Source organism: Sinohyriopsis cumingii, chromosome 1 (genome assembly GCF_028554795.1).
Source record: "Sinohyriopsis cumingii isolate HCF-2022 chromosome 1, ASM2855479v2, whole genome shotgun sequence".
Classification (NCBI taxonomy): domain Eukaryota; kingdom Metazoa; phylum Mollusca; class Bivalvia; order Unionida; family Unionidae; genus Sinohyriopsis; species Sinohyriopsis cumingii.
The window spans coordinates 88,781,877-89,070,234 of record NC_142961.1 but is presented as its reverse complement, the minus strand read 5'-3'; the positions used below and the strand labels follow the sequence as shown (position 1 = coordinate 89,070,234).

Genomic DNA, 288,358 nt, shown 5'->3' with positions numbered 1-288,358 from the left:
TGAGTGCATTTTTGATACATCATCGGTTTTGTGTGGCAAAATTATTGAGATTATGGAGGTAATAAATTATATTATACCTCGCATGGAAGAAATTCATAATAAATTGATCAATACAATAAGAAAAGATGAAAACGCAGATAATATAAGAAAATTTTTAACCGCATATTCGTTAACCTGGGAAACTTTACCAGATTTTAAATTTCCTGGGTATGACATACCCGAATTAAAAAAATCTCTCACTGATACTATTGATGAAATGTTTCCTAAATTACACGCCACATGGAGAAAAAGATTACCACCACCATCCATTCTTAAGCGCGACAACGCGCCAGATGGTACCGGACGACATATTTCACCTAATATAGTAAATATGACCAATGTTGTCGCAGTTCATCTTGATTGTGATATCGTCGAAAACAGCTACAGCGCTGATGTGTCTGTGTCAAATCAGGCAAAGCAGGGTTTAGTTTTATATTCGTTTTCACCAGCAGTACCACCAGGATTTTTAATTGTGCAAGAACTAATTAATCCAATTTATCTTCGATGTCATAATAATTTATTATCACAAGTGAATTTCTCACTAACCGATCAATCTGGGAATCTGCTCGATATACGCGGGGAAACTCTGAATATAAATCTATTAATAAAATATTAATTTATTTTATTTTTCTGAAAGAATCTGATTTTTCTTATAAAATTATTTTTTTTCTGAAAATATCTGAAAGAATCATCAGTTTTGATGGAAAATTAGTTGTTTCAGTGAATAAAAACGACATTTTACTTGACTTTGTCAAAGATAAACTAACAAAATGTAGATTTTCGCTAGGCCAAACCTCAAGCGATTCTCTAGTTGATTTAACGATAAATCATCAAAAAATACCAAAATCAGCATCAAAATCTGTAATTTAACGGTTTTTCCTCGACAAACTCCCGCTGGTTTTGAGTTAATTTTGGTGATTTTTGACGATTTATCGATAAATCAACTAGAGAATCGCTTGAGGTTTGACCCGAAGAATTTTACAGTTTTGATGATTTTTCTTTGACAAAATCGGGTAAAACGGTTGACTTATTCACTGAAATGATTGATTTTCCCAGAATTATTCAGAAAAATAAGATTATTCAGAAACAAAAAAAAAATACTCAGAAATAAAATAAATAAAATTACTGAATTAACTTTCGCAGTTTCCTCGCACGAGTATCAATCATTTTTTTCGATTCATATTCGTCAGACAACGCTGATCGAATTATCTCAACGGCACGCGCCAACGACGTAAAATCTAATACTTGTGTGTCGTCGATGTTAATTAATGATTTATACATCACAGATTGTATCTTTTTGATTAATCTGTATTCGGACGACAGTGTGTATCGACCTTCCTGTTTGTTTTGCATTAACGTCACGAAATCCATTGTAATTTTATCAGCGTCTAAATCATCCGATAGTGGTATCTCCTTGATCTTCAACACCTCAATAGATTTGATTATCTCGTTAATATTTTCTTGATTCATATTCATATTAGCCTAATTTATTTATCTAATATAAAGAGGATAATAACTAAATTTAACCCAACAACCGAATTCATATGAGAAGGTTGATTTTTGTGTATCCGTTGCAACAAATCGCACTGAAGCTGAATTGATACCAAAATATCTACCAGCGGAGCTCATTGATTGAAAATATAATTCTTCTTTGGTCTCCATGCTAACTGATTTGACTGCCTTAGAAATTCTTCGTCCTTCACTGAGATTGCCCTTCAGTAGGTTTTCGCTTTGTGATATTGCCTGAAGGTTAAATAAATTATCATTTAATTTACCTCCATCAATATGATCAATTACTAGACCATTCTTAATTGGTCCGTTGAAACATTCGAATATAAATCTATGAATGGAGTAATATTTTTCACTGTTTACAGTAAATTTGAGACAACCAGCATTAGTAATATTACCAACAAATTTTTTTGTTCTGACATGTCTAACAACACCGTCGCGTGATGCTTCATAGTTATCAATGATTGGATGTCTCATAAATATGGTATTCATATACAATATCCATTTGTCTAAATCAAAGTTTGTTTGAAAACCTATTTATATAATCCTCCTCACACTTGATAGCGATATCACTATCTTGTGATTTTTTTATTATAATATCGCTTGAGTTCTCTGTATTGTTTCGCGCCACAATCTAAACAAATACGAGTTTTCCCCGTATTCCAACGTTGCATCTGATGCATTTAGTTGGTCCTGCTCCACCTCGCCGCATATAAGCTAAATGTATTCCGCAGTATTCTTTTCTGCATGATCTATCACAACAATTTAACAAACCGATCATCAGCCACTTACATGTACTCATTTTATTTATTAAACTTTTGTCTAAAATATAATAATGAAGATATTCGACCTTGATGATACTGAGTATGATATTCCTTAAGTAAATCGCGCTAAGAAAGAGTTCTACGATGATGGAGCCGCTCATACATGGTCCACGTGGAGAACAAATGATATTGATAATACAATGAATGATACACGAGCTGAAAAAATAATTAGTTTGCTCGGTGATGATAAGTATATAATCAGAATAAAATTTATCGTATACAACGAAAACGACGTGTGGATTACTCGTGACAAGCGTGATCCTGTAATTAATGGAAAAAATCTGCGACGGTGAGTAAAAAATCTAAACCGGGATTATTAACCGGCATAGATAAACCGTATTATGTACGAGCTTACCCTATTACAGCTGTTGTTTACGGTATATATAAATTAAATAAACCTACCGTCGAGAATCTCGCTAAGATGAAGATGTCGACGAAGATAAATTGTGTAGCTGAGCGAATAGTAGAACATTTCACAAACGCGCGACGGGGAAACGGATTAACCAATCTGCGGCGAGAAAAAATTAATACTTGGTCAGAATCTGTTGCTGATGGTGCATCAATTGATGACGTCGCTACGTTATCAGCAAAATTAAAATTTCCTATCATGGTGAAGACGATATCAGGCGAGGTTTTACTTATTAATTGTTTTACCATTCCATCTGTTGTTGCTCACGCAGCGAGAGAGAAAAATTCGTGTAAACCAACTCGACGTGAGTTTCTTAAGGATGTCAAGGACAGTTGCATCGAGTACGGTCAAGGTGGATTATGGAATACTGAATATAATTTTATTAGGATGATTTCATTTGACATGATAGCGTGTTATCCTGGTAGTTTTCTTGGAATGGGCGAGTGTAATAAATATTTCAATCAATTTGGCCATTCCTGCGACGAGATGACCAGAGTATCTATTAATGGTCCTTTGCCGGATTTTCCCTTGACAGGATTCGCTCGTGTTGTATCGTTTAAATTTAATGATGGTTTACATAAAATATGTTATTTTTGGTTTGGTAAACATTTCTCAGAACAAAGGTGGGTTCCAATAGTTTTATTGAGATATATGCTAGATTCTGCGATACTAATGTCGCTGACGGTCAGCGAGGCTATTATTTCATATAAAAAACAAAAATCAGTTTGGTTGCCAACTGAGCATGATGATGCAAAAGATTTAAGTAGAAAGATAATTGGTAAGTTTACTCAGGGTGGTGCGTGTGATCATCAGCGACATAATTGCAGATTAATTATGGACGAAGCTGAATTAGATTTTATAATCGCTGATACCGCTGAGAGAAGTATATTTTGTGACCGAGAAAATGTTTATTTATCAGACGGAACAAAATTAGGTACTGTGATTAGTTATCTCGAGGGAGAATCACCGTAGTATAATCATTTAAGATCGTCGATGTTAGCGTACGCAAGTATAAATTTGCTATCGATGATAAATAAATTTCCCGATGACGCTGTTAGAGTAGCCACTGATTCATTTTATATCGATGAGAAGTATTTACCAGAGTTAGAAAAACTAACCGGTGATAACTCATGGGGTACATGGCGAGTTAAGGATGAAAATATTTTATGGTATTGTGAAGACGCTGATGTACCCGCTGAGGATAATTATTATTCTAATAATATATCAGAAATATCAACAGCACCATCAGTGTATGATCCTGCATCGAGATATAAAATGGTCTACGTGAATGGATCAGGTAGATCAGGTAAAACAACCAGAATTATAGAATTATTTAAAAACTTTGATGTAATTGTGCTGACGCCGACACATCGACTAGCACGAGAAATGAGACAACGCGGCGTTAACTCATGCACATATCACAGTTTTTTTCAAGTATAGCGGTGGCACATGGAATCCATCTCGGATGGGAGAAAGATATATAAATAAAATATTTATTTGGGACGAAATCTGTACTGTATTTGTTAAAACGTTAAAATTATTTTTGGATTGGTTGTTAACACGGTCAACCTAATCCTATTGATGGAGAATCACCTCATGAATGGCTAAAGAATTTTGTTGATTATTATGAGGAAGTCAACACCGACTATAGATCTCTAGATGGCAGATTAAGCGAATTTAAGAGATTAATTCGATTACAATCAAATAAAACTCAGTGAGATGTGATGCGAGAAATAATTCCAAAAACATCTATGAAAGATTTCTTATCAACGTGGACTCCAGATGACTTAATTGTAGCCAGCAGAAAAATAATTCGAGATATACTTCAGCAAAGATCATTTAAAATACATCAGGAAAAATTTCCGTTGATGCCTGTACCGTTGTGTTACAGACCAGCTGATACCAGATTGCAAAATATTGACGTTGATATACCAAGACAAGGGAAGCAAAATCTTGTGTTGAATGACATAATTGTCGTCGACGTAGGCGCTGTCAGTGATATGTTAAGTACGGAAAAATCTCCGTGGACGTTAGGATATGCTATGACAATTCATTCATCACAGGGATTAACTATAACTGATACTCGAGTTTGGATTGTTGATGACTACATAGAATGGTCTAATCTGGTGTATTTAGCTGTATCTAGAGTTAGAAAAATAAACCAGCTGGGACGAATTGTTTTAGATAAAATAGTTATTAGCGATGAAACTAACCAGTATGTGAAAAATTAATTAATTATAAACAGATTGATAAAAAAAATAACCACGAATTTGATTTAGATGTCGACGTCATCCTATCACTGAAAGAAAAACAGAACAATCATTGTGCTAGTTGTAATTGCATAATGATATGGAGTTATCAAAAAAATGACTCCAGACAGTTCACCGTGGACAGAATAAATAATAATTTAGGTCATAATCGCGATAATGTTACTCTGACGTGTTTAGAGTGTAATCGGCGCGGAGTTGATTATTTAAGTGATTGAGGCGGCAATTGAGTATTAGCTGGTATTACTTGTAATTCCTCGCGAGTAAAACCTCGCTGAGGAGCTAATGAATCAAGTATATAAATTGCTGGTCTACCTGAAGATCTCGTCACGGATACTATCTTATGTGTTGTTGTGCTCCAGATTGGATCTGTTGCTCTTTTTATGCCACCCTCAGCCTCACCTGGTTTATATAAATATCTAACGATGACGCTACCGAGAACAGGTCGATCTGAGAAATCGCGTCGTTTTATCGGTATAAAATCTTTCTGCATGGCAATTGCTGGTTTCATTGATATAGTTCTTGTTGTATCGTTATTTATCGCGGATATAACACCGGGTAACCTAACAACCAATCATTAGATCGTTTATCCTGAATAAACTCCATTGCATACTGATAACCAAAAAGTCGCTCAGCTAATGTTTTATTAAATCGTTCAACAATTGCCTGATCATTATGAATATTGACCCTACCGCGTCTTATTTTTGTATTTTTTTGTTTCATTAATGAGGTAACCGCACCAAGAAATTCCCGTCCAGGATCAATTTGAAGTAAAATTGGCCAGGTTAGTGGTCCTCGTTGGTATATTTTTTCAAATGCACTAGCTACCTCAGCAGCTGTTTTCTTAGTTAATGGCTCAGCTTCTTTGTATCTGCTAGCGATATCTGCTACGGTTAGTACATATTTGTAGGTTTTACCATCAACAACATCGTGTGGTAAAAACAGTATATCAGCCTGATGAACCTCATTTGGTACACTGACATCAAAATGCGCGTATTCGATTCGTTTAGGTGGTGGTAGATAAATTTGCCATATAGCCTGTTTAGATAACCAAGCAGCAGCCGCAGATGGTTTTACTCGAGCAGCCTTAGCAAGTTTTTTGATAGCTGGTTTACCTCACCAAAATCCAGCGGGAGAATAGTAAATTGCTTCCATATTAATTACCAGCACCAAAAACTAATTTACCCTTCATCGCGCCCTTAATTAACCAGCTAGCTATTATTTCTTTGATCGTTTTGTTTTTTATAGAATTTATTGCGTGAATTAATTTTATATCGGCGAGATGCCGCTGTTGAATATCTTTATTTCGATATGATATGTCATAAACCAAACAAGCTTGATCAATCGCATTAATTGGTTCCTCACCTGAATTCGGTTGATTTTGATCATTTAATCTGATATCGAGTCTGGTACCTGGTCCCCAATAGCTGTATCCTGGTAGGTGTTTTTCTCCGGAGTATTTGGACCAGGGAAATCCTGGCAGCGATGATAATCCTGAGGCAATATCACCTCCGCGGAATCTTTTTTTTTAGTTGATGAGATGAATCTAAACTTTTTTGTACCGCATTTTGCACATTTACCGGTAACGGCTGATCTATTGTTGCGAGTAACAACTGTAGTTAGTTCTACCGTTGGTGTTCGCGTTTTACATTTGACACAATATAAATCCATAATATTTATTATATCATGAATGTAATTGATTTTTCGGCTACAAAAAAAATCTATCCCTGTCAAGCATCATGCTGCATTACCCAATTCGATCAGAATGATAATAATCGGCCCATCTGGTAGTGGAAAAACTCAGTTATTGTTGAATTTGATAATGAGATGGCTAAAATGGGATAAATTATATTTGGTTGCACCATCTGTGGATGATCAACATTGTTATCAGGTATTAAAAGAGTTTAATGAGAATGCAGCTTTGATGAATGATGGTAATAATATTATTGATTTTATAACAGATGTCGAAGAGGCACCTTCAGTTCATGATTTAGATGGGTCAATTAATAATTTAGTAGTCTATGACGATGTAATGTTGGATAAACAAGCTAATCCTGCCAGAATATTTTCCCGTGGCCGACATAAAAACACAGATATCATTTATGTAACTCAGAGGTATACTCAGATACCTAAAGTAATCAGAGATAACTGTAATGCTTTTGTTATTTTTAACGGCGTTGATACTCATACGTTAAGAAATATTTATCAGACTTGGTGTAGTGGAGATATGGATCTAAATAAATTCAGAAACTTTTTCTCACGAGCTCAATCTACCCTTCATGGATTTGTTACAGTAAATTTATCTGATCCCAGGTCAAGATATCGAGTAGGTCTAGATAAAATCTTTTAACGCTGACTGGTGTAATTCTACTCAGTTAGACGACAGCAGCAGGGAGGCATCTACCTATAGTCGGTCGTACAATAATAAACAAAAAAAAAATTAAAAATCACGTAGAATACCTTTTTTTCAGCCTAAATCTTCGACCTAAGTATTGATGGAACAAGGTTCAGTAACCAATAAAACTCTCCAGGAAGCCTCTATTTATTAATCTAGACCTTTCTACGAGAGAGTTTTATGTGGAAGGTTTCATTTTTGTCGGAACCCCAGGTCTGTCTAGCCTCCCTGCTGCTACATCATTCTGAATTGATTCAATATTTTTTCCATCAGTCATGTATATGCGCTACTAAACAGTGCCATAATCCCATTGTTGACAAAACCAACTCGCAAATTGGCATCATATGGCGTATTATCCGCCTTTACAAGTTCACCTTCTACTTCAATAAACGCCTCAGCGGGCAAGAAATATCTACTTGTATCCTGAACCTGTAATTCGATTCTGCCCCGCTGATTTGGTTGTTTTGCGTCATAGGAATAAAATTGATAATCACGTACTGATTCATCTTTGAGGACCGGTGCATCCATGTCAAATGCTGGGTCGGACATACGCTTGAACATTGTATTATAATTACCATTTTTCCAAATAGTGATCTAAATTATCGTTGAAGACCACTTCCCGCCATTAAATTTGCAGTTATATTTATTTCTGCTTCTTCAGATAATTCCGCTAGTTTTTGATTTGCGGCTTGATTTATTATTTTACTGACATTTGCGAGCATAACTTCAGTGCTGGCCAGTTTCATTGGTTGCTGCTGCTTTCTTCGTACTAATTGAGCTAGTCTCTCCTTGACTGTCGAGAACGCTTTACTGGCAAGATTACCAATAGCGCCAGGAATTTTATCACGAACAGCCTCAATAGCCTTCATCCCTAATTGTTTTGCAATTGGTATTGCTTTTGGAGCCATCCTTCTGAATAGACCCTGAACAACATCACCAAGTCCATCTCCGTAAATTGTTTTGTAATTTGGCAGTCGTGAGTTTACTACCCTGACCATGATCGGTCCACGTTGAGCAGTGTGTATAATCATTTTTATATACTGATTAATTAATTGTTTAGTCGCTGTGATAATCATCAGCAATTTCATCAATAAGAGAACGATAAATGCTACGATCCATAATACCGCCTTGAAATAATCTTCGACAAATATCAGATATTTCATTAACAATTTCTGAAGAATTGTTTTCAGCTCGTTTTCCTCCAATCAGTATTTCTAGTCGTTCTACGTCAGAAAGAACACTGTTAGGACAGGCAATAAGACCACTCCCTTGAGTAACCAAAGGAAAACCGCTTCCAGTGGCACCTTATTCTTCTGGAGGTTCTGATAGTTTTACCGTTCTTCTTACATCCTGTAAAAAATCTTCATACTCTGGATCATTAGTATTAATACTTGAATTTTTAGATGCAAAATATAACGTAGGAACCCAAAGTTTAGGAATTATTGATTCAACATATTCAGGTTTCACATATTTTTCTCTGATTTAATAATGAAACGCAGCAATATTAACTAATTTATCTCGGTCAGTAAAAGTATTAAGAGCTTCAGCGGTAAATATATCTACAGGTTGAATATCCTTTTTTGGTTTTTCTGTCTGTTGCAGAGGTGGAGGAAGTTGATAAGAAGATTCTGGCCGGGGGGATTGCGGTGGAGAAGATTGTTGTTGTTCTGCTTGTTTCACTCTCTCTCTATAAAGTCTTTTTACTTTGTCAGAAAGATCTATATATTCCAAATCATCATGTCTGACTTGCTTTTTGTTTTTATATATGCGACATATCAACTTAATAAGATTATCATCGTTTATTTTTTCATGACCGGGTTCTAAAATACTGGATTTATCAAACATACCAATTACTATTTTTTCAGGTAAATCATCAGTATTTCTAATTTCTCTGATAAATTTTTCATTAAATTTTTTGATTATTTCAATGTTTTCTGTTATTGGTTTAGACGCAAGTTCTTTTTTCATGTCGGCGATTTCAGTACGAACTTTACCAATACCTTCAAGTATTTCTTCATCAGGTAGAGGTTGAGCTGCAGCTATTTCAGTTGGAAGATCTCGTAAAATCTTTTTTGTTTTCTTGGTTCTTTCTGCTATTTTTTTAGTCTGCGCAGCGGTTTGTTTTAATACTTGAAGAATACCCTTCTTCTTCTTTTCTTCTCCTCGTCCTCGTCATCCTCATCATCCTTAAAATCTCCCCATACAGCTTTTTTAGTAATTGTTGTAATGGGTTTAAATAACTGTTCTGTGCCTTCTGTAAATTCAGCTTGGGCTTCTTGACGTTCTTGCAATTTTTGACTAACAGAATCACGAACAGGAAGAAATGTTTTGATTGCTTTTAGTCTCTCGAGAGCTAATCTAGCAGTGTGAGATTCCTTAGCTGGTGGCATTATTAATACGATAATTTTTAATTGATAGGAGCAGAGGGGGCGGGACCACTGGTATGTAAACACAACTCTCGGTCAGGTTAGTAGTGACCTTATTTTATTTTTATTTCGGAAGAAGCTTATACTTTAAGCAAATTAGGTTTCAGACAAGTGGTCTGTTCGCCCCCTCTGCTGCTCTCACTCACACACACACACACACACACACACACACACTAAACATTGAACGCGTAGCCATTAAGCGAATTGAGGAACCAGCAAGAACTAATTCAAACATTTAGATGTATTTACAGTTGATCTAAGTTATTATTTTAATTTACTTAATATAGCTACCGACGATGCAATTGTTTATATCTTCCTTTTCTAACTTTCCCCATTCGGTAGGTTCATGCGACTACATTTTGCCATGAATCATAGGTCATAGGTTCAGAGATATCTTTATATGCCACATACGAAAATCGACCTCCCGCATCCGAGGCAGACTCTCTAACCACTAGGTCACCGGAACTAGTTAACCATGCTGTGTTTGCGGTGCTCTACTTTCTTCTTACTTTTTTATTTAAAACATCATTCATATTTAAATAATAGTTTTTTTTATATTTGTTTAATCAGTGTGAATGAAAAAGAAGTTCAAAACATAAAGAAGCAAATTAATAATTTGCAAGATTGCGATTACTTGCAAAAGGTAAAGAACTTCATTTAGTTGCGGACACACTGGACAGGGCTTTGCACTGTTAATTCATTCCGTCAATACTCAGTTGCTTGTAGTCAAACTTAACTGCGTTGGAAATGAAAGTATGTGTACTGGTATGTGATGTAAATAAAATACATTGTTACGAATTTTACATGAATACAAATATACTAGTTTCATATGCAGATGGATATTCTGAGACTATGTTAAGTTCGATGTATTACAAAACAAATGTTCTGTGTGATTGATATTATGTACAACGTTCAATGTATTTCACGATGTCTGCCATCTTTGTTTTGGAGGCACTTTATGTACTGGAGGCACCTCCAATGTGTCATATCATTGGTTTACATTGTTTCAATGCTATAAATCACACATATACTAGTTTCATATACGATTGGATGTTCTGAGACTATGTTAAGTTCGATGTATTACAAAACAAATGTTCTGTATCATTCATATTATGTACAACGTTCAATGTATTTCACAATGTCCGCCATCTTTGTTTTGGAGGCAATTTACGTATTGGAGGCACCTCAGATTTCCACTACGCGGTATATGCAGTCATTATTGAACAGCAATAAACAGTTGATATAACTAGTTTTTACGTAGAATAAGTTATGCTCAACAAGAAAATAATGCACTTACCTTCTCCTGCAAGGATAACGCATTAGGATGGTGCATGTTCTAATTTTCCCGCACCACCAACTTGTTTGGAGGCCAATGTTTACTATTTATACGTGAGACACAAGGATTTTGGTGTTTGACCATACGATTGCGATTAAGATTGTAACAATATAATTAGCATTTAATATTTGTTTTGTATCTCAGTAATTTAACGATATTTATTATTTATTGAGTCTCAAATACTTGTTAACAATATGTACTATTTTGGCGGAGTGTTACACTGTGTAGTGCAACCGAAGGGTGTAAATATGGGTGTCGCGCAAACCAGTCAGTTTCCCTTCAACCGGCATCGGGTTCGTATACAACTCCAATATATTATCGGCTTCCAAAAGTGATAGGGAATGTTATCATTCTGTAAGTAGAAATAATAATATTAGAAAATATACATTCATTTATGCAATATAAAAATTTAATAGTAAATTTATGTACTAAGGAAAATCAAAGCCAAAGATAAAGTGTTGAATACTCTTACGTAGGGATATAGGGCCTCCATAACGCTATTTCAGTACATTTGTATGACTTTATATTTTTATCGTAAAAGAAATGGTCACCCGTTTCGCCTGTTAATTCTATTTATTTGAATCCGTTTGTATTGGGATTTTAATGTTACCCCTACAAACATTATAAAAGTATTACAGTAAATTATATTTGATCAATATTATTATTTAATACTAACTGTTGAGACTGCTGGTTGTAAGTATATGTACGTTCTGTTATACTAATTTATTTATTGACTAGGAAGAGAATATGTGAATTCTATTATACTGAAGTGTTTATTGACATGTTAAGACTAAAATAAATCCTCTATTTTTCTCATTCAGATTTTATGTTGTTTATATACTTAGATAAATAATCTCCTCACAGATAAGTAGCTAGTATAAGAAGCCATTATTTCTACAGAGATTTCGTCTGTTATCAGACGACGTACTATGTACTACCAGTATATTATACTATTGCAACCAATTCAAAGTCTCAGTTTGAGGATTGCCGAACCATCGAAACAAGAAGAAATTCTCTAAATATAAAGGAGCTTGCGCTGGGAAATTAACCCCGGGGTGGAGCACGTTACAATATGTATAGTATGTACGTTGTATCTTTTATTCCACTCATTGTATTAATTTGTCATTAAAACAAAACTATTTTATACACCTCGTGGTAATATTCGTACTTCAAGTGAAATTAGACTAAGACTCTGTATCATAGAAAGCACTCATCTGCAAATTTCATTAAAGCTGTGTTAATTTTGCTAAGAAACATACCATCCATTTGCAAGGCAGGGATTTTGAAACATTTCATGCGTCGATCTGGACAAAATCTTTTTAAACGATCCATTTCTTGATAAATCAAAATGCAGTCATGATGTTTTAACTTTAGTAGCATCGATTGATGTGCCACAGTATTCCTGCCAGTTGACAGACCAATAGAAACCAGCCTGTCTTTCAACATAAATTTGTTCTCAAATTTGGCTATGTTTTGTGGTGTTCTTGACTGTGACATATGATGAAAATGGTGCAATTCTTTTTTAAAATCATATTTGATGTTTGCTTTGTTTCTTTAGTCCATTTTCACTAAAGCTTAACCGGTTGTGACTTTACCTTGGTTTCTGTTTAAGTTCGGTAATATTATACCTCTGTTATTGGGTTTCAGAGTTAACTTCAAATTGTATTCGGTTTCATTTTTAACATTTATAATCATTAGCTGCAGCAACCATTTCGTATCGTTCAGTATCATTTTATACATTGTACCATATCACATTTTCGTAGAATTATTTCCTTCACGCTTTCGGGATCATCTTTAGTTTTCAAATCAAGGCATATGCATAAAGAGACGGTTGGCTACATAAACTCTCATCTTAATACTATTGATCGCCGAAGTTGGTTTCACCATTGTCATCAGCCTACGATTCAGATATGGATGTTTTCAGCAACAGCAGTAGCGAGAACAGTACCGGTGACAAATACGGGCAACTGTACGAGGGCCTGTATTTAGAGAGAGATTCGTCGAATATATTCTACGAGGAGACTGAGGGATATTATTATTTCGGTGATGTTACAAATCTGCGAAAACCATGGATAACAGAACCAAGTTTTATACCAACGGTAGTTGTGTACTCTTTGGCGTTTTTAGTTGGAACGGTTGGAAATTTAATTGTCATTTGCACAATTCTAAAGGACTACAAACAAAGGACAAATACCACAATGTTTCTAGTTAGTCTGGCGGTATCAGATATTTTGTTTTTGTCCGTATGTGTGCCTTATGAAACTACTCGACATTTCATAGCAGAATGGAATCTTGGAAATATTTTTTGTAAATTTTCCGGATTTATAGAGATGATGACAGCTCTTTTAACAGTTTTAAATCTATCCGTCGTTAGTGTAGAAAGGTAAGTGGAAGGCGATATTTTAAGCAGACACTATCTTAGGTCTTGAAAATTGCATAACTGGAAATGTTGGGAATTAATAATGCTCCCTTTTTATCTCAAATGATAACACAAGTCAACTAAGACTGAGCTTAAATAATATAAAATACTACGGTCTCATTACTGAAACAATTATGTCAACGGTTATTACCATATTCATAAGTAATATTGTACGAAAAGGAAATGTGGATGGTCATTTTAAATAGCATATTATGAGTTACTGGAATCTTTCATATTCCAATGACCGCTCAGGTGGCCTAGTGCCTCGGATGCGGGAGGTCGCATGTTCGAACCCAGGCCGAGCCATACCAAAGATATATGTCTCAACCGATTATAGAAATTGTCTCAACACATGTATAACATAAACCCGTATCATAAACATTTCTCCACCCGTTACGGAACTGTGTCAACATAACTATCATATTAAATGTCTTATAAACAGAAGCTAATTCCATCAACAAGAAAGCAAATCAGGAAACAGAAATGACAATATCGTAACTTAATATGATCAGTATTGTCAAAAGAACCAGTCTGCAACCAGACAAACACTGGTCTTTAATGTCAAGCTTTAGTAGCCAATCTTATAACAATAAAGATGCAAATTAGGAGAAATTCTTTTTTCACACAATAGGTGATGTAAATCACTCTAAGAACCAAAATCAAGTCCGTGATGGCCTCTGAAGAGCATTGGGCATGCCGAACATGTGGTAACTGAATGATCACACGAAACGTCCTCGGTAATTAACTATTTTGTTTTACCAATTGCGATTTTTGTCGCTTTGAAAAGTCACCGCTTAAGAAATTCGAATGTTAAACTAAAGTATGAACTGAATTGAAGCTCGTCTTACATGTTTTTCAAAAGAAACTGCTGAACTTGCTAAAGGGCACGTCTACAATGTTTTATCACGTAAACGTTCACTCTGGTGAAAGGAAGTGACCATGAGATTAACGAAGAAAACCAGTAAAACAGATACAATCTGTATTCGTAAGTATTGCCATAGAGAATTTGTATTGTGCTCCAGTAGGCTACGTTCTACATTTCAACTCAAAGTTTGGCTGTTACTAACATTGGAATAATTAATTTATTCTCCATTTAAACAATTTTCTTACACCACTTCAATCAATGCATGTACCAACTGTGGTCCTAAAGAACAGTTCATTTCATTCACGTCCCATTCATTCTCGGCGACCCGTTTTATGTAATTTTTCATCCAAACCTACATGATTAAATTAGATGCTAGTATCAAATATGCTGCTAGTTTACACATGAGCAGGAAATCAATTCCAATACCTTTTCAGAGTCAATGTCATCATATATATTTTAACATAATTGGATAGCGAAAAAGATTGCAAAGTAAAACCTGTAATCGAGTTTGGATGTAGTTATTACATTGTTAAATCAATAACACTTGGTTTATGTGCCACTATTCGGCTGTAGAAGGAAATTTAGTGATGCAGCCAAACTTGTGTTAAAGAAGACCATCACAGGCAATGATAAAATAATGCCACTAACTCAGGTGCATGGTTAACTATATGGCCGCTAAAGACAATTTATTTGTTTAATATAGGTGACCTTATTAAGAGGTTTGGAGATTTGATCTGTCCTTAAGTTAGGAAAGGTTTTAATTAAAAATGAATTTCTCTTATACTGAATTATCGTATTTGGAAATTGGGAGGAATCCTCAGTAATCATGTTTGAAATTGAATGGAACCGGATGTGTCCTCAATACTCAGTTTTTAAATTGAATGGAACCGGATGTGTCCTCAGTACTCAGTTTTGAAATTAGGGATTCAGCAGTCATCGATGATACATATTAATCATAGTTTGTATTTTCATTGTAAGCCATTTTTAAGCACAAGTATTTGTAATACACCGATGATATCTGCAACGTACATAACTACGACGAATATGTCAAAGAGTCACCTCTTTCCTTGGAAATCAAAAGAAAAACATAAGAAAAAAATTAAAATCTCAGCTGACAGATCCACAATTTTATATCAAAGCTGGGGCGACTTGCCCCATCGACACATAAAAATATAAATTCAGAACTCAAGCAGCAGAGGGGGCGAATCCGACATTTTGTCCAATCGTCATTTGGCTTAATTATTACTTTCTGCACTCAACGATCTAGTGTCGTCAGCGCCTGGTAAAAAAAAAACGACGTCGTCGTCGAGGGGATCGTCCGGACGTCATTTGGTTTAATTAATACCTTCTGCGCGCCGATCCCAGCGTCGTCAGCGTCCGGTAAGCACATCGACGACCGCGTCGATGTCATCGCCCCCTCTGCTGCTAAGTAGTTATTTACAATGAAAATTATTTACAACTAACCGAATATTTGGTCAAGTCCGATACGATATCGTGTCCGAGGATCATGTAAATTTATCGTTACGAATCCATGTGGGGTCGACTGAGCATGACTAAAAAAGTTTCGAAAAACATTAAAGTCCATGTCACCGCCGCACCATGTCTGCCAAATATTTCGTAGCGTGTGTGTATCAACGCCGTTGAACACAGCAAGAATATTACAGTTGTCTCTAATTACTTTTGGAATCTGAGTGTATCGTTGAGTGACATATATCACGTCAGTGTTTTTATGCCTGCCTCTGGAAAATATCCTAGCTGGGTTTTTTTGATTGTCTAACATAACATCATCGTACACGACTAGATTGTTAACGTCGCCATCAATATCATCAATACCCGGTGCATCATTGATATCCGTAATAAACTCAATAACATTTTTTTTAGCGATCGCTGATGCATTCTCGTTGAAATCTTTCAACACCTCGTAGCATCGTTGATCATCTACGCTAGGGGCGATTAAATACAACTTATCCCACTTCATCCATCTCATTATTAAATTGAGTAACAATTGCGTCTTGCCGGATCCAGATGGTCCGATGATAATCATCCGGATCGAGTTTGGTAACGCTGCAACATGCTTAACTGGTTCTCTTGTTTTAGTCGCCGAAAAATCAATTATATTCATATTTCTATACATAAATTATGGATCTATATTGTGTGAAGTGTAGAGTACGTACTGTCACAAATGATATGACAACCGCTACAACAAGAAATAACAGATCGGCGCTTACTGGTAAGTGTGTACAATGCGGTACAAAGAAATTTAGATTTATTTCTATTAGACCCGGAGATGTTTTAAAAAAAAGCGAGGAGGTGACATCGCAGCCAAATTGGCAAAACTCCCCGGAACACCGTGGGCAAAGTATCCAGGAGAAAAACACCTCCCAGGATATAACTACTGTGGCCCCGGAACACGATTAGATATCAGACTCGATGATCAAAATCAGCCCAAACCCGGTGAGTATCCAATAAACGCTATCGACGAAGCATGTCGGATACATGATATAGCTTATCGTAGCGGTGATCTGCAACAGCGTCATATCGCGGATATAAAATTAATTCACGCATTAAATGCTATTCCTGATAAATCCGTCAAAGAAAAATTAGCCTCATGGTTGGTAAAATCGGCTATGAAAGGTAAATTAATGATTGGAAGCGGAGCTTCTCGCGCTGGTAATTGAAAACGCTAGCGTTTATAATAACAACATGGAATCCATCTATTATTCTCCGAGAGGATACTGGAAGGGGAAGGCCGCAATTGGTAAGCTTGCAAGCGCTGCAAAGGTAACAAAGACCACTGCGGCTAATTGGTTATCCAAACAGGCTATATGGCAAATCTATCTACCACCACCTAAACAAATCAACTTCTCGCGCTTTGATGTCAGCGTACCTAATGAAGTTCATCAGGCTGATATATTATTTCTGCCGCATGACAACGGTTACAAATACGCGCTAACCGTAGTTGATGTTGCGAGTCGATACAAACAAGCGGAACCGTTAAAAACAAAGTCGGCAACTGAAGTAGCCGCTGCGTTTGAAAGAATTTATCGAAGAGGCCCTCTGCGCTGGCCAAATCTATTACAAGTTGATCCCGGTAGTGAATTTCGCGGCACTGTTTTATCAACGCTGAAACATCATAGCGTCGCGGTACGACGAGGTCATACTGCGCTACATCGTGATCAGGCAATTGTTGAACGATTCAATCGGACTCTCGCTGAACGGTTATTTGGATATCAATACGCGAAGGAATTCATTCAGGAAAAACGATCTCGTGAATGGGTTAAAAGGTTGCCAGGTGTAATTGCAGCGTTAAATAACGAGATTACCCGAGCAATCAACATTAAGCCCAGCGACGCGATTAAATACGAGTATATACCCGGAAAATCAAAAATAAATAGCGTTTCCAAGCCGATTCTCGGCAATGTCACCGTGAGATATCTATATGAACCAGGAGAGCTTGAAGGCGGTAAAAAAAGAGCTACTGATCCTATTTGGAGTGTTACCACACATAACATATCAACGATAACACGATCAACTGGTAGACCACCGATCTACAGACTGGATTCAACTGCTCCTCAGCGCGGATTTACACGCGAGCAACTACAAGTGATACCTGACGATACTCAATTACCCCCGCGTGGTCTTAACTAGCGCCGTTGCGTCTATTGCACTCAAGACAGGTCAACCTCACATTGTTTTTGACATGACCGAGACTGTTATCGATCCTGTCCACGGTAAATTGGCGAGCGTCTTTATCCGAATAACACCAGCGCATTACACAATTACAACTCGCGCAGTGATTATTCTGTTGTTGTCGTAACGCAATTATTAATTCGGCATCAATATCAAAACGCCGCTGTTTTTTTTATCCTGTTGGCGGTAACCCGAGAGTTTTCTATCAATGACGCTTGCATCGATGACTCCGTCACTGGCTTCGTCACTGACTCCGTCAATAACAATTCTTCGAAGCTGATTTATCCTTCGTACTCGGGACACTGCAAGATAGACTAGATTCGACCATTCGATGCGATTATCAACCATCCAAACAATTGTGTCCGTGATGGTTAGTCCCTGCGAGGAATGTATTGTTGTTGCGTATCCTAGCGTCCACGGGGATTTATTAGCACGTAGCGCGTCCTCGACGACGCTGATATCAACGAGCACGATATCATTCAGCACGAGAATTTGTTTTTTTGTCCCTGACGCTGTCGGGCCCGGGATTTCAACTTCAATGTTCTGCTGCCGTGTGTCCGCGGGTCTATAACATAACGGCACTGGACGCGTTGGAAACTTTTCCTTATGCAACGCAAACAACTTCCGCTGAAGTGTGTCTCTGACTATCTTTCTACTCGCTACAATCAAATCGTTTGGTCTCCATGTTTCCCAGAATTCATTCAACGGCGTTTCCGGAATCACCTCGCGGATTATTTCACATTGAATTTTATCCGGCTGTAATCTGATTAGTTTTTTAACCTCGCGCAGTTGTTCATCAAGTGCTCGGTAATCAGTATCGGTTTCTTCATAATAGTCTACGAACCCGCTCAACCACTCATGTGGACCCTCGCCGACAAATGGTGGTGGTTGGCCATGGTCGCCACACATGATCACCGCTGTATTCGCGCGCAGCAGCCACTCAAGAAACATTTGTAAAGTATCTAACGAAACAGTACATATTTCGTCCCAGATGATAACCTCAGGAATAAATTTTTCACCCATTCGATCAGGAGTCCACTCACCGCCGCTGTATCGAAAAAAGCTGTGATAAGTAACGGCGTCAACATTTCGTTGTTTTATCTCTCGCGCTAGTCTATGGGTCGGTGTAAGCACGATTATACTTGCCCGCGTTCGAAATAATTCAATTGCCCGAGTCGTCTTTCCTGACCCGCCACAGCCGCTTAAATAAACCGTCTTGTGTCTACAAATTGGATCAGAACACGATGGTGCATTAGACCATTCTGACAATTTATCACCGCGTAGGTAATTGTTCTCAACGATGACATTTGCTGACGGGGAATAATCGCGTCGTATTTCTTCTTTAATTCTCCATGTACCCCAACTCTCGTCCGGACTAGTAAACTCGGTTACGTTTTTCTTATACTTTACGTCAATATAAAATGAATCAACGGCTACTCTAACCGCGGTATCGGGGAATCTATTTATCATCGAGAATAAATTGATAGCGGCATAACCCAGCATAGACGCCCTCAAATGTGGATACGCCGGGCTGTCTCCATCGCTGTAGGTAACAACTGTACCCAACTTTGTTCCATTGGACAAGAAAGCTGTTTTGCAGTTCACGTATCTATTTTTTGCCACTGCGTCCTTGATTACGAAATCATATTCTGCGTCATCTATAATCAGCCGTGAGCAATATCGTTTGTAATCGCAGTTTTTTCCACCTTGTGTAAACTTACCAATTATTCTTCTACCGAGATCTTTTGCCTCGTGGTTTCGTTGGTTGAATATCCTCCTGGACCATTCGATGATATATTCCTCGTCGGCATCAATGTGTTTTCTGGATTCATCAATTATGCTATCTAGACGCTCTGGTTCTGGTAACCAGACTTCAGTCTGCGCCCGGTATGATATAATCGCGTCGCTGACAATCAACGAAACTAGCATGCTACAATCAATCATATACCGTAGCAGCGCTATTGGCAACCACTTCTTTTCAGCTATGTGTCTACCGATCCAAATATAGCAACAGCGATGGAGTCCTGCCGCGAATTCAAATGATACTATGCGAGCGAATCCGGTTAAATCAAAATCAGGCAGTGGTCCATTAATAGCAACACGAGTCATTTCATGTCTGGGGTGTCCAAATCGTTTGAAATACTCAGCGGCGGATCCATACCCGAGAAAACTCGCTGGATAACAGGCAACCATATCAACCGAGATCATAGCGTCGCGGTTGTATTCAGTGTTCCATAGTCCACCGTGATAGTATTCCAAACAACTGGATTGTACATCCGGCAGAAATTCCTTGCGCGTTGGGCTCCACGCATTTTTCCTCGCTGCAACATGAGCTACAACCGATGGAATCGTAAAACAATTTGTTAGCAGTTGTTCATCATGCTCTTCAAATTCCATGGCGGTTTTTTTCATCCTGTTGTGAAATGCTTCAGTACGATATAATTCGCCGTTTGGTCTTACAAACTGATCAAAGGTATCCATGTCGTTTTCAGCGCTGCGAAGTAACCACACTGATACAGGGTCATTTTTACACAAGTAGGCAATAGCATCAAATAGTTTCCTCTCCGCGAGAAAACCGTCCTCTCCTAAAAATCCCCCCGGGATATACTTTACTGTTCTATCCCGTGGAAATATTGTGATCGCGGGCGTCCATGCGTGTTCGTTATGATCAATAATTTTGATTGGGGCTCCATTTGATTTGTACTTTGATTCGTATAATACTTCACCGGTTATCGTTGTAACGGTTATTGGAAATCTCAACGACGTTTCTAATCTCGCTATGTCGCTGATGGTCGCTCCACGCTCTTTTACGGTTAGTTCCCACTGGTTGATTTTGCTACGTCGTAAATCAGTCAATTTGTTTCCTCGACACGCATTTGTAAAATGCTCTATTATTCGTTCTGCTACACAATTTATCCCCGTTGACTGTTTCATCGGTTTCAGTTTTCCGATATCAGGTTTCTTATTTAACGGGTATATTCCATAAACAACTGCTGTTTCAGGATACGCTCGTTCATAGTATGGTCTGTCAATTCCGGTTAACAACCCCGGCTTGGAGTCGCGGCTGACAGTGACTGTTTTCTTGTCGCTGAGAACTGGTTCAAATTTATCACGTATGATCCAATCGCCTGATTTCACCCGGACAATGAATTTTACTCTGAAGAAATACCTTTTACCGTCAAGTTGTGACATTATCATTGCTGCGCGGTTGTCGTTCATGGTAGCATCAACAACGCCATCAATTCGAAATGTTGACCAACTATGAGATGCACCATCACGTTTGAATTCATCGATACAATCGCGTATTTTATTTAACAGGGTTCTATCGTTTATTAACGCTTTTGGTGTGTCCTTGAGGACTCTATCGAGATTGAACTTAATATTTTTCCAGGGCTTAATTACTGCTAATCTCTCAAACTCATCCATATAATTAAAACAAGTATTTAAATGAAAGAATATAGTATAATGAATAAATGCAAATGGTTGATGATTGGGTCGACAACCCCGTGCAATAAATCATGTAGAGGTGAATTCTGCGGATATCATTTACAAAGCGTTCGTAATGGCTCTCTTGGCCCCCTACCGTGCTTGGTTTGCCACGTCGGTGTAAGAGGAAAATCGCAGTTGTGTATCAATTGTGGCGGAAAGCGATACAGGGAACTAAAACGCTATTATGACAAGCGAATTAAAAACGCCGTCATTGACCCCACCGCAGACTTCGTCATCAAAACTCCTCAGGACTACATTGCAAGGTTTATAATTAAACCAAATAATAAATTAGACAAGTAGTATTATTATACAAATGGACCAAGAATTTCAGCCGCATCCTGTGCTCGTCAGTTACGAGGCATCTCGCGACGGCATTGTTAGAAACCGCAAACTGAAGAAGCCGGTTGGTACCGTGAATAATCGGGGGTATTTGCAATTTAGTGCTGGAAAGAAGACGTATTTTGTTCACAGGGTGGTATATGAAGCGTTTAACGGATTGATCAAAGATGGCCTCGTTATTGATCACATTAATTCTAATTGTCAAGATAACAGACTGTGTAATCTGCAAGCTATCTCTCAGAGCGAAAATATTAAAAAAGGCCAAACTGGTAAGTGTTCAAATCAAGCAAGAGGTGTCAAATCGTTTAATACATCAACGCACGAGGAAAAAACATTTCACTCCATGCATGCGGCAGGAAAATATTTCGACATTTGTAGGGCCTCAGTACGATTTGTTGCAGAACGAGTATATCAAACAGCGATCTCAAAAAGGACCGGACACAGAATTCGATTTTCATATGTAAATATCAGCGAGTGACGAAGTCACCGGCGCCTATGGCGCTGACAAGGCCACCGGCGCTGACAATAAATTGTCCGTTCCGGAAGAAAACAAAGTATGAACACCTCGGAATTGATACACGGGGTTTTCATTTTTTTTTATTTAAAAACAAGATGTTTTATAAGAATAATGAATATCGAAGACATCAATAATATATTAACTGAGATTTCAAAATTAAAAAATCAAGGAATTGAATTATCTGATGGTCTCGACAGTGAAAAAATATTATCCGATTATGAGATTATTAACGAACAGTCGAAACGGGGGCGTTTTACCCTGGCCCGCGAGTACTTTTTTATAAAACGATTACAACATACGATTAATGAAAACTTGTACCACAATGACGCAAATGCATTCATTGGACTATTTACTGCCGTTGAAATAATACGAAAAAAACTCGGACGTGTTTATGAACGACGCCGGGAGATTTCTAGTAAGATCAAAAACATTAGAAGGATTATAGACGAAAACTCCGGCGAGAAATTAGAAATTGCTTCGCAATTGCAATAATGGTAGGCGAATCACTTACTACTCGGCTAGCCAGAGAGCGGCTAGCAGCGCTTAAAAAGTTTATACCGTTACGAGACAGGGTCCGAGAACAACTTCAAACGCGGCAGCAACTACAAACCGATTTTACTGTTGGAAGCGAACAACTCTTTGCCCCGGTAACTAAAGCGACCAAAGATGTTACGGCGGCAACTGTACCCGTTCTTGGTGCGCTTGAAAAGATAGCGGCTCAGACCGAACAAACAAAAAGGTCTTTAGAAACACTTCCTGCAAAAATAGCGGCTGCTACAACACGGAGGCCGCCACCACTCGCTATAACCGAACCACAAGAACCCTATGTTACAATGGCCGATGAAGAAGAACTAGGTGCTACTGCGAAAGAACCGGAAGAAGAAATACCCGAAGAAACACCAGAAGAAGAAATACCGGAAGAAAAAGAGGGGAATATACCCCGTATTGTACTCAAGAAGAGCACAATAGATGAAATTAGAGGCTTCAGCAACAGGGAAGAATTAATTAATTTTGCTGCCAACAATTTTGCTAAGAGCATACGAGATAAGAAGCATATCAATAGCGGTTACGAGAAAAATATAAAGTCGTTAAAGGACTGGGCAAGAATAGTGTATTTAGCGAGTAAACATAAAGATGCATTACCACATCGTGGTGATCCCGATTACGATGAATTCCACAAGGAAGTTAAGAGTATAACACCAAAAAAAGGAAAAGGATACCCTGTTGGTAAAGAATCCTACGGCGTTACCTGTCCTGGTAGTGTTCTCAGTGATATATCACGGCTAGAGGTACTAATTGGAGGAAAACGAGCCGGAAATAACTCTCCGGAAATAATCAATGAAGCCGCTGATATTTGCAAGCGGTTATTTGCAGGCGGTATTATGGACATTAATGCATATCGAACGCTCATAGACGAACTCGTGGATGATTAATTGGAAAACTGGTGTTTTTAATAAGGATGATCATACACTACAACCATGATAAACCAGTACTCGTCTACGTGGTAAACTCGCGATTGCCTGTTTACCGCGCGTACTATGGAGATGGTCTCGGTAGCACCATTGCGGGGTTATTTACAAGAATGGCTCCAAAAGTGGCGCCGTTAGCCAAACAATTAGGGATGAAGGCTATTGATGTTATTCGTGATAAGGGAATTAGTGCTATTGGAGATGTTGCCGGAAAGGCGCTTTCAGCTGCGCGGGACAAACTAATGTCATTGGTGAAATCCAAGAGAAAAAAACAGAAACCACCGGTAATGCCATCAACGACAGTGATGCCTGCAAATGTCAGTAAAGTAATAAATAACGCCGTGGAAGAAAAATTAGAGTCGTTGGCGACGACTCAGTCGTTGGCGACGAAGCCATCAATGGCTGAGCCATCCGCCGATGCGGCAACCAACGCGCTCATGAACGCGATAGCGGGAAGTGGTTTAAATTCAAAGAATTTACGACGAAAAAATCGCAATTGAAAACATCAACATGATAAATAATAAAATGTTTGCACGTACCGCTGATCCCGCGTTTGATATGGACGCCCCAGTGCACAGGGATGATTCTGTCCGTGATTATCAATATTATTCTTATCATGCAACGCAACCTGACCTACGATCGCGAATTGAACTTCAAGTCCAAGATACCAGTAAATATTTTTTGCCGTGTGAAGCGTTTATCGAAATCGAGGGAGAACTCGTGACAAATGCCGCCGATAATGCACCATACGCAGATGACCATCGTGTTCGAGTTGGCTTCGTCAACAACGGTATCATGGCGTTATTTGAGAGCGCCAGATATCTTATTGACGGGCGAGAAATTGAATCAATAGAACGCGAGGTTGATGTTGCAACAACGATAATTGGGTTGGCGAGATACTCGGATGATTATACAAGATCGGCGGGCCCATCTATGATGTTTTCGAAGGACACCACCAATAACGCTGACCATCTTCAGTACATCAACGTGCTGGTGGAAAGAGATACCGCAACTGACCCACAGGCTGAAGCAAATAACCCAGACCGCAGAGCAAGACCAGGCGCTAATTTCAATATTATAAAAAGTACTAATGATAATTTTAATCTAGGGTTTGCAGCACGAGTAGGAATGTTGCAAGGACAACGCCGAAAGTTTTCATGCGCGATTCCACTCCATCACATATTTGGATTCTGCAGAAATGTCAGAAAAGTTGTCTATGGGGCTAAGCATACAATCGCGCTGACGCGAAGGGGCGATGATAACAATGCAATATGGCATGCTGCTGGCGTCGCTGCCGGTAAAGTCATTTTAACTAAAATGGCATTGTGGATGCCGGTGCTGACTCCATCAGTTACCACGGAAGCACGATTGTTAGCATTTATGGAACAGGGAGGGAAATCGCTGTTGAGTTGGCTAGCGGTAACAACTGATGCTAAAGAGGATAACGTCGCCGATACGTTTACATGGCACCTAGCATCAAAACAGGGTGTTTCAGCCCCGCGTCATATATTCATAGCGCTGCAGAATAGGGAACGATTGGGTAATCAAGAACGCAGCCATATGATATTTGATCAATTAGGAGTCAGGGATGTTTCGCTGAGAATAAACGGACAACAGGAACAATCCGAGGATATACAGTTTAATTACGACAACAACCATATCGCACGTGTGTATCATCGATTGCTGTCATATATGGGTCGTGATCAAAACGTCGACACTGGTTTGCAAATATCACAACTTGATTTTAAAAACCTGTATCCGATTTATTACTTTTCGTTGGAACATCTTGATTTAACGAGACAATCCGTCGTTGATATACACTTCAGAGCTCGTATAGCCCCGGGTGGTGTTAATTATAGAGCGGTTGCTGTCATTCTCAGCGATAAATCAATGCTGCTAGAAGGCGTTGGTGGACGAATGAGAATCGTTGATGCGCCAGTGGAAAACATGTAATTGAAAGCACAAAACGCGTTTACAATAAAATGTCGTATAGTGTCGTCAGTGTAGAGTTGACTGATGGTCAAGTCAAGAAATTACGATCAAAGTCGGCTAAACAATGCGGGACCACAATAACGCTGAAGCCGTCACAGATGGCAGGTGGTAATCATAAGATATCATTGACGGCGCGTCAAATAAAACATTTCAATGATGCGATGAAGAATAAAAAGGGTGTTCAAATAGATTTTTCAGCCGCAGCAATTAAAAACATGGAAAAGACCGGTGGGATATTTCCGCTGTTAGCTGCGATTCCGGCATTGATTGCCGCGGCCGCACCAGCAGTGGCTAAGGCGGCGGCGTTAGGAGCCGTTGGTACCGCGGCGGGAATGGCATTGAAGAAGGCAACCGGGAAAGGCTACCAAAAAAAACGACCCGTGGCCGGAAAGGGTCTAAGACTACCGGGAACCCCGTATTCATGGTACTCGGGAAAGGGTCTAAGACTACCGGGAACCGTTTATTAACGCAGGAGTCAATGACTCCCATGTCTAATTTTGATTTAATAGATGCCGCAAACGCGCTAGCGATAAAAAACTTCAGAGGTGTTTTTATGAGGGATCAATTACCGGCGGCACCAAGAAATATTGAAACCGGCATAATTAACCTCGATGGGTCCTCCGGAGCGGGAACTCATTGGGTTGCATACGCAATTGATCCGCGTGCGATCGTCTATTTTGATTCATACGGGTTAGCCCCGCCGAAAGAGTTCATGCGGTATATCCGGGCGTGTTCAGCCCGGGCGTGTTCAGCCCGGGTTTTTTATTCCACGCTGCCAACACAGCGATTAAGCGACCCACCGATATGTGGCCGCGAGGTATTGAACGTACTTGCGGCGATTTCATCATCGCGAAAACCACCTCATGTGGTTGTAAACGAATACACTAGTGGGGTCGTAGAAGCTCAACGGATTTTAGAGAATAACATTTACAATAATAATGATTGATATCTGGGGACGACCGGTTTCGGCGCTGAAAAAGCCCACGGAAACGCCCGCCACCGATGACATAAAAAAACTAATTGAGGATGAAATCGCTGATACGTTGAATTTAACAAGTGTTGACCCGGGCGAAATAGTTGTGTTTCAAGACCGCCAGGGTAAATTGAAATCCAGTAATGTGTCGCTGAATGACGTTTTAATACGACAGCGTGATGCCGCCGAGAACGCTATCGCGCTGTATACCAGCGACGGACGACTCAAACCGGGTGAAGATATATCGATGATAGATGGAAGAATAAGTATACTTGGCAACAGTTATATAACCATGTCGAATTCGTTAAAGGGTTTACGTGGTGAATTTAACTTTCATGGAGAACAGTTCAGGTCGATGCTAACGCGTTTCACCAATGTGCAACACATTGTCGATAGTTTTTTTCGGGGACCCCCGACGGCAACCGAACCAAATCTTGCAACAATAACAAATGCTATTTCGGAACTTATGGCGCTGTCGGCCAATTTACCACCGTTGCGAAAAAATGTTAACAGGATCGATGACAACTTTGATAAATTCTTTGGTAAAAAAAATACCAAGCCGGATGAGATTACAATAACTATAAATGATATCACTGCGTATGGACAGGAAATAAAAACAATCAAAACTGATATTGAAGCGAACAAAAAAAGTGTAGACGTGCATGAACGGGAAATAGAAATAATCGGCGCTAATGTTGCAACGATCATAAATAATGTAGACTCGCATGGACGGAAAATAGAAACAATCAAAACTGATGTTGCAACGATCATAAATAATATAAACGCGCATACACAGGAAATAGGAATAATCAAAACTGATATTGAAGCGAACAAAAAAAATGTAGACGCGCATACACAGGAAATAGGAACAATCAAAACTGATGTCGAAGCGAACAAAAAAAATGTAGACGCGTATTGGCGGGGAATAGGATTAATTAAAACTGATGTTGCAGCGAATAAAAAAGGTATAGACGTGCATACATATGAAATAGAAACAATCAAACTTGATGTTGCAGCGAACAAAAAAAGCATGACCGAGAATACACGGGAAATAGAAACAATCAAAACTAATGTTGTAACGATCATAAATAATGTAGACGCGCATGGACAGAGAATAGAAACAATTAACACTAATGCTATAGCGAGCAAAAAAAGTATAGACGTGCATGAAGGGGAAATAGAAGTACTCAAAATTAATGTTATAGCGAACAAAAAAAGTATAGACACGCATATACAGGAAATAAATACACTCATTACTAGGGTTGCAGCGAACAAAAAAGATGTGAACACGCATATACAGGAAATAGGAACGATTAAAACTGATGTTGAAGCGATTAAAGACGGACTACCGAGAGTAGCAGAGCAATTCGAAAAAATAAAAATCCCTCATGAGAACATCATCAACACAGTATACACAATTCGGCATGGATCATTCGATTGGACTCCTACACAGAATACAGTAAATATCACCGCAACTGTTAAGGGCATTTATCGATTGACACTGGTTTCAATGATGCAGTTTAATATATTATCGTCGAGTTCATCCGGGTTTAACAATACAATATCAACAATTATAGACAAGAACGCAACTGAACAGTTTACAATTTATGCCGTTGATAGAAATCTAGCCCGGGCAAACATTACATGGTATGTGGAATTTGCAGCGAATCTAAGTAATTAAAAACACTAGCTCTTTTAAAATAAAAATGACCACCAAGGAAGTTGAATCAGAGGTATCACCGACGTCACATCAATATCGATTCGATACCGCAAAAGAATTTTCCGCGAACTTGAAAACGCTTTCCGAACAATACCGTGTAAAAATAAAAAAATACCGTCGTAAAATAACCGCCATCGACGCGGTCGTGTACTCGGTGTCGGGTATAGTAGCTGGCGCCGGTGTTATTTTATCCACGGTGACCACGATAACCCCGATCGCTGTTCCAATCGCTGTCTCCGCAATGACAACAGTTGCTGGAGTTGCCAACGCAATCACTAGGAAGATATCATCGTGTTTTCAGAAAAAACTCAACGAGTATACAGTAAAACATCAAATAGTATCCGACGCATACTCGAAATTATCCGGGTTGATCTCGTTATCGATTGATAATTTGTTCGTATCCGATGTTGAATTCTCCACGATGGTCCAGTTATATAGCTCCGCGATGTCAAAAATCGAGGATTTTCAACTGGAAGCCGAAACCACCTGGTTGTTAAAATTAGACACTAAAAACAACGAATAATAATAATGTCGCTGAACCCCGAAGGGTCTCAATTACTTCAGCGGATCGCGGAGAACACCACTCCGGTACAAACAAGTATGATATCGATAACATCAACGAAACCCGAATTCAGTGTGAACTTCCCATCACCGGTTCCAGTAAAGGAAATAGCGCTGGCAAAATTGCGAGTATATCACAGTTGGCCTAATATTCGAGCGGACGCATTTAACGGACAACAACCTAATAACTCGCTGGTTTTTGCACGGAAAAATAAACCCGATGGGACCCCAGACTGGGAGGAGGTTACAATACCAACTGGGTCATACCAAATAGAGCAAATCAATAAAGAATTTCAACGCAGAATAAAATCGATCACAGGAAAGGAATCAAAAATCGCTATTACGGTTCATGAACCGACGTTATCATCGACGATTGAAATAAGCACACCGGGGTATATGGTTGATATTTATAACAGTTCAATAAGAACCATACTAGGATGGCCTAAGAATCCACCCGCGGATTTGCACACAAATATGCAATCGTATCATGAGATTAATCCCAGTTATCTGAATGATTTGTCTATTATAAGAAACACGTTATTACCCAGCGAGTTTATATTTCAAGACAGGAATACCATGCAATGGTTTTTTCCGTATAAGAAAACTCCTGAATTGTCAGCCAAGGTCACAGTTCGTTTAGATGATATCACTAGTGCGTTTGCCGAGATTAATCATTATTACCAATTACAACTAGAACAACTACGAGAGACAAAAGCACAAAAACACGTTGAGGTGTTAAATCAACTTATATCAGACATGGAATATATCAATGAACGAATCGTTAAAGTAATATCCGATAGCAGCGATGATAATAAACAAAAATTCCTAACCGGGTATAATATCACAGAAGCCGATTTACCCGATTTCAAGTTTCCAGGATACAACGCGCCAGAACTAAGAAAGTCTCTTAATGATTTTCTCGATCCATCAACTTATATCCTCAGACACGATAACGGAGATGGTGGTAGGCATATTGCTCCATACAACGTAAATATCGCATCGGTGATAGCAATCAATCTAGTGTGTGATGTTATCGAAGGGAGTTACCAGGTAGATACCAATCAATCAAATCAAGCTCAACAGGGGTATATCCTTTATTCATTTTCACCAACAGCCCCTCCGGGATTTTTAATCGTTGAGAATCCGATTAATCCGGTCTATATGCGATGCCATGATCGGTTTTTAACGAGAATTAATTTTAAACTCACCGATCAGTCAAATAACCTAATTGATCTACAGGAGGAGGAGTTAGTGATCACTCTGTTTGTAAGATCATTGTAAATAACCACTTAGCAGCAGAGGGGGCGATGACATCGACGCGGTCGTCGATGTGCTTACCGGACGCTGACGACGCTGGGGATCGGCGCGCAGAAGATGTTAATTAAACCAAATGACGACGCGTCGACCCCCCAACGACGTCGTCGTTTTTTTTTTACCAGGCGCTGACGACACTAGATCGTTGAGTGCAGAAAGTAATAATTAAGCAAAATAACGATTGGACAAAATGTCGGATTCGCCCCCTCTGCTGCTACTCAGCGCTCATCCTTACCACACCGAAATGAAATTATTTCATAGTCATATGAATGCTGCTAACTAAATAGTTACTTCTATAAAACAATAAAATTGTATATATAATAAACGACGGAATTCAGAATTAGAAACCGAACTTGAAGTTTGCCTGACCCTTGCCCGGAAACACAGTTTAATGCAATATTTAAAAAGAGTGGTAAATGTATTTAACAAGACGTACAAATAAGTATTACTCAGAAAAGGACGATTTTACATACAGGCCACTCAAAAGTATAAAAGCTAAACTTTCAAATGATATAGTTATGATTCAGTGAACATATGAAAAGAACAGTGTGACATGAGCCTTTCTAGAAAAGCAGTTAAACTGAGCAATATGGGTGGCAACGTCATCGGAATATGGAATATCAAATATGCATTTAGCACATAAAACTATAAGAGAGTTAGTAATATAAATCAAGTATGTTATATTTGGATATGTTGCAATAAGTATAGGGGTAAAATTATCCCCGTCATACTTGGGAAATTCATACAACAAATTCCTGGTCATTTAATTTTATTTACTTTTACAGAGTTAAGTAACGTGTTAAATGTCCAGTCATCTTTGTTTAAAGTAACTTTAAAGGCATTAGCTCTACCCTCTACACTACTGATATGTTAATTTTTTTCTCGTTTGACTTACTTTCATTTTGTTAGTAGCAGGTGATGTCGAACTAAATCAGTGTCCGCCCACCCCGTTACATCAGAAACACACAGTTTAAATTCATTATTCTTAGCATGAACGGATGATGAATTTTTTTTTGTTGACTTAAAAATTAAATTTATCTGAAATAAGTTTGAAGTTCTAACTGAAAATTTCGATTCCTTCTTATTATCTTTCTGGTGATCGCAAATACTCTATTATTCGTGCTAGGATGAGACACCAATGTAGAGACATCAAAAAGATCAGTACGGCAATTATCTGATATACAAACACGTATGCAACTACGAGGCAGAAGCAGAAAGAGCGTATCATATATTCATATCCACTCAATGCACACATGAAAGGAAACTCGAATACTTAGTCTTAAAGAAATACCCGTCCCAATCTGACAAGCACTTTTTTATTTGTCACACTTGAACTTGCGACTCAGGAAAGTTTGAATATCTTAAAGTTGTTTTAAAAGTACATTAGGGATAATAAGTATCTCAATGTTCTTAATTACATTCTAATTATAAATGGATTATTGTGATCATTCCACGTCCTGTATAACGACCAATATTTATTGATTTAGGTGCTTTACATGCTAAATGCAATTCCTTCCGAAGTTTGATAATATTTTTGTTTAATTGCCTTGGATATTTCTCTTCTGTTTTTTCTTTCTTCCCTTTTTTCGAAGCTTTATCCTCTAATTATCAGCACATCTAATTCATTGTTGTTAGTTTTTCTTCTTCTGCCTCTTATTATGTCTGATTAATTTTACCACTGTATTTGTATCGGTAAGTCATATAATGTCGTGAGAACTTGTCGTCTGATTAGTTTTTTGTGTGCATAAGTTAGCAAATAAAATATGCTCAAACATTGGTAGAAATGTAATCATTTTTATCTTTACATCTAAAGCTCACTTTAGCAGTCTATTTTGGTCTTGGGTCTTTATAAACCGTCTCTGAAATTATTTTTAATTATTCATCAAATTTAAATATGAAGTCTTCCCCTCTGTAAGATGCATAGTCCTTGTGAGTTGATTTAAGACGAAGGTAATCTTTTGATTCTCCGTGACGTATTAGACGGTACATCTGCTTCGCGGAACGACTTGGAGTGGTTATTGGCTCAATGATACTTTCAAAATCACAATGCGCAGCAAAATAAGCCTTTAGTTGCTTTGGAAGTTTTTACATAACGGAATCCTCCTAGGACTTTAAATCAATTGTAATGCTATTTGATTTCATAGTCTTATCATCTCTTATAATTTTAGTTCAGAAAAACAAATTTAAAGCAAAAGTATTGTTTGTTTATTTCTTTGTTGTTAATTTGGGACGATATAAATTTGTTAAATTATTTATTCCCGAACAACGGTAATTATCTTTATTAAATAGCGTTACAAGATCTATATGTCTGTCTCTTACTCTTTCTGTTTTTATGACTGGGCTTGTAAATTTTTCTACTGGATCATAAACATTAATAGATAAATTACATTCATATTCAGATTTTTATATTGTGTAAATTTACTGGACATATATCATGCTTATGTTTCTGGCCTTTACTGCTTGTCTCTGTATGATTTTATAATTGATTTTACTGTACACACAAAACCATTTATGGTCAATATAATATATATGAACGCAGAATTGTTATACAATCCTCTAAATCTATTTTTTCTAATTTCCTATTAATCGCGTAAATTCATCAACACAGGGAGTAAAAAGCCCACACAATTTGGTTCTACGTTTGTTCCCTCTCTGAATTGTGTATATATTTCATGAAACAGCTCCTGAACTTTACTTTTAAATTTCTTTCGGATCATTATGATTTTAGGTTTCTTCTACGATACTAATCAACAAATTCCAAGTATAATATATATATATCAAGCTAGATTTTTGTAATGATATACAATTTCTTGTATTTCTACCTATTAAGTCACTAAGCATGGTGACGCTTTCATTCAAAAGGAGCAATCAGATTAATCAAATGATACTCTCACTTTCCACATTTTCGGTATAAATATATATTTTTCGGCGGCTCTTAAACAAGTGTTGTGGCTTTTTATAATAATTTGTTCCTTAGTTTCAGTCCCAGTTTGTTTTAATCCTCTTGTAGTTCGAGGAGTAATAAAAGGAACTTCCAATCTCTTTCTCGCAGGGAGAATAACTTCTATTCTGCAGTTATTAATTATGTACATATTGCATTACCGTTTGTTATACTAATAATGATACAAGCCAATTCTATCACATTTTGTGCTAAATTACAAATGTAGATTCTGATTTTTCATGCATTTTTTTTTTATTTTACCAAATAAATCCTCTCGACAGCTACTACCTCCGCATGTTAGGAAACGAAATGATTTTTGTGCCATTTATTATAGAACTATTTTCTTTTAATCAAAATTTCTGTGAAGATTTTTTACTATCTTTTTCAGTATTTTCCAATTATAAAATTTGTGTGATATCTACTTTTTAATGACTGAACATTGGGGATCTTGTTTCACTTTTTCCGCATTAACAATTACTTGTTTGCTTCATATTGTTTTTTTTTTTTTTCTCTGTTATTTTATACTGGGTTTTATTGCTGTAGTATTTATAGGTTACTTATAGGTTATTGCATTTGCATGGGAAAATATGAACGCGTTTTTTGGATGGAAATACTGCACGACCATGGGTGTGCAATACATCCATCTGACAAAACGAGTTCATATTTTCCCATCCAAATGCGGTAACCTTTTTATTATATGCTCATTTTCTTATTCTACCTAAGGCTTAATAATGTAAACGAAAATACACTACATGAAACAAAGTAAATGAATGTATGCCATATTCCGAACTAAATACACAAGCGTATATTCATCATTACACAGCAACAACATTGTTAATGCGCACATAACTCCGCTCAGATAAATCTGAACTTAATCGCGCGCTAGACATAACTTTCAAAAGTAAATGGCGTGTTGGTCTACTTAAAACTGAACTTGGAGTCATATTGTGAATGAATGCGCATTGCAACAACTTTTCCATTTGATTTGGAATGAATAGATTTTGGTATTTTTTGTCGTTTCTACGAAATTTAATGAGTATGGACTGGGTTTATGTATCAATTCTACATGAAGTACGTCGAATTTCAGCGGCGACGGAGCAGCGTGTTGACATCTGCAAGTGTGGTTCTGTTCTGCCATTGAATGTTTGAAATCATAATGTGGTTAAAAATATGAAATTTTTCAATTGCAATTATCAAAAAGACGCCATGGAATATAATATTTAGTTCTTTTTGAGTTATTTGTTAGTGTATTCCATTTAAATATATAGATTGTATGGAGAGAGAAAAAAATCACCACAACGTTTGGCGTACACTGCATATATCAGTATATATAATGTGTTATGCGATGAGGTCTTTGTCTTGGTCTTGTCTGGACAGAATTGCTTTTATTCACACATCGATATATACCTGGCGCTTGGGCCTAGGAAATTGAATTCATTCTTTTTGTCGCCAGTATAGTATGGTACGGAACGTCAGGTCTACGGTTTAAGCATGTGAGTAGCGACCTAGTATAAAACAAATCATACAAAATCAAATACAAAAGTGAAGTCAAAAAGGTCCATATTTTTAGATACCTTTATTACAACAATGCAGTATACACTTGACCAGTGAGGTCAATGACAGTTCATAGCAGAAGACGTTTATGCACCCCAACTGCAAATATCTACCGGCAATTTTCATGTCCGAAGGTCATTTTTGACACCATGTGATCCTCACAGAGTAAACACAAGCCCGTTTCCTAGAGGACAATTCTGCAAAACAGTGTGTACTAAACAGGCTGATGCACTTGAAAGTAGTTGTCATCCAAGCCATTTTTGAGATATTCTATTTGCCCCAAACTCATGTGTTTTACTGTTATGGGGGCAGGGTCCAGTTTTTATGTACAAATTTAATGCCGCAATCAGTGACCTAGTACAAAAAATCATAAAAAATCAAATACACAAGTGAGGTCAAAAAGGTCCATATTTTTAGATACCTATATTAAAACAGAGCATAAGAATAGTATTCACTTGACCAGAGAAGTCAATGGCAGTTCATAGCAGAAGAGGTTTATGCACCCCAACCCCTATTTTATACCTGCATTTTTCACATCCAAATGCCATTTTTGACAGCATGTAGTACTCACAATGCAAACGCAAGCCCTTTCCCTGGATGAAACTTTTGAAAAACATTGTCTACTAAATAGTTTGATGCAATTCAGAATAGTTGTCATCCAAGCCGTTTTTGAGATACTCGGCTTGCCTTGAACCCACGTGTCTACTGCTATGGGAGGCTAGCTCTTCTTCCTAGCCAACTATTGGTATTTCACTATCAACATACTGCAGAGCAACTATGGAAGGTGTACATGACTGACATCAATTTCAAGAACAACACAAGCCCAAAACACCTAGTTCACAAATATATCCATATCTATAAATAGTAAACAATAGTAGCTGAAAAAGTCACACCATAGCCTTAAGTTAAGAAATTTGCCAGGGGCCAAATTACGAAACTGGACCCTGCCACCTTAAGGATTTGGCTCAAAATGGTTTATGTCAAAAGTTGTGTACATATCACATATTTAGACATTATCTAGTACATTGGTATAAAGGAAAACTTCTTGTGCACAAAACTAAAAATGGTATTATGCTTTTAAAAAAGTTACCTCTTTGCGGCAAAAAGCACTGCATTATTTACATTGTGAATTATGACTGACTGCATTTCTTGAAAGATTTCAAATTGTTTGCAACCTACAATGCTCTTGGTCTTTGTTTACCACCATAGCATCAGTACAAAATCAAAATTCCTTTACAATGTTTCATGAATGTCAAGAAGAGATCTGGAAGTTATACATTTTAGGAGGGAATAACATAAATGCTATGTTAGGTGTCAGTGACAGAAGTGAAAAGTTTCTCTAAACTCTTCTAGCAAACTTAAAGAAATCACACATTTAAGTAAATCATGTGCTTTAGAAGTACTCTTAGACTGATATAAAAGAAGTGGTTCCTAACTTTTCATTATCATTCTGGAGATGCTAATAGCAACATCAGTGTTGTGTCAGTGTATATTGGGGGGGGGGGGTAATCGCAACACAAGTCTAGCTAGTCTGGAAAAGTCAAAGTTTAATCAATTAACATTAGACAATGCTGGAATATTGATATACTGATGTGTAGGACCCTAAAACTTACAAGGAGTGACATATCAAATAAATTCATTGATACATAGCCAATGAAATTGACCATACATATACAAATTACTCAATACAGTTTAACAGAGAAATTTCTTCTCAGACACCAATTTACTTACAACTGACTTTAATGTTTTCTGGAGTTTACAAAATCATAGTAAATAATAAGATAAGGTATAGAACAAATATTTATAGTGGAAAATCCAGTTCAAGGTAAAAAGCATATCACCGGCTTGGCTTTTGATAAGCACATACCATAAAACAACTCCTGCAGAAGCTAAGTCTGTCCGTCAAAGTCACTCTCTTGTGCACTTAGATCAGAATGACTATCTGGATGAGATTGAAGCTATTGTTTCTTTCAGTATGACTAACCGATTAATCCTAATCTCTTACTATGCAAACTGACACCTGCAAAAAGAAAAGAAACAAGTGATACTGATGTACTTTTAACATTCAGTGAAAACATAAGACTTTCAGAGGAGAAACTGTATGTGCATTGTCAAATGCATGAAGCTGCCACTTAATTTTAAGCTTTTCCCCCTTTGTTAACTGAACCTAGAAATTTCAAGATATATACATAACACTGAAACATTTTCTACTATCACCCAAGTGTGAGATATGAATCTCTTATGTCAACTTCAGAGTGGGGTCATGAAGGTATAAACTATGTCGGTGTGCTAAAACTTTCATTCTTCTCACCAAAATATACCAAGTAATATGCCATATGCATCATTATTTCTAAGACTGTTCCACTGGTGACATTCAATATTCACAACAGTGTGTTTATGTATGATTCCTCTGAATTCTATCTGCTCCTGTGGAGTTAAATTACTTTAAAGAATACATGTTGACATGCTATGCAATTGTTTAGGCGTGTCTGTATTGAAATGTGAATAGTATTCATAAAAATAGAGGTGCAAAACCTTGACAGCTACAGAAAGTGCAAGACAATACATTATGGTTACCATTTTGTTCTCATATTTAGTAAGTTATATCCAAAATATGCTACTTTGTCATGATGTAAACAGTTCTCACATGGAGGTACAAAACACAGTTACCTCCCTCTCCAAAGAGCATCACATACAACACTATGTAATATATGGAAAAAGGAAGGAGATATAATAAAGCTAATGCATAAAAATTATTTAAATATACACAAAGAAACAGAAAAGTGTAATAGATGTGGCTGACTGCACCATCAAAAAATGATCAATTTTCCTTAAGGGGGCAGGGTCCAGTTTTTATGTACAAATTTAATGCCGCAATCAGTGACCTAGTACAAAAAATCATAAAAAATCAAATACACAAGTGAGGTCAAAAAGGTCCATATTTTTAGATACCTATATTAAAACAGAGCATAAGAATAGTATTCACTTGACCAGAGAAGTCAATGGCAGTTCATAGCAGAAGAGGTTTATGCACCCCAACCCCTATTTTATACCTGCATTTTTCACATCCAAATGCCATTTTTGACAGCATGTAGTACTCACAATGCAAACGCAAGCCCTTTCCCTGGATGAAACTTTTGAAAAACATTGTCTACTAAATAGTTTGATGCAATTCAGAATAGTTGTCATCCAAGCCGTTTTTGAGATACTCGGCTTGCCTTGAACCCACGTGTCTACTGCTATGGGAGGCTAGCTCTTCTTCCTAGCCAACTATTGGTATTTCACTATCAACATACTGCAGAGCAACTATGGAAGGTGTACATGACTGACATCAATTTCAAGAACAACACAAGCCCAAAACACCTAGTTCACAAATATATCCATATCTATAAATAGTAAACAATAGTAGCTGAAAAAGTCACACCATAGCCTTAAGTTAAGAAATTTGCCAGGGGCCAAATTACGAAACTGGACCCTGCCACCTATGGGATTATAGCTCTTCTTCCTAGCCGACTATTGATATTTCACGATCAACATACTGCAGAGTAACTATGAAAGGTGTACATGTCTGACATAAATTTCAAGAACAACACAAGCCAGAAACACATAGTTAACAAACATATCCATATCTTTGAATAATAAACAATAATACCTGAAAAAGTCACACCATAGCCTTAAGTTAAGAAATTTGCAAGGGGCCAATTTACGAAACTGGACCCTGCCACCTCAGCTGCTTACAGACATTTGCCATAGAGAGATTTTATTTATCAGGCGCGTATAAAATTTGGTGTATCAAAAATCGCACAACATTTCACTAGCTGAGAGTGGAAACAAAGCACTGTGATGTGCTCAAATCTTTTTACCTTATATTCCTTGGTATGAGGGTGGGACCGTGACTAGGGTGGCTAGCTTGTGCGAAAATGTTTCAAACTCTATGTTTTTTACTTTAAAAGGTCAATAAATAGGCTGTTTACTTTATCATTAATCGTTTTCCCCTCGAAAGACGAACAGTATTAATTAAGTGACATTTTATGTTGGAATGTACAGGCCTGTCGAGTTACACATATAATGTATTCCACTGTTCTTACCAGCTAATGACATTGTTTCTAGACTTTGAAAATAAATGCAACGATTTATGATATTTCGAGGATACGATTTTATCATTCGCGGATAAGATGGCTTTTACAAATCATAGTTTAATAGCTGGTTTGATCATACGTCAATGATAACGAACGAGAATATACTTCTACAATACATCCATATTGTTTATATCAATTATAAAACATCTCTGTCCGTAATACGCAGCACAACAACATTTTCAAAGGGAAATCCTATATGTTCCTTGTCATTTCATAAATAAGTGGTGGACGTCTAACATTTATATACCAGAAATTCAGTTTTTGAACAAAATAGGCAAAAGAGGCATTGCTAATTATTCGCTGTAAATTAAACAGCATATAATGAGGGCAGTAGCATTCCAAGAACAGATTACACGTAATAAATGATCTACTTTCAGATACGTTGCAATTGTCCATCCTCTGAGATCCCGCTACATGTGCACAATAGGAAATCTGAAGAAACTCATACCATCCATCTGGATTCTAGCAGCTGTTTTGTCCTCGCCCACATTCTGCGTCATGGTAAATATGGATTTAAACCTGGTTTTAAATCAAAGATAAATAGAAAATGTATAAAACAATATTAATAAAGAAACCAGTAAGTCTTGGTTGTTATGGACGTGATGTGTCTTCTTTTAAAATTTCAAACATTGGAATGTTTACTGTTAGAGACGGATTCTGAAGGCCAATGCATCTGATGTTAATGACTGATTAATGATGGAGACGTATCAGAAGTATTCTGATAATAACATTACAGAAGATCTTCATTTGACTTGTCCCACTCAGTATCGCCATCTGGTGATTCATAAGGTACACAGTACTGAATTATGTGGTTAGAGATGACAAAATTATGCAAAAAATATCAAGCAAATAAAAACAAATCCATTAGATTTCTATGGATGGGGATTACCGCCATAATTTTATGTATGTATTTTCTAATCTTCCTTGAAGCATTATTGTAAATGGTTACTTGCAAGTACTACATTCATAATTCTATCCGACTATATTGTATTCTTCATTGATGCAAATTGTACGTGGCAATTTGCAAGTGATACTTTCCTTCTGCATTATTGCCAATGGCTGCTTGCAAGTGCTACATTCATAATTCTAGTCATGAATTTTCTATTCTTCATTGATGCAAGCTGTAAATGGCTGCTTGCATGTGCTTCGATCTACGTTCCTTCCAGAGGCGTAGCTGGGGGTGGGGGGTGGGCAGGGGGGTACATATGTCCCCGGGCGCCAAGGTACAGGGGCGCCAAAATGAGGCTTACAACGTTACATTATAATAAGTAAACAAGGGTAATATTCAAAAATGTGATTAAACGGGGAGGGGGCTGGGGCGCCAATTTTATAGTTCGTCCCCGGGCGCAAAATTATCATAGCTACGCCTCTGGTTCCTTCTGCGTAACTGTATCTTGCAATTTCCAACTATTGAACTGATTCTGTAGCTTGTCGTATGGCATATGATATATCAGTTATTACAAGTTTTAAAATTCTATTCATAAACTTGCTATGTCACTAGTTACAAAGTCTGCACCTACTAAAATCATGAATATAATGTAGCATCAAGCACGTTGCAAATTAGCATCAAGGCAGTTAGAATAAAATAATGCCTCATTATGACAACAGATGGCGCTATTACACATCAATTTCTTACAATACGACTACTCCCCTGACCCAATCAACAAGAGGTTATACCACTTAACGGCATCTTAGGGACGTCTTATTTAAAATATCATTCGAATTATATTACCGCATTACAGTCAGCTGTTTTCTCAGAGTATTAACATTCCAAAGAGAGGTGGCTTTCAAGAAACACAAAACAAATTAAATGTATCAAATTGTATACAATTAGATGTACTTACACAATGTTATATTTTCGCTAACCCTTCCCACCCCATTTTTATTTGGACATTTTGTGGGTGTAATTTACCGCTGCCGCACGGTGGCATAATAGAGTAGTCGCTTACAAGCAAGGTTTAAGGTCCTAATTTGTTTATGTATTCTCCTTCACTGTGTTATCAATTTAGAGCATGTTTTATTTTTTTTAGAGTGCAGTGCAAAATCTGCTTTTTGCATCAGTGAAGACCTTATAAGGAATGAACAAATTGCAGATAATTTCACTTCGAGGCCATGCTTTCTCTTTTTTTTTATTAACGAGAGAGAGAGAGAGAGCATTACAGAGATGAGGATTCTGTTTATTCTCTCATCTCTATGAAATTTTTGAACTCACTGATTGAGCCAGACAATGATTTCATGAAACACATTCTCTTTTAATTGCATACAATACCTATTCAAATTAGATTAGATCAGTGATTCCCAAATTTTTCGGGCCATCGCCCCCTTGGTTATCCTCAGTGTCACTATCATACCCCATGAAAACATTATTCAGCATTGGCGCCCCCCTCGGTAATCCCCCAGGGAGCGGTACCGTCCGCTTTGGGAACCTATGGATTAGATATTACGACGTGAAAGGCATGATGTGCTATGTTTCCCCCATATACACAGAGTACGTTTTCCCCCAATTTACACATAGTACGTTTTTATTTCCCCCGCTCTTTCTGAGGCATATAAAGTTCAAAATTAAAAGAAATGACATAAGCAATTAACTAGACAATCGCTATATCGGTCTGTTTTTGGTTTACAGCAAGCTACTGACATTCAGCTTAATTGAATTCCCTCTGAGAAGACCATACTAGATCCATCTTCCAATATTCGTGTCTGTGCTAACTAGTTTTCATAAAGAACAAGATTTTGCAATAAGTTTTACCGCTCCTATGCTTTCTCTTCAGATAAAATGCAAAGGGTTCTGTAGGGAATATTGGCAAATATGGATTGTTATCCTGTACGTTTCATAGCATTTTATTTGTTATCAACAGTGTTTGATAAAATAATATGGGGTTTAACAAGAAAGGCCTGGACAAGATGGAACGTCCTTTAGCTTTCGGGATCTTTATTCTCGTTCTGTCTAGAGATGTACTACATGTAAAACCTGAATAGTTATTGTCCATGGGATTTCCGAGGAAGGTGACAATACAATTGATCAGCCCGGTAAATCCCTTTTCATTCATACCAGAGATTCCTATACTTGTTTCTATTAACCAGAATTTAATTGCATTTTTATGTCATAATTATGCAGGCTGATATTTGCATATTTTCCTTTTGGTCACCATATGGACCCCAGGATGGAAAGCCAGCTTCCATCTGTGTCATATGTATATATATGTAATTTATTACATTCGAATTTAGGACATAATGTACAGTACTAGAAGTGTCTTTTGGAATACTGGTAATTGTACACAGCGGTATGGTACATTAAAAAGGTTTGGTAGATAGAAAAAAAAATACTGGAAAATATACGAAGATATAAGATCATAATCAACAGAACACCAACAAAATTCTCAGTGATGAATTAGTGTAGTAAATAATTAATATGAGCAGCATCCTGGCTGATTTGACGAAAGTAATCGATTACAGGGCTGATTTGACGAAATAAATCGATTACAGAGACAACCCTCAATTAATTCTCCATAAGAAAGCAACGAATCCTATCCCAGAAGTGACATCTTAGTGATAACAATATTCAAGGACTAACAGACAGAGAGAGCAGGTGGTCTTGTGTCTTTTGAATTCTTCAATAGACTTAATATATAATATTGGCAGTGATGAAATTCTTATATTAGATAGCGATATGGTGTTGAAAACATGTAGAATTGTAGGGTAGACGAACATATTTATAAGTCATCACCTTGTATTAAACCAGGAATAAATGCAATCGTAAATCGTAAAAATGGAATTTTACCAGTTGATAATAAGTATATGAGACTTCTCTCAACAGGTATAAACTCTTTCTATCAAAGCGACAAAGATTGTGAAAGTCTTGTAACGGGAAAAGTAGATTAAAACGTTATAAAAGAAAATAAAAAACTAAACAAAGATACAGTTATGCTTGACATCATGGTTGCTGGATTAGGTTTTACTTACTTTTATAAGTCAAAGTAAATTGGATTCTGGTCCTTCTGAAATATGTTTTAACATCTTTGATAATACCTCCAAATAACGGAGCAACTAATGCTATCAAAGTAAAACTACATGGTTATTTTAAGTAAAATTCGTTATGTGATTCTTGGTAATGCTGCTATGCCTTTTGGATAGCTCAGACAAATAAATGGCAATATTGTTTATTCTTTGTTTGACTTTGGGAACGATTCTGTTTTACGTTTACCTCCTGCTCCACTAGATCATCCTGGGCTTGCTCCAGAATCTGATTGCAAAGTTTGTTACGTTTGAAATGGTTTGTATAGCCTATATTGTGCTGAATAAATAGCGTCAAACCCTACAACAAAAAACAACAACAATTTAAATGGTTAAATCAGGACAAGCTGCTGTCATACCCATAGCTGTAATGTTCGTAATAATTGTCATCTCTTTTCTTTAAACATAAGTTTTAGTCATTTGCTTAATTGAAACCTTACTCCAGCCTTGAGATTTATGTTATTGTTGCCAAGTTCTCTTCTGTGATTTCAAAAACATTTCTGTTGCTTAATAATTTATGGTAATATAATTTTAATGATACTGAAAATGATTTAACCACTTCGTACATGCTTACGTTTTACGGTATGATCTGAGATGTTACTAACTGTGGGACTAATCCTTTACACACAACAAAACAAATACCGTTATCAGACACGATTAAGATATCAGCATAAATAATATTTCCCAGTTTGGTGTCCCTGGCCGGACTTGAAATGTGTTTGTTATCTCATATACATTTGTAGACACGTTAAGTTTACGTCCTATATTTTATAAGTTTTTAAAGGAACTTTTTGACTTGTTGAAATTGTATTTCCATCTTGTTGCAGGATTGTAAGAGAGATATTTGCACAATATTGTAAATCACTTACAAATTTTATTTGTGGGTATGGTGAGCGGGCCTGATGCGGACGCCCAACAGGGATTGACCCACATGCGTTGTTATGTGTAGTCTATGGAGGAGGATTACCGCCATAATTATATGCGTGTATTTTCTAATCATCCTTGATGCATTATTGTAAATGGCTGCTTGCAAGTGCTACTTTCATATTTCTCTCACTGCATATTGTATTTTCATTGATGCAAATTGGACGTTGCAGTTTGCAAGTGCTACTCCCTTCTTCATTATTGTAAATGACTGCTTGCAAGTGCTACATTCATAATTCTAGTCATGATTTTTTTTATCTTTCATTGGGCCAAGCTGTAAATGGTTGCTTGCAAGTTTTTCGATCTACTTTCCTTGTGTCATTGTATATTGCTATTTGCCAACTACTTCATTGATTCTGCAGTTTGTCGTACGACAAACAGTATGTCCGTTATTACAAGTTTTGTATAATCTGTTTATAAACTTTACAATTACATCATTCCAACTGCTGTTTTCATACAGATTTGGCCTTGCAACAATGTAAATACTAAGTTTTATAAGTATCGTCTTTCTTGTCCAACACGTGTCGCCATCTGTTTTCATAATGGCATACTAGAGATTAGCATGGCATTATGACAACAGACGGCGCGCTAAATTTCTAAAGTTTTTCGTTTACCAAAAATAATGAATGCTCCCCACGGAGCTTTACGACATTCATTTTGTGTTAATAACTCTTTTAGTCCCTTGTTTAAGGTGTACATTAGCAACAAAGTTTTAATCGTCTCTAACACCATATGTTTTCTCGAAGATCTAAGTGATTTATAGAACCTTACGAAAACAAAAACGCATACAGTACAGCAGGGTGGTCCATCTTTTTGAACCCTAGTTTTGATGCATTTAAGCATTTACCTTCCCCGTTTAAGAAATCGACTTCTTAGTGATATCTCTCATTAAATTGGAAACAGTAGTTATTTTAGTAAGGATCAGAAATGACAATGATATATTCTCTCGTACTCTTCTTAACGAGCTTTCATCAGACGAATCCTGGTTGTAAGGATTGCATTGTACGTCACCCATTGTGACGTCTATCTTTTCCTGTGATACTCTTGTACATAAACTCTCGCGAAAATACAATATTTCAGAGCAGCATCAATAGCACATAAAAAAAAGTTTATAGGTAAAATGACATTAAAAAATTAAGCATTCCTTAAAGGTGTTCTTATTCTTAACACCTTCTTCATTTTTGAACATATTTTGCCGCAAAAACCGAAATAATCCAACAGTGGAAAATCATGTTCGTATCATGATAAAAATGCTTACTTGCGATTAGAAATATTAGATTTAGTGTACGATTGTTTTCCAATACTTAATTTGCATTGTTAATGTACAGAACCTGAACATTTGAATGTATTTATAAAACAAACCCCCCAAACTCAGTTTTAAAACTGGTTGGCATCCTTTTCAACTTTTGTCTCTAAAAGTGGAAATAATCAGAGATAAAAGATGTTACAGGAGATTTAACTTTTATTTATTGTAATTCTGACCATCATCAAGCCAATTAAAATTAATAATTTGGTTCAAGAATTTTAAAAACTATAAAGATAGCACCTTAGGATCTAATTATACAGCTGCTCTTTGTCACATTAAGGATTTATAAATTAAAAAAAGCTCTAAAGAATTTTTGAAGTATGAATGTAGTGACGCATGATTCTGACTTGTTAATTGTGCTGGTCTTTGCAATATGAAAGTAGTTTAGTGAAGTATATATGACCAAAAAAAAGAGAAAGAAAGAAAGAGAGAGAGAGAGAGAGAGAATGCACTAAAACTGCATATTTCATTAAGTCATTGTAATTGTATACATGTATCCTGGGTTGATGAGTGTGTTTTGGGACAGTCGTCAGCAAGTATCAACAAAAGAATAAACTCTACTGATCTTACTCGATAATTATACAGAGTAGAATTTTACAGATCACTATCTTTTTATTTGGTTTTATTCTATTTAATTGTCTACATGTATCATGGGTAGTTGAGGATGTTTAGGGGCAGTCTTTTGTTGTTTTAGGGTTGTCATGGGGTCTTTCATTTGGTGATAAATACCAATGGGGGGGGACTCTCCTGATCTTACTCGATAATTATACAATGCAGGATTTTTCTGACCACTGTCCTTTTTAAGGTTTGATTCAATATAATGGTATACATCTATCCTGGGTAGGTGAGAGCGTTTTCAGACAGTCTTGAGCTAGCCCCATTACTTTCAGGGTGACAAATAGAAAAATTAAACTGTTGGATGTCTAATTCATGCATAAGTTGTTGGAAATAATCAAACATAAAATTTGCTGGACAGATTTGGGGATGCAAACAAGTGTTAAAAACATTGCCTAAATTTATAGAACAGTTTTTGCTTTAATATTCAAAGGAATAGACTATGGAAATTTTGATGACGCACACATTATGGTCAACATTTTTCTGTTAAATGGCTTGTCAAATGGTCCAATGCAGGATTACGGTTGCAGATGTGTCTTAGATATCTTAAAGTTGGGATTTCCTACCATTTGACACGTGTGACAAGATCTATGGTAATTATAAACATCACTTTTAATTTTCAGCAAATAAAAATGATTGTAATAAGTCCTATTGATACCAAAATGACCAGCTTAATGAGTTGTATGGGCTGGACTATGCATTTCCTGTCGATATAACTTATGAACAACAATTTGATTGCTCACTGACCACTCATCACCAACAGGAACATCAGATGTCTCCATTTTCTCATAATGATCCCATTTTTCACAAAGTAACAAACTGGTACTTGTGTGGCTTTAATTTCTGTAACCCAGTCTTGTGTCTTCTCTTATGAATAGTACTTGGGGGCCTATAACTCACATTAAAATGACTTGCATGCTTATAAAGTAGCTGTTACTTTCTGCTCAGATATCTTACAACTGCAGTCAGAAATTGGCTAGGGGTTTATATTATTCTGTGAAGAAACTTACTTCTCTCTCTCTCTCTCTCTCTCTCTCTCTCTCTCTCTCTCTCTCTTTGCTGAGTGATGAAGACATTTAAATTATGGAATATACCTTATCCAGTGTTCCAAGGCACATACATTATTGATAAGTGGCCAAATTTACAATTTCATCTCAGGTTCATAAATATAATAGTTTTGTGAAAATCAAAGTATGAGAAATAACAAATTAGCTAATAAAAGATATTCCTATTCATGTTCTTTGCTAATAGCAAGTGCAAACGACTCGTTTTTATTGCCCACAAAATAAATCCATCAAAAAGTGAGCATTTTTGTACAGTATATATATTGAATACAGATCCAGTAATGGGATGTTTTTGGGGATTGATTCTCAAAAGAGACATTAGGGAATATAACCTGACTCTTCTTGGGTCATAATTTATAAATGTACGTGGTACACAAAAGGTAATGTGTCTTGACCAATCCAGAATTTGCAGTTTTAATTCCTTAGAATTTGCAATGATTAGTGTGTGTCCAATCCAAAAGCCAGACTGTGTGAAAAGCTTGTCTTCATTCATGTTGTATTCATGTGAAAGTGAAAAACAAAAGGGATTGGCAAATAAATCTGTAAGAACAATGTAACAAGACAGTCCAGGTATTTGTTCCTTATAATAGCCTACCTGCATGATAATATTTGTTTCAGATTAATTCATCTAACAATATTGATTTTATGACTGCCGGTTTAAATTTTGAAATATTCTCTTATATTTCCTATGAAAAGTTAAACATAGGACTGTATATTGTTTTTATTTATTTATTTTGCTTTATTGCATAGTTGTATTGTGCTGATATGTTTTTGTGTCATAACAATATTAACTTATATTTTAAACAGGATAAAATAATGAGAAAATCTCAGACAAATGAAGATGTTTATGTGGTGGGGTGGGGGGGATGCCACAACATTCTGAGCTGTGACTAGCTTTAAAAGCTGTACAAGTTCTTTAGAAAATTACGTGGGGGGGGGTGTTTTATTCTTCTAACAGAAAACAATCACATCTGTAGAAGATACAGGTAAAAATAATTATTAATCTTTTTAATTACTAAATTAATTACATATCTAAATGTATCAAGCACTTTTAGTACTGTATTACAGCAATAATACAAACAAATTGAGCTGGTTACTGGTAGCAATGTTATTTATATTCAATATATTATATTTTTATAATTGCTACCAAAGGAGTCTGATGTTTTATCAGTGAGGTACCATACAATCAGTGATCTTATCTGTACTCTAAATATCGCTTCATATATGGATGAATACGGTTTTAAATGATAAAAAAAATGTAGTTTCCAGTTTGATATCTGTCGAAATAAAGCATCTCATAATTGTATGGAAGTGTTTATTATGTTTCCATATAGAAAATATATTTCATACTCTTAGAATTTATTTTCTCTTATAATGAAATAAGTTCATATTTCTGTAGCATATATGCTTTGTATGTGATGCCCTTGTTTCAAGCCATTTGCCTCTTGCTGTTGTATTGTAATTAGAGACTTAAAATGAAATTGGAGATATGACATACTTGTCACAGACAACTAGTGACAATACTTGCTGGCTATTGCATAATCAACCGTGCCATACATATATTAACAGTAAAATTTAATTACATAGGGTTGTACTCTCTCTCTCTCTCTCCCTCTCTCTCTCGTGAATAAAGAAATGAAAGTATGGTCTGTAAGTGCAATTATCTGCGCTTTGCTCAAATCTTATGAGGCCTTTACTGCTACAAAAAGCAGAATTTGCACTGTACTCTAAAATAATAAATATGCTCTAAACTGGTAACATTGTGAATGAGAATATATAAACAAAATGGGGCCTTAAATCTTGCTTGTAAGCGGCTACCCTATTCTGCCACCGTGCGAAAGCGGTAAATTAAACAGACAAAATGTTCAAACAGAATGGGCTGGGAAGGGTTAGCGGATATAACGTTGTGTAAATACACCTAACTGTGTACAATTTGATACATTTAATTTGTTTTGTGCTACCTGCAGGCCACCTCTCTTCCGAATGTTAATACTCTGAGACATCAGCTGCTGTAATTTAATTCGAATGATATTAATAAGACGCCCAAACATGCCGTAAAGTGGTATAACCTCTTGTTGCTAGGGTCAGGGGAGTAGTCGTTTTGTAAGAAATTGACGTATCACAGCGCCATCTTTTTTCATAATGAGGCATTATTTTATGCTAACTTCCTTGATTCTAACTTGCAATGTGCTTGATGCTACATTATAGTCATGATTTCGGAAAGTGCAATTTGTGTAACTTGTGATATAGCAAGTTTATAAATGGAATGTTAAAACTTGTAAAAATTAACATAACATTTGCCATGCGACAAATTACATTCAGCAGTTGGCAAATTGCAAGATACAAGGACGCAGAATGAAAGGAGATCTGGGCACTTTCAAGCAGCCATTTACAGCTTGCATCAATGAAGAATAGAACATTCATGACTAGAATTATGAATGTATCACTTGCAAGCAGCCATTGACAATAACGCAGAAAGAAAGTAGCACTTGCAAACTGCCACGTACAATCTGCATCAATGAAGAATACAATATATATTGATAGAATTATGAAAGTAGCACTTGCAAGCAGCCATGTACAATAATGCATCAAGGAAGATCAGAAAATGCATGCATATAATTATGGCGGTAATGCCCCTCCATAGTAGTCATTGGTGCGGTATATTAACAAATTTCAAACACGCGTACTTGGGCACATCTGTGAGTTTCCAGCTGTGGTTTGCACGGATATTTACTAGCACGCGAGACGTCACCACGCGGGAAAAAAGAAACACACACAGGTAAAATTAATAACTGCAACCAAAGTGGTTATTTGTTCTCGCTGCGTGCCTTATTAATAATATCCGGACCCTCGTGTGAGTTGAGGGTGTCTTCGTGTATCTGAGTTTGGTGAAAATAAATTAACAATTAAATATAGACAAATATCACATAATTAAATAAGGTGAACGTGAAAGAATCTGAGACAAAATATCGAAACGGGCTAATCAAACAGCTCAAAACACCGGAAAGAAACACCGACCCACGAGAAGCTACTGGCAAGCTTTCTCACATACCCACATTGGCTGAATCCGACACTCGAACCCACGCAGACAGAGGTGAGCTGACAGTGATCCGTAACGGTGAGCGCTTTAGACCACTCGGCCACTCAGGGCCCCGAAGAGGTACGTGCAAAAATAAGAATAGACATAAACGATAATTTATCAAGTAAGTATTCATGAATTTTACCTTGCTAAATAGAACATCTTACGGGATTACTGACATCAGGTGATGAAACCTGTTTATGAAACGTGTCACTGATGATTTGACTGAGCAACTCACGAATATTTACGACCCAATCGTGGAAAACACGTTAATCAATTCGTCATACATAGAAAAAAATAAAATCGCGACAACATATGCGCGCATGTGGCTGTCACGTGCTTGCGTTCCTCAGTTACATTGTAATGTGTGTGTGTGTGTGTGTGTGTGTGTGTGTGTGTGTGTGTGTGTGTATGTGTGTGTTTGGTGTTTTTATCGGGTTTAGTTTTCCACGCAAAACGGGTGTGTCGTTTGCCAGTACACTCCCGAACGATTCTGCACTAATGTTTGGCCAACATTAATACACGCATAGCTGCACTATAATTCCGGCTTGTTCGTACTCACTGACATCATTATTGTCGAGCCAATATTATGTTTGTTACCAGACGTTGCATTGTGCGTTAATTTCTGTGGACCGCTCCGGTGGCCTAGTGGTTAGAGCGTATGCCTCGGACGCGAGAGGTCGCGGGTTCGAACCCCGTCCTAGTCATACCTAAGACTTACAAAAATGGTACTAAAAGCCGTCTTGCTTGGCGCTCAGCATTAACAGGTTAGTGTTATGACTGGTCGGCCTGGTGTCAGGATAATGTGACTGGGTGGGTCATCATGCTATATGTCTGCGGCATGATGCCCCAGTGCTAGACACCACTATAAATACTGCAGACATCGTAGTGATATGACTGAAAAATTGTTAAAGCTACGTTAAAAATCCAAATCACAACAACAACAACATAATTAAATACAGTTCGTTCCATTTGAGCCATCTCATGATTAAATTAAGTCAGCTTTTCCGATTCTGACGATAAAACTATCACCATCTGATAGTGTGGCAATTATCCCTGAGAAAAACATTTGTCCTGAGAGAATTAATATGGTCATTGCACGCAACTTTATATTCTACAGGACACATAAAGGAAGCTACGCGCGGATGAAATACCCGTAAACCAGACCAATACCGCGTGTTACTGGCACGATCTCAGGTGCATGTTGGTGGGTTAACCGCAGATTTTTATCGATGACGTGCGATTGGTCTATGAGATAATTATGATAAAGATGTCAGAAATACACGATCTACTCGTTCAGTGGCAGATAAGAAGAGAGATGAAAGGCAAGATATTGGTGGATGGAACGATATTGGAATGGAATCGATTTTGTTACATTCCCACTGGTTATGGAAAGGCACCGATGTGATTTACAATTTAGCGAACGGAGTTCGCAATCATAGATGTGTCGCATGTTCTTTTATCTGGACAGGAAATATTGCAGATCAATGCGGCACCACCCAAAAAAATCAACGAGGATTGTTTAACGTTAGAACACCCAACGAAGTTCATCAGGTGGATAATTTGCCTTTATCATACAGTGTGGTAAGTGAACGTGTCGCTTGTATGCGCAGATACAAGTACGCGTTCGCCATCGTCGATGTCGATGTCGCCAACACCAGCCTACAAAGAAGCCGGGCCTGTGGCGTCCAAAACGGCCGCCATGGTCGCGGACGCTTTCAAACGCAACGACGGACGGGGACCACTGACGTGGCCATGGGTGCTGCTGGTTCTACGAGGCCGAGAATTTCTCGAAGCAGTATCAGCATTGATTGAGGCTCATCAAAGTAAATATTCTCCGTGGGCCTATCAACGTTCATCACGATCAAGCTATGGTTGAGCGATTTAACTATATACTAGCTGATGGAATATTTGACATCAATATGCGCAGGAAATGTTGATTGCCGACAAGGGTATGCGATATCGTAAATGGGTAGCAAGACTTCATCTTGTTTTAGCCGTGATGATCAATGAAGCCAGGCGTGCGATCGTATTGAATCCCGCGAAGGCAATCAAAATTAGCAGTTAAAGCATGAGAGTACGTTAATATATCCGGTGCTCTGACAAGCTTTCGTTCTGCGTTAGCCGTAATGTAATCGTGAGATAGTTGTGTGCGTCGGGAGAACTCGAAGGTGGAACAAAGAGAGCTACTGGTCGCATTTGGAGTAACCCATTGCAGAAACGCACCAATATCTTGCAGTGGGATTGACAATGACAGCAAACCAGCATTGTTTTACCTTGAAGAATTGAAGGTGATACCGGGGCATACCCAACTGGCACTCGCGTGAGTATTAATACGTGCTAATTAGTAAACTCAGAAAAGCCAAGGGTGCTAACACCTCGACCACGGTTACACTCAAGTAACGTCAGAGTGACCTCACCGCGTTGGTGTCTCAGCTGATTATCAATGTGATTCACGGTGTGCTGTCTAGAACCATCAGCGTAACAATCCAATAACATTTCGACGTTGCACTGGCGACAATGTTTGTGTTTTTGCGTTCCGGATCAAGAAATTCATCTACGATGAGGTCAAATTCATGCTGAAATTATCGTTATTTTTTTTACTATGACTGTCGCGTCTCTCGCACGAGTTGAAACGTCCACGCACTTGTTACGGCCAAGTTTGCAACATCTAAAGCTGCTCTGGACAACCGTGACTTGTATCCGACCCGCGACAAAACGAGATATGTACTACACTTGACCATTCAGTACGATAACCGAAGATCAAGACGTGTTTTGGATGCAATATTGACAATCCTTTTGCGCTTTTGTTTAAACTCATCGTGGTGGTGTGACTAAATAAGACAACACCGCTTGATCAACTTGAGTACTGGAATTTCATTATCGTGGAGATGATTCTGATTAATGTAAAACTTATCAGTAGCAACTTTCATGGCGGTGTTCGAGATTCTATTGGTTATCAGTAACAAATTGGTGTAATCTGCGCGAGCATGGACAATCTCAGATGTGTGTACTCTGGTTACTCACCATCGTGGTAACTAACGATGTCTCCAAGAATATTATTAGTTTCCGCCATGTGAATGGTTTGCTTAAAAAAAAAGAACACACCGCTGCGTACTCATTCCTAAACCGGAGAATCTAATGAGTAATTAGCGACACAGACGCGTACAATTTGATCGAGGCACCTGCAGAAAATCTTCCAATTTTCTTTCGTCCGATATCTTTGACGTTCAATATCTCGCCGTGTGCTGCATCAGCGGATGGCTCATATAACCAAACCTATTCTGTGGTTTTTATGTTGTGATTGTTTTACACACAGTAAGATTTGCTAGTGTATTTCAAGTATAAAACGCAGTAAAACAATTCGGGGGCCATCCAGGCACATTTCTTGATATTAAATCGTGATTCGGCGCGTTGAAGTGACGTCTAAACCTGACAGGGACAAAATGATGGCCATCTGGATCGAACTCCAGGCTGTTGTTCACTGTAGATCCAGTCAAGTCAGTATCGGTTAGAGGTCCACTGACGGCCACGCGTGTGAGTTCATGCGTGGAATGTCTGAATCGTTCGAAATATGGTTGACTGTGGTGTATATTTAATTTGTATATGTTAGGTTTTTTAATGATATATATATATATATATATATATATATATATATATATATATATATATATATATATATATATATATAATTGTATTTTGGATTTGACCATGTCTAAAATCAAGTTCGTTGTCTATCTGGCCAGTAATTATTATTTTGGCAAACAAATAATACATACCTAATGTGAGCATGTATCCAGCAATATTTATTCGCACATTGCTGTCCGCATTGCATTTATTTTTCCCGTGAGAAATATATATATATATATATATATATATATATATATATATATATATATATATATATATATATATATATATATATATATATATATGGTGTGTGTGTGTGTGTGTGTTCCAATTTCAAATTTCAAGTCAGATACTTTGCGTGTTGGTTGCAATCACATTCAAGATGATGTACCGTATATGTACTTTGTTTTTAGTAATTTGAGTTATACAATTAGTTTGAAAGTGCAACCACGCAAACACGAGAATGAAAATGCATCAAACCACTGCTGCATTTGCTTCTCTGTGAAATCTTGAAGTAAATTTGATTTTCTGAGATTGCTTTATCTACTTTCGTACTTTCTGTCTGCATTCCATCTTTATATCTTGAAGATAATATAGTGAATGTAGCTGAATTATTCAATACTATAATTACTTTTGCTGGCTGGAGTTTCATAATTTTAAATTAGGTCGTTATTAATTTTCATGAACTTTGGTTTTGAAAATTGCTCTCCTAGCTAATTAGCATAATATATTCGCTAGTAAGAAATGATCTGATCAGGTTGTGCAAAGATAGTTATAATGTTCATGCAGCTTTAGATGTAGCAAATAGGAAAGTGGCCTCTTAAAGCACGAGAAAAGTCAGCCTAAGGAAGCACTTTATTCATCCACCTGGCTTCTCATTTTTCGTTGTATAAAACCCGTGTTCTAGTAATTTAAGTATTACTATATGTAAGAGAATAATATGTCTACGGCTAGCGTGTTTGATGATGAGAGGTGGTATTACTGAGGAAATGTGATAACGGTTTGATGAATTAAAATGAAGCAGTGTATTTACACAGATTTCAGAATTCTGAAACATAACGGATTACTTGTCGTGAATAAAAGATGATGCCACCTCATTTCCGACCTTATCTTATTTCTAATAACAGTTTTATTATCGTAATGCCACAAGCACGTACAAAAGCGAGCAAACATTTAATGTATTTTCTTACTATCACATTACATTTCTAATTAACACGAACAAAAAGGAGGTTTATAATGTTGATTAGATTATATCTTAAGAATGATACACCGTGGTAGATTATCTTTAATGGTTCTACTGGCTCGATTCTTTCACTTACATTTGCTGCTTTTTAAGTTATACAGTTTTTCAATCTGAAGCATTGCCTGCAACATTCTAGTAACATAACTGTTTTAAAATTTCTACTCAATTATTTTGAAGAAATAGGTTACCAGTAACATGTACAATTGTCATATTATATTCATTCTCATGTTTTGAAACGGTCTTAGCGTTTGATGATTAGTCTACAACAGCTGCAACGTGCACACTTGCCACAACTTGTAGCTGTCAGGAATCTAACCATCCGATGTCGTAAAAAATGCACGAGACATGAATATGGCTTTAATATTAGCTGTAGTTCACTATGCCAGAAATGAGTCCTTAAAGGGCGACTTTGCAGTCGGACAGAAATATTGATTGATTGCACATAATAATAATAATAATAATAATAATAATGAGGACTTTGTATGGCGACTAATCTTTAGAAGCTCTAAACGCTTTACAACATTAGACAACACCTATAAGATAACAAACATATAATGATATTATCACAAACACAAACACTATGAAATTAGAAAACCTAGAAAAAACATGCTGAAAATATTTAATGATGCACTGGAACCAATATATCAAATAAACCCTTTGAAAAACATTTATAAACAGCGATATTCAATTTAACCAAGCGTAGGTGCAATTTCCAACGTAGAAAGTAACGTAGACGACGTGGGAAATACTAAAACAGTTCTAAAGAAAGGCCAGACACTAGTGGAATTTCACACAATGTCTTGTGTATTTTCAAACCGCAGTTGTTGATGATAAATACATAACGCTATTTACGCTAAATGTCCAAAATATGATGATACTACAGGTACAGCAAGTTTTTCGCTGCTTATTTTGGGCTCAGACAAGTTTCCGGTTTAAGCACGTAATGATTACGATATATAGCAACACATTTCTCACTGCACAACAAAACTTTCATTTCCAATTTGTATATTAATCAGTCTTATAACTTTTGAGACTACATGAAGCTCCTCTTATCTCAGATTAACCAGTCGGAAAATCTGATCTTTTTTCAGACGACAGAATTGTCTGTTTTCTACAACAACGAATCTTCAGTGACCTTGACCCTTTGCGCAGATTACGGCGTGGAGACCAGTATTAGACTTGTATTTGTTGTATACCAGTTCCTTATTTTGTTTCTGCTGCCTACAACTGTAATGCTGTTCTGCTATATCCGTGTGGTATACGTCCTGTGGGTCAGTGCCAAACGCCTGACCCGAATGATACCTCTGGACAGGTAAATGTTTTTAAGGAATAGAATGCCCCCCATTCATCGTTAATTTGTATCCATCTTATTTACAAAGGAGTTTGATGAATAAATAACTAAATTATTTGAAAAAATGTATTCACTCGTTTGTACATGTGCTTCTGAACCCTTATTTATGTACATAAATCAGTGTCAACTAGTTCATTATACGGCGAATATTAGTTTTATGCCCCTATTCGGCTTACAAGATCTGAAAGCGTTTTGCATTCCGTGATAAATGTGAAAAATATGTGATCCATATAGTTTAAAAAGAATGTTAAAAAAATGTATTTCGAAATTCAAAAAATAAATAATGCCTGATACGAATGATCAAAAAGATCTATCTAGTCTTAATACTGCGTGATTCTATTTACTACCATCCGAAATCAGCAGATAAATTGGAACACCGTTTTATTTTTTTTAAATATATTTTAGGTAAGATGTAACAGCTTTTGATTTTTTGTATAATGTAGGTAAGCTTTAATGCCATTTGATTTTTGTATGGTTTTTCATTCAAGTGCTATATTTTTATTATTTTGAATATATACAATTTAATCTATTGAATACCCACGAAATTGCAACACTTTCTCTGTCACAATTATTAGCATACATGCATCAGATATATGTTTAAAAAGTAAAATATTTCACCAGTAGCTGTATGGTCGTCTCACTACATTTAGATCATATCACAGAAGGGAATTTTGTGGTGATTTATTTTATTTCTTTTTGTTTTTATTGCCTTCTTTAGTTGAAACTAAATCATCATTGCCTATCCAACATAACAGAACACATGATTCGTTTACCTCTTTTTCCAGGATTTATGATGAAGTTTTGATTAGTAAAGCAGAGTTTCCAGCGGCTACCATCAACAATGTTACAATTCCAAGAGTGCTGAAAACTGCATTAGCTGATCACAAGACTCAAGTTCTTGCAAGTAGGAAACAGGTATGAGCGAGTATGGAACGTCAAATCGTGCAAAATGGATTGAGAGATCATAAGGTGAGCCAGAGAGATCGTAGGTTGAACTGGAAAAAGCGAGCTGTAGAGATCGTAGGGAGAATGGGAGAGATCTTGTAGGGTGAGCTGGAGAGAGCGTGGGGTTCTTTGGAGGGATTGTAGGTTGTAACGGGCATATCATAAGATTAGCTGTAGAGATGATAGGGTGAGCTGAAGTAGAGATCTTGGGGCGAGCTGGAGAGATTGTAAGGTGAGCAGGGTAGATCATAAGGTGAGTAGGTGTGATCGTAGGATGAGCTGGCGAGGTCATAGGGTGAGCAGGTGTGACCGTACGGCGAGCTGGCGAGGCCATAGGGTGAGCAGGTGTGACCGTACGGCTAGCTGGCGAGGTCATAGGGTGAGCAGGTGTGACCGTAGGATGAGCTGGCGAGGTCATAGGGTGAGCAGGTGTGACCGTACGGCGAGCTGGCGAGGCCATAGGGTGAGCAGGTGTGACCGTACGGCTAGCTGGCGAGGTCATAGGGTGAGCAGGTGTGACCGTACGGCGAGCTGGCGAGGTCATAGGGTGAGCTGAATAAGGAGAAGCTAGAGAGATTGTAGGGTGAGCTGGAGATAATTTAGGGCGAGCTTGAGAAGTCGTATGGTAAGGCAAAGAACGTGACCTGAAAAGACCATTCGGTGAACTGGATCGCAATTTTAGCTGGAAAGTATGACGATCGTATTGGAACTAGAGCTATCATTGTGTGATACACAATGAGAGACAGGAGGAACGAGCTGGAGCAATCATAATTAGTTGTATTGGAAAATGAAATAACTTATAATTCAATTATAAACTGTCAATTAAAACTCTTCAAAAATATCAGAAAACTACCTTCGCTGTATCCGGGTAAAACTCACACACTCATACACATAACTCACACACTTTATCATTCATTCCATGCATATGCATTAAGTAATTATACATTGGTGATCAAAACAAGAAAATTAAAATGTATAATCCCAGCCAACCATGTTTATTTGATATACATTTTTCCCACTAGTCAAAATTTGTATAAATCTGTTGAGTCAACCGATACAAACAGGAGGTTACTACAACCAAAGGAAGACAGACGTCAGATTACAAACCATTTTATTAACTTACTAAATTTAGGAATCGATCACTTCGAAATGAAAAAGTCCCACTAAGCCTTCTAATTTACAATCGAGCCACATGAAACTCTTCATTTCTTAAGCTTTGTGTGTTCTTGAATGTTTCCCATAATCCGATATAATTATTCAAATGTTGAAGTCCTTAAATAGTTTCACATTATCCGACAGGTACTCTCTGTCTTAGAATAAATGCTTTTCACTCTGCTAGTCCAACGAACAATATTATAAATAAATCAAGATCTCGATCTCTCTCTCTCTCTCTCTCACACACACACACACACACAAACAAACACACACACACACACACACACACACACACACACACACACACACACACACACACAAAAGCTGGCCATAAATAAAGAACCCTCACGAGGAACTTGTAATTCACTTATATGGTCCCTATGTGTGCACCAAATCAACAAAACTTTAATCACATAAGAGATTCATTCTCGAACATTTAAATGTTTTGATTTTGAAATAATTCAATAAATAAGTCATTTTCTGACCTTCTCCAATTATTAATTAAATCAAAACCTAGCGGGTACATGATATCTCTACAGCACAAATACACCCCTGGTATCAAGTGAGATTTCTTGTCCTCCATTGAAATTTATGAGTGGCGTACTTTGAATAATTTAGTTGTTGAATCGACCTCGGCAATCGACCTTCAGTTATGAATAAGATTTGTACACATATTTGCATGTACTCTTACTATAATACAAGCCAGACACTGAATTTAAAGAATTAAAATATACATGTCATAAACCCAAATGAGGTAAATATAACTATATTAAAAATTAATATTTAATACAGAGATATGTAACAATATTGCCAACTAAATAATACATGACATTAGTGCAAGACAGACACTTTGATAATAATGTTAGTATACATAGCTTGATTGAATGACATGAATAGTGTCATTTGTTGATTGTTCTCGGTGTGATTTGATTCTTTTTAATCACGTCTTTCTTAAAATATTTTTTATGAATGCCTTTGCAGAGTTCACATGATCATGATCACTTTTGAACAATTGCTATTTTGATTTGCTAACCAGCAAGCGTTCTTATTGGTATGCATAAACGTTCATTTTGGAAACGCCAGGAATTGATTCGAGAGATTTTATAGATGTTCTCTTTGGGATTCCCACTGTATCGTATAACTTGTATGTTCTTTTTCATTTCATCATGAAAATTGTTTATTTCCACAGGAATGCATAGTAAATCAACCAGCAAGCAGTCTTATTCAATCTCAGCATTTGGTTTCCAGTTTGTTATAGAATCCGTACATTATCCATTTTGATAGCTCAGTCACTGTAAATGTACCATATATACATTTATTAGGTTTGATCGTTTTGTTGTTAACACTAAGTAGGACTAAATTCCTATCAGTCATACTTCTTTCTGCAAATAATAACTCTGTTGCAATTTTCCACACTTTTTTCATCAACACATATTTCCACAGTTGTCCTTGTCCTAATTTCTGTATTTCATAAACACTGTGTACTTCGTCGATTTAAAGAAGTCCGTTTCAAACTAACTAATAGATTTTTGTCTCGTTGAAGTGATGAGCTCGATGTCTGTCTTTGGCCACGGTTGTTGATTGAAAGAAATGCCTCTTCACTTTTGTAAATTTTGCTTCCACTTTCACGTGTAATTTTAACTTTCGTTAATGTATCACATATTATGTTACATCTTCAACGTATCCTACAAGTTAAGCACTGTTAGTATTATTGTTTTCTTTTCTCAATGGATTCTTTTTTTCGTAGAGGATTAGAGCATATTTTTCGGGCATAGCTTCCTCATGTGATATGTGGTAGTGTCTGAAATAATCATGCAGCCATATATATATATATATATATATATATATATATATATATATATATATATATATATATATATATATATATATATATATATATATATATATATCCATTACAAAAATGTACCCAGTATTAGTATAATCGAGTTGTCTAGTGCCTCCTACAGTATTATTTCACTAGAGAAAGTGGACAATCACAATTTAAATAGCCCCGAGCCCCGAGTCGGCACTGCCGACGGTCTAGGTGTATAAATAACTCAAAGAGAAAGGTATAAAAATTTAGTAAAGTATTTGGAATGTATTCAACAATGTAATCGACCAATTTCTCAACCACATTTTCCGAACAAATACAAACAATGACCTATTCACAGTTACCAATTACTATTTCATTATATGAACTTAATTCTTAAGTGAGTGTTTCAATTCCGTGTTGTCTCTGTTACTCATCTGTCCGCCTCTTGTTTCTCTTCTGGCAATTCCGGTTACCCTTGACTACGTTTTCTCCTGGCACTTCCTGGTCCGTCCTGATGACACTTCTGGTACTCTCTTCCACGTTTCCTCTCGGCCTGCACCTCACACAAAATGCTGACGTCACAATAAACCTCCTACGTGCTTTCAACGTGTCTTCCCACTTTCTCATCCTCGTGTGTCGCCTCTCACACCCACCAGGAAATGTTCCTCAAGAAGCCTTGTTTGCAAATCTGGACTAGAATTTCCCCAAAATTCCTCCAGCCGTTTAACGAGTGCAAACTCGGAGTAAAGTCTAATGCCTCCAAACGTCTCTACCATCCACTTTTGGAGACGTTCGCACTTGTACTGGCGGGAAAATTTCTTATTCTGAACAAATTGATTATTGAGACTCCGCCCTAAATTTGAATCTTTCAGCTTGGATTGGATACGGTCTGGTCTCTTTGAAAACTGCCCTAGGATAATTTAACACTTACTTGTTACTCCTCCGGGTTTCCGGTCCTCAAATGCCCGAACTTTCGGCCAAACCGGTCGGGACATCACTGACTAATTGCAAAACAAACAGAGGCCTCTACCTGGTTGAAGAATCTCTTTGAATTTAACCGCGAACCGGTCTTTGCGTTGCATAATGGTTAAACAACAGACAAGCAGTTTCTTGTGTCCAGAATTGGGTCTATAGTCGTAATCGTTCATAATACGTATTGACATTATCGCATATGCTCATAACTACGAATAAACTACAAGAAATTATGTTTATACATGATGCATGAAGCATCAGCAAATTTTCCCCACAACTTGTGACACATGTATTTGTAGACGATTTGCTTCTATCCATCTAACTGCGTTTTCATTTCCTCATCTGAAGTAAAACTCTGGTAAGCCATGAGACAGACATAGTCTAGTGAAAAAATGTTTTAGGGAGTGGACATATGATGGAAAATTTCGATTTTTTGTCACATTCCCCCTTGTCTTTGATTGCTCTAGCAGTCTCTGACATCCCGCCATCTTCAACATCAAAATAGCTTTTGCACATTTTTGCGGTATCATGCTTACACCCCTTCCTGTCATGAGAAACACATCGTAATCACTAAAACTCGATCTCTGCCCCTGATTTATTCAAACTTGCGCGTTGTGCAAAATCACCTGATTAAGTTTGTAATTTTATACGCAGACATTCGAAATTCATTAAAAATATTACTTACTATCCAGATAAGTTTTTCGTCGGAAAGTCTAGTAGTCTCACTTAATGTTGATTTATAAGCTATTTCCAAAACACGCAAATTCACTATGCATAAAGAATCGAATTTCACAATTACAGTTTTTCATATCTTATGAGAACCTTCTTTGGGCATTATTTCGATTTTATCACATAGTGGGTACACGTTGCCTATAATGTGCGCAGTTTAAAATTATTGATAATATAACATCTGAACACATCACTTTTTGTGATTCTGATTGGTCAAAATGTGCCCATGAAATTATTGTGCACTATTCTCTTTACGGATTGGCCTTCTGGAATATTTTGTTTTGCAATTAACATTTTGGCAGCCATTTTTCTATTTGAGTCACGAAAGGAATTGAGAAAAATTATCTCGTCTGACGTAAAAACGACCACTTCACCGCAACAGTGGCTTGTTATGTCATGTATAAGAATTCCTACTATGATAAATGTTTAAAATCCCAAGTGAAGAGCAGCAACAACAAGTAAAACTAAGGGTATTTCTCAGTTCATAGCGGGGGGGGGGGGAATGGTGCAGTAAGCATAAGGCATGAAATCAAACCTATATACAAGTGTGGTTTAATGTGGTTTAAATATTAACTTGCAGAAGTAAATAAACTCACCTCTGTTCACAAAAGAATGTGGGAGCAAACTGGTCTCCACACTGACAAAAGTTTATCCAAATAAATATGTGATGCAATCCCGATTCAAAATGAAATTTGTTTGCATATTCTGTAGGCTACTGTTCCAAGTAAAGTACTGCAAATATCCGGTCACAAATACATTAAAGTAAATATGGGAATTTCTGTATCCAGTAAACCTTCTTTCACATGAATACTGCAACATTGTAATGTTTAGTTGTAAACGGTTAATGACGTAACGTATAGCTGTGAAATTCTCACCTTAAGATCCACCTTTGCAGAATTAAATTTTAACTTTTCTGTTCAATCTTAGCAAATTCATTTTCACCACGATATAATCACAAATACTGCTCTTGTCATTACCTCACGTGAATTCATACGATTTGACCTTTTCATTAAGTAACTTTCCTAACTTGTATTTTTTGAAGCCGCTTTTCTTTATGAACTTCTGACTTTGGGCTCTTTTAGCCTTTCATGTTTCTCTATACATCTTACACTTCTCCATATAAAATACGTCTTTCTCTCGGTCTCTGTATTCTAGTTCTCTTGCATATCTTTCCCTCAGTCCTTTTCATTCTTCACGTAGTTTTCCCTTCGCACTAAAAACAATAGAGGCTATTTAATATTCCATTTGATCGTTCCAAGTGCAGGTTAAAACTCAGTCTTTAATATACTGATTCCTGATGAAGTTACTCGTTTAATTATGCATTAAATTAAAGAAATCATATCTTTTTATTTTTGCTTTTTGATACATTTCCTAAATTTACAGAGTCATGGTGATTCTTGCTTTATGCCTTCTAACATTTTAGGAAATCTTTGATATTCAGATGTCAACAATTTCAACGTTACGTGCCGCAGTCAGTTATGAGCTAGAATTTGATGCTGCTTTGTTCAGGTTTTCTCATATTTTTAAATGTTTTAACTCTGATCAATTTCAACATTTGGTACTAAAATTTATCAAATTTTATTTCTTCTATTCTAACATTCTAAGAAAACAAACGTTGAAAATTGTGGTATTCTCCAACCAGAATATGTTCATTCTTTAATCTTCCTTTCTCGCATATTTGACTTTTAAGAGCTTAATGTCAATATTTCTGCGCTAAAGTGCCTCTGTTCTTAATTCTTGTTTTCTAACATTTTGCAAAATCCTTGAATTTTGATAGCCAAAACTGCGGCATTTGTTTGCTAGACTTTTAGATCTGTTTACTAAAATTTGTTGATTCTTTGTACATGTTTATTTGATTTCTAAAAGTACTCTCATTTCAATATTTGCTTGCCAAAACTATGTCCAATTTGTTCTTACACGTCAAGAGATATTGGGGATTTAACAATTTATATCAAGAGCAAGCACAATGAAAATGTAGAGGAATTCCATTTTGTGCGAACTCCTTTTGCATATAAAGAGGAAGAAGAATATTGGTAATTATTGCTACAGCAATAAGAACACGAAAAATACAACAGTATGAAATTAAAAATGAAGTTGATGATACTATAGTGAAAACGGATAAGAAAATTTCAATATAGGACGCTTATAATTTAATCTCGAAAGAATTTTGATTCAATGATGGAAGTACTGTTCCCAAAATTGTACTACAAAGTAGGAACCTTAATCAAAGAGGTACTTTAGATGAGATACTGGATTGCAACTTAGGAGTTAGAAGATAACGTTTATACAACGCAGATAGGAAACAAATTGATGAAATGTGAAAAAGTATTACGATGAGAACATAGTGACACTACAAATTGTTTGCATGCTCAACATACATCAACAGAATTTTAAGGATCTTCCTTGTCATTAAAGCTGATGAATCATTTCCTAAGTAAGCAGAAGCTAGCTCTCGTAGAAGAATCACGGGAAGAACTAATGAACCCAAAAGAAACTGTTTCGTCAGTCATCTGTCATTATTGCTACATCCTAAGGTTAAACAATTTAAAGTAATAGATGCGTCAAAACATGAATGACATCCATGCCCACCTGCATCACGCAGCAATTGATAAAGATTTCATAATACAGAACGCGGCTGAACATGTTGTTTATTATTTCAATATTGGACCACCATCCAAACTAACGTTTATAGAGTTCATGAAGCTGATTCTACCTGAATGTTTTGCCGGATCAACCACTCACTATCTAATTAGTTCAGATTTGTTGCCAAAACAGGTAATACCGTATTCTCGTTGCACATTCGCTACATGAGTTGTTGTGAAGCAGCATTCTCGTTTTGGAGATGCTACACAGGTTTGTAATGTAGACAACTCGTATAAGAGCACTTGAAAACCAATAGGCCGCACATTCTTTTTGGAATGTGAATAACTGGTGTCGGAAGTCTTGAAAATCATTGCGTCACATTGTATTTGGAATGTAAACAATTTATGTACGGTAACTTTACTAAGCCACACATACTTTACGGCACGGTAACTTTACTAAGCTATACATAATTTTTGGAATGAGAATGTTTATGTTATGCAGATTTCAGGATATAGCTTACCCCTTTCATCTTGATTAATTTTTCACTGAAATATCTAGAACAGCAGCGAGAGCTTTGCCAGCACAATTGATGCTTGCGTACCAGCGAAGAAAATCTAGGATCTTTCAAGGTTTTAGACTCACTCCGTGCTAATCGACATTTGAAACTTAAAAAAATTAATGACAACGCAAGAGGTTGGAATAGAACTCACTACAAGTATCCATAGTTATCCAAACGTAATGTTAAAGTTCCTTTCAACCATTAGTGACATCAATAATGTTAAATTCTCAAAACGTCTACAGTTCTTCAGCCCTCCCTCCACCCACCCCGCAAAACAAATTTCCCTATAGTTGCCTAGCTCAGATCTCCATAATAAATCACCCGCCCAACCAGACCCCCAACCTGAACCCCAACCCCCAAAAAGTAGATTTTCCATTTTTTGTTTGAATCTAATCATGCCACCTTCAGATGTAGCTGTGTAGATTTGTTACCTTCGGAAGGCACTATGTAGATAATGTCACCCGTAAAAGCAGCCCGACTTGCGGAACATGAGCAACGAATAAATTAATCACTTACGATGTCTGGAAAAAAAACGGAATGATGCATGGAGAAAGATCAATTTATTACGTTCCATTTTCCTGCAAAAATCGAGACAGAAAACATTACACGAAAGCCATGTTCATTGCGATAACGAGTCATCGAAGTATATTTACGCTATTTTAATTTTTAGAAACAATGTACCGATAAATAAACAATGGAAATTGAAAGTTTATTTTATATGTTAGACAAACTTCAAGTAGTTACAATTCATTGTTCATCCTTACCGATCATTGTTTTATATTTAATCAGGCTTTGAAAGATACTGTACCAGTCTAAAAACAATGTCTAAAACAAGATTGCCTTAAGCAAGAAATGCAGGCAAGGAGCATAGTCTGTGATACTGCATTCGTATTAAACACACACACACACACACACACACAGAGCCGTTATGTTAGCTATGGGCAAACCAATATGAAATAAATATGGTTGTCGCGGATTATATATTGTTTTCCTGTTTGCTACCAGTTTGGGTCACTTCTGTATGCTATCTGAATACACTTATATGAAATGAATTTTACCCCGGTTCAGTGAAGGCAATTGTTTAGATAACATTAGGACTTTAATTTACACTTTCTAGATAGAATTATTAATCCTTTCATTCTGCGACTATTTACTGATTACTCAAGCTCGTCCTCTCTAGCCCCGGCATACTACTCACCCTCTCAAGCTCGCCATTTTCAGCCCACCTTACGATCTCTCCAGTTCACAATACAACTCCTCATGGCTCACCCTACGGCCTCTACCTCTCGGTCTACAACCTTCCAACTCGCCTACTCCAGTTCGGCCTACGATCTCTTTAGCGCGCTTCCTGCAACTCACGCTACCATCTCTCCAGCTCACCCCACGATCTCTCTAACTCGCACTACAATCTCTCCAACCCAACCTACAATCTTTCCGCTCGCCCTATAATTTCCTAAGCTCACCCTACAATTTCTCCAGCTCGTCCTATGATTTCTCCAGGTCACCTACGATCTCTGTAAATCATCTTACAATCTCTCGAACTCATTAATTTGTAATGGTCTTCGGAGTTCCATAAGCATCTTCCTTAGAGATTCATTTAGTAAAGCAACCAACTACTGGAGGCAAAATTCAAAAGGATTATATGGTTGACGAATCTCTCACATAATATTCCCATGATAGCTGATATTTCTGTACCGTAGGTAATATACATAAAATCTTTCAATAAATGGAAACAAATGCAGCATCACTATGAGATTAAATATGCGACATATTTATCTCAATAGTCAGCGAACAACAAAAACAAAACTTGCATTATGGTATAAATAACATTCTTTGTTTACCGGCATTAAGCATAAGAAAGGGACTGCTCAGTAAAGAAGTGTCTTCTAAATATATTAGTCCTTTCACATGAGGGATCTATGATTACATAATCATGTAAGTGACAGATCGGTTATAAATAATTTACAATTATTTTATATCAGAATATCTGATGCAGCTTTAAATTCACGATTTGTGACCCGTCCTTATAATATGTCTAAGTGAAAAACAAGCAAAATGTTTCATTATTATACACGCTAAAAATTTAAAGCATGTGTGTTCCTAAAAATTCACCGTATAATGCACTCCATAATATTCTAACGTGCAATTGAAGAACTTTTATTAAAACGGATATCACCCAGAATATTTTAATGCTGTTGCTGTACTTTCCTTGTTTATTTGCAGGTAATAAAGTTTCTGATGGCAATAATACTTATATTTCTTCTCTGCTGGGGACCCAAACTTTGCCTGAAGATTTTACAGAGATTAGAAATGATGGTTTTGTATTCTAAGGAGGCGTATGCTATTAAGGTATATTGTTTTTGTTTTGTTTTTCTACAATGTCTCCAACTTCTAGAGTATTCACCTGTTTTCAAGTACATTTTTATATTCTTTCTTTGCTATATCTGTCTCCAAACTTTAGATTATTCATCTGTTTTCAAGTACATTTTTATATTCTTTCTTTGCTATATCTGTCTCCAAACTTTAGATTATTCATCTGTTTTCAAGTAGCATTTTTCATCTTTCGATATTCAATTAAATGTCTGATTTCAAGTCAATATGAAATATTCTCTCGATATTCAATCTACTTTGCAAATTTGCGTCATAACCTTTCTGAAAGATTAAATATTCTGTATTAGAACTCAATGCCTAAGAGTGATTCAGTTAATATAGTTGCATGTTAACATTAAGTAGACAAATGCACGGGTTATAATATATGGATTAATATTAAAAAAAGAAGCTATTGACCAGAAATTATTATCAGTTTTCAGTTTTAAGCTGAGAAAGTAAAATGAATAACCGTATCCAGTTCGTGGTACATTCCAATAATATGGGTAGAACCATTAATAGCAGACAATAAAGAACATTCTTATGAGAAAGATAAGATCATAGAAACAGATTTCATCAATTACACACACAGTTTCTACAGAGGAATAGCACATCCGTTAGCTACAATGGACGTCAGTCAACAATGTCCTGTTCCTACTATGGAGTATATATTTTTATACGATTTCGATTTAACTTGTAATACTGGCGTTCATAATCTCATTTTTCATCAAATATTGATAAAACTTTGGATGTTTGCTTATAGCATAACGACCTCGGAAGAGGTGGATAAAGAACACGATCCATGTATAATAATGAGGTGATATTGCATAACTGGTTGAGTTGCAACCACCTTGCACGCCGTTGTTTTCTGATCCAATTTTAATCATGATTAAAATCTCGGAAGATTCCCATGATGAGTGAGATCTGCGCATAATAATGCGATACATCTGCACTGGAATGGCAGATGGTGAAAACAATTTCGAGGCTGTACTGCGGATGGACGTTGATCCAACTTGTAATGTATGTTTATATTATCAAACCCTGAGATAAGCTCGATAATGTCTGAGATCCATGAATACTAATCTTTCGTCTGATTTGCTGAACGTTTTGTTACTATAGGAACCATGTTTCTGATCCCTGCTTGAGGAAACTTAGCAGTTAGATTTGTGTCATCAAGATCATAGGAATATGTATCAACAAGTTCAATTCATGTTGATGAGGTTATCTTGCATTGGTATGCCTGGATTTGTCAGCATTTTAGTGACCCTTTCTAAGGAGTTGTTTAGAAGACTTATAGCATCAATAAATCTAGTTAGTTATTATCGTGAGTAAACTCTGGGCAAACTAATGAAACTTAGAAATATTTCAGAACTAGATACACTTGTTCTCTATTCGGTTTATATGCACTTAATTTGTTACACACTGTAAGATAATGTATTTAACAATAAATCGATAATTTTTAAAGCAGACAAGAACAGCGAAAACCTTTGATCAAATTCATTGATTTTAGAGATCATATACACATGGACTCTAGTATAAACTACGTGTAATATTCTTACAGATGATGATTATTATTATTATGATTATTATTATTATTATTATATGTTTTAGTTAAAGGTAATTCTGTTTTGTCTGATACTGATTTCCCCCAACAAGAACATATTTATTGTAAATTTTAAGATTCAAATTCATTTATATATTACCATATTTGAAATTATTAAATATTTGGGCAAATAAACTTACTAGTTCCTAGTATAACCGTCCTAAAGTGTCTGAAAATGCGTCAGTTTTGTATCCTCGAGCGTAATTTGAATTATGCCATGAAAATATTCAATAGCTATACTCACCATTTAATCTAAATGTGTAGTATTCAAATTTTAGCATACTAGAACCCTATTCCAAAATGGGTTTTCTTCACAAACACTTTCAAATTTTAATTTCCAAAAAGGTCAAAAGAAAACAAATCTGAATTTATTTTCAAATTATTATAAAATAGCTAAAATGTGAATGAAAAATTATTTGGAGTTTGCATTGGTTGTGTTCTTCACAACACTAATTAAGCCTGCTTGGTAAAAGGTCAACTACTGAATAAAGTATGCCATATCAAGCCACTAGATCCTCTTAATTGTTATATCTTGTCATGTTGTTAATACTAATCCTTATGGAAGTGAACCTACGCAATATTTTTTTTCGAATTCATGGGGACTCTACTTTTCTTAAATACTACTCTACGTTTACATTCAGTTACAGCGTTACATTTTCCACAAGTTATCACAAACTTGACTTTCCAGCTTATCGCAAACATCACGTATTTTATTAACACCAACTTACACCATATGCATTACACATTTTCATTGTGCTTAGGTTATCAAAGCTTTGATTCAGATTCAATAAACGAACGTATTGTTCCCCTTTTAAGGTAATAGGGAAATCAAAATACTAAATATGATTTCGAGTTCTTTTCCGCATAAACATTAACAGAATCTGCATTGATATTATATAATAATATTATACAAAAGATATACTAAAACATATTCGGATCCATGTAGAGAACAATTATACTGCTGGAAAAAGCTGGCATCAAAAGGCTCTATCAGATTTAATTTTGTTCTTGTGTTACTAAAAATACAAAGAAACAAACGACAACAGCAAAAACACCTGCAGAAAAAAGATCTGAGAGTTGTTTGTGGGAATTAATTATATTTTTTATAGAACATTTTAAATTCCCAATGTGATTTAGTTTGGAAAATAAACACAGCTACTTAAAGCAAACAAACGAACTAACAAGCAAACAGACTATAATACGATCAGGCTAAGGACAAAACAAGATGGAAGAAAAGTTACTCCATTCTGAAATAGACAGCAGCTTTAAATCTACCACAAGGAATAGTGTTGCATGTGGCTTTAGGTCCAAATTTACGAGATCATACGCTTTAATTTCCCCTTGATCTAGACACCTGATAGATAATCACTAACATTTGCAACAAAATAATGACGTCAATGATGCAGATCTTACAGACCAGCTACGGGAGTGTATGTAATCAAATATATCAATTAGTAGAATCAGAGAATATAGATATAAGTCAGACCAATTTCTCTCCTCCATTTTATGATCATATTGCTTGGATAATATAATAATTATAATTGTTATAAACTGACTGTATTTTATGTCATGTCTGTAGAGTGTCACGCGGTACTGATCTGGAAATGTTTTACATAATGGTAAATTTGGGTCTAGATTTCGTTCCCAATTATTTTCCAATTTAGTTTTGGTAAAACCTTTCTGTATCAAGTCCTTACGCCAACAATAACCAACCACCCAGATAAAATCTCCTATTTTTAGGTCAAATACTATCTTACTCTCCAACACTCACCTCTGTAGCCAAACAAATTAAATGGGATTTGGTAGCAAGTCTACCGTCATTAATTACTGCTTGTTTCATCTGACATTTTGTTTGGAGAATGAAACAGCTGTCAGTTAGTGTCACAGTCGTTGAAAGAGGAGCAGCGGTTCGTACTAAAAATGGACACAATTTTCTTGAAAATGTACATGCATGCGAATCAAGAACATTAAATGTACAGCATGTAAAGCATATTTGTGACATAAAGATAAATGTGTCAACCTTGGCAAGCAAAGTTGGGGCTAAGTGTTCCAGTGTTATCTGTGGGACTAATTTATGGAAACTATGTGCTACTATAAATAAAATGATTTATTGATAGAATCTGCTGATGTGACCACGGAAATCGTCGCAATCGGAATTATAGGCATGCCTGGGTATATATCAAAACTTACATTTTACCAAATCACTCACAAAGTAAATAAAGTTCAGGTCACCATGTGAGTAATTAGATAAAATTTACTTCTCGACAAATACCCAAAGATTATCGTTAATTATATACTAAATATTTATTATGGTTCACTCACGTGTACGGATCGATTTGGTTTTTCTTGTTGTGGGTCTACCGCTATAGGTCAACACACGATAGGCTAAGCATGGCGGCAAGTATATCCAGTGGATGGAGACCTTAGAAAAACCTCAGGAAGAACCATTGCCCAAGAATAAGCAAATGGCAAACTTTCTCACATATCCAAGTTGTCCCTGCCCGAGACTCTAACCTACGCAGACAAAGCTGATATGTCAGCGATCTGTAAAAGCGAGCGCATCAATCCAAACGGCCTTGATATTTAGCACTTAAAGGGATACAATAAGGTACTACTCTGTCCCTATTTATATATCTATTTTGAACGGGAAACTGTTAAATCTGAATCAGTAGAAGTCCATTTACTGTAGTCGGATACCACACCAATCAGCTAGAATTATTTTATATAGAATGCTAATCGCGTTTGGCTGCATTATTAAATTATTTCTACTGTGAGGTCCTGTTCTGAAGATGGAAATAACCTCATATAATTGAGTTTACAAAACGTGTTCATGCTTCTTCTAGCATCTGATTATGTTCCACAATGTGATATATATATATATATATATATATATATATATATATATATATATATATATATATATATATATATATACTATGAATTTAAAAAGTGTCGAAAAAATTTCATTACATTCTGTTCATTTCTCTGCAGACAAATATTAGCTAATTAATTATTCTTCCTAGTTGACTTCAATCAACATTCTCCATTAATGGAAGATGTACATGCTTATAGAGTGATACTTACTTCAGATATTCAATTCTTTATTGTAAATGATTCTCACATTTTGATTCCATTTTCATCTGAAAAAAATTAATTATATTTCATCATTCGTTTCGTATCGTGTGGTGTGAACTGTGTATTCTGTACGTCAAGAGCCCCATAGAGCGAAGCGTTTTCACAATAGTTTGATAATAAACAATCAGTTAAATACGACGTTATTAAGTATGTGGTGCAACATTAGTGAGCTACAGAGAGACATAATCTATTATCTCTATTTAATAAGACACTATTTATCAACAACAAAAGTTCTTAAATCAAATTTTCAGTTGGATGGAGTCCCAATACTATGATTTATGTTTTAAATGACATCTAACTATCATCCCAATAATAATGGAATTAACCGTAAAATAGGGGAAAATTCGTCACGGATTATAGATTACTCTAATAATTCCCACTGACCTCAGCATCATAGTACCTTCTTTTTTTGGATTAACTTTGATCGATAATTTTTAAAAGTATCTTTATTCGCTGACAGCTCTCATTGTAACTGACATGTTGTTGATATATTAGGTAAGTCAGAATAATCCATTTTGTTGGTAGTTTGGATTTGTCTTTGTGATAATCCTAACCCTAATCAAAAGATTTGTACCCTATTTAAATCAAATTGAAACTGAATGTGTACTGTGTCCTTCTCTTGGTCAGATGTCAAAGTCCTGGTATTTCTGTAAGATTGCTTATCATTTCTGTTACAGGTCATCGTCGATTGCCTACCATATATAGAATCATGCATCAACCCGTTTGTGTACTGTTTTATGTCGGGAAATTTTAGAAAGAGTCTCAGCATCGTATTTTCCCGAAATGAAGGAATCCGTCGCTCTTTGGATCAGGATCACAACACGAGATCCTCCCATACTGACCCTACAGAATCTCACAAAAGCGCTATAGTCAGACTTGTGTTTAAAACCCGACAAACCACTTTGTCCAATTTATCCAACGTTTGAGTGAAGGTAGTCTACTTTATCAAATTCACCCAGTATTTGAATCAAGGCAGTCTACTTTATCAAATTCATCCGATATTTAACATCAATATCTAAGGTTGTTGACACACATAAGTCTGAAGGAAAAACATTAAAACGTTACAAAGAGTCTGTTGTGCTTAGACTTTAATTTATGAACTAATAGGATATGCTACATTATGATACTAAAGTGAAATAAAGAAATTATTTAATATCTTCATCAGTATGCTATGCAAGGTTGTGTTTCAATATTTAGGCAGTCCTTTATCTGCTCTCTCTCTCTCTCTCTCTCTCTCTCATTGTTTTTTCATCTGAAGCATCGTGGATTGACATTTATCTTTCCGACATTCAGTGTCACCCAATATAATAGGGTACACCTCTTACAATCTACGACAAGAAGTCCATGTTGTTCAGGACAAAACTCTTGGTTAAATTTAGTTATGTAATTGTTTGCATAGTGATTGTAGCTCTCATCAAAATCATATTCCAGTCTGAAAACGATGAAGAAATGGGAATAGATCGGTGTTTACAGAGGTCCGAGATTATGTGACAGTCCATATTGGGGTCAACGACTGTTACCGAACAAGGCTAAAACTTGCTATGGTCAAATAATTTAAGTTGAATTAAGAAATAAATCAAAGAAAGAATCAAAATCCTTAAAGATGAATTCACGGCCATTACAATCGTTTATTTCAAGATGTCGAGCTCTGAAATATGTCGGATACATCCGCTCTGCGATGTTTCGACATTATCCCACCCCAACAATGTTCACGATATAATAAACTCTTCGTTTTCATATGAAATGATCATTAATTTCACAAAATACACAATTATTGTAAATGTTTGAACCTATTTCTGCCGATTTTATGATGAAGCTATCAGTCGCATTAACAAGTACTGGAAAGCACAATCCATGCAAATCGATGAGCTTTGGCCTTAAAAATTGGGTGAGTACATCAAAGTAATATATTGAACAAAAGTGAGAGTAGACTAACACATGAAAGCCAAATATAAAACAGTAGCAAGGGTGGATGAGCACATCAAAGCCAATTAAAGGAATTATGGATTTAAAAAGAAAAAAATTCAGATCGCTATTTAACGAGAATGGCCTCGTTATTGATGGTTAATTTCAAGCTGTAACACATTTAACACAATTGATATTAGTGTATCAGTTAGCAGGCTTTAGAATTATGAAAATATTATAATGTTTCATCCTCAGTATTTCTTGATATCTTTAAGCTGATACAAATTACAGTTTACCCTAATAGATTCCACAGTATACGGCATAACGGCTACTTCCTCTGGAGAAAAAATATCATCCCTAACTAACATGTCAGATCGCACTGCATCCTCCATAATAGCTGTTATTGGCATGTTTCTGCTGCGACTATAACAAAAACACGTACTCCTAAAAGTTATCATCTACTTAGATTAAACATGTGTAATGCTGCAGTGTTTCAATTCTTCAATTCTTATGTTACATATAAAACCACATTTGGCTCATGTTTCCAAATTGAGATCTGTAAAGACCGTAAGACCGGCAAGCTACCGGATTTTACATTAAAGATATTAAACGGGATAAATAATAGGGCCTGCGGCTTAAAAAAAACTTTGTTCAAGTTTCAGGAAATCTGAATTTAAATACCCGTTAATTCATGACTGAAACCATAAAAAAGAACGGCAATTCATTCTTCTTTAATCATAACCTCGTTTGACTCATATACAGCAAATGTTTGACAATAATGACTATAAACGAACATACCTTCTTCAAATGTCGCATGAAATTTGTCCATATGATGTGATGGACCTAACCAAAACTGGAATCAAAGTGTCTGCAACACCAAACATTCAAAAAAGGAGCATAATTTTGAATATACTACATTTACAATCAGTTTCCAAATTTAAAAAAGAATTATGTCTAACTTTCTTGATATGTCTTCATTCAGTTAGCCAGTTTCCTGCTTTAGTAACCAATTTTCTGGTTGATTGGTTGATTATTTAGTTAATTAATCATAACGCAAGAGAAGAATATGCCAATCAGAACAATGTTTGTACCTACATATCTACTTTGGTTGCCGATCTACCTACAAACCAATATAGTTGACTATGCAGAACCGAAGTAGTTTTCATTTCATGAACCTAATTCCCGATAAAATAAATTACTGTCCAGCTTTATAAATATAATAAAGTATGCTGAACAATAAAGACCAGGTTTCTATTTTCAGAACAACCTGCATTTTACTGTTCAGCTAGTTTGTCAACCATCTAAATGACTGTCTGATTTTTTAATTAATGAGTTGATACCTAATCCAATACCGTTTATATTTCCATGAAAACATGTTCGTTAGCTATGTGTGACTAATAACAATGACGTAGTCTGATTTAGAACATGTTGGCAAAATACAAACTTATTACAACAAATCAAGGTACGCTTGTACAAAGTTTCCAAGAGTCAACGTAAAAATTAATTGAATAAATAAAAAACGATGATGGATGAGAATTGGGATGAATCTATATAAAGTGGAATGTTCCGGGTTGACATTTTCTTGGTCTCGCTATCACTTGACCTCTCTTGCAACCGGAAATAACGCTCCAAGATTGATGTCATTTTGTACACAAGGCTTGAAAGCCTTTTACATCATAATTGTTTGACAGAATGGAACTATTTTAATCATGAACATGGTCTCTAATTAGCGGCGATTAATATTGGAAAATGTCAAAATGGAAGGTGTGTACAAAAAAAAGAAATAAACAAATAAACCAAGGTATAAGTGCATGTGGGGCGTAAATTAATTGTATAAAAGTAGTGAATTCTACCTAACTTGATGGAACCCATTCTTTTACAGTGGTCAAGTAGAAATAATAATAGCTTTTGAATGAGGTCAGCATACCTCAGTATTCACTCAGACGCTACATAAGTCTACAAATTAAAGATGCGAAACACTAAATCCATCAATGAACGAAAGAAAAAGGAATGTTTAGAAGGATCAGGCAGAATCGATCACCTCTGAATTAGTAAAACATAAAATGGCATAGGAAATCAATGGTAGGTCCACTTGACACAAATACCAAAAACATAAAATGGCCTAGAAAGTCAATGGTAGGTTCAGTAAACACTGATACCAAAAGCATCAATGGTAGTTTGAATAAACATACCTCCATAGAGGTCTAGAGATTATATAGTTCTTTATCTGTAAAAATATCTTCTGATCGAAAAATTATATGTAAGTGTGAATAAAGGAAACGGTTCATACACCATTCAGTGGTAGGCTAAATTCTTTGCAGGTAATAAAATTGATTTCGTATTTCGTCTGTGGTGGGGACCCAAACTTTGCTTGAAAATTTTACAAAGATTAGAAATTAGTCTTGTATTTTATGAAGGCATTGTAAACGAACATTTTTCTTTCTTTTCTTTTTTGTGCTATATCTTCTCCAATATATTAGTTTAATCTTGTATGTACATCTTCATTGGAGTTATTATCACGATATTAAATCGATTTCTCAAACTAAGACCCTTGACGACATAACCATTCTGAAAAATTAAATCATCTGAATGAGGATTCATTACCTGAGAGTCATTCAGTTATTATTGGTGTTATTGGTGAATGATTACTTTGTCAATCATCTGAATGAGGACTCATTACCTGAGAGTCATTCAGTTATTATTGGTGTTATTGTTGAATGATTACTTTGTCAATCATCTGAATGAGGATTCATTACCTGAGAGTCATTCAGTTATTATTGGTGAATGATTACTTTGTCAATCATATGAATGAGGATTCATTACCTGAGAGTCATTCAGTTATTATTGGTGAATGATTACTTTGTCAATCATCTGAATGAGGATTCATTACCTGAGAGTCATTCAGTTATTATTGGTGTTATTGGTGAATGATTACTTTGTCAATCATCTGAATGAGGATTCATTACCTGAGAGTCATTCAGTTATTATTGGTGAATGATTACTTTGTCAATCATATGAATGAGGATTCATTACCTGAGAGTCATTCAGTTATTATTGGTGAATGATTACTTTGTCAATCATGTGAATCAGGATTCATTGCCAGAGAGTCATTCAGTTATTATTGGTGTTATTGGTGAATGATTACTTTGGCAACAGTTCTTAAGGAGAAAAGTAAGTTGACATCGTGGGTGACGTTTAGAACAGTCCGCAGTATGCCCGAAATTATTAACAAAAAAAGCAATTCACAATCCCATTTAAACATATGACACTTTTTTCATTTCAAGAACCAATAAGAATAGCATAGGTTTTAAACAGTCACCAAAACAGAAGTTTTTAAAATATGCAAAAAGAAACCAGTAACATTCGGTGAAAGTACTTCATATTAAAAAGTGCAAATTTCTGAGCGAAAAGAACCATGTCTCTACTTCACTTTCGACATAACTTGTAATAAGAGTTTACATTACTTTTTCTGTTCGATCCCCGTCCGAGTCATACCAGAGACTTACAAAAATGGTACTAACAGCTTCCTCGCTTAGTGCTCAGCATTAAGAGGTTAGAGTGTTAGGACTGGTCGGCCTGGTGTCAGGATAATGTGACTGGGTGGGATATCATACTACATGTCCGCGGCATGATGCCCCAGTGCTAGATATCACTATAAACTGCCACACTGCAGATATCCTAGCGATATGACTGAAAAATCGTTAAAGCTACGATAAAAGTCCAAATCACACACACACACACACACACACACACACACACACACAAACACACACACACATTACTTTACCCAGTAACAACATATTTATTGCAAACACAAATTTTAAGTTTCAAATTCATTCAAAATTTGTGCAAGAGTTAATTGTTCTGTGAAATATAGTTAATGGTTCCTATTATAACCATGTTAAAGTGTCTGAAAATGTCTCAGTTTTATATCCGCTAATTTTATTTGCATTATGTCAAGACAATCTTCAAAAGCTACATTCTCACCTTAATCTAAATGTATATTTTGCGGTGTTCACTTACTGAAAGCAATACTCCATATGTTTTTTTTTACAAACACTTTCACTTATAATTTCCAAACTAACTTTCAAACATTTCTCATAAAAGGATTAGGAGTAAGAGACAAAATACATATCTCATAAAAGGATTAGGAGTACGAGACAAAACACATTTCTCATAAAAGGATTAGGAGTAAGAGACAACATATCTCATAAAAGGATTAGGAGTAAGAGACAAAACACATATCTTATAAAAGGATTAGGAGTAAGAGACAAAACACATATCTCATAAAAGGATTAGAAGTAAGAGACAAAACACATTTCTCATAAAAGGATTAGGAGTAAGAGACAACATATCTCATAAAAGGATTAGGAGTAAGAGACAAAACACATCTCTCATAAAAGGATTAGGAGTAAGGGATAAAACACATCTCTCATAAAATTATTAGGAGTAAGAGACAAAACATCTCTCATAAAAGGATTAGGAGTAAGGGACAAAGCACATCTATTGTCAGACAATACTAAAAAAGGCCAAAATCGACATGAAAAAGTTACTTGGAGTTTGCACTGTTTCTGTTCTTACAATAATATTTACCCCATTTTTGGTTCGAGGTCAACTGTTGATTAAAGTAAGCCATGTGAGCAAAATTAAGCCCCTTGAGCCTCTTTAGGTCTTGTCTTGTTCCTGATATTAAATATTATGGCAGTCAACGTTTACGATATTTTCAGATGAAAATTCGCGGGGAATCTACTTTTCCTAAATACTGCTCAACGTTTACATTAAGTTACAGTGTTCGATTTTCTACAATAAGTTATCAGAAACGCGACTTTCCAGCTTACTATTTATTATTATCACGTATTATGTTGCTCACAAATGTACACCATATGCAGTAAGCCTTTTCCTAGTGCTTCGATTATTAAAATTGTGATTCAGTTCAGATAAAATAACGAATTTTTCCGCTTGTAAGGTAAGAGAGAATTCAAACATACTTTCTCTTTCAGTCAGTGCAATATTATGCATCATTCCACAATCGACTTACCTTAAATCTTCGTGTATATACATTACTCGTAGTGTGTATACAGTGAAACACTCCCCAATTAATTAAAGAAATAACCAGTTCAATTTGAAAATCGAGCTGTGCAGAACTATATTCAATTCCAAAGTAAATTTTCTGCTTAAACAGTTATTGGAATTTAGGCAGAACCGTAGACGGTCTAATCTGCATTTTGATATATCATAATAACGATGTAGAAAATATATTTGAAACATAATCAAATCAAGGTAGAGAATATTTGTTTGGTTCTAAAAGGTTTATGTGCAAGAGAAATATCAGATTTCATGTTGCTCCTGGGTTATCAAAAAAAAAACAACAACAAAGAAACAAACGACAACAACAAAATAGCAGGACAAAATGTCTCGAGGGTTGCTGTAGATAATAATTACCCTTTTATTAAACATTTTCAGTCCTCAATATAATTTAATTTGGAGAACAATATAACAACTTATTCAAGCAAACAAACACGCTAGCTAACGAGCAAAAAGAGCATAATACGATCATGATAAGGACAAAGCAAGATGAAAGAAAAATTACTCCATTTTGAAATAGACAGCAGTTTTAAATCTACCACAAGGGATAGCGTTGCATCTGGCTTCAGGTCCAAAGTTACGAGATCATACGCTTTAATTTCCCCTTGATCTAGACACCTGATAGATAATCACTAACATTTGCAACAAAATAATGACGTCAGTGATGCAGATCTTACAGACCAGCTACGGGAGTGTATGTAATCAAATATATCAATTAGTAGAATCAGAGAATATAGATGTAAGTCAGACCAATTTCTCTCCTCCATTTTATGATCAAATAGTTTGGATAATATAATAATTATAATTGTTATTAACTGACTGTATTTTATGTCATGTCTGTAGAGGGTCACGCGGTACTGATCTGGAAATGTTTTACATAATTGTAAATTTGGGTCTACATTTGGTTCCCAATTGTTTTCCAATTTAGTTTTGGTAAAACCTTTCTGTATCAAGTCCTTACGCCAACAATAACCAACCACCCAGATAAAATCTCCTATTTTTAGGTCAAATACTGTCTTACTCTCCAACACTCACCTCTGTAGCCAAACAAATTAAATGGGGTTTGTTAGCAAGTCTACCGTCATTAATTACTGCTTGTTTCATCTGACATTTTGTTTGGAGAATGAAACAGCTGTTAGTTAGTGTCACAGTCGTTGAAAGAGGAGCAGCGGTTCGTACTAAAAATGGACACCATTTTCTTGAAAATGGACATGCATGCGAATCAAGAACATTAAATTTCCAGCATGTAAAGCATATTTGTGACATAAAAGATAAATGTGTCAACCTTGGCAAGCAAAGTTGGGGCTAAGTGTTCCAGTGTTATCTGTGGGACTAATTTATGGAAACTATGTGCTACTATAAATAAAATGATTTATTGATAGAATCTGCTGATGTGACCACGGAAATCGTCGCAATCGGAATTATAGGCATGCCTGGGTATATATCAAAACTTACATTTTACCAAATCACTCACAAAGTAAATAAAGTTCAGGTCACCATGTGAGTAATTAGATAAAATTTACTTCTCGACAAATACCCAAAGATTATCGTTAATTATATACTAAATATTTATTATGGTTCACTCACGTGTACGGATCGATTTGGTTTTTCTTGTTGTGGGTCTACCGTTATAGGTCAACACACAATAGGCTAAGCATGGCGGCAAGTATATCCAGTGGATGGAGACCTTAGAAAACCCCCAGGAAGAACCATTGCGCCAGAATAAGCAAATGGCAAACTTTCTCACATATCCAAGTTGTCCCTGCCCGAGACTCTAACCTACGCAGACAAAGCTGATGTGTCAGCGATCTGTAAAAGCGAGCGCATCAATCCAAACGGCCATCCCGGATCCCTTGATATTTAGCACTTAAAGGGATACAATAAGGTACTACTCTGTCCCTATTTATATATCTATTTTGAACGGGAAACTGTTAAATCTGAATCAGTAGAGTCCATTTACTGCAGTCGGATACCACACCCATCAGTTAGAATTATTTTATCTAGAATGCTAATCGCGTTTGGCTGTATTATTAAATTATTTCTTCTGTGAGGTCATGTTCTGAAAATGGAAATAACCTCATATAATTGAGTTTACAAAACATGTTCATGCTTCTTCTAGCATCTGATTATGTTCCACAGTGTGATATATATATATATATATATATATATATATATATATATATATATATATATATATATATATATATATACTATGAATTTCAAAAGTGTCGAAAAACTTTCATTGCTTTCTGTTCATTTCTCTGCAGACAAATATTAGCCAATTAATTATTCTTCCTAGTTGACTTCAATCAACATTCTCAATTAATGGAAGACGTACATGCTTATAGAGTGATACTTACTTCAGAAATTCAATTCTTTATTGTAAATGATTTTCACTAAAATCTATTATCTCTATTTAATAAGACACTATTTATCAATGATAAAAGTTCTTAAATCACGTTTTCAGTTAGATGGAGCCCCAATACTTTGATTTATGTTTTAAATGGCATCTAATTGTCATCCCAATGATAATGGAATTAACCGTAAAATAGGGGAAAATTCGTCACGGATTATAGATTACTCTAATAATTCCCACTGACCTCAGCATCATAGTACCTTCTTTTTTTTGGATTAACTTTGATCGATAATTTTTAAAAGTATCTTTATTCGCTGACAGCTCTCATTGTAACTGACATGTTGTTGATATATTAGGTAAGTCAGAATAATCCATTTTGTTGGTAGTTTGGATTTGTCTTTGTGATAATCCTAACCCTAATCAAAAGATTTGTACCCTATTTACATCAAATTGAAACTGAATGTATATTGTGTCCTTCTCTTGGTCAGATGTCAAAGTCCTGGTATTTCTGTAAGATTGCTTATCATTTCTGTTACAGGTCATCGTCGATTGCCTACCATATATAGAATCATGCATCAACCCGTTTGTGTACTGTTTTATGTCGGGAAATTTTAGAAAGAGTCTCCGCATTGTATTCTCCCGAAATGAAGGAATCCGTCGCTCTTTGGATCAGGATCACAACACGAGGTCCTCCCATACTGACCCTACAGAATCTCACAAAAGCGCTATAGTCAGACTTGTGTTTAAAACCCGACAAACCACTTTGTCCAATTTATTCAACGTTTGAGTGAAGGTAGTCTACTTTATCAAATTCACCCAGTATTTGAATCAAGGCAGTCTACTTTATCAAATTCATCCGATATTTAACATCAATATCTAAGGTTGTTGACACACATAAGTCTGAAGGAAAAACATTAAAACGTTACAAAGAGTCTGTTGTGCTTAGACTTTAATTTATGAACTAATAGGATATGCTACATTATGATACTAAAGTGAAATAAAGAAATTATTCAATATCTTCATCAGTATGCTATGCAAGGTTGTATTTCAATATTTAGGCAGTTCTTTTTCTGCTCTCTCTCTCTCTCTCTCTCTCTCTCTCTCAGGAGGAACAGGTTTTAACCTATATCAAGACTGTAAACCATCTAACATAGATTTATTCAATCAATGAGGTTCCATAAAAATACATAAATTCCAAGTACAGAAAGTAGGTTTCATGTAATAACATTTATAAAATTATTTTTCATCTGAAGCATCGTGGATTGACATTTATCTTTCCGACATTCAGTGTCACCCAATACAATAGGGTACACCTCTTACAATCTACGACAAGAAGTCCATGTTGTTCAGGACAAAACTCTTGGTTAAATTTAGTTATGTAATTGTTTGCATAGTGATTGTAGCTCTCATCAAAATCATATTCCAGTCTGAAAACGATGAAGAAATGGGAATAGATCGGTGTTTACAGAGGTCCGAGATTATGTGACAGTCCATATTGGGGTCAACGACTGTTACCGAACAAGGCTAAAACTTGCTATGGTCAAATAATTTACGTTGAATTAAGAAATAAATCAAAGAAAGAACCAAAATCCTTAAAGATGAATTCACGGCCATTACAATCGTTTATTTCAAGATGTCGAGCTCTGAAATATGTCGGATACATCCGCTCTGCGATGTTTCGACATTATCCCACCCCAACAATGTTCACGATATAATAAACTCTTCGTTTTCATATGAAATGATCATTAATTTCACAAAATACACAATTATTGTAAATGTTTGAACCTATTTCTGCCGATTTGGCGATGAAGCTATCAATCGCATTAACAAGTACTGGAAAGCACAATCCATGCAAATCGATGAGCTTTGGCCTTAAAAATTGGGTGAGTACATCAAAGTAATATATTGAACAAAAGTGAGAGTAGACTAACACATGAAAGCCAAATATAAAACAGTAGCAAGGGTGGATGAGCACATCAAAGCCAATTAAAGGAATTATGGATTTTAAAAAAGAATCAGATGGCTATTTAACGAGAATGGCCTCGTTATTGATGGTTAATTTCATGCTGTAACACATTTAACACAATTGATATTAGTGTATCAGTTAGCAGGCTTTACAATTATGAAAATATTATGATGTTTCATCCTCAGTATTTCTTGATATCTTTAAGCTGATACAAATTACAGTTTACCCTAATAGATTCCACAGTATACGGCATAACGGCTACTTCCTCTGGAGAAAAAATATCATCCCTAACTAACATGTCAGATCGCACTGCATCCTCCATAATAGCTGTTATTGGCATGTTTCTGCTGCGACTATAACAAAAACACGTACTCCTAAAAGTTATCATATACTTAGATTAAACATGTGCAATGCTGCAGTGTTTCAATTCTTCAATTCTCATGTTACATATAAAACCACATTTGGCTCATGTTTCCAAATTGAGATCTGTACAGACCGTAAGACCGGCCTCTTACAAGCAAGCTACCGGATTTAACATTAAAGATATTAAACGGGATAAATAATAAAGGCCTGCGGCTTAAAAAAAAACTTTGTTCGAGTTTCAGGAAATCTGAATTTAAATACCCGTTAATTCATGACTGAAACCATAAAAAAGAACGGCAATTCATTCTTCTTTAATCATAACCTCGTTTGACTCATAGACAGCAAGTGTTTGACAATAATGACTATAAACGAACATACCTTCTTCAAATGTCGCATGAAATTTGTCCATATGATGTGATGGACCTAACCAAAACTGGAATCAAAGTGTCTGCAACACCAAACATTCAAAAAAGGAGCATAATTTTGAATATACTACATTTACAATCAGTTTCCAAATTTAAAAAAGAATTATGTCTAACTTTCTTGATATGTCTTCATTCAGTTAGCCAGTTTCCTGCTTTAGTAACCAATTTTCTGATTGACTGGTTGATTATTTAGTTAATTAATCATAACGCAAGAGAAGAATATGCCAATCAGAACAATGTATGTGCCTACATATCTACTTTGGCTACCGATCTACCTACAAACCAATATAGTTGACTATGCAGAACCGAAGTAGTTTTCATTTCATGAACCTAATTCCCGATAAAATAAATTACTGTCCAGCTTTATAAATATAATAAAGTATGCTGAACAATAAAGACCAGGTTTCTATTTTCAGAACAACCTGCATTTTACTGTTCAGCTAGTTTGTCAACCATCTAAATGACTGTCTGATTTTTTAATTAATGATTTGATACCTAATCCAATACCGTTTATATTTCCATGAAAACATGTTCGTTAGCTATGTGTGACTAATAACAATGACGTAGTCTGATTTAGAACATGTTGGCAAAATACAAACTTATTACAACAAATCAAGGTACGCTTGTACAAAGTTTCCAAGAGTCAACGTAAAAATTAATTGAATAAATAAAAAACGATGATGGATGAGAATTGGGATGAATCTATATAAAGTGGAATGTTCCGGGTTGACATTTTCTTGGTCTCGCTATCACTTGACCTCTCTTGCAACCGGAAATAACGCTCCAAGATTGATGTCATTTTGTACACAAGGCTTGAAAACCTTTTACATCATAATCGTTTGACAGAATAGAACTATTTTAATCATGAACATGGTCTCTATTTAGCGGCGATTAATATTGGAAAATGTCAAAATGGAAGGTGTGTACAAAAAAAAGAAATAAACAAATAAACCAAGGTATAAGTGCATGTGGGGCGTAAATTAATTGTATAAAAGTAGTGAATTCTACCTAACTTGATGGAACCCATTCTTTTACAGTGGTCAAGTAGAAATAATAATAGCTTTTGAATGAGGTCAGCATACCTCAGTATTCACTCAGACGCTACATAAGTCTACAAATTAAAGATGCGAAGCACTAAATCCATCAATGAACGAAAGAAAAAGGAATGGTTAGAAGGATCAGGCAGAATCGGTCACCTCTGAATTAGTAAAACATAAAATGGCATAGGAAATCAATGGTAGGTCCACTTGACACAAATACCAAAAACATAAAATGGCCTAGAAAGTCAATGGTAGGTCCAGTAGATACTGATACCAAAAGCATCGATGGTAGTTTGAATAAACATACCTCCATAGAGGTCTAGAGATTATATAGTTCTTTATCTGTAAAAATATCTTCTGATCGAGAAACTATATGTAAGCGTGAATAAAGGAAACGGTTCATACACCATTCAGTGGTAGGCTAAATTCTTTGCAGGTAATAAAATTGATTTCGTATTTCTTCTTTGGTGGGGACCCAGACTTTGCTTGAAAATTTTACAAAGATTAGAAATTAGTCTTGTATTTTATGAAATCATTGTAAACGAACATTTTTCTTTCTTTTCTCTTTTGTGCTATATCTTCTCCAATATATTAGTTTAATCTTCAATGTACATCTTCATTGGAGTTATTGTCACGATATTAAATCGATTTCTCAAACTAAGACCCTTTACGAAATAACCATTCTGAAAAATTAAATCATCTGAATGAGGATTCATTACCTGGGAGTCATTCAGTTATTACTGGTGAATGATTACTTTGTCAATCATCTGAATGAGGATTCATTACCTGAGAGTCATTCATTTATTATTGGTGAATGATTACTTTGTCAATCATCTGAATGAGGATTCATTACCTGAGAGTCATTCAGTTATTATTGGTGTTATTGGTGAATGATTACTTTGTCAATCATCTGAATGAGGATTCATTACCTGAGAGTCATTCATTTATTATTGGTGAATGATTACTTTGTCAATCATCTGAATGAGGATTCATTACCTGAGAGTCATTCAGTTATTATTGGTGTTATTGGTGAATGATTACTTTGTCAATCATCTGAATGAGGATTCATTACTTGAGAGTCATTCAGTTATTATTGGTGTTATTGGTGAATGATTACTTTGTCAATCATCTGAATGAGGATTCATTACCTGAGAGTCATTCAGTTATTATTGGTGAATGATTACTTTGTCAATCATCTGAATGAGGATTCATTACCTGAGAGTCATTCAGTTATTATTGGTGTTATTGGTGAATGATTACTTTGGCAACAGTTCTTAAGGAGAAAAGTAAGTTGACATTGTGGGTGACGTTTAGAACAGTCCGCAGTATGCCCGAAATTTTTAACAAAAAAGGCAATTCACAATCACATTTAAACATATGACACTTTTTTCATTTCAAGAACCAATAAGAATAGCATAGGTTTTAAACAGTCACTAAAACAGAAGTTTTTAAAATATGCAAAAAGAAACCAGTAACATTCGGTGAAAGTACTGCATATTAAAAAGTGCAAATTTCTGAGCGAAAAGAACCATGTCTCTACTACACTTTCGACATAACTTGTAATAAGAGTTTACATTACTTTTTCTGTTCGATCCCCGTCCGAGTCATACCAGATTCTTACAAAAATGGTACTAACAGCTGCCTCGCTTGGCGTTCAGCATTAAGAGGTTAGAGTGTTAGGACTGGTCGGCCTGGTGTCAGGATAATGTGACTGGGTAGGACATCATGTTACATGTCTGCGTCATGATGCCCCAGTGCTAGATGTCACTATAAACTGCCACACTGCAGATATCCTAGCGATATGACTAAAAAATTGTTAAAGCTACGTTAAAGGTCCAAATCACACACACACACACACACACACACACACACACACACACACACATTACTTTATCCAGTAACAACATATTTATTGCAAATGCAAATTTTAAGTTTCAAATTCATTCAAAATTTGTGCAAAAGTTTAATTGTTCTGTGAAATATAGTTAATGGTTCCTATTATAAATATGTTAAAGTGTCTGAAAATGTCTCAATTTTATATCCGCTAATTTTATTTGAATTATGTCAAGTAAATATTCAAAAGCTACATTCTCACCTTAATCTAAATGTATATTTTGCAGTTTTCACTTACTGAAAGCAATATTCCATATGTTTTTTTACAAACACTTTCACTTTTAATTTCCAAAACAATTCTAAAGAAAACGACTGTGAATTTTGATTTAAATTCATATGATTCTGAACACCACAACATAAAGCTCTGTCAGTAGACATAACTTTCAAACATTTCTCATAAAAGGATTAGGAGTAAGAGACAAAACACATCTCTCATAAAAGGATTAGGAGTAAGGGATAAAATACATCTCTCATAAAATTATTCGGAGTAAGAGACAAAACATCTCTCATAAAAGGATTAGGAGTAAGGGACAAAACACATCTCTGATAAAAGGATTAGGAGTAAGGGACTAAGCACATCCATTGTCAGACAATACTAAAAAAGCCAAAATCGACATGAAGAAGTTACTTGGAGTTTGCATTGGTTCTGTTCTTACAATAATATTTACCCCATTTTTGGTTCGAGGTCAACTGTTGATTAAAGTAAGCCATGTGAGCAAAATTAAGCCACTTGAGCCTCTTTAGGTCTTGTCTTGTTCCTGATATTAAAGATTATGGCAGTCAACGTTTACGATATTTTCAGATGAAAATTCGCGGGGAATCTACTTTTCCTAAATACTGCTCAACGTTTACATTAAGTTACAGTGTTCAATTTTCTACAATAAGTTATTAGAAACGCGACTTTCCAGCTTACTATTTATTATTATCACGTATTATGTTGCTCACAAATGTACACCATATGCAGTAGGCCTTTTCCTAGTGCTTCGATTATTAAAGCTGTGATTCAGTTCAGATAAAATAACGTATTTTTCCGCTTGTAAGGTAAGAGAGAATTCAAACATACTTCTCTCTTTCGGTCAGTGCAATATTATGCATCATTGCCACAATCGACTTACCCTAAATCTTCGTGTATATACACTACTCGTACTGTGTATACAGTGAAACACTCCCCAATTAATTAAAAAAATAACCAGTTCAATTTGAAAATCGAGCTGTGCAGAACTATATTCAATTCCAAAGTAAATTTTCTGCTTAAACAGTTATTGGAATTTAGGCAGAACCGTAGACGGTCTAATCTGCATTTTGATATATCATAATAACGATGTAGAAATAATATATGAAACATAATCAAATCAAAGTAGAGAATATTTGTTTGGTTCTAAAAGGTTTATGTGCAAGAGAAATATCAGATTTCATGTTGCTTCTGGGTTATTAAAAAAAAACAAAGAAACAAACGACAACAACAAAACAGCAGGAAAAAATGACTGGAGGGTTGCTGTAGATAATAATTACGCTTTTATTAAACATTTTCAATCCTCAATATAATTTAATTTGGAGAACAATATAACAACTTATTCAAGCAAACAAACACGCTAGCTAACGAGCAAAAAGAGCATAATACGAGCATGGTAAGGACAAAGCAAGATTAAAGAAAAATTACTCCATTATCAAATAGACAGCAGTTTTAAATCTACCACAAGGAATAGTGTTGCATATGGCTTCATGTCCAAAGTTACGAGATTATACGCTTTAATTTCCCCTTGATCTAGACACCTGATAGATAATCATTAACATTTGCAACAAAATAATGACGTCAGTGATGGAGATCTTACAGACCAGCTAAGGGAGTGTAAGTAATCAAAAATATAAATTAGTAGAATCAGAGAATATAAATATAAGTCAGACCAATTTCTGTCCTCCATGTTGTGATCTTATAGGTTGGATAATATAAAAACTATAATTGTTATTAACTGACTATTTCTGTCAGGGCTTTAGAGTGTCACGCGATACTGATCTAGAATTGTTTTACATATTGGTAAACTGTGGGTCTACATTTGGTTCCCAATTATTTTCCAATTTAGTTTTGGTAAAACCTTTCTGTATCAAGTCCTTACGCCAACAATTAACAACCACCCAGATAAAATCTCCGAATTTTAGGTCAAGTACTGTCTTGTTCTCCAACACTCACCTCTGTAGCCAAACAAATTAAATGGGATTTGATAGCAAGTCTACCTTAATTAATTACTGCATGCTTCATTCCACATTTTGTTTGGAGAATGAAACAGATGTTAGTCGGGGTCATAGTCAGTGATAGAGGAGCAGCTGTTCGTTCTTCAAATGGACACCATTTTCTTGAAAATAGACACGCATGCGAATCAAGAACACTGAATTTCAAGCATGGAAATTATATTTGTGACATATATGATAAATGTATCAGCTTTGGCAAGCGAAGATGGTGTTGGATAGTTTCGTATTTTGACACCACCACCCTCCTAATTTTCAAGGTAGAAGGCATGAACCTAATTATCACAAGCCTAGCATACATAAATTCACACAGAAGCTAAATCTGTAATGTGGTTTAGATTTACTTTGAGTTAGGCTTGGAAATGGATTGGCTTGTTGTTGACTGCCTGTCACAAGATGAGCACTGGAGATCAAATGCGTAACTTGGGCTGCAAATGAACAGCCGACTTGGCTTACATATTTACGTGTGTCTGCTACAGAGGTAAATATATAAAAATCTAGATGATTGAGGGGCGATGAAAAGTATGCTGATTTGTTATAGTACTAGTGAACTTTATTCATGCATAAGGCACATACTGATTCTTTTAGCTGCATTGTTACAGGAAAATATTCAAAATAGCTATTTCCTGTCAAAAATTAATGTAAAATGTAGGGTTGGTGGCATTGTTGGTTCAGTATAAAAACCACCAGTTGCATCAGGAATTAATCTAATTGCTGCAGTCAAAATCTCACATATATGCTTTCAGCAAAAATCATTAGTTTTTTATATTTGTATCTTCAGTGTAAAAGTATTCTCATTTTTCTGCAAAAGGTCATTGTTGGATGAAAAATCACCAGATAAACTGTCCAGTGAGACCTAAGTGTTCCAGCGTTATCTTTGGGACTAATTCATGAAAACTATGTGCAACCATAAATTAGAAGATTTGTTGATATAATCTGCTGACGTGACCACGGACATTATTACAGATGGAATTATAAGTACTGAATGAGCATGCCTGGGTATTTATCAAAACTTACATTTTACCAAATCACTCACAGAGTAAATAAAGTTCTGGTCACTTTGTGAGTGATTAGAGAAAACTTACACTTCGACAAATATATAAATAGTATCCTTAATTCTTCAAGAAAAGTTTACATATATTCATTCCACTTGTACGGATAGACTTGGTTGTTGCTGTTGTGGGTATAACGACATTATTCAGTACACGACTATACATGACGGCCAGTATATCTAGTGGATGGAAACCTTGGTAAAACCCCAGGAAGAACCATTGCGCCTGAGAAACTAATGGCAAACTTTCTTGTATACCCAAGTTGTCCCAGCCCGAGACTCAAACCCACGCAGACAAAGCTGTGATGTCAGTGATATGTAAAAGCGAGTTCATCAGTCCAAACGGCCAACCCTGGTCCCTTGATATTTAGCACTTAAAGCAGTGGTTCCCAAAGTGGGCAGTACCACCCTCTTGGGGGTGTTGGGATTAGCGAGGGAGGGGGCATTAATGCTGAATAATGTTTGTTATGGGGTAAGGTAGGGGCGCTGAGGATAACCGGTGGGGGGGGGGTGCCAAAAGTTTGGGAACCACTTACTTAAAGGGACACAATAAGGTACTACACTGTCCCTACTGATATATCTATTTTGTAACGGAAACTGTAGTCAGATACCACAACCAATGTAAAAACATTCCATGCTACTTTATACATATCATTTAGGATTATACTATCTAGAAAGCTGTAATAATTGATTATTTCCGTTGCATCTTCCTGTTCTGAAAATGGAAATAACCTCATATAACTGGGTTGACAAACCGTGTTCGTGCATTTGCTTCTATCATCTGAATACTTTCCTCAGTTGGGGCTGATATATATGAAGATTTCCAAACTCTCTTAAACAATCAGTGACAGACAATATGATTTTTTGTTGTTGTTAAAATGGAACATACGTGGAAAGGTACTGCAAATAATGGAAAACTTTATGACGGTTTGCCTAGGGCGTTGTTGTGGATAGTGCAACATGGCCAGTAAATGAGAAGAATTTTTCACTATTTTCAAAAGATGTAAAAAGAGTTTCAGAACCAAATCTTGCTTGTCGACATCATTTCTAGAGAAGGACAAAACTTCATCTAAATATATACATATACAGTTCCAAAGTGCGTGATATTAAAAAGTGCAAACTGCTGAGAGACAGGAATCAGCTTGCATAAATTGAATGGCATCCTTCAGCTAACATGGACGCCCGTCAGCAATTGCTTGTTACCTTTGTGGAGTCCATATTTCTGATGTGATTTAGATTTAACTTATAATATCGGCGTACATAATAAAAATCTCAGACGAGGTTCATAATATTCGAGACGCAGGCACATTAATGAGGTGATCATTCGTGTGAGATTAGCTGTGCTTATTACAGCTATGGAAGTAACATTTTGATCCGAATTAGATCAAACTTTGAATATACTTATATCATACTTAGATCATACTTATATCATACTTAGATCATACTTATATCATACTTAGATCATACTTATATCATACTTAGAATATACTTATATCATACTTAGATCATACTTATATCATACTTAGATTATACTTATATCATACTTAGAATATACTTATATCATACTTAGATCATAAAGATCTCTGAAGAGTTTAAATATGAGAAAGATCCAAACATAATAATTGAGGTGATCTTATATCTGATTAGCTGATCCTGCTAAGATACATTTTTGATTCACTATTGATAAAGCTTAAGTACGTACTTAAAGCATAGTTAACACGGAAGAAGTGGACAAATAACGCGATCTACTCATAATAATGAGGTGATATTGAATTATTGGTTGAGGTTGCAGACATTTTGGACGCTTTTTTTCCTGATCCAATTTTAATCAAACTTGGATCATAGGCTTATATGATGAAAATCTCGCAAGATTTCAAGAATGAGCGAGATCTGCGCATATTATTGATACATTTGTATCGGGATGGCAGAGAATGAAAACAATTTAGAGGCTGTATTTTGGATCCGATTTTGATTCAACGTGGAATAGACTCGATAATATCTGAGGCTTACGAATACTAATGAAACGATCTTGCATCTGGTTGGCTGAATTTGTTGCCACTCTAGGGACAAAATTTTTGATCCGCGCATGAGCAAAGATAGCAATTAGACTTATTCCATCTAGATCAAAGAAATATGTATGAGCATGATCATTGCATATTGATTAGGTGATCTTGCATCAGCTTGTCTGAGTGTATCAGCACTTTAAGTGATCATTTCTAATCAGATGTTTAGCAAACTTATTGTATATCATCAACATATCAACATTCATGAAGGTTTTACTTACATAGACGTGTTTTATGCAGATAATTCAAATGTAATTTATGCTGTTGGTAAATTGTTGCATTAATAGTAAATTGTTGCATTAATAGTAAATTTTGATAGCACGCTTTTCAAATTTCTGTAAAGCCATTGGCACCAATATTTCGGATTCAAGTAGATATTTAGTGTACATTTCATAATGAAAGATTGAAATGTACCAGTCAGCGAAAATTGATATCGCCACAGTGGTGATACCTCTTTCATTGCCACAGTGGTAAGATCACTATTAGAACTACTTTCTTTTCTCATTTACGAAATAAATCTGCTATTATGTATGTTATTCGAGTTTGTAGTTCCAAATTTAGCGCTATTACGTGTTTTTTATATGATCTCTCTCTCTCTCTCTCTCTCTCTCTCTGTACACAAAGGTCTTAAAATATAACAATACAGTAAACCATCTAGCACACATTTATGCTGTCAATGAGGCGCAATGCGAAAATGCCTAAAAGTAAAAATGACTTCAAGGCAACATAACGTAGGCTTCAGGTATTAACATTTTCCACCTGAAGTGTGCTGACTGTACGTATATGACCTGATTCTCTTTGACATTCATTATCACCCATACAGTAAGGTACTCTTACAATCTACGATGAACGTTCCATGTTTTGGGGGAAAACTTATTTGCTTAAATATTATGATGCAATCGTTTACGAACTGATTTAAATTCGCATCACGGTCATATTCATGTTTGAATAAGATTTCGAAAATGGGGATATATGAGTGACAGCAATGCGAACTTAATCGTTTTTCGACAGCTGAGTGCATCGTTTGTTACCGAACAACTTGCCACGGTCTCGCCATTTACGTTTAAATTCATAAATAAACTAAAGAGTCATAATCTTATAAATGATTGTTTGCTTAATCTTATAAATGATTGTTTGTTTAAAGATGTCACGCTCTAAAATATGTCGGATACGGCTGGTCTGTGATGTTTTTACAGTTATCCAACAACAAACAATGATCACCGAATAAACAGATTTCATTTGCATACTAGAAGAATCACAGATTTGACAAAATACACAATTCAAAACATTAAATGTACGGGGGAAACTTGTCAAAAGAAATTCGCTGTAAAACTCCGGAACTGCCTTTTAATGAAGTTATCTACTGCATTGGCCAAGAATGCAGATCAAACTGCGTGCAAAGGTTCTGGCCTCAAAATTATGCAATTAAAAGAAAATCTCCCAATTTTAGTACATATAAGTAAGTATATCACTGGTGAATTTTAAATATTGAATATGGTCACTCGTGGCTTCACAAAATGGTGCCAATGCAATGTTTTCACGTCATTCGTAAAATTGCTCCATATTTTTACTGAAAAATGTACAAACACTTCCCACCTATATGTATTTGATTCAGTTTTAAATTCTGTATGAAAACTGGAATATTTAAATTTGTAAAGCAGATGTTTTCAAATACTGAAAAGAAATACGAGGAGATGAGCACATCAAATCCCATTATTGAAAAGAAGTGCTGAGTAGAGAAGTGAGAATGGGTGAGCACAGGGACATATATTGAACAGAAGTGAGAATTAATAAGTACATCAACGACCAATATTGAACAGAAGTGAGAGTTAATGAGTACATCAACCACCAATATTGAACAGAAGTGAGAGTAAATGAGTACATAATCAACGACCAATATTGAACAGAAGTGAGAGTTAATGAGCACATCAAAGCCAAATATTGAACAGAAGTGAGAATTGAAGGATACATCAAAATCAAATATTGAACAGAACTGAGAGTGGTTGAGTTCATCAAAGCCAAACATTTAACAGAAATGAGAACGGATGATGACATCCAAGTCATATGTTGAACAGAACCCAGTTCTCAGAGTGGATCGGCACATCAAAACGAACTATGAAACAGTACTAAGAGTGGATCGGCACGGCACATCAAAACGAACTATGAAACAGTACTCAGAGTGGATCGGCACATCAAAACGAACTATAAAACAGTACTAAGAGTGGATCGGCACATCAAAACGAACTATAAAACAGTACTAAGAGTGGATCGGCACATCAAAACGAACTATAATACAGTACTAAGAATGGATCGGCACATCAAAACGAACTATGAAACAGTACTAAGAGTGGATCGGCACATCAAAACCAACTATGAAACAGTACTAAGAGTGGATCGGCACATCAAAACCAACTATGAAACAGTACTAAGAGTGGATCGGCACATCAAAACCAACTATGAAACAGTACTAAGAGTGGATCGGCACATCAAAACCAACTATGAAACAGTACTCAGAGTGGATCGGCACATCAAAACCAACTATAAAGCAGTACTAAGAGTGGATCGGCACATCAAAACCAACTATAAAACAGTACTAAGAGTGGATCGGTACATCAAAACCAACTATGAAACAGTACTAAGAGTGGATCGGCACATCAAAACCAACTATAAAGCAGTACTAAGAGTGGATCGGCACATCAAAACCAACTATAAAACAGTACTAAGAGTGGATCGGCACATCAAAACCAACTATAAAGCAGTACTAAGAGTGGATCGGCACACCAAAACGAACTATAAAGCAGTACTAAGAGTGGATCGGCACATCAAAGCCAATGAACTGGATTTATTAATTTTGTATTTATTCAAGTAGTTACTGAGTGAGAAAGGCATAGCTATTAAAGAATAATTTCATGCTGTGACACAATTCCTAAAAGAGTTATTAAGTATATATGTTAGCAGGCTTTAGGTTGATACAAATTACAGATTACTCAAACAGATTCCCAATGTATACAGCACAACAGCTGCGTCCTCTGAAAACTAAATGTTATTCGTAATTAACAGGTCAGATCGCTCGGCACCTCCCATATAGTTTGATTTGCCTGTTTCTGCTTCAAATATAACAAAAACATGTACTCCTCAAAGTTCTCAAATGCTTCGAACAAAACAAAATATTGAGCAGAAATTAGATTATGTTTATAGGTTACTTCATTTGCATGGGAAAATATAAACGATTTTTTTATAAGTAATACTTCATGGCACTAGCAGTTCATATTTTTGCTTTCAAGTTTATTTTTAAAAAAATTATATCATCATTTTGCTTTTCTACCTAAGGCTGTATAACAAAACGAACACACTACAAAAAAAAAAAAACACAATGTAACTGAACTTATGCTGCATTCCAAAGTAAATACACAACTGTAGTTCAGTAAATACACAGGAACAGTATTCATGCGGACCTCCAAAAGACTTATGAACTTGGTAGCCTATCGCGCGCTCAGTCATTCGTTTAAAAAAGAAATATGGTTTGGTCTACTTAAAATTGACATTTAGAGTCATATTATCAATGACAACGCCATGAAACAGCTTTCCAGTTGGTCTGGAATAGAGGATATTTTTTTTTGTGTCGATCTAACCAAAATTCTGCTTTTCTATGTGTGATGTGCTGGATTTTAGGTGGGTCGATTCCGTACGATGCAGGTGTGATAGGAGGAATTGGTCTTGATGCAGCTGCACGCGTGTTTCTGTTCCATCTTCGATAGTCTAGAATCATAAGCTGGGTAGAATATGAAATTCTTAAGAAGATGCAGGATTAAATGCTGTTTGTTACGCTTATATAACACACATTTCGATTTGGATTGCAATATATTCCCCATCGGAATGTAAAAAGAAAAAATTCTCAGTCTGGGCTTAAAACACTTGATGTCAAGGTGTTCGCTTGTCTGTGACCAGTTTGAAGTTACATTTTAATTTTTATTCAAATTATTTGGATTCTAAAATATAGTTCTTTTTGCTGGAAATATTTGAGTGCTCATACAGAATTCTTGGACAAAGACATTTATTTAAATTTTATTCAGAAATTCAAACACCGGAATATTATTTGTGGATTTAAATAAGAATTCTATACACATCTGTACAATAAAGGCTGCAGTATACGTCATCGCCTTCCATTTTAGATTTTTTGTCGGGACTGGAACTTGAATTAATTAGAACTTTTCATTACTAGGACTTCTAAAATTTAATTCTTGGATTATTTGTAGATTATTTTTGGGGTATTTCAGTCTTAAAACAGTAAGTTCCTATTGTTTTTCATTTTAGCAGTGTTTTTCCAGGGAAATAAATTATTTGTTACATTTTTCAAAGCTTGTTCTTTTCACTCTTTCTTTTGTTACTGTTTATTACAACCTAAACACGTATCATAAAAATGTTCTAAACTGTCATTCAAAATTACGATTTCTTTTTTAAACAGGTATTGAAATAGACACATAAATTGTCTCTACCCTTTTATTAACTTTGTTAACGATTAACACATCAGAATCAGAAAAGGTTAATAAAATCACTATATCATAAAACACCGCCCCCCCAAAAAAAAAAAAAAACTAAAAAATAAATAAATAAAAAAATTGATGCATTGTTTTTAAATATTTGGAATATCTATGCAATATTTCTAGATTATACATGCATATTATCACATCAACTGAGCAGGGTGAAATTTTATGCGCTAAACAAATTATAAGAAATAGTCTCTTTCCTACATACACCCTGCTCTATTTAAAACATGAATCACATATAAGAATACTTCAGCGACATTTTTAGTGGGGGGGGGGGCTGACATTTCCCTCGGAATTTTCTTCTCAAAATAGTCATGGTATATCTATTGGTGATGAAATGCAAGCAATTTATGTATTATACTGTTCTAAAAAGATTTGTCAAAATTGATTATATGTTGTATACAGTCTGCAGGATTAAGTACCATTGTAACTAAATATTGGAATGCACATCCATATTCAGATTAACAATTTTTTAGCGCCTGCTATATGATTTTCAGTAAGAACAATAATAAGAACTATAACATAGAAGGTATAACTGTACCAATTGCACAACCCCAGGTGGGCGGAGCTTAAGGTGTAGGAACATTGTATTCAGAAATAAACAACAACACTAGCTGTGACTGGTGCATTATCATGTAAGAGTTGTACTTTCTGTCAGGCTTTAAAAAAAGTTAAGCAGCTTGGCAACATGTGAGAGTATGTTAGTTCATATCTAGATCATATTTTATATTTGTTATGATTATTTTTAAAATGTGGTTCACATGGCTGAAAATGTGCCTGTTGTGACTAGATAACTCTTACCCGTCTAGTTCCAGCAGAGTTATCTCTCTTAAATGCAATGGATTACTTGGTTTTATCCTGTCCAATTGACAATCTAACATTGTTCTCTATGACAGTGTGTAACATGCATGCTGATGTAGGATAGAAAGTATATTTATTTCACAAAACATTAGCATTGAGGTATTTGGGAAAACAATTGGTATCGTGATACCAGAAAATAACACTGAGCGCCATTACGCCAGTTCTCTTTGTCCGAATGGCTATTTTTAGAAACTGATATCACTGCGTGTGACTTTTCACAGAGGTAAAGGACACACTGTACCAATGGTATGGAAAAATGGGAACCAGCCTGGAAATGGGATAACATAAAATAGAGTATATATGAGTTAGGCTGACCAGGATTAGCTAATAATGTAAGTTATGTTGTAGCAAAAAGAATCTTATGAGAGCTTATCCTAGTTGTTAAGTTTTTAAAAAATAGAGACATTGTTTTATTGATGGAATTTCAGCCCTTTAACAGTCTTGAGTTCGGAACACTCATTACTAAAATTAGCACCTGACTCTTTGGTGCGGAATTTAAAGCATGTTTCAAACACATGCAGGTCCAGAAAATGCCGCAGCTCTAATCCTTTTCTCTAAACAGAAGCTGACATCCATGTTTCATCTATACTGATAAATATAGGTTTGATCATGAGCACTCAAAAGTTTTAAGTTATTGAATTTTTAATATCACGGTGTTTGCATAGGTTTACTATGGGAACTGAATTAGCACCGTGAGTCCTAAAGCACACACGGTACTAATTATACGGAAGAACTGTGAACCAGTCTAGAAATGGGTGAAGAAATAATAGAGTATTTACGGGTTTGGTGGTCCATAATTAGTTAATAAGGAAAAGTAAAATTTTAGTAAAAATATCTTTTGAGAGCTTATCTTTAAAAAAATATAGACAAAATTCTATTGATGCAATTTTAGTATTTTTACAGACTTGACTTAAGAGTACTCAATAATGAAAGTAGCACCTGATTCATTTGGTGCAGAATCAATAACATGTGTTTCATGCACATGTAGATAAACAAAATGCCGCGGCTCATATGGTGTTCTCCACACATAAGCTTGCACCAAGGCTAGTTGTGCATGGGGAATTATAGGTCTCATCATCAGCACCCAGAAATTTTAAGTTATTGAATTTTGAATATGATAGTGTTTCCATATGTTTACTGTTGGAGTTGAATTAGTACCGTGAATCCTAAAAAGTACAAGAGCCCATCACAGATTTCACTTCTGTATCAGCACCAAGTGTTACCAAATACCCGATATGGCTTGCTTAGACCACCATAAATTCCAGTATTTGACGTGTTCTGCGCGCCATAGTATCTTGTAAATATACATTTTCTTTGCATCGCGTGACGCCTTCATTGCTTGCGCGGCACGTGCGTAATACATGTTAACGCGCGCGACTACATGTGTTACTCAGGGATCTTGACTGACACAGCCATTAGAGGGAAGCGGTTTATGTGTTTAGCTGTCGGGGCGGGATCGCCATTATGTCTTACTTTGTTTGAGCCAACGAATTGGGTGAGATATATTCTTTTTAATCAACTCCTTTTTAATTAATGTTCAGTTTCGCAAAACATGTTCAATGTTGTATTATACGTTTGCGTTGTTTTATCGTACTTGTAGTTTAATTCATCAGGAGTGTATGGCTTATGTAATTTGGTAGCGAGAGATGGTACGATTCGGATTATTAACAGGGATATGAACACATATGCAATACTCATGTTGGCAGGTTATCTTGTCGCTATTATAACTAATATTGAAGACGTATTATGTATGTATTAGAGTTTTAGTATATCATATTTCTATTTTATTTTTTTTTGTATGCCATTCGTACGTCACAGTCGTACATAAGGAATATTTCAGGTGTGTTAGTATTAATCCATTTGAAATGCTCAGATATTTTAATCTAGATACACAAAAAGCAGACTATTTGGAAAGTTGTTTCTTTTCATATTCAGCTAACTAGGTGTGGATAACTAGGTGTGGATTACTAGTTGTGGATAACTAGGTATGAGTGTCTAGGTGTGGATAACTGTGTGCGGACTGACTAGGTGTAGCCAGAGGCCGCAGCAACAGTGATGAAAGACCGCCAGGAAAGTGCCAACGTATATGTGCATGAAAAGTCTGGTTGGTTGTAGTGACCGAGCCGGGAAGCGGGTCAAAGGGCATATGAAATGTCCAGTAAACATGGGACATTCATATAAGAATTTCATTATAGTGTTTGACTATAAGAAGGTCATAGTGTTTGACTAAGAGAAATTTCATTATAGTGTTTGACTATACGAATGCCATTAGTGTTTGACTATATAGGGAAAGGTCAGCATATTGGTTGACCATAGAGACAAAAAGCATGGTAGTGTTTAATTATCTGAGACAACTTTATAATTATTGAACATTTCAAATAATCTGTTCATCATGGTTTTCCATTGGATCCATATTATGTACCTTTGTATTTATTTTGATGCCATGTTACTTCATCATTAGTGTGAGAGAATAATACATCTTTTTATTGTCACTCGCATGTGTATTTTTTATTTCTTGAATACCAATTCAGTCTCAAAGGGTGTTAGCTCGATTACGTTACACCATGGCCTCATTACTCATTGTATACTGTTGCCGAAATAGTTGTCCACACCAAAATGCTCGTATTCTAAAGAACAAACATTTATTTGAAATCAATATCAAGAATACCAAAATCTAACTCTTGTATGATTACAAAATAAGTGATGTTATGTGATGTGATTTCGATTTTTAACGTAGCTTTAAAAAAAAATCAGTCATATCGTTACGATGTCTGCAATGTGCCAGTTTATAGTGATGTCTAGCACTGGGGCATCATGCCTATGACGCGTAGCGTTTATGTCCCACCATTATCCTGACACCGGCCGACCAGTCCTAACACTAACCTCGTAATGCTGAACGCCAATAGAGGCAGCGGTTAGTACCACAAAATAAGAGAAAAAATGCTCAAAAAATAGACTGGCATTAGAAACTGAACATGAAATAATAATTGTGAACCGACCCCACGTGTTACTACAAGCGTCCTCCATTAAGATGCTGAACACGAATACTAATTATGTATTTGCCTAACCCTTGAAAGCCCGAATAAAAACCATTAATATTAATAAACTTTATTTCCACAAAAAGCATCGAATATGTAATCTCAAACACAAGAGTAGCAAGTACATCAGAGGAAAAGTAAAGGAATAATTATAATATAATAAATTTGTTTACGTTCACTTTGTCCATTTTCTCTACCACCACCCCACCGACCTCCCCACCACCAAAAAACAAAAAACGCGCAATAACATTTGGCAGTATCTGAACTGTCCTATGAACTGAAATGAAACGTATAAATATATTTAAATGAAGCTTTAAAATTTTAACTTGCAGAGGAATCCTAAAATGTAACAAAATACCTGTCCAGAACGAGATCAAAATGTATGATATCGGAAAAATCACCCATTTGAGACATATTTTGGATCTCTGGATCTATCATAACAGACTAGAGAAAAATACGCCTCTGAATAGTATGACTTCTTGGCATCTTTTTGCAAAATTCAGAATACTAATGCAGTCATCAAACTTCAATATTTTCGAAACATTCTTAAAATATGAGCTTATTTGTCCAATTTTAGCATTCAAGCAATTTTCATACTGTTCATGATAAAAGTAAAGACTGATAGTGAGGACTACTACTAACTAGTGAGGACTACTCACTGGGGAGGACTACCCCACTAGATATACGAATTTCATGAAATAAGAAATAAGAATAAAGGATCATTTAAATATTACAATGGCAAGTCTTTTCATCATCTTTAGTTCTTTTTTCCCCTTGCTTGATATTGTCGTTGTACCAAACACTTAGCTATGAGGTATACGGCATAAATTATATTTAACTTGTTGAATTTCTGTCTTAGTGATATTTATTTATTTATTTTCTTATACAACAAATTTGTTATCGCAATTTCGTAAATATATTGTGCATGGCCTAAAAGTTTTCATATACTAAACAATTTAAATGTTCAGTTCGTTATGAAAATTATTATTCACGAGTGTACTGAACTTAATTTATTTTAGTGTTGGAATAGTTAATGCAATTATATCCTTAATTCATTACTTATTTAATGGATTCATTTGTGTTTATTCGTATAGTTATATATGTACCTCCCTGATATTTTCATTAGAAGACAAACAAACTTTAAAGAAATAGTAACAAGAAAAAAGTTGTGAGTAGTATAGTAAAAGGTATCTTTGAACCCGTCTTTGCGTTTTCGTCACGAGCTCTCCTAGCTTTTCTCGTGTAACAAAAGATAATACATGATTTCATGACGAGCCATAATCCTCACCATGATCTCCGCTAATGAAACGAACTTGGTCTGTATAACTGTCACCAGAAAAAGCTACAGGGAACATTTGAAGAAAATACAAAGTAAGATATCACATTAAGAAAACAAGCAAAAACTGCGCCTCGTTGGTTTTGAACAGGAGTCTACTTTAGGTGGCAGGGAACAGTGTTGAAAATTGGCCCCTGGTAAATTTCTTAAGCTACTGATATGGTGCGACTTTTTGAGCTATTATTGTTTAATAATTAAAGATATGGATATATTTGTGAATTAGGTAATTCAGGCTTGTGTTCTTATTGAAATATGTGAGAAATACACACTTCTGGTAGTCACTTCAATGTATATAGCCAGTGAAATACCAATAGTCGGCTATGAAGCAGAGCTAGCTACCATTAACAGTAAACGTGTCGGTTCAACGAGATTAGAATATGTATTTTAAAAATGCGTGAATTTCAACTATTTTGAATTGCATCAAGCTATTAGGTACACCTGATTTCCAAATTGTCAATCAGGGAAAGGGCTTGATTTTCTGTGATCATGTGCTGTCAAAAAATGGATTTTGGGCTTGAACAATGCTAGTATATATAAATTTGGGTTTGCTGTTATTAATGTTTTATTCATTGAACTTCCTTCTGTTCACTTGTCAGGACCAAGTTAACGATATTCTTATGCTTTGGTTTATTATACCTATCCAAAATTCTGGACCTTTTTGACATTACTAGTGTATTGTATTTTGTATGAGCTTTTATATTAGGCAGGTGTATGCGGCATTAAATTGCACCCTTAAGCGAGTCTGCCATTTTACGACATGGTCACTTAGGCATCTAGGAAAACCTCAGATTTCACGCTTATCTTGAAATCGGCGCAGTAGTAAATTATTTCTCGTAATTAAACTAGTGAATCATCACTTACATTTTATTTGGTATATCCAGTAATTCACGGCCTCGCATAAAAATAAGTTACATCCGGTTAATCAGGTAAGCTGGTTATTGTGACTGTTTTAGTTCACATGACTGTTTTAACTGGTACAAAGAAGTTGAATAAACATAAATTTTACATCTTGGTGGATATAATTTAATGCAATTATCCACTTCAAAAACATACTGTAATGTAATACAATGGCTGAATTTAGTGTTTGTTTCACTTGCCATTTTTACTGAAACTTTTTTACAACTATATCTTTACATCATTTCTGGAAATAGATTTTCTTGAACTTTGAACTTTTGAGGGTGCTTATCAGTTATAAAGGTTTTGATATCATGGGTATTAAGTCGTGTTTTGATATCATTGGTATTACGTCGTGTTTTGATATCATTGGTATTACGTCGTGTTTTGATATCATTGGTATTAAGTCGTGTTTTAAAAGACTTAAGTTGTTGTTGTTGTGGGGTTTAACGCCATTTTTCAGCACGATAGGCTATACATGGCGGCCAGTATTAATGGTGGAGGAAGAACCCGGAAAACCCCGGAAAGAACCACAGACCCACGAGAAGCTACTGGCAAGCTTTCTCACATGTCCACATTGGCTGAATCTTAGACTCGAACCGCCGCATACAGAGGTGAGATGGCAGTGATCCGTAACGAAGAGCGCTTTAGACCACTCGGCCACTCGGGGCCCCAAAGACTTAAGTACAACATTTACAAAAACCACAACCTATCAAATAACATGCTTTGCTTGAATTAGTCTTCGTTTTGCTCCGCGTTCCTGTTAGACTCTTATAGCCTCAGTCTCTGATCTGCCTATTTCTCGTCCTTTTTTGCTTTGTTTTTGTAAAATCTTGCAAACGTTTCCCAGGTTGTTTTCGATCTTTCTTTCATTAAATTACGTTTTCTGGTGATTTAATAGACATTTTCTTTATATTTATTGTCAACAGCTTTTTCTGTTTTCACCTTCCAAATATTTTGCAACAAATTCACAAAGCTTACCTACACGAGTATTTTAATATTCGTTCAAGTTATTCATGTCATGTTTTCAAATCATGGCGCGATTTTACTAGTTGAACATATCTTAAATTAATCTTGAAAACTTAGTGCTACAATCTTATTAGTTACATAGTACAATTTCAGTAGTATACAATATTTGAAAAATGTATATAAAAATAGATGAGTACAATAATAAATGCAAGAAAGGAATACATTAGATAAACAAACTTAAAGATATAAAAGAGTTCAACAAAACATACTACTACAGTATTTGTATAAAGTGAGTATATTAAAATGAGGAAGAAAAACGAAGAAAGTGTGATCAAATAAAGAAAATAAAGGGACCAAAGCAATGACAATTTCAACTGAACTCACCTCGCAAGAGAAAAACTTGTATATTTTATGAGGCAAAGCATAACGTCCGATAAAACTTGTATATTTTATGAGGCAAAGCATAACGTCCGATAAAACTTGTATATTTTATGAGGCAAAGCATAACGTCCGATAAAACTTGTATATTTTATGAGGCAAAGCATAACGTCCGATAAAACTTTAATAGTACTTAGTTTTCCATTCAATCAGATATGATTGAAGTTCACAAAACCTGAAGATGTGGGAGATTTATTTATTGATCATGTTATTTCATGTACTTCATTTTATCAGTTTGATCCTGATTAACAGAAGTAACAATCTGAGTCGCCAAGCACACCATGTATTTTGACGAAAGGTTTTATGAAAATCCTGGGACAGTGGTTAACATTAGGACAAGTATATGCCATAGTGAAAATATTTTTGTCGCTATTACGACAATACAAGAGAATCTTCCCTTGAATAACCTGGAATCTACATGGCGTATGTTTATAGATTATTTCCCACAATTACCTGATTGAAACTGGAAATTCAATATATGCTAATATAGAGCAAAGTCTGTAGTAAACTAATATTACTGAATCTTTAACATCATGCTAGGTACAGGAAGAAACAACTCGAGGGGAGGGCTCCGTGTATTGTAGAGAGGAAGAGTCAATGAAAACCACATAGATGGAATCATGGACACACAGAACAGAAACATGCAGAGAACACAAAAACATCCTATCGTCTTTCCGTCGTCTTTTAGGATATTAACTACTTTCTGCTTTCAATTGTTTTACCTATACATAATTTGGTATGTTTTTGTTTTGCGAAATAATTGATACTCAGTAGAGAACATTTGTAATAAAACACAATAATCACAAACATAACATAAATATAGGTTTTACTTCACTAGCTATTTTTTAATTTTTGCGCACTCATAAACAAATGCGACTCTTTTTAAATTCAAAATTAAAATGCGACTATACGGTCAAGGTGGCCGGATATACATGTACATGCATCGAAGAATAAAGCCAAAGGCGACGATGTATGCACATGCATTTAATAGAATGTACATTTTTATATAAAGAGAAGTATGTATTTTTAAGGAAATAATTGAAACAACCACAAAATGATTTGACAATAGAAAGCCTAGTCCTGGCCAAGAATCTATAGCAGACAATACATTATAGCATATACACAACATACATGGACAGTAGGGAGATCACTGGCCATGATCACTGAAAATAGGGACTATGTTAAGGAAACGATCCATGTAACAAAATATTTAGTTTAAACAAAAAGTTTTTTAAACTTTAGGCATAGATAAGGAAACAATGGGACTGTGAATTCAAGAACTTTGGAGTACGATTCTTAGAACAACTTCCGCAAACAAAAATGATTTAGTAAATACAATTTCTTACAAAATTCGTTTGAATTTGTACTGGAAAATCAACATATAATATCGGGAGCGGTACAAAAACACATACAATTCATTGACTGTTTTGGAAAAGCTGTTGGAGTGGGGTCACAACTGTAGCCTTTAGCTTATTATACATGAAGGTTGAAGACGTATCCACAAATAAATACATGCACACGAAGCGATTAAATAATTATTAGTACTCTGGCAAAGTACAATTTCGAAATCATGTCAAGGTTTCGAAAAGCAATATAAAAAAATGAAGAATGCAAAACATAAAACATACAGAGAAAAGTAGAAACTCTGTCTCAAAATAAAAGACAATTAGTTATGTTCCGGGTAGGCAAAACATGGAGACCATCGATGTTCCGGTCCACACAAAACTTGCAGACCATCGTCGTGTAGGTGATTATGACACCTGTCTTCTGAAATATTCTACATGCAGTATTAACCAATTCTCAAGTATGGTTGTCAAAAAGCAAAACAGTTATGGCATGCATTGATGATGAATCAATGGGACTGATCGATACCATTAACAACCTGATAATTTCACTTCCTAGAAGTGGAATCCAAATAAATACATGTCTTTCAATGGAATTATGAGCAAAAAATCATAAACTGTTATTGTACAATAAACAATTTTAAAAATTAGTATTAATTGATATTCATTAAACTCAAATACAAAAACGGATGATTTGTAGGTATTTCTTATGGAAATTTCCATTGAAGCATCTGAAACACGTTATTGAAATAAAGGTGGACTCGATGAGTCAGTAACCCTGATGAACGGACAAGCACCAGGAAATTAATCTTATCGGGGTTTCTTTTTTTTAAAGACTTGGTATGCCAAGTACTTGATGATTAGAGTTGTAGTGTTTCCTCTTTGCATTGACTAGCTTGTGAAATAACACTATAAATGACTTCCCTAACACAGAAAACTGGGGGCTCAAAAGGGACTGAGTAGTATAAACGTATCCTTCAATTTACATGAAGCTATTTTTTTCCGTTTAGAACTAGGATCAATAATATTTGCTGTTTCCTTAGATATTCGAAAGACCTTTGACGCAATGAATTATGCCGGACTTTTCCTAAAGCTCGGAAATCTCAACATTCAAGGAATATTGTGCGTCTAATAAATGAACCGTATTCAAAATATACAAAGCATTGTGCTGAGGTATTTTATGAACATTTTAATACCGTTTTTACATTAATAATAACCTTTTACTGAATCATAGGAGTCAAAAAGCGGCCTATTTGCTGGGCCCACTCCATCTCGAAATCCAACGTTAGCCGATGGTATAACTCGGCTTGCAAATACAGAAATCCATCTGCAAAATATGACTGATATATGTAATAAACACTCCCTAAAAAAGAACACCAACTTCAACGTTTGTAAAAGCTGTGAATTACTTTCTAATCAGAAAATACAAACAACATGGGAGAAGGTTAACTGGAAAGTATGCAATCATATTATAAGTATTTTAAATGAAACCATGCAAGCTGGAATTCTTGTGTTTCAATATGAACTTTTTGCCAAACGTAGGCAGTGCTCTTGTAGGGATTGGCACAAATGAAGTTAGAGCCAATCATCTTACCTTTTTCAGCTTTTATAGAATAATTGTGATACCCTTGATGGATGTGAAGTTTGGTTGAACATCAGACACAAAGACCTAGGGATGCTTGATGTATTTCAGCAAAATTGCACCACATTTCTGAAAGGATTTCCTCAAAGCAACTTCAGAAATGAGCAAAATGTTATTGATGATGAAGAAGATTGTATCGGAAACTGGTCAGAGGAAACCAAACTTGTTTGGCAAATTCTGCCATCTTTCAGTAAATTTAACATCTGAAAGAATGTTTTTATTCAGATTATGCCTATAACTTTCATGGTAAAATACTACAGAACAGAAAGGTTTTATTCCAGATAAATGTAGCATTTTACACAAATATATTATGAGTTTAATTAAAGTTTCGTTAGAGACAAAATATTTCCAGAACAAATAAATGGAAACAAATTATTAAACATCCTGCTCATAAATGTGAAAACGAGTGCTTTGCAATCTTGCTCCATACTGAAGGTCCTATAAAATAATCAAAAATGTTCATACATCTGTAAAACCCTCAAGTTTAAAGCAAACTTCAAAAACAACATGAGAATTACAGTTAATTACATTTCTGGCAAACGTTTTCATCCCTGTTCCACTTAATACCATACACGTTTGTAAATACTGCAGTTATTCTTACAAAGATATAAAAAATACATGGATTTATTTGCTTTCAAGCACTGCGCGAGAAAAGCAAAATACATTGGATGCATATTTAAAAACAATTGACATTCACCTTCGTACGTTCCTTCATAATATATCAGATGAGGATTTTATTCTACAGCGTAGGGAATTTCCCAGCAGTATCGGCTTAGATAGGTCCGAAATACAAAGAAATTTTATAATCACTAAGATTTGGAAGACACGTGATCGTATAAATCAATATAATCGTGTCTTATTGCATGCTATTTACGACATACTATATAAAATTGCATTTATTGTACAAACGTAATGATGTCATGATCAATAATAAAGTATTAGAGTTGTGCAAGAGTGCGCTTTACTTCATAATAGATATCGTGGTTTCATATGAGAATCCACGTACTTCTACGAGATTCCTCACAGGTACATCTGTTAACTGTAGATAACTAATGCATTTTTTCCTTTGTTCGCATCCGTGTCTCTGAACAAAGGAAATAAAGATCGATGATCGATGAGAAGTCTAAACGTTTTCTTGGCCTGTGATTAGTACACGTTTTCTTGACCTGTGATTAGTTCACGTTTCTTGACCTGTGATTAGTACACGTTTTCTTGGCCTGTGATTAGTACACGTTTTCTTGGCCTGTGATTAGTACACGTTTTCTTGGCCTGTGATTAGTACACGTTTTCTTGGCCTGTGATTAGTACACGTTTCTTGGCCTGTGATTAGTACACGTTTTCTTGACCTGTGATTTGTACACGTTTTCTTGGCCTGTGATTAGTACACACACACACACACACACACACACACACACACACATATATATATATATATATATATATATATATATATATATATATATATATATATATATATATATATATATATATATATATATATATATATATATCGATCGATCGATCGTTGGGACTTTCTGCATTGATCAGTTTCCAGACCTATCCCAAAAATATATTTTTAAGATTTGAATATGACCTAAAGAGTAGAAAGCAATTTATTGCAGTGTCAAATTGTAGAAATCGGAAGAAAAGTTTCAATTCTAGGTCAGTTGCTGCTGATATAATCCAGATCAAGCTGTTGAGAAAATAAAAAGAATCAATTTTATTTTTGTTAAGACATAGGTGTATCTATTTAATAAATTTACTTTTCAGGTTGAATCTTTAGCAACACTGCATTTTCTCCCGTGTGTTCTGATAAAAGTACAGTTTGCATTACATGACAGCGGTCAATGTTGATGGCCATGTGATGCCCTTGTTACAACGTTATGGTAATGTGGAACCTTATCACACATCTATATACAGTGAACCCGCCCCCAACCCCAAATTTTCAGACACTTTCCGATTACTTAGGTTTTCGGAAATGTGGAAACAAATGAATTTTTCTATGCGCTTATGTAACCAGAGAGAGAGAGATTGGAATATTTTGGTCCTAACATGGCCTCGCGAGATCATTCAGAATGGCACTTGTTTGGTGTCTCATAGTAAACGTGAGTTGGTAGAAAATGTGCTGACAGCGGAGTCATTAAATGTATTGAGTACATGTCTGTATTCTGTATTGAATTTGTCCTAGTAAGACATTAAATGTATTGAGTACATGTCTGTATTCTGTATTGAATTTGTCATAGTAAGACGACACATAATGTCAGAAACTGGATATCTGCGCCTTTATCGTTGATTCAGTTTCCGCAAAAACTTGAGCTTCGGACAAATCTGTCTGCGAAATGGAAAAAATATGATGAGTTTGATCGAACTTCGATGTGGCTGCAGGGCCGCCAGACAATGCAGAGAATACCCACGCTTCTTAAGTGTTTAGGACCAGACGAGATAGAACTATTTGATGCATTTATATATCTGATAATGCTGAAGATAATGAGAAACCTGACAAAGTAGTTAAAACAATGTGTAACGTATTGTAAAGGTTATACGAATGATAGGCGTGATTCCTAACGTCTTGTTGCTAAGGTTACTAGAGAAAACATGCAGCTATGGTTGGTTAGAGGATAGAATGAAGAAATAGACTTCACTGACATCCAGGGTCGGCGCTACCATATAGGCAAACTAGGCACCCGCCTAGGGCGCTGATTTCAGGGGACGCATTTCTCCAAATCAACAACAGTTTTGAAAAATAAATAAATACATTTCAGTTTTATTGAGGGTCGTTTTTTTAATCCTGGTTTGTTTCATACAGGAACAAATAATCGGGTAGATTCAGTCTGACCGAAACACCGAAATATTTCCGGGGGGGGGCGCCAGAATCTAACCTTGCCTAGGGCGCCAGATAGTCTGGCGCCGGCCCTGCTTACATCAAAGAAAACTGCACTAGGATAAAACAGTTGCAAGACAAGACGAAAACTTTGTGAAAGTGTGTGTGTGTGTGTGTGTGTGTGTAGTGAGAGAAAAAGATCTTGGGCATGATACAAACCTTGAAACTGAACTTGCACCAGGTAACCTGTAAGAAATACGGCTCGTCGTGACGGTGTGTGTACACTTTCTGTCGGATCTATATACATTGGTCATATAATCAATGATACAAAGTTGCAATAGCCTTTCGTGGTTACGGGGCACAAGTAATGTATTTAATGCTTTGATGTTTTGTTATTTGTTTGGTTTTTTTTTTTTTTTTTTGGTTTTTTTTTTTTTTTGTTTCTTAAACCTATGATAAGGTTCTAAAAATCGATTATTATGAATTAAATATGAAAAAGTCCAAAGACCCCCCTCTCTCTCTCTCTCTCTCTCGACCATCGTAGCACTCTCTGTTGACCATCGTAGCAAGATAAGGACGAAAATCCACGAAAAGACAAGCATATATCAGAGCACGATCAGAGAACACCTCCCCACTGCTCTGTACCCTACACTGGCTATCCATTCAATCCAGAATCAAACACAAAATTAGTTCTCTGTGCTACGTTTCACTGTCGGACTCTAGTCCAACATACCTATCCGACCTCACCCATGTGTACACACCAGCAAGATACTTACGCTCCTCTTCTGACAATCGTATACTCATTAATCCCACTATGAAAACAAAGTCATATGGACAGCGTTCTTTTGCATTCCAGAGCCCAACAACGTGGAATGAATTGCCCACTGAACTTAGACACAAAGACACAGTGATCACATTCAAGAGTGCTCTCAAAACTCACTTATTTCGACTGCAAGAACAAACTTAAAGACCTAATAATGTTTCCTACCTTAAATATTCTCAGCATGTTTTTTAATGTTTTCTAATCTCATGGTGTTTGTTTTTGTAATCATATCATTATATGTTTTTTGTCTTATAGGTGTTGTCTAATGTTGTAAAGCGCTTAGAGCTTCTAAAGATTAGGCTCTATACAAAGTCCTCATTATTATTATTATATTATTATTATTATATGACTTTCGCTTGGGTCAGACCACGATGTCTCTGTATCTATACAGGAGGATGATAAATGTTAAGTCAAACCGACCAAAGGAAGAGAGAGAGAGAGAGAATTTTATGGTCGATAGTAATGTTAATTAAAGCAGAATAATGACTTAGGTCAGCTTTAAACATATTAAAATATTTTAATCATCTCTTGTTAGTTCGTCGTTTCTCTTAGTTTCTATTCTACAGTAAATTCCATGTTCATTTATATAACCGATAAGGTGATTTCATGTTTTCAGAGATTTCGCCGTACTTTATTGATAAAAGGTCAGACTCCTGTGATTAAACCCATCTTTCATGTATAAATCAAAAGTGTGTCTTATATTGATTTAATCAATGTGGATAAAAATAGAAACTCAAATTTTAAAAAATCAACTTATCAATATGCAAAGGTGATTGTGAATAGCAAAAACCCGGTGTAGAACTACATTTCGTAGTGGACACACTCGGCAGGAATACGAGTTCATTCACTTGGTCAAAATGCAATTGCCCGTAGTCAGTCTTAACTCGGTTCACAAGGCAAATATGTGTATTTGTATGTGATATAAATAAAATATACGTATAGTATGTACGCTGAATCAGTGATATAGCACTCGTTGTATAAATGTTTCATTAAAATGTTACTTTTAATGAAACATTTATACATTTAGTGGTATATCACTAACATACATACATACATACATACATACATACATACATACATACATACATACATTTCAAGTTATAATGTGGCTCAACAGTTAACATAATACCTGAAACAGATTGTAAGTATGCAGTGACGACAAACGGATGCACCTGGAAATTAGTCGTGTGACACTTGTTAAGCATAATAACCATGAAGCAAGAGCCTTCGGTACATGACAATTGCAAAACTAGTCAATGTTGTGTACCTAAATGCCATATCATGCTGTAAGACACTACACAAAACCCCATTAATGAATATGAAGACGCATTCATTAGAGAACTGTTAGAGAAACAGTCAAACTACCAGTAATTAAATTTCCGTTAGCTGTTAAATTAAATTCCAAATTCGAAACTTTGAATTCTGACAGATGAGAAAGAACTAACAGGCTGAAGTTTAGTGTGGTGGTGATTATGAAGAACTACAAGAAAATAAGGCTGTTCATGGATCGTCAACCTATATAGAATGTCGTTTCGAGAAACCGTTGCCCGATTCCAGCAATAGAAGATAATATACCAGACCTGAGCAGAGCGAGAACTTTACTGAGGTGAATACAAGAAATTGGTTTTGACCTCTCTAAGTTAGACGAGGAATCCAGGAAACTCACCAATCTGGAACGCCACTGGGGAAATATAGATGGACGAGAATGACATTTAGTATAGCACCAGTGCCGGAAGAAATTTAGAGAACTGATAAAGCATTTAAGGGCTCCAAAGTGTGAAAGCGGTTCATGATGACATTCTAGTTTGGGAAAGTGGTGAAGATGATGCTAACACCACAGAGAATCATGCCAGAAAGCTTAGAGAACCTTTTGAGAGGTGTCGCAAAAAATGCTAAAGTGAGCAAAAATTATATGAAATTGGCACATTCAAGGGACATGTGATCTTTGCAGAACGGTTGAAAGCTGACAGTGCTATGGTGGAAACAGAGAAATGCTGACGTCAACAGTTAAGGAGGCAGTCCAGTGACTATTAGGTATGCTGGATAGTTTGCAGAAGTTTTCTCAAAGGCTTTTCGAAGTGACACAGTCATTAAGATAGTTGCTCCCAAAGGACACCAAGTTTTATTGGGATCAAATTTATGAGAAATGTCTGAGATACTGACATCAGCACAAGTGATAAAGTACTCTTACTATGAGAAAGAATTTATTCTTCAATTTGATCTATCGGAACAAGGACTATTGGCTTGTTTGCTGCAGTAGGGTCACCCAGTTGCTTGTCTCACATAAAACTTTGCCAAAAATACCGAGAAAGAGCTGCTATCGATATCCTTTGAAAAGGGAAGATTTGAGAACAATGTCTATAGGGGACCATCTGTAAGAATCTGCAAGAAAACCTTAGCACACCAAAGCGGCTGCAAAGAATTCTCGTAAATATGCAGAAAGTTTATTTTAGTGTAGTTTGCAAGCAAGAGGCACGGATGTACATGGCTAATACACTGAATCGTGTATATTTACCCTACACCAACAGTGTCTGGGATAGTGAATGAGCGTTTGAGATTAATATCAGCTTATTCACGGAATAAAAAGTGTGAACATGGTTGAGTAACAAGCAGCTTCTATGGAACGCATCAGTGATATTTAGAGAGAAACTGAAACAGATTTTTGTTTAAAATAGTTGAAACAAGTCATTTTGAACGGATGTCAAAACCATAACAGGCATTTCTACAAAAGATACAATACTATTTCCCTTCAGAGAGAAGCAGACATTACAAAATGGCTTGATTTTCAAAAATTTACGGTGTAGTGAACCCGGGTACACCGAAAGGTTCGATAATCCACTTAGTTCCTTTGCACTCCAGTCACATACGAATAAAAGACTATCTGCGAAGGGCCAGATAATATATAGGCCAAATATTAATCGTGAAATATAAAACTATATTGCAAAGTCTCCATGATGCAATGCCTAATCATCTCAGCAGCAGAAGGAGCCACTCATAAGTCACTATATGCCTTCAAATCCATGGAACAAGATGCAATTACAAAGCACATATGGCCACAGTGGAATATTATTCACATTTTGATGAAGTTGATAAACTTTATAAGCAGTCGTCCAAAAACGTAATAAGAAAGTGATGGCTCACGTGGCTAGGTATGGAATACCTGATGAACTTCTATCTGATAATGAGCCACCGTTGTCGTCGCAAGATTTTGCAGAATTTGAACACACGAGTTCAAACACAAAACTAGCTAAAAAGAATATCCTCAATCAGATCCCCACCTTACACTGCTGGATATCCAGAATACACCAATGGAAGGATTGTATTTGTGCGTACACGAATTTTATAACTAATGTCAAATGGACTATTAATGTCAATGTCACGGTCGCAGGCAAGTATCAGCTCTAATTTGTTGGTAAACAAAAGGAAGCAAGGAAAATGCATCAATAGGCGTGCAAGGGAACTAAAACCATCACAAACTGAAGATGTCGCTTGGGTTAACTCCATTGACAGACATAATGCATGTCTCAAGGCAAATGTAGACAGAAGGAAGTCGACATTCACTCCTGCAAGATTCGTACAGAAGAAGATTGTGGTGTGTTTCATTCTCGAGCTGCAAATGTACATTTTATAAACCCTGGTACTCTGCACATGCACGCAAAACCTAAGAAATCACGTACACCCGGTAGACTGTTGCCGTCCGAAAAATGCAAAACACAAATATAAATTGATATGCCTGGAGAAACTGAAAATCTAATAGTGTTGTACAAGATTATTTTTTGGAGCAAGACTGGAAAACACGTACTATAACCAAAGCTGACTGGACACCACCCGTTATATAATAATGGTGGATCTCCAGACAAATATCTATAGGGATCCTTGTAATGAAACGAGTGTATGTGAAATACTACATCATCTAAAATGTGCATGTATGTTCATGGGCGTCCGCGGGAGGATGGGAGTAGAGCGTGAGTAAGGAAAGCAGTCCCAATCCACCTCAGGAGTTTTGGAAAATCAATTGTACAATAAATAAATATATTCCTTTGATTTTGACATGGCTCTACGATCTTGTGTATGCTAATTCCTATAGCATTGATCCAGAATTAAATTAGACTAGGTAAAGTTGATTTAGGACAGACAGGAGTTCAGTAATTCATTTAATGATTCGTTTTGCTTGCTATACGTAGTCAAGCTAACTAATCCTACTTTAAGTGATAATTTCATTTATTTCATTATTGTTTCTAGATGCATAATGCTGATAATTCTCGTCAGATTTTATTTGTAGTTATTTTTAAGTCTTCAAAAAGTGTTTTAAATATTACAAAAGACTTGTATATTGGATTTTGTGTAAGAAGCTTCAGTGGAGAAAATCTGTTTTAAGAGGGGAGACGTACCGTCATGAATGTACTAGTAATACGCGTTTTAGTCCAGGATACTGCAAGGTCGTACGAGTTATCACCCTTGTATTTTTCTACGAATGCACTTTACAATTCGCACGCGTACCGGTATATGGTTTGATTTTTAAAGAAAGAAAATCGTCCATGTTTTCTTCACTGGTTATCCTGGCTATTTAAAACAGACCTTATACATCTTAAGTGTGGGGGTGTAGTGGTTGTCTAGGGGTGGGGTTCTTCTTATAGACTTTAACGAATTATGAGAAGTTCCCCTGGTCCTTATTCAGAAGGTTAATTCTGGACACTATATTATTTATTGACTAAATATATTTATGGCTACGAGCCCCCAGTCAGCAATGCCGACAGTTAAATTAAAAGAAATACAAAGATGAAATTTAAACAATAACAATTTAATAAATGAAATTTAAAAGAATTTAAAGTAATCAATGTCTCTCTTTCACCCAATGATCCCTTTGATCATCATTTGAGTTCACAGTGTGAGGAGATTTTTCCCTTCTTGAGTGCTACTCATCTAAATCTCTTCGTTCCCTTGTCTTTCTCTCCTTTCGTGATCTCCACTTCCGCTTCCTCTTCTATAATCCTTGTTCCTTGCCGTTATCTTGACTTCCGGTTCCTCTTCTAGTATCCGGAACCCTTGACGGTATCCCTTGAGGTCACCCGAAATTCACTCGGTATCTCTCACCGTCACCCGAAATTCTCTGAACTTCTCTCGTCCCCCGAAATTCTCTGAGATTCTTTCGTCCCCCGAAAGCTTCCTGTTGAAAGGTATAATGCATTAGCATAGGGTTATAAAAATCTTCCCTCACACTACGTCACTGAACTGAACCATCAGTTTAAGGCGGGACATTTGGGTCGCGCATGCGCACACATCGAAATTCCCATACACTTCCGCCGCTTACAAAAATGGCGCCATAACACAATCACACAAAGGATTCAAATATCTACATACTGAGCCCTATCAGTATATACATACGAAATATTTCAAATATGATTGTACTAAAATATTACTACGATTAGTAATATGACTATCTATATATTTATATATATTTATATATTTCCTACACAAGCGTACCAAATCCACAATATTCACATTCAAATGGTGATAATCCGTTACTCAATGGCAAAATCTATCATTACGTAAACAAATTTCTTGTCTACCAAAATATAACTACGCAAAGAAATATTAATTCTTATAGCGGCTAGCGAGCAATACAATTCTTCACAAATACAAATCGTCCTTTCAAAAGGGCGTAAACGTAATAATCCACGAAATAATATGCACACATATTACTAGCGAAAGAAGAGAACATTTTCGCCTCACAAAATAAGGTGTACATAGTAACATTATGAATAATGATGCAACGAATCAACATCGTAATCAATCGTAAACAAAAGTACTAGCTAAAGTCATGAAAAAAATGCAAAATATTAAGGTCATAATTAACTATTCATACTTCAATACAAGTAAAATGTATACATACGACAAATTCTCTTCAATTAACAGCAGTCGTATCAAGCAGAATCAACGTAACATCAAACTTACCTGATCGAAGCTATTTCATGAATTTCCTAAATTCCGCCAATTTTTACGAATGGCTAACGGAGTGTGTGTCACTGCGACTCTTAAACACCAACTGACGAATTTCAGGCTTGTACAAGTCTTATTCCAGCTTCTCGAATCAAGTCCCACCTACAACGCATCCCGATTGGATGGCGACGGACTCTGGTCATTTGATCGAACTGTCAATCATAAAAATGTCAGTCTGTGTGTCCCCATGTACTGTCCAGCCTACCATTGTCGGCTTCCGGCTCTTTGAAGTTGTCTACGTCACGTGTTCCCATGTACAAAGATTCCCGCCAGATTTCCACTCAAGAGCTCAAACAAAGACTGGGTTACGTAAGAGGATTAGCCAACTTAGGCACTTGGAAAAACAAAGCTTACCTGGCTCCACTTACAGACTTATAAATACATGTATAATACAAGGGGTTGGGGTAAAACATCACATCAAGTATTGTTAAAATAATTGTAATGCACTTAAATTTGCTCTATGATTGTTGTGTATAATTTGGGTCATAGAGGACACATCTTGGCCTTACAATGCATCTCTCAAAAGTATGCTAGCTCCACGTTGTCATTTTCACTTCCTGGACTTCAAAGGTAAAAAAAAAATTCTTTTAAACGCATCCGATAAATTTTATTTTACAATTTTTATTTTATGATTTATTCATTTCGATCTCAGAGTCGGTATTGTCTAATCTGGCAACATTCATTTTCCCTATTTTAATGACTACTTAAGTTAGGGTACGTTTTTAACTAGTCTATGTTCTTTTTTCGATCACATGGGAACAGCCACTTCACCATTTGTCTGCTTTAAATAGTAAAATAATTTCAAAGTACATGAAAATAACACAGAGGTATGCCAACATTCTCTCCATTGTGAGATTTACCAATGCAAACAACATTACCATATACCGGTCCCTCTTTCAGAAGCATTGGCGCTCGCAGAATTATTTGCCAAACATTTGGTCAGCCATTAAGGTTTATGGATGTAGGCTAAAATATGTTCAGTTGAATTGAGGTGGGTGTGCCCGCCCCACCCCCTTGCAACTATGTGCGGGTGACCATGCTCAGAAGTACAAACTAAATTTAGAGCGCTAAATAATTTATTTGATACTCATAGAAAAAGAGAATATGTCGAATATATACTATCAGCTGAGTGATTAAATGTATTGAGCAGATGCTCTGTTTTTTAATTAAATGTTTGTCCCTGTAAGATTATAAAAGAAGGACATGTAGTGGGCGTTCGTGCGTTCCTTGGTAGTCCCATGGTGAACATCAAGAAGCTATACAATCCGCCATTTTTATTGACTTTACCAGATATTTCACAATCCAGTCATTGTTCGTTATTTGATAGTGATTACCATAATTTCTTCTAGCGTTCCGAGCCCTACTTCTCATGGTAGATAAACCCGAGCACCAGCATAGTTACAGTAAAGTTCCAGTCTCTCTCCCTTCACTTGGGAAGACTTAAATTAACCAAATAATTGTATTTATTATAATATTAGTGTAAGTGGCCACATTAATAATGATGAGGTGTAGTACTTGTATTACTTTATAAATATCAGTCTATCTGACTTTCTATTTAAAAGTCGATCCTAAAATTACGTCGTAATTGTTGGGTAACTTGACAATTTCACTGTAGCTAATTATTCATTAACTTATTAGTTAACTATTTAATAAAGTTATTTGTTGACGTGTATGGACTTCAAGTTATCAATAACTATATATTCCTATTTTTTTTCTATCCACTTTCAATGGCTACGCCAATCTACATTCACGTAGTAATGTCTGACACTACAGTCCGCATACATTTTCACTAATATTATTTTTGCCATTCTTCTCTCTCTCTCTCTCTCTCTCTCTCTCTCTCCAGCTTTTTCACGCGCACAGTATTAAATTCGAAATTCATCATATGAAATCGGACGTGGTCTTATTTCCAAATAAGTATCATCTCTGTGAGTCTGTACATAGTAGTCAAGCAGAAACAATATCACTTGACCACGCCACAGCTAGTTTTGTTGTTTATTTCGAAATACAATGTTCCTACACCTTAAACTCCGCCCACCTGGACTTGCGCAATTGGTACCGTTATACCTATAGCAAACCTTAATTTTTTCCAATAATCTGTGAAATAGTTCAGAACTGTATACATAACAAATGTACTTAGTCTCACTTGTGAAAAACAACTGTATGAGGTACTAAGCTATGTCTTATATGAATGTGTATAGAAATGTCATTGAGCCGTTTTGAACTCTTGTTTTCATACTTTTGCTTCACTAGCAAAATCATCTTTTGAAATAAAATGAATTCTTTTAACTATGAGTTGTATCTTATTCATATCAGCACTTAGTGAACTTCACATGGGTGATATGGGATAAATCACATTATGTCATATTATGTAATAACTAGGTCAAAGGTCAATGTACCAAATAGTATGTACCTGTCCTACTTCAAAATGTACAATTCACCTTAAAGAAAGGAATTTATATTTGTTTGGTAGACGCAGAACTTAACACCAGAGACAGGTGGACATGACCCAATCTTATTATAAAGTATAAGCTTTGAACACTTTACACTGTCTGCAGATACATGTGGTCACTAACCACCAGTCCTCACACAAAGGTCTACCTACCCATCCTATTTGTAACACAAATAGTTGGCCTCCCTCCTTTGTAATGTGAATAAAATTGATTCAGTAAGCCAATCAGTCACCAAATATAGTGAATCACAGCTTCTAAGTGATTATGTTGGATTGGTGGGGGGGGGGTGAAATTAGGGGAATAAAATACAGAAAAATGCCAAATATAAGCACTAATTATAGCGCGTCAAATGGAGTTAAAAACAGGAGGAAAGTGTATATCTAAAAGGGAGAGGGAGCTTATGATTAAGGAATTAAAGGAGACAAAATCAGCAATGCGAAAAATGGCAAGTGAAAGTTTGATGACCTTACCTTGCACAAATATATGGGGCAGGGTCCCATAAGTCCAAGGACAGCCCAAATGCAACTGTGCTATAACATCCCTTACAGGTACACAAATTTCAGGTAAAGTAGTGTTCATTTCTATCTAATATAAAAGGGTGAATAATTTAGATAATATAGATACATATAGTGTATATTTCTTTTTCATAAGAAATTAACAATAATGGGCTTAAGTTGGGCTGTAACTTGCCTGGACAAAAGAAAACATACTTTATCAGTTTTTAAACTTGTAAACTTTACTGTGAGAAATTATTAAATTGCTTCTACTTACATTTGCATCAAGATTGAGGGCTAATAATACTTCACAAATCTTCTCTTTTATTTCATAACCAGTCACTGAAAATGTTAGTTTTTATTTTATTTAAATGTTATGACTGGTGTAAGGGAGATAACTGAATGATATACATACGGTGTGGTAACCTCTAATATATTATCCGTGTAATATACATGAGTTCATGAACAACCTGCATTAACTTCATTGCAATTAAATTATCCAAAAATACATTATTGATAAAGTGAGAACCTAACATTTACACTTCTATATTTACTGGAGACCTCAAGAGTCATGTAATTTTAATTTCTAAGATGACGCGTCTCTTTCATATCACATAGTTCATATTTTCTACAATGCCGGCATGTAGAGTGCAGCCTTCCATAACCATGCAGATATGATATTATGCCAATTTGGATTCTTGCAATGGGATGCAAAGTTTCAAGAACACTGTGGATTTGAATGGAATGAATGCACACTGTGTGACTAAAATGGATATCCATCAGTAATGTTGGACCTAATATGGAAATTCCACAAGAACAGCTGGGCAGACATAAATAGAATTAATTGAAAGTCAATAGTAGATTATAACTGGGCTTATACAAGTGTCAATGGGAAATGCTGACTGAAAGAAACTGCTCTTGTTTGTTGGTATTCCCTGCTACTTCAACAAAAGGGAATGCAAGGGAACATAACTAACTGCATGAAAAATTTCAAGGCAGGAAAGTGTACCCAAATGGACAATTAGAGCAGGACAATTCAAATCAAAGTGGGTAGGAATACCATATCTTTAATAAATTATATAAAATTACTCATGCCAGAACATCCTACATGGTACAAGTGATCTATCTACAAGTACTTGTTAGAGTGTTCTCTATCCTGGTTTATGGCATCCTTACAAGAACAAGATATCTATTTTTGTACACATGATTTTTCATCTTTTACAGGTAAAAAAGTCAATACTTTTTGGCCAAAATAAACTATATTATGTTTACATAACTTATTTTGTTGCATGTATTCCAGTCTAGGAGCTAACAGAACAGATATAAAGGCATCAGGCAACACAAGTCTATATCTGTCATAGCTATAGTTATCAAAAAGTCCCCATCCAAAGCCAACTTGTGTTATTTTCTGAAGATTTCATACATTTTATTCTTAAAGGACTTTCAATATTTGACCAAAACTGTTTAGCACCCATTTGTTTTCCTACATCAAACTAGCACAGTTCATAAATGCCGCCCACATGTATGCGTGTCAATGGATACACTGCGAGGCTATTCTTCCCTTTAGGTATCACGGTACCAATGGTTTTTCCATAGACCTTATTGCTAATGTTTGGGGAAATAAATATATTTTCTATCCTACTTTAGCGTGCATGTCACACACTGTTCTAGAGAGCACTGTTAGACTATCAATTGTTCAAGGACAAAATCAGGTACTCCATTGCATTTAAGAGAGATAACTCTGCTGGAACTAGATTGGGGTAAGAGTTATCTAGTGACAACAGACACAGTTTCAGACATGGATACATTTTTAAAAAATCATAAAAAAAGACAAAATAACATCTAGATAGGAATTAACATAATCTCACATACATATTGCCAGGAGGCACAACTTATTTTAAGCCTGACAGAAAGTACAACTCTTACATAATGCACCAATCACAGCTAGTTTTGTTGTTTATTTCGAAATACAATGTTCCTACACCTTAAACGCCGCCCACCTGGACTTGCGCAATTGGTATCGTTATACCTTAAAGTAGGAAGATATTCAAATGTACACAGTAAATGATCACATTGAGAACATATGCCTACTTTGTCTGAAAGCTGAGCTTGCGCTATGACAACCGTATCATATACAATGAGTGGAGATCAAAGTGTCATTCCACTATCAAAGCATGGTGACGCAATCCATGCAAAATATGATAACAACACAGGAATCATTTTAATTGCTTTACACAAATAAGTAGTAGACACATTTAGTACAGAGAATTTTACCATAGATTAAAAACCCGTGAGCACAATAAAATAGAGATGAAATAAATGCTATCAAAATACAGTCTGGAAAGATAGAGTCATTAGTTTGACAGATGTCCGATGAAAATAGAGATCACTGTGAAAACTTTTGATAAACATGCATAGAAACTACATTTAACCGGTTACAGTAACCGAACCAATATAATAGCAACGCTGATCTGTTGGTTATAGTAAGCTGATCCGTTGGTTATAGTAAGCTGATCTGTTGGTTATAGTAAGCTGAAGCGATTCTAATAGCTACAGAGACGAACGGTACCAGTAAGTTATTATCAAGGTTAGTAGGGAGCAAAATTAATAAAATAAAATTATTTTAAAAATTCTGTTAGAAATACGTGTGTGTGTGTGTGCGCGCGCGCGCGTGATTTGGATTTTTAACGTCGCTTTAAAAAATTTCAGTCATATCGCCAAGATGTCTGCAGTGTGGCAATTAATAGCAATGTCTAGCACTAGAGTATCATGCCGCAGATATGTAGCATGATGTCCCACCCAGTCACATTATCCTGACACCAGACCGACCAGTCCTAACACTAGCCTCTTTATGCTGAGCGCCTAGCAAGGCAGCTGATAGTACCATTTGTTATAAGTCTTTGGTAGGACACAGCTGGGGTTCCATCCCGCGACCTCCCGCACCCGAGGCAGACGCTCAAACCATTAGGCCACCGGAGCGGTAACAAACGCTTGGATATATTTAAAACAAAAGATAAATATAACACACGCTTCAGTGTATATAACTCAATATATATCATGAACGAAGAGGGTTCATTTGTGTAAAATTAAAAAATTATCATCAATTAAAACTTAGTTTATTATTTATTATGATTTTAACAAAATTCATAATAGTGATACGCGTTAGCGGATATAGTCTGGCGGCAAAGCTGGACAATGAAAACTGATACATATGTTAAAACGGGGGCTTCCATGTTCATAAATGTTACAAATCTATCCTTACAGTGGTACTGGGTGCTATATGGTCGGGTGATATAGAAAATCTAGTGCATGACCAATTAGGGAAAAACAATGCAAAGCTTGTGGTTAACACAGGGGGACGATGATGATGAGAATGTTTGGCTCAAACAAATACATGCCGTATCTGTAAAAATGAAAAGCCAATGAAAATGTTTTCGACCACGATCACTTAACAGGAAAGGATAGAGATCCTGTCCACACCGACTGCAATTTAAATTTTAAATATGAAAATGTCATACCTTTGTTCATTCACAACTTGATCAGATCTGTTTATCAAGACGCTTGTAGAATACGATCTGGATGAAGAGGTCATAAAAATGCCGAATGCCAATGACAATATATTTCATTCAGCAAGAATTTCATTGTTTATATGTTCATAAAGGGCGGCAATGAAATAACTATAAAAAGAAATATTAAATTTATGGATAGCATTTTGTTCATCTATCAGTCTTTAGATCGGTTGGCCGAGAAGTTCGTTGAGACAATGAAATATTATGACGCAGTGAGATTTATTTGTTTGAAGAATGACACTTACCCATATGAATAAGTAGATATCAATGAATAGCTTACTGGAACAGCTACATCATCTCCAAAAAATGGTTTAATTCATCAATTAGTGATTCATGCAAATCTGATTAACTCTACTAATACGTACATATATGATGTTACATTTCAGACAAACTAATACGTGATCTACACGAGTAGTATGCGGATAAAGATTCTTTAATATTGTGTGAAATATTCGGGTTGTTTGTTAATGTCGGTATGAAACACTATGACAGTAACCAAGCAAATTATGACACTGCACACAGTTTAGATTTTGTTGCGGAGATGAAACTATTAGTATGAAATTATATCTTTTAATAAACAATGACACGTATCTAATGTTGCAATTAGCATGATATTATATATTTTAATAAACAATGACACGTATCTAATGTTGCAATTAGCATGATATTAACTGCCGGTGGTTACGCAATAGCAAATAAGGACTTTTAAGCAGATATGGAGGCAAGAAAAAAGAATGATGGTCATTACGAAAGAATCATGCCATGGTCATGAATTATTTACACAAACACTAATACTATATAAGGCTCTGCCATCATACATGCCGTTAAAAGAAAAAAAGAAATTAATCATAGATGGGCAAGTGATGAACAAAATTAGATGGGCAAACTAAAGTTTGCTGGAAGTACCCCTTACCATAGTGATGCTGGTTGCAAACTTGAAGTAGACTTGGGCATTCCATCACATCTGCACGATCAAGTCGTCTTCTACCGCTAGCTCCAGATACATTAATTCCAAATAAAAGTTATCTAGAAAACAGACAAAAGAACTACCGGCCCACGGGCAGCTATTGACAAGCTTTCTCACATACTTTCGTTTGTCTACCGAATACTTTAACACACGCGGACAGAGATGAGATTTGGAGTGATCTGTGAAGGCGAGTTCATACATTACTCGGCCACCCAGGGCCCCGCGTTAGCAATACAATATTGTTAACATAAATTTTATAAAGGTATTTGATTAAAGAATAATTAGAAACTTTATTAGGTCTTGCTGCTTTGGGGGCGCAGGCAAGTTATTATGTACTTTTGAGAGAGTGGCTTATGTAAGGTGAAGTTGTTTGCATTTAAAACATGCACAATGGAGAGAATGTTGTCATACCTTTATGCTACATTAATGTAATGTGGATGATACTGCTTTGGATATTGTACTTTTGGAAATTGTACATGATCTAAGCACACTGCTAACTAAAATTACTGCTCCCTTGTGCTAAAAAATCAGACGAAATGAACCTAAAGTACACTTTCCATAGCAGCTATTAAAATAGGGAAAATGAATTTTGCCAGACTAGACAATACCAGCTTCTGAAAGTGCAATGAATGAATTACCAAATATATAAAATGTAAAAATAAGTTACCGGCTCTTTTATATACAATTTACCTCTGAAAATGACCAAGTGGAGCTAGCACTTTTTTGAAAGGAGCACATCTGGAGTAAGGCCAAGCTGTATACTCTATAACCTACATTACACCCATCAATCATACACCAAAATAAAGGGAAGTAAAGGTTGTTTGAATTATACCTAAGATATACAAGGTTTTTTTTTTAATAGCCAGTATAACCAGTGAGGAAAGCCGGGGAAATTCTTTTTCTTTAAAATTCTAACCCTATGCAAAATGCGAAACTGTAGAGCGCCACCTGTAATGCAAAGTGTTGTCTCGCCTGCTGCAGGATACGTTGTGTAGAGCAAACATTTATTTCTATGACTACTTTATACTTGTATAGGCGAACCTGAGAAAAGATTGTAGCTTTCAGAAATAAGCATACTTAAAAACACTTAAATACACGAAAATACATATACATGCATCTTTGACTTTTTACTTATCCCCTCTACGTGATAGGTTCAAGGCCATTTGAAGTTCTAAAAAGCGTCATTGTAGAGATATCAATTATTGCTTTATTTCATATTTTATCTTGCTGAAAATTGTTGTTTCTGATGATGACAGTACTAAAGGACACGAGAGAGTCGTACAATATATGATTTTTGTTGTTATGTTCATCTGATACAGTGCATTTAAGAGGGAAATATTTCTCCGCAGACCAATGCAGATAGGTACTGGAGCCTTCAAGCCTTCAACGGAAGCTGATATAAGGGTCTTGATGAACGCCTTTGCAGAACGATGTTGGAGATCTATCGTGAAAGCATCATACCAAAAATAAATAAGACACTGCGAAGAAAAGTTCATAGATATCGAAGGTGTTAATTTAAACTGCTAATAAACGTATGTTTTTCGGAGCTGTTTAATTTGGATTTGATAATTTTGGATGGCTAGACATGGTGTCTTTGCTTGTTGTTCACATAAAGCTTATCAGACAATACTTAAAGCTTTCACAGTGTTGACAAGTAGTTGATCGAAAAATATCGCAGTTGATGTAGGGGAAATTAAATCACAGGAAACAACAATTCAGAAGCATATCCCTAGTGGGACAAATAAGCCGACTAAATCCTGCAGTTTGAACAGTTTCAAGCACGATTCAAAGTCAGTGTTGAGTTCCTAGTACTGGATTTACCATGAGGAAAGCTTCACTAGCTTGGAAGCATGCGAATACAAATTCGAGTTCCAAGTGCGACATGAGCATGATAAGGCCAGATTCAAAAGGAACGAAACAGATATCTCCAAGATAATATAAATACGTTTCTAATAATCGCTGTGGGCCATTCCATGTAGCCATATTTATTTAAAATCGTGTCCCGAATCCATCGTATGAGTACCGTTCCCGGATATAAAGATAATATAACAGAAAAGGAAACCATCAGATTATGAGTGATTTTTTTCAGTACAGAAACAAAACGTATCTTGTTCATATTGTGTCGAAGCAGACAAATATACAATCAGCATCTGAGATATTCTGTAAATCAAGTGTCAGCACTTGTAATTTCGTATATTTTGGAATATTTACTGTAAAGGAGGTAAATCCTGTGATATAATTTAGGATATTGCTTTATCACCCCTGTTTATACATATTCATGCAAAAAAGAGATTTACTAAGCTGATGTGCTCAAGTTTACCCTTGCAGAATATATGTCCTTTGTTGTTTTATGATGTCGGTGCGGTATGAAAACCACGATATCACGATATCTCTCGAAGGTTCAATCGTTCTTGGTCAATTTACAAGACCCTAAACAAATGTAAGGAAAAGTAAGGTTAAATTGGAGACAATTGACAGCTGAACAGTTGCCGGGGCCATGCTTAAATCGCTTGATGACCAACTGAGACCTATGAAAACATCATATGATCTTGATTAGTTTACTGACTGCCATGGATTAATTCTAAGATTTTTCTTTATGATAGGCATGGCAGTCCCCAATCTATCGTATGAGTACCGTTACCGGATATAAAGATAATATAACAGAACAGGAAACCATCAGATTATGAGTGATTTTTCAGTACAGAAGGCTACCTACGAATTAGGAATAACAAAGTTTAGGGTTTTAAATCACCAGTATGGAATCATAGTTCTGTCATTAACACAAAATGACAAAATAGTGTATTTATTTTTCTAAACTTCATTGTTTTTTAATGCAACATTTCTTTCAGTGGTCTATTTATTTAAGTACGAATATTTAAGGTTTTAAGTATGTTTGCCAATAAACTGTGTTATAAAGGCATTTTTTTTCTTTTTTGGAACCAGTCGACGATGAAGCGGGCGATCAGAAACCAGAAGTACGACGATATCCCGCGGAGGCAGTAATATGTCACATTCTGGAGCGTCCGACCTCAGACAGATACAGTAGGGTATCACGTATCCTAAAGAGCCCGAGAAAGCTAGACTTGGAGTAGTGTAGCGAGTGATTTCCGCTATAATATTTATTTCCACCAGAAACATTTATCAATCCGAATACGAACTTAAAAGTTAAGTTCACAGACACTTGAAAGACGAGAGATAAATGAGTTCCATTTGGGTAATTGAATTTTACAATTGAAGACAAGCACCGACCGAAAAGAAAATTATCCTAAAGAAAATAGGGAAGGGAAGACAAGCTAATGCCAGTGAGGCTATAGAAATAGAGGACGAAGAAAGCTTTCTGAGAACAGACAGCAGGGTTTAGGGAGTCTTAATGCCTTATTTCTTGTAGTGTTTCTTCCAGAGAGAGAGAGAGAGAGAAAAAAAACTTTTATATAATATATCAATGAACAACTCAACTTTCACGTGAACAGTGCACTTTAATCTACTCTCAGTAGCAACATTTTGTCCGGTACTAGAAATTTCATGAAACAGAACTGACTCCAAGATAAATCAATATCTATATTTTCAGGTATTATCCAAGGCTGGTGGGTCACATTACGCTAGCTCTTATGTTCTTTATGCGCCCAATAAAGCCATTTATCGAGGACATATTTTCTTTTGGCTCTCTTGATTTTTTGTTGTTGTTGTTGTGGGGTTTAAAGCCATTTTTCAGCACACGATAGGCTACACATGGCGGCCAGTATTAATGGTGGAGGAAGAACCCGGGAAAACCCAGGAAAGAACCACCGACCCACGCGAAGCTACTGGCAAGCTTTCTCACATACAACATTGGCCGAATCCAAGACTCGAACCCGTAGACAAAGGTGAGATGGCAGTGATCCGTAGCGGAGAGCGCTTTAGACCACTCGGCCACTCGGGGCCTCTGGCTTTCTTGAAGACGCCGCAACTTTATGAGAAAATCGAACTATAATTCGAAAGATAATTGAAATAATCAGTCCTGGGAAAGCCTCTATATTTAAATCATGACGGTTGGAAAGTCTGAAACGTTGACGGTTTGATATTGAAATCTGCCTTCAAATTAGTCATTATTTTATGACTCGTAGTACTAATTATGTGGAAGAATAGGAAATAGTCTAGAAATGAATGGTAACATAAAATATGTTATATATGAGTTTGACTGTCCATGATTGGTTGATAACGAAAAGATTTTAATTTTAAAAAAGGAATCTTTTGAGAACTTATCCTTAATGTAACTGAAAAATATAGACGATGTTTAAGTGAAGGAATTTCAGTCATTTTACAGACTTGAGCTTGGAAAACGCATTATTGGAATTAGCATCTGAGTCTTTGGTACGGAATCGAAAGCACATGTTTGAAACACAATCCAGAAGATGTCGCTTCTAAGATAATGTTTACTACACGGGAGCTGTTATCAAGGATGTGTCTATATTGATAAATATAGGTTTGATCATGGAGCATGAATAAAGTTAAAGTTATTGAATTGTTAACATCATGGTGTTTGCATATGTTTACCATAGGAGCTGAATCAGTACGGTGAGCCCTACATTCAGCTACATTTAGGTGATACCTCATTCGACTGAGGATTAAACTCAGTTTTTATCCTTATTATATCATTGACTGTAAGTGATCGTATTGATTGCTTAACACAGTATGGTTAGGTGATGTTCCTTTTACTATTAATGAAGATTATCTATGTAAAAAATATATTCTAAAAACTTAGGTATATTAGTTAAGCATAGTGACTTTATTTTTTGTTTTAAATTTGTTCGTCTATAGCAACTGCTCTCTTACCACCTCTCCCCCAAGAGTTCTTCAGTGTTTCATCCTTGTCGGTATGACAGTTAATTCTATCTTATTATCTGACGAAAAGCCATACTATTCGTGTATAACTTCGATAAAGTATACTTCATGCCAAAAGAATAAAGATGCAGGAGGATTATGCGGAACGTTGTGTCTCGCCTTTTTCGGAATTATGATCTTCCAGGAAACTTAAACTTTTTGGTTTGCAAAAGAATAAACATGAGAAGAAAAAAAAACAACATAACTTGACACTGCCATTCCAGACAAAGACGGATGACATCATGTTTGCTGTGTCTCGCCTTTTTCATAAGACGAATGCGAGCCAATGAATTAAGAGGTATTTGGGTGGTGACAACGGCGGCTTTTATTTTGTATTCATATTTTAGAATTACATTGGAATACTACCATGAAGAAAAATTTACAACCCTACCATTGTAGCATTTACACTTTAGCTACTTGCCAGTTGAACGAATTAATGTTCACGTTGAATCATTAATTTACGGCCTGTTTATTAACACTATTGGCCCGCTTTTTTTTAGAAGAAAATTTTGAGAGCGGATCAGCAAGAAGCGTGCCCTATTCTGTCAATGTTTTTTATTTTCATTTCTATCCGCCACTTTCCGTCGCCCGCGATATGACATTACGAATTGTTGGAATATTCATCTGTCAACAAATTTCCGACAAAGCACCATTCGGTTCGAATTGTCTAAAAACATGCCCAGATTGGACGATTCAGCACATAAATATTGAATACTGTTAAGGCCAATCGTTACATCGCTCCATAGTGTACTATTTCACTTGGCGATAAAGCGATGCGATGGAGCGTGTCGTGGAATAAATGTATATTAAAAAATATATATATATTTGTTGTCATACAAGCCAAGCAAATATGAAGTGTATGTAAATTATATCAGTGGCGGTTCCAGAAATATCGTTTACGGGTGGGATAAACAAGTAGGTGGCGGCTCTGTTGTAAAGCTTATTCATTTTAAACGTTGCCAGTGCTTAAATCTAACCATCTAATGTATGTATGTATGTTTATATGTGTGTGTGTGTGTGTGTGTGTGTGTGTGTGTGTGTGTGTCGAATTGCTTTAATATGTAGGAAAATAAACCTTCCATATATATATATATATATATATATATATATATATATATATATATATATATATATATATATATATATATAACGTAAAGATGTACAAATTCTGTACTTTATTTTACATCACAATTTGACTTTCGTTACGATGTTAGTCGACATTAAAAAAAACACACTACACAGCGCTGTCACTTAGGCGGTAAAACCCTGACGCTCAAAACAAAATATCAGCGTTAAGGTCTTACATCAAGGACTAGTTTTTGGTAAGCTTGATGCCTGTTGCTATTTTTGATTTCAGTGGCTTGAAATACATGAGACCGTTATAGTATGTCAAAATCAAATTAAGGAAAACAGCTGAGCTAAGTCAACTAAAAGCTAAAATATATTTTGCTAAACTTAGTTCCGTCATTCATAGATTGAAAATGTTTCTAAGGCCGTCAATAAAGGGGCTGCAAGGCCGAATTCGGAACTAGACTTTCTGAGTTATTTCCCTTGTACTGAAAAGCGATTGCATATATATATATATATATATATATATATATATATATATATATATATATATATATATGACAAGCAATAAGCTTTGCAATAGACGGGATTTTTGCAAATACATATTGCTGTGAGAAATTTTGTATAAGCAATACATTCACACATATATATATTGTTCATTCATTCTTAGTTCTTCAATGACGTCTTTTGTATTGTCAGACGATTTAAGAAGTCATTTAACACACCTTAATAAAATAGAGTAGAGCCACTTCACTACACCAAATTATCTGCATAAGTGCTGATGGTGCTTCGCACTCAGATGAAAGCATGTACGTTATGTACAGCGTCTCTTTTTAGGCCCCGAACAAGTTTTGATAGGTTTCATCGCATCTATTCCCAGTGAAGGTGGCTCACTTTGTACATGTGTATATTTATTGTATATGTTTATGCTTCGGCGTATCTGGAATCGTGAAACTTGCTGACGGCAAGCGTCTCGATGAGTACTAAACCCTTTTCTCAAAAGTAGGTCACCGTGACATATATATATATGGAAGGAACAGGTGACCGCTTTGTACAGATGACCATAACAGGTTGACTGTACTTTTATACTTAGAATCATGAAACATCGTGAATGGATGCATCATGATAACGTGCTTGATGTTTATTTTCCAGCCACTGGTCCTTTATAGAATCAGGAAATTGAAGATGATATGCATCTCTGTACATGAAATAAATTGGGTATATCCCTGTGAGTATTACAAGAAGAAGAAATCAATCAAGAAATCATCAATCAATCAGAACGTTTTAACACGATGAAATTAATCCGCAATGATTCGCCACATGATAGAAAAACATTTTTGCAAGACATTTCAAGCATTTAGATGAGAATATAATCATCCATCCAATATGGAACACGTTGTTCTTGGCAAAGTCGAGCAGCGAATAGCTTTTCAAATTGACAACCAGTTTCATCGCCGTCAACTTCGTCCGTCATCGTATCGCCACATGGGTCAGGCAAGTCTAAATTCCCACGTCATGTGCAACCTCATGCGCTTCGGCATCCTCTGCGATGTGCGGAAAATTCTATTCGCCAGTTAGGAGGTGAGTACGGCAAAGCCGCATACGGTCACAATGTACAATCCGTGGACGTGCGTTTCTCCCACAGTTCACCTTGATCGAGACTTCACTCACTTTGTCTAAAGCTTTGAACAGTTATTCGAAAACTTGGGAGACAAACAAATATTTCGTTGAGGAAGAACACATAGTTTATCTGCTTTGAATCTTTCCCATGACAAATGGCTGTCATGATATCGCTTATGCCGCTGCATGGCACCATTGATATTTTTCCTTGCTTGAACGTAAGCCTCTTCCATTTGCTCTCGGAGCTCTTCAAACTTGGGAGATGTTTAGCATTCAGAAATATAGCAGACTGCAGATGTGACAATTTCACCTCTAGTCGGAAAGTTTACAGGTTCTGCCAAAGCTATTCTGTACACCGTTCCTTCGAACGAGACGGGTAACGACTTGCCAATTTTAAATATGCCGTTGGCAACATCTATTGATGCACAGTTGTTCTTCATAAAATCCAAACATATGATCCAAGCGACGTCAGTCTTTGCAAGCACTTCTTTGCTGTGATAAACAAAAGTGAAACTTGTTTGTCCTATAAGTGTCAGCATGGTATCTCCTGAAGAAACAATATTCTGCTTAGCTTTGCTGAGTTGAGGCCGGTTTTGAATAAGGATTTGCCAATATAATTTCTCAAATAAAAGTGTGACGGTCGCTCTAATATCAATAAAAAGCTTGGTATTGAGACCTTGTATGCTGGATGTTACATACATTCCCGACTCAGTAGTGTTCTTCCTAGTGTGTCTTTTGATAAATGTCGCGGAACTAGCCAAAGCTTCAGCGCAATCACCGCGCAAAGCCAGCTGAAGCTTGGCCCTTGGTATGTTTGTTACCATTGTTTTTCTTCAGGTTGGATAAATTCTGGACAATTTTTCTTATTATTCCTTCTGGCCACATTTGAAACATATTGCCGCGAGTCAGGGATTTAGAGTTAGAATTTTTATAAGAATGCGCTCTAACGTGGGACTTTATCGAGTTCAGACAACCTTATCAACATACTTATTTCATCATGGAACTCTCCGAGCATCTGTTTCCGTGGAACTATCATATGCTCCTTCGCTACTGATTCTGATATTTCCTTCCCTTCTTTTTTTCATCGGCTCCAAACTGACGATTGTAGCTACGCGATCAAATGCATCCAATTCCACATCTTGGTGTATGGCATCAGTTAAACGTTTTAGTCACACCTGTTGAAGTCGCATATCCTAACCTACCAGTGCGTCAGTAAAATGTTATTTGGTCAGAAGACAGATAAATCACATGTTCTTGTTGGATAGGCTTAGCAAACAAGTCTCATGCAACTTTGTCCAAGTTCAGAAGTGTTTTGCCACTCAAAACAATTAGTTGAAAATCGTTCCTCAAGTACCCTTGAAAGTATCTTGTAATTTTCACCAGCACCATCCTTCAGGTTTTGAGGACGCCGTGCGCTTGTCCGCAAAGGGAAACGACAAGATATGTTCCTTTTTGCTCGCTACTCCAACCATTAATCTGGGCACATGACTCGAAATTGGACTTACCATCTAGCTTGAATCAGCTCGCCTTTGACTTTCATATACACTGTACTACGTGACCCATCATGTTACCAAGACAAGTGTATTTCTAGCTGGTCCATCCCATTCTCAATACGGAGATACTTATCAAAACAGTCGACTTATGATGCAGGGGAAAATCGCTACAGAAAATATGAAGTGGGTTCAAAAAAGAAGAAGGGATTCAGACTTCGTCTCCCTTCACCAAAAATCCATCAAGGGTTGAATTGCTCTGACACACCTGCCAAGTCTGCTGTTAGGACAGTCCTTTAGCTCTGCACGAGAAGTTGTGTGCGGAGGTCCTTCTTACCCAAAAGTCTCCCCCATAAAAAAAACATGGTCCCATTGTCCTACCTCCCAGAAGCAAGAGCGGGACAAATATGTCTTTATGTGTCATTGTTCAGTCTCACGTGTGTTTGATGCAGAACAGGCTGAGGTGGTGCCACATCACTTTGGGCTCCCTGCCTCAGGATGGCAAAGGAGAAAGAGATCATGTCTTTGGACAAAGCACTTGGTGAGGTTTATCATCTTTGCCCAGTGATCTGTGTCCCAAATCTATGGGCTCCAATGACAGTAAATTTATGTTCAGCTTGGAGATACTCTCTGGGGCTATCTTTTGACTATATGTCATGTTGTCATGTTGCTTCCGCACTCAGGCATGATTAAGGATCTTTACAATTTGTTTTAGTAAAGATCAAGAGTTTCTTTGGCAACATAAGAATGTTCTAGCCGCACCACTTCCTTCCGTCGACCACTGTTTGACACCCTGTTGAATGAGGAATCTCTGTCGCCAGTTACCCTTCGAAGTTTGTTGGGAGCAATAGAGAAAATATCAAGAAAATAATCAAGACATGTATTATCCTTATTCATAGCTTTATCAGCGAAGTTTCTCCACCTCTTCAAGGATGTTGCTCTGATCATATCCAAGGTCTTACTGAAAACAATAAGAACCGCCTGAGGGCTGCCCCCTTCAGAGACGGGAACCTTCTTCAGAGGGCACATTCCCTTCATGGCTTCTTAGGATCAGAGAGCAGCACCAAAAGTCCCTCGCATGCACTCCTGTCCCAACAAAACTGACCAAGTGAAATCATCCTGATCAGCCAAAGGATGTGTCAGTGAAATTCATTAAAACCACACAGTACCAGTTAAAGCAACAACACCAATTTAGAGTGTTCCTCTGCAGTTGGGCCCTAAAAGGTCCAGAGAGCAAGTTAGTAGCCTGTTCTCCCATTCTGAAGGAAGTGGGTGGACAGCCTTGGGGACTCATCCCTCTCTTATAGAGTGTCCCCTTAGGTACCATGATAAAACGTTTTCCAGAAGCATGGTCTGACATCATGGATAATGGCTGGGGTTTTTCTATCATAAAAAGAGGACACTAACTTTACTTTTGAGGTCCTCCTTCTCTAATAAGGTCTTAGGTGTTCTTCCACCAGTTGAACATGTTGTGAGTAAGGGAAGAGGTGTGCTACCTTGTCCAGTAGGATGCAGTAGAGAGGGTGATCAACAACTAATATTCAGTCTTCTACTTATGGATTCTCTAGTTCCCAAACTAAGGGAGAAAGTGTAATCTTATTATTGACCTCTCCTCCTTTTAACAGGTTTCTGCAGGTGGAAGGTTTCAAGACAAAGACCACAGTCAGGAATGCCATAACACCTGGCAACTGGATGGTCTTCTCAATGTTCAGGATGTGTATATTCATATCTGTATCTGTCCTCCTCTCAGGAAGTACCTCTGTGTTTGCTTGGACAAGTAAATCTTCCAATTTTGTGCTCTGCCATTTGGCCTAGCCTCTTCCCCCAGATGATTCATCATGGCCATGGGAATACTTAAGATCGCTTGAGATCCATATCCTGCAATAATTTGATGATTGTTTGATCCTCAAAGGGCAGCTAGAGTCCATCAGACTATATCTGCCTCATTGCTGGTCAATAGTGAACAGGCTTTTTGTTTATTTACCCAACCTAAACGAATCGAAGCTTCCTCCATCTCAAGATTTCATCTTTGTGGGGATGAATTTCTTCACTGACAGCCACGACCACATTGTCAGCTGGTGACCTTGAACTCTGTAGAGATCTGATTCCCAGTTGTGCACTTTTATCCTCTAGCCAACTGAAAACTGCACAGTGACCCTCAGATTGATCAGATTTCTCCTTGAATGGATTTTCACCATAATCTGATTCGGGAAACAAATTGGAATGGTTTCTGGTCAGAGTCCTCATGCGTGTCACTGAGCCCTTATCAGTTTGTAGATGTGTCAGATTCAGGGTGGGCTCTCATTTGGAGCCAGAAAGAACGATTTTTTAAGGTTCATGATGACAGCAAGAATAAACATTTTACATCAACAATTTGGAAATGATGGCAATGTTCTTAGCTCATCAGTGGTGTGTCGATGGACTAAGCAGTCGCTGCTCGATTTCCTCCTTGAAATTCTTTGGTGTTAGCACACCTTAGAAGACAAGGATGCACAAATGCACCTTCTCTGCGAATGGAGGTTTGGAATCTCTTTCACTAGTCAACCTTGGAAGGCATTATCCAAGCTGGACACATTACTGGCAAAATAATAATTTGGCGGTCAGTTTGTATATGAAGGGAAAGGTAGTCCCCACAGAATGTCCTCTGGACCAATCCATAGCAGATTCCTTCTTCAAACTTTCGGGGCAGGGAGACCCTTGGTAGACTTGTTTGATATAAAGATACACAGTACAAACTCCCTTTTTATACCCCAGTCCAGACCAAAGGGCCTGGGCAGTTGATGCTTTCTGTCTGAAGTGGGATCATCTGTTCACTTACACCCTCCATCCTTCAGGATAATTCCATAAGCACTTCACAAAGTAAAGAACTCCACTGCTCAGCTCATTTTGATAGCTCCTCTGTAGGCCAACAATTGTGTGCCAGTCAATGATGTTCTCAACCTGCTGGTGAACCAGCCTAGGCCATTACCCCAGATAGCTCTCTCCTACATAACAGTCCACAGATTCTCTACTTTCACACTTGTCTAATATCAAATGATATCTCCATCGACAGTGCATTTTTCAGTCCAGGGCTTCGTCTATTCTTCTACATCTAAGGTTTATGGTACCAAGCAAAGAATATTTTGCAATTGGTGCTAGTGCATTAGCTGATTTTTCCTCTTTTCCTGAACAGAAGCAATGCTTGGTTTCTAATATCAAGGGTTGATGGGCAGCCCTATCCAGCATGCTAAAATTTTCTAAAGGCCTGGCCATTGGTGCAGACTTTCACATCACAGACCTGATCAAGCATCTAGAGCTGCAAAGACTAGTGTCTTACTTGCTAATGCCATTATGAAATCTCTTGTGTGTCTTGCGGTCTCTAACTAAAAAGACCTTTGAACCTTTGGGTGAAGCTTCTTTCTTTCAAGAACCTTACCTGCAAGACTGTTCCTGCTCTCCATAGCATCCATGAAACGAAGGAGCCAACTTCGTCCCCTATACATTGGTTAAGGTAAGATTAGGTTCAGGGGGTATACATAATGTTAATGATATAATACTTAGCTGTTGCTATTGTCAAAGTATTTCCTTCGGTTCTGTACTGATGTCCAACTAGTTAAAGCTATATCCTAAAAAAGAATGAGGGGTAGTGCACATGGCAAGGTAGCTATAGGTTGGACTTTGGAATGCTCTAGAATCGAGAAAATTCTGTAATCGCCCTATGGAAGGAGGAATTCTCGTAATATTGTCAAGGGTAATGTCCATCAGGAAGAGAGTATGCTATGCAATAGTTACATCATTCAAATTAGTTTACCCTACCCCCACCACCACACCACCAAAAATAGCTTTTTGTATATCTCAACCTCACATTGCGGCAAATTAAAAAGGTGACATCTGGCTGCTGGTTGATTAGTGAGCTCCATTAGACATGCAGCTAAGGGCCTAATATAACCAATTAAAAGTACATGGTCATTCTGACAAGCAGACTAGTAACACTGGATGTGGATATCTGTGTACAGTCTGCATACATATTGTGTGACCGCTCAGGTGGCCTAGTGGTTAGAGCATCTGCCCCGGATGCGAGAGTTCGTGGGTTCAATCCCTGGCCGAGTCGTACCAAAGACTTACAAAAATGGTACTAACAGCTGCCTTGCTTGGCACTCAGCATTAAGAGGTTAGTGTTAGGACTGGTCAGCCTGGTGTCAGGATAATGTGACTGGGTGGGACATCATGCTACATGTCTGCAGCATGATACCCCAGTGCTAGACATCACTATAAACTGCCACACTGCAGACATTGTAGCAATCTGACTGAAAAATTGTTAAAGCTACGTTAAACTCCAGATCACACACACACACACACACACACACACACACATATTGTGTGCTTTACAATGCAAGACACCAGATTATTTAATCAGGGAATCCATTTGATTCAGGATTACTACATAAGACAAGTCCATGTGCAAACTGCACAGACCATGATCTAATGTTGCACATTGCAATTTGTTAGAAGTAGTCACTAGAACAAACATCATAGATCCTTATCTGCAGGCACCTTATGTGATCGCAAATCAGGATGTATGTTGTTTGCAGTTAAACTCAACTTAAAATCAAATATATACAGTCAGAATGGATTTACACATGGATACTTTGGTTGCACTGAACAAAATCTACCCATGCTTCAAAACTTAACAAGGGAAATTAAATTGACAGAATAAAATTGTTTGCAAGCCAGGTTTTCTATGAGCCAAAACTGAATATGCCTGACTATTTCTGTCAAACTTAGCCATTTTTGCAAGCCTTGATGTGTGTATGTGTGTATCATAGCTCTCTCCCTTCCTAATTTACTTTTGATCTTTACCGTTTAAAATAGTTCTTATGGAATGCTCTGCAACACCTTTTGAACAGTTGGTCATCATAAGCCAGGGGTGTCACCAGTGAAGACACAGATCTGCATGCATCTATGTGTGTAGGATACAATATTTTAAATTTTGGGTCAGTTCCAGTCGGTGTGTTTGGCTGAAACTGTGCAATAATACTGCTACATGCCTGATATGCCAGTGGTTTCCTATCTTGCCTTGAAAGGCAGCACTGAAGGCATCAGTAATAAGATTTTCTGTTAAGGTGTTTGACAGTCAGATATCTTGGAGGATCATTTTATTCAGTTGAAACTTTGTTAACATATTATTAAAGTATGCTGACAGATTTCTGTCTTGCCTTCTCAAGACTTAGAGAGAAAGAGGTATCATCCTAATGTTATTTACATGCAAGACCATGTTCTGAAGAAATCTTTTTCAGATTCTTGAAAACATTTTCATGGGGAAACTCTCCCCTTCATTTAAAAAAAGGTAGGAGATTTCTGTATGCAGGAAACATACATAAAATGGTTACAGGCTTGAAATATAATGCATGATTTTTGTGCTTTTCAGTTTATTTTTTGAGCGACTTGTTTTTAGAGAGAAGCATGAATCCTGCAATCGCATGTTCTAGAATATGCAGGCTTTGTTTTCAGTACATAGCAAATTCATTGGGTCAACCAAGGACTACTGTATAATAGAACTAATTGATCAAACACTTCTCTTGAATGGAGCAAATTTAAGACAGTCATCTGTTCCACATTTAGGCTTTTTATGACACTTTTTTTGATAGTTTTACATGTTCAAAAACAGTGGACTATTCTAAATGAAATAATATTTGCAGTGCAAAAATGTAAGTAGGATTTATTTCAATTCTGATTGCATTTTTCTTTTTAAAATATACTGGTTATTTTTTTGCCAAGTAAATAATATCACTTTATCTAAATGAGTTTAATCTCATGGAATTCATTTTAGCTGAGATTAATTTGAATGCTTCCAAAAAAACTGTTTCTTTGATCATTGTAATTTTAAAAAAATCTGAACTAAAATGTGCCAATGAAGTATTGTTTTCCATAAATTCCAATTCCAATGAAGTCTTGTTGTCCATAAATTCCAATTCCAATGAAGTCTTGCAATTAAATGTTGTGTTTCTTCAGTTAGTGTACAATTAGTGTTCCTATAGTATCTGCTATTTCATATTTTTGAGATTACCACACATTAAAATATCACTTTATGTGATTTTGATTGGTCTAAATAAGTCCATGAAATTATTGTGCAGTATCCTCTTTACTGATTGGCTGGGATCATGGGAAAACATTTTTAATCCCACCTTCTGGAATGTTTGGTTTTGAATGAAAATTTTTGGCAGCCATTTTTGAACTCTACTCGCAAAAGGAAATTGAGGAAAAATGATCTCGGCTGTTTGAATATGGATATGTTACCCCCACGGGGTTTTGTTATGATATGTATAACAATATCATAATGAGAAAAATGGCGTACAACTACAAGACAATAACAACAATAAGAAGTAAAACTAAGGGTATTGCTTATTTGATGGTGGGGTGGGGGAGGGAGCAGTATATCTGTAACATAGAGAATCCACGTTATATACAAAAGTGGTTTAAATGTTAACGTACAAAAGTAAATAAACTCACCTCTGTTCACAGAAGAATTTGGACATAAATGGGTCTCCTAACTGACAGAACTTTATCCAAACACAACATCTTTGTGCAGATTGGGATAAAAATCTGACTAAAAAGAAATTTGTTTACGTCTTCTGTACAGTCTATTGTTCCAGTCAAATACTGCAAATATCTGGTCACAAATGCGTTGCAGTAAATGTGTGAATTTCTGCATCCAGTAATCCTATTTACACATAAAAATTGCAACAATGTAATGTTTAGTTCTGAAAGTGACATTTTACGGCAAACATGTACTCAAGGCCTACAGTTTACCGTATCAAAAAATGTGGCATCACATTGCATTGATCATTCTGTTTTGAAAAATGATTTTTTCATTATAATATGTTCTGTTTATTCTGATGGAAGCTTTTCTTTGATTTATAGTCTGTAAAAAAGTACAATCTACTTTTACTAGTTCAACCTTTTTTGAGACTATGTTTTATGCACAAGAAATGAAAGGTGCACCGTCTGTCAGAATGAATGAAATTATTTGTTCTTCTTTCTATCTAAATAATTTCCACTGAAATAAAAACTATGTGATAAAAAGAATCTGAAATGGGTAATGATTTAATATTAAATTTATGAAACTCGTTCAATAATGTCCAGCTTTTGCAAGCCAAGGCTCGCAAAAGCTGGACATTATTCAATGAATTTCATAAATTCACTATTAAATCCTTACCCATTTGAGATCCTCTATGTATTATACAGACCACTGCAGCAGTGGGCCATTGTAGTCAGTTCTGGCAAATGTGCCAAGACATTAGAATTTCCAATACCACAGAGTATTGATCTCATTCCAGATAATGCTGATGATATTTGTCCAAGGTGCCGTAGTGGATTTTGAAGGTTTAGCACAGCTTGCTGCAGAAGCCCTACAATTTAGCACCATTGACTGAATTGAGTCGGTAAGGCTTTCACACTATTTTCAGTGTATTCTGATGAGGGATTGTCCCAGGACATTCTACTAATATTTTGTATGAATGACAATCTATGGTAGTTTTACCAATACATAATGCTTGTAAAGAGTTTGTATAAATATTATATAAATATTAGATATTATTTCTAAGATACCATATCCCATAATTTAAAGGCATTTACCATATTCCCATCCTCATGTCTACATTTAGGTACATGCATATGTGTTTATTTCATATTTAAGTGCCAGTGGGTTGGTATCTTCAGCATGTTTTGTTGGTAGACCCTTCTTTAAAGATGTACATGTATGTATGTCAGGGTTGTTTCCCATGTTTGCCTTATTGTGTGATGTGATGTGATTTGGATTTTTAACATCGCTTTAACAATGTTTTGGTCATTCACTATGATGTCTGCAGTGTGGCAGTTTATATTGATATCTAGCACTGGGGCATCATGCCGCAGACATGTAGCATGATGTCCCACCCAGTCACATTATCCTGACACCAGGCCAACCAGTCCATACACTAACCTCTTAATGCTGAGTGCCAAGCAAGGCAGCTGTCAGTACCATTTTTGTAAGTCTTTGGTATGACTCTGCCATGGATCGAACCCACGACCTCCTGCATCTGAGGCAGACACTCTAACCACTAGGCTACTGGAGCAGTCTGTTTGCCTTATTGGAATGCCAATTAAATTATCCAGCAGCATTGAAATGTGGTTTCATATAAAAGTTTCTCTGTAGTGCTGCAAATTATCAGTTTTATTAACAATACATGTGTAGCATTTCTTCAGAATGATTACAACTTAAAAAGAAAAAGAGGAAATCTGAGGAACAATTCACAAAATCTGTCAAAAATTATTTTAATGCCTGGTGACATGATGTATAGAAAGAGATAAAATTAGTGTGATGGTATCAAGTGCTGAAATAAAAATGATTACCAATAGTTTTTATATTTGGTGACAAAATAGAACCTGTAATTATTTTTACTTGATATCATAAAATATACTTGAGTTTGAACACTATAATTTTAAAAGATGTTTATTGCCCATGTAGCAATAATATAATAATAATAATAATGAATATTATTATTATTATTATTATTGTAATTGTGATGGACTGCCATCACAAAATATCCATGTTTTTTTCTGCATTTTTCAAACTCCATATATACTAAGGCACTCCCCTTTACAGATCACTGATATCTCACCTCTGTTTTTGCGTTGTGAGTTTTTATATATTTTTAACATAGCTTTATCAATTTTAGTCATTTCACTGAAATGTCTGCAGTGAGGCAGTTTATAGTGATGTCTAGTACAGCTACTAGTAACATTTTATAAATCTTTGGTAATACTCAGCCATGGTTCAAACCCACAGCCTCTTGCATCTGATGCGGATGTTCTAACCACTTAGGCCACAGGAGCAGTCATATGTGGGTTCAAGTCGTGACTGCTCGGGTATGTGAGAAGGCTTGCTAATAGCATCCCATGGGATGGTGGTTCTTCCTGGGGGCTTTCCCAGTTGCTTCCTCCATGAAATATGCTGGCTGCTGTCATATGCTGAAAAATGGCACTATACCCTTAAAAACAAACAAAAAATACTTCCCTCTTCTTCCATCCATTCTCATGCAGTGACCTGGGCTCATTACGCGTAACACATTCTTTACTCCAGTTGCCTCAGTGCAAAATAACTGGCTTGTGTTGCTGTGGCACAAAAACGGACTGTCAAACACTTAATATGTCTTTATGATAAAACTAAGGGGTCGGTAAAGTTTTTCCAATGTTTGACACATTTCAGCCCTAACATTTTAAAATTGTTCTTGAGTGTCACTATTTTGTTTCTAAAATCTTTCACTAAACATTAATTAGAACAATGTTAGTAGTCACCTAAGTCATTTTCAACATAAATCACTTTCAAAGATAAATAAACATGAATTGCAAGCTATATCAAATAACAATCACCAATAAATTTTTACTGTTTTTCAAAAAGGAAACTCAATCAAGGTTAATAAAAATTAGTTATAATTATTGACTTTTCCTTCCATCCTTGATGCCGGTCTACAATCAGCTGATTGTGATTGGGACAGAGAGTTATTCATGAGGGAAAAACTTACAAATAATAGCTGGGTCCAAAAATAGACAAAAGAGTGAATTTTGGAGACCAAGTACATGCACAAATATCCAAATCTTTGTTTTTATCTTGTGAAATCTGGCAGAAAACTTCTGTCCCCACAAATTGGAGATTTTAAAATCAATTTGTACCATTTCCAAAGACTTGATTCCAGAAACCGGAAGTACTGCAGCTCATTATCATTTTCAGTTGCTTTTTCAGGGTTGAAAATATATTTGACCAAGGATGATGGGACCATGTGTTTGAAAGTCTTGACATTGTCAGGGAAACTCTTTCAAGACAGAAAAATACTGATGTAAATGCCTTGCTTAGACTTTGAGATTTTCTTTGCTATCAGTGAAATTTTAACTTGAAGAAAGTATTGCTGAGTTTCATACTTGCCATATTCCCAGACAGTGTTGGATTTTTTTGTTGTTTTAGATTCAAAAAGTGTTTTGAGGTCCCAAGGGTGTGTCAGTGTATGTGAACTCCAAAAAATCAACAAATTCCAATGGAGAAAAAGCTAACTTTTCACATAAGCCTATAAAAAAAATGATCAGAAATTCATATCTGAGTAAATGGAAATAACGTGTTTGTCATGTTCAAAGCATTGAATACACTTGCAAAGAAAAAACAGTTGGTAGACTAAGTATTGTTTAATATCATCACCATACACTTACACATGTGTGCAAACATTTACATAATCACAAGCATACTGATATTAAATAAAAACAAAGGTACAAGTTTCTGTCTTTCAAATCCATTTGGTGGCTTAATTAGATACAGACTTTGCTATTCACACTAGCTGAATAGGGGGCTTGAAGGTAACGCAAGTGTCATTAGTGTTCATCACCACACTCACTAGAGACTGAATGGTACTCAGGTGTTCAAAACTTCCTAACTGGGTTCTTTGAGTAAATCCTGGTCAGAACTGATTTGTTCTTGATGAACATGATGCTAACATTGTCAGAACTGTGTCTGATACAGTTGGACCACAAAATATGCTTGTCTCTATAGAAAAATGAATATATATTACATTGGGACTTACCATTTCATTCGGGGAAGAGGGGTTGAATGGTCATAATATTTAATATTATTAAGTTTAAATGGTGCTTTGTAGGTGATACAACAATAATAAATGCCTCTGTTCAGTTTGGGTGTTATTGCTTTATCAACACAAATCAATTGTGCAAACACAAGCATGTGTTTATTACTGTCTTTCAGTCAATCTATTTCATGGCTAAAATCATCTTGAAAATCATATTTTTTGTTCAGTTAATAGTTAGTAGTTTAATTAAGATAATGAATATTAATGAAGATAACTAACCTGAATGTTCAATTCAGTGTGTAGAATATGTTTTATACAGGTGGTACTCCTATTTCAATGGACATCATACACTCGAGAGTGACTTTTTTCAATATGTTGTTTGCAATATATGCAAAGAATTAAATTTGTCACCTTGCTGCTGTGCTTCATAGAAAAAAACTCCATCAACCAGGAGTTCTGAAATTTGTTTTGCTAGGCTTTCCTAGCTTTAGTGATAACTTATTGCTTCCTCAGTTGCCTTAAAAAATGAATCACACTGAACACTATTCCGACAACTGAAATAATCATTCTTTATGTTCTATATATGGAGAAAAATCTGATTTCAAAGAAATGTTGCCGATGTTCACAAACTTGCCAGTAATCTTAAATACAGATGACTTAAACATTCTCATTCAAGGCAGTGATATTAATAACTTTTGTTATTTAATGAGCATTTAGCATCTTTTTGACTTACCTGTAACTAAAGACAAATTGAGTTGTTCCACTTTGTAAACTTTACCTATGCAAATTAACACAATGGCTCATCCACAGCATTCTTCAAAATACTTAACACATCCCCTATGTATTGTCTGCCAATTAAAGCCCCATTAATGTCATTACATGCAAAAAGTCATATATGCCAAACCATCTGAATAATACTTAACCTTGAAAGTTATTGGTCCTAAACATTGTTGGGTTCCATTAAAACCAGTTAATGTCAATGTTTCCTCATCTTGTAAGCTATGTAATTTCTCCTGTCGAATTGAGATACCCTGCCATTTTCCATATGTATATGAATTAATCTCATATTGATCAGCAGCATGCATGGGTCAACCGATTTTTGTCAAAAACTGGCACTCAAGATTTGATGACATCACCATTTGAAACATAAGAAGATAACACCACACTATGTTGGATTGTCTTTTACCCAAGTTTGCCCCTCAATGCATAATCCAGCATCCCAGCTTCATACTTTTTCTTCTGTTTTCCTGTAAAATGAGACAAAATTATGTACATGTGTTGTTTGACATTCATCCTTTATTTGTTGTTTTTCTGTTGGAGACTTTTCTTCCCTGCATTTGGTTTTGTGTTCTTTGGTGTTAGCCAATGGTCAATGACTTTTTTCTGCTTTTTTGCTGGTCAGTGACCTGTTTAATGTGTATTTCTTTGCTATGTTTATGTTGGCAAACAATTTGTTCTTTTTTAATCTTTAATTTTCGGTTCATGTACTTTAGACTTATGAGATTGGCACCTATGGATAAATTCTACTGAGATGATTTTTTAAAAATAGAATTGCATTTTATTTAACAAAAATTCTGTTAACATTGGTACCTCACAAAATCTCATTATGTTCCATTTGTTGCCAACCCCTGAAATAACAGCATATGTAAAATTTTGCCAGAAAATATTTGAAAATGTCTGTGATTACAAATTTTGTATGTTTAGCCTTTGTTTTCTTTTTGTTGACCTTCATGACCTGAGACCACTCTAACAAAGGGATTATAAATATATTTGTTGTTGTTATTGTTTTGCAACTCAAAAAGTGTCATTTGTGGTCCCAAGAGGGTCAGTGCTCTTTACCCATATAAGTTGTACAGTTAGGAATAATTTATCTCATACAAGACTAAAGAATGACTGGAATTTGAGATTTAAATAAATGAAGGAAATATATTTTGTCTCTGAAGCATTTAATATACTTCCAAGCAATAAATGCCTGGTAGATTTAGTATTGTCCCAAAAGATGAACATACACATACACTGAAAGTCTATGCATTCAAAATCCATTGGATAGTGGAATACAGTAATAACTTGTAATTGCTGACTTTTTTAATTGGAGGGTGCAAGTGTCGTTACTCTTCATCTTTGCACTCATTAGAGACTGGATGTTACTGTTGTTTACACTTCCCCAAAAAATCTTCCTCAATTACCCTTGCAATTGAAAATGATCATTCTGCATCTGGCCTGATTCAGGGTAAAATTACCATGTCAGTTGATGTCAGATATTCCAGGGAGACTAATGTCAAAATGCAGTAAGGTCACAGTATTTGTAAATGCTTTCCATTACTGCTGCACTTCATGAAGTCAAACTCCATCAAGAAGGAGTTCTAAAACTAATTTTTGCTTATTTTGCAGATGGTTCATCCGTCCCTTCAGCATTTCCCGCCATAAATAAATCATTACTTTCACATCATTATAGCTATCAAACTATTAATCCTTTGCATCTTTATGTATGAAACTAGCTTCAAAGGAATGTTGGTGCTGATTTACCTAACTTCAGATCAATTAGTGTGTTCCACTTCATGTGCTTCAACCTATGCAGGTTAGCTTAATGGACTCTCCCAGAGCAATGCTCAAAGGACTGGCAAACACAAAAATCCAGTTAGCTGTTGTCAGTCAATTAGGGCTTTTGTTTATCTTGACTGCCTTTACCTTTTAATTGCCCCTACAACACTTAGGTAGATAAAGGTCAGGATGGTGATACCTTACCATGAGCATTAATGTAAATTATTACTATTTACTTTTAAAGCAGGTTATGGGTATATATCACATGCCTAAAGTATTCTTTCTGTTTTTAATAATAAGGTTTGTTGGGAGATGTGTTTTGTATAAATGTTGACCCTGTCAGTGGGTTTAGGAATACAAATTTATGTTTTTCATGTGGCTTTGTTGTGATGTGGCCTGTATAAAGAGTTGGGTGAATTCCTAATGGATTAAGATGAGATAATAGTAAATGATTGACAGAATGAAGGCTGTAAAAAAAATCTTATACTTGACAAGATAATTGTGGGCTTTGATATCATTAAATTACTAATGTCTATACAATACTCCCTCTCTGTAACACTTTACATGGGTACTGTTTAAGTGACCCACATTATAGTGATGTAGCCATTTATTGAGGTATCTTCCAACTTGTATTGCATAATAGTAGTGAATACATACAGAAAATGGGTATATAACAAGGTAAATTACATTAAAATTGCTTATAATGAACTAAAATCTAGAAGTGGAATAAATTAAGACATTTTTTTAGAAACCAGTTTAATAGGATCAATAATGATACCCAAGGTACCTTTAAAGTGATGGACCACTGTAATAAGTGTCTTTGTGGGGTTTAGCGCTATTTTTGATCACATGATAGGCTATTCATGGCAACCAGTATATTTGGTATAGAAAGAACCTAGAAAAAACCACTGACCCACTGGAAGCTATTGGCAAGCTTTCTCATTTAACTACATTTGCCAGGTCAATGCTCAAACTCACAGAGGTGTAAGTAGTGAGAGGAACATGATTTACTGCCCCCATCCCAAGTTATATGCACTGATGTTTACTTAAATGTAAGTAAAAAAAGATCTATATCTCTGCTGCCCAAACCTTTGCTGTCATAGTACAGTGGCATATATTATGTAACCTTTCTTGACAGGTAATTTATTCCCATGCCACACAGTGTGCATGATATCACATAGGAGTATACTGTACAACTGTTTTACTGAATGACAAGGGCTTTATTTCAGATTTTTATATGAGCAGCTCTCATTTTCCCTGTGTCATATGTGTTTCCCATATGTGCCTATTTCACATCCTGGTTTTATTCCATTTTACAAATGTTGCCATCATCTTTCTTACCATCTAGAAAGATAATTGCACCCAGTCATTTTTGGAAACTCATCAACATTATCATTTGCTACATGTATGTTGGACAGTGCACAATATATTTTAGGAATATATTTAGGCAGTTTGACATTTAAATTTGACTGTTACTTAATTCTGCTTATTTCATAATTTCATCAACCTGCTTATCTTTGGTTCACTCCAATTTCACTGTAGCTGTTCTCTGTCCATTTGCTTTTTCCTTTCTTTTTCTCTCTCAACCTCCCTACTATCTTGCCTCTTTTTGGCCCTCAAACTTTGTGTGGGTAGGTGGATATGTAAGCATGTAGATACACAGATATATGGATACGTCAGTGCGTAGGTATGTCTGGAAATACATCTGAAGAGCTATTTTCCCCTTTTAAAATAAACAGAGAACAACCTAAATTTTCTGTCAGTTATTCTACTGGGGATAGATCATTACTCCCCTCTCGTTATCAGATCTTACTATTGGTATTGAAACAGATGCCAAAGGCTATTTAATCGGGCCAAGCATGGCAGACCAAAATAAACCTAGTTTCATAAGATTAATGTAATCCATCACTTTATATTAACACACAAGACTTAGAAGTTCCACTCTTGTCTCAATTACACAAATTTATGATTGAGATTCACTACCTGGCTTTATGTTATGTTCAGTGAATAGACACATTCAAGTCTTTAGCATACATGAGATCACACTGCATGGCTTAATAACGTAAAATTTCAGTCAATATGTATTCAAGTCTTTATCGTACATCATACCTGAGATCGGAGAATTCACATGGATTCTCATAACTCGTATTAACTAAAGTAATACATGAAATTCTTAGAACCTAATTCATATACAAACAAGGTGACAAATTCAAACAATTCGACAACCTTATATAAAGAAGATTATTGTATGAATTCATCTATATATTAACTCAACACAGCTATACTTATATCAAGAGAATTGATCTATGAATTTAAACAACTAAATTTATGCACATATAACCAAATAATTCAAACAAAATATTATTTTGGTAATATTATATTGGTATCAACGAATCTCATGAATTTGATGCAAATACCTTTTGTGCTTTGAAGTGTTGTTTGTTTATACCACCAAAATTGTGTCCATCAACCTTCCAGACATCCGGTCCCTTGGACAAATGTTTTACAAGTGAATATCTTCCAAATTGACTCTCGGAGTCCCCTGTACCTTTACTCTTGCAGCAAAGCTTAGACTAATTAGATTTTTCTATGGGGAAAATATTTACAGCTAGGAAATTTAGTGTGGGAAACACGCCCCTATTTAGCGTAATCAATCAAGGTGAAATATATTCACCGCCTTTTATCTAAGCGCCAAAATTGGGGTCAATTTGAGTTTTCCAGGTTTTCGACTAACGGTTTCTGGAAATTTTCAATTTCGACAGGTCCACTATGAAATCGAAGTTAGCCGTGTCCCTAATAGACTGTTTCACAGTTAATAAATGCTTAAAATATCTCTACCACTACTGACCAGACATTTGGAATCACTGCAGTATAGCGATTTAACAAGTGCCTGTCCCCATACATCTAATTAATTGTTCTGTGGCCCAAACTAATGTGCTTTTCGTAGATCAACAGAATTTTGTCCCCTCACACTCCATTTGTTAGTGACATCACCTCACAATATTGTACCAGTTGTGGTATTCTCATATGACACCTATGTGTGGCCTAAGGTTTATTTTTATTAATAAAAGCTTTGTTCTATTCCATTCTATTGATTAACCAAGGACAAAAATGTGTGAATTGTCTACAATGTTTGATTTTAAAATGAAATTCGGCTGATAAACACTCAAATGTTACTGTGATGTCAGCACTTTTCATGTATTGATATTAAATAGTTTTGGTCATAATGTCATAGTGCTATTAAATTCTATGACAGTTGTCAGAATGAAGTCTACTTATCTATTTAGTATGCATTTATTTAGGTTCTCATGGAAATATTTGCTGGCATCATTCGACTTTTTCTTGCTTGAATAGATGAGGGCATATCGCATTAAAATGGAATTAAGCAACAATGTGTCAAGACTTCTTTAATTGGTATTATTTATTTCTTACAGTGCTGTCACTAGTAGGAAATTACCAAAATTTTCATTGATAATTTCATCATGTGTTGTTACATGTATTTGTTGAGAAACTATTTTTCTTATGATTCCTTATTAAAATTGTGAAATTTATAATGACTTTACAATAATTTCCATGCACTAATGTTTTCACAGATAAAACAAGTAATTATATATATATATATATATATATATATATATATATATATATATATATATATATATATATATATATATATATATATATATATATATATATATATATATATATATATATATACATACACCTTAAATTGTCATCTTTTTTCCCTTGTCGAGAGTTATGCACATGTCAAAATTAATTTTCTGGATTGGCACAATAGTCAATAAAGATTGCTGCACTTGTAAATTCTGGATTTCATTCAAGGAGCAATGGTTAAAAAAGTTAGTGTTTTTCACGCTTTTGATTAACTTTGATCTTTTTGGAATTGATGTATTCTTTCACTGTTGCCAGATAAATACAACCAGTTTTAAATGTCCATTGTTTCATCTTATTCCTTAAATTGATTTTGTAAATTTACTGTTCTCATTGCAATCTAGATTTTTTGCTTATGTTGATTTTGTCTTTTCACAACTCCATGTTTTCTTTCATTCTTCATATACAGATTATGAACTTGATAAAACCTCTCCATGGAATACCAGCTAAACTTGGAGCATTATCTAGCCATTGGTCTCCACAATTTAGAACATGGAAACATCAAGAACCCATCATACAATAAGTTAAAAGATGCATCAGTCCTCTTCATAACAACAGGGAATGGTAACATTTGGTGGGCTTGGTAGAAGTTTTCAGTCCCCTGGATAACAAATAGGCAATGCTGACATTTGGTGGGCTCGGTAGAAGTTTTCAGTCCCCTAGATAACAATAAAGAATGGTAACATTTGGTGGGCTAGGTAGAAGTTTTCAGTACTTGGATAACAATAGGGAATGGTAACATTTGGTGGGCTTGGTAGAAGTTTTCAGTCCCCTGGATAACAATAAAGAATGGTGACATTAGGTGGGCTTGGTAGAAGTTTTCAGTCCCATGCATACCAATAGGAAATGGTGACATATGGTGGTCTTGGTAGAAGTTTTCACTCACTTGGATAACAATAGGGAATGGGTGATATCAGTTGGGTATGGTAGAAGTTTTCACTCAATTGGATAACAAAGGGAATGGGTGATATCAGTTGGGTATGGTAGAAGTTTTCACTCACTTGGATAACAAAGGGAATGGGTGATATCAGTTGGGTATGGTAGAAGTTTTCACTCACTTGGATAACAAAGGGAATGGGTGATATCAGTTGGGTATGGTAGAAGTTTTCACTCACTTGGATAACAATAGGGAATGGGTGATATCAGCTGGGTATGGTAGAAGTTTTCACTCACTTGGATAACAAAGGGAATGGGTGATATCAGTTGGGTAGAAGACTTTAGTCCTTTATATGCTTCTCACAATTATCACGAGCTTCCATAAATACATTGGTAATGCTTATATTCAGGTCTATGCAGGGCTTCCACTGTACAGCCCTGCATAGATCTGAATATAAGCATTCTCATTATTTCATTGGTTACCTATTTTAAGAGCTCGATTTCCCTTCAAAAATAATTATAGGGTACTGCTTGTGTGTCTCATATCCATTGTTTACAGTGTAAAACATAGGGCTTAAGCATTTCACCTGGTACACAAACGATTGTTTGATAAATTAAGATAAAGGAAAGGATTAATAACTCATCAAAGCATGCATGACAATATTCTTCACCTTCAGTAATAAACAGTGAGCTTATTCATTTCATCGCAGTTCGTAGCCGCTTATTCCCTTGATATACAGCATACTTTGACATAAAGTAATAATGAACATAATGCTGTTGTTTTCTAAAAAGACAAAAATAGAACTGATTGAAATAAAATGTGACAAGATCAGTATCTGAAGTGAAATGGAATCCAAATTTAAGTGTCAACTTCATGATGTAAGAAGTAAAGCATAAACTATTTTAGTACTTAATACTGATTGGCATCAGAACCTAAACAAAATTGCTTTAAATGAAATTGAATAAAAATTTGAATGAGTAGAGAGTGTCATACCTAATTGTTGGTGAAGTTCAATGTATAACATACATTATTTAGGTACACTGTATAGCATAAAATATATTTGCCTGAATTTGAAGCTGTCCCCACAATTTGGAACAAAATGCATGAAGTTGCATATGTGAAACAATCTCCAAACATTTTAGCATTACAGTTTGATTGGAATTCAAAACAAATTGAGATTTATACAAGTTCTTTGTGGTTCATTTGAAAATATTGATGCATGGATGCTCATGAAAACACCAACAATAGTTTCAGAAAGACAGTATCCACATTGAACACCAAATCAAAAATTACAAGAAAGATGCAGGTAAATGTGGATTGGAACCCAATAACAGCCACTTTTAAGCACTAACAGCTAAGGGAGTTCTCACCTCTAAATGGCTTGAAGAGTGTGGGGAACAAGGGAGTTCTCACCTCTACCTGGCTTGAAGGGTGTGGGGATCAAGGGAGTTCTCACCTTTACCTGGCTTAATGGGTGTGGTGATCAAGGGAGTTCTCACCTCTACCTGGCTTGAAGGGTGTGGGGATCAAGGGAGTTCTCTCCTCTACCTGGCATGAAGGGTGTGAGGATCAAGGGAGTTCTCACCTTTACCTGGCTTGAAGGGTGTGAGGATCAAGGGAGTTCTCACCTCTACCTGGCTTGAAGGGTGTGGGGATCAAGGGAGTTCTCACCTTTACCTGGCTTAATGGGTGTGGTGATCAAGGGAGTTCTCACCTCTACCTGGCTTGAAGGGTGTGGGGATCAAGGGAGTTCTCTCCTCTACCTGGCATGAAGGGTGTGAGGATCAAGGGAGTTCTCACCTTTACCTGGCTTGAAGGGTGTGAGGATCAAGGGAGTTCTCACCTCTACCTGGCTTGAAGGGTGTGGGGATCAAGGGAGTTCTCACCTCTATCTGGCTTGAAGGGTGTGGGCATCAAGGGAGTTTTCACCTCTACCTGGCTTGAAGGGTGTGAGGATCAAGGGAGTTCTCACCTTTACCTGACTTGAATGGTGTGGGGAACAAAGGAGTTCTCACCTGTATCTGGCTTGAAGGGTGTGAGCATCAAGGGAGTTCTCACCTTTACCTGGCTTGAAGGGTGTGGGGAACAAGGGAGTTCTCACCTCTATCTGGCTTGAAGGGTGTGGACATCAAGGGAGTTCTCACCTCTACCTGGCTTGAAGGGTGTGAGGATCAAGGGAGTTCTCACCTCTACCTGGCTTGAAGGGTATGAGGATCAAGTAGGCAGGTACGTAGCTGCCTATATGCAGATATGATGCTGCATACAAAAAGTTAGACCAGAAAAAATAATGCATTTCAAACTGATTATTTTACTGATTTGTCCATATTGCAATCAACCTTGATACCAGAATGATCTCTCAAAAATTTCATGACCAGTGTTTATATTGAACATACACAAAGACTTTCTTTGTTCACTACATGACAAGGGGAATGCCTTCATCATTCTGTACTTGCATAAGACAAAAAGTTGTCTAGCTCCTTGCCTGGCAGGGGCAAGCAAGCTATGTCAGAAGTTCACAAAAACCATTGTTTTTATTGTTTTAAAGCCATTTAATTTTCCAGCTGAAAACAAAATATAATTAGAAACAAAATGAAATTTAACTAATGCATTGCCACAGGATGATAATCAGTCACTTGTATAAGGGTATTGATAAGATGGTAAATTATTACCATCTATACTCACTTATAAGTTGATTCAAACTACAAAAAACAAGAATCCTATTCTCCTATAGGGTGTATGTTGTTTGTTCTACTGATTGCTCATAACGAACTGTGCATCCAGATCTGCGAACATGATGTGATGCAGATCCTTGTCTGTGCAGTTTGCAGTTGGACTCATCTTATAAACAGCTAGATATGGTAATTTAAACCCAGGGAAATTTGTCTTTCCTCTTTTTTCTGGATAGACTAATTTGGCTTCATTCAGCAAACCATAAATCTGTGCCAGGAGATATAAAATGGAATTATTATATAGCAAAGGTGATAACAAATATGAAAAGCAATGGGCCAATAAGTCCATCACACACACACACACACACACAAAAACACACACACACACAACAAATAAATATAGGATGTGCTAATTAATCAAATGTGCCATTACTCTTTAGACAAATTAAATATTCAGAGTCATGAAGTCTGGACTACTTGAGAAGTGCATCCCATAATGCTCATTTAACTTATCAACATTCTGATCATGCTTAGAAATGTGTGTGTGTGTGTGTAAATGAAAAACTAGCATCTGGATGGCCATTAGTGGTATAATTTAGATATCACATCTTTTATTGTTTCATCAAATTATACTTTAAAATATGCTAATTTGATCCTGCAGTATCTTGATATAGTTGAGCCTGTAGTTTTGAAAGTAGTATAAAACACTCAATTCTCAAAGCTTTGTTTTGCCATGTGACAGTGATTGGAAGCTGTCTTGCAATCCTGCTCATGGTTTTTATTGAGTACAGTAGTATTGAAGGAATGAGAGAAAAATTGTCCACTACAATGTTTATATTTTTCTGAGTTATTTTAACATCTCTCCATCATCTTTTGAACAATGAAGTCTTGAACGATTTTGATTACTGAGAAATATATTGTGCAGACCAAAACAGGAAACTATTGTAAATCTGAATATTTTCATAAGCAAAATGTGAGTTTAATATATTCCTCCCCCCCAAATCTAAGGATGCACAAAATATTATTAACATTTTTTTTACAAACTTGGCAAATTTTCAACTAAGATCACTGTTTTAAAAATTGGACACAGCCATTTAATCATAGTTGTTTGGAAAGGGAAATGATGGTATTTTGGTTTGCTGGTTTTCGGTACTTTTAACAAATTATTGGCTATATCGTGACAAGAAAATGAGAGCTAGTGCCTTTCCAAAAGACACACCACGGCAGTCAGTCCAGATTGGCCTGGATGGGTATTGAACCCTCAATCCTTGGATTATGAGTCTCAGCCTCTACCAATTGAGCTACCATGACTCCTTGAATAGAAAGACAAGGAAAGAAAGAAGTAAAATATAAATCCCAACATTAAAACTTAAATTAGTACTAAGGATAATTTGATAACTGACTTTTCAGGAACACAGAAGGTACCAAACAAATAGGAATGCAACAACAGCAACAATAACAACAACCATTGTAAGTATTGTTAACTCATGATATAAGTATTCAATAAGATCAAAACTCTCCCCACACTCTGCCTCAGCTACTTGTCCATCTTTGGAAAGGTGGCCTCTCATGACAGGTCAAAACACGTAATAATAATTAAATCCATTTATTGATCTGGTGTTTCTAGAAGCTGACCTTGCAGCAGTCTTTCAAGCCAGGTTTACTTTCTCAATAGTGAAATGTAATAGATACATTTTCTGCCATTAAAGGAAAGATAACTACATTGTTAGATGTGCATATTTAACATGGGCTCAATATGCATGAAAGCAACTATTACTTGTATATTGTTTTCTGACATGTCTCTAATTTTGAGTCATTAGTGTTCTCTTTTGGCATTGATTCACTGAAGTATATTTGCAGCCTGCTGGCAGGCAAGTTATAAAGAGTTCTGTTGCCATGGGAATAATTCCTGACTGACAATTTTGCAGAGTTTGACATTTGTATGGTTATAGAAAATTACATGACAAGAGATGTTGTGTGGGATATTTGTGTTTCTGTCAGACCATGTACTGAGTATCTGTTTGACTGGAAATGCCAGGATGAGTAGAATTTACAAAACTGATGCTCCTTTTGAACAAGAGCAGAAGTGCATCACTGACATACATGTAAAAAACAGTATTTGGCTTGACTGTATATTATGTAGCTCTTTTTCATTATGCATATGCATAAATATATATACAGCCCTCCTTCGATATAATGTTTTTCATGGGAGTCATGAAAATATACCTCTTTATGAGTAGGGTACCAAAATCTATTTTAAAACGTTGGGCATGAGTGGTGGGAGTGAATTTCCCCTTGAGTTTCTAATAAATGGGGAATTTTCACAACATCAGAGGGATTTAACAAAGAAAGAGTAGCAAGGCATGCAGAAATGGTAATGCAATTTTAGTGCATTTGGCTGAGCTTTCAGTGGAAAGTTTAGAAATCAGCATGAATCAATTATGCATCAAAGAATAGAGCATGGACAGCAGTATACTGAGGTAAATAACATGTCATGGTAGGTGTACTTCACAGATCCACAAAGGTATACTGCATCATTCACAGATCCACAAAAGTATACTGTATCATTCAAAGATCCACAAATGTCTACTGCATCATTCACAGTTCCACAAACATATACTGCATCATTCACAGTTCCACAAATGTATACTGTATCATTCAAAGATCCACAAATGTATACTGTACCATTCAAAGATCCACAAATGTATACTGTGTCATTCACAGATCCACAAAAGTATACTGTATCATTCAAAGATCCACAAATGTATACTGCATCATTCACAGATCCACAGATGTATACTGCATCATTCACAGACCCACAAATGTATAATGCATCATTCAGATCCACAAATGTATGCTGCATCATTCACAGACCCACAAAAATAACATGTCATGGTAGGTGTACTTCACAGATCCACAAAGGTATACTGCATCATTCACAGATCCACAAAAGTATACTGTGTCATTCACAGTTCCACAAACATATACTGCATCATTCACAGTTCCACAAATGTATACTGTATCATTCAAAGATCCACAAATGTATACTGTACCATTCAAAGATCCACAAATGTATACTGTGTCATTCACAGATCCACAAAAGTATACTGTATCATTCAAAGATCCACAAATGTATACTGCATCATTCACAGATCCACATATGTATACTGCATCATTCAGAGAGCCACAAATGTATACTGTACCATTCACAGATCCACAAATGTATACTGTACCATTGACCGATCCACAAATGTATACTGCATCATTCACAGATCCACAAATGTATAATGTATCATTCACAGATCCACAAATGTATAATGTATCATCCACAGATCCACAAATGTGTATTATATCATTCACAGATTCCCAAAATAAGCTTATCATATAAACATGTCAAACCAGATACAGTGTAGTAATTTGTTCTTCTCAGTCAAAAACTAAAATGAAATGAAATAAATAGTTGTTGTTATTGCTGTTTAACACAATTTTTCAACACATAATAAGCCCTACATGACAGCTAGCCTGTTTGATGGTGGAAGAACATGGGAAAACCCACACGAAGCTACTGGCAAACTTTCTCACCCAGGCTGGCTAAGCCCGAGACTCAAACCCACCCAAACAGTGAGGAGAAGAAAGTTATCTGTAAAGGCTAGCACCTTGGTGCACTTGGCCACATGTGGCCCCTATATAAATAGTAATACAAGAATGAATTTAGCTACCATATATGCAACCCTTATAAGTCCAGTCAATTCGCAAACTGCGCAAACTCAAGCTCCCATCACATAATGCACTGGCAGATCCAGCTCTATACAGTTTGTTAGCAGTAATCAGTGAAGCAAAGAACAAACACCCTGATCTGCTGGTGCACTATGAAATGGCAGGTCAAGGTTTTCTTTTGCAGTTGGACTGGATATGTAAGTGAGTATATGTAAGTGAGTATATATGGTAATTTAATTATACTGAGGTGCTTATTGTTTTCAAAATGATGGAGTGCAGTTTAAGTGAAGGCTTACAGTTTCAATATTCAAGATAAATAGTATGTCAGCTTAAAAGCAGATGTGCAACATATCACTACATACAGGCAAGATGTGCTCCTACAAGGCAGATCTTTAACGTTTAATTTTTTTTTTGACCATATGTAAGGACAAGTGTGTTGAAATTCACTTGTCTGAAAGTACAAGTAGTTAAATCAATTGTCTACAGAAACTTTCAAGCAAAAGATTTCTGATGTGCTGTTTGAAAAATAAAACAATTTAATCTACTTTGCAAACAGAGATTCACTTTTGAAAAGTTAATAACTTTGAAATTTGAATAGTTAGCCTAATTCATCAAGCCCAGTCAGATTAGTCAGATGGAAATTTTGCTGGTCTAAATGCATTTCAAGTGCTTCAGGCAACTGGGTAACTGTAAATTGTCCACATCTAATTGCATTTCAAGTGCCTCATTGTGCTTCACTGTACTATATGAAATATGTTGTCATCCAAATAATAAAGTCATCTTATTATTACCTGACAAAATGTCTTAAGTCTAGATTTAAATTTTAAGACATGTTGATGGAACTGAGACCTGGTACCAATAGGTGAATATTAATTTCTATCTGTATTAACATTACAGGGCACATTTGCCATGGCAGATCTGGATCAAAGATGTTCACATTTTGTTGTGCATTAAATAAGGGTAGATATGATATTTTAAGGTTTTTTATTGTCTTTAGCCCACTATTTTGAGTGAGTTAATTCAGTTATGGCTTTCACATGCTAAGTAACAGGTTCATATGACCAGCAATATTCATTTTGGTTTTAAAGGAACTGCCATTATTTGTAACACATGACATTTTGCCCATACAGTCCTGATATTGCCCAGAGCATAGGTCTACAGAAACTGTATTCATTCACATTTGCTATCATGTATTTTCAGAAGTATTTAAAGTGAACAGCGCCAGAAAACAATATTTGTTGAGTTGGTACCCTAGAGATAAAATGTTTTCATTTGGCCCTTTTCCTGTATACATTTCACTTAATTAGTTCCTTTTTCCCACAGTAATTCATGGAATGAGTTTTTTCTTAATTTATATATATTGTAGTTCTCAGTTTTGAAATATTTGATTAATTTTGTCAAAATGTTTGCAATGGAACTTTTTCAACTCAATATATTTGCTGCATCAGTAATGAAAGCTATAATGTCATAACCTTTGCACCTTCACTTTTATTTACATAATATTTTGTACACAGACTGTCTAAATTGTGTGAAAATAAAATATTAGTAGGTATCTGAATATACATACATTCATTGTGACCCCATTATAGCACACTCCATTATAACACAAATTCGGATATAACACAGTCATGGTGTGGCTCCCAAAATTACCATTGAGGGAGTACTATATTGTAATAAACAATTGATGTTTATACAGTTGCCATTGACAGACACAAATTTTGTAATGAACTATTGACATTCAGACAGTTACCACTGAGAGACACAAATGTTGTTCTGAACACTTGACATTCAAACAGTTGCCATTGAGATACACAAATGTTATTAACAATTGGAATTCAGACAATTACCATTGAGAGACATAATAGTGTAATGAACAACTGATATTGAGAAAGTTGCTATTGACAGACACAATAGTGTTATGAACAGCTGGCATTCAGAGTTACCATTGGGAGACAATAGTGTAATGAACAACTGACATCCATACAATTACCATTGGCAGACAGTACTGTAATGAACAACTGACATTCAGACAGCTGCCATTGAGAGACACAATAGTGTAATGAGCAAATGACATTCAGACAGTTACCATTGGGAGATAATAGTGTTATAAACAACTGTCAGACAGTTACCTTTGGGAGATACAATAGTGTAATGAACTACTGGCATTCAGACAGTTACCATTAGGATACACAATAGTGTCATGAACAACTGAAATTCAGACAGTTGCCATTGAGAAAAACAATAGTGTAATGAACAACTGACATTCAGACAGTTACCACTGAGCAACACAATAGTGTAATGAACATCTGACATTCAGACATCGGCCATTGACAGACACAGTAATGTTATGAACAACTGGCATTCAGATAGTTACCATTTGCAGACACAATAATGTAATGAACAGCTGACATTAAGACAGTTGCCATTGTTAGACACAAATGGTGGAATGAACAACCAACACTCAGAAAGTTGCCAATGACAGACACAATAGTGTTATGAATGAATGACATTCAGACAGTTGCCACTGAGAGACACAAATGGTGGAATGAGCAACCAACACTCAGAAAGTTGCCATTGAAAGATGCAATATAGCTATGTACATGTACAACTGACACTCAGACAGTTGCCATTGAAAGATGCAATATAGCTATGTACATGTACAACTGACACTCAGACAGTTGCCATTGAAAGATGCAATATAACTATGTACATGTACAACTGACACTCAGACAGTTGCCATTGAAAGATGCAATATAGCTATGTACATGTACAACTGACACTCAGACAGTTGCCATTGAAAGATGCAATATAGCTATGTACATGTACAACTGACACTCGGACAGTTGCCATTGAAAGATGCAATATAGCTATGTACATGTACAACTGACACTCGGACAGTTGCCATTGAAAGATGCAATATAGCTATGTACATGTACAACCGACACTCAGACAGTTGCCATTGAAAGATGCAATATAGCTATGTACATGTACAACCGACACTCAGAAAGTTGAGGTCATGAACATATTTATTCAAGACAGAACTTATAAGTTATTGATAATAATAATAATAATAATAATATAAATAATAATAATAATAATAGTAATAATAATAATAATAATAATAATAATAATGACTTTATTTAATGAGGGTAGCTCAGTAAGTTACAAAAAAGAACTAATCTACCTTGAGGATTAAGTTTTACTGTTAGAATAACAAAAGTTAAAATACGATGCAAATAAGTTATTCCAACTATATCTGATAACTAGTATTATTAGTATAAAGGAGTGAAATACTGTGATAGTCCACTTATTCTGCCTCCTATATTGAAATGCTTCACTTGTATAAAGTTGAAATGGATAAAACCTTATATGCAAGCACTTAATTTAGTATTTTGGGTCAGCAAGGTCCACTTGAGTACTGACAACCAGTTGTCAAACTTGCTCTGTTCTAATAATAATTAAAGATTGTTTTGCTGATTTCATGAAGGTAAATCATTCATTTAATAATTGGCGTATTCTCTCTCAAGACCCTCCATTTTAAGCAGACTAATAACAAACACTAATATATAGCAGTTCTGAGATGATAAACCCTAGCTTAACAATTATAAGTACATACTTTTGCTGGGAAATCTTTACATTAAAACAAAAACTTGCATGTACATGTACAGCAATAAGCTCAAGCCCCACAATAACATTTACATGGCATATCCCTTGGATTTGTAATATGAGAAATTCTGTACCCTATCAGTTAGTACTTGTATGCACACATACACACACACACACACACACACACACACACAGCTAGCTGCACATATGGCTAAATTCATCAGGATGTCATTGAATGTTAGCTTTTATTATAATGTGACAAGTGTCAAACACCATTTAACACATTTCATGGGATTTTCTAAGCTTGCAATTATCTGCGCTGGCAGGGAATTGGGATTTAGGGGATAAAGAATGGAACAATTGCATTGTATTCAGTTACTTCATATTGATTGGTCTGTATTACAAATGAAACAAAGTTAGCTGCCATGGAAACTACTGGAGCTATCAATTTTAGACTGCAAAGAGCATTGTTTGTCGCAATTTCCTATGTTTGTGAAGAATAACCTAAACTAGATTGAACGTATGTCTGTTTTATAGTTGTGTTACATGTTTAGGCTCTTACAGAAGTAACGAGAAAAAAGTGAAGACAACAAGCTTTGTCAAATTTAACAAATAATTTATTTCCCTAAAAAAACAAGTTAAAAATAGTTTTACTAATCAAATCCAAAAATAATCCAAGAATTAAAAAATAGAAGTCCTTTTATTAAAAAGTCCTAAATGAATCTGAGTTTGAATCCCAATAAAATCCAAAATGGAAGACAATGATGTCAGTTGTAACCTGTGAAGTACTGCAGTGTCAACAGTCTCTTGTTGAATCACAGAAAATATTATTTCAGTTTTTTAATTCTGTACAAATTTTGATAAATCTCCTTGTCCAAGAATTAATTTAGAGAACTAGTATTTCAAGAGAAAATAAACTTGAAATCCAAATAAATTGAAGAAAACAAAATAATTAGATCAGAACTATTATTTCTCAAAACATCTATAATAAATCTAACTACAATGAAAAACAGATTTCCAGATGTGGGTCAGTCCTCTGGAAAAAACAGTTTATAACAATTGCTGCATGTTATTTGTCATGTACTCCAGGTATGGCCTCAATTACACTTTATGAATCTTACTCTGAGAAAGAATAAAAACCTTTTTAAAAAGTTCTTTACTACAACTCTTACTGGTTCTGAATCAAGGTCAGGAACTAGGTCAGCTTTAAATTCAAAGTTTCTGTTGTTAGTTGTTTTCTTTGAAAAATATTAAAAAGATCAGTCAGAACTGAACTCTATTCCAGTAAATAAAGTTACATTACAACAGCATGTAAAGGAAAAAAATAAATAAAACTAGCAAACAAACAACTAAATTAAATTGAATATAAATTAAATCAAATATACATAACTTATCCCTCACTAACAACCACCACCCACCCAAACTGAAGAATACCACTGCTGCACTCTTAATACTTGTTATGTTCATGCATCCCATTAAATTGATGTACAATTGTTTTTATTATAGGCAGTATTTATTCACTTGATTTTAATGTTTGACTGTTGAGAATCAGTTGTAATGTGGATTTACATCATAAAGCATACCATATATACTCACTTGTATGTTGTACCCATTTGTGTCCTACATAGACCCTGATCTGATGCAAGTGATTTATAGGCAAGCACTCTGCAGTTTTTATCTAAGTATATGTGTTTTTGATAGGAATTATTTGTTCCAAGTAAGTCAGTCAATATCCATTGTCATGAAGAGACGTTCTGATCAAATTTAGTGTGGATCAGATAATTTGGTGCAGTCAGTAAATGTAACTATCCCGTCTTACTGTCAAAATGTATCTATTCCATGGGTCACCATTATTTTTAAAATGTAGTATGAATTTTATTAGGATTAAACTGTTATGAAAAAGATATTGACACATTTACTTTACTTTACAGTGAGCAATTTAAAAATAGAAATATGTTTGTATGTATTTTCTGGTATTTCTGGTACTACCCCTAAGCAGGTCCCAGGATAGTCTTAACCAAACTGATTGGTTTGACAGTAAAAAAGCCATTTACCTGGCCACTGCACCTACCCAAGCTTCATGTTTTTCAATTTATAGGTATCCCCAACTTTTTGGAGAAAAAAAGTGAAACAAAATTATGCCATTTCATTTGTCCAGTTTTCAGTTCATATATCTATCCCTCTTTTATTTTAGCTCATTGACTCTTTTAATTATTATTATTGAAGTTCATTAAAATTTGATATACAGTGAGATTGAATGTCAGTGCTTAATGTTATCAGTTAGCAGAGTTATAGCCCTTGTCAAATTAACCCACCAGATTTATGGCCCTTGTCAATTGAACCCACCGACTTTGGTTTTTGCACCAATCATAACTCTTAATTATTGTTGGGTGTCCAGTAGATTAATATGCACTGTTAAACTGATAAGACCTTGGATAATCTTGATTTTAGACATCAGAGATCATCACTCATCAGAGTCATTGCTCCCAATAATATCAGACTGACATACATCAGTTTCTGCACAATAACTATTTTGATTTGCATCAATGTCTATTAGCATTTAAATTGGTATAAAGGTTTTTTGTAGATGAGACTGTGAATGAGTATGATTGTAAATATTCTGCAGGGTCTATTCTAGGATACACCATTACAAGATATGTGCTTAATTCTAAAGAAAATTTGCCAAAAAATTAAAAGAAAGTGCAATAAAATGTAAAATGTACTTAATATAACCTTTATTTCTTCTATAAATCACTCAAATATTTAGAAATTTTCATCCTTATTTTAAAAACTGTATGGGGAATATTCCCACTAAATATTCATTCTAGAATTTGACCTTTAGTCTGTGACATCACTGAGCAGAAGTACAGCCCTGATTCTTGGACTCACCCACTTTGCTTTCTGTATGGTTAGCATACCAGGCCATTATCCATACAGTTGAATAGTTAATGGTCCAGTGTCCATGGTCCATTGTTTGTCTGTCAACATTTGACATGTTCAGATCTGTTTAGCCATTTTGACCACTTTAAAAAAGATGTTCATTTACATAAGCAGTCATATGGCTTCCTTGCTAGCTAGATGGAAAATGTATATTTGACATCTTAAATTTCTGAGCGAGTTTTGACTAGTCACATGACTGTTAGTTTGTAGGAAAGCAAAATGACCTGGCATTCAGTTACAGTTTTAATAATTGATAAAACTGATTATAAATGAATAAAGTTTATTTTTTGTGATAATGTTACTTTACACCTTTGAATGACTGCAGCCAATAAGAGGTTTCGTAAAATAGCTTGGTGACTGATAATTTTGCAAGTATTTTCTTGAAGTAATATGTTTTTGGACACAGCCTAAGTCAGAGGATTAAAAATTATAATATGTGGATCGCTGGTAGTCCACAAGGTTCATTCGGGTGGTCTAAGGAAAGTTTTACAATCAACATTAGGAAAATTCATTAAGACTCCACGAAGACCCTTAGCAATCATTAATTGTTCCACAAAGAGCCTTAGCAATCATTAATTGTTCCACGAAGACCCTTAGCAATCATTAATTGTTCCACGAAGACCCTTAGCAATCATTAAGTGGTCTGCTGAGATCCTCAGAAAATGTTTAAGTAGTCTGTGAAAAGAAAGTTCAAGAACCACCAGCCTAAATAAATCTGATGTCTGATTTTCCAGTAAAAAGTCTTATTCATTTCCTTTTTGCATATTGGTGAAATTTTAGTGCATTGTAGTCGAGATGTTTATGATGACTAGTTAGATTATAGCAGAGGAGGAATACTTACATGTCAATTATCTTGCAAGTTGTGGATCTTATACATGTATGGCTGAGTTTTCTGGTTTATGGATATGTATCAAATACATTAAATAAGCAAGTAATGTTTTTTCATTAACTACCATATACATAAAAATATATATATTTGCCTTTATTAATTCATTGTAGCACATTAGTGTAGGTGCTGATTTCATTGCCATGGTGATTTTATTTCACCCATTTTCTTTGGAACACCAATGAAGTAATTTAGTATAATTTTGGACAGCTTCCCACCCACATCACCACCATCACAAATACACAATTGTGCAGTCTGAGAAAACAGAAAATATGGTGTGTATAGCTTGTAAATTATTTTATTACCAGACTTTGATATTAAAACTTTAATTAAAACTATAATTTTGGAGACCAAAATAAGGAGGTAATAGACTGCTGTAAACTTCAAAGTTAAATCTTTACCAAACTGTAAAATGTCAATTTAAACTTGTGGTGCTCTTAAACACATGTACTTAACTTAATATGTGAATGTGTGCATTTGAGATTTTTAATTAGCTATAACAATATGAGTCATATCGCTATGATGTGTGCTGTATACACTTTATAGTGGTATCTAGCACTGGGGCATCATGCTGCAGACATATTGGATCACCCAGTCACATTATCCTGACACCAGTCTGACAAGTCTTAACATTAACATCTTAATGCTGAGTGCCAAGTGAGGCATCTGTAAGTACCATTTTTGTAAGTCTTTGGTATGACTAAGGTTCAAACTGGTGGCCTCCTGCATCTGAGGCAGACATTCTAACCACTTATGCCAGCATATGAGTAAGGATGTGAATATTGTACTATAAATAGCTTAGTAGTTAGAGCATTGTGACAGTATACACGTACCATGGGTCTTGGGATTGATACCTCACAAAGGTATTATTTTTTTTTTCAGTTCCTAACTTATCATAATGAAAATCTGATAATGCTCATTCTGACAGGATTTCGAATTTGTGTAAAGTAGGGTATAAATATACAGTGAAATCTGTGTATGATGGACACTTAATGGACCACAACCAGCCGTCTTTTTATTGCTTACCTCTTATATTGAAGTAAAACATAAAAATTAAAAAAATGCGCCCAAGTTCTGAGTATATGTATAAAACTTTTTGCTCAGGTGGGTCACAATATACTGTAGTATATATGGCATTTATGCAAGCAGTCATGCAAAGATCTTTATTGTGAGTAAATTCTTATTGAACCCTGCCATTTTCTTAGAAGAAGACTTTGTAGGAGCATTTAATTTTACATGTTTTACCAACATTATATCAGGCTGAGCTTTTAATGGCTTCTCATATGGCAACCATTTGGCTGCCCTGGCATGCAGGGAAAAAATGCTGCTTAACCAAAATTACTCTGTCAATTGTTTCTCCAATTGTTAACTAGTGTGGCCAACAAGGTGAGCTTCTCAGGCCCACCTGGGCCTCCTATTTGTACAATCTTGCTTAAACATGCAATTTGTTGGGGCTCATATCAATCCAATTGATACTTTATTTACAGCCTTCATAAATCTTCAGATTTCATATATTAATGCAAGAATTGACTTTAGCCAGGGTTTTTTAACTTAAGGAATGAATAGAGCCATGCTAATGTATTTTGCTATTAATATGTTATGGTGATCCCTCTTTCAGTTTTTAAGCATGTGTGTGTGTGTGTGTGTGTGTGTGTGATTTTTAAAAATCCTAATTTGCATATGGCTTGCTACTAGTTAATTTATTTCATCAAGTACAACTTTGTTAACAAAATGTTTAGTTACAATTTCCATGGCATACTGTATGAAACATTTAAGGGATAATATTGACTCAATATTTGGTAATAAGGGCTTATATTGATTCTTAACTGGTAATAAGAAAAGATAAGTGAAATAACTTACATGAATTATGCATTTTAAATTAATTCTAATCCATTCTTTGAGTGTTAATATGGCATTTAAAGTAACTGTCCTATATTTGAGACCATGAAGCCCAGACTCTTTCCATGGCAGGGAAAGGGATGATAATGGATTGACTTCTCTAGTTCTGTTTGAAAATCAATTTGTGCAGATAACATTATCTTTTTGCATGCTTCAGAAAATTGGAAGTGTTAAAAAAGAAGTGCAAAGAAGTGCAGGGTCTATTCACACCTAATACTAAGTTGTAACCTTGACACTGCAGTAAGTCTTTGTCTTGTTGCAATTAGTGACACAAAATTAATTTATATCTGGTTTTCACTTTCTAAAACCAAGAAAGTGAGATAAATAGCAATGACAGAAATTAAAATGTAGAAACTTCTTAGAATCTGTGACCATACATATACATTATATAGAACTCTGTGTTATTTTGAAGAAATTTATTATGAGGGTTCATTTTCAACAGGTTTGTTCTTTCTTTTATAAAAGGCCTATAAGTTAGACCATACCATCATATGATAGTCCACCTGTACATTTGTTCCCTGTTTTGTTTCTGCATACTGAGATATTCACCAGATATTGCTATAAAACTTTGAAAATTGCTTGCAATGAAGAAACTATCGATTCAGACATGAGGTAAATGCTGAATATCACAGGAACTGAAAGAAAGAAACTGTTTCCAGACAATAACTTGACTTGTATGTCAGATACCTTGACCAAACTTTGTAAATGTCTTGCATTTAAGAAAAGAAACAAACATATTGATTTTAGGGTCTAACGATCAATGTTTAGGATAACAATACACCTAATTTGATGCAATTGTATTGCTGATTTGCATTGGAGACAATGAAGATGCCTGTGATTCAGTTTAGGTCACATGGCAGAAAGAACGAAAAATGATATCACAAAACTGTTAGAGTTCTGCCTCAGATTCTTGACTCAGCTGTGTCGGGCCCTGTGTGGCCAAATGGTCTAAATTGATCACCTTTACAGACATCACTGACATCTCACCTCAGAAAGCATGGGTTGGAGTCTGTCTCAGCCAACATGGGTATGTTAATAACCTTGCCAGTAGCTTCCTGCAGGTTGGTGATTCTTCCCAGGGATTTTCTGGTTCTTCCTCCACCAGATATAATGACTGCCATGTGTAGCCTATCACGTTTTGAAAAATGGGGTTTAATAACAATGACTACTACAATTTGTAGATGGATTTCATTTGAGACAGGGAAGACATCTATAAATTTTGGGTTATAAGGTTATAGATCAAAGGACTCAATGGAGGCAAAGTCTTTTCCACAAGCTAACTCAAGTCCTATACCACTAACCATGACCAAACTTTGTGGATGGCTTGCATTTGAGACATGAATGGCACCTTTACATTCTGGGGTTAATAGGTCAAATGTGAATGCCACTTTGAAAGAAGAATAAATGTTTCTACCACATAACTAGAGTTTTACCTTGGCCAAAGTTTATGGATAGTTTTGATTTGACAAAAGGAAGACACTGATTGATTTTGGGATTCACAGGGTGAAAGGTCAAGGTGAGGTTTAGGTGACATTGACTCCAAGAATAAGTAATTTCTGTGCCATATTCCTAGCCCAAAGTGCATAAGTACAGTAAATGATGTCTTGAAAGACCACTGCTGTGAGAGAGCACCTGCCTTGAGAGATCAGATAGAGAGTGCACAGATTTATTGATTATAGTGTCATGATCTGTATTGAGAGACCACCTATTTTGAGAGATCATCAAGTGTTGACAGAGGGGCGTTTCTGTCAAGAGAGCTTCTACTCTAGCTTGCATTTGTGTCAGCCTCTTTTCAGTTAGCTTGCATATGAGGCAAGGAACAAACCTAGTGATTTTTGGTAAAAGAGTCCAAGGTGACAGTGGCATGGCACACAAGTTAACCAGGTACTATTTCTGCTAGTACCTGCATACATAAGCAATGAATGAAGGTTTTATATTAAAGTATAAAAATAATATTTACAATAGGGCAGAAAGATAATGTACCATTAGAAAATGAATGTTTATTGATATTCTAGTCCTATATGTAAATGGTGATTTGATGAAAATAAGAAAATTGTTGCCAGATTTTATGTTTGGTTGATTGTTGATCTGACATTATAGATACATGTATGAAGAAAGTTTTAACTGTTTTTAAAAAAAATAAAGCTTTGATGATTTTAATTACTTGAATTGATAAACAGTGTAATAGTGTATATACTTGCTTAGATGATTTTAATTGCTTGAATTGATAAACAGTGTAATAGTGTATATACTTGCATAGATGATTTTAATTGCTTGAATTGATAAACAGTGTAATAGTGTATATACTTGCTTAGATGATTTTAATTACTTGAATTGATAAACAGTGTAATACTGTATATACTTACTAAGAAGTCAAGTCCAGTTGCAAATTGCACTGACCCAGATCTGCCATCACATTATCCACCAGCAGATATGAATCAATGTAGTTTATTAGGAGTAATCAGTAGAACAAACAATATAGATCCTGATCTGCTGCACCAGCAGAACAGGGTCTATGTTGTTTGCAGTTTTGCTCAACTTATCACCAAGTATATACAGTACCTCTATGATTAAGAAATGATCCCAATGTTTATTGGCAGTCAGAGGGTACAAGGCAGACACTCTAACCACCCTGGTACATTGCTGTTCTGAAACTGACTTTTAGAAATTCTATGCAACTAATAGGATTTTAAATTAATTTGTGAAATTATATAACCAGTTTTTAATAGAGCAACCTCTAGTGTTGGGAATTTATTGAAATTGTTTGACATTTAAAGACAGATGGTTGGTTTATCATAACTGATGTACCATTGATTTTAATCAATTGAAGATGTTTTATTATCTCTTTTCATGGACAATGTAATTTTCATATATTTGGTAGCAGTTAAGCTTCTTATCCCATCATAAGTTTGAATAGTTTACCAGCACCTTTGTTGTTAGCCATGTTGTTGGCACATTGTTGCCCTTAACAACATCTGACTCTAATAACTGGACGCTGTTATGTGTGTGTGTGTGTGTGTGTGTGATTTGGATTTTTAGTGTAGCTTTAACAATTTTTCAGTCATATTGCTATTATATCTGCAGTGTGACAGTTTATAGTGATGTCTAGTACCGGGGCATCATGCCGCAGACATGTAGCATGATGTCCCACCCAGTCACATTATCCTGACACCAGGCTGACCAGTCCTAATACTATCCTCTTAATGCTGAGCGCCAAGCAAGGCAGATGTTAGTACCATTTTTGTAAGTCTTTGGTATGACTCGACCGGGGATCAAACCCATGACCTTCCACTTCCAAGGCAGACACTCTAACCACTAGGCCACCAGAGCGGTTGGAAACTGTTATGTGAATATCTTACTTTGACTGGAAAATTGCATCATAAAAAGTTGAATATTTAAGAAAACAAAAACTTTGCATATATTCAATAATAAAAAGTCATAATCTACACTTTGCTGTCTGACATTTCTGATGAAGTTTTGATTATTTCAATTAATTGTCACACCACTAGCAATATCTGTACATATTTATGGTGTGATATATAGAATAAGTGATATTTTTCATGCTACTGGGACTGCGACATTGATTTTTATGCCTCAACTCTTTTGAATTCAATTACAAATCATTATGAATGTTTGCAAACATTGTTGAACCATCTCTGGGTCAGAAGTGTGGGGAATGCGTATTTTAACAACATGCCCTCTCCTCTCCCCTCCCCCACCCACACTACCGGTTATAAGTTTCTTGGAGTGTGGCATGGGTAGGCCTACTTTTGAACATGCAACTATCATCTAAGAAATACAGTAACTGCAGCATTGATTTTCTTCATCTGGAATTAGCATGCAGATTAAGGTAAAAGAATATCAGGTTGAAATGTTCATGGATTTTCCATAACGGCTATGTGATCAGTACGCTGATATGTTTTATGACTGGCAAATAAAGGATGATGCAGAATGTGTTCCATGATTTTGGATGCTCCATTTATTTAGGCATTTTTATGATTATAAACAATAAATAGCTTTTAAGCATGTAATTGTATATCTCCAAAAGCATGGAAGGCATAACATGTTTCTAGTGGCAGACCATCATTTGTTTGTCTGTCACACTGAGTTTCTAAGCAAAATATCCCAGGAACTATGGAACCAAACCACAACTAATTGAATATTTATATGCCCTGCATGAGAGGGCTGCAAAACCTGATTATATTCAGGTGAACTTGGCCTAAGTTCAAGGTCACAGGGTGACACTTTGTATTTAACCCTATATGTGTGTGTGCATTGGAAAGGTAATTGTGAGAAATAAGATTTGTCGCCTGAAGATTTTTTGTTGTGACTTTTATTTTGGTTTTTAAAGCACTTTTAATGCATTATCGCTGAATCTTGGCTAGGAAATGAGATCTAATTGCAGTTCCCAAAGACACTAGTCATTAGAGCAGATCTCAGGTGCCAATTGTTTTAAACTTATTTCTATAGATTCTCATTACTGAAAAATCTGTATATTTGTATTAGCAGTTTATTGCCATAATTTTTAAGGTATTTTGTAGTTTAATTAATTTTTATCGCATTAGTATTTGTACATTATAAGAAAACAAACTCATGATGCATTAAAATGAATAATTCATTGTACTTCCATTGTTACCCAGATATTTAAATTGGAAAAAGATGTTGATTTTATGCCAAATACGCAAAATCAATTTTAATGAATTTAATTGGTTTAGTTTTGTATTTAATGGCAGAGCCATGTAATGTCAGTTTGAATGTATTGACTTGGTTTGGTGTTTTATGGCACAGCAACACAAATAGGTTACTTAGTGCTTAGACAATTGAAATCAAGTGCCTTGCTCAGGAACAAACATTTAATACTAGAATTTGAACCAGCACCCTTTTGCCACAGGTTTAGCATGCTTACAGGATGCAGAAGAGCACACCAGGCCAAGCCCACATCTCTGAGCCAACATTTAAATGACTGATTCTTCAATATGTCAAGTCCTGACTATAACATTATACATTATGACACATGAATGCAGAACCTTTTTCTGATTTATTAGTCGTATAACTTTGTAGCTGAAAATTCCACTTTAAACAGCTAGAAACAGTGGACACAAGGGCATCTAGGATCGATTCACAAACAATGGACACAATGGCGTTTTGGACAGTTTTGCAAACAGATCTAACATGCCTGAATGGGAGCAACAGTAAAGATTTTATCTGAGATTTGCAATGGTGTTATTGTTGTCAATATCTGGTTTGCCAGCTCAACTGATTTTATATCCAGTAAAACTCCATTTAGAACAATGAACTTCATGCCAAAATATGCAAGACTTTTTGTCTCATAATGCTTACTGGATGAATTGGCCATAAAGCTATGGAAACTTATGGTATTAAACTCAGTTTCTACCATTTGCGGTTCATCCACCAAGAGCCGTTTTAGACTTATCTGTAAAAAAAATGTATGTTTTAATTAAATTTACAAGGAAGTACCCGAACATCAAGCCCATCCAGGTTTGTACAAACAATGACAAATCAGCTATTAAGTATAGTCACAGTATTAGAAACAGGTACCCCTCCTTAAACTCAAACCACTTCTCAAAAACTGCTCAGAATTTGAATAAATTTAACAGAAAGCATTCTGGCCTAAAGTCCCTTCAGTTTTATCCAAAATTGATGCCAGACCACCATCCTATGTGGCTTCTAAAACACACATTAAAGGACCATTTCCTCTACAGAATATTACATAATCTGACAGAAAGGAGTCTGCAGTGTGGCATGTTGGATTTTCAGGTTTTTATAAATAATGTTGATTCATGATCCAAAGATCTGGCTGTTGCTGAATATTGAACAGCTTTTAAATAACTTCATCTAAAATATGTTCATATGTACACACAAAATGTAGACTGGTTGTTCTATATGGCCACAGACTTTTCTCAAAACCTGTTCAACTTAATATGAGAAACTTGTACAGAAAGCATCCTTATTTAAAGGACCCTATATGGATGGTGCAGTTCTGTCATCCAGTATGGTCACTGTTCCTAAAAATAGAAGACAAAAACTTTCAATGAGATCTTAAAAACTGATAATAGAATTTGACAAAAGTGAACAGAAATAATAATAACAATAATAATAATAATAATAATAATAATAATAATAAATACATTTTTTTAAAGAGGAGAACGTGGTAATAATAAACTATTATCCCGTGTGTCCCTCAGGATGAACAAACTATTGTAAATACAACAAAAATTTATAATAATGAAGCATGCATTGATACTTTAAGTATAAAAGCACAAGTGTATATGATACATGTTGAAAGAATAAATCGGATTGCATGTAATTCAATATTTACAATGAAAACTGCCTTTGAAGATAATGGTTGTACATTTGTATTTTGAATGCATTTAGATTTGTTTCTGAGATTATGGTTTTAAGTGCCCATTCAATAGAATAGCAGTAGAATAAGCAAATTTTTAAAAGTATTTGTTTTTGAAAATGATGTTCAGCAATGGTCATTTGTAATTAATCTCAGTTTAGGTTATTAGCGTTATTCTTCTGGCCTTAAATAAAACATGCCATATCAATACCGTGGACAATAGTACACAATAATACGGACATTTGGTTGGCTAATCTGCATTCAAATTTCAGCCATTTCATTGCAGGGAATAGGATTTTGAATGGTGAATCAAATGGTAAATTTAGCATAATTATTGCTGCCTTCGTTTGAAGTTTATGGTTTATTTCTGTGTTTATCAGTTGTATTTATCAAAATTGTGCAGCAGTACTCCAAAAGAGGAAATATGAATACACTGTAAAGTAATTTCTGATGGTAGATACCATATATACTTGCTTATAAGTCCAACTGCAAACTGCACAGACCCCGATCTACCATTGCATAATGCATCAGCAGATCTGGGTCTGAGCAGTTTGTTAGGATTAATCTGTTGAAAAAAAGAACATAGTCCCTGATCTGAAGGCACTTTATACTGTGGTGATCAGGATCATTGTTGTTTGCAGTTTGACCAGACTTAGAAGTGAGTATATACAGTAAGTTTTTGTTCTCTGTAAAAGCTACTTACACTGGCTACTGAGCAAACCTGGTTGACTTGCTTACACCAGTCTGGACTGGCCCCCTGTACTAGTCAGTATATTGTTATGATGGCAAGGAGATTCAGTGTTTTATAAAATTACGGAATATGAGAACAAAGTCATGAAATGAATGTTTTAGTTCCCACTGTAATTGTCTGATGTTTATGTCTGGATAAATGTTTGATTTAAGACAGATCTTGAGAATTAGGTCAGACTGCTTAAAAATTATAAACACAACTGCAGCTGATGCATCACTGTCTGACAATCATTATGCAGTCACTCTGATAAAACTGAAATGTCAGCTAAGGTTTACAAGGTCAAAGAAGCAGGAAAATAACTGCATCTTTCTTAGTATAAACTAAATGTGTAAACTTAATTCCAGGAATATACACATTCACTGAGGTGCCTGCAATTTCATTTCAATGATGTGATGATAGGGTTAGTTTTAAAAATATCAGTGATGTGTATAAGACACTTTTCTTTTGCTAATATATACTTATTTTTCATATATATTTCTTGACTTAACAAAGTATCTCTTAATCTGTTATGGAAGTATGATATGTATATTTTTTGAATTTAACCTGGGTTAGGCTGACATATGTTATGAGTCTATGCTCTTAAAATAAGTAACAGAAAAGAGTGAAGACAACAAGCTTTGTAAAATTTAACAAATAATTTATTTCCCTATAATGCAAAGTGAAAAACAAGAAGAAAAAAACTTACAGTATTGCAAATTAAATCCAAATTATAATCCAAGAATTAAAGACACAAGTCCTAGTAATGAAAAGTTCTGAATAAAACTCAGTTCAAGTCCTGAAGAGATCCAAAACTGATGGCAATGACATCTCTGCTATGGTCAGCAAAGTGCTGATGTGTCAACAGTCTCTTGTTGAATCACAGAAATATTATTCCAGGTTTGACTCCAGTATAAATTCCAATTAATGTCTTTATCCAAGAATTTTGTCAGAGCCCTTTTGTGATTCCAGAAAAAATAATCACTTGAATTCAATAATTTGAAGAAAAATAAAATTCAGACCAAACTGGTCACAACATAATAGTAACTTATAGTGCTAGATGTTCAAGCACAACTGATAAAATCCTTACAGTCTCAAGATTATATAGTTCTCTGCTTGACTTAAGGTCACATTAGCATTTTCTATTAAAAAAACTATTACCTAATGGAACATAACCTTTTAGAATGATCTTAATGAACCTTGTTTACTTACAATACTATTAAATTCACATGGGAATATCCAAAAACCCTGACCCTGATCAACATATTTACCACTTCTTGTTTACCTGAATAAATAATTCAGTTAATGAGCTCATACACATGGAGAATAATGAAGCTATTATTAATTGTTTACATACATGAAATAAATAAAAAAGTCAATCAGGTCAAGCAGAAATGAACCCAATTTTGGACAAGGTCAAGTCCAGTAAACAATATTGCATTACAATAACATGTAATGAAATTATAAAAAATGTAAAACTAACAGGTTAACAATTAAATTAGATATACATAACAAATAGAACACACACATAAGAAATAATTCTGGATACAGCAATTGAAAACTTGTAGGAAGTTGGTCTTAAATGAAAACATCTAGCATACATTATAGCCAGTCATCAGTTTTGCATCTGTCACACATTTTGCGCAAATATCTAGTCAAGTAATGACATTTTATATGATTTTATTTTCTTTGTTATTATTATTATTATTATTATTATTATTATTGTTGTTATTATTATTATTACTACAGTTTTCAGGGTTTTTAGTGGCTTGGTCAAGCATCATGGACAATGGGTGGGTCCTTTCTGTTGTAAGTAATGGTACTGGGTTTAGTTTTGTGAACACCCCCTCTATCAAGGACTCACATGTACTTTCACCAGACTAATCTGGTGAAATTAAGCAAAAGTTGCACACCCTTTTGCAGAGAGGGGCAGTTGAGAGGGCCCTGAATAATCAGCCTCCTGCACGCGACTCCCAAATCGTTTGGTCACCAAGATATTTTGTATCATTATTGATCTCTCCCAATCAAACTACCGTAGTTTCTTTCAGAGGAACATTTCAGTCTGGAGACCACTTCCTCAATCTGGAATGTGATGCTTCCATAAAATTCGGCAGTCCCATTGATATTCAGGATGCCTTTTTACACATCCTGATATTTCCTCCACATCAGAATTACTCCCAGTTTTTCTTGGACAGGGAAATCTTTAAATTCCTTGTTCTGCTATTCAGAATTGCTTCTGCAGTCCTTGTGCTAGTCATTGGAGTAGTATCATCCTATCTCTAATTACTGGGAATGCTGATTCTCCATTATTTCAGTGACTGTCTATCCACAATGTGCAGTCTCAGAGAACATACCCTCCAAGTTTGCCACTTTCTGGGGAAGAATAATGTTTTAGCAGACAGTCTGACCAGGTCAGGCAAAACAATTCAAACAGAATGGACTATTAACTGCTCCATAATGGAATCCATTTTCTCATTGAACAGAAAACCTCTGGCAGACTTGTTTGTGACCAACAGACTTTCCTTTATGTCTCTCCAGTCTCAGATCAGAGAGCATGGACAGTGGATGCATTGTGGGATTGTCTATTCATGTACATATTCTCAAATTCCAAATGCTACTTAAAGTTGTACAAAAAGTCAGAACTTCAATGCTTGTATCATTCTTATAGCCCCATTGTGGCCCCAATGATTGTGGTTGAAGGATCTTCTTAGTCTTGTTGATAGATCAACCCAGGCCTCTGCCTTACAGGAGGGATCTTCTGTCACAACACAAGAGCTCCCTCCTACACAACAACCAACACATTCTCCACTTTCATGCTTGGTTCATCGCAAGCAACTATCTGCCAGAACAGGTTTTCTTGCCAGAATGCCAGTTCCATCATTTAAACAAGGAGAGCATCAATATTCAAGTTCTGTAATGCCAGGTAGAGAATCTTGTGTGATTGATGTAGTAGGAAACGCATTGATTTTAGTTGTCCCTTTGTAACTTCTGTTGCTGATTTCCTTTTGTTCCTTTTAGAAAACTCAGAATCAACTATCAGGTGCTGTAGAGCCACTATTTCTGAAAACAAACATTTTCTCAGGGCTCAGCAATTGGTTTAGATTCCCATTTTGCTGATCTCAGATGGAATTTATCTATTGTACTTTGGTCTTTAACCAAATCCCCTAAGTGAGGCAGCATTTAAGGACCTCACATTCAAAACTGTTTTTATTCACTTTTTCATATGTGAGAAATTCATGCATTGTATGTTGACACTGGCTATATCTGGTTGAGTGGGAATGATGAATGCTTTTTCTCTTTTTTGTCACCCAGGATTTTCAACCAAAAATCAGTTGACTTCAGTAGCTCTATTACCTAAAGGGATTCCAAGTGTCAGTTGATTATTTGATGGAAATGATCAAGATAGGTTTATGTCCAGTTAGGGCAATGCTTTTTTAAAAATCTAAATGCTTTGAAAGCTAAAAGAAAGGGTAGGAAACATCTTTTTCTTCCTCATAAGTGCTCCATTGATATTTCAGCCTCCACAATCTTATGGTGGATTGTCACATGATCAAAAGAGTCCCTTAACGATAGAGACCCTTCTTTCATGAAACTGAAAGCCATCGAGGTTTGAGCCATTGCTGCCTCAGGGGCTTATCTAAATCACTTTTACTTGGAGGATGTCATGGTGGCAGCATTTAAGTAATCCCATACAGGCTTCTCTTTCTACCTACACTCCTTAGCACAACAAAGCAAAGGAGGCCCAGTCCAGCAATTTGTAAAGTGGATCTCTCCCTCAAATGCAAAGTACTTTCTATTTTTCTCTGTTTTTTTTTTACTTTTGTTTTTTATTATCAGTGTTAAAACATCAGCACCCTTACCTAACTGGCAAATTCAACTACATAATAGTGATGGGTATTACTGCTATTAAAATGTAGTTTTGGAGAGTGGGTTAAAACTAATTTTAATTATGTCATACTTACCCATCATTACTGAATGTCACTGATGTCTTAGCATACTGTAGTCTAAGAAAAGAATAACTGTTTCTGCTCAGACTTAATGGATGTACACATGGACGGCTTTATTGTCAATTCTCTAATCTATGGGAAATGTTCATGGACGAGATTTGTTGACATGAAAATAGTAGATCCCCCTCAAAGGGAGGAGCAGTTAAATATTCTTCATGTTCATAGTAGCATGTTGCTGCCTTCTACAAGGAAGTGCATTGTTCATCCCACTCTCTTGATAGCGTATCACACCTTCCTGTGGGACAGGAGGTGCACTGCTCTTAACACTTCCTGAGTAGTTATGAGTTACATCCTCCCGAATTGTAGCCTGCTGTTTTTTTATGTTTCATTTTGTTTTTGTTTGTTTGTATTTGCTAGTTTTATATTCCTTAACTTTCTTTAAGCCTGCTTGACCTGCTAAGCTACAATTTTCTCTTCTGAGTGTAGCATGCCTCCTTTTTTAATACTTAACCTTGTGAAGACACCCAAGAAAGGTGATTTCTCACTGAACGTTATTTTTCTATTACTGTTGACTTTTCCAATTATTACTTTATGTATCCTGTTTCTGGATATAATTTTTTTGTGTAAAAACATATTTTCATAAGAAGAGAAAGTAATATGTCTAAGCGAGGTGTGTGACACAACCCCAATTGTTTATTCTATGCAGATGGTTGTCCCTTCTGTAGTCTATGATTACACAAGATCTGGGATTTTGCTGAAAGTAGATGCAAATAAGTGAAGAAAAGAGTATCCTCCTCCCTGTTCTCTTGAGTCTCAGAGACTCACAGGGTTAGTGTCCCTCTTGCAAGGGAGTTTATAAACTGGTGGAGAGTGAGTTGTGCACTCCCATTAGGGAGGAGCAGCTCCATCTGCATTCCAAGATGGCAGTGAGCAGTTTGTACACTCCTGAAAGGAAGGAGCAGCACCCTCTCTTTTTCACTAAGAGAGCGAGCATGTTGTTCCCTTCCAGCAGGAGATTGGGTCAAAAAGACGGAGGGGTATAGACCTTCTCCCAAATGAACTAGGTTGGGGGAGAGTCACCATAACTCACCTTTGGAGTACAATGATAGGAACATTTTGTTGACTCCATGGGAGGAGAGTTAAATGTTCAAGTTCCTCCTCACCCCAAGTCTCTGCAGCAACAGAGTCATTGGTTCACACAGTCCTGCCTCCCATGATGAACATGTCCCTTCTGTCCTCATTGATGCACACCAGTTAGACACAAAAAAGGCTGATATGGTATCCCATCCCTTTGGGATCTCTGTCTCTCTCACTCACTGATTATGGAGGCAGAGACCTGATCCTTTGATAAGGCAGTAAATGAGGTTTACTGTCTCTTTTCCAGTGACATGTGTCCAAAAACCTTCAGGTTCTGGTGACTGAAATTCTTTCCAATTTGGAGAAACGTTCTTGGGCAAACTCTTAACTAGATGCTCTCAATTAGTCAAGGTCAAGGAGCTCTATCTAAAGATTTAGCAAGGACACTGCTAGACAATGTATCTATAAAGTTCATACCCCTTCCTGGCCCACTGAACTGTCTAGTTTGGATGCTGAAGTGGCTTGAGTGTGTATTTCTATGTTGACCTGTGCTTGCTTTCCAGTAAAAACAGTGGATTCCTTAAGGAAAAAGGCAATGTCTCTGGTAACTGTAGCCTCACATGCTGACCTCTGTTCAGTAGTCTCCTTCAGTCTGCTGGCATTGGTAGGCTGACCCTAAAAGGGAATGCCACAAAGACCTAGGGTCATTCCTAAGGATAATGTTGGACAGCACTTGTGACTTGCTCCCTCTCTTGTAGAGCATAATCGTTCAACTAGCATCAGACTTAACCTCTTTTCAGATGCTAGGTTTGGCAAAGAGTTGATGGCTGGGTAATTTGTATCATAAAACTTGGCTATCTGCTGAAGTTCCAGGATCTCCCTTCTCTAATAAGGTCTCCAGTTTCTTTAACCAATTAAATCTGGTGCTCTTAAAGGAATAGGTTTACTCCCTTCTTCTGAAGAGTGCAGTAGAAAGGGTGTTAAAAGATCAATCCCAGACCAACTACTCCTGAATTATCCTGGTTCCACGTAAAGGGGGAATTATCTAATTATCTAATTATAATTACTTCCTTGAACAGACTTTAGCTGGAGGAACCATTTAAGATGGAAACCACAACTTCAATCATGAATGCTATAAGACCATGGCAATTGGGCTGTCTCCATCAATCCTTATGATGTATGCCATCATATCCCCATCTTTCCTCCACACAGGAAGTACCTCCAGTATTGCTTTGATGGGAATGTCTTCCAATTTCAATCTGACATTTGACCCATCCTCTGCCCCCTCTCACTCTTTTGTTAAGGAAGCACAGACCTTGTCTTTCGATAAGGCAGAGGTTTACTGCCTCTTGTCCAGTGACCTATGTCCCAAACCTTCAGGTTCTGGTGACTCTGAAATTCATTTCCAGTTTGGAGAAACTAGCCTCTGCACACAGTACTTTTACTAGGGTCATGGGAGTAGCTTCATCCCATTTAAGTTTAATAAGTATCATGGCCAACTAGAGCCCCTCAGACTAGATTTGTTTTGTTGCTAGTCCATAGTGACCAGGCTGGTTCTCCTCTTAAACTTATGAAAGAAATCAGTCCTAAATCCATCCCAAGATTTTGTCTATGAATTTCCTCACAAACAAAGGATTAGTCGGTGTCCCTCAGCACAGAGTAGACAAGATCATGACCTTGTTGTGTCCCTCAGCACAGAGTAGACAAGATCATGACCTTGTTGTGTCCCTCAGCACAGAGTAGACAAGATCATGACCTTGTTGTGTCCCTCAGCACAGAGTAGACAAGATCATGACCTTGTTGTGTCCCTCAGCACAGAGTAGACAAGATCATGACCTTGTTGTGTCCCTCAGCACAGAGTAGACAAGATCATGACCGTGTTGGAGGTGCTGAAGGTAAAGACCATGTTTTATTTTATGTTAAGCAGTGAATTACTTGATTTTGTAATTAAAATAATATTGATATTTCAATGTAATGAAAAAATAACAATATTTTTTCACTACAGGAACTACTTTTGGGGGTCAGAACATACTTACCTCCCTTTGATTTTCTGTCAGTGAAATACATTATCCTTATGTAGTAGCTGTTGTCTTATTAATAACCCCTGTATATTATCCTTGAAACTTGTAGTTTGTTATTCTGGAAATATCAGTTATTTTTATCAATCTGATGTGGAACTAATTTTGTGCGCAGATACACATAGCACAGCATAACATGTACGGAAAACAGCTGACATTACCATAAGAAATCTGCTAATTCACTGCGTCACAAACTTTAGGTAGCCAACTTATGTGAGCATAAAATAAAAAGAATATTTGCTTGAAACGAGTGAATAACGATACATTTCATCTCGTGGGTGAAAAACTCTAGTATTTCATCCACTCGATGAAATATATCTGTTATTCACTCGTTTAAAGCAAATATCCTCTATATATTTTTCTCTCTTTTGAGGATTTTGAACTCTGCTCTAGACCTGGTTTTCCTAGGCAACTGCACTTGCATCTTCTCCAGTATTTCCTTCTAGCGGCATGGAAGCCACACAAGGACCTCTTCAATGCTCTGATTTCTCTTGGTTGGGATTTCTGCCATCATCAGATGTGTTGAATAGAATCCCCAATTTACCCCACCACTCTAACTCCACTCTTATCCATTCACAGATGCATCACATTCAGTGTGGGACATCTGTCTAGAGTTAGAATGACTTGTTCTTCAGGGTTCATGGTCCCGGGGGGACTCTACCCTCCACATCAGCAACTTGAAAATAAGGTCAGTGTTCTTAGGCCTTCATGGGTGCATTCACCCATTAAGAGGTTGCTGCATGATGGTCTCCTCTGGCAACACATGGATGGTAGCATCCCTCAGGAGACAAGGAGGCACACACATACCTCTCTGTGTGGAGCTTTTTAACCTTGTATGCTGAGCAACCTATGACAGAATTGCCCTCTGAGTTTGCCACATTACTGGTAGGAAGAATTTGTTGGCAATCAGTCAGTCAGTCAAAGAAGAGGAGGATAGTCATATTAGAATGGTCACTCCACCAATCCATAACAGACTCCATGTTCCATTTGTGAAATATCCCTTCAGTGGATTTGTTTTCCACCAATCCAAACAACAAGCTCCCTTTTACATTACCCTAGTCTCCATCCAAAAGGTCTTTGCAATGACACTTTCAGCCTATAGTGAGATTGTCTGCTTGCTTTCACATTCCTAATTTTCAGGATAATCCAACAGGTCCTACATCAAGTCATACACTCCACTGCAAAGTTCAGTTTGACTGCCCATTTGTGGTCCTAGTGATGATGGCTCAGCTTTTTTCTTGGTCTGCTGGTGGACCATCCCAAGAACTTACATCAGAAAGGGAACACCTGTTGCAGCACAGGGGCTCTCTGGTACACAACAGCCCACATATCCCCCACCTTCGTGCCAGGCTGATCTCAAATAAATTGTTTTCAATGAAAGTTGCCAAGTGCATCATTCATTTCAGGAGAAGATCTTAGGTGTATTATGCCAAATGGAGAATCTTTTGTGATAGGTGTGGTAGAAAAACACATGAATCTTACATTTTCCCTCTTTGGGTTCACTGGTTGATTTTCTTCTCTTCCTTTTCAAAGAAAAACAATGCTCAGTTCTACTATTAAGACCTATTGAACTGACCTTTATGACATTCTCAAAGTTTCAAAAGGCCTGGCTAATGGGACAGATTCTCACTTTGTAGAACTGATAAGATATTTTGAACTGCAAATACCTATGTATTGCTCTCTACTACTGAAAAGGGATATTTCTTCTTTTTTTTCCTCTTAATACAACCCTTCTGCCTCATGAACCTTTCAGTGAAGCTTCCTTCAAGAACCTTACCCTCAGGAGGATTTTTTGTTACCTCAGAGTCTGCGAGACAAAGGAGCATGCTTCATGCCCTATCCATAGGCACAGAGTAGAACTGTCTGAGGTTCAGCAGTAATTATGAATCAGTTTCTCTCCTTTGCATACCAGACTTTTTTAAGCAAAACACCAGCTTACTTTGGTTGCTCCACTACCGATTCAGCTCCCCAATCTCAGAGATACATGTGGTAGCGATGAACTAGATAGACTTTTAAGTCCAGTTAGGGCTCGAAGCTTTTACTTGGCAGCCTTTATCTTTTCCTGATATTTCAACCTGCACCATTTCTAGCTGGATTCCATTATCTATTAAGATAGCTTACCAGTCCCTTGCTGAAGGGGACCTGTCTTTAATGCTTCTATTGTTTATCTCTCTGAATGTTGTCCATGTGAATTCCATCCTGAAGTAGTCTCCTGCTCTTCAGTGAATGTGTTTCCCTTGTGCTTGTTTTTTGTTCACCAGTTGTGGGATCATCAAGCCTCCCACCAAACTGACTAAATCAGCAACAGGTATGGTATTACTGATATTAAAATGTATTTGGGGGATTAAAACTAGCTGTAATGATGTAATACTTACCTGTTGCTATTGCTAAATTTCCTCCTTATACCCTACACTGATGCCCCACTTAGTTAGGCCACTCCATGGAAAAGAATGAGAGTGGCATTGCATATGAACAGTATGTGCAGGAAGTATCATAGGAGTGATCCAGTGTTCTTCTGGTTCACACTAATGGGAGGGGAAAATATTCATCATGTGGTTGGGGGTACTATCCTCCCTGAAAAGTACCAAAGTACCAGCTATGCACACATAATTAAAAATTAGTTTTACTCTGCTAAAAAAGCACTACATGTCTGATTGCCATTACCTATCTCTATTGGGAGTCTTGAACATCACTGCTGATCTGGTTCCTATAGGATGTCACCATATATGCCCTCTACAGTTCCTTCTCTTCGCAAGGTGGAAACCACACAGACATTGTCTATCAGCTTTTATTCATCTAGGACATGGTTTTTATCATCTTTCACTGGTTCATGAATCAGGACAGATCCCTTAAGTACTCTCCTATCTGTTTACCAGTGTGTCAGAGTCTGGTTATAGTGCTTATTTGCCAGAGGGTGTAATTCTCCAGGGTCTTTATACTCATGACAAATTATCGCTCTGCATTAACATTCTTGAAATCAAAGCTGTATTTCTAGTTTTTCCAGGGTTCATTGACAGAGTAAAGGGTCCATGACAACACATCTATTATATTATATCTCCGATATCAAGGAGCTGCACATTCATCTTCTCTTTGAAATAACATTTGGAACTTCCTCTGGTAGGAACCTATGTAAAATATTGCCATCTGTGTTCACCAGATTCCAGAGAGGAAAAACTAATTAGTGCACAGTGTGTCCAGGCGAGGCAAAGTAGTCCTCATGGAATGGTTTCTTCACTGCTTCATAACAGAGTTTCTTTATTCACTGAGTGGAAAACCTCCAGTCTTGGGTCACAGCACATGGGCAGTGGATGCATCCAGCTTCTGCTGGATTTGTCTGTCTGTGTATGCTTTCCCATCATTTTGACTCCTACCTCAGGTTCTATAAAACATTAAAACTTTCACTGCTCACATCATTCTCACATATCCCCATTGTGGCCTCAATGGTTGGTTCAGTGTACTCTACCTTGTCATGGATCAAATGAAGCCTCTACCTCACAGGAGGACTCTTCTGTCACAACACTAGGGGCTTCCTCCCACACAACAACCCACACAGTATCCACTGTAATGCTTAGCTCATATCAGGTGATCTATCCACCAGAACAAGTTTTTTTGGGGCCAGAATGCCAGTTGCATCATTCATGCCAGAAGATGTTTGACATCCAAGGCCTGTGATGCCAGAATTTTATGTCATCAGTGCAGTAAGATACATGTTGATCTCAGCTGTCACTCTGTAACTTCTGTTGCTGATTTTCTTTTCTTCCTTTTCAAGAACAAAAGATATTCGGTATCAACTATCAACTGCTATAGAACTGCCATTTTGAACACACTTATATAGCAGCAGGGGGGGCGAATCCGACATTTTGTCCAATCGTCATTTTGCTTTATTAATACTTTCTGCACTCAGCGGATCCGGTGTCGTCAGCGCCCAGTAAAAAAAAAACGACGTCGTCGTCGGTGGGTCGTCCAATCGTCACTTGGTTTAATTAATACTTTCTGCGTGCCGATCCCAGCGTCGTCAGTGTCCGGTAAAAAAGCGCGACGACCACGTCGATGTCATTGCCCCCCCTGCTGCTAAGAAGTTATTTACAATGAAAATTAGTTACAATTTAACCGAATATTTGGTCAAGTCCGATACGATATCGTGTCCGAGGATCATGTAAATTTATCGTTACAAATCCATGTGGGGTCGACTGAGCATGACTAAAAAAGTTTCGAAAACCATTAAAGTCCATGTCACCGCCACACCAAGTTTGCCAGATATTTCGTAGCGTGTGTGTATCAACGCCGTTGAATACAGCAAGAATATTACAGTTGTCTCTGATTACTTTTGGAATCTGAGTGTATCGTTGAGTGACATATATCACGTCGGTGTTTTTATGCCTGCCTCTGGAAAATATCCTAGCTGGGTTTTTTTGATTGTCTAACATAACATCATCGTACACGACTAGATTGTTAACGTCGCCATCAATATCATCAATACCTGGTGCATCATTGATATCTGTAATAAACTCAATAACATTTTTTTCAGCGATCGCTGATGCATTCTCGTTAAAATCTTTCAACACCTCGTAGCATCGTTGATCATCCACACTAGGGGCGATTAAATACAACTTATCCCACTTCATCCATCTCATTATTAAATTGAGTAACAATTGCGTCTTGCCGGATCCAGATGGTCCGATGATAATCATCCGGGTCGAGTTTGGTAACGCTGCAACATGCTTAACTGGTTCTCTTGTTTTAGTCGCCGAAAAATCAATTATATTCATATCTCTATACATAAATTATGGATTTATATTGTGTGAAGTGTAGAGTGCGTACTGGCACAAATGATATGACAACCATTACAACAAGAAATAACAGATCGGCACTTACTGGTAAGTGTGTACAATGCGGTACAAAGAAATTTAGATTTATTTCTGCTAGACCCGGGGATGCTTTAAAAAAAGCGAGGAGGTGATATTGCAGCCAAGTTATCAAAACTCCCCGGAACCCCGTGGGCAAAGTATCCAGGAGAAAAGCACCTCCCAGGATATAGCTACTGTGGCCCCGGAACACGATTAGATATCAGACTCGATGATCAAAATCAGCCCAAACCCGGTGAGTATCCAATAAACGCTATCGATAAGGCGTGTCATGCTCATGATGTTGCTTACTACAAAAGTAGCGATCTGCAACAACGTCATATCGCGGATGTAAAATTAATTCACGCGTTAAATGCTATTCCTGATAAATCATTCAAAGAAAAATTGGCTTCATGGTTGGTAAAATCGGCTATGAAAGGTAAATTAATGATTGGAAGCGGAGCTTCTCGCGCTGGTAATTGAAAACGCTAGCGTTTATAATAACAACGTGGAATCCATCTATTATTCTCCGAGAGGATACTGGAAGGGGAAGGCCGCAATTGGTAAACTCGCAAGCGCTGCAAAGGTAACAAAGGCCGTTGCGGCTAATTGGTTATCCAAACAGGCTATATGGCAAATCTATCTACCACCACCTAAACAAATCAACTTCTCACACTTTGATGTCAGCGTACCTAATGAAGTTCATCAGGCTGATATACTATTTCTGCCGCATGACAACGGTTACAAATACGCGCTAACCGTAGTTGATGTTGCGAGTCGATACAAACAAGCGGAGCCGTTAAAAACAAAGTCAGCAACTGAAGTAGCCGATGCGTTTGAGCGGATTTACCGAAGGGGTCCTCTGCGCTGGCCAAATCTATTACAAGTTGATCCTGGCAATGAATTTCGCGGCGCTGTTTTATCAACGCTGAAACATCATAGCGTCGCGATACGACGAGGTCATACTGCGCTACATCGTGATCAGGCAATTGTTGAACGATTCAATCGGACTCTTGCTGAACGGTTATTTGGGTATCAATACGCGAAGGAATTCATCCAAGAAAAACGATCTCGTGAATGGGTCAAAAGGTTGCCAGGCGTAATTGCAGCGTTAAATAACGAGATTACCCGAGCAATCAACATTAAGCCCAGCGACGCGATTAAAAAAAAGTATATACCCGGAAGATCAAAAATAGATAGCGTTTCCAAGCCGATTCTCGGCGATGTCACTGTTAGATATCTGTATGAACCAGGAGAGCTTGAAGGCGGTAAAAAAAGAGCTACTGATCCTATTTGGAGTGTTACCACGCATAACATATCAACGATAACACGATCAACTGGTAGACCACCGATCTATAGACTGGATTCAACTGCTCCTCAGCGCGGATTTACTCGCGAGCAACTACAAGTGATACCTGACGATACTCAATTGCCCCCACGTGGCCTTAACTAGCGCCGTTGCGTCTATTGCACTCAAGACAAGTTAACCTCACATTACCACGGATATGACCGAGACTGTTATCGATCCTGTCCACGGTAAATTGGCGAGCGTCTTTATCCGAATAACGCCAGCGCATTACACAATTGCAACTCACGCAGTGATTATTCTGTTGTTGTCGTAACGCAATTATTAATTCGGCATCAATATCAAAACGCCGCTGTTTTTTTTTATCCTGTTGGCGGTAACCCGAGAGTTTTCTATCAATGACGCTAGCATCAATAATGTCATCATTGTCACTGGCTTCGTCAATAACAATTCTTCGAAGCTGATTCATTCTCCGTACTCTGGACACTGCAAGATAGACTAGATTTGACCATTCGATGCGATTATCAACCATCCAAACAATTGTGTCCGTGATGGTTAATCCCTGCGAGGAATGTATTGTCATTGCGAATCCTAGCGTCCACGGGGATTTATCAGCACGTAGCGCGTCCTCGACGATGCTGATATCAACGAGCACAATATCATTCAGCACAAGAATTTGTTTTTTTGTCCCTGACGCTGTCGGGCCCGGGATGTCAACTTCAATGTTCTGCCGCCGTGTGTCCGCGGGTCTATAACATAATGGCACTGGGCGCGTTGGAAACTTTTCCTTATGCAACGCAAACAACTTCCACTGAAGTGTGTCTCTGACTATCTTTCTACTCGCTACAATCAAATCGTTTGGTCTCCATGTTTCCCAGAATTCATTTAACGGCGTTTCCGGAATCACCTCGCGGATTATTTCACATTGAACTCTATCCGGCTGTAATCTGATTAATTTTTTAACCTCGCGCAGTTGTTCATCAAGTGCTCGGTAATCAGTATCGGTTTCTTCATAATAGTCCACAAAACCCTTTAACCAATCATGTGGACCCTCGCCGACAAATGGTGGTGGTTGGCCATGATCTCCGCACATTATCACCGCTGTATTTGCGCGCAGCAACCACTCAAGAAACATTTGTAAAACATCTAACGAAACAGTACATATCTCATCCCAGATGATAACCTCAGGAATAAATTTTTCACCCATTCGATCAGGAGTCCACTCACCGCCGCTGTATCGAAAAAAGCTGTGATAAGTAACGGCGTCAACACTTCGTTGTTTTATTTCTCGCGCTAGTCTATGGGTCGGTGTAAGCACGATTATACTTGCCCGCGTTCGAAATAATTCAATTGCCCGAGTCGTCTTTCCTGACCCGCCACAGCCGCTTAAATAAACTGTTTTATATCTACAAATTGGATCAGAACACGGTGGTGCATTGGACCATTCTGATAGATTATCACCGCATAAGTAATTATTTTCAACGGTGACATCTGCTGACGGGGAATAATCGCGTCGTATTTCATTTTTAATTCTCCATATACCCCAACTCTCGTCCGAACTAGTAAACTCAGCTAAGTTTCCCTTATACTTTACGTCTATGTAAAATGAATCAATCGCAACTCTAACCGCGGTGTCGGGAAATCTATTTATCATCGAGAATAAATTGATAGCGGCGTAACCCAGCATAGACGCCCTCAAATGTGGATATGCCGGGCTGTCTCCATCGCTGTAGGTAACAACTGTACCCAACTTTGTTCCATTGGACAAGAAAGCTGTTTTGCAGTTCACGTATCTATTTTTTGCCACTGCATCCTTGATTACGAAATCATATTCTGCGTCATCTATAATCAGCCGTGAGCAATATCGTTTGTAGTCGCAGTTTTTTCCACCTTGTGTGAACTTACCAATTATTCTTCTACCGAGATCTTTTGCCTCGCGGTTTCGTTGGTTGAATATCTTTTTGGACCATTCGATGATATATTCCTCGTCGGCATCAATGTGTTTTCTGGACTCGTCAATTATGCTATCTAGACGCTCTGGTTCTGGTAACCAGACTTCAGTCTGCGCCCGGTATGATATAATCGCGTCACTGACAATCAATGATACAAGCATGCTACAATCAATCATATACCGTAGCAGCGCTATTGGCAGCCACTTCTTTTCAGCCATGTGTCTACCGATCCAAATATAACAACAGCGATGAAGTCATGCCGCGAATTCAAATGATACTATGCGAGCGAATCCGGTTAAATCAAAATCAGGCAGTGGTCCATTAATAGCAACACGAGTCATTTCATGTCTGGGGTGTCCAAATCGTTTAAAGTACTCAGCGGCGGATCCATACCCGAGAAAACTCGCTGGATAACAGGCAACCATATCAACGGAAATCATAGCGTCGCGGTTGTATTCAGTGTTCCATAGTCCACCGTGATAGTATTCCAAACAACTGGATTGTACATCCGGTAGAAATTCCTTGCGCGTTGGTCTCTACGCATTTTTCCTTGCTGAAACATGAGCCGCAACCGATGGAATCGTAAAACAATTTGTTAGCAGTTGTTCATCATGCTCTTCAAATTCCATGGCGGTTTTTTTCATCTTGTTGTGAAACGCTTCAGTGCGATATAATTCACCGTTTGGTCTTACAAACTGATCAAAGGTATCCATGTCGTTTTCAGCGCTGCGAAGTAACCACACTGACACAGGGTCGTTTTTACACAAACAAGCATAAGCATCAAATAGTTTCCTCTCCGCGAGAAAACCATCCTCTCCCAGGAATTCCCCGGGGATATACTTTACTGTTCTATCCCGTGGAAATATTGTGACCGCGGGCGTCCACGCGTGTTCGTTATGATCAATAATTTTGATTGGGGCTCCATTTGATTTATACTTTGATTCATATAATACTTCACCGGTTATCGTTGTAACGGTTATTGGAAATCTCAGCGACGTTTCTAATCTCGCTATGTCGCTGATGGTTGCTCCTCGCTCGCGCACTGTCTCCTCCCATTGGTTTATTTTACTACGTCGTAAATCGGTCAGTTTATTTCCTCGACACGCATTTGTAAAATGCTCTATTACTCGTTCTGCTACACAATTTATCCCCGTTGACTGTTTCATCGGCGCTAGTTTTCCAATATCAGGTTTCTTATTTAACGGGTATATTCCATAGACAACTGCTGTTTCAGGATACGCTCGTTCATAGTATGGTCTGTCAATTCCGGTTAACAGCCCTGGCTTGGAGTCGCGGCTAACAATGACTGATTTCTTGTCGCTGAGAACCGGTTCAAATTTATCACGTATGATCCAATTACCTGATTCCACCCGGACAATGAATTTTACTCTGAAGAAATACTTTTTACCGTCAAGTTGTGATATTATCGTTGCTGCGCGGTTGTCGTTCATGGTAGCATCAACAACACCATCAATTCGAAATGTTGACCAACTATGAGATGCACCATCACGCTTGAATTCATTGATACAGTCGCGTATTTTATTCAACAGGGTTCTATCGTTTATTAACGCTTTTGGTGCGTCCTTGAGGACTCTATCGAGATTGAACTTAATATTTTTCCAGGGCTTAATTGCTGCTAATCTCTCGAACTCCTCCATATAATTAAAACAAGTATTTAAATGAAAGAATATAGTATAATGAATCACTGCAAATGGTTAATGATTGGGTCGACAACCCCGTGCAATAAATCATGTAGAGGTGAATTCTGCGGGTATCATTTACAAAGCGTTCGTAATGGTTCTCTTGGCCCCCTACCATGCTTGGTTTGCCACGTTGGTGTAAGAGGAAAATCACAGTTGTGTATCAATCGTGGCGGAAAGCGATACAGAGAGTTAAAACGTTATTACGACAAGCGAATAAAAAATGCCGTCATTGACCCCACCGCTGACTCCGTCAAGGACAAAATCATTAAAACTCCTCAGGACTACATTGCAAGGTTTATAATTAAACCAAATAATGAATTAGACAAGTAGTATTATTATACAAATGAACCAAGAATTTCAGCCGCATCCTGTGCTCGTTAATTACGACGCATCTCGCGACGGCGTTGTTAGAAATTGTAGACTAAAAAACCAGTTGGATGGAAAAATAATCAGGGGTATTTGATGTTTGGTGCCAGAAAGAAGTATCTTGTTCACAGGGTGGTATATGAAGCGTTTAACGGACCAATCGAGGACGGTCTCGTTATTGATCACATTGATGGATGCCCTCAAAATAACAGACTGTGTAATTTAAGAGCTGTTACACCGAGTCAAAATTCCAAATTTGGAAAAACAGGGAAACACGCAAAAAAAGCAAAAAGCGTCAAATCGTTTGATACAATAACGCACGAAGAAAAAATATTTCAGTCGATGAATGAAGCCGGTAGGTACTTCGATATTTGTAGTAAATCAGTACGATTTGTTGCAGAACGAGTATATCAAACAGCGATCTCAAAAAAGACGGGTCACAGAATTCGATTTTCGTATATAAATAAATTCTCCGATTATAAGGTCACCGTGACGAAGTCGCCATGATGAATTGTATGTTTCAACTTCATACTAGATAACACACCTCGGGATTGATACGCAGGGTTCATTTTGTAAAATAATTTTTTTTTTATTTAGAAATAAGATGTTTTATAAGAATATGAATATCGAAGACATCAATAATATATTAACCGAGATTTTAAAATTAAAAAATCAAGGAATTTAATTATCTGATAAGCTTGATAACCAAAAAATATTGTCCGATTATGAAATTATTAACGAGCAATCAAAGAAAGATCGATATACCTTGCCACGTGAGTATTCTTTTATAAAGCGATTACAATATACAATCAATGAAAACCTGTATGGCAATGACGTAAATGCATTTATTGGACTATTTACTGCCGTTGAGACAGTACGAAAAAAACTCGGACAGGCTTTTGAACGGCGTCGAGAAATCTCTAATAAAATTAAAAACATTAGAAGGATTATAGACGAAAACTCCGTGGAGCCCCCAATTTAATGGCATGTAGCGTACGGAAGTGAATTTTTACGTTGTATACATTTTTTTTCCCCCGATAGGTCGTGGTAACGTGCGTCTGACGCTGCCACAGGGAAATTAGAAATTACGGAGCAATTTATAATAAATGGTAGGCGAATCACTTACTATTCGGCTAGCCAGAGAGCGGCTAGCAGCGCTTAAAAAGTTCATACCGTTACGAGACAGGGTCCGAAAACAACTTCAAACGTGGCAACAACTACAAACTGATTTTGCTGTTGGAAGTGAACAACTCTTTGCTCCGGTAACTAAAGCGACCAAAGATGTTATGGCGGCAACTGTGCCCGTTATCGGTGCACTTGAAAAGATAGCGTCTCAGACCGAACAAACAAAAAGGTCTTTAGAAACACTTCCTGCGAAAATAGCGGTTGCTACAACACACCAACGGAGGGAGAGGCCGCCACCACTCGCTATAACGGACCCACAAGAACCTTATGTTACAATGGCCGATGAAGAAGAACTAGGCGCCACCGCAAGAGAACCAGAAGAAGAAATACCGGAAGAAATACCGAAAGAAATACCGGAAGAAATAGAGATAAAGGAGAATATACCCTCTAAAATACTTACAAAGAGCACAATAGACACAATTAGAAATCTTGACTATGAAGAATTAGTCAATTTTACTGCCATAAATTTTGATAAGGATTCACGAGAGATGTATATCAATAGCGATTACGAGAAAAATATAAGGTCGTTAAAGGACTGGACAAGAATAGTGTATTTGGCAAGTAAACATAAAAATGTATTACCACCGCGTGATAATAATTATATAATATTCCACAATAAAGTAAAAAGTAAAAGACCAAAACACGGAAAAGATACTCCGTTGGAAACTCTTCTGGTTTCAACGCTAGCGTTACTTGTCCTGGTAGTGTTCTCAGTGATATATCACGGCTGGAAGTACTAATCGGAGGAAAACGAGCCGGAAATAACTCTCCGGAAATAATCAATGAGGCCGCTGATATTTGCAGACGGTTATTTGCCGGTGGTATCATGGACATAAATGTATATCGAACGCTCATAGACGAACTCGTGGACCACGGTCATTACAGCGATTGACCAATCACTAATTGGAAAACACTGGTGTTTTTATAATAAAGATGATTATACACTACAACCATGATAAACCAGTCAGCGTCTACGTGGTAAACTCACGATTGCCTGTATACCGCGCGTGGTACGGAGACGGTCTCGGTAGCACCATTGCGGGGTTATTTACAAGAATGGCTCCAAAAGTGGCGCTGTTAGCCAAACAATTAGGAATGAAGGCCATTGATGTTATTCGTGATAAGGGAATCGATGTTGCCGGAAAGGTGTTTTCTGCCACACGAGATAAACTAATGTCGTTGGTGAGAAAAAGAAAACAGAAACCACCGGTGATGCCATCAACGACAGTGATGCCTGCAAATGTCAGTAAAGTAATAAATAACGCCGTGGAAGAAAAACTAGAGTCATTGGCGGCTCTGGCAAAGCCATCCACCGATGCAACAACCAACGCGCTCATGAACGCGATAGCGGGAAGTGGCTTAAAGAATTTACGACGAAAACGACGTTGATGAATTGCAATTGAAAACATCAACATGATAAATAATAAAATGTTTGCGCGAACCGCTGATCCTGCGTTTGATATGGACGCCCCAGTGCGCAGGGATGATTCTGTCCGTGATTATCAATTTTATTCCTATCAACCACCACAAGCCGACCTACGATCGCGAATTGAACTTCAAGTCCAAGATACCAGTAAATACTTTTTGCCGTGTGAAGCGTTTATCGAAATTGAGGGAGAACTTGTAACAAATGCTGCCGATAATGCACCATACGCAAATGACGGTCGTGTTCGAGTTGGCTTCATCAACAAAGGTATCATGGCGTTATTTGAGAGTGCCAGATATCTTATTGACGGGCGAGAAATTGAATCAATAGAACGCGAGGTTGATGTTGCAACGACGATAATCGGGCTAGCAAGATACTCAGATGATTATACAAGATCGGCGGGCCCATCTATGATGTTCGCAAAGGATACCACTAATAACGCTGATCATATTCAGTACATTAATGTGTTGACACCACGAGATACCGCATTTAATAATCAAGATGAAGCAGCCAACCCAGACCGCAGGGCAAGACCAGGCGCTGATTTTACTATTATAAAAAGTACTAACAATAATTTTAATCTAGGGTTTGCAACACGATTAGGGATGTTGCAAGGACAACGCCGACAGTTTTCATGCGCGATTCCACTCCATCACATATTTGGATTCTGCAGAAATGTCAGAAAAGTTATCTATGGGGCTAAGCATACAATTGCGCTAGCGCGAAGGGGCGATGATAACAATGCAATATGGCGTGCTGCTGGTGTCGCTGCCGGTAAAGTCATTTTAACTAAAATAGCATTGTGGATGCCGGTGTTAACTCCATCAGTTACCACGGAAGCACGATTGTTATCATTTATGGAACAGGGGGGGAAATCGTTGTTGAGTTGGCTAGCGGTAACAACTGATGTCAAAGAGGATAATGTCGCTGATACATTTACATGGCACCTGGCATCAAAACAAGGCGTTTCAGCCCCGCGTCATATATTTGTTGCGTTACAGGATATAAGACGATTGAATAATCAAGAACACAGTCATATGATATTTGATCGATTAGGAGTCAGGGAGGTTTCGCTGAGAATAAACGGACAACAGGAACCATCCGAGGATATACAGCTTAATTACGACAACAACCATATTGCTCGCGTGTACCATCGGATGCTGTCTTATATGGGTTGTGATCAAAACGTCGACACCGGTTTGCAAATATCACAACTTGATTTTAAAAACCTGTATCCGATTTATTACTTTTCGCTGGAACATCTTGATTTAACGAGACAGTCCGTCGTTGATATACACTTCCGAGCTCGTATAGCCCCGGGTGGTGTTGATTATAGAGTGGTTGCTGTCATTCTCAGCGATAAATCAATGCTGTTGGAAGGTGTTGGTGGACGAATGAGAATCGTTGATGCACCAGTGGAAAACATGTAATTGAAAACATAAACGCGTTTACAATAAAAATGTCGTATAGTGTTGTCGATGTAGAGTTGACGGATGGTCAAGTCAAGAAATTACGATCAAAGTCGGCTAAACAATGTGGAACCACAATAACGTTAAAGCCGTCACAGATGGCAGGTGGTAATCATAAGATATCGTTGACGGCACGTCAAATAAAACATTTCAATGATGCGATGAAGAATAAAAAGGGTGTTCAAATAGATTTTTCGGCCGCAGCGATTAAAAACATGGAAAAGACCGGTGGGATATTTCCGCTGTTAGCTGCGATTCCAGCGTTGATTGCCACGGCGGCCCCAGCAGTGGCGAAGGCGGCGGCGTTAGGAGCCATTGGTACCGCGGCGGGAATGGCATTGAAGAAGGCAACCGGGAAAGGCTATAAAAAAAGAAACGAGGACGACCCGTAGCCGGAAAGGGTCTAAGACTACCGGGAACCCCGTATTCATGGTACTCGGGGAAGGGTCTAAGACTACCGGGAACCGTTTAATGACTCCTATGTCTAATTTTGATTTAATAGATGCCGCAAACGCGTTAGCGATAAAAAACTTCAGAGGTGTTTTTATGAGGGATCAATTACCGACAAAACCAAGGAATATTGAAACCGGTATAATTAACCTCGATAAATCCTCCGGAGCGGGAACTCATTGGGTTGCATACGCAATTGATCCGCGTGCGATCGTCTATTTTGATTCATACGGGTTAGCCCCGCCAAACGAGTTCATGCGGTATATCCGGGCGTGTTCAGCCCCGGTTTTTTATTCCACGCTGCCAACACAACAATTAAGTGACCCACCGATATGCGGCCGTGAGGTATTGAACGTACTCGCGGCGATTTCATCATCGCGGAAACCACCTCATGTGGTTGTAAACGAATACACTAGTGGGGTCGTAGAGGCCCGGCGGGTTAATTAAAAACACTGTGTTTTTTTACAATAATAATGATTGATATCTGGGGACGACCGGTTTCGGCGCTGAAAGAATCCATAACGTCCGCCACCGATGACATAAAAAAACTAATTGAGGATGAAATCGCTAATACGTTAAATCTAACCAGTGTTGACCCGGGCGAAATAGTTGTATTTCAAGATCGTCAGGGTAAATTAAAATCCAGTAATGTGTCGCTGGATGACGTTTTAACACGACAGCGTAATGCCGCCGAGAACACTATCGCGCTATATACCGGCGACGGACGACTTAAATCAGGTGAATCCATCTTGACGATAAATGGAAAAATAAATACACTAGACGACAATTATATAACCATGTCGGATTCGTTAAAAAATTTCTATGATAGATTTAACGCGCAAGCAAATCAGTTCGAGGGGATACAAAAGTCTGTCACTGATATACAACTCACTACTGCTAGTTTTTTTGGGACCCCGACGGTGACCGAACCGAATCTTGTGGGGATAAAAAATAGTATTTTGGAGTTTACACCGCTGTCGGGCCAATTTACCTCGTTACGAAAAAATATTAACAGGGTTGATGACGCCGTTGATAAATTCTTTGGTAGAAAAAATGTCAAACCGGATGAAATTACAATAACTATAAATGATATCACTGCGTATGGAGAGGAAATAGAAACAATCAAAACTGATGTTGCAACAAACAAAAGGAGTGTAGACGTGCATGAACGGGAAATAGAAATAATCGGCGCTAATGTTGCAACGATCATAAATAATGTAGACGCACATGGACGAAGAATAGAAACAATCAAAACTGATGTTGCAACGATCATAAATAATGTAGACGCGCATACACAGGACATAGAAATAATCAAAACTGATATTGAAGCGAACAAAAGGAGTGTAGACGCGCATACACAGGAAATAGGAACAATCAAAACTGATATTGAAGCGAACAAAAAAAATGTAGACGCGTATTGGCGGGGAATAGGAATAATCAAAACTGATGTTGCAGCGAACAAAAAAGGTATAGACGTGCATACATATGAAATAGGAACAATCAAACTTGATGTTGCAGCGAACAAAAAAGTATGACCGAGAATACACGGGAAATAGAAACAATCAAAACTAATGTTGCAGCGATTAAGGGGAATATAGACGCGCATACACAGGAAATAGGAACAATCAGTACTGATGTTACAGATATCAAAGACAGACTACCGGAAATGACAAAAATAAAAATCCCTCATGAGAACACCATCAACACAGTATACACGATTCGGCATGGATCATTCACTTGGACTCTTACACAGAATATAGTAAATATTACCGCAACTGTTAAGGGTATTTATCGATTGACACTGGTTTCAATGATGCAGTTTAATATATTATCGTCGAGTTCATCCGGGTTTAACAATACAATATCAACAATTATAGACAAGGACGCAACTGAACCGTTTACAATTTATGCCGTTGATAGAAATTTAACCAGGGCAAACATTACATGGTATGTGGAATTTGTAGCGGATCTAAGTAATTAAAAACACTAGCTCTTTTAAAATAAAAATGACCACCAAGATAATTGAATCAGAGGTATCACCGACGTCACATCAATATCAATTCAATACCGTAAAAGAATTCTCCGCGAATTTGAAAACGCTTTCCGAACAATACCGTGTAAAAATAAAAAAATACCGCCGAAAAATAACCACCATCGACGCGGTCGTGTACTCGGTGTCGGGTATAGTAGCCGGTACCGGTGTTATTTTATCCACGGTGACCATGATGGCCCCGATCACTGTTCCAATCGCTATCTCCGCGGCGACAACAATTGCTGGAGTCGCCAACGCAATCACTAGAAAGATATCATCGTGTTCTCAGAAAAAACTCAACGAGTATACAGTAAAACATCAAATAGTATCCGACGCGTACTCGAAATTATCCGGGTTGATCTCGTTGGCGATAGATAATTCGTTTATATCCGATGTTGAATTCTCCACGATGGTCCAGTTGTATGACTCCGCGATGTCAAAAATCGAGGATTTTCAACTGGAAGCTGGAAACCACGTCGCTGAAACCACTTCAATGGGCTTAAAACACTCTCCTGAAAACAAGCAGGTTGTTAATATTCGGTGTTGAAATTAAACACTAGAAACGACGAATAATAATAATGTCGCTGAACCCCGAAGGGTTTCAATTACTTCAACGGATCGCGGAGAACACCACTCCGGTACAAACAAGTATGATATCGATAACATCAACGAAGCCAGAATTCAGTGTAAACTTCCCTTCTCCAATTCCAGTGAAGGAAATAGCGCTGGCAAAATTGCGAATATATCACAGTTGGCCTAATATCCGAGCGGAAGCATTTAACGGACAACAACCTAATAACTCGCTGGTTTTTGCATGGACAAATAAACCCAATGGGACCCCAGACTCGAAGGAGGTTACAATACCAACTGGGTCATACCAAGTTGAACAAATCAATAAAGAATTTCAACGCAGGATAAAATCGATCACAGGAAAAGAATCAAAAATCGCTATTACGGTTCATGAACCAACGTTATCGTCGACGATTGAAATAAGCACACCGGGGTATATGGTTGATATTTATAACAGTTCAATAAGAACCATACTAGGTTGGCCTGAGAATCCACCTCATGAAAGTCCGCGGGAATTTCACACGAATGCGCAATCGTATCATGAAATTGATCCCAGTTATCGAGATGGTTTGTCTATTATAAAAAACGCGTTATTACCCAGCGAGTTTATATTTCAAGACAGGAATACCATGTATTGGTATTTTCATTATGAGAAAACTCCTGAATCGCCCGCCGTGTTCACAGTTAATTTAAATGATATCGATAATGTTTTTATCGAGATTAATCGTAATTACCGATTGCAACTAGAACAACTACGGAAAACAAAAGCACAAAAACACGTTGAGGTGTTAAATCAACTTATATCAGACATGGAATATATCAATGAACGAATCGTTAAAATAATATCCGATAGCAGCGATGATAATAAACAAAAATTCCTAACCGAGTATAATATCACAGAAGCCGATTTACCCGATTTCAAGTTTCCAGGATACAACGCGCCAGAACTAAGAAGTTATCTTAATGATTTTCTCGGTCCATCAACTATCCTCAAACACGATAATGGAGATGGTGGTAGGCATATTGCTCCATACAACGTAAATATCGCATCGGTGATAGCAATCAATCTAGTGTGCGATGTTATCGAAGGGAGTTATCAGGTAGATACCAAGCAATCAAATCAAGCTCAACAGGGGTATATCCTTTATTCATTTTCACCAACAGCCCCTCCCGGATTCTTAATCGTTGAGAGCCCAATTAATCCGGTCTATATGCGATGCCATAATCGGTTTTTAACGAGAATTAATTTTAGACTTACCGATCAGTCAAATAACCTAATTGATCTACAAGAGGAGGAGTTAGTAATCACTCTGTTTGTAAGATCATTGTAAATAACTTCTTAGCAGCAGGGGGGGCAATGACATCGACGCGGTCGTCGCGCTTTTTTACCGGACGCTGACGACGCTGGGATCGGCGCGCAGAAAGTATTAATTAAACCAAATGACGATTGGACGACCCACCGACGACGACGTCGTTTTTTTTTTACCGGGCGCTGACGACACCGGATCCGCGGAGTGCAGAAAGTATTAATAAAGCAAAATGACGATTGGACAAAATGTCGGATTCGCCCCCCCTGCTGCTTATATTCTCTCAGGACTCAGCAGTCAGTTAGGATTCACACCTTGCTAATATCTTTAAGTATTTTGAGCTGCAGAGGTATGTCTTCTGCTCTCTTATTCCCAGATGGAATCAGTCTTGTGGTTTATGGTCTTTAAAAAAAAAACATATGAACCAATGAGGCTTCTTTTCAGGACTTTTTACTCAACTCACTTTGGTATTTGTGAGAATATGCAGCAAGATTCATTTACATTTTCAACACTGGCTGTCTCTGGTTTAATGGCAATTAAGATTCTGTTTCTCTCCTTTGTCAACTGGGATTTTTAGCCTAAATTCAATTACATTCAGCAACTATCTATAGAGATTCCATGTCTCAGTCAAATTTGTGCTGGAGATGATCAAGATAGGTTTTTATGTCCAGTTAGAGCACTGTGTTTCTCTATAAATGACATGAAAGGGAAAGAAAAGAGTAGGAATTGTCATATACATATATTTTAATGAAGTAAAATGGAAAAGTACTATGTCTGGTTTAGAGATTGTTTCATTGTAAAACAATCATGGATCAAGTTTGTTACAGCTAAACTGCCAGAAGGCTATACTGCCCACAGTCAGCCAGTCACTCAGGGGTTCAGAAGGGCAACTTAATCCTCTAGCAAGCAACAGTGTAGCAAATTTCCCAAGATCCACTTCTTAGTAATGATGTTTGTTATTCGACAGCGTAGTCAATTTTAAGCTTTTTAGTAATGATGTTTGTTATTCAACAGTGTAGTCAATTTTCTAAGACCAGCTTTTTTTAGTAATGATGTTTGTTATTGAAAAAATTTAAGGTTGTTTTTGATAAAGCTCTATGAGTTATGAATGTTTCTAGAATATTTCTCTGTGAATATGACAAGGGATTATTGTGTAGGTTTTGCAGGTCTTGTTTGTCTGTCTGTATATCTCTCAAGTTTTGGTTTTTGATTGGTTGATTAGAATTGTTGCCATTTCCAGATGATGTCTGGTCACACATAGTTGCTTCATTTATATTTCGGTGGAGGGGCATTTGTGTTCCAAGAACACATTTCCGATTTGCATGTACCAGTTAACTACCATTATAACATGTACCAGTTAACTACCATTATGACATTAATGAGTCAGTCAGGTTTGAGATATGCTAAAACTCCTCATATACATTGCACATATAACTTTTTTGATGTAAGAATTATTTTGACAAACTTTTATACTATTCCCACACATAAATGGAATTTCAAGGCTCTCATGAGACTTTGTTGGTTTTTTGTTCAAAACAGATTGCAAAAGCTTCAAAACAAAAGTTTTCATGTTGCCTTGTCTTTCTGTCTTTTCTTTCCTGATTAAAAATTAGATGGAAAAATTTTAACTTCATGAAATTCCATGCAGTTATTTGAATTTTGTGTTTCAACTTTGTCAAAATTGTGTTTGAATCTCATTTGTTGTTTGCCTTTGTCTACACTATTTATGAAAATGTATACGCAGAGAGGAATTGTTTGGCCATCGCCAGTGCTCTTTGGCTTTGATAGATGTTACAGCATAAATATGAAGATTCATTTGCCATCAGTGTGCAGTGTGAATGGCTTTATATACTTGCAGTGTTATGCTGCTCAGAGATTGGAAAACAATACAAGGAGAAACATTTACAGTATTTCAATCCTACATCATGGTCATTTGGATCACTTTGGACATTTCTATATTGACTTTAAATCTCAATGAATTGAAACAATTAGTTGAAATATCTAGCACTCAGACAAATTAAAGTCAGTTGGTTCAAATCACTGACTATTTTGTGACTTTGGTGTGCTACATTATTTCACTCAAAAATTGCTTATGTTAACATTTTAGGCTAAAACATACCATGGATCTAACTTGTTAGCTCAACTGGTCATAGACTGGAAGAGATGATGGGATGGTCTGTTGTCTTGTGTTTGATGTCCATCATCTGTCCATCCATAAATACAAGTTTGTTATTGCTACTCCTGAAATGCTTGGATGATTGCCATGAAACCTTACATACATTCATTCCTAGCCAGATTTACATGAAAAAGAAACCATTCAGACATCCAGTATGGCCAACACAGCAGTCATTTTGAAATTTTGTATTGCTGCTCCTCTTGTATGGATGCTTATATCAACACGGGGTTTTCACTGAATGATTTCTTATGCTTTGTGTCATTGGTCCTGAATGGTGATGGTGCTGATATCAAATCATACTGACATGATGATTCTTCCAGAAGACTTTTTATGATATCTTGGTGATCTTTTGTTGGTCCTAAATGGTACCAGCCTGACAGCCAATATGTTCACCACAGCAGTTAATTTGAAAATCTTGTTGCTAAAGAAAGTCATTCTCAGACATGCTTTCAACACTTGGGAGTTAAAAGGAGGAAATAGCATTATCCTGAATTCCAGGAAATTCTTTTGGGCCAGTAAAGCATCAGTCCCTTTGAGGGACTCTTGTTTTATGAGATGGCAATCATATTTGAAGCCAGATTTGCCCACAATTTTGCTTTAAGCAATCTTTTGTAAAAACAGTGTAGCACACAAAAGACATCAAAATACATGCAATTGTTCTTGGTTGATTTTCAACATTCCCATCTTGATGGGAATCCAGAAATAATGGTCACTTCACACCACTGGCAATAGTGCCATAACCAGGATATTAGGGTTTTGGTTAACTTTTCCATTTCCTTATTTTTCCCTATTCCCTTGATGGATTTTTTTTTTTTTTTTTTTGTTGATCAATCATTAATTCATTCTGTGACATGAGATACATGTGCTTGCCCCTTTTGACCTTGGGGTCAAGATCACAGTAAGGGAAAATTGGCATAAACCTTTTGTTTAAAGTGCTTCCTTTGTTTATATATCCTTAACACCTTAATGGATTTGTACATTTTTGGGATGAATCATTATAAAGTCTAGACTATTCAATCTGCTTCCTGTTCATTGACCTCTGACCTTGAGGGTGAAAATAACTGTAATAGAAAATTTGGGTTAAAGTTTTGTTTTGGTAAAAACATTTGATTTGCTTTTATTTTCTGTAACCCTTGATAGATTTTCTTCATACTTGGGATGATTCATTATTAAGCTAACAAAACTCAGCGACATGTTTACTAAACCTTTGGAACTTAGGGTGAAGGTCACATTTTGTTGCAATGTTTTTGTCATCTTTCTCAAAACAAAGTAATTTTAATACTGGACTGGTGCATAGAGCAACTGCCAACAAACCTGAAGGTTTCTTCATGCTAGTGAAATAGGATGATGAAATTGATTTATGAAATCAATCTCAATCATCAATAACAAGTTCATCCCTTGCTCAACAACTGAGCTATTTGATTAGTAACAATGGAAGCATTATGAAAGTACTATTTGGATTGTTTCCTTATGGAGTAGATCATGTATTGATTTGGTCACAAGTTAAATTGGATAGTTTGTTTCTAAGGTCCATTTTCAGCTGCAAGTTTCTATAAGTCAGGTGAACAGATCAGATAAGTTATAAATATGAAGAAGTTATAAATATTAAGAAATAATCATGGTTGTGACTCAGTCCTTCAGTTCAATGTTGTATTCCATCTGTGATGATCTTCATGTCTCCTATGAGTCAGTGTACCATACTTGGGTATAAGACTAGATATACCATGTAAACTCATTTATAAGTCATGTCCAAATGCAAACACAGGTCCTGATCTGCTAACATAATGTGACTGCAGATCAGGGTCTATGTGGTTTGCTCTACTGATTACTTCTAACAAACTTAACAAACCTGCATCTGCCAGCACATTATCTAATGGCAGATCTGGGTCTGTGCAGTTTGCAGTTGGACTTGTCTTATAAGCAAGTATATACAGTAATGCATTTGGGATGTCCCTTTGGATATATATTTTTCTTGGATTGCAGGGAAATGATTGATGTTTGATGGATATCAATGGCCATTTATGTCAGTAATGTAGTGTTTGTTTTTTATGAAGTAAAGCTATACATATAATGAAAAAGTTGAGGAATACCTTTGGGATAAAGGCTATTTTTGTGCAGATACTGTTTTCTTCTATTTCTGTGTAAATACGGTTTTCTTCTTTATGAAAATTTGTTTTGGCAATAATGATGAATAGGTACAAACAAATGGGACTATATAATGAGGCTATAATAAAGATTGAGAACCTATGACATGGCTCATGTAATTTGCATTTGCAGAATAAGAAAGTACATTTTGAGGAAACTCAGGATGTAAAACCGTAAGTGTATTTTTTGCCATTCTTATCACCAGCTAAAGAAGACAGTTTATGTCTTGACTCTAGTATGTTATTTGTAAGGACCCTTTTCTTGCATCTGTTGTATAACTAGCCTAAATCTGAAACATTGTATCAAAAAGTTAATGCAGAATGTGCCAAAGCAACTGGCATGTGGCAGTCCACAAAACAATTGCTTTACTTCATTCAGAAACAAATTTAAACAACCACAATGTAAAACGCCTACTATGCAAGTGTACATGATTTGTTTACAAATCAAAGGTGCTGGCATTTGCGTCCATTGTTTGTTTACAATAGAAAGTAGTTCCTTTATGCACGTGAATGGAATATGAAGGTATGCAATATCATAAAATACTGAACAAGTCTGACAATGTAAAGTTAACGGAGAAAAAAATGAGCATATAATAAAATAAGATAAAAGATAAATATATTAAAGGTCTGTAAAGGTATATAGAATAAAAGAAAATTGGCCAAAAAAATAAAATCCTTAAAGCATTAAATTTTCAGACTTTTTGTATGTTGTTATGGCAGTAGCCTTGCAGAATTCCCTGGCTATTTTCCACTACTGACACATTGGTCAAACAGACCGTATTGTTTATCTTGGATGAAATTGCAATATTTGAATCCAATGAATTAAGATGTTAGAAACATCCTATGGTACAAAAATACCAAAGGGGTATAATGAATAGTGATGGTGTGGGTTATATTCCTTTAGCTCCAGAAGATGAGATCCTACTACCAATACTGGTTCCTATTCAATGCAGGTCTTTTAATTAAATACAATTAACCTTTCCTTGATAAATTGTGTTCCACTTAATTTCAAGCATATTTAAATTTTGACAATCAAATTGATTCAGGAACTTTAAAATTCAGTTAAATATATCTTAATTTTTTGGTGTCCAGTTACACTCAAAATGACAAAAGCAATTTTGAAAATGATTTATCACTTTCTTGAGGCTCTTTTGCTGGTCTGTCAATTACAGACAAACTGTTCAAATGCATTTTTGCATGTTTTCAATGGTAACATTTTATATGTAATCTGGGAGAAAGGTGCCATGACAAAATTTGTTCAAGAGGTCTTTGGCTAGTCTGTCAGATGGCTCCAGTCTTAATAGAGTTGAAGCTTATATGCTTATCAGATAAATGTTTTAAATATTTGGACATTTCAGCAGACAAACTAAGTCTGTAACCATGCTCAATCCATAGGTAGTTAAAAATGATTTGCCAGTAATAAGAAATACCCAAAATTTGTCTTCATATCAAAATGCATGATTTTATTATCTGATTTTATTATTCATCCAATAAAACCAAATTTTGTTTTTAACTGACTTTTTTATAATTGTTTTTATTTAGTAATTACTATTAATTCTTTTCCTTAAAGGTAATCAACTACTCAATTTGTTCAGATAGCTATGAAAAGAAAAGTTGTTTGTGCTTTGAAATATTTCTTAAATAGAACTTGATTCATTTAATGGGCCTCCCTGATTAAAAGATTAACATTGATTCAATTTATGTTGCCTTATTTACTGTTTCAAAGATAAAACTTAATTCCTTTTATGGGGCCACACTCATTAAAAGATAAAACTTGATTCTGTTAATGGGGCCTCACTGATTAATACATAAAACAACAGATGGTACTCAAGCTTTCCTTGTTATGATAATATTTTCATGTGCAATATTGTTACATGTAATTCAGAAGAAAAGAACTTTATATTAATTTGTTCTATACAATATGGGCATTTGGTTTTTCTTTGGAAATTTAAGAATGTGTAAAACTGATGCAGATAAGTGATATAAATATATGTTCTTGTCAAATATTTCCTGATAATTTGTTTGTGTTCATCTACCCGGCTGTACTTTTTCCATCATATACTCTGGAAAAGGATGGAATACGATGGAAAAACATGGAAAACCCTGGAAAACGATGGAAAAATGAAATATTCTGCAGAATTTAGCATGGAAACCCTGGACATTGTGCATGGAAAATGCTGGACATGCCTGGAAAATGCTGGACATTTTGGACTTTTAAATTTTTCAGCATGGAAAACCCTGGAAAACGATGGACATTTTGGACTTTGATTTTTTTCAGCATGGAAAACCCTGGAAAATGATGGACATTTTGGACTCTGAATTTTTTTCAGCATGGAAAACCCTGGAAAAGCATGGACAGTTTAGACTTAGAATTTTTTGGATAAATTTCAGCATGGAAAACCCTGGAAAAGGATGGACAATTTGGACTTAGAATTTTTGGGATAAATTTCAGCATGGAAAACCCTGGAAAAGAACTTAGTCAATTTTCAAGATTGGTACAAAGAATTATTTTGAATTACCTAAAGAAAGAGCAATCATGACTAAACTGCGCTGTAACACAGATTTTTGAACTTGAAACTAAACTATTATTTCAAACCTATGATAAATATATACTGAGAAATAGAGGACACAAGTCAAATAAACAAACTAAACCACACACACACACACTTGACCCCTGCTTTAAAAAAAACAAATTACAAGTGTTGAAGTAGTACATCATTTATTGTATGTACCACATATGTTCATTATCAAAAGAACATCACTATACAAAAATGTTGGTGTAACACAAACTATACATGTATGAAAAGATATCCTGAAAAATTAGTTAAATCCTGACCAGAAAATATCTGGTGCATATAAAATCATAAATATGTCCAAATCTGTTCACCACTTGAGCTTGACACTACAGTGTATAAGTATGAAATTCTGCTGTGCAATGGTGAGAGCCATTTTAGTCCTTTTCATGATGATTGGGGAGAACAGTACCATAAATGGCATTTCCAATTTCAACAACAATAATAGGTTCTCGAAGACACTTTATCCTATTTTTTATGATGAAAGGAAGTCTTCTTTCTTGTCAGAGCCAACTTCATTCCAAAGAGATGTTTGCTCATAATTATTAGTTATGTACACCTGTACAGCCCCCCGTTTCACACATTTCTTCTTTATCGGAGTACAATTTTTTGCAGATCTCACAATAAAAATTGTATTTGAGATACTCCTTACTGAATTCACATTTTTCCTTCAAATCTTTGACAATTGTCAATCCTGTGTTTGCTGAAGGAAGATGCAACTGAATGAAGTCCAAAAAGTCACATATTTAGCATCTGACAAATTATGTCTTGTTGGCAAAGCCCCAAGGACAATAACATGTTCAGACTTTGTGATTTCACTACAATATATATCTTGTTATGGGGCTATGACATAAAGTGGGGGATCTGTGACATGGGATGGGTAAGACTGAGTTGCTTCATTCACCTGATGATACTGTTCATTGTCTGAACTTGATTAAAACTCTAAACTTTCTTCTGAGTCAGATGAAAAACTCATGTCACTGTCACCATATCTAGTTGGTTCATCTGTTGATATTCTCATTATATTTGAAGATTAGTATTACATACTGTCATCAATTTCATAATATCCAAGACCAACAGAACTGGATTCACCTAGATCAACAACACTGTAATGAGAAATACAAATTTTAGTGAACATGTATAATTCATATTAAAATCTTAACATTCAAACATTATTGTTTTGTTGTGGGAATTGAATGTGTACAGTTAATATTACACTGTTACAGTAGTTTAGTTTGACAAATCCAATGTTAATGCATGCATCATTTAAACATGGGTAATGCAAACATGATACACAATGAATGCATGTAAATGACAAGTAATTGATACACAATAATATACTCAGTCATACAAAGCACATGTGATACAACATACACTTCATAAATGTATGTGATGTTTTCAGAAAAACAACTCAAGTTTCATAACGTTTTAGGGCATTATAAGAAAAATGAAAGTAAAAATTATATTTAACATTTTAAATAATAAAAAACTGAAGTATGACAATGCATAACAATAAATCATTATATCTTGTTCTGCAAGAATCAATACTGATCAGATATTTCCTGGAATTTCTGTAATTGGCTGATTTGGTTAAATATGGTGTACATTGTGCATATATTGTGCATGGTGTGTTGGATAACCCATACAGAGTGAATGTTCTGTTCAAACACGTACATTGAATATTCTGTCTGTAAATACTGAATGATTTCACCATATACTCAGAATTTGTTGAACTCTGAAAATTCCACTTAGTGTTGTATAGTGAAATTTGTTTATTCCTTAAATTATTGATATGGTAATGAAACTGTGTTTAAGATATGAGCCATGTTAAGCTGTGAATGTACTAGGTAAAAACAAATGTATAAAGAATAATGCTTGTCTTCACACAAATAAACATTGTTGTGGGAGACAGCTGCAGATATTATTTAAAATGTAAAAAAACTCTCTGTCACTCCTGGAATTACCATTGTTTTCTCTTCCTCCAGTACATGGTGCTTTTAGGAATGGACTTAGTGGAATTAACTTCAAACTGCTTATATATTTTGTCCTGAACACCAGTACCTGTAATACACAAACAGCATTAAAACGTTTACAGACTGTACAGTCAGACTGATTAAAACATTAACATATCGTTCAAAAATCATCTTCATGGTAAAACTTGTGTACATTTTAATCTTGCTAAGATTAATGTGAAATTTTTCTAAATTTCTTTTTCCAGGACTTAAGTTACTTAAGTTATGATTTTACTTATATATGTAGCAGTCTGAAAATTTAGCAGTAACCTAAAGACCTTTTTGGACTAGATCTACAAATACTCAAGAAATTCACAACTTTATCATAATACCAGAGCAGTCCCTGTTTGGGCTTACATGTATCACTGGAGTTAACATTTCCAAGACTGACAATTACAAGGTTATGGCTGTTAAAATAAAATTCCACAAATTAGGTTGCTTTGAAAGTTATATATACATATATATTGAAAAACAAAAATACCTACTCTAATTTTAAAACTGGTGCAAAAGGAAACTTGTTTTTGACCTTGTATATCTTTTCACATTTATTGAAATACTTGCTTACAATTTAATTATCAGTCATACATATATAGTGTTGGGCGGTTAATCATATAGTCAGTTTATACTTGGACAAACGAGATAAAGTCGAGACTCCGTTTATTTCATACTCACCTATAATATTTGGGTGTCCAATTTGTATCGTCTTTCCATTTGTGTTCCACACCTCGACACGATATTGCCTCTTGGTCGTAAACTTTGTCTTCTAAAACCACTTTACTGTAAACCAATCATTCCCCAACATATCCAAATCACGGCGTTGGTATCCGATGTATAGATATTAACTCTTTAGATAAATCATAAATCAAAAGAGAACAAAATGTCTGATTTTTCTGTCTAGTATTCGCCTTCACGTATCGGAGTCACGTTTTTGTCACGCAGAAATAGCCGAGGTTGTTCCGTATGATGATGGCTGATGAAGCTGACTATGATGGGATATAAAATTATGTACTTATTTTTTTTAACCAATTACTACATTGAAAAAGCCGGCATATTTTCGATTTCATGCGTTAGAACCAAATTTTCTGTAAAAAGAAAAAAAAAAACAAAAAAAAAACCGTTTCTGTAAAGTTTGGTTCCAAATTTGGCACCGTAAAACGCTTTGGATAACCAGTCTAGAATTTGGGCGCAATTTTCGATTGGAGTGTCATTGAAATTGTAAAATATAAAATATCCCAGGATTTTAAGATGACCACTGAACCAGAAATATCACTGGTTATATGGATGAATGATCGTCCCATTCAGGGAGGCATAATCTGTATGGCTGATGTACACTCGCCACGAAAAGAAATGAAGGAATATCGCACGGGAGAGAAAGTGATGGCGGTTTGTCGTGGATTCAAGGGATACCATGAGTGTATTATTGCGAAAATAGCAGGTAAGTCATTACTCAGTCCAGTTGTAGCAAAATTGTTTGCGCGGCCGCCAAGTACCTTAGCTGCGAAAGACTTCGCGTGACGTAAATTTACGGAAAGCTATTACGAAATATATCCTATGGAACAATTTCTTTTTTTTATGCTGTTTGAAGACTGATAAATTAAACGTCAAACTTGTAAGGATATTGAAAGGTATGTGTTATGTTTTAAGCTTTGTTTACATAATTGGCAACATTTTTGACTTATCCTAATGCACAATGACCAGTCATCTCGTGTCTGTCTTTCAAAAAAGTTGGTACGTGCCGGCCTTGCGAATATACATTTCCAAATTGTAAATTTCACTTTAAATTTTATTCACCCTTGATATTATTAATGATCTGACTGGTATTTGTATTTTTTTACATTTTCGTTATTATTTTCCTGACAGTGTACTATTTGTAGCAATAAGTTGTATTTGTTTTAATTAATTTTAGACTGTGACTCGGAAATATACCGGTAGATCTCTTTTCCAATTAATCTTCAATTCAGATTATGGCTTGTTTCTGTCTATCCAATTTATATTCAGCCATTTCAGTAATATTTAATAGTAACTTACTGTATAATTAATAAGAATGTACAGTTGTAAACTGTTGGAAATGATTATCAATTTTCCTCACCAAAAATACTTGTTTAGTTTGTGTCCTTTAATTTCAGAAAAAAGGTGGCAAGGCACAGTTATGTAAACAACTTGATGGCGACAGCTTCATTGAAATTCTTCGATCTTTTAATTTTGAATTAAGCAAGCGAAAGGTAATACAACATTTGTTTCAAATTCAAATGTCTAGAACATTAGCTGTAACCTGGAGTTGTGTATGTAGATAAGTAAATATATCAGAAACTTAGTGCATATGAATCATCATGGTGAAAATTTGGATTAAATTTTTTTTTCACACCCAGCATGAGGCAGAAATATGTCAAATTTTGGATTTTAACAAAGCTGCTAGATAAATATTCAGAATGCTGTACAGCTCTGGTGAATATATTGGCAAGACACTAACTGGGGCAAGAGCCAATAATAAGCACACACAAGGCCACCTCTCCAAGACCAGTCCAGAATTCAAATAATTTATGGTATATTTTAAATTATTAACCATGCGTTTTAAACTTTGTTAACCTATGACAAAATATATGCCAACTTGTAACAAATTTTTTTTATGAACTAAGGCTGGAACATTATTATGAAATTTAAACGTATATACAACTACTACTTGAAACATTATATTGTAGACAGGCAATATTCAAATGGACAATGTAAATCTACTTTCAGTTTAAATGGTATAATCACAACTGCATGTATATGGTAGCCAGTTTGTGTGTGCGTGATTCAGATGTTTATTAACGTAGCTTTAACAAATGTTTAGTCACATCGCTACGATGTCTGCAGTGTGGCAATTTATAGTGATGTCTAGCACTGGGATATCATGCCACAGACGTGTAGCATAATGTCTCCCACCCATTCACATTATCTTGACACCAGGTTGACCAGTCCTAATACTAACCTCTTAACCGTTTACCTTATAGAGCATAATTACAAAGTGCAGCATGCTATAAATAGAGCACATGTTACCTATTCGACTCCATACGCATAGGCCTGCCTGTTAACTGTTAAGCAATGTAGTGTATTTTATGTTAAACAGCAATTGTAACCATTTTACATTTTTGGTACACATCTATTATGTGTGGAAAAATTTAAGATTAAAAGTCTGATTGTTATAGCTGCGTAATTATTTTTCACTGAAGAATTTTTATGTGCTTTAAAATCTTGAGAGGACTCATTCACCGTCATGTCAGTGAGGCCACGTGACCAATCGTAACTGCCATTTCTCATACTTGAAATTTACAATTTGTCGTCTGCATCTACATCACTAAGTCATCTGAATTTGATAATTTATGAAAACTAATTGCTGCCTGCATCAATATCAGAGCCTTTATCTAAGTTATTGAATCTTTCGTAGTTATGATTCTAATCGTGAAAACTTCGTAAGTACTGAATGAAATCCACGACCTCCATTTTGGAGAGTGGAGATTATGACCCAGTTACTTTAAATAGCAGATATCGACCAGGGCATAAACAGTGACCACATGATCTGATGTAATTGTCATTCACAGAAATGAATGTAGTACCTAAATGGGGGTTTTCCCCGAAGGTGGCGCTACGAAAATCAGCTTAAAATGGCTGATGTTTACAGCAGGCGTCAAAAGGCGCTTCCACGTGAATGGAGTAGAGGCGTCAAAAGACGCTTGCATGAGGTAAAGGGTTAATGCTGAGCACCAGGCAAGGCAGCTAATAGTACCATTTTTTTAATAAGTCTTTGGTATGACTCGGTTAAGGGTTCAAACCTGTGACCTCTCACACCCGTAGCAGGTGTTCTAACCACTTAGACTTAGGCCACAGGAGCAGTTAGGTAGCCAGTTTAATTTGTGATGGAAACCACAGTTTTTTAAGCCTATCAAGTTAGTCATCAAGCCAAGTGCCTCATTACAACTACCAACCTCAGGTATTGTAAAAGTACTGTAATTGCATGAAATGTTTCAGGCATGACTCTCATTCTCTCACTCCTCTCTCTTTCTCTCTCTCTATATATATATATATTGAAATAAATTTGAAATCTTGCTTGATTCTATTCATTAATATACAATGATTTGTATTTCAGAAATCATGAAGGAGAAGTATAACATTGTGGAGGTGATGGTGAGACAGAAGCTTTGCGATTTGGTTAAACCATCAAGAGTACCATCACTTCCACAGACTCCAGTGGTGACAACAGAAAAATAAGAAATGTGGTGAATGAACTATGAAACAACACGTGTAAAAAAAATATTTTAAATTTTTTAATTAAAATTGAGATAGAAATTAACGTGAATTTCTGTTATTTTGTTGTTAAGATTGCTTCAGAATAAATTCAAACTATAACTAGAGTAAGAGAACATATTTTTAGAAACTCGGATGATGTTAAGGAGCCAGTAATCTGGATTTTATGACACACCAGTAGAAGTGTAGCGATATTTATGACAACTTGAGCCATGTTGTCTACTGAATACTAGTGCACAACCTATTAAGCTACCAGTGACAAGTATAGTTTATAAGTTTTGTTTCCTTGTTTAAAAGTTACTAAACATCACAGTCAATACAAGGAGTTGGTTGGGGTAATTTCATGTTCTTCTTGAAATTATCATCAAATAAAAGTTGCATCACTGTTAAAAATCTCGTTTTCATAAAATATTTCAACAATTTTCAGCTAAATTTTAGTGTTGTCCAGGGTTTTCCAGCCTACCCTGGATAAAGACTGGAATATTAGTCCAAATGCTCCAGCATTTTCCACGCTAGAATTGTCCAGGGTTTTCCATCATTTTCCATGCTAGAATTGTCCAGGGTTTTCCAGCCTACCCTGGACATAGCCTGGAATATAGTCCAAATACTCCAGCGTTTTCCATGCTAGAATTTTCCAGCGTTTTCCATGCAAGAATTGTCCAGGGTTTTCCAGCCTACCCTGGACAGAGGCTGGAATATTAGTCCAAATACTCCAGCGTTTTCCATGCTAGAATTTTCCAGCGTTTTCCATGCTAGAATTGTCCAGGGTTTTCCAGCCTACCCTGGACATAGGCTGGAATATTAGTCCAAATACTCCAGCGTTTTCCATGCTAGAATTTTCCATCGTTTTCCATGCTAGAATTGTCCAGGGTTTTCCATCCTACCTGGACATAGCCTAGAATAATAGTCCAAATACTCCAGCGTTTTCCATGCTAGAATTGTCCAGCATTTTCCATGCAAGAATTGTTCAGGGTTTTCCAGCCTACCCTGGACAGAGGCTGGAATATTAGTCCAAATACTCCAGCGTTTTCCATGCTAGAATTTTCCAGCGTTTTCCATCGTTTTTCATGGAATATGATGGACATTCTACAGCCGGGTAGTCACACAGCTTTTAATAAATTGCTGTTACCATAACTTGCTGTTATCATGCCTTATTTCAGAGTTATGCCTCTTTCATACTACAAGTATATACTATATATGATGATGCAGTGTGTCACTAGTATCACAGTTTTTAATGAATTGTCCAGAGTTTGCCAATAACAGGTCAAAATATGCATTTCATTCTGCCATGCTGTTTTTCCAGACTGGTACCCCTTCTCCATGTTAAAAGTATACACACACACACACACACACACTGAACCTTGGCAGACATTACTGATATAAGGTGAACATGTGCATCTTGTTCTGTCTATCCCTTCAGCTTTTAGTGAACTGCCTTGAGACTTGGTAGCCATTATTGACATGAGGTAAAAAACATGTGCTTGTTATTCTTTTGTCAGGTTTTGATGCTTTTCCTCCAGTAATGCCCCTTTCTGAGGTTAAATGTACTTGATATATATATATATATATATATATATATATATATATATATATATATATATATATATATATATACCGCCCACAAAGTTTGGTTCCAGTCTGTATAGAAACCATTTTAATACTTTCAGTAACAGTAACTTTGACTTTTGACTTTTTGACTTATAAAATCAGTAGGCTTATTCCAACTCAATGTACATGTGCAAATTGTGGTAGCTAGATGGTCGGCATTACTGTGAAGAAATAAAACTGGTAACAGCAGATGGACAAATTAAGTCTTTTTTTCTTTTTTTTTTAATTAACCCCATAATAGGTTGAGCACTGGGTTGTGAAACCATCCCAAGGTCACCTTACAGTCAAACATTTCTGGTTATCAGATAATCTAGGGATAATATAATCTACAGAAAAACAAAACACACACACACACACATGTATATGGCACACAATCAAGGTGACATGGACTTTGTGATATTACAGTATTTTGTTCCTGTTTACCATCAAGTTAGATACAAGTTAATGTTCATTATTGAGGTCCATTTTTGAAGAAATTGGTCCTCTTTTGTATGTACTTTTGCAGTGTATTTTTCAGTGTTCTTATGCATTGCAACTATTTGCTTAAAAGCAAAAATAGAAGGATTTTTATTATTGAATCGGCAAGTATAAATATAATATTTTGCCAAAATAAGCAAGAAATTACACAAACTGTCCACTTGTTCACTTCCTAATAATGTTTCTTTTTGGGACAAATGTGCAATATTTGGGCAAAAAGGTGCAAAAAGTTCAAAAAAACTGTACCAAAACTGTGAAGTAATATTGCAGTCATAAAAGAGATGCTCAATACTTTCATTTTCACTCATACAGAATGTACATTTGTGGTCATCTAATATGTTAATTCTTTTCAGAAAATCATTAGTAGTGATTATTCTATGGATTAATTTAAAGTTAAAAGAGATCAGTTTGGTATCCTTGGTACAGCATTTCACCTGGCTATAAATATCAGACCACTCCTCACTACTTACATTTTTATTAAATACTTGCATCCAAGTTACTTGCTTAGCAGTGTGTTGCCTTTTAGCTTTTTTTTAAAAAGATCTTTGTAAGCAAACTTGAGTCAATTTTGTTTTTGCAAGTTCATTATTTATCCTCCTGCTAATATCAAAATTATTATGTACTAGAAGAAAGTTTATAGCATCTTTCCACGCTTTAGGAATTTTGGATATTAAGGAGAAGTATTTCAAGAAATCATTGCTTCTAGTTTTTTGTTCTATTATTTCAAAAGGTATTAAATTACTGTGATCATCTACTAGATCATTCAGAATTTCAAAATCGGCTTCTGTCCAGGATTTGTATTGATAAAACATTTTAGGGGGGGGACAAAATTTAAAATACTCATGGATAGATATTCATTTGGACTTTGCGGTTTCTCTTTCCAATTAGATACTGCCAAAATTACATCTCTCCAAAAACTGTTTTTAATGAGCTTGCTAAATTCTTCTTATTTCCTTATCCCTAAATTCCAAATATCCTTTTTATTTCTGATTATAGTTGTATTGACTAAGTTCTGCCATGTTCCATTTTCCTTTTCCAGCAATCTTTTTACCCATCTTATCTTAATATACCTAATGAATGAAAATATGTGTATCATATTTAGTCATCCCTCATTTTCTGGGGAAACTAGTATATCACGTTTTATTCTCTCTACTTTTCCACCCCATACAAATTTAAATAATGTGTGATTTAGTTCTGCTTCAACTTTTGCTGATGGGTTTGGAAGTGCTGAAAAAAGATGTATGAATATGGGCAGAACAAGAGTTTTTACAACAATTACCTTACCAACTATTGAGAAATGTCTTTGACTCCATCTTGCCAGTATTCATTTTGCCTTTGTTAGTTTCTTAATATAACTAATTTCCACCATTTGTTGTAAATCTGGAGAAATATCTATGCCAAGGAATTTCAAGTTAGAAGAGGACCAAATTAGCCCCATTTCAGGACATATTTCTTCGTTAGAAAATTTCCTGTTTCTAATCCAAATAGCTTTTGTTTTAGTTATGTTACATTTAAATCCAGATAATAGAAAGAAACCTTGCAAGATATTCATAATTGCTTTAAGAGAAAGTTTATATCCATCAAGAAGAATAAAAGTATCATCAGCATACTGACCCAATTTATATTTACTAACGTCCAAGATCAGTCCCCGTACATCCACATTTAAAAAAAAAAGTTATAGCTAAAATCTCAACCCCAATGATAAACAAAAAAGGTGCAAAGGGATCTCCTTGACAACATCCTCTTTCAAGTCTAAAAAAAGATGACATATGCCCATTATTTATAACGCAACTTTTAGAGTCATTACAAAACAGTTTAAACCACTTACAAACAGATTCCCCAAATTTAAAACATTGTAAAGCTTCTTCCACAAAGGTCTAGTTAATTGAGTCAAAGGCTTTTTCAAAGTCTATTAACAATAATAAACCATGTCTATTTTCATTCTCATGTTGGTCCATGATATCATATAATAGCCTGGTATTTTCTCCAATGAATCTACCCTTCATATATCCTTTTTGAGTATCACTGATTATTGCTGGGAGAAGCTTTTTAATCCTAGCTGCAATGGCTCCCAAAGCAATCTTAAAGTTAATATTTAAAAGTAATATATATCTCCAGTTTTTAAAATATCTTCTGTCTTTTTCCTATTTTGGTAGACATGTAATGACTCCTTGAGTTTGAAAATCTGAAAGTTTTCCTACAGTATATCTGTAATTTATCAATCTGCATATAAATCCCCCAAGAGACTTCCAAAAGAATTTATAGAACTCGACAGTGAATCCATCTAAGCCATGACTTTTTCCATTTTTTCCATCCGTTTTAGAGACATTCATTAATTGTAAGCAGACCCTCGCATGATTCTCTTTCCTCTTGACTAAGTTTAATATTGTGATTAAAAAATCTGTTTTGAGTTTCTTGAGTAGTCTCACCATCAAGCTTATCATTTCTACTTTTGTACAACTCCATATTAAACTGTTTTTGAGCTTCTAAAATATCTATATGGTCAGATATATTTCTCCCATCATCTAAAATAATTTCCTTTCTTGTCTTATTGACATAGTTTCTTTTTTCAAGATTTAAAAAGTACTGTGTTTTTTTTTCCCAAATTCATACCATCTAGCTTTAGATCTTAATATAACACCTTCAATGTATTTTTTCCTTTAATTTTCTTTAATTTTTTCTGTTAACCTTTTGTTTTTCTGATAGTATAACATATAGTTTCAGATCTTATTTTCATTTTCAAAATTTTAAAGAACATTTGATCATTACAGGAAAGAGAAACATGGAGAAAGTCATCTTTATTTCCCCCCTACATAATATTCATTTACAGTGTCAGTTATACACTTTTTGACCAAATCAGTATACTCAATGTTCCTCAACAGTTGGGCATTAAATTTCCAATATCCTTTTCCCCTTGGATACATGGAAAAAGCCACACTCAAAACAATGAATGTCATCCAATACAAGAAAGTAATCTAATCTACTTTGTTTCAAGGGAGATTTTTGCCTCCAGGTATACATCTTTAAGTCTTGATTGGAATTTTGCCAGGGATCAATTAATTCCAATTCGTTTTTTCAGGTCTTGAATTGCTGCCCTAGACTGTTGGTGTTTGTCATGTAAACTATTATAAGTATCCAAATCTAAGTCTTGAACAGTGTTCCAGTATCCACACATTATAACTGATGAGTTCTCAAAAAAAAGATCTCCTCCTTTAACTTTCTAAAAAAGCTAGGATCATCATCATTATAACCATACAAATTCACAAGGGTTATTCTGTTGCCATTAATTGTAATATCTAAAATAATAAATCTATCTTGACTGTCACATCTTTCTGTATGAATTATGAATTCAAAATTATTTTTAAAGAATATTGCAACTGCAGCATTATTATGTAAGAACAGTGGCTAAATATACTTTGTATCCCCATTCAGCTGCCCAATATATTTCATCATTTTTTGTACTACGAGTTTCTTGCAAGCATACTATAAATGCATGTACAGTGTACATTGTTTTGTTTTACCCAATGGAAAATGTCCCTTTGTTTAAGGACTGAACCTTGCAGGCCTCTGACATTTATAGATATAATTTTTATGTTATTATCCATAAAAAAGCAGAAATTGTACATATACATGTTCTTGTACAGGAATGTATGAAGTAATTATCACCTTAAGTTTATCATATGAATGGCTTTCACATTCACGCTAAAGACAAAATACAAACATCCATAATAAAATCATCCATGATGTTACAGTACATGCTGTAGATTTGGCTGCAGTTAACATTGATACAGTATACAATAGGCGACAAGTGAAGCAACTCCATTTGCGATAGCTCTTGTGCACCTCTGACAGACCTTTCCAGAGCTAAGACAGTTTTGTAAACCAATAGGCACAGATTAATAAGAGTATAAATTACAAATTAATGAATGAAAGAAGGGTTAAAGGGAAGAGAAAGAAAGTTATGAATGAGAACATACATGGAAGTGGTGGGTGATTGAATGAATGAGCAAGAATGGGAGACTGAAAAACTGAACATGGAAGAGTAGTGTTAAATAAGGTGAGTAAATGACTGAGTAAATGAAGGTATATATGAGTGACAGATGATTTATGAACTAATGAGTGAATTGATTAGGGAGAGATATAACACAATGGAAGAGCAAATAAACAAATCTATTAATTAAAGAGAGAAAGAAGTGTCTTACAGAAAAATATTAAAACAAATTAGAAGAAAAAAAAGGAGTATGAAAACGAAAGTTCCCATACTTTTTGGGTCAATTTCATGAGTTCATAGAGTTGCATATTACACTTATATTCTAATTTTCTCATCAATGTCATCATAGATGTCAAATTTTATCCTTTTTCCAGATTTGGTTTTACCATAAACAGATCCATTTAAGTACCATGCACTGTCAATTTCCTAAAACCTGGATAATTTTTTGATAAGTTCAGTATTCATCAATGTCACAATTCCTCTACCAGTCTAATTCCATTGTTCTGTTTAAAATCCTTCCGCTTCTTGATAATTGGATGTTTACAATCCAGACTCCAGAATTTGACAATGACTTGTCCCTGTCGGCCTTGAATCCTACCACAGCCTTTATGTCCCTGTTCAAATTAATCTTTGTGACTTCCTTCACCACTGTCGGAATTCACTTTCTCAAACTTTAATTTTCCTCCTCCTCCAACCCAAAAATGACATTCAGTTTCCTTGAATATTGTTCGATTTGGTTTGAAGCCGCACTTGCTTGCTTTGATCTTCTGGCAGAATCTTTCATATCACTCCTCATTTTATCAATTTCCTTCTTTGCCTCTTTTAATTTTTCTTGCAATTGGTGGTTTTCAAATTCCAGTGAATCCACCCTATCCATCAGCTCTCCTGTCCTCTCCATTACTACCCTTTCACTTTCTACAAATATCTCCTTTCTCAGACCTTCCTTCACATTCTCTAACAATTTCCTCACAATAATTGAAAAAATTTCTGTTAGGTCATCTTTTTTCACCAAGTTAGCAAATAGCAGATGTGAAATGAGTTATGTATAAATCTTTCTTTTTCTTTATGGGGGAAGTGTTATGTTGATGTTGTTGTTGTAGTGTTTAACGCCATTTTTCAGCACATGATAGGCTATACATGGTGACCAGTATTGATGGTGGAGGAAGAACCCGGGAAAACTCCAGAAAGAACCACCGACTCACAAGAAGCTACTGGCAAGCTTTCTCACATACCGACATTGGCTGAATCCGAGACTCGAACCTATGCAGGCAGAGGTGAGATGGCAGTGATACGTAACAGAGAGTGCTTTAGACCATTTGGCAACTTGGGGGCCCTGGAAGTGTTATGTATATTTGATTTGATTATATTTGATTTAATATATATTTATTTCAATTTAATTGTTTGTTAGTTTCATGATATTGTAATGTAAATCTATTCACTAGAGATACTTTTTTTAGAAAATAGTTTGGCCTTGACTGTTAGCTTATAACACCAGGTGTTGATCTAAATCCTGACCTTGTTTCAGAATTTGTAGCAACCTTCGTAAAGAAGTTATATTTTATTTTAAAATGATTGGTTGTTTCCAAGGTCATGATGGGACTTTGTCTTTATGATAAAAACAATTTTTTTAATTATTATTTCTTAGAGTAAAAATGATTGGTTTTCGTCAGGGTCATACTGGGTAAAAGTGATCTGTAACAAGTATTTGCTTCTATAAACTTCAGAAGTTGATCATGTGGCCTTTGTTTACATTTTAGGAAGCCCATATAACCCATGTTTTTGAGAATTAATCTCAGTAGAAGCTGGGCTGTTAAACTGTTGTATGTTGTGCTGTTTGGAGTTATTTCAAATTACTTGGTGTGGAATTATTTCAGATTACTTGGATTTAAAAGAACTAATTCCATTATTTTTCTGGAAAATATGTGTGCTCATGTAATACTGTGGAACAAGGACAGTTTTTTTTATAAAATTGTATTCAGCTATTAGAAACCGGAGTGATAATTTTTATTTTTACAAGGAAATGTAGACTTCAACACTAAGATTGCAGCATACGTCATTGTCTTCCATCTTGGATTCTTCATCAGGATTCAAATGTGAAATCAGTAGAACATTTTGTTATTAGGACTAAAAAAATGTATTCTCTGATTATTTTTGGATTATTTATGGATTTGATTCTATAAAACTGTAAGTTATATTTTTTCCATCTTTACAGAATTTTTCCAGGGAAATAAATTATTGTATTTTTCAAATCTTGTTGTTTTCAGTCTTTCTTGTTTTACTGTATATTCAAGCCTAAACAAGTGATATAAGAAATGCTCCCTCTGAGACTTTGCTTTATTTCCTCCAAGTCCAGCTGAATTGTACTCAAGCTTGATTCACTCAAACTTGTGTCAGATGTCTCCATTAGGGCACCACTCTGTAATCTGGTTTTTATTTGTTGTTTGCCTTGATCTTTCTTTCCACTTCTGCTTTTAGATAATCTTGTTTGGACTAATTTTTTCTCACTACTCAATTGTGACACTGACATTTATCACTCACCATGTGGCAAACAATTCATACAATTGAAGGCAACTGATGGACAAGTAACTACAATGAAATAAGTAAATGAGTCAAACAAATCAGGTAGGGAATGTCTCAAAACTGCACCACTAAACTTGCATCTCTACTCCATCATAATTGAATTTTGAGTGGAAAAACACTTTTTTTCTTCAAAATTGATTATGATCCACCAGTAATGTTATATACCCTGCATTCCATGAATATTCACATATTATCCCAACAACTGTGAACCATTTCACTGTAAAAATAACCACTTATAACCACCAAAATCTAGAGCCCACTTTACTAGCTTCCACCTATAGCCGCCATTACTGTAATCCCTCCAGGACAAATGAAGTCATTACTAAAACAAGAAATATGTCCTTAAGGCATGAATGCCCATCTCTCTTGCTTAATCACCATGCTGACTTGCTTGATGAATAGGACAAGCAAATACAAAATAGACTAAAGCAACAATTCTGACAGAATGTATGTATGTACGTATGTATGATTTTGCAAAGGAACTTTAAAATGGATTTAGAAAGGGTGCATACATGTGATTCTACTGGTAGTAGGACAAAAAATCAATTTTAAAAACTGTCTACCACATATCATTTTGTGCTTTGGGAGAAATTTTTTGTTTTGGGGGGAAACGTTTTAAAAATTAATTTGAAAAAAATATAACATTTATGCAATCTTTCCACACATTATAGATACCATTTGGACCAGATTGCTGGGGACCAGAAATGTTATACTGGGGTAATGATGTGTGTCTGAGTACTTGGCTTCAGAAGGCTAATGTTTGTCTGTGACAAGCCTTTGATTGATTACCTTATCACTGTGATCTGGATATTTAAAGCCAAATATATTGTTTTATGAGGTCTTGTAAGTAATAGAGGCATCCAAGTTGGTCAGTGATGGCTTTCAAGTATTTTAATAAAAATGGGTCAACCTTTGGCAGAGTTAAGATAAAAAGGAGAGACTAAATTTCAGTTAACTGTGTGTTTGAGATTTTTAATGTAGTTTTAACAATCTGGATCATATGATGTCTGCAGTGTGCTAGCTTATAGTGATGTCTAGCACAGGCAGGAACATTATGCCAGGGACATGTGGCATCATGTCCCACCCAGTCACTGGCACCTGAGGTTGACCAATCCTAACACTAACTTCTTAGCACTGAATGCCAAGTGAGGCAGCTGCTAGTACCAGTTTTATAAGTCTTTGGTATAACTCAGCCAGAGTTCAAACCCATGACCTCCCACATCCAAGATGGAAGCTCTAACCACTTAGGTAACCATAGTGGTCAATTTCAGTTATCTGAGAGGATTCTAAAAATTGTGTCAGTTGTTTAATATACCACTCACATTAACCATATTTTTCTAAAGAGACTTAAGTATACCACTAAAGCATTTTAGGCAATAGTGAATTTTCACCTTCTGAGTTAACAAATTAGCAAATGAATTATGCATAAAAATTTAATTGATCTCCTGTTATTGTTTTTACTTGTGACCTTGTTCTGTTTCAAAACTGTACCAGTGTATAGCAAAATTAATGAAGGATTGTTGTGGGAAAAAATGTAAGAAATAACAAAAGTGAGAAATTCTTTATAATTTGACTGTACTATCTTATCTTACTAATCTATGTTATCTATCATTTTTTGCAACCTATATTTGATTCCACATATGTGTATCAGCAACTCGACGAAAAAAATCTTGCAGCAGGTTGGAGGGTGCATTGCCATTGTTCTCCTTCTGCAAACTACTTTCCAAAAATTTGTACAGAGCATTAAATTGTCTACTTGCTACTGGTCTACTCTATCATCCCACAAATAATTGCTTTTTTCTAGATGGCAAGGATGCAGAGATAAATAATTGATTTCCTCCAATAGCTGTAACAAGATAACTATCAACACTATATATTGCTTCACTAAACTTTTCATCTCTGTTATTATTTTATCCTTTTTCTGTCTTCATGTAGGAGTTTGTAATTTTTTTCTTCTTTTTCTGTCTTCACGCAGGAAAGAGACTGTTTGTGACAGTCTGTTTAGATAGTATTTTAAGATTTTATATAAAGAAAATAAATTAAGATTTTTAACATTGACAAAAAATGTGTGATGACACAAATATCAACTACAGAGCTCCATTTTCATAACAATGTTTATGGCAGTCATAATAGTGTCACTGTATAAGTGTGATTGTGATTTGGATTTTTAACATAGCTTTAACAATCATATCACTATAATGTCTGCAGTGTGACAGTTTATAGTGATGTCTAGCACTGGGGCATCATGCTGCAGACATGTAGCATCATTTCCCACCCAGTCACATTATCCTGACACCAGGTCGACCTGTCCTAATACTAACCTAATAATGAGTGCCTAGCGAGGCAGCTGCCAGTACCATTTTCATAACTCTTTGGTATGACTCTGCCAGGTTTGAACCTGTAACCTCATGCATCTGAGACGGACACTCTAACCATTTTGGCCATTGTAACAGTGTCACTGCATAAATGAGGGAGACTTGTACAGAGGTTTTTTTCAGTACGATGTCCAGATGGTGCATTTAGCCACAGAAATAGAGTATTTAATGATGTGAAATCACATAATAATTGGTTTCCATGAGTCAAGAAGAAAAAATAAAAGTGAACTAAATTAAGGAGCAATGCTAAAACATTAATTGACCACTTGTATTCATGACCATACCTGTGTTGTAAGAGTGGTGGCAGTACAGTGAGGGGTTTTATGTAGAGGGACCCCTGTTCTAAAACAACTCAGTCACATAGAATGATTTGCTCAGTGATGATGCAAAATATTTACTGCTCAAGATCTTAAAAAATCAAAAGTAATAAAATCTTGAATCAGAAATTTAGACTTGTGCGTGAACCATCTTGTAATGTGAACACTGTACTACTAGACATACTCATGTCAACTATAAAAAGCATAGACCCAAAGCCGCCATGCCATGACACAACAAAGAGGCAGAGCAGGGTCCACTTCATTTTGCATGGGATACAAGGAGCAGTAGTGGCTGATTAGTATGATGAATAGACCGGCAGAGTAGGTCACTGTGATGCATGTATGGGCTTTAATCTAATTGCCTTAGTATGATATAGCTTTTCATGTCTTGATGTGCTATTGAACACAAAACAAATATAAACAAAGAATCTCCTTGCGATATCAAGTGAACATGAAAACCATGGTCTACCAGGTTATTATGAGACAGCAGATCTAGCTCTATTGCATATATTTGCTTATATGACAATGGCGCTTGTACTTAAATCTACCTTGTGCTAAATATAGATCATAACATCATTGTGCCCAGCTGCCGCCATATTGTTTTTGGACGAAGCACAAAGAGACGCTTAGTAACACGTAGCAATTTGCGAATATATGCAAAAATAAAGTTTTCATTTGCACTTCCCTCACTATTTAATGGTTTCATATATTCAACTATAATATATTTGTGTGTACAGTAATAATTTTGTATATTTTTTATTTCTTTGTCATCCGTTTGTATTGTTTTCCAATTTTCGTTTAGTAAAACTCTCCTAGGTTCATATATATTTATATTTATATATATATATATATATATATATATATATATATATATATATATATATATATATATATATATATATAAATGTGTGTGTGTGTGTGTGTGTGTGTGTGTGTGTTCCAAATGAATGTGTTGAAACCAATAATATTTATTTATGTCTACTTTGTTTCCTTTTCACTCAGTGTTTGTGTGTAAAATGTGTATCATTTTAAGGGTGGCTGTTGTTATTATGGACAGCAGTTTTTGTGTTGCTGTTTCCATCAATACATGCATAAAATTGTACCTCCCAACAATTTTTTTGGTATATATCTTTTAATTGAGGAAATGTATTATCCACATGGCATAAATAGAATCAACCAGTACTGCTCTTTTCAACACCATAACTCTAACGAACATAAAGCATTCTTATATGTTCTAAACTGTCATTCAATATCACGATTTGTTTGTAAAACAGACATTGAAATAAGTACAAATTTTCTCTCCACTTTTCTTAACTTTGTTACCGATTAACACATCAGAAGCAGAAAAGGTTAATAAAATCACTAATGCATAATACCAACAAAACAAACAAATAAAACCCCAAAACAAACATTGATGCATTGTTTTTAAATGTATGGAATATCTATGTAACATTTCTAGATTATACATGCATATCACTTCAAATAAGTGCAATTTATATGTGCTAAACAAAATATAAGAAATTTGTCACTTAACTACATACACCCCTCTCTATTTAAAACATGAATCACATACAAGAATACTTCATCCACATTATTTCATTATTTAATGGGGGGCTGGCAGTTTCCTTGGAATTTTCATCTCGGAATATTCAGGTTTTATCTATCGGTGATGAAATGCAAGCAATTTGTTTATTATACTGTTCTAGAAAGATTCATCAAAATTGATGATATGTTTTATACAGTCTGCAGGCTTAAGCACCATTGTAACTAAATATTGGAATGCACATCCATATTCAGATTAACAAATTTAATGCCTGGTACGTGGTTTTCAGTAAGAACAATCATAAGAACCATAACACTGATAAGAACACTGAATGCCATTACACCGGTTGGCCTTGTCCAAAAAGCTATTTTTAGAAACTGATATCACTGCGTGTAACGTTTCACAAAGGCAAAACGTACAAGCGCCATTCCAACTGCAAACTGCACAATTTTTTAGGAGTAATCAGTAGAACAAGGAGCACAGACCTTGATCTGCAGGTGCATTATGCGATGGCAGATCAGGATCTTTGTTGTTTGATATGTGACTCAGCTTGTAAGCATGTATATATAGTACAGTTTTGAACTGGGCTGAGTAATATGCACAGAAAAATACTGTAAAATCCCAGAGGACCAACAAAGTAGCAGGCCTAAATACTGGCAGCCAGTGGACGAGTAAGTTAGCATGCCTAAATATGGTAAAATGTATAGCCAGTAAATCAACAGGTAGCATGCCTAAATACTGGCAGCCAGTGGACCAAAAAGCTAGAATTCTTAAATATTGTAAAACTGGTCGCCAATGGACCAGTAACTTAGCAGGCCTAAATATGGTAAAATTTTTAGCCAATAGATCAACAAGGTAGCATGCCTACATCAAGTATTGTCTTTTGCCAGTGTTTATATTGTTTTTAACATTTTGGCAATAATAATAATAATAATAATAATAATAATAATAATGACTTTATTTTAAGAAGAAGCTCATTTGTTTAACTGACCAATCTAACATGAGGCCTCTATAATGACATTTGTAATATATATATATATATATATATATATATATATATATATATATATATATATATATATATATATATATATATATATATATATATATATATATATATATATACACACAAGATGAGGTGTCTTTCAACAACAAAAGCTATTAAAAATTAGACATTGATCTACTGCTACAATAAATATGCACAAAGCTTCAAGGGTGAGTAAAAACAGGATTCATACAAATAGTAGTAGCAAACATATAAAATATTTTAGGTGAGTACATGAAAACAATGTTGTGAAAGGTAGTAGTATTGAATTAAACAAAATCATACAAATGATTATTTCTGTAGATATTGACTAAGAAGCTTATTAAAAGCTTGGCATGTGTCAGCATACTTTATATAGGGTGGCATGGAATTCCATTGTTTGGCTCTAGAAAAGCAAAACTATACATATAAAACTCTGAATTTGGTCTAGGTAAATATAACTTGTTGTTTGAGATGGATCTTAGTTTATACATATGTACATGTTTAGCAAATTTAAAGTTATATTTAAGGTAATCAGGGGCCAAACCATGTAAGGATTTATATACTAGTAAACCCTGCTGAAACTGAGTTCTCTGCTGAAATGGAAGCCACTTTATGGTTTTAAAAAGATTTGTTGCTAGTGTATCTAAATCAGCATCAAGAATAACTCTAGCTACTCTTTTCTAAAATTTCAGTAATCTTTTCTGATTTTCTGTACCATTATTACCCCAGATAGAACAACAATATTCTAGGTGTGACATGACATATGCATTGTAGAATATCTTTGTCTGTTCTGACCCTCAAACAATTAACTTCCCAGAAACATTTTGGTAACATTTTATTTTGTATATACCTTTAAAGAATTTAAACTTTTCTTTCAACTTTCAGGGATACATGATAACTCTTATTAAAAAGGGATTATGTTCCTGATGATTTTAGTCATTGTTTACATTTGAAGTCTTAGAAGCAAATTGATGTTTATCATTGTTACCATTGAAGATTTAGAAGCAAAGTTTTTCTGAGTACTATATAGCCAGTATTGTGCAGTTATGCATATCTGGTTCTCAGTTTTACTGAGCATGACTGGCCCTCAGTTTTATTGAGCATGACTGGCCCTCAGTTTTACTGAGCATGTCTGGCCCTCAGTTTTACTGAGCATGACTGGCCCTCAGTTTTACCAAGCATATCTGGCTCTCAGTTTTACTGAGCATGACTGGCCCTCAGTTTTATTGAGCATGACTGGCTCTCAGTTTTATTGAGCATGACTGGCCCTCAGTTTTACCAAGCATATCTGGCCCTCAGTTTTGCTGAGCATGACTGGCCCTCAGTTTTACCAAGCATATCTGGCTCTCAATTTTACTGTGCATGACTGGCCCTCGGTTTTATTGAGCATGACTGGCCCTCAGTTTTATTGAGCATGTCTGGCCCTCAGTTTTACTGAGCATGACTGGCCCTCAGTTTTACTGAGCATGTCTGGCCCTCAATTTTACTGAGCATGACTGGCCATCAGTTTTACTGAGCATGACTGGCTCTCCCTTTCTCTCTATCTGGACAAAAACCCAAGCCTAAGGCAACTGTTCTTGGCACCATATATTGTCAAGGGAAAAAATTCAAATAATTATCCTTGGCACCATCTATAGTTGATGGGAAGAACTAAATTAATTATCTTTGGCACCATTATTGTCGGGGGTAAAAACTAAAATTATTATCCTTGATGCTATCTATTGTCTGGTGATACAATAACAACAATGAAAAGTAAAGTATACAATGCTAGAAAAAAATTAATGACGCAATATTTTTTGCATGAAAATAATTTCATCAGATATGCAGTTATATGTTTTTGCTGCATTCCAATTATTGATTTTACATGTGACTGTTCTGTGCCTGGAGGCTGCAATATTGATTTGAAGTCATCCTTATGTAATTGCCAAGTAGTCAAGAATGCGGCATAATGAGAGATGACTAAGCCTCAATAATTCTGGTGCTAAACCCAGGTCATAACCAATTGTCTGGGTTCCTCGCAGAAAATTGCAGACTCCCATCATTGATCAAATTTCTTCAACCTGATTTTAAACTGAGATTGCAAAAACTGTTATTACATTGGTAGAAAATGTAATTTTGATTCACACAAGTTGAAGTTGTTTTCCATTATTGATGATTTCTTGGGTTGTTTTATCATTGGTACTTACTGAAAGACAAAAATCCTGTTGGATATGGCTACAACAAATTGGCTTAGGGTGGAGTGGCTCAGGGGCAGAATTAATTTCAGTTTGAAATATGTCAGACAGACCTATCATAAAATTTGCTTGCATAAGATATGAGGAAAATAAATTTAGCCTTGAATTTAACAACAAAATGTTTTACTTTTGGATCATTTGAAAAGCTGCAGTAAGGATGTTTTTTCAATGGAGCACAGTATGCTGCAAAAAGAAGAATTGCCTTTTATGTTTATATTGTTTTTTTTAAATTTGTATAGGAATGAGGTACATGTATAAATATGGACAAACTGTTTCAAAAATATTAGCTTCTTTTTAAAATATATTGTAAGATTACAATCAAACCCATGTTTTGATTGAATCATAAATAATGGCATGATTTTATAAGAACTAGAATGTGGAAGATGCCAACATAATAACTAAAACCAAAATACGTATTAGTTATTAGAGCAAAAATATATCCCTGATGATTTAAATGTGATCTGTCTTACTTTCTCTTTCAAATAGGTGTTGATTTATTTCCCCTAATGTGACCCCTATTTTCCCTGCTAGAGTACAAAGGCTGCATGTTGCAAGACCTAAGTACTGGATACAAGCTTTATGCTTTGGGATGTGTTCTGTAATGATGTTCCAGTTAGGATGGTGGGGGTGGGTCAGAGAGGTTGAGGGGTTCAACAGAATTTTTCAGCTCATGATAGGCTATATTATGGCAGCCAGTAGATCGCAAGAGAACCTCAAGAAGAACCATTGACTCATGGGAAGATACTGGCAAGCTTTCTCACATATGACCACTGGTCAAGTCATGGCTCAAACTCATGCGGACTGAGGTGAAAATGTTTGAGTGGTCTGTAAAGGTGAGTGCCTTAGGCGTCTCTGACACCCAGGGCCCCTTTGGGTGGGTGGGGGATGTGGTTTATGTCAGAAAACTAGTTTGTATTTTAAAGATTTTACCTGTTATCCCTTATTGGGCTTTAGCTTTGTTTTTCTTTGTCCTTTTGGGGATACCTTAAACTTACTTTACACTGTTGAACTAGGATTGTGCTGATGTGCTGTGAAACTGCTCATGTCCACACACACATGTACACACACATACGTATGTGCGTATGTACATACATACATGCATGCATGCATACATACATACATACATACATACATACATACATACATATCCACTACGATACCTTCAATAACTAGACCTAAACATATCCACCCCCCAGTCCTACCCACCTCACCCTATCTTCCTAGGGTTTTCTTGCCTCCGTCTCCATAGACTTTATGCTATACACTTTATTTCCTATTAGATGAACTGCTGAAATTCAAGCTAAAACTAATGATGCTCAAAAACATGCATATTAGTGAAGAACATTGTTTTCAGTTGTATGTTTTTAAAGGAAGATTAAATAGGTTTATTTCTATTAATTCCTGTTTTGTTTACTGGAAATATTTTCCGAAAATGAAACCCCAATCCATTTGGATCACTTTAGGTATTTCTTCAGTTGGATTGATCATGAGATTGACTGAAAAACTGAGAATAAAATAATTAGTTTCATTCATTCAAAACTACTCAGTCAATCCTTGCTTCATAAATAACTGAGATGGTCCAAAGAGCAGTTAATGGCATTTAACTGTGCACATTCAAGTTATGATCTGTAAGATGGATCTCAAAGTTGAAAATGCCTTGAGTCTGACAAGGTAACTACTTTGCTAACATGGTCCTTTAGCAACCATGACTTCTTAGCTACAAGGCAGTGGTTGAAACTTGCCAAAATCTGCAAGCTGACAGGTTACTGTTCCTGTCCATAACCAATTCGTCCTACATTTCATCTTATAAGAAGGCAAGACATAGTTAATGACTCAATGGTAAATGCTGATATGAATATCAGCCTTTGGTATTAGGATTTAGATAATGCAACATGGAAAATAAAGAAAACATAAATTAAGATATTTACATCACATATTCAAATGTTTTAATTTTGGCTTAACATGGCCACTGTTTACTGACTAGGACAATGATGTTTACTGTCCAGCTGATCCAGATCCCCAGACACAACTCATCTTGAGGCTGGACATCCAAATCTGTTGTTGTAATTGATGATCAGTTTCAATCATAGAATAAGAATCAGGATCTTCATCCACTGACCTGTCATCAATGACAATATCAGAACAAGGCCCAGCCTCCAAAGATGAGGCTTTGGTATCCACAGTGCAGCTGCCCAATAAATTAGGTCATCAGTAGACTGCACTTAACAGTTGACAGCATTGTCGTGGTCATAAGATCCATCCTGTTTCTATATTCCATGCAAATTCTGTAACCCAACTATTTTAAACATAGCTTTTGTTTGAAAATGTCATATTCCTTTCAGATAGTTCTGTTTTCCTTGGCTGTGTTTGATTTTTAGACTCTGGTGGCTATGAAGCATGTCCACTTTGGGAATGAGAAGTATCACTTGTTATTAGACATTGCATTCATATGAGTTTTCAATGGAAGTTGCAAGGATATTTTTTAACATAAACTGCAAGTGTGTTAGTTTTTTTCTCATCTCACACAGATTTGCGAGTGGTCATCACAAACAATTCCTGTTATTTATGTGTCTCTTGGTTTATATTATTTCTTTTTATATCAATGCAATATGAAATCTGTAGATTGAATTTACTTTATATACCTAAAAATCCAACTGGTCAAGTGGACTGGCTTTTTATTCAGGCCTGGTAGGGAGAACATTTTAATAAGCATGATTAAATAGCATGTAAATGATGATAAACATGGCACATACTTTTGGAAATAGCTTATCAACCATCATAAATATGGCACATACTTTATGAAATAGCTTATCAACCATCATAAATATGGCACATACTTTATGAAATAGCTTATCAACCATCATAAATATGGCACATACTTTATGAAATAGCTTATCAACCATCATAAACATGGCACATACTTTATGAAATAGCTTATCAACCATCATAAACATGGCACATACTTTATGAAATAGCTTATCAACCATCATAAATATGGCACATACTTTATGAAATAGCTTATCAACTATCATAAACATGGCACATACTTTATGAAATAGCTTTTCAACCATAATAAACATGGCACATATTTATGAAAGAGCTTATCAACCATAATAAATTTGGCACATACCTTATGAAATAGTATATCAACTATCATAAACATGGCACATACATTATGAAATAGCTTATCAACCATAATAAACATGGCACATACTTTGTGAAATGATCAACAGTCATAAACATGGCACTTACTTTATGAAATAGCTTATCAACCGTCATAAACATGGCACATACTTTATGAAATAGCTTATCAACCATCATAAACATGGCACATACTTTATGAAATAGCTTATCAACCATCATAAACATGGCACATACTTTATGAAATAGCTTATCAACCATCATAAACATGGCACATACTTTATGAAATAGCTTATCAACCATCATAAATATGGCACATACTTTATGAAATAGCTTATCAGCCATCATAAACATGGCACATACTTTATGAAATAGCTTATCAACCATCATAAACATGGCACATACTTTATGAAATAGCTTATCAACCATCATAAACATGGCACATACTTTATGAAATAGCTTATCAACCATCATAAATATGGCACATACTTTATGAAATAGCTTATCAACCATCATAAATATGGCACACAATGTATTCTTATGCACATACATATCGTGGAGTAATGATGGATTTATAGCACCATATATATGAGAAGATGGAAAGAAATAAAGTAAATTAACCAATGAAGCATTGTCTTTATTGAGAACCTTTGATAGGATTTATACTGTGTCAGCAGAAGGATTAATAGTCACACATTTATTGTTGTGATTCAATCAAGAGTAAATTTATTACTGGCAGTCAATAGTCAACGCCTTTGAAACATTTCATACCCATTGCTATCCAGACATTGCTTCACCTTAATTAAATAGATGAAATCCCAAATTTGATTGGTTATTTTAATTATCAGCATGATGTGTACTTTTCTTTCATTTTAGTCTTCATGTTCAGGGGTTGAAAAATCTTAAAAAAAATTCAATCATCAAGTCAGGCAGGTAGAAAACAATTTACTTCCTAACTCTATGAGCTATTGTAGAAATATTAAAGTTGATGATAATAACAACATAACTTGACCATGTGAAAGGTTCTTTTCTGGAATTTATTATGTGGCCATTTTAATGCCAATTGTAAGGAATTGCAAATTGAGACCAGTCTTCTTGCTTGGGTAAGTTTTATAAATATTGAAGAGTGAGAGCTAAGTGCATGTTAGGGCTTGATCAGAAGAAATAGGAAACAAAATTACAGTACAAAGTACAGGACTCTCAGGGAACATAGATGGCAATATTCTTAACAGAACATCCTTTCATTAAAGAGAAAAACTGGTCAGCCATGAATAAGCACTTGCCTGACTGGGCAAGTGACTGGAAAATTTACTTGACAACTGGAAATTTTCACACACCACTCTGAGTTCAGTGAGTAAATTTTCAACCACTTAAGTCATTAAATGACAGCTAATTAGGGATAACAGAGTTGGATCTCTGCAGTTCCCTCTGACGATTTTATCCTTATGTTATCCTTTATTTATATGGAAGAACATACTTATAGATTTTATGTTTAAAAGATCAAGTTCAAAGCCGCAAGGACCATTGGTAAGTCTTTCATGAAAAATTATTGAAGACATTGAAAACAAGTTTATTAAGAGAGCTGGAGGTCAAATGTTGAAAGGTCAATGTCATAGGAATCATTTGATCAAGTTTATTAAAATGACATTTTCTTATATCATTCCTGAACAATTTTACCAGAGGATAATAAACATTTCAGGATATGCTTGGCACATCACAAAGTAAAAGTTCATGGTCACCAAGTGCTTGCTTTGGTAAATTCAGTAATGTATGATTGGTTTGTCATCAGATTTTGCTTATAAATTTAGTCATGGATATAAAACAGTCTAAAGAATAAGGTGACAGAAAAATTCAAATTTTAAAAATTATGTCAGGTACATAGTTTTGTATAAGAGCATTGTATGTACATGCAGAATAAATAAGGTGAGTTGAAATCATAAGATGTGCTGTGTAATTTAGCCACATGACTTCAAATGAGCACAGCAGAAACCACACACTGTAGATAGTTCTGGCTGGGAGGGCACCTACATGACTTTATAGTCATTACAGTAGATAAACTATATTTAATCAGCTGCCATTAGAACAAACAATCTGTTATTTTATTTTCCACAACTTTACTGCAAAACATTCAAGTTCATTTTTTAATTGACCCCTAAAATATGTATTGTAAAATTAAGGTTATTCACACTTAAAGATTGTGAAGGCATTTTACATTTCAACAATTACCATAAAATAATGATTGTACTACAAGCAATTAGAACTAATTAAGAACATATAACTGCTGTGCCCAGTTTTGATGCCATGCGGCCAATGCATGATAAAGAGTCTGAGAACGTGAACCTTAATCTGCAGCCATCTTAAATCATCCTATTGTCTCACATTATTAACAAATGTCAATCATCCTATTGTCTCACATTGTAACAAATGTCAATCATTCTATTGTCTCACATTGTAACAAATGTCAATCATCCTATTGTCTCACATTGTAACAAATGTCAATCATCCTATTGTCTCACATTGTAACAAATGTCAATCATCCTATTGTCTCACATTGTAACAAATGTCAATCATCCTATTGTCTCACATTGTAACAAATGTCAGTCTGTGGACAACGTTACTAAAACCAACATCTGATGTTGCAAAGTGGGCATTGGAGTAAATATCCTACATAAAAACTGGAATTAAATTACTGTGAACATCCTTCAATCTTAGTAGGTCATTGTTTGCTCCATTTAGTTTTAACCAGTAAACTTGCTTCTACTGCTGTAGGGCTTGAGGTTGGAAATTACTCTGTGACTTTGACTGAACCAAGGTAAGATTTTAATTAAACAGTTTAGATAGCTATTTCAGAATATTTTCTTGCATGGAAAAGAAAATGTTCCTGGAATGTTTGCAATATGTATACAAAAATACACAAAATATCTCTAGATACCAGACTCCTTGCAGAAAATCCATGAAAGTCAAACAGGTACTTGATATGATTAAAAAGGAATTACTACAGCCAATAAACGGATGAAAGAAAAAGATCTATCTCATTTGAATTCCATAAGAACTACATGTAAATCCATCTAAAAATTACAGCATTCCTTCAAAACTAAACTTAACGATGAAACAGCAACATCTTGTAATGCTATTGCCAAAATGTTCAAGAAGTTCTTTGTAGGACTCTTTTGTCACTACTCACATACAAATAATACCTCTACCACTGCCAATGTTGATTCTGATGCCAAACCAGTCATAGCCTGGGATTAATAATTTTCAGTAAGAAGTATTATTTAATTCAATGTAATGAATCACCTTGCTTGGATTATACATGGGTCCTAGAACTCTTAAGCTTACAACAGCAATTATAAAAAGATTTTTAACACACATAATTAACCTAAGTATAATGTGTGCTACTTCTCCAGAAACCCTGAAATATGTAATGGTCACATCTTTCAAATTGAATGCAAAGATGGCCCTGGGAATCTGAATGAATAAATTGTTATTTTCCCAAACTTGATCAAATGTTGTTGAAAATTGAATATTTAAACAAGTATAGGATCTATTTAAAATTTAAACTCTGTTCTACAGGATTCAATCAGGCTTCAGGTAACATTCATTTTATCATATGACACAAAGTCATGAAATCCATGGCAGAAAGAAATGGATGAAAATCATTTTAACAGAGATTATAGTCTTTTTATATCAAGAAATCATTTGACATGGTGGACCATGAAATTCTTTAGCAGAAGTTGCAGTGTTACAAGTCTGACTGTCTGTCATTAGAATGGCTCTATTTACAACTTACCCAAAGTTGTCAACAGGTCTTTATTAAGTTCCTCGCTGTTCAAAGAAGAGTCTGTCGGGGATCTGTCATAAGTCCTATTCTCTTTCTAATCACTGTAATTGACCTTTGAGCACTGATTTCACAAATGCAGATTTGTTTGCAGATGATGCAACCATTCACTCCTCAAGCCCTGATGTTAATGCTATTCAGAAGGAACTAAATACTGGCCTTCACAAAGTTAAAAGTAACTCAGGGCTATTCAGAAGGAACTAAATACTGGCCTTCACAAAGTTAAAAGTAACTCAGGGCTATTCAGAAGGAACTAAATGCTGGCCTTCACAAAGTTAAAAGTAATTCAGGGCTATTCAGAAGGAACTAAATGCTGGCCATCAGAAAGTTAAAAGTAACTCAGGGCTATTCAGAAGGAACTAAATGCTGGCCATCACAAAGTTAAAAGTAACTCAGGGCTATTCAGAAGGAACTAAATACTGGCCTTCACAAAGTTAAAAGTAACTCAAGGCTATTCAGAAGGAACTAAATACTGGCCTTCACAAAGTTAAAAGTAACTCAAGGCTATTCAGAAGGAACTAAATACTGGCCTTCACAAAGTTAAATGTAACTCAGGGCGAAAGTAAATTATAAGTGATGGTAAAATTAAGCATTAGCTTGGAAACATCACATTGACTTTAGAAACCTCATTATTGCAAACTTTCTCATACATTTAATGGGCTATGTATTAAAACTGTTGAATGTGAGAAGCTTTTGGGGGATGTCTACATATGCTGCAATCATCATGTGAACTACAAGTGATGTTGATGTTGTTATTTAGGGTTTGATGCCATTTTTTCAGGGCATGATATGCTATACATGGCGGACGGTATAGCTGGTGGAGCAAGAACCCAGGTAAACCCCATGATAAGAATGATTGGCTCATGGGCAGTTAGTAACTGGTAGTTTCCTCTCATACACATGTTGGCTGAAACAATACTCAAACAAAACTCAGATAGAGGAGAGGTGGTAGTGATTGGTAAAGGCAAGTGATTTTAGACCACTCTGCCTCATGTGAAAAGTGCTGTCCTCAAAAACTGAGTTACTGAATAAAATTTAATAAAAAATCTCCCAAAAGAAATCCATCTCTTACATTATAGTACTTATATACTCCTGATTGGGGATTATTGCTTTGCAGTATGGAGAAACTGCAGCATCTAAAATAGGTAGCTGTGATAGATTCCAAAAATGGTCAGCACTTCATTTTCAATATATCCCTTGACATGTGTAAGCATATTTGCTGTACTTAAATGGCAGATTGTTTACCAAATGATTGATCTACAAAAGGCAGTCCTTATTCAAAAAGTGCCTGAATGGAATTGCACCAAAATATCTCCAAGAATACCCACAGACTGTCATTTGAGATAAGCAGAAGCTGCAAACTTTACTACTGTCAACCACAAACTAAAAATGTCTAATCCTCTGGTGCAGTTCTATGGAATTCAAATTGTAGAGACAGTTGAAAATGTAAAAATAAATAAAAATGATTTTTAAAATAATGCATCTCACCAGGAATTAAATAAATTGCCTATGCATATGTTATATTTTGTTTAAGTGTGTGATACAATATGAAATGTAATTATATTTTTAAAGTATATTGCATGTCATTGCTAGCACATTGTCTATGGACTTTTATCTGAGATATTATGATTAATATTATTATTATTATAATCATTAGATAGACAATAATCTGTTTCTTGTCTAAACCATACTTTATTTACATAGAATTTTTAAACATTTTCCTTCATGTGTAATGTTTCTTATTCAACCTGATTTAAATTTGTCTTTCTTTATTTCAGTTTTTATTTGTTATCTTTTGTTTTTACCAAAGACTACTTCATAGGTGAGCAATCACTGTACTGAGTTACCTATATTACTATTACTATTATTATTATTATTATTATTATTATTATTATTATTATTATTATTGATGAGTAATAACTACATTTTGAACATGATAGGAAATTAATATGTTCTTTGATATATATGTGCCAGTTCTTGTTAAAACCTGCCTTATGACATTGAGCAAGACATGATGAAAAATCCCTTTCAATGCATGGTGTCAAATTTATATTTTTGTGAAAGTGATTTGCCATTTTCCAGAGCAACTGATACTGTTTTCAAGAGAAACACATTTTAATAATTTCATGGAATCTGGAGATGACAATCTATTTATGATAAGTTAATCCCTAGTATTAAATAAATATCTCAAAACAATGAAAAATGATGAAATGTAAATTATATAATTATGAATTTATCATTACTGATCAATTCAAGTATTCTTTGCTGATCAACAAAATGAATCTTAACCTTATAAAATACATGAATATATATATACTATTTTGAGAAATGTCCCATATTATCTTAGTAAATAAGGAACAACCATCTGTAACAACCAGACAAAGAGTTTATTTCTACATATTAGTGTCATATAGGATATACTGATATGCTTGTTTAGCACTTGGGTGGGAATAGTTGTAGTACTATTTGTGGTAATCAATGTCCCTAGATTTGTCAGCCATAGGGATTGTAATATACATCCTTGTAATAATATATATATATATATATATATATATATATATATATATATATATATATATATATATATATATATATATATATGTATATGTATATGTATGTATATGTATATGTATATATATATATATATATATATATATATATATATATATATATATATATATATATATATATATATATATATATGTGTGTGTGTGTGTGTGTATGTATATATATATATATATATATATATATATATATATATATATATATATATATATATATATATATATATATATATATATATATATATATAAGTATATAGTCTTAAGAGTAATTCTCCTTAGGCCAGTGCTTGGAGTAATGTTACATTACTCCCATATATAAATAAAACCAAATAATGAGTTTAGTTCTACATACTAGTGTCATATAGGACACAACGACAGTGTAGGTTTGGTGGCACAGTTGATATAACTGCCAACACATATTTAATATTTTACATGACTGTCTGTGCCAACGTGGTTCAGATCCCATTGTTGCTGTCTGTCTTTTTTCCTGCCTTTTTCTTTGTTCCTTAGACTAAGTTTTATGTTAAAGAAAATTGTAATATTAAATAATAGAAGATGATACAATTAACATGTTTATCCTTATGTTATAATCAAGCTTTTCATGAAATACAATTAAATTAGTTGAAGTTTATTAAATCCTAAAAGTAATTAGAAGGTTTAATTTTAAAAGTAAGTAGAAAAACAAATATTTAATTTCTAAATATATTTTAGTATAGCAAGCTGTAGTAACTTTGTAATGAAGGTAAAATATTTAATGATCCTTGAATATAAACATTTGTGATTTTTAGCAGGCACATTCAGATCAATTATAGTATGTAAGTCGGTATTATCTTCTTCATCTAATGAGTAGTCATCAAAAATATTATCTGACTGTTTACATTAACAATTTTATGTTTGACATTTTGGAAAATATCAAATAACAATAAAGATAAAATAAATGAATCATAAACTGCACAGTCAGTTATGTTTGTATTAAAAAAAATAAGTTTTGCTCAAACACTTTGTGTATGAAGTGTTAATTGCATTTATTATTGTAATAGGAATCGGAAGATATATCGCAGAATACTTTGGTAGTGTTCCTGCATCTACACCCCATTCCCCCTTGCTAGTATCTGATGATAGTGCTATCCACTATATGCAAAATAAGTCATGAGAAAAGGGCAAGACAATTTTATGATAATGTGGATTATTTGAACCCTACGAATAAAGAATCCAACAGTCAGGAAGAAGTCATTGATAATGAATCGGATGGCATAGTCATTGTAATAATAGGAAAAAAGAACAGAGGTAAATTTTAGGACAGTGTTCATTTTTATTAGATAGGGTTGCAGTTGCCAAGAAAACTGTGTTACCAGTCAGTACCAAAATATCACTTATTACCATATGTTAAAATGAAAGACATGCTGAAGGATGAGTAAGAAGCAGTACTCGATCATTGAACTCATAGAGACATTATCTGGCAGCAGAGAGACTGGACAGGATAGGGTACATTATTTATTTGATGTCATCTTTGTGCAAGGATACAATGTATCATAATGCCTTAGATTCAGTTCAAAGAAGATGATATATAATAGTTTTATGCAAATGTTATTGGATAGAATAAAATTTTACATTAATTTGTTCATGCACTAATTTTGTTGGATATACTGGTTTCATTTTTTGCAAGTGAAGAAAATAATTACATATGAAATGTAATGTTACTACCTAGTCAGTCACTCTGTGTGTGTGTGTGTGTGTGATTTTGCAAGGGACACCAATGTTTCTGAGTAGTTGCTGATATATTGACTATAGTATTTGTGAAGAAAGTCTCAAATTGGGAATAGATTTCAATCAAAAATATGTTGATTTCATGACAAATGATTGAGACTAACACATATCCAGACCTGATGCAGAATGCAGGATTGAGTAGACATAATTCAAGAAAATTTGTTTATGAATGTGACGGCCATTGTTGGGACCTGTTGTGGGATATCACATGCCATAGAAGCTTCATGATATTCTTTGACATATCATTGTAGGAATCGAATATAATTTTGGCATCACCATATATTTATTGTTGTCATTGGATTATTGTTAATTTTTAATGTCAATTTTTAAAGCAAAGTCAAGTTTCACAGAAGAACATGTTCCAGCTCCAATATCAAATCCAATCCCTGACTTAACACAGATAAAGATACACCTGCTGATGATAAAAGTCCGCATCATAAATATTAAACCCTGATAACTAAACTTTAACAGTATTAAATAATTAAACATCATTTAAGGTCACACAACAACTTTTAATGAGAAATTGCAAATGGCTTTATTTATGTAAACAGTTCAACTAGTATGTTACATTGTAATGTTGACCTCTTGGTAAGAGGGGAGGTTAATTGAATTTTGGCTGGTGTTATCTAGAGGATGACCTCCCTCGATATTATAGCCCAATAGGAGTGGATGATAGAATTTCAACAGAGAACTGAGCAAGAATATTGGGAAGAAATAATACAATATGAGCCCCCTTAGACAAGAAAAACTAACAAATTTAATCAAAACAAATTAATAGCGGCAATTCCAATTCAATCTAAATTATGTCAACAGAATTTAATAGCATTGTCTAATTTGGAATTATTTCATCATCATAACGAGTGTTGAAAAGAGCACAATGTCCACAACTGATTGCATCACCTTTCTCCCCTTGATTGTGCATCAACCTCTTCCTGTTTCCTTGAGCCTTCCTATTCTCTATGCCTCACCCCTTCCGGGACTTCCTAGTCCTTTATTCTGAACTCGTCACTCATTTTTCTTTGGACTTCCATCTTAGAACTGTCATGTCTCTCCCAAGAAAGCTGTTCCTTAAAGGACAAAATTACCCCTAAATCTCTGTATGTACCACCTTCTACATGTACATAAAATTCCCTCACTTACATTACTCAGAAGCATACTAGCTATCCACATTGCATAAATTCTCAACTAATCCAATAGAACATCATCCTCACTTCACAGTGACAGGCCATAATTAACACATTAGCAATATTATATCTCACGTTACCATATCTCTTTACCTATGCTACCACATGCTCGATTACTATTGCATAAAATTCACAAAATTCTAGCTCACAGGAATCCCTAACCTTCAAGATTATCCAAGCATTACAAAATTAGATATAAATTACATGATTATCGTTAACTCAAAATAATCAGTATTGTCCTAAGAGACAAAGAAAATCATATAACCCTATGAAATCCTACACATATGAAAACTAGAATAGCATGCAATTGTCAATTCTATTAATGAACTAGTAACTGTAAAATTAAAGAGATAAATCGCATAACAACCCAAGCATCAATGGATTTCCATGAAATTGAATAAACAATACATAATATGAGTCCTAGGCATATCAACCACATTTGCATAAAACAAACAATCAAAAAAATAGAAAATTACATGGGAAATTAAAGTTGCATACCTTAAAACTGTTCTCTTTCAGAAATGGTGCATCCTAGCACTAAGCCCTGTCTTTTCTTACAAGACAGCCACCTGGTCCCCTTTTCTTGTTTAACGAGGAAAGCACTATTCTTTTTAAGATTCCTTGGAGTCAAACTTTTATATATATATATATATATATATATATATATATATATATATATATATATATATATATATATATATATATATATATATATATATATATATATATATATATATGTATGTATGCACATAGATACAGTCATACATACAGTCAAAACTGGTGTGTACAGCAGGTATGTTGGGTACTATCTAGACGTAACATGGGCTTTGCAAGCAGATAGTTTTTATATACAGGTACTCCAGTCCTTTATGAACAGGTAGCTGTTATATACAGATGGTTAGTTTAGCCAATTTGATTATACACTGTTAATTTATTAAGTTCAATTTTAAAGTTGTTTCTTGTCTCACCAGAAATGCAGTCTCAAGAAATTACAGGAAGAAAAATACATGTAATTTGAGAAATTGATTTCACCCTAAAGTTTGCCATGCAACTTAAGTACAGTTTTTGCTGCTCCCATCTGGAATTAAATTTAATATTCGATCATGGAAACTTGAGTAGAAAAATGGAAATTAGGTTTCTCATAGCATTCGTCAAACTTATAAACTTAATGCATAATTTTCTACACAATGAAATTTAGGAATTAAAGTGAAAGATTTATTTCATTTGCCTCAGTGTTTCCAACATTAATCAGGTTTTTTTAAATTTGATACAAGTGAACAAATCAGTTCTTGTATAAAATTGAGTAAATTAGATATTTTTGCAACTGAGGAGGAATGAAAAATGAATCTGGAATGATAAAAAAAATTCTCAGTGAAAATGTTTTCAGTTTTTAATTTAACTGTTTGAAAGAAAAAAGAGTTTAGATCATGTTGCTTTCAGTCATCTGGCATTCAGCATCCAGCTTTTGTCATCCACTTGCAAACGTTTCTTATTGCTAGTCCTTTTGTTACCTATCTTTTAGAAAAGTCACGAACCTTTGCATGCAGTGTGATTTTGAAGTCTAGCTGATCCTAAATGAAAGTGGTGCCCCTTGGACATCCATTATTGCCACCTTAGCAACCATCTTGAAAATTGCCTTTCTCTACTCTATTATGAATTCTCATATTGACATGAAACTTAGAATAACACACTTCTTACGATACATAGGTGACTATTTCACTGTGGCCATGTTTTTTTTTTGCTACTCATTCTGAATGGGTCATTGTACTGACATAATGACCTCTGACATTGTATGAAGTGTTTCAGTAAAAACCCATCATTCATTAGTAGCATTGATAACAAAACTCAGAAGGAGTAATAACAAGATTTTCAAGATGGAAATCATGGCAGCCATCTGTATATGTCCTAAACAAAAATGGTGACCATCTGTCCTCCAACATGGTAGCTGCTGAGGTGCCTATGTTGAAAATCTTGTTATTGCTATGTACTCTTTCAAATGAAAGATTTTGAATGTTATACTTTATGGAAGTTATTTTTTTAAAAATTAATATCAGCGATAATTTTATTTCTATTTGAAGAAAATTCCTAATGTATTGATGATTTTAGCTTTCTGACATGAAAATGCCATGGAGAGACCATTTTTATTTGAAAAGTGCATCATGGAAAATATATTTTTAAATGTCACAACTAAATGCAAAGTAACTGAAAATATATTCTTAAATGTCACAACTAAATGCAAAGTAACTGAATATTTTTTGAGCAAAATTAAGTCAAAATAATTTTATAGAAGGCATGATTTTACTTTTGTATGTAATAATATGTAGTTCATAAACATTTTCTGAATGTTATAGAATATTCAGACAAAAACAAAACTAAAACAAAAGTTTACAAAAACATTCATGTTGAATGTATTGGCATTTTTGAGATTCCAAAATTATATAATACTGCAAAAACATCAAACAGACATATAATTTATGCAATTTAACTATGCATTTTTAAACTGAAATGCTGTAGTTGCTGATGCAACTGGCAGAAAAAGCAATATTGGCAACTTTTGATTCATCTGCATATAGAAAAGATAAATACAATATACATGTTATGATATTTAAAAATATTAAACACATCCAATATCTTTCATTAAAAGTTAATTGATCACAGTATATTATATCACTTTTTTGTGCAAATGAAAACTATCAGCAACAGAATAATCCTTAGTTGATGATTTTTCTTGAATTGGGTTATCTATGTTTTATAGCATCCTCTGGCATTCAGAACCAAGGGCTGTTCAAGGGCTGCAAAGAAAAAACTTGGCAGCTCAGTTTAAATACACTAGCTCAGATATGGTGAGTTACTGGTGAAGTATATCATAACAATAGTATTGAATAATAATAATAGTGAAGCTTTATTTTCACCGTGCACAAGTAATTTGAAGGGAGCTGCATTAAGTAGTGGTTCATTGGTTAGTGTGCCAGAATCTGGGCCAGCTACCGTTGTTCATCATTGGACAAGGAACTTTACTTCAGTTGCCTCAGCACTAAATAACCTACCTATGTTGCTGTGCCATAAAATACAAAACCAAATAACTCATTTATCTAAATATTACCGAATTTCCATAACTGTATCATGTTTATAAGCCTTTCTGGGGGAGGTTTTATAACCTGTATCAATAAAATTATATCATGGCTTTACAACATTGGATTACATAAGATTAATATGACATTATGTCTTAATTGATGTCATGTAATATCTTAAGCATATGTGCTGCCAAAAATATTTATGTGCACTATATGTGTGTGGTTTTGTTGTTCATTGATTTCAATCTTGTTGGCAAAGCTTACTAAAGATAAAAGTAATTTAACTCATTTTATCTTTTTTTAAAATACCAGCACTCATTTAGGATCCTCTTTTTTTAGCAGTGAGATTTCTATCCTTTCTTTTTGTGATACATTGCAATTATTCTTTTTTGAGAAATATGATATAGTTATTGACCCATGTTGGGGTGAATATGAAGTTTTAAGAATCAGTGAACCTCATGCTGAATGATGTGAAGGTCCATATGAACCAGTAAACCTCATGTTGAATGATGTGAAGGTCCATATGAACCAGTAAACCTCATGTTGAATGATGTGAAGGTCCATATGAACCAGTAAACCTCATGCTGAATGATGTGAAGGTCCATATGAACCAGTGAACCTCCTGTTGAATGATGTGAAGGTCCATATGAACCAGTGAACCTCATGCTGAATGATGTGAAGGTCCATATGAACCAGTAAACCTCATGCTGAATGATGTGAAGGTCCATATGAACCAGTGAACCTCATGCTGAATGATGTGAAGGTCCATATGAACCAGTAAACCTCCTGTTGAATGATGTGAAGGTCCATATGAACCAGTGAACCTCCTGTTGAATGATGTGAAGGTCCATATGAACCAGTGAACCTCCTGTTGAATGATGTGAAGGTCCATATGAACCAGTGAACCTCCTGTTGAATGATGTGAAGGTCCATATGAACCAGTGAACCTCCTGTTGAATGATGTGAAGGTCCATATGAACCAGTAAACCTCCTGTTGAATGATGTGAAGGTCCATATGAATCAGTGAACCTCCTGTTGAATGATGTGAAGGTCCATGTAAACCAGTAAACCTCCTGTTGAATGATGTGAAGGTCCATGTAAACCAGTAAACCTCATGTTGAATGATGTGAAGGTCCATAGGAATCAGTAAACTTCATGTTGAATGATGTGAAGGTCCATATGAACCAGTAAACCTCATGTTGAATGATGTGAAGGTCCATATGAACCAGTGAACCTCCTGTTGAATGATGTGAAGGTCCATATGAACCAGTGAACCTCCTGTTGAATGATGTGAAGGTCCATATGAACCAGTGAACCTCCTGTTGAATGATGTGAAGGTCCATATGAACCAGTGAACCTCCTGTTGAATGATGTGAAGGTCCATATGAACCAGTGAACCTCATGTTGAATGATGTGAAGGTCCATATGAATCAGTAAACTTCATGTTGAATGATGTGAAGGTCCATATGAATCAGTAAACTTCATGTTGAATGATGTGAAGGTCCATATGAACCAGTGAACTTCATGTTGAATGATGTGAAGGTCCATATGAACCAGTGAACCTCCTGTTGAATGATGTGAAGGTCCATATGAAGCAGTAAACCTCCTGTTGAATGATGTGAAGGTCCATATGAATCAGTAAACCTCATGCTGAATGATGTGAAGGTCCATATGAACCAGTAAACTTCATGTTGAATGATGTGAAGGTCCATATGAACCAGTGAACCTCATGTTGAATGATGTGAAGGTCCATATGAATCAGTAAACTTCATGTTGAATGATGTGAAGGTCCATATGAATCAGTGAACTTCATGTTGAATGATGTGAAGGTCCATATGAACCAGTGAACCTCCTGTTGAATGATGTGAAGGTCCATATGAAGCAGTAAACCTCCTGTTGAATGATGTGAAGGTCCATATGAAGCAGTAAACCTCATGCTGAATGATGTGAAGGTCCATATGAACCAGTAAACTTCATGTTGAATGATGTGAAGGTCCATATGAACCAGTAAACTTCATGTTGAATGATGTGAAGGTCCATATGAACCAGTAAACCTCATGTTGAATGATGTGAAGGTCCATATGAACCAGTAAACCTCATGTTGAATGATGTGAAGGTCCATATGAACCAGTAAACCTCATGTTGAATGATGTGAAGGTCCATATGAACCAGTAAACTTCATGTTGAATGATGAGAAGGTCCATATGAACCAGTAAACTTCATGTTGAATGATGTGAAGGTCCATATGAACCAGTAAACCTCATGTTGAATGATGTGAAGGTCCATATGAACCAGTAAACCTCATGTTGAATGATGTGAAGGTCCATATGAACCAGTAAACCTCATGTTGAATGATGTGAAGGTCCATATGAACCAGTAAACCTCATGTTGAATGATGTGAAGGTCCATATGAACCAGTAAACTTCATGTTGAATGATGTGAAGGTCCATATGAACCAGTAAACTTCATGTTGAATGATGTGAAGGTCCATATGAACCAGTAAACTTCATGTTGAATGATGTGAAGGTCCATATGAACCAGTAAACTTCATGTTGAATGATGTGAAGGTCCATATGAACCAGTAAACCTCATGTTGAACGATGTGAAGGTCCATATGAACCAGTAAACCTCATGTTGAACGATGTGAAGGTCCATATGAACCGGTAAACCTCATGTTGAACGATGTGAAGGTCCATATGAACCAGTAAACCTCCTGTTGAATGATGTGAAGGTCCATGTAAACCAGTAAACCTCATGCTGAATGATGTGAAGGTCCATACAAACCAGTAAACCTCATGTTGAATGATGTGAAGGTCATATGAACCAATAAACCTCATGTTGAATGATGTGAAGGTCCATATGAACCAGTAAACGTCACATTCAGAACATGATGTGATAGGTTTAATACTTTTTAAAGCTACATATTCACCAAAACAGAGGTACATAATTGTTTTATTACTTGATATAGTGAAAATGTTTTGGATATCTTACTTGTTTAGTGTAAAGTGATGATACCGTTGCAGATGCACGACACCACAAAAATCTGATGTCTAAAACAGTAGTATGCCATGAAGTATAAAATAACACATGATTTTGTATGAGGCAAGAAAAAGTGTTTCTTAATGGGATGTATGTTATATTTGTTTAGCATTTAAGTTGTATAATTTGGAAAAGAAAGTCATGATATACTGTGGTAGACCCATGAGCCCAGGCACAGGATTTGTCAGACTCTGCTTAACCCTGCAGTCTGTGTGCAGGATTTGTCATATGCTGCTTAACCTTGGGGTTTGATCACATAATTTGTCAGACACTACTTAACCTGGAATCCAGGTGCAGGATTTTGTCAAATGTAGTCTAATCATGGGGTCTGAATACAGGATTTTGTCATACCCTGCTTAACCCTGGAGATACATGCTCATTCTAGAAAAATAAAGTGATCATTAAAATGGAGGAAAACAGAACCAAAAGGTTTTCAGTGTTGTGATATCAAAGAAAAATAAACGAATTTATTGTAGATATTTATCGCTTTGTGGAGCAATTCACTAACAGCAAGTGTCACTGTACATGCTTTCAGGTTTATCAGCATAAAAACATGCACATTCTACCATATGTCACATCTGTTGATGAATAGTCTTAAAAATGTGCACATTCTACCATATGTCACATCTGTTGATGAATAGTCTTAAAAATGTGCACATTCTACCATATGTCACATCTGTTGATGAATAGTCTTCTTGAATCTGTGGAAACTTTTTAAAAAATGCCCAAGATAATGCTGTCAGTACTCCTGTATTATGATTAATTACAGAGACACATGTCCCTATTTTTTAGGAAGAAAGTACAATGCTATGAAGGGAACTTTTTGACATTCTATCATGAACAGCATGCAAACTAATCACTCATGTCACTATTAATGCATTAAGTCAGGTTGCTGATGTGCTAGAGGCAATATTTTACTCAGAGACTCTTGACACATTTCTAACATATTCTCTGATAATAATAAATAATGTGCTGCCAATAAACAGCAAAAGACCTGGTTTGCAGCTGAATAGTGCCTGGAAGAATATGGTATTAAGTCTTAGTAACATGGTTTGTTATACTTATCCTTTGATTTAAACAGAAATCTGACAGACAGTTATGCAATAGCAAATATGTGCATATACCATATTTGCCGTTCGCTAGTGACATTATTTAAATGTGCATTGAGTGGTTTCTCTTTCCCAGCACACTTGTTACAAGTCATTGCCCATCATAGATATTACAATACCTGTCTTGGATTCAACTGCTCTGGTGGCCTAGTGGTTAGAGCATCAGCTTGAATTTGGTAGGTCATGGGTTTGATACCAAAGACTTTTAAAAAATGGTACTAACAGCTACCTTGCTTGGCACTCAGCATTAAGAGGTTAGTGTTATGTTAGGACTGGTTAGCATGGTTTCAGGATAATGTGACTGGGTGGGACATCATGCTACATGTCTGCAGCATGATGCCCCAGTGCTAGACATCAATACAAACTGCCACATTGCAGACATTGTAGCGATACGACTGAAAAATTGTTGAAGCTGCGTTTTAAAAAAAGTCAAAAGTCCTGTCTTGGATTCAATATGTATCATAATAGTATTGTTTATAGAAATAAACTGATCATTATTATAAGTAAGTCCATGTTTATCAAAGTGAACATATCTGGTGTCAATGAGTAAGTTTATTTTAGGGTGTGCTAAATCACAAAAGTTTGTTTCTTTCCTTCCTGTTTTTCTTTTTAATCTCCACTAAACATAGATCATATACATTAATAATTTCAACATAGCATTTAAAATAATTAAGTAGGAAGCATCAATTTAAGACCCCATGATGAACTTGAAGTAGAAAGTGGTTCTTTACAGTTCTCAGTTGTTGACGTTGTCCATTCAAGACAAAATAGAAATATCTCTCAAGCTCTCGGGGACTTTGTGTGTGTGTGTGATTTGGATTTTTAACATATCTTTAACAATTTGAGTCATATTGCTATGTCTGCAGCATGTCTGTTTATAGTGATGTCTAGCATCGAAACATCGTGCCACAGATATGTGGCATCATGTCCCACCGAGTCACATTATACTGCCACCAGGCTGATCAGTCCTAACATTAACCTCTTATTGCTGCTAGTACCATTTTTATAAGCCTTTTGGTATGACTCGACTTGGGTTTGAACCTGTGACCTTCCACATCTGAGGTGGGTGCTCTAACCTATGCTACTGACTTGGTCAGTTCTTGGAACTAATTGCAGCATTTACTGGTGCAATTTCCTGCTGAAATTCAAATGTGTATTGAGTAGAATTTCAAATGGGCCACATGGAATGTGACATACAAGGTCATATTTTCCTCTGTGAGTGGATGTTTTGTGATTAGAAATTGACAGTTAAAGAGGTAAAATGACCTTTCTTGATTAAATTATATCCAAGTTAATGGTAGGCACTTGGTTACATTTAAAATGGGGGCAGGTTGGAGGCAGGTGCATCTTTTAAGCAGAATATGGTATGGACTTTATGGGGAAGTAGATTAATATTATATCTAATTTAGTATGGGGTATGCACACCATTGCAAACTATATTCAGTTGGAGAAAAAATATTTATGAGAATAAATCAAAATCTATGCAGGATATTTTTAAAGTATTTCAAACTTCTGTTGGCTTAATAAGAGCCATTATGTGAAAGATTGTAAACCTTGACCTGTATACTTTATGGGACATTGTAAATATAATGAAGAGAATAGATGCCGATTTTGCTGATACAAAATGCTTTGGCAAAGGTCAAAGGTCAAGGGCACTATAACTGAAAAAAGACTGAATGTTTCTTCATAATAACTTGAGGTCTTCTACAAATTTTGTATATAGCTTGCATTTGGGTAAGGAAAGTCCTGTTGATTTTGAGTCAAAAGGTCAAAATTCAAGGTCACTGTGATTGGGGAAAAAAGTGGTTTTCACACAATAGCATTAGTTCTAAATTGCACACCTGAACCATATTTGGTGGAAAGCTTAGGGTAAGGAAGAAGCCTATTGATCTTGGGTAAAAAGGTCAAAGGTCAAGGTTACTGCAGCTGAAAAATGACACGATTTCTGCACAAAAAGATTTGTTCTATATAACAGAAATGGACCAAACTTTGTGAATTGTTTGCACTTAGGGTACAGAAAAGGCCTTCTAATTTTCTGGTCAAAACGACAAAAGTCGAGTTCACTGTGACTGAAGAAGAGAATTGGTTTCTGCACAAATATTTTGGTCATCTACATAGAGGATATTAAATATGGGGTGGGTGTGTAATGTGACATTTACATTACTCTTGCTTACCTTCAGAACTGTGGTGAAAATATGGTAAACATCATAATCTTTCACTGTACTGAACCTAGTTGTGTTTTGTGAAGGAAGAGACAAACGATGATTCATTGTATAATCTAGAACAAGCCCATTAAGATTGTATACACATGTATGAATAAAGGTTAAAATGTTATTTCGGATGGGAACAGTTTTGCATTGGAACACCTTGGATAATTCTTTCATCATCCTTATTTAGTGTCACATAGAGATATGATATGTAGTTCTGTCTTAAAATTCTTTCTACAGCATGCAAAGTATCACAGATAATGCAAGAATCATTCCAGTTATTCCAAGCAATTACTGTGAATAAGCAAAACTAATTTTAAAGTGAAGTATACAAGTTAATGATGATGGTATAATCATCTGAAGTGTTCAAAGGGCATTTGATTAATGAGACCAGACTCTTGTGTATATTAAATAAATTATGTACACCTCTTTATTACTTTAATTTCATGTGGGCACAGATAGCTAATGCAATTCCCATGGGATGTATCATTAATGCTTTGAAAAATTACTTTACTCTCATAGGATAAATGGAAAAACACATATCCAAAGCATAGTCTATCTGAGCAGAAACTTTTAAAATGATACAAATGATATGCTGCATGGTTTGTTTTGAGAAATATTCCTTTGCCCACTGAAATCTCCCCCATTTACATCCAGGGGTATTTGTGTGACAAGAATGATAAAATGAAAATGGTTTTAGTTTTGTTACATACAATTTTCTCATGCATAGTCTTCATCTGAAAATGTTTCAAAATTCAAGTAGTTTTTTTTTTCTCCAGCTACTCATTGGCCTTCATTCTCCATAATCCAGCATTTAATATTCATCCACACATTGGGTGGTTCCATAGCTTGTAAAATAATTGTTGGATTATGCGTATTATGCACACACCTGACTGTGAATGGTGTAGACCTAGATCTGCCATTAAATAGTGTGCTGGAGGATCATGAAAATCAATGCTATACATCTGACATGTAAACTGGACAGTGTACACCACTGTGCATTGATTATTTAACATAAATATATACTTTATAAAAATACACACACCCTTCTTTGGTCAAAATTCTCGTTAAAAAACCCCTTTATGAGTGCACTTGTCACAATCCTATGATGCTCTCCAGGACAGAAGTGGCTACTAAAAGTCAACTTAAAAACATCAACATTTTCTTGGAACTAACTACCATGCATGCCTGGTGACTCCTTTCACTTTTACAGTGATATTTATATTACTCTTCAAAATGGATGTTGCAAGCATTTCACCATGATCCTATTCAAAGAGAGGATCTCACAACATAGGCTAAGAGAGCTAGCTCTTCTAGTGGGTATGATGACACCATTGGCATGATTATTGTGATGAAATTTGGCCTGATAGAATTTACCCAAAACAAAGTTAAGTGCACATTTTAGCTACAATAATACATTGAAGCCAGCATGCAATAGCAGATCTTAGTCTACAATCTGCAGTTTTTATGCATGTGATGGCATTGATGGTTATTTCCCCTTTGAGGTCATGGTCAGCAGTAGTTGTTGTTGTTGTGGGGTTTAATGCCATTTTTCAGCACATGATAGGCTATACATGGCGTCAGTATTAATGGTGGAGGAAGAACCAGGGAAAACCCTGGAAAGAACCACTGACCCATGAGAAGCTACTGGCAGGCTTTCTCGCATACCCACATTGGCCGAATCTGAGACTCGAACAGGCGCAGACAGAGGTGAGATGGCAGTGATCCATAACGGAGAGCACTTTAGACCACTTGGCCACATGGGGCCAACTGGTCAGTAATATATTAATGTGCTATTAATAACCTTACCTGAAAAAATAATAATCATAATAATAATAATACTTTCTGGCATCTATTTCTTTAAAAATAATGCACTTACTTTATTGTACTTAACTGCATTTTAATTTGTTTTCTTTCTACTGTTCTTGAAGTAAGGTTTCAATAGAATCTGCCTGATGATAATTTGTTATGCATTAGAAGTTTCTTTCTATTTCCAGATAATTATTTTGTAGCAGCAGATAAAAATATCTCTGAAGACTGACAGATTTTTTTTAATGTATATAATTATGTTTCACATTAAGTAAATTGAGGAAAATGTTGCCTGATTACAAGTTGTAATCTCTATAAATCTTTTAGAACTTTTTAATGCAAAAAATTTATATCATTGACCTAAACACTCAATATGCAATGACCTTTTTTTCTTCAAAAATCATTGTCATCTGTTGTCCTAAGTTATGATTAAAATGATAAAACAAAATTAGTTGACAATCTCTTAAGTGAAGTAAACTTTAATAAGGTAGCATATCTTTGTGGCTTATTTCTGGCACATATATTTCTGTTTAATTTTATTCTTCACACCTGGTTCACTTCAAATGCCAAATTTTCATGAGGCATACTGCTTCATGCAGCACACTTTTAGCACAGAGTATTACACATAAATGACCAGAGTATTTCCTGGCACACATGTGGCAAACAAGTCTAGTTTTGGCAAACTTCTGGCAACAAGAGTTTTTGTGCCAAAAGTGGGTCAGAACTGTACCACTATCAGCACACACATCTGTAAATTGACACACATCTGTGTGCCACATCTTTGCAGAAAACTTATAATTTTTGTAAGGGATGATTTTGGAAACAGTGATTGCCTGCATGAAAACCAAACCATTTTCAAAGCTTTTGTTTACTCATGGATATGTTTAATATTACATGAAACCATATGCACTGAATCCATGGTTGTTCCATTTCATACATAAAAAATTCCATTTGAAAATTCTTACATAAAGTATATATATATATATATATATATATATATATATATATATATATATATATATATATATATATATAAGGGAAAGTATTTTGTCTCCAGATCTTAACCAACTTTGGCATTGCAAATCATTAATTACATCTAAAATATAAAATAACTTTTGTCAGTCTTCATGTGATTTTCTAAGGGTCAAGGACATTTTGTAATGATGCATGTATACGAAGAAATAATCCAGCTAATTACTACTGTACACCTTCATGGGTTGAATTTTTTAGTCAACACATTTTTTTCATTGTTCATAATGGAGTCATTACCTTTGATGATGTATATTATACAGTACTTTTTCAGTATTAATTCAAAAGTCATTCATGCATATACATTTATTTAATGCTTTTTCAAGGACTTGCATTTTGCTCACTTTTCTTGCTCTGGTTTTCAGATGTGGCATGAATAATCTGGATTAATTTCCTTAATGCCTATATATTTAAATTTCCTGCAAAAACTCAAATGCTAATAAAAATTTTCTTTACTAGAGTCATTTTCTGTAATTTCTTTTATTTTCCATAAAGAACGTCTCTTTCATAAAGACTGTATTATTCGCTGTTTGCAGATGCATACAAATATTCTGTCATACATTGTCGCAAGCCATGGACTAATATTGCTCTTTACTGGTGATGGCTGCTTCTGAAAAGATTTCTTTGTTTATCATGAATATGCATAAACAAAAGTATGTATTGACAACACAAGCTTTTCATTTCAATGAAATTGCCTTTGTTATGATTGATATGACTGTATTCGGATGAGAAACTTTGATTGGCTCATTCATTCATTGTAAGAGGTCATGTTCAGTCAACCTTCTAAGAAAACTTTACTCTGGCTTGCAATAATTGGTTAGGCATGTTCATCCATTTACATTATAACCAGGAAATCTTATCACAGGCAGAGTGAAAAAGGCACTGCCTTATGACTATAAGTGCCAGCAGCACATCAGAGGTTGATGGTGCTGGTGGTAGTAGCAGTAGTTCAGGTGAATTATTTTTTAGTTAAAATAGTACACTTTTCAGTGGAAAACAAAGTTTGTCATTTTCAAGGAAACAAACCACCACACTGTCATATTAATTGAATCCCCATATTTAAAAAAATTGGATCGGCCAAGAAAACAGTCTACTTGTTGCAATACTAGCTAGCTCACAGCTGTATGTGCATGCAGCTGTTGTTTTCAGTTGTTTTTAGTAGTTTATATCAAACTATTTTAATATCTACATTAAACAGCTAGCTTGGGTTCACCTGTTGTGTTTGCTTGCATAGTTTTAGTTAGTGTATTATGTGTGCTGTTCTTAACAGTCAGAATGGAGCTGTGAAAAGTGCTATAGATAACACATGTCTTGTCAGAGACTTTTGACATCTAAGCAACATAATGGTTCCCATGCTTTGTTTAAAAGGAAAAGTAGGCTTGTGTAGTGTAATTAGGTTTCAAGGCCAGTCTAAATACACAGACAAATACTACAGGAGATTGAATAATTAACATTCAGTACCAGTAAGAATTGCCAGGAATAAATCTTACACTCCAGAAAGCAAATAAAAAGTACATTTCTAATTCAAAACCTGTGTTCTTCTGTAAATATTTACTCAACTTTATTTTTCTCAAACTCTTTACAGCTTATGAAGTAGAAAGATGGATTACTGAAAGATTCATTGTGAGGCTGAGGTAATGTACAAACACTTCTCATTGACTCAATATCTCAAAAATTGCAGTTCTAGGAACTGTTCATTTTGGATTTTTTTTGGATTTATATTATTTCATGGTGATGAAAGTGCTGTGGTGATTAAATTTTAAGAATAGGAATTCAACATTTTAAAAGTCAGGCCTTGAACCTTACTGTATGAGTCTATATATTTTGTTCTTTGAAGCAAAATTATGCTTATTTCCTTGTTTACTGGGCTAATTGGGTTTGATAATTGATAGTCATTAGTCTTCAACATTTTCTTCCATCATGTTATCTCCTTTGGTGAATGTATATGTTGTAGAAATTAAAGGTATTTTTTTCACTTACAAAAATATCTAGAGGATCTCATTTTTATTGATCAAAAGAGCTTATAGGATGACCAATTGACCATGGTCCATAAACTTACAGCTGTCTGTTAGCACAAGTTTGTTATCACTACTCCAAAGAAACTGCGTGGAGGATTTCATTGAAAATCTACACACACATTCATCCCAAGGTCTATTTTGGTCCTAATTGGATGGTCATGTCTATAGGGGTTTTCATTTAAAGTCTTCTTATGGTATCTACATGGTCACAAATGAAAATGGTGCTGATTTGACATCCAGTATGGCATCCATGGCAGCCATATTTAAACTCTTGTTATTGCTACTTGTCCTGAATGGAAAGGTATATTGACATGGGATTTTCACCATCAGACTTTTGATATTTAGTTGGACCTACATGAAATTTATGCTGATCTAACATGGCAGCCTTCTTGAAATTTACTTTTTCTAAATGGAGAGTCATATTGACATCAAGCTGTCACCAGATGACTTCTTATGATGTCAAGTTCATCCTAAATGGAATTTGTGCTAAGACATGAAACATATCCTAGCTGAAAATTCATACAGGAGGGCAAATCTGTCAACCTTAAAATGTATTTCAGATCAACACTTGAGCAGTTGTGTATAATTGCCTGGACTCAGTATGGGAGTAAACCATTTGATTTCATCAGCAAAGACTGATCTCCATAAAAACAGTTGAAACTTCTCTAAATAACCGAGGAACAAATAAATTAAATAAGCCCAGTGTTAATTGAAGTTTTTATTTGTAACTATGAGTTTGCACTACTGCATAGGAACAATGGAGATATATTTGAATATAATAGCAACTCACTCCACCCCTACAACTGAAATGGTTCTGTTCCAGTCAATAGTCCACAATAGTGCAAGCTATATGCATGTGACTTTACCATTACAATAGCTTATATTACAGTGGGTTGTGTATATGAGTATTTTGGAGCTGCTGTCTGCATTTCTGACTATAATATAGAAAAGATTATTCTGCCTCTAACTAAAAAAGGATTAAGATATTTTGGAAGAGGAGGATTTTTAACTTTGGATGAGAAACTATTAACACTTCTGTATTGTTTGGTACTTGGCTGAGTATGCCAGATGGCTTTGCAAACATTTCTTTTTGCAATATTTTTTACCCTCAAATGAGCAACATTTGTTAACAGGATTCATTGACAACAAGCGCAAAGAAGCCTTTATGGCTTGTTGTTGATGGTTCACTAATTAGATGTCTTCTAAAAAAAATAAACAAGAATTTATTTTTAATCAAGAGTAAAACACATCTTCCCAAATTATTAAACCAAACTCTTGTTATATCCATATTCATATTATAATGAAGCATGTCATTGTAGGGTTCCACTGTATGTCCACTACAGCAGTCACCTTGAAATCTTGTTATGACTCAAGAATATATGAGTTGGTTTATATACTCAGTAGGTAAAATAAAAAGTGCTATTTTCTTGGATCTCTGGAAAATCTTTTTTACCAGTACAGCATCAGTAACTTTTGTTTAATGTCAACTGCATGGAAGTTATTTTTAAAATAACTTGATTTGGATATATCGATCAGTTTGTTAGTACATCTGTCCTGAGAAACTGATTAGAATGATTATATAAAACCACTTGATATGGACAAATGAAATTTGGTAGGCATATTTAAATATATATGAAGATAATTTAATTTGATTTTTATGCCATTATAACATATTTTTTTCAATTTTTGAACATGTTTATTAGCATAATTTATTGATAGATTTTACATTTTAGCTCCGCTGGTCATTGACCAGAAGAGCTTATGCAATGTCCTTTTGTCTGGTGCCCAGTGTCCATTAACATAAGGTTGCTATTGCTTAGAGACACATTCATTCTTAGTTTGTCCAAAATGAAATATTATGCTTTAGACATCCAATATGACTACTATGGCAGCTATTTTGAAAATCTTGATGCCAGTACTACACCTAAACAGATGGTCTCATTGACATGGGGTTTTCACCAGAAGAGTTCTTATGATGGTTTTTAACAAAAATGCTAGTGATCTGGCATCCAATATAGCCACCATAGCATACAGCTTAAAATGTTTCTTATTTCTATTCCTCAAAATTGGATGGCCATATCAACACTGGTATTTTCACAGAAAGTTAAAAAGTAGAAACTGTCTTATCTTGGATTCCTGATATTTTATTTTGGCCAGGGTTTAAAAGATCTTTTAAGACCTTTTATTTGTTAATGAAAATCATGACAGTATGATCACATGTAAGCCACTTACCCGGTAGTTGTATTTTATAGGCATGTTTGTAAGTATATGTAGATGACTTGGTCAGATGTATGTGCCATTATTACAACAAATTTTAGCTCAGGTAGCCATTACAGTATGGTCCTATGGCCATTGTGTGTAATCCATCATCCATGTTGTGTCATCCATTGTTCTTGGTTCACAAGCATTGCTATTTTCAACATAATAAAAAAAAAACACTGTGCCACATAGGATGAAACATGTTAGAAATGTTTCTAGACATGATCTAGCAAATGTTTGTTCTGGATGGCTCTCCTAACATTGGTATGGCTTCCATAGCAACTAAAATGGAAAATCCATCTTCAACTTTTCTCTAGAATGTCTGAGCCAGTTTCAATCAAATGTGCTTGTTTGGGGATGCTCTATCATAATTATGTTCTGGGTGTCTTATTCCGTAGCAGTAGTGTTGCTTCCATGGCAAGATGGATGCTAAATTTATTGTCAACTTTTTAACTTCAAACCAGAAGAGCTGATGTGATGGCTTTTTATGTCCATAAGCACAAGTTGCTATAGCTACTTGTCCTAAACTTCTTGGCTGAGTGCCATTAAATTTTCATGCACTCATTCTGAGGTGTAGTTGCCACAATGGTCACCTTGAAAATCTTGTCATTATTACTGTATTGGAACTGATGGTTCAAAATTGTTTTTCACTAAAGGACTTCAATTTGATGCCTTGTTGGCCCCAAATGATCATGGAGCTGATCTGACATTTACTAAATCCACCACAGCAGCAGTGTTGAAAATCTTGTTCTGGTCACCCCATCTGAATGGAAAATCTTGTCCTGGTCAATCCATCTGAATGGAAAATCTTGTTCTGGTCACTCCATCTGAATGGAAAACCTTGTTCTGGTCACTCCATCTTAATGGAAAACCTTGTTCTGGTCACTCCATCTTAATGGAAAACCTTGTTCTGGTCACTCCATCAGAATGGAAAATCTTGTTCTGGTCACTCTGTCTGAATGGAAACTCTTGTTCTGGTCACTCCATCTGAATGGAAAATCTTGTCCTGGTCACTCCATCTGGATGGAAAATCTTGTCAACATAGGGCTTTCATCAGGAGACTTCTTTAGATGATTATGTAAATAAAACTGGTGCCAGTCTGACATTCATTGTGGTATGGCCATCATTAAAATCTTGTTATTGTTCAAAAGTATTAGAGATGGTTTCAGCACTTGGCAGTTAAAACGGTCTTATATTGGATTCCTGGAAAATCTTTCAGGCTAGTGGAGGGTCAGTCTGATTTGAGGGACTCTTATTTCATGAACTTGTATTCACCTTGATTGGATTGTTTCCTAGAACAGGCTTTATGAATTTGGGTCCAGGTTGACTTCTCTAGCAACAATGGGGTTGCCATAGCAATTATATGGAACACCATTTTCAATTTCTTTTCCAGAACAGATACATTGATCTTAAAGGTTACTGGCTATACTCTAACGTTTTTCTATTTTTATCAGATTTGCATTACATGATTAAAAGTAGTTATACTTGGACAAAAACAACCAAAAAATTATCAAGTGTAAAGAAGAAATAATAATTGAATTACTCAAATAAAAGTATACAACACTGTTACTTCCCCTTAGCTATGATTTCCCACCTATAGAGGACGCAAACCAGAAATGACGTACATTTATCGTAACAAGACGAAGTACATGCTTCTTATTGTCAGAAATAAAACACTATAAACTATGGATAGGGAACATTTAGACAAAACTATTGAAAACTAATTTACTGTTCAGCCTTATATAACTATGCATGCAAAACACACTAGATTGTGATGCTTTCAAAACTGTTCCATTCTTTAAATTTATTTTGAAAATTCCCTTTAATACAGATAAAAAGGAATCAATGCTGGCTTCCCTATATTTGCCAACTTTGTAAAAAAAACAATCCACAAACTTAAAAGATTTAAAAGGAATCAAAGTTGGCTTCCTTAAGTCATAAAAAAAATCAGCATGCTTAAAAGAATCCAAAGTCAGTTTCCATGGTTGGCTTGCTTTGTAATAAAATAACCTTTGTATTTGATATCCTGTTGGTAAGTTTAAGCAGTGAGTTTATTGTTTGCTGCCAGTTGTGTTTATTCATCACCCAGGCTTCTATTTGTTTGCCATACATAATCATAATTGATACAAACAGGCATTGATGGTCATAGGGTAAACAGTACACACACCAGTAACTTGCTTTAGTAATACTTTTGTAACCCTTGCCAGCAAAATGATTATCATTTGCACTCACAGTGAATGTATTTTTAAATAATGATTTTTATTTGCGAGATACCGTCTTATAGTTAACTTGGATACAATACAGTCTTGGTCATTTTGTACCTTATAATGCATCATGCATGAATGGCAAGTGCCTTCAAGCAGTTGGGTGATGTTTCCTTCTCATTTGCGATTTTGTTATCTGACATAAGCGATATACACTAAAGTAAGGATGCATATGCCAGCTGGCATTTGCTACATATTCAGAGTTCGTGGATATATTTTTTTCTTTAATAAATTTTGCATCATGAAAAATGAAGGAATAAATGATAACAATGAAAGGATAATTTCTTTCATAATATTTTCAAACAAGTGTTTGGTTTATCTATTTTATTGTACCATGCAGTGGGGGAAGGCACAAATTCAACACAAAGTTATTTCTTTTCTTAAGTCTTGGGATATATACCTTGATGAAAAAAAGTTTCACCATTAGTTCTGGGACAGGAAAACAATTTTTTATTGTGTCCCAATATATACGGTAAATAAGGTATATATATATATATATATATATATATATATATATATATATATATATATATATATATATATATATATATATATATATATATATATATATATATATATATATATATATATATATATATATATATATGACTGATTCTACAGATTTATACACCTATAAATGATAAACATCCCAGAGTAATACCTCATATTTCCTTTTTACATCTTTTTGAGTTCATATTGTTATAATAATTCTAAGTAAAGAGTTTGATCAATGTCTACACTCTGCATATTCAAAAAGTATTATGATTATTTTAAACATTAACATTTTACATCTGCAGTAACATTGCTGTATTGTAATCCTTTATTGATATATTTTACGTATGCACTTTCCATCCCTCTTCTCATATGCACCATAGAGCTTTTTAAGGGATTTAGGAGGATTTTATGATGTTCCCATCCCTCACCCTATTCGATCCCACAGCTTCAATCCACTTTTTTGTGGTAAACAGGATTTTTCAGATAAAGAAAGAACCCTTTTGTCCCATCATCTCTTCTTTGGTTACATCCATATGCAACACAGTGCACCATATTTACTGTACAAAAGCATGATTGTAAGATATATCACAGAGACATTTATGTAGGGAAATAAAACACTTGAATGGCTAGGTGGAATAGAAGGGATAAATGTAAGTCATATCCGTTTTTATCCCGCCGAAACTACCGATTGTTTACAGAGATTGATGAATAATTTTTTAATTTAAAAATCTAATTTTTAAGTCTAATTAAACATTTGATGGTGTGCTTACATAACAAATGTGTTTTTTATGACTAAAATAATATCACATGTTTGTACAGTATAGGAGGCCAGTGAGCTTTAATCAAACTTGGGAGAAATGTTTCTTAGGAAATGTTGTATCAGAACTGAGTTTGTGGTGGCTTTCCTTTGAACAGTTTGGCTTCCTTAACAACGATATCGGAAACATATTTTAACTTCTTTCCTGGAACAACAAATCCAATTTTAATTGAATGGAACCATTAAAGGACATTGCATCTAAGGGGGCCACCTCTAGACCTACTAATGATGCTCACTGCTAATCAAATATGGCTTTTGTTACTAATATTTAAAAATAAAATAAAAATGTTGTTACTACTACAATAATAGAATAAAATGATGATATAATGACTTTCTACCAAAACTGCATAACCATGTCTGACCAAGTTGAACAGAGTCCTAGCACAAATACCTTCTACATTCATCCCGATGAATTTACTCAAAGAACACTTAAACAAAGTGTCAAACACCACTGATTTTTAACAAATAACTGAAAGTTGTTCTCACATTGGAGTATTTCATGCCAAGACATGTGCCTTTTCACTACTACATATACCAATGTATGTCAGGTGACCAATATGAAGTCCACTTGAGCCTCTTGTACATCTTTCAACTTCATTTTAAGAAAATGCTCTGCATAATTATCCAGATTAAAAACTATTGATACTGTAACATCGCCCTCTTAGTAAAAGGGGTGGTTAATTGGGTCTGGCTGGCGTTATCTTGAGGATGACTTCTCTCAATATTATAACCCAGTGGGAGTTAAAGAAAAATGAGCAAGAATACTGGGGAGAAATAAAGCAATATGAGCCCCATTTGACAAGAAAATAACAAATTTAATTAGAACAAATTAATAACGGCAATTCCAATACTAGTTAGATTATATCAATAGAATTTAATAGGTGTGTCTAATTTGGATTTATTTCATCATCATAATGAGAGGTGAAAAGAGTGCAATGTCCGTGATTGATTGCATCACCTTCCTTCCCTTTGACTGTATATCAACATCTCTTAGTTCATCCTTCCTAAGCTCTATGCTTTGCCCCTTCATGGACTTCCTGGTCCTTTTATTCTGACCTCATTCTTCTTTCTTTACCCGGACTTCTGTCTTCAGACTGTCTTCTTTTTATCTCAGAAAGCTGTTCCTTAAAGGACAAAATTACCTCATAATTCTCTATACCTCACTCTCTAGAGGTACATACAGTTAACTTACGTTATTCAGAGCATGTTGCTATCCACACACTGCGTAAATTCTGACTTAGTACGGTCGAACATTGACCTCGCTTCAAGTGGCAGGTCTTAAGTTACCATGTGAGCATCTATCGAATATTACCATATTATTTTACATGTGCTACTACATGTTTGATTACTATTGCATGAAAATCACAAAATGTAACTCACAGCAATCCTTAACCTACAAGATTATCTAAGCATTACAAAATCAGATATAGTTAGATAAGCATCATTAACTCATGATATCTGTGATGTCCTAACAAACAAAGAATGTTATTTCATATAACCCTATGAAATCCTACACATGAACATTTGGATTGCATACAATCAATTCTACTAATGAACTAATCACTGTATAGTTAAAAGGTAAATTGCATAACAATTCTATCATCAACACATTCCATGAAATTGAATAAAATAAATTGCGTAACAACTCTAGCATCAACACATTTCCATGGATTGAATAAATGATACATAATATGGAAACCTAGTCATGGCAAACACATTTGCATAAACAAGCAATCGAATAATAGAATATTGCATGAAACTAAAATTACATACGTTATTGCTGTTCTCTTTCAGAACTTGTGTGTCCTAGCACTAAAAATGTCTCTCTTTTTACAAGACAACCACCTGGTCCCTCGTTTCATGAGGAAAGCACTAATCTCTTTATGCTTTCCACGGAGTTGAGACTAAGTTTCCTCTTCTAAGAAATTTTCAGACTAAAGAATTTCGACTAAGGTCATCACTTTAAAGTCTGATTGCTCTAAAGTGTATGCCCTAATTTATTCTGCCCAATCATAAGCAGTATTCCCTAACTTTTCCCAAAGAAATGTTTCCTTTCATCAGGTTTAGACAGCTCAGAATCTGTGAATGACAGTGCATGACAATTTCCCTTTGAAAAAAATGATAAGTGGACACAGGTTCCTACCAAGTGGTTAGGATTGGTAGCTCAAATGTTTACTTTCTAAAGACAGTGTTAAGATACCCCAGTCAATTTCACTGAGTTGGAATGCTGTCCTTTGAAATTTACTCTGACATGGGAGAAGATGAACGAAGAAATGTTGAAGTGAGCCTTCACAAAGACTTTTCTGGCTTACTTGCAATAAAATTTTAATGCTTAATGCATCCAACTTTAAAGTTCACTGCAATTTAAAACTTGACACTACACAGATACATTCATATAAGAGTTTAAAGTAAATAAAATGTATTCCTCTACAATATAAACTTTGGTTGGTGATATAGATTGTTATTCATGTTTGTCCATACCATAACATAATGTCATATCATGGCATGACCAATGAGAATTGCATTTCAGCTCAATAACTTGTGAAGGACTTCATGGATTCAAATCAAAGCCTTTTTAGTAAGCAGATGTGGGTCATATTGGATTTCAATATTTTATGTCAAGATCTGACTGAAGCTCAACTAAAGTTTACATTTGCATATTGATCCAATTAAGTCTTTTCATTTGGAACATATTAGGAGTGACATACATTTTTCAGAATAGCAGATTTTTAGCATTCCTTTATTAAAGTCTTTGAACTGTTTTTCATATGAGGAGACTTGCATGTTTTACAAACATCAGGGATCTCCATGGGCTGTGTCAGCATAAGCTTGCATGAGAAAAGTTAACAGATGCAGTTAGACTAAATTCATTTTTTAATGGGTACACTGTGCTTTTCAGATGTAGCATTTTGTTTGCTCCAAGAGCAATACTAACAGATAATTGGCCCATCAACTTTTCTTTGAGACCACCCTTAATTTTCAACTGGCTCGTTGTTTTTCTTACTTTGAATTGCTCCATGTAGGAAAGAATGCCATTGACCAATCAGTGATTTTCTTAGTTAGGGGACATAACTCCAGTGTTGGTTCTTGCAATGTCATTGTTTAGTACTGTTACATTTTTAGGATAAGGGCTTAGAGAAATGTATGGAGTTATCAAAGGCACTATAGCCCATTTTCTTTCCCTAAACTACCAGTAAACTTAATTTTTTTAGCTATCACCATCCTGAAACTCATTTTATCCCTACTCCTGATTGGAAACTCATATTGACATGAGGGGTTTACAGCTAAATGAAAATGGTCCAATCTGATATCCAATATGGCTACCACAGTGGCCATCTTGAAAATCTTATTATAGCTACTCTACTGAATGGATCATCATATCAATGGGGTTTTCACTAAAAGATTTCTTTTTATTTTATTGTTTTGCTTAAAAAAATGGTGAAAATCTGATATCTTTACTAATTCTGAATGAAAAGTATTATTGCCATGGTGTTTTCATCAGAAGACTTCATATGATGTACAGTTGGTCCAAAATGAAAATGCTGTCAATGTGATGTCCAGCATGGCCATCACAGCATCTATCTTGAAAATATTGCTCGGGCTACTCCTCCTGAATGGAAGGGATTTTATTAAAAATCTGTGATGATATCTAGTTGGTCCACTCCTCCAAAGTTGAAAATTGTATCAACATGGAGTTTTCACCAAAAGACTTTTTATAAAGCTTTGATGGTCCTAAATGAAGATGGTACCAAGCTGACATCCAGTATGTCCACTACAGCAGCTAGTTGACGCAAGTTGGCAATCTTATTATCACTGAAGAATATAAAAGATGGTTTCAACACTCAGCACCTTAAAAAAAATTGTCTTTTCTCAATGAATTACTGGGGGAAACATTCTGCCAGTAGAGAATCTGTACCTGTGAGGGACTCCTTTTTTCAGAGTTTGTTTGTCCATATGAATATGAAACAGTTAAAACTTTAAGTTATTTTTTGACAGGTATTTGATAAGGTGTTCTTTAAATGTTTTTCCCTATATTTCAGTAGGTCATAAAAGGGACTTTAGAGGAGTCACTGCACAGGTGTTACACACTAGATTTAACACCACAAGGACAATATATAATTGACTGGCACTAAATGATCATGGGATTATAGTGCTGTTTATTGCCTATTTATGCCCGCCACAATGTCTAAGCTAACCTCTAACACCTTTGCTGCTGTTTTTTTTTATATGGATTATATACTGTAATAAAACACCTGTAGAAAAAAGAGAAGAATAAATTAGCTGTGTGTAAACTATTGCTGTTTAATTTATTTCCTTGTCAGTTGATAACTTGCTCCAGAATTTTGCATAATTAATGAAACCCATGTTTTCTGGTTAGTCTGTAATTCTGAAAGGTATTTGGAGATACTGTACAGTTATACAGCAGACATATATGTCTTGGTAAGAGTTAATTAAGCCTTATTTATGATGACAAGTACATAACCTGATACTGACAAGGAGGGAAGGAGGCCAATTGAAAAGACTGTAAGGATTCCAGTTAGGTACAAATTAGAGTTCATTTTGTATGCTCTCTATATTCCTGTTCAGTTTCAATTTATGATGGAGTGTCAGACAGGTATGTTTTCCCCATTCATCTTCAGACTTAGAAATTGGCAAGAAATATTTTTAGAACTGTTTAGAATTAAGGAATTAATAGAAATCCATTCAATATTGCAGTCTTATGATAGACTTTGAATTCATTTATTTTCATAGGTATCAGTTTTTGTGGTTTTCTTGAAGACTGACAGTTTTGTTGATAGTTAAATTTGTAGATTTGTGAAGTAGAGTTGTTTTCAGAGAAGGCTGATTGTTTAGTTTTTGAATTTATTTTTGTAACAACCACAGATTCCACAAAAATTGATACCCCTTGAATAATTGTGAATACAGAGCATTATATTTCCATAAATAATGTGGAACTATTTTGATGTGGGCTGGTAGATAATCAGCACAGATCTGCTCATGGTCTGTTTTCTAGAACTGAAAATTTAGGGATGAAATTACCCCTTTCATGTGAAAAAAGAGGGGATGAATTGTCTGAAAATAGGAGGGATGTGTTTGTGTGTGTGTGATTTGGATCCTTAATGTAGCTTTAAAAAAATTCAATCATATTGCTATGATGTCTGCAGTGTGGCCGTTAAGAGTGATGTCTAGCACTGGGGCATCATGCTGCAGACATGTTACATCATGTCCCACCCATTCGTATTATCCTGACACAAGGTTGGCCAGTCCTAACACTAACCTCTTAACGCTGAGCACCTAGTGAGACAGCTGCTAGCACCAATTTTTCTTTGGTATGACAGCCAAGGTTCAACCCATGACATCCTATATCTGAGGCTGATGCTCTAACCACTTAGGCTGCTGGACTGGTATAGGAGGGATTTAAAGAAGATATACAGGCAGCACTAAAATATGGTTGAGTTATAAAGGCAATGCCTATAAATGTGGTTTACAAGTTGTAAAGGCAATGCCTGTAAATGTGGTGTACAAGTTATAAAGGCAATGCCTATAAATGTGGTTTACAAGTTGTAAAGGCAATGCCTGTAAATGTGGTGTACAAATTATAAAGGCAATGCCTATAAATGTGGTTTACAAGTTGTAAAGGCAATGCCTGTAAATGTGGTGTACAAGTTATAAAGGCATGCCTATAAATGTGGTGTACAAGTTATAAAGGCATGCCTATAAATGTGGTGTACAAGTTGTAAAGGCAATGCCTGTAAATGTGGTTTACAAGTTGTAAAAGCAATGCCTGTAAATATGGTGTACAAGTTATAAAGGCATGCCTGTAAATGTGGTGTACAAGTTATAAAGGCATGCCTATAATTGTGGTGTACAAGTTGTAAAGGCAATGCTTATAAATGTGGTGTACAAGTTGTAAAGGCAATGCCTGTAAATGTGGTGTACAAGTTGTAAAGGCTATGCCTGTAAATGTGTTGTACAAGTTGTAAAGGCAATGCCTGTAAATGGGGTGCACAAGTTGGAAAGGCAGTGCCTGTAAATGTGGTGTACAAGTTGTAAAGGCAATGCCTGTAAATGTGGTGTACAAGTTATAAAGGCATGCCTGTAAATGTGGTGTACAAGTTATAAAGGCATGCCTATAAATGTGGTGTACAAGTTATAAAGGCATGCCTATAAATGTGGTGTACAAGTTGTAAAGGCAATGCCTGTAAATGTGGTTTACAAGTTGTAAAGGCATGCCTGTAAATATGGTGTACAAGTTATAAAGGCATGCCTGTAAATGTGGTGTACAAGTTATAAAGGCATGCCTATAAATGTGGTGTACAAGTTGTAAAGGCAATGCCTGTAAATGTGGTGTACAAGTTGTAAAGGCTATGCCTGTAAATGTGTTGTACAAGTTGTAAAGGCAATGCCTGTAAATGGGGTGCACAAGTTGGAAAGGCAGTGCCTGTAAATGTGGTGTACAAGTTGTAAAGGCAATGCCTGTAAATGTGGTGTACAAGTTATAAAGGCATGCCTGTAAATGTGGTGTACAAGTTATAAAGGCATGCCTATAAATGTGGTGTACAAGTTATAAAGGCATGCCTATAAATGTGGTGTACAAGTTGTAAAGGCAATGCCTGTAAATGTGGTTTACAAGTTGTAAAGGCATGCCTGTAAATATGGTGTACAAGTTATAAAGGCATGCCTGTAAATGTGGTGTACAAGTTATAAAGGCATGCCTATAAATGTGGTGTACAAGTTGTAAAGGCAATGCTTATAAATGTGGTGTACAAGTTGTAAAGGCAATGCCTGTAAATGTTGTGTACAAGTTGTAAAAGCAATGCCTGTAAATATGGTGTACAAGTTATAAAGGCAATGCCTGTAAATATGGTGTACAAGTTATAAAGGCAATGCCTGTAAATATGGTGTACAAGTTGTAAAGGCAATGCCTGTAAAATGTGGTGTACAAGTTATAAAGGCAATGCCTGTAAATATGGTGTACAAGTTGTAAAGGCAATGCCTGTAAATGTGGTGTACAAGTTGTAAAGGCAATGCCTGTAAATGTGTTGTACAAGTTGTAAAGGCAATGCCTGTAAATGGGGTGCACAAGTTGGAAAGGCAGTGCCTGTAAATGTGGTGTACAAGTTGTAAAGGCAATGCCTGTAAATGTGGTGTACAAGTTATAAAGGCATGCCTGTAAATGTGGTGGACAAGTTATAAAGGCATGCCTATAAATGTGGTGTACAAGTTATAAAGGCATGCCTATAAATGTGGTGTACAAGTTGTAAAGGCAATGCCTGTAAATGTGGTTTACAAGTTGTAAAGGCATGCCTGTAAATATGGTGTACAAGTTATAAAGGCATGCCTGTAAATGTGGTGTACAAGTTATAAAGGCATGCCTATAAATGTGGTGTACAAGTTGTAAAGGCAATGCTTATAAATGTGGTGTACAAGTTGTAAAGGCAATGCCTGTAAATGTTGTGTACAAGTTGTAAAAGCAATGCCTGTAAATATGGTGTACAAGTTATAAAGGCAATGCCTGTAAATATGGTGTACAAGTTATAAAGGCAATGCCTGTAAATATGGTGTACAAGTTGTAAAGGCAATGCCTGTAAAATGTGGTGTACAAGTTATAAAGGCAATGCCTGTAAATATGGTGTACAAGTTGTAAAGGCAATGCCTGTAAATGTGGTGTACAAGTTGTAAAGGCAATGCCTGTAAATGTGTTGTACAAGTTGTAAAGGCAATGCCTGTAAATGGGGTGCACAAGTTGGAAAGGCAGTGCCTGTAAATGGGGTGTACAAGTTGTAAAGGCCATGCCTGTAAATGTGGTGCACAAGTTGTAAAGGCAATGCCTGTAAATGGGGTGTACAAGTTGTAAAGGCCATGCCTGTAAGTATTGTTACAAGCCAGGGGTCTTTACTTGACCAAGGGGCATAAAACCATGGTGTGATTCCTACTAGAAGTCATAAGTTTACCCCAAATTTCCAAAGACTTCCATACAACTTCAGTTGTTGATTAGAAAGCCCGACATGTCCATTCTATACATAAATTTTACTCTAATGAATGTAAGACCACAGATCGCATAGTCTTCCAAATATCTATCAACCGCACATCTACAAGGTTTCTCTTCATTTGGTTTCTGTAGCGCCAGATGTTCATGCCATAGAAACTATAGAACTATCCCTTAACACAGTGAACTATTTTAACTACGCCACCTTAGGCCAGTAAAACAATGGTTTCCAGGCACATTTTGCAGGTACAACTGCATCACATTTGCCACCATGGTGACATACTGTGACATAGGTGGCGCTCACCAGATAATATGTACTTTTGAGAGAGTGACGTATGTAAGGTGAAGTAGTTCGCATTTAAAACATGCACAGTGGAGAGAATGTTTGCATACCTCTATGCTACATTAATGTAATGTGGATGATATTTCTTTTGGATATTGTACTTTTGGAAATTTTACATGATTTAAGCACACTGCTAACTAAAATGACTGCTCCCTTGTGTTAAAAAATCAGTCTGAATTAGCCTAAAGTACACTATACATAGCAGCTATTAAAATAGGGAAAATGAATTTTGCCAGACTAGACAATACCAGCTTCTAAAAGTGCAATGAATGAATTACCAAATATATAAAATGTGAAAAAAAGTTATCGGCTCTTTTTTATACAATTTACCTCTGAAGTTCAGGAAGTGAAAATGACCAAGTAGAGCAAACTTTTTGGAAAGGTGCACATTTGAAGTAAGGCCAAGCTGTATACTCTATAACACATAGTACACCCATCAATCATACACCAAAATAAAGGGAATTAAAGGTTCTTTTCATTATACCTAAGATATACAAGGTCTTTTTTAAATAGCCAGTATAACCAGTGAGGAAAGCCAGGGACATTCTTTTTCTTTAAAATCCTAACCCTATGCAAAATGCGAAACTGTATAGCACCACCATACTCAGTATCTGCCAAGTCCCTTCTTATTGATTTCATTGTGTAATTTACCGGTCTCCTACCATAAATACTGCCACTGCAGTCACACCACCAATGTATATCACTAGATTTTAATAGGGACTTTGTTATTCCAGGGACACTCATTGGGATTTAACCTGAATTCACTACTAGTGAACCATGGCATCATGGAAACTCACTAACACTAAAGTCCGTAATGTTTGCTCCAATTAATTTTCTAAATATTTTGGGCTAAGAATATTTCCATTGTACTAAATTCCAATAATCAGACAAGTAATCACAAAAATCTACAAATTCCTTAAAACGGGGTGCTATAACCAAATGCACATACTCCAAATTTATTACAGTATGTTGTACAAGTTGTAAAGGCAATGCCTGTAGATATGGTGTACAAGTTGTAAAGGCAATGCCTGTAAATGGGGTGTACAAGTTGTAAAGGCAATGCCTGAAACTATGGTGTATGAGTTTTGAACATTTTGTTTGTAACTTTCCAGCTTGACATTTTAGAAATTAACAGGAACCTGACATTTGTACATCTTATAATAGACTCTGATCAGCTGAGGTATTATGCACTAAATAAGTGCATGGCCTAGACTGCTTGTTATTTTATGTGTATCTGCATATGTACATTTGAAATGTACCAGATAAAATGTCTGGTTTGTAATTTTGGGAAGGATTGTAATATTAGATTTAAATATTAGATTAGACTTAAATGTTAGATTATGTTGAAGGTAATAGGTAAGAAACAGGTTTATTGCCCTGTTAAAAAATATGTTGTTTTAGAATCTACGTGTTTGGGACCCTAATCTCTTACAGAATTTGGCATATAGGTAGTTTTTAAAACTGAATTTATTTTATGCTCATCATACAAGTTTTGTGCACATTATACTTTGAAAACTTAAAGTATTATTGGTTATAAATGTTGTACAAGATATTTGCTGTTTAAAATTCTTGAAGCAACTTGCAAGGGAATATATTTAACAAGATTTACCAAGTCATACATGTAAGTGTGATGGACATGTAAGTGTGATGGAAGATGTTTAAGTGATTTATGTTTATTATTGGTTGATTGGATGCATTTTAATGGCAGCTTGAAAATATTATCTGTATGATTCAAAAGGAAATGGGAGATAGGTGCAATTTCCAGACAGGACAGGCCTGATTGGCTGTCAGACATGTGCCCTTGGAACATGAGTTTGATGCTTTAGTAGCTGAGCTATTTCATCTCCAAAAGTGATGTTTGATCTTACTGCTCTTTTTTGGGACCAACCATTTAAGTGATGGGGATGACAGTATGTGAGGTGAGCCTAAGATTTTCTTCATCCAGAGTAATTTGTTTTGTTTGAGCTGAAGATAATTCTTGTATTCAACTAACATGATGGATAGTCATAGTTCTTTTTGTGATCGAAACAGTGGAAGAGTACTTTTTTAAAACTTGTGGGGGCCTGGAAATTTTCTTCCAAATAATCACAGGCCAACCCCCATTGGAATAATTAAATGGTCAGTCTCTTACTTGGCTTGCTGTATGCCACAAACAGCTGATTGTGCATCCAGTGATCCCCCAACAAGAATAAAGATCTGAACTATGCTTCCAGTATGTAAAAACATTTAGTTTACTGGGTTTTTGTCCTCAGTCTCTTGCCAGAAAGCTTGACTCTGGTGATTTATAGTTTATTTAAAATAACTCTTTCAGCATTTGGAGACTGGGTTTCATTATGCTATTATCTTGAAAAATATAAACTTCACAGTTTAAAGATAGCACATATAAATTAGAGACACTGGACACAATGCAAAACCAGTGGCCTATTTCAGTGAATGAATAATGATATCTGATTGGTTAATACCAGGGAGGATGCCATGATACACATGTGGGAAGTACAGAAGACAGCTGAGACTCTGGGCAAATCCATGATAGCAGCCTCAAATGATATAATAAACCTTAATGTAATCTGTAAGAAATGATACAACTAAATCTGTTGCATTAGTTACTAGTACACAGCTTTCTCACTGTACAGTAAAACCTGTTATGAGAGACCGTCCCTTCTGCCAACCAAAAGCGGTCTCTCAAGACAGGTGGTCTCTCATAAGAGGTGTGTGAAAATGGACTGGTTTTCAGGGTCAATAGTTAGCATTGTTGACAAATAAATAAATGGCGGTTAGTGACATGTACTTTAGTCTGGTTTACTGCAGTTTACAAATGACACCATACGCTGGAGTTGTAAATTTCACAAAACTGATACTGTAGAAAGACACATTTTTTAAAAATACTTTATTAAAGCAATCTTTACTGTGTATGCAGTCTTTGTTACAAAGGATTAAATGATGGTTAGAGGTGTTTATCTCAATATATGGTTGTTCAACTATAGTGTTATTTAATGTGCACTTTGTTTGCATACTACATTTATCCCGAGGTCTAGTGTTTTCAAAGGATTAAGTTAAGGTCAGTGGTGTCAATCTGTTTTGTTCTTTTGGCGAGGCGGTCGTTCATAGCAGTGTCAAAATGCATATTTTGCCAAGAAATCGCGGTCGCTGGTCACGTTGAGCAGGTGGTCGTTCATAACAAAGCGTTTATATAGTAAAATCGATCCGTGCATTATGATTGTGGTCGGAAATGACAGGTGGTCGCTCATAGCAGAGGTCGCTCATGACAGGTTTTAGATAGAAAATGATAGAAAAATTACTTGCAATCTCACCAGAATAGAGGGGCTGTGTATAATTTTGTGATAATTCTCTTGTATTTAATTTTAACCAAAAGCGGTATAATACGTTACATTACTACACAGAAAAGAGTCAGTCAGCACTTTATATAAGTATAATTTGCCATGTCAGCATTATAGTAATTTTCCTCACTATGCCATTTTTTTCCCCTTGAGCATAAATGTTTGTTGAAGGGGATAAAATATCTAACTACATGTGTACATTTTTGGGGTTACAGGGTCAAAAGGTTAAAGGTAAGCTAAAGTTTACTGGATGACCCCTGATGCAACAATTATGTCAGTTACTGTTGCAACATAGTCATACTTTGTATCATTAGGTTTCGCTACAAGCTACAAACTTTCCAGTGTGCTGGAGTCGGGGATTGAACCTGAGAATACAGAGGGGCAAAATGATTGTGTTAGCTATTGCACTACACATGCTTCATGTAATCATTCTATGTTTAGATTATGCATTACTGAGATCCCAGTTGCAGACTTCCCATAATTGCATGGTTCCATGCGTTCAGAAAATTTTCACAGGAATTCTAATTAGAGCCAAAATAGGTCTCAGTCAAGTGTAGATCCTTTTATCAGTGTAGGCCTCAATCCAGTGTGGATCCCTTTATCAGTGTAGGCCCCAATCCAGTGTAGATCCTTTTATCAGTGTAGGCCACAATCCAGTGTAGATCCCTTTATCAGTGTAAGCCTCAGTCCAGTGTAGATCCCTTTATCAGAGTAGGCCTCAGTCAGTGTAGATTCTTTTTATCAGTGTAGGCCTCAGACCAGTTTAGATCCTTTTATCAGTATAGGCCTCAATCCAGTGTAGGTCCTTTTATCAGTGTAGGCCTCAATCCAGTGTAGATCCCATTATCAGTGTAGTCATCAGTCAGTGTAGATTTTTTTTTATCAGTGTAGATCTTAATCCTGTGTAGATTAATTTATCATTGTAGGCCTCATTACATCTTTTGTCAGAGTAGGCTTAAGTCCAGTGTAGAGCCTTTTATCGGTGTAGGTTTCAATCCATGTAGGTCCTTTTATCAGTGTAGACCTCAGTCTAGCGTAGATCCTTTTATCAGTGTGGGTTTCAGTCTAGACCTCAGTCTAGTGTAGATCCTTTTATTAGTGTAGGCATCAATCCATTGTAGATCCTTTTATCAGTGGCAAATAGTGAAACTGAGTGAATTTCCTAGCTCTTTCAGTCTTAGAACCAAACACCAATTTGCTCAGAAAAGTTTTGAGATTACAAACTATGAGCAGATTAATGAATTAATACAATTAGCAGGATCAGATGATCTGCCTTTGACAAGTATTAAACACATATTTGTGTTAACTGTTATCATCAAATGCTATTAACAAAATTATGCAGCAGTTTTCCAGATTCAAGATAGAAAATATTTAATGTTTTCATAAATTATTATGAATATTTTGTGTATTTAATGGCAGAGCCAGCACACCACCAGTTATTTATGTACCACTTTGTCACTAGAAAATATAACTCTTTTCTCATTGTCTTCCGATCACTCAGCCCTGCTTGGATAGGAGGGAAAAGTCAGTTTGCTCCAAATTGTCTTTCCAGCATGATCCATGAAAAGTATGAAATTTTCCATATATAAGCCTGCTGTTTAAGTGAAAATGTTATTCCTAAGGTGATTTTTGGCCCCCAAAATGATGGATTAAGGGTTCTTAGTCTCATGGAGCCAGTCTGTAGAATTAGATTCTAGATTGTTGACTGGAATAAAGTTTGCTATTTGATATGTGGTGTCCATTGAATTACCAAGATTCAATTTGGGCCACATTTAGTTAATATAATTCTTTTCTTTTGTTTTAACATTTGGCATTTTAATTCCTTTCCTTTGGACATATACATTGAGACTTGTAATTATGCTGGAGCATTCTCCCAGTAAACTGCATGCTTTATCCTTGTCATTTATAGTTGTTATAGGATACTGCATCTCATTGATGACTGTATTTCCTTGAAAAGACAGAAAAAGAAAATTCTTTTATTCAGGGCAGGATCCACTTTCTTAGCCCTACCTCATCTCTGTAAAGTAGCATCTTGGCTATCAATTATGTTCCAGCCTGATGAATCCTTGAAGGTGGTACCAGGTGGGAAATTGGACAGAAACACTGGGCAGTGCAATTGATTTGTTGAACAGGTCTTATTGAGGGATACTTGAGATAATCATTGCAAGGAGTCAGCTGTGATTGCAAAAACACTTATGGTGTTTTATTAAATTGTCTTGTAGAAGTGACTAGTTCTAGTAGATAAAAAATTAAAGCCAAATTGTATTTCTGTGTTTACTGTGTTTGCTACACTGGTAGATCAGGGCCTGTTACTCATTTGTGAACAGCATGCAGTGTAAGAAATACATTTTACCGTATTGGATGTAATATATGAAGTATGCACTTTAAAAGTATTATTTGGGAAAATGTAAGGTAAAAACTAACTATAATAACTGCACACATATAATGTCAAAAGCTATGTTTGCACCACTTATATCCACCCTTGATTTTCTTGACAGTCCTAGGAATAGTAGTTCAATACATAAGTAAGAAATGTGCATAGTTCTACTTGTCGAAGATTACATTAGTGAATATTAAATTATATTGTAAGTTCTACGATAGTGGTTGGTCTAACTGAGGTACATAACAACAAAATATTAAAATAAAGCTGTCTAATAAGGATCATCTTTTCTAATATCACCATTTAATTGCTCTTCAATTTAGTACTGAAATATATTACTAACCTTGTCATATTATGTAATTAATGAGTAAAAGGTCAAGGTGACCATCTATATGTACATGTATTATTATAGAAAAAGAGATTTAAATGACAAAAATTACCTAAAATTACTCCCAGAAGACATATAATTTAAGACAAAAGTAAGGTAGACATAAGTCCATTAAAATGCAAAATACAAACTTTCAAAACATTCACTGAAAGAAATTAGTGGGACGAAAAGTCAGGAGAGGTCATCACCATTAAGCATGGTGGAACAGACCTAAGTGATATCATATTGCTTACTATAATTACTCTACAAATGGTAAATTGTATAAATTTTGTATATATATTGCTTAGATATAAACCAAAGTGGCCAAAACACTTAACAAAGCCAAATCTACACACTGTTCCCTCTCCCCCCTTCTTGGCAATAGTTGATACATCTGAATATGTGTTTAATATCCCACTGAAAGTCACTCTTTGGTTTACAAAAGGTATGAATTTTGCTTGTTGTCCACAAATAGAACAATATGATTGCATTTATAGTAAAGTTAATTGTACTTGCATATGTGGAGTCACTGTATTGCTGTGGCTGTCTATAGGACTCAAGATACTAATTAGTTCCCATAGTAAACCTATGCAAACACCATGAGATTAAAAATTCAATAACTTTAAATATTTGAGTGCTCATGATCAGACCTATATTTATCAGTATAAATGAAACCTGGATGTCAACTTCTGTGTAAAGGAAAGGATATGAGCCACGGCATTTTCTGGACCTGCTTGTGTTTGAAATATGTGCTTTCAATTCCGCACCAAAGAGTCAGGTGCTAATTTTAGTAATGATTGTTCCAAACTCAAAACTGTTAAAAGACTGAAATTCCATCAATAAAATAATGTCTCTATATATTTTTTTCACTTAGAACTGGGATAAACTCTCAAATGATTCTTTTACCTAAAACATGACTTACATTATTAACCAATCCTGGTCAGCCAGACCCATATATACTCTATTTTATGTTCACCCATTTCCAGGCTGGTTCCCATTTTTCCATATAATTAGTACCATGTGTCCTCTATGGATGTACTAGAAAAGTTATCTCCCTTCATCTGAACTCTTCATTTTTAAGGTACATTTTTTTCTTTCTCCCAGTTTTGTTTTGCAGAGTAAAATGTTTATGAGAGATTAATTTAATCCTGATATTAAGAAGAAGCCACCAGATATGCATGGTAATATGTTCCAAAAATATCTATATGTTATTTGTGAATTTTTGCAGTGACTTCCCTGAATGTATAATGATGTAATTGAGACATGTGACTGGTGTGGAGTGTGGTGGTGGATTGATGTGAGAGATCTTCCCCCATTCCTTATGGTTTTTGGTTATCATTATCTTGGAGATGATCAACCACAGTATTATTGCCTGGGTCGAGTAATTTATAACATAAAATATGAAATTAAGCAAGGAAATAACAGAGAACTGAGCAGAGATATAGAATAGAATAAAACAAGCCTCTGTATGTAAAATACAACAATTTAATCCATTACATAAGCAAAAATGACATGTGAATGATTCACTTTCTCTCAGAAATAGAGTTTCAAAATTATGCGAATTTCATTTAGACGTTCTGTTACTGAAAGAACAAATTTGATCATATGATCAAGTGACAGATCAAAGTCAGATTCCATGGCATAACAGCATCTCCTAGTACTTCTGGTCCTTCTCAAATCACTGCTGGTGATCAATTGGCATTTCTGTATCTTTCATTCTTTCTCTATCTCTTGCTTTACTAGCCTCTTTGGGTGAACAAATCTTAGCTTGGACTGCGTTCTCTTCCCCAGAGAGTGGAACACATTGAGGACTGATTATGAAAGGGAAGAAACTGTGTTCCAAACTTAATTTCTGCATTGACACAAAACATGTCTGTACTGCATGACCAGAATAAGAATAAGGTGACATGTACTGAATCCCAAATTTTTCTTTTTCAAATATTTATTGAATGGATTCAAATTCATCCTCATTTCTTTCTGTGTTTTGCTATTGATTGACACCTCCCATGTGTTGCAAAGTTGCACTGAAAACGCTGTAAATCAGAGTGTAAAAATCTAATTAAATGGGGTCGTTTGAGTAAATATTTATAATCATTTAAAACACAAAATCAATGTAGTTGTCATTTTCTCAGTTTAACTTCAAACCCAGTATGACCATAAAAGTTCCTTTAGTGCTGAATATGTCCTTTACATAACAAGGACTCAATTACTTGTTGTTTGGTTAATGTGGGAAATGTTTTTAAAAAATTCTTAGGAAGTTATTTGTTCATAACCTGATTCATTTTGACATGTGGCTAATTTAATTTAATTACAATTGGATAATGTTGAATAAAGCTTTTTTACTGATGCGACCCCTGTTTGTCATATTCTGCTTTTTTAAAATCCACATTCAGTATTACACATCATGACAATAAATAGAAATGGCATCATGATTACTTTGTAAGTCAGAGTTTGAATTTCAGGTGATTAAACACATATAAAGTTCTTCCTTGTGAACTAATTCAACTTTGTGTTCTCACATTTTGTCTTGATACAAAAAAATGTTGCCAAACTCACTATGTAAATGAATACAGCATTCAAATGCTAATATTCTGTTTGAATATTCACAAAAAATGTATGCTGATTGGAATGTTTGCTTATTCATTTCATCTCTGAGCAGCTCAGTTCTAAGTGCAGAACAGTAAAACAGTGCTGTGATGAGATCAGATTTGGCTGTGGTAGGACATGGACCATCCTGCCTTTACAACCAGTGCTTGTTGACAATTTGGACACCAATGACAACAAAAGAATTAAATGGTTTCATTAACTTGTGAAGAATTTTCATATTCATTTTGTTGTTCTGTTAGACCAACCACTGTGGTAGAACTTTGCTATATTTAACAGATCTGGAGAAAGTGGAACAATTTTGGTTATAACACATTCCACACAGATCGTACTCTTTAAGAATATATCATGGCCATTAAGTGTGTTGATCCCTGGATTATTTAAACCTTAGTCTATCATCTCTGTGATGTAGAACACAAGCATATTGACTGGATCCTGCTTTATTCTTTCAGTCATAGACTGAAATTACATTTTTTAAAAATGAGGAATAAGCAACCATGTTGTGTAAAGCAGTTCAGATGCACTTCGTTGTGCATTGTTAGTATATTGTAATGTCTGTCTTGTGCTACCATTTAATTACATCAGACCTGTGCATCATCCATACAAGTAAAGAATTTTTTTGCAATTTCCTCCTATATATTAAGCAAAATCTTCACATTTTACATTTAAACCATGGAAAAGAAAATATTGCAGAAAATGTAATCTAAACTGAGTGTAATGCAATCATCAAAATATGTTTTTTTGCAGGTGGTATTTTAGTACCAACCTTACATTGGTGTAACAGTTGTGTTATCCTTTTAAAGAAAGGTACCATCTTTACTCTATTATAAGTCAAATTGCCAAAAACAAAGATCTTGATCTGCCATATCATAATACACCTGCAGTTCGGGGTATTTGTTGTTTCCCTTCTACTGATTACCCTACCAAACTGCACAGATCCAGATCTGCCAGCACATTATGTGATGGCAGATCTGGGTCTGTGCAGTTTACAGTTGGACTCATCTTAAAAGCAAATATATATTGTAATCCTCTGTGAGGAATATGGGGTTATACTAGGAACCAAACAAACTATACATTCAGTAACAACATTGTGATGTGTGAACTAGAGTGTACAGAACTACCAGTTGATAACTGGATTCTTTACAGTCAAACATTGCAGAGATTGCTTAGGCTTTCAGTCCAGAGAGAGCAAGCCACATGCTCATGTCAGTAGTTTTTATGCTTTTCTGATTAGATTACAAAGGAAAGCTGTTCAATAATAGAATCTGGCACAAATAAACTAGGTCTGGAGAGATAGTCATAGTAATAAACTTTTTCTATCCTTTCTTTTACCTAAGAGATACAAAGATATTTTGGTGAAGGCATTGTTTTTTTGTTTTTTTTGCTTGGTGTCATGATATCAATAGATGTAACTAAGCTCTGCATTTTATTAATTGTTGTGATACTGCTGTTAAGACAATTTTATCTCGTTGAAGTTTTCGTGTAGCTTACATGTCTTCAAGCCCAATTTGTGAATAGATTTATAAGAGCTACATCAGTTTGTATTGTTTGACTTTGCTGGGAGAGAAGTTGAAGATTCAGTTTAAAGGCCTTCGGTTGGTTGGCCAGTGTTTATCAACTAAACCTCTATTTACCACCTGGATGTGGTGCAATATCTGCAATATTTGGTGATTTGGGATCTAATGTGCTTCATTAAAACACAAATTTGGATGCCATGACTCCCAATATTTACCTCTAATGGTCATAGGACAGACGAGCTTGTGGGATAGCCTTTTGTCCAATGACTGTCATCCATCCATCCATTAGCACAAATTTATTATTGTTACTCCTCTTAAACTACTTGGAGGACTGCCATGAAACTTTATGCATGCATTGATTCCAGATTCTAGTTGGACCTAAATAAGAATGGTGCCTCTTGGACATCCAGAATGACCACCACAGCAGCCATCTTGAAAACATTGTTATCACTACTAAACGACTGACCATATATCAACATGGAGTTTTCAATTAAAGACTTATTATAATGTCCAGCTGGTCCTAAATGAAAATGGTACTGATCTGAGATCCTGAATGGCTGCCATTACAGCCATCATGAAAAATTTGTTATTTTCACTCTCCTGAACTGAAAGTTGTATTGACATGTCATTTTCACCAGAGGGCTTCTAATGATGACCCGTTGGTCCTAAATGAAAAAGGTGCTGATCTGTCCTCCAGTATGGCCATCATGCTGGCCAGGATGAACATCCTAATGCTGCTCCTCATGAATGCATGGTATTATCTCCATGTGTGCTTTCACCAAAAGACTTAAGATATCTAGTTGGTCCAGAATGAAAATTGGTGCTACTATAACATCCAATATGACTGCCACAGTGGCCATTTTGAAAATCTTGAGATCACTACCTCTGAATGGATGTTCATATTGACAAAAGACATTTCATCATGACTCAGTGGTTCTAAATGAAAATGGTGCCAGTCTTAGATCCAATATGACTATTGCACCTATCTTGAAACTTTTGTTATTACTCAAGAATCTGATGTATGGTTTCAACACTCAGCACTTAAAATGAAGAAATGGCAGTATCTAGGATTCCTGGAAATTATTTTGGAACAGTAGATTATTAATTTATTTAATGGACTCTTGTTTATCATACAACTACCAACTATGGTGATATTATCAATCTTACAGGCTGAGCACCTGTATTGAATCTTCTGCATTATGCTGACTTTTGTTGAACATTTTTGTACATGTATAATTCATCAGTACTGATTTTGGCATTATGAAAAATGATAGTAACATACTTTAATTTCTTATTTAGCTGTCCTTCTTATGGTTATATGTTTGCTGCCAATATCCATGGTACCCTGTATACCTGCTTACAAGCAGAGTCCAACTGGAAACAACAGTGACCATGATCTATGAACACATAATGTGCCAGCAGATCAGTGTCTATATTGTTTTTACTGCAGATTAATACTAAAAAATCTATTATTATCAAATGGCAGAACTGGGTCTGTGTTGTTTGTCTACAAAAATATTGTATTATGCAATCACAGATTAAGAGGGCCCAGAGTGGCCGAGTGGTCTAAAGCGCTCTCCATTATGGATCACTGCCATCTCATCTCTATCTGCATGGGTTCGAGTCTCGGATTCGGCCAATGTGGATATATGAGAAAGCTTGCCAGTTGCTTCTCTTGGTTTGGTGTTTTTTTTCGGGAGTTTTCCCGGGTTCTTCCTCCACCATTAATACTGGCCACCATGTATAGCCTATCTTGTGCTGAAAATGGCATTAAACTATACAACAATAACAACAGATCAGGGTCTGTGTTGTTGGTCTACAAAAATACTGTATTATGCAATGACAGATTAGGGTCTGTGTTGTTTGTCTGCAAAAATACTGTATTATGCAATGATAGATCACAGTATTGTCTATAAAAAATACTGTATTATGCAATGACAGGTCACAGTATTGTCTGCAAAAATACTTTATTATGCAATGACAGGTCACAGTATTGTCTATAAAAAATACTGTATTATGCAATGACAGGTCACAGTATTGTCTATAAAAAATACTGTATTATGCAATGATAGATCACAGTGTTGTTTGTTTACAAAAATACTGTATTATGCAATGACAGATCACAGTGTTGATTGTTTGCAAAAATACTGTATTATGCAATGATATGAGTGAGTATAAATATGGTACTTGAAATTTTTTTGCTGGAGGATGAACTATATAAAATTACCATTGAATATACATCTTAATGTTACTGCTTTTTGTACCGATGTCCTTTGTGTACTAATGTCCTTTGTTTACCAATGTCCTTTGTGTACCGATGTCCTTTGTGTACTGATGTCCTTTGTGTACTGATGTCCTTTGTGTAACAATGTCCTTTGTATACCAATGTCCTTTGTGTACCAGTATCCTTCGTGTACTAATGTCCTTTGTGTTCTCATATCCTTTGTGTACTGATGTCCTTTGTGTACCAATGTCCTTTGTGTACCGATGTCCTTTGTGTACCAATGTTCTTTGTGTACCAATGTTCTTTGTGTACCAATGTCTTTTGTGTACTGATGTCCTTTGTGTACCGATGTCCTTTTGTGTATCGATGTCATTTGTGTACCATAGTCCTTTTGTGTACCAATGTCCTTTGTGTACCAATGTCCTTTTGTGTACCGATGTCCTTTGTGTACCAATGTTCTTTGTGTACCGATGTCTTTTGTGTACTGATGTCCTTTGTGTACCGATGTCCTTTTGTGTATCGATGTCATTTGTGTACCATAGTCCTTTTGTGTATCGATGTCATTTGTGTACCATAGTCCTTTTGTGTACCAATGTCCTTTGTGTACCAATGTCCTTTTGTGTATCGATGTCATTTGTGTACCATAGTCCTTTTGTGTACCAATGTCCTTTGTGTACCAATGTCCTTTTGTGTACCGATGTCCTTTGTGTACCAATGTCCTTTATGTTCTGATGTCATTTGTGTACCGATGTCCTTTGTGTACTGTGTACTGATGTCCTTTGTGTACCGATGTTCTTTGTGTACAAATGTTCTTTGTGTACTGATGTCCTTTGTGTACCAATGTCCTTTTGTGTATCGATGTCATTTGTGTACCATAGTCCTTTTGTGTACTAATGTCCTTTGTGTACCAATGTCCTATGTGTACTGATGTTTTTTTGTTTACTTAGGTCCTTTGTGTACCGATGTCCTTTGTGTACTGATGTCCTTTGTGTACTGATATTCTTTGTGTACCGATGTCCTTTATGTTCTGATGTCGTTTGTGTAATGATGTCCTTTGTGTACCGATGTCCTTTGTGTACCGATGTCATTTGTGGATTGTTCTTCTTAAAAGTGTGGATCTTTTGTAAACTCTTTTGGGTATGTTGCATCAAATGCAAGTATCTCATAGTTTAAATAAATAAATAAATGTCTGCTTGTCTAAGCAGGGTAAATTAATGCTATACAAATACAATTTATAAACCATTAACTATAACAGAACATGTACTGTCGCAATGCAGTTTCATTTTTTGTGTCATCATAGATGCTCTTCAGGTGGATATGTTATACTGTCAAAGTATTTTCTGCAACTAAACTGTTTGACATTATTGCTGTAAGGGTGCAAATTTCTGTTGATCTATAAAGAGAACATTAATTTGGGCAAGTGAACAATTAATTAGATTTATGGGGACAGGTGCATGTTAAATCGCTATACTGCAATGGTTTTTAATGTCTGTGTCTTGAGAGGAAGTGATTCTTAATTAAGCCTTTATTTATTTAACAGTCAGACAAACTGGAAGGAAAAGGTTAACTTCAATCTTTGTATCAAAATGTCAGAGTTCAGATTGTCCAGAAATAGTTATTTGGAAATCTAGAAGTCATGCTGGTCACAATTTTGGTGCTAGTTATAAAAGGTGGTAGATATATTTAATCCTGATTGGTTGTGCTAAATAAGGGGCATTTTTCCCCCACACAAAATTTCTTGTTTTCAATATGCCCCATCACAAAATTTAGTCAGTCTACATTTTCCTGCAATTGGGAAAAAATATAGGAGACTCCAAGATTGAATTTAGAAGAAATTCTCTCGTAAAAACATTTATCCGAGGGACCGGATGTCTGGAAAGTCCACGAACACAATTCTGGTGGTAGAAGCAAGCAAAGCTTGGAAGCAATAGGTATTTGCATCAATCTCATGTAATTCATTTATACCAATACAATGGTTTTCTTGAATTTATTTGCTTATATTTGCATGAATTTATTTGTTTAAATCTGTAGATCAATTTTCTTGATACGAATATAACTATGTTTGAGTTCATCTGTCTGAATTCATACAATGACCTTCTTTATATAAGTTTGATGAATTGTTTGAATTTGTCATCTTGATTGTTATAAGAATCAGGTATTCTAAGAATTTCATGTATTACTTTGGCTGATATGAGTTACAAGAATCCATGTGAATTCTCCAATCTTAGATGATTTCACGTATAATAAAAACTTTAGTGTATATTGAGTGAAATTAACGTTGTTAAGCCATGAAGTGAGATTTCATGTATGCTAAAGACTTGAATGTGTGTATTCGCTGAAAATAACGTAGTTAAACCATATAATGAATTTCATTCATTCATTTGTGTAATTGAGATGCAAACAGAACTGTTGTGTCTCGTGTGATGTTAATGTGAGTCATTGATGAAATAGTCATTAGGAAGTACATTAATCTTATGAAACTAGGTTTGTTTATGGTCTACCATATTTGGCTTGACCAGATAGTCTTTGGTATCTGCTTGAATTCTGATAGGATGTTATCTGACATAACGAGAGGGGAGTAATGATCTATTCCCAGTAGGATATCTGACAAAAGATTTAGGTTGCTTCTCTGTTTATTTTGAAAGGGGAAATAGCTCCAGTGACGTATCCACGTACCTACTTATCCAAGTATCTACGTATCTACGTACTTATGTATCCACCTACCCACACAAAGTTTGATGGCCAACAGAGGCAAGATAATAGAGAGTTTGGAGAAGAAAAAAGCAAAAGGACCAAGAATAACAGCCACAGTTGGAGTGAACAGGAAATAAGCAGGTTATGAAGTTGCACAAGGCAATGACTTCGATTGTTCACTTGATTCTGTGATGAACCAATTTTATAATTTATAACAGATTGGCTATTTATATAAGTATATTTGTGTTTGAAATTTGGTGAATGATTTATTTCAAAAGAGAAGTGTATCTTCCTATGTAATGTATTATCACAGTTGTTTATGTAATTGATTAAATTGTTGTATTTCATGTACGGGGCCTCGTGTCATTCTGTTATATATATCTGCTCAGATCTCTGTTTATTCCATCTATAAGTTTTACACTTTATATTAATATTTACTTGATCTGGGCAACAACACTGAGGGCGATCACCCTCTAGATAATAATAACCAAATAAAGCGGGCACCTTGTAAGAAGTTACAATCCACCAATCTACCCCACCAACACCTCCATCCCCACAATTGCTATGTCATTTGTGTCAATGTTTATAAGGGTGAGATATAAATAACTTCTTAATATCTATATATGACATTTGTATCCAAAAAAGAAACAATTTTTTTAAAAATTGATCATTAAACACCCATCACAGTTCATGCCTAAGTAAAAGCAAAAAAACAGAAATGAATTCAGGATCTTATGAAAATGTATCAGTGTATTGTATCAGTGTATTGTGTCAGTGTAAAAGTTGTCCATTTAAATTAAAACAGTCAGTATAGATTTCATGTAGTCATATTGTGAAAATGTATCAGTGTATTGTATCAGTGTAAAAGTTGTCCATACAAATTAAAACTGTCAATATAGATTTCATGTAATAATAATAATAATGAGGACTTTGTATAGCACCTAATCTTTAGAAGCTATAAGCACTTTACAACATTAAACAACACCTATAAGATAAAAAACATATAATAATATTATTACAAAAACAAACTCCATGAAATTAGAAAAACATTACAAAATAAAAAACATGCTAAGAATATTTCAGGTAGGAAACATTATTAGGTCTTTAAGTTTGTTCTTGCAGTTGAAATAAATGAGTTTTGAGAACCCTCTTGAATGTGATCACTGTGTCTTTGTGTCTAAATTCAGTGGGCAATTCATTCCACGTTGCTGGGCCCTGGTATGCAAAAGAACGCTGGCCATATGACTTTGTTTTCATAGTTGGAATAATGAGTATACGATTGTCAGAAGAGGAGCGTAAGTATCTTGCTGGTGTGTACACATGGGTGAGGTCAGATAGGTATGTTGGACTAGAGTCCAACAGTGAAACATAGCACAGAGAACAAATTTTGTGTTTGATTAAGGATCGAATGGATAGCCAGTGTAGGGTACAGAGCAGTGGGGAGGTGTGCTCTGATCGTGGTACTTTAAGTATGATCTGAGCAGCTGTGGTTTCAACGTTTTGAAGTTTCTGGAGTAGATATTGAGATGAACCAGACAGAATTGAGTTACAATAGTCCAGTCTTGAAAGTACTAATGAACACACAAGTGTTTTAGTGGCATCAACTGAAAGATATTTGCGAATTGAGCTGATGCGTCTCAGCTCAAGATATGCAGCCTTGCATATGTTCATGACATGTTGTTGCAGTGTGAGAGTACTGTCCAGAGTAACACCTAGGTTTTGTACTGATTATGTGAATTTAATGTTGGCATTGCTGATATTTATTGTTTGAGGTAAAGGATGTGAATGAGAAAGTCTTTGTGTTGTGATCAGAATGGCTTCAGTTTTATCATCATTCATCTGCAGCTTGTTACATGTCATCCATGATTTCACATCAGAAATGCACCTCTCTACACCTTGGATGGTAGCATCAACTTCAGTTGGGTGGCTAGATTCGTATATTTGGGTGTCATCAGCATACAATTGGTGAGACACTGGATGATGATCTATGACACTTGAGAGCGACTGAGTGTACAGAATGAAGAGAAGAGGTCCAAGAACAGACCCCTGTGGAACACCACAACATAGATCAACTGTGCTGGAGTGTATTCCATTTGCAGATACAATTTGTGTCCTGTTGACTCAGTAGGACTTGAACCACAGTAAGGCTGTATCATGAATGCCAAATACATGCTGTAGATGGTGAAGTAATGTATCATGGTCTATTGTGTCAAATGCTGCAGACAAATCAAGGAGGGCGAGGACTGTAATCTTTCCACTATCCAACGCAGAGAGAATGTCATTATCTACTTTTAGAAGAGTAGTTTCAGTACTGTGGCAAGGGCAATATGCAGATTGTACATTGCTAAAAAGACTGTTTGAATTTAGATGAGATACAAGCTGGGATAGAACAACCTTTTCTAAGATTTTTTTATATGAATGGGAGATTAGAAACTGGGCAGTAGTTCTTTAAATCATTATGGTCTAGTGTTGGTTTCTTCAGCAGAGGCTTTACAATGGCAGTTTTGAAAAATGATTGGAATTCCCCGGATGAGAGAGAGGTATTAATAACATCAGTTAGTGAAGGCAATACTGGATCTATGCACTCAAGCATCACTGATGTTGGAATTGGATCAAGTTCACATGACTTTAGTGCACTCTTCATCAGGATTGTACGTACGAAATCCATAGAGACTGTTTCAAACGCTGCTAATGGTTGCCACTCAAATTCTGTATCCCAACTGTATGGTGATGATGAGTCAATTGAAATTGTGGTGTAAAGCTTATCTCTAATGGTTTGTTCTTTGTCATGGAAGAAATTTGCAAACATTTCTGGAAGGTCAGCTGGAGAAAAGATAGTTGGAAGTGGTGTT

The 288,358-nt window shown here is 35.6% G+C and overlaps 1 protein-coding gene and 5 long non-coding RNA genes across 6 annotated transcripts; 4 read left to right on the top strand and 2 right to left on the bottom strand.

The window, feature by feature from the left end:
- Positions 1-13,115: 13,115 nt before the first annotated feature.
- Positions 13,116-73,240, top strand: LOC149807309 (G protein-coupled receptor 54-like). The gene is made up of 6 exons (XM_089953765.1): positions 13,116-13,588; positions 39,565-39,688; positions 56,154-56,374; positions 57,199-57,328; positions 67,393-67,518; positions 72,952-73,240. The coding sequence occupies exons 1-6, from the start codon at positions 13,116-13,118 to the stop codon at positions 73,198-73,200; spliced, it is 1,323 nt and encodes a 440-aa protein (XP_089809891.1). The 3' UTR covers positions 73,201-73,240.
- LOC149807310 (uncharacterized) lies at positions 36,576-38,530 on the bottom strand. Its single transcript, XR_016422322.1, has 2 exons — positions 38,102-38,530; positions 36,576-37,068 (listed from the first exon to the last, which is right to left on the bottom strand). It is a non-coding gene; the product is annotated as an uncharacterized LOC149807310 (long non-coding RNA).
- A 26,240-nt stretch (positions 73,241-99,480) lies between the features above and the next one.
- Positions 99,481-101,796, top strand: LOC149807308 (uncharacterized). Its single transcript, XR_016414926.1, has 2 exons — positions 99,481-99,568; positions 100,009-101,796. It is a non-coding gene; the product is annotated as an uncharacterized LOC149807308 (long non-coding RNA).
- Positions 101,797-165,966: 64,170 nt separating this feature from the next.
- Positions 165,967-285,813, top strand: LOC149807305 (uncharacterized). Its single transcript, XR_016414909.1, has 3 exons — positions 165,967-166,060; positions 255,782-255,830; positions 285,458-285,813. It is a non-coding gene; the product is annotated as an uncharacterized LOC149807305 (long non-coding RNA).
- LOC149807307 (uncharacterized) lies at positions 207,160-209,809 on the bottom strand. Its single transcript, XR_016422320.1, has 3 exons — positions 209,672-209,809; positions 208,952-209,048; positions 207,160-208,093 (listed from the first exon to the last, which is right to left on the bottom strand). It is a non-coding gene; the product is annotated as an uncharacterized LOC149807307 (long non-coding RNA).
- On the top strand, positions 209,686-213,329 carry LOC149807306 (uncharacterized). Its single transcript, XR_016422319.1, has 3 exons — positions 209,686-210,434; positions 211,126-211,221; positions 213,126-213,329. It is a non-coding gene; the product is annotated as an uncharacterized LOC149807306 (long non-coding RNA).
- Positions 285,814-288,358: the final 2,545 nt, after the last annotated feature.

Coding starts and splice junctions, on each gene's coding strand:
- LOC149807309 (XM_089953765.1), top strand. CDS start 13,116: ATGGATGTTTTCAGCAACAGCAGTAGCGAGAACAGTACCGGTGACAAA. Junction 13,589..39,564: donor TCCGTCGTTAGTGTAGAAAG/GTAAGTGGAAGG, acceptor ATCTACTTTCAG/ATACGTTGCAATTGTCCATC. Junction 56,375..57,198: donor CGAATGATACCTCTGGACAG/GTAAATGTTTTT, acceptor CTCTTTTTCCAG/GATTTATGATGAAGTTTTGA.